This window comes from Aquarana catesbeiana, linkage group LG04 (assembly GCF_042186555.1).
Source record: "Aquarana catesbeiana isolate 2022-GZ linkage group LG04, ASM4218655v1, whole genome shotgun sequence".
Taxonomy (NCBI): domain Eukaryota; kingdom Metazoa; phylum Chordata; class Amphibia; order Anura; family Ranidae; genus Aquarana; species Aquarana catesbeiana.
In genome coordinates this window covers 101949325-102237682 of record NC_133327.1, presented here as the reverse complement: position 1 = coordinate 102237682, position 288358 = coordinate 101949325, and positions in this window count along the sequence as shown.

Sequence of the window (288358 nt, the reverse complement as noted above, 5' to 3'; positions counted from 1 at the left end):
CCAACACCATGACTCAGAATTCAGTTGTATATTGTGGTAGCCTCCCTGACGGTATTCCCGAGTGTGGCTCGGGGTTAAATTTCAGCACCATTAGCGGTAACCCCGAGCCACACTCAGGATTGCATTGCAGGATCCTGGTGCGGTATACTTACCTTGTCCCCAGGATCCTGCGATGTCCCCCCTGCTGTGTCTGCGGGCTGTGTCCTCCTCCCGAAGCCTCTTTGTGCTGGGCTCCGTTCCCTGCGAGGGTCGCGACGCACGGGGGGCGGAGCCTGCCGGCAAATTCAAAAAACTATAAAAATCATAACACATACAGTACTGTAATCTTACATATTACAGTACTGTATGAAATCATTTCACATTCCTTTTGTCCCCAATGCTTTGTCCAGTGCCCTGCATGCAGTTTTATATTATATATACTGTTCTTTTTGCCTGGAATATTGAGATTGTCCATAGCAACCAAAAAGGGTCCCTTTATGTCAAAAGTGGCTTTAGACCAGCTAGAAAACAGCGATAGTAAATTAGAACACTTGCAGAATTGAGCAATAGTGAAACGTGGGGAAATGTATTTTATTATTATTATATTATTTTTTTTTAATTATTTATATTTATTTATTATATTATAATTTATGATTTTGTGTTTCAAACTTCATGATACCCGGGATATCTACTAGACTCTTGGTGGACAGATTTAAGTGTGTTAAGTGTGTTAAGAATTACAGGCCTACAATATAAAACGCCAAATTTCTATGCAAAATAATTGTACCGCTTTGAGACGCAACAATCTGAAATAATCATACCACCAGGGAGGTTAACATGACCATTGCCCTTTGGTTTTAAAATTTTGTTTTGTGAACTTTATCTTTGTAAATCAATACATTTTGTACTTTTTCATACATGCATTACACCTTATTATCTGATAATATCCCTTGCCCGTAAAATCCCTGGGGCACCCTTCCTTGCTTTTTCTCTACAAATTGAGATGTGTCTTGGGTTTCAGCTTACAATCTATAGGTAGCTTCCAACCATAATTTCACATGCTTGTGGCTATAGCCCAGCCAAAGGCCTTTACCGATTCCTAGAGCCCACTTATCCTCTGCGGACTCCTTGCCCAATACAAGTAAGCTAGTGTTCACCAAAATACAGAAAAGCTCCACATAGTGTGAAGTCTTTAAAAGCTTTTATTTGCTCATAAAATAAATCACACTTTCAGAATTGTAGATTAAAAATTTGCCTTAAGTTTGGGGCGTCGGCCTGCACACATCCAAACTACCCATTCTTCCCTGAACTCGAGGGTATTGGTGACGTCAACGCGTTGCTCCACGCCATTTTTGCCTTTGGTGGTGGCTTTGTTGCATGGATCACTTTCCATGGTGTTGGATGGCTGAGTTATACATCAAGATTAGCAACACTTACAAATAGGATTTAATACTACTTCACTTGTGGACACTTTTATTATGATGTTTTCAATATAAATTTTAGATTTTGTATTGTTTGTATATTAGTGCAACGCTATATATTTACCAATCTTATATAGTATCTTCTAAGCTGTATCTATGTCTTGCAGGAGAGTTGCTGCTTACAGTTATTATAATATTGATTTAGCACAGTTTTTTTACACATTTTCTCTGATTAAGATAGAAACACCTTGTGCCTTTACAACCACTTTAATTCAATTCAATTAGACTTAGATTTTTCTTTTATTAAAGTAAGCAAACAAATAGGAGAAGCAGCAGCCTTGGCTGGGGCAAGAAACACTTATCCTCCCTGTATCCATCGTTGTTACGTGGGTGGATGTTATGAGTGGAAAATACATTTTATGGCATGGCATGGTCAAAGTATTTCAGTTTTAAGGACTCATTCATACAGAAACATAAAAGGGTCACTTCCAAATGCAAGCATGCATATCGAAGTACCCAGACTGATGGAAGATATAGTATTCTTTAATACAAATAATAAAATCGTAATAAAATCATGAGTTCCCATAAAATGAATAGCTTTTTGTATTCAATGAATAATATACACGAAGACATTAATGCATTTGGGAGATATGGCTAAGGTTTCCAGTTTAGAACTATTCTTCCACCCATGGAGTGTGGCTACTTTTGAACTATGTTCAGTCTATGGATTTGCAGACAACCATAACAGAGTAAATGCCGAAGTATAAACAAAAAAGTCAGCATAGACTAAGAACAGTCTACCTCCCTGAAAGAATTTATTTAACATGCATTAACAGGACTCTGCAGACCGCACTGCTCACTTTGAAAGATGATTGATAGATTGCTGTAACATATTAGCAGAAACAACAGACATGCCTTTGTTTATTACATCAATATTGACAAATGTTATTATTTATACTTTCATGTCTTTCTCTAAAAAAAATTCTTGTGTGATTATAGACATATTTAGCTAGAGATTATATATTATTTTAGATGATACAGTGATATAGCCCAAAGAATGATACTTTTTGTTGAAGGGATACTATTATGCAAATAAAACGTCAAAATAGCTAAAAAAAAAATTATATATATATATATATATATATATATATATATATATATATATATATATATATATATATATATATATATATATATACACACACACACACACACACACAGTGGGGACAGAAAGTATTCAGACCCCTTAAATTATTCACTCTTTGTTAGTTATATTGCAGCCATTTGCTAAAATCATTTAAGTTGATTTTTTTTCCTCGTTAATGTACACACAGCACCCCATATTGACAGAAAAACACAGAATTGTTGACATTTTTGCAGATTTATTAAAAAAGAAAAACTGAAATATCACATGGTCCTAAGTATTCAGACCCTTTGCTGTGACACTCATATATTTAAGGTGCTGTCCATTTCTTCTGATCATCCTTGAGATGGTTCAACACCTTAATTTGAGTCCAGCTGTGTTTGATTATACTGATTGGACTTGATGATATATATACACACACACATACACACACACACACATATATATATATATATATATATATATATATATATATAAATGCGGTATACAGTATCTCACAAAAGTGAGTACACCCCTCACATTTTTGTAAATATTTTATTATTTTATTATATCTTTTCATGTGACAACACTGAAGAAATTACACTTTGCTACAATGTAAAGTAGTTAGTGTACAGCTTGTATAACAGTGTCAATTTGTCACTTAATGTCTAAACCACTGGCAACAAAAGTGAGTACACCTCTAAGTGAAAATGTCCAAATTGGGACCAATAGGTCATTTTCTCTCTCCGGTGTCATGTGACTCATTACTTTTCCAAGGTCTCAGGTGTGAATGGGGAGCAGGTGTGTTAAATTTGGTGTTATCACTCTCACTCTCTCAGAAGTTCAGCATGGCACCTCATGGCAAAGAACTCTCTGAGGATCTGAAAAAATAATTTTTGCTCTACATAAAGATGGCCTAGGCTATAAGAAGATTGCCAAGACCCTGAAAATGAGCTGCAGCACGGTGGCCAAGACCACACAGCAGTTTAACAGGACAGGTTCCACTCAGAACAGGCCTCGCCATGGTCGACCAAAGAAGTTGAGTGCACGTGCTCAGCGTCATATACAAGGGTTGTCTTTGGGAAATAGACATATGAGTGCTGCCAGCATTGTTGCAGAGGTTGAAGGGGTGGGTGGTCAGCCTGTCAGTGCTCAGACCATACGCTGCACACTGCAATTGGTCTGCATGGCTGTCGTCTCAGAAAGAAGCTTCTTCTAAAGATGATGCACAAGAAAGCCAGCAAAAAGTTTGCTGAAAACAAGCAGACTAAGGACATGGATTACTGGAACCATGTCCTGTGATCTGATGAGACCAAGATAAACTTATTTGGTTCAGATGGTGTTAAGCGTGTGTGGCGGCAACCAGGTGAGGAGTACAAAGACAACTGTGTCTTGCCTACAGCCTACCGTGGTGGTAGGAGTGTCATGGTCTAGGGCTGCATGAGTGCTGCTGGCACTGAGGAGCTACAGTTCATTGAGGGAATTATGAATGCCAACATGTACTGTGACATACTGAAGCAGAGCATGATCCCCTCCCTTCTGAGACTAGGCCGCAGGGCAGTATTCGAACATGATAACGACCCCAAACACACCTCCAAGATGACCACTGCCTTGCTAAAGAAGCTGAGGGTAAAGGTGATGGACTAGCCCAGCATGTCTCCAGACCTAAACCCTATGGAGCATCTCTGGGCTGTGATTGTACATAGCTGATCAGCAGGTCCCGGCCGTGAATTATTGCTTGAATTACTTACCTTAGAATGAAGCCCTCCAGCACCATGCTGTCACCACTGACAGGCGCTTCCATCTTCACCTGGGTGAACTCCTTCTGGTTTTGCGTCCTTCGGCCATCTGATTGGCTGCGCCGTGATGCGTCACAGACAGTGGCACAGAGCTCTGAAACGATGGCACAGTTATACCTTCCTTTCAGAGCGCATGCGATGGTGAAGTCACCAGCTGCATGCAGTGTGAATATCTCCTAAACTGTGCAGGTTTAGGAGATATTCCCTGCACCTACAACTAAGCCTTATTATAAGCTTACTTGTAGTTACAACTTCAAACAAAGCGGGTTATTTACTAAGAGAAAATCCACTTTTCACTGCAAGTGCACTTGAAACTTCACGTGGAAGTAAAGTTGCTGTAGATCCGAGGGGGACATGTGAGGAAAATAAAAAACAGCATTTTAGCTTGAACATGATTGGATGATAAAATCAGCAGAGCTTCCACTCATTTCAGATCTACCCCTTAGATTTAGAGCGACTGCACTTCCAAGTGCATGTGCAGTGCAAAGTGGATTTGCCTTTCGTAAATAACCCTTAAAGTGTTTACTTCCACTTTAAAGAATTACTGCCAGTTTACAGATAAGCAAACTGGCAGTAGTTAAGACCAACTAGTTCAGAATGGGGTGTTTTGTGCTGGGAGGCTGTCATGAATGTGACAGCTTCCTACACAGGGCATCCTACTTGCTATGTGATTATTGGCACGGTGCCAAGAATGAAGGACAACTGAGGCTGTGCAGAGCAGGGTAGGATGCGGCCCTAATGGATTTTAAGTAATATAGGAACTTACTTTTAATGTTTTTCAGCTATATCTGCAAACGGGGCCAGTCTGAAGTTATCAAGACTTAATTTTTTGACTAAAGATCCACATTGAGTTTCTCCTAGACTTTAGTTACTGTTAGTTTCTCTCTGCTGCCAGTGCTGCCTCTGACAATAATGTGAGAAGCTGCACTAGTGGGAGCTAGGAATATTTATCTCTCCTTTGCCCACCACAAGGAGGCTTACCACCAGTGGTTTATGCTGGAAGAAGGTATAAATATTCAGGGATTGACCTTGGTGAGTCATTTCTTCCCTGGGCCTCCTGACTAGGGCAGGGATGCGTTTGGCTGTTTAATTCTCTTAGGCCTGCTGTTTGATGACAGTGACTATGTGTCTGGGCAAAGGCCCGACTTTGAGGCCTACCTTGTGTAACCTGAGGATTAAGGAGCAATGGAGGAACTCCAGTTGTCTTGAGGGGCAAGAGAAGTTTGGATCAGAAGCCTAAACCTCACTGTAGTATGGTGTCTTCTCCCCAGGGTGTTGGAAGATGAATTAATATGTACTTTTCTGTCAGGAGCTACAGTCACAGTGTGCCATATTGGCTTAATGGTTCTCTATTTGTGAAGACAGGAAGTGCTTTTGTTCCCCTTTTCTGGAGTCTACTAGTTCATGAGTGTATCAAAAAGTGATTAATACCACTTGTACTCATCTCTCCACTATTGCCAAAGACCTCACACTGAGGTAAAATGCTAGCCCATCCTGTCCCTGGGGGTCCCACTTGCCTTTGGGACTCAACAGGCTGCCACACTACGGTGGGGTGGATTAACTAAAGACAAATAGTCTATACACTTTAAAGTGCTGTTGCTCCAGAGCTTAGTAAATGAGATGAATCTCTGCTGACTTCCATCATCCCATCATGTGCAAGCAAAAAAAATGTTTTTTTTAATTTATTTTCCTTGATGATGATCGGGTATTCTTTGCAAAGTAAAGCCTGATCTAAGCTCTAGAGCAACTGCACTTGCAAAATGCAACTGTACTTGCAAGGTGCATAATCTTTTTGCCTTTACTAAATCCACCCTGGTGTGTTTAGGCGGACCTTCCCTCTACAGCAAAGCTAAATACAGCCTATTTAATAAGTGTCCCTGTATAATATGAAAAAAAAACAAAAAAACATCATAGTTACTAGTTCATGGAATTCAGTGTCATCTTCCTTGCAGCCAAAGTTCTCCTTCTGTGGCTCTACCTCCATGCCACCATCTTGAATCTCCTGTTATGGGGAGTTATCTGTCTATTCTTGATTTTCAGAGCTGTCTCCTGATAACAAGCTGCTAGATCTCATGAATGTGCAGACAAGTCTCTCTCCCATGTCCCAAAAACTTGAATAACACCCAGGATGGAAATAGCGAGATACCTTGCACATACAGTACTAAAACACAGCCTCCTGGGAAGTTATATTGATATCTCAGGTACTTCTGGTGGCCAATCACTACACCACCCTTGATTAAGCAAGGATTTAGGAAGTGGGAAGCCACGCCACTATTAGTGGTGGACCACCTATTTACTATTGATGGTATTTACTTTAATAAAAATAGGACTATTACCTGCTTAAAAGAAGAGGAAGTAAATAAGAGAATGTTCATTTTTACCTTAGATCTATATACAGTATATATACAGCTATGAGACTATAGGTACAAGAGTGACTCACATACAGATACACGCTCAAATAATGAAATTATGACTAAAGCCCCATGTCTGTTTTTATCATTATATGTTGTGTCAATACATGAACCCAGATTTTTGCTGTTAACACAGCAGACTATGTAATATTCTCTTCTGATCATGTTTGTTGTGTTTAAGGGAATGTGACTTAAGCTATGCCTAAAATCACTTACAGGAAAAACTCTGACCTTCCACATGAGACAGCCTGCCACAGAGACTCATTGATCAATGTCACAAATCACTAGGAACATTTAGAGCAACATATTATGCAATTGCTTTCTTTTCTTTTTTTTTTAAATCAATCCTATCATCATTTTTCTGTTTTTCTTTTAAAGATTGGATTATTAAAGGTAAATCATCTGTTACTGCCCAGGTTCCAATATTTTGATTTCCATAGTAATGACATGTTTGGAGGACCGGGCTAGAGATGGTTTAGGTTCATGATAATCCTAAATCACAAAGTATGTATATTTTTTCTAAAGCTGAACTCTGTGTAATCTAATAAGCACACTCATGGCTTCAACTAAACCATACAGTATCTCTAATAATTTGCAATCCTTTATAGAAAATAGTGAAGAAAGAGACTATTTTTTTTCTCCACCAAAATCTACAGTTGTATGATGCATTGTAGAAGGATTCTGATTTGAATAACACTAGTCTCAGGGGGCAGGAGGCGGAGCCTAGTGGAGCAGACATGCATTGTTAGAGCTCCACACCACTGAGGAGAGAAGAGAAGGACAAAGCGGGACCTGCAGGCTCAAAAGGTATCCATTTGAACCTATTAGCCCCAGGGAACAAACTGTGAAAGTTTGGGCAGGAAATATGGTACTGAGAGGAAACCGTGGCAGAAATAAAAATCACCTCACAAAGAGCTCACAGGCACTCACTGCAGCTGAAGCAGCTCCAGTCACCTCACAAGATACAGCATCAGGGCGCTCTCACAGACAGAAAATGTCACAGCAAGACTCTCCATTTGAGTCAGATACAGAACAAATCCTCTCACAAACTTCTCCACAAAACTCCTCAGCATCCCCAGTAATATTATTACAATTTGAAAAGATGCTTCATAAGGCTTTAAAACAAACCTCAGACCAAATAACAAAAAGCCTAACCAAAGAAATAAGAGAGCTGGGAAACCGCACCGCAGCCTTAGAAATAAAAATGGATGAAATTGAAATTACAACCCAAGAAAATATAACAGAATTGGAACAATTAAAAAAAGAGAATTTAATACTTCAAACTAAGCTCGAAGATTACGAAAATAGAGCCAGACGTTCAAACTTGCGCATAAGGGGAATACCTGAAACTGTGACAGACCTGCAATCTACTATTACTGCTCTATTACAAGAACTAAAGCCAGATATCCCTATTGAACGTTTAGAACTGGACAGAGTAAACAGAGCCCTCACAGCCAAAAAGAAAGATGGACCCCCAAGTGATATAATCACAAAATTTCATTATTACAGAACGAAAGAACAAATACTAATTGCTGCAAGAGAAAAAAAGGAACTTAATTTTCAAGGACACAATTATCAAATTTTTGCTGACCTATCCCAACTTACTATTACTAAAAGACGATCCATGAAACCCCAACTAATGGAACTGCAACGCCACAACATTATGTATCAATGGGGCTTCCCCTTTTCAGTCAGATTTAACTACCAAGGTACAATTTACAGAAGCAGATCAGCAGATGAACTACAACAAACCCTTTTAAAATTAAATCTGACAGAACCCACAAGCAGCAACACTCCCACACGCAGAAGAATGGCATCATCTTCACCTTCAGGCAGCACCCAGAAAATTTCAGAACAAAATGGGAATCATCATTCTCACAAAAGAGGCCGTTATGCCACATCATCCATGGACCAAGAAGATTCAATGGACTGACATCCTAATTCCTGATATCTCTTCATTTATTATACTAAGAGATGGTTCTCTATAAAAAACCTGTATTTATAACTGAATGTAACTGCATTCTAATAGTCACACACTGTGTGGGATCATGTTACATTCCAGTTATATTTCTTATTACTTCTGATTCATATAGCCTTAGAATATATAAGTGAAATAAGGAAATTCTTGTTCAGTTATATATTATTAGGTAATAACAATAGATTTATTACTTTTTAGGACAAATATGTTCAATAATCCAGGAGTAATGGAAGCTTTTTCTTTCTTTTCTTAAAACAAATATATTATTACCTAACTAGTTCCTAGAATTATGTTTTTGTTTATTCTAATCTGAAGCAATACAACCTCAATTTTATGAGTTAACATATCTAAACAGTTACATATGAATAAAATATGTAATTGTTTACTCTAAAAGGGTTAAAATCCCAAAATAATTCAAACTATCTTCATCAATACCAAAGTTATTAACAGTACCTTTCTAACTGAATTATTTAGCCTAGGGCAAGACTAACCATATACAACCACCCTGGAATAAATAATTTCAACAAAAACTATATTCTGCACTCCAATTAATGAAACATCATTTTGATGTCTTTTGACATAGCACTTCTCTCCTGTAAGCGGAAGATCCGTGTACCCCCATTAGACCTCCTCATTCTCCCAACCATATTATGTGGGAGTGTGACGAAGGCACTTATTCCCCTGAGAGAGATATTTACTCTCTTTCACGGGTAAATTGTGATTACTTGCAAAAAATAATTTATACAATGTATCATCTAATCTCATATGTTTTTTGTTTACTCTTTACTCCAGAATTCACTGGTTTCTTTTCTATTTATTCATCTCTTCAGTCCACACAGGTTGATCTGCGCAGTCAGCTCTGCATAACAAAAAGTAAGTCAAAACTATTTTATCTGTTGCCATGGCACCACTGAATATACTTTTCCTGAATGTTCAGGGAATAAATGTCCCTCAAAAAAGGACCAAAGCCTTCCGTACTTTCCATAACAAGAAGGCTCACATAGTATGCCTCCAAGAAACACACTTCACCAAAGATTCTACTCCAAAATATATTTCTCCTTTTTATCAACAAATTTACACGGCTTCTGCCTGTACCAAGCAAAGGGGAACTCTAATTGCATTTCACCGATCCACACCATTCACCTTATCATCAGAAATTAAAGACCCAGAAGGTAGATACCTGATACTCATGGGTTATATAATGGATACAGCAATCACGGTGATTTCCTACTACGCTCCTAACAAACAACCTACACCATTCCTCTCACATATATTACAACTGACTAATACACACAAAATAGGAACAGTGATAAGGTGTGGGGATTCGAACCAGGTCCTCCTCCCATTTCTAGATAAATCACCTTTTACACCATCCAAAATAACCTCTAGATTACCTTTTTCTCAACTTCTTTCCAAATACAATTAACAAATGTGCCACGTGGTTTACAAAAAGAAGTAAAAGTACATTGAAGGGTACCATCATCCCGATTATAAATATAAACAAGGAATGGGGTTGAAAGAGAAAACAAAGCAGAGGCCTCTCCAATAGGGTCCTGCCTCTTTCACAAAAATACAGGGACTATTGCGGTACCATAAGAAAAGAAATTTGTATATAAAAATATAAGTTTATTTCAAAATTAATAATAAAAAAGTCCTACAAAGGACATATATTGTACATAGTCATGATTACACATACACAAACAATGATAATTGTTTACAACATTGTTGATACTAAATTAATATAGCTAGTGCCCATATAGAGACATGGACAGAGGTTCTATAGTGTGATACTTGCAGACGTGACCTCTACGGTTTCGCGGTCACAGCCGCTTCTTCAGGAGGCGTCTGATAGTATGTGGTCTATAAGGACGAAAGACAATACAGTATCAACATGACAAGCAAAATACATATATAATTGTCACATGGTGCATGGATGAAATTGGAGAATATAACTAGGATATTAACATTTAAAAATTGCACTCACCAAACTATAACCCTGCAGGTTCTCTGGAGCGATGTTGTGAGACGCCCTCAAAGAGGCGTTCCCCCGGGGGCGGGCCAGGGAGGCAGATTAGGGTAATACTATTGTAGAAAATTTCAATGGGGTAAGGTTATTAAAGATTAAAATGGTGTGTTCTGTGTAAAGAATCACCCGGATGTGTCAAGGTAAGGAAAAAGATAGAAAAGAGGGGAGAAAACCGAAAAAAGAGAGAAAGAAAGAAGGGGAGGAGAGGGGGGGGGGAAGGGGGGAAGAGATGGGGGGAAGATAGAGTGAGAGGTAAGAAGGAAAGGGAGGGAGAAAAGGGAAGGATAAAAAGAGAAGGAAGGGAGGGGGAGGGGGAGGGGAGGGGGGGGGAAGGGGGGAAAGGGGGAAAAAGGGGAAGGGGAAGGGGGAGAAGGGAGAGGGAGGGAAGGAGGGAAAAAGAAGAGAGAAAGGGGGGAAAGGGGGGGAAAAAAGAAAAGGGGGAAGGAAACAGAAGGGAAGAAGTGTGGAATGAAACAAGTACCCCAAAGTACCTATCAGAGGGATTGAAAAGCACACAGAAATAACAACAAGAAAATTAATGGTAGCAAAGGGATTTTTACCTATAAAATTATTTGCTGTAATGAAAACCCAGACTAAAAGGCTGTTGGTACCCAGAGTGACATGACTAGTATAGTCAGTGGTTAAGACGCCACATCATTCCTCTACAAGGAGTCACTGTAAGAAATATAAATCAACAAAAGGGATATTGTAAGTGGTATGAGGAATGAAAAAAGTTGCTAAGTATTTTATGCCGAGCAGGAGGGGAAGGAGTGCCCTATAGAAGTAATGGGCACCTCCATCCCACATGAATAAACACAGCATAAGTACTTACAGGAACTCCGGAAGGCGTCAATGCGATGCTGGGTATCCGTCAGTGACGGTGAACAGCTGGGTCTGGGCATCTTAAATGCCTCCAACCCGGAAGTTCAACGGCGGCGTGACCGCCGCGATTACTTCCGGGTCCGGTCCTCCACTGTTGCGCAGGCGCGGGGGGGGAGATCACCCGACGCAGGCGCACAGCTCAAAGCTGATCAGTGCCAGGGTACTGATCAAAACGAAGCAGCAGCTGGGCTTAAAGCATAGCCCCGCCCACCGCCGGAGGAGCGCAGGCCCGCCACGGGGGGAGAATTAACTCCTCACATACCCCAGAGTAGAATGGCCAGTGCAATTTTAATAACAATACAAGTACAATTGATGTTAATGAGGAATGAACTGAGGGAGGGGAGCGATGTGTAGTCTCCGACGGCGGGAGACTACACATCGCTCCCCTCCCTCAGTTCATTCCTCATTAACATCAATTGTACTTGTATTGTTATTAAAATTGCACTGGCCATTCTACTCTGGGGTATGTGAGGAGTTAATTCTCCCCCCGTGGCGGGCCTGCGCTCCTCCGGCGGTGGGCGGGGCTATGCTTTAAGCCCAGCTGCTGCTTCGTTTTGATCAGTACCCTGGCACTGATCAGCTTTGAGCTGTGCGCCTGCGTCGGGTGATCTCCCCCCCCGCGCCTGCGCAACAGTGGAGGACCGGACCCGGAAGTAATCGCGGCGGTCACGCCGCCGTTGAACTTCCGGGTTGGAGGCATTTAAGATGCCCAGACCCAGCTGTTCACCGTCACTGACGGATACCCAGCATCGCATTGACGCCTTCCGGAGTTCCTGTAAGTACTTATGCTGTGTTTATTCATGTGGGATGGAGGTGCCCATTACTTCTATAGGGCACTCCTTCCCCTCCTGCTCGGCATAAAATACTTAGCAACTTTTTTCATTCCTCATACCACTTACAATATCCCTTTTGTTGATTTATATTTCTTACAGTGACTCCTTGTAGAGGAATGATGTGGCGTCTTAACCACTGACTATACTAGTCATGTCACTCTGGGTACCAACAGCCTTTTAGTCTGGGTTTTCATTACAGCAAATAATTTTATAGGTAAAAATCCCTTTGCTACCATTAATTTTCTTGTTGTTATTTCTGTGTGCTTTTCAATCCCTCTGATAGGTACTTTGGGGTACTTGTTTCATTCCACACTTCTTCCCTTCTGTTTCCTTCCCCCTTTTCTTTTTTCCCCCCCTTTCCCCCCTTTCTCTCTTCTTTTTCCCTCCTTCCCTCCCTCTCCCTTCTCCCCCTTCCCCTTCCCCTTTTTCCCCCTTTCCCCCCTTCCCCCCCTCCCCTCCCCCTCCCCCTCCCTTCCTTCTCTTTTTATCCTTCCCTTTTCTCCCTCCCTTTCCTTCTTACCTCTCACTCTATCTTCCCCCCATCTCTTCCCCCCTTCCCCCCCCCCTCTCCTCCCCTTCTTTCTTTTTCTCTTTTTTCGGTTTTCTCCCCTCTTTTCTATCTTTTTCCTTACCTTGACACATCCGGGTGATTCTTTACACAGAACACACCATTTTAATCTTTAATAACCTTACCCCATTGAAATTTTCTACAATAGTATTACCCTAATCTGCCTCCCTGGCCCCCCCCCGGGGGAACGCCTCTTTGAGGGCGTCTCACAACATCGCTCCAGAGAACCTGCAGGGTTATAGTTTGGTGAGTGCAATTTTTAAATGTTAATATCCTAGTTATATTCTCCAATTTCATCCATGCACCATGTGACAATTATATATGTATTTTGCTTGTCATGTTGATACTGTATTGTCTTTCGTCCTTATAGACCACATACTATCAGACGCCTCCTGAAGAAGCGGCTGTGACCGCGAAACCGTAGAGGTCACGTCTGCAAGTATCACACTATAGAACCTCTGTCCATGTCTCTATATGGGCACTAGCTATATTAATTTAGTATCAACAATGTTGTAAACAATTATCATTGTTTGTGTATGTGTAATCATGACTATGTACAATATATGTCCTTTGTAGGACTTTTTTATTATTAATTTTGAAATAAACTTATATTTTTATATACAAATTTCTTTTCTTATGGTACCGCAATAGTCCCTGTATTTTTGTGAAAGAGGCAGGACCCTATTGGAGAGGCCTCTGCTTTGTTTTCTCTTTCAACCCCATTCCTTGTTCTTTCCAAATACAATCTGGTAGATTCGTGGAGAGAAAGTAACCCAATGAAAAAGAAATTCACTTATTTCTCGCACCCTCATCAAACCTTCACCAGAATAGATCATATTTTTCTAACAATAGGAATGATACCAGAAATTATTGCATCAGATATAATTCCGATTCCGTGGTCTGACCATAATGCAGTATACACTACTATAGCCTCAGCCATACCAAAAGCGCATGACCCAACGTGGTACTTACCGGACATAATGCTCAAACACCCACTACATCAGATGGCCATTGAACAAGCTTTAAAGGAATACATATCAATTAATAATACAACAGACATCTCCCCAATAACACTGTGGGAAGCTCATAAGCCTGTCTTGCGTGGTACAATACAAAGATAAATGGCACTATTTAAACGGGAACGCAAAAATCTAGCAAAAAAACTAGAACTCAATTTTAATGCAGCCTACATATCATTTCAAGATAATCCATCTCAGAGTACAAAATCTCATCTGGAAAAATCTAGATTGGAATACGATCTATTTCTCACTGAGTCAGTTGATAAATCCCTCAAACGCTCCAAACACAATTTCTACATGAATACAAACAAACCAGGTACATATTTGACTCGGGCATTAAATTCAACTAACAAATCTTTCAAACCAATACGTTTGAAATTATCAAAAAATGTTTACACTTGTAATCCAGTTAAAATAGTCCATAAATTTCACTCACATCTCGCAACTTTATACAAGACAAACAATGAATTTAATCCTACAGAGGCTGAATCCTTCTTCTCAAAAATAACCTTACCTGAGTTATCTCAGAATCAAAAAAGCAGTTTGGATGAGCCTATAACTATAGATGAAGTTGCTAACGCCATAAAAGACCTAAAACTTAACAAAAGACCAGGCCCAGACGGCTACTCGGCTTTATACTATAAAACATTCTCAGAAATACTCTCTCCCATTCTCACTGAAACTTTTAACAAACTTCTAGATGGACATTCTTTTCGGCAAGAAACACTAATGGCAATTGTTTGTATGATCCCAAAACCCCTTTCTGATGATACTTCCTGTGTGAATTATCGGCCTATCTCTCTGTTAAACCTCGATATTAAATTATTAGCAAAAATAATAGCAAAATGCCTCAATAGCATTATAGGAAAATTAATACATAGAGATTAAGTAGGCTTCATGCCAAATAGACAGACAGGCGATAATATACGCAGGGCAGTGTTATTGGCACATATTGCTAAAAAACGGAAAATCCCTTTATGTTTTCTATCTCTCGATATTAAGAGGGCATTTGACACAGTATCCTGGCAATATATGCAATATTCATTACAAAAATGGGGTTTTGGACCCCACTTTTTAACATGGATCAAAGCATTATATAATAAACCCAAAGCCTATATAAAATATGCTGGATACAAATCTGAAGCCTTTAATATCGAAAGAGGTACCCGACAGGGTTGCCCATTATCTCCCTTATTATTTGCCCTTATACTCGAACCCATGGCCCAATACATCAGAACAAACCAAACTATAACTGGCATTGAAGTAGGAGGTATTACACACAAATTATGTATATTTGCAGACGATATATTACTTTTTCTATCATCACCACAGGTCTCTGGTCCTAACTTAATACCAGCTCTTGATGGATTTGCAGCCCTATCCGGCCTTATGATTAATCCTAAGAAATGCCTAGTGCTTAATATTTCACTCAAAAACATGGAATTGATCCCGGCTAGGGCTGCACTCCCATTCACATGGGCAGAAAAATCAATCCCATATCTTGGAATTCATTTAACAGCATCTCATTCTGACTTATTCTCAACCAATTATCCTCCTGTATTAAGACAGATCACAAATCTAATAAAACAATGGTCGCAACTTCCTTTATCCTGGATAGGGAAGATTAATGCAATCAAAATGACTATTCTACCCAAATTGCTTTATCTATTCAGAGTCCTCCCTATTCCAATTCCTTCCTATCTTTTGAGAATAGTACAAAAAAGAGCAACTTCGTTTATATGGGGCTCTTCTAAACCACGTATACCTATACACACACTACATCTTCCCAAAAATAAAGGAGGCCTGGGATACCCTAATTTTACTAACTACTACAGAGCAGCACATTTGGCCAGTCTGTCCAAATACCATGCAAAACAGGAAATCCCATTATGGGTATTTATAGAGGCTTCAGAAAATGACCCTCTATTAATATCAAATTTATTATGGCTTGATCCTAAAGACCGCTTTAAAATTCATAATCCCATAACTAAACACTTCTTATCTCTCTGGGATAAACTAAAAACCAAATATCAGTTACAATCTCCACACAATCCTCTCCTTTCTTTTATCAGAAATCCGGCCTTTTATCCGGCATGGATCTACCCAAATTCTTTTAAAGCTTGGACAACATCAGGCATTCAGACACTAAATGACTTCATAGCATCTAAATCATTCCTTTCATTCCCATCACTTAGAGAAAAATATGATCTACCAAACTCTGAGATATTTAGATATCTCCAAATCAAAAATTTCTATACACCATTCCTAAAGGGGGATACACCATCTTCACCCAACATCTTAGCACTGGAGACAAATTATAAAGTCCTAACTCGCTGGTACCTTGTACCCGCTAGAGTGGTAAAATATTCACCTAATACCTCAGCTCTTTGTTTTCGAGGATGCCCAGAAATAGGCACATATTTACACATATGGTGGACGTGCCCAGTAATCCAAACCTTCTGGAAGGAAGTCTTCGTGATTGCATCTAAAATATTTAAAAAAATAATACAACCAGATCCATATTTAACTTTACTTAATCTAAAACCGGAATGGTTAACACTCTCTCAATTCAAACTTATGATCCAACTAATAACGGCTGCAAAACAAACAGTGGCCAAGGCATGGAAATCTCCTACATTGGTACTAGCAGAAACAATTCACAGAATGAATAATACAATGTCCCATGCTAAGATGGTAGCCATCGATCAAAATCAAATTCCAAAATTTGAAAAACTTTGGCATCCTTGGATAAAACAACAGTTCCTGTCAAACTTCAATGACTCTGTCCTGTTGCCATGGTAACAGATTAAATGACTTACAGAGACACCCATTCTAAGGCTTCAAAGAGAACTAAAAAGAATAATAAACTGACGAGCGGGACAACCTTGTGGACCATACCTCTACCTTTCAACCCTTTTTCTTCTTTCTCTTTCCTTTTCTCCACCTTACGATTAAAGCTCATTATCAGAATTTATTTGACCTATATACACTCTACTTGTAAACAATATGTATAGTAGGTATAAATCATTTAAATACCTACAAAAATAACTAAGGAAATTATATATATCTTTAATTTAGGTTTACGTGAACCCAATGTTTAATATTTGAAATTTCATGATATTTACCTATATAAACCCTACTGTAAAACAATGAGCTTACTTTATAGATCCTTGTAAACTTACTTTATGTATCTTTATAACATTGTATACTCAATAAACTTCTTTTGACAAGGAATAACACTAGTCTCTCGAACGGGTATTACTTGCCATGCCTACAACACTTTCAGGTGGCATAGTGTCAGGGCTGGGTCCAGCCCTCCCTTCTCTTAGCTGGCTGCTCAGCTGTCGGCTAATTGCCAGCTCCTATCTCTCCACAGTGACTCACCTGTTGATGATCCTGCTCGTCGGTCCTGCCCACCTAAGCCGTCCAGTCCAGATGATCTCTGCCTTTGCCTTGGTCACATCTCTAGAGACACTTTCCTGTTTTCCTGTTAAAGACTTGCTTGGCTGACATTCCTTCTGGCTCCAGATCCTGCTTGCTGTTCTAATACACTGTTCTCTGGCTCCCTGACGTTTTGGGTTGTCTGACTATCCATTTCGGTTCCTGAACTCTGGCTATGTTTTGACTACGTTTACTTTGCTTACCTTTTTATTATTATTAAACAAGTGTGATTTAACTGTACTTCTGTCTCAGTCTGATTCATGGTTTCTGACACATAGGAACATAGGACCTTTCCACATTGTGAGTATTGAGTTTATGGTGAAAATAAATTAATGCACTATTCTATGAATGCCTACACTTAAACCTAATACACATAGGGTGAATGTCAGGCGTAATCGGCCTGATCAATTGAAACCGTCCGACATTCGGGCGTGTGTACTGGAGTCGGTCCGACAGATGCCGGCCATTCGCCTGTCTTCTGTCAATGGGGCATGATCAAAAACGGTCTGCCGACCAGCCCCTGGTCAATGCTTTCAGCCATTGGCTCACTGGAGTGTACTGGAGGGGAGGGGGGCCATCCCTCTGTCAGAACACAATAGCACAGCAGGGGAGCTCGCTGTACTAAGGTTGGATAGCTGTCGGTTTTTATTTCGTTCAGCCCTGCGAAAAAACCTACTAGTGTACACAGGGCGTTAGCAGAACAGGCCATTTAGAAGTCAGTCATAATAGCACAGCATAGATTGAACAGGATTCCCAGTTAATCAGTCAAACATGGATTGGGCGCTCGCTCGTCCCCCCCTTTATCTGGCCTGCCAGGCTGCTTGCTCAGATAAGGGTCTAGTAAGGATTTTGGGGGGGACCCTACGCCAAAAATTTTGGTGTGGAGTTCTCCTTAAAATCTATGCCAGATGGCCTGGTATGGATTTTGGGGAGGGACCCCATGTAGTTTTTATCTTAATTCTGTCATAGGGTTCCCCTTAACCACTTCAATGCACTGTATTATTTATTCTGCACTGATTGCACTATATATATATATATATATATATATATATATATATATACACACACATATATATACACACACACACACATATATACATATACAGTACACACACATACTAGACTGTGCTGCACTGTATATATAGTCTACACTGAATATATATATATATATATATATATATATATATATATATATATATATATATATATATACACATACATACAGTATCTCACAAAAGTAAGTAGTACACCCCTCACATTTTTGTAAATATTTTATTATATCTTTTCATGTGACAACACTGAAGAAATGACACTTTGCTACAACGTAAAGTAGTGCGTGTACAGCTTATATAACAGTGTAAATTTGCTGTCCCCTGAAAATAACTCAACACTAGGGATGAGCTTCGAGTTCGAGTCGAACTCATGTTCGACTCGAACATTGGCTGTTCGCAAGTTCACCGAACAGCGAACAATTTGGGGTGTTCGCGGCAAATTCGAATGCAAATTCGAATGCCGCGGAACACCCTTTAAAAGTCTATGGGAGAAATCAAAAGTGCTAATTTTAAAGGCTTCTTCTCTTCTTCTCTTCTTCTCTTCTTCTTCATTTTCTTCTCCGGGCCGCTCCGCAATCCATGCTGGCATGGAGGGAGGCTCCCGCTGTGTGACGGCGCTCCTCGTCTGACAGTTCTTAAATAACGGGGGCGGGGCCACCCGGTGACCCCGCCCCCCTCTGACGCACGGTGACTTGACGGGACTTCCCTGTGGCATTCCCCGTGACATCACAGGGAAGTCCCGTCAAGTCACCGTGCGTCAGAGGGGGGCGGGGTCACCGGGTGGCCCCGCCCCCCCGTTATTTAAGAACTGTCAGACGAGGAGCGCCGTCACACAGCGGGAGCCTCCCTCCATGCCAGCATGGATTGCGGAGCGGTCCGGAGAAGAAAATGAAGAAGAAGAGAAGAAGAGAAGAAGAGAAGAAGAGAAGAAGAGAAGAAGAGAAGAAAAGAAGAAAAGAAGAAAAGAAGAAAAGAAGAAAAGAAGAAGAGAAGAAGAGAAGAGCGGGAGCCTCCCCCCCATGCCATGGGTGCGGAGCGGCCCGAGGAGAAGAAGACAGAAGACGCCGCGGAGGAGATGCTGGACGAGAACGCCGGAGGAAGAACCAGAAGAACCAGAAGAGCCAGAAGAACCAGAAGATGAAGGAAGATAGAAGAAAGAAGAAGCATTTAAATAAAGGAATTGTCAAAAACTGTCTCTTGTCATTTTTAACATTTTTGACACTTTTTTCGTGAAATGGTAGGGGTACTTATGTACCCCCTTACCATTTCACACAGGGGGGGGGCCGGGATCTGGGGGTCACCTTGTTAAAGGGGGCTTCCAGATTCCGATAAGCCCCCCGCCCGCAGACCCCCACAACCACCGGCCAGGGTTGTGGGGATGAGGCCCTTGTCCTCATCAACATGGGGACAAGGTGTTTTGGGGGGCTACCCCAAAGCACCCTCCCAATGTTGAGGGCATGTGGCCTGGTACGGTTCAGGAGGGAGGGGGGGCTGCACTCTCGTCCCCCCCTCTTTTCCTGCGGCCTGCCAGGTTGCGTGCTCGGATAAGGGTCTGGTATGGATTTCTGGGGGGACCCCACGCCGTTTTTTTTTTTTTTTTTGGCGCGGGGTTCCCCTTAAAATCCATACCAGACCTGAAGGTTCCCCTTTGGGGAATTCCCATGCCGTTTTTATCAATGAACTTCTATGTGTATTGTCGGCAATGCAATAGCCGCGGGTAGTTTTAAATGAGTTTTTTCCTTCAAAATGTCATTTTGCTGTCAGACTGTTCTAAACACAGGAAACATGCGCCCCTTTACAGGCACACTATAGACACCCCCCAGGTACGAAATTTAAAGGGATATTACACTTTTATTGTTTGACTTTAAGCATTATTAAAATCACTGCTCCTGAAAAAACGGCCGTTTTTAAAACTTTTTTTTGCATTGATCCATGTCCCCTGGGGCAGGACCCAGGTCCCCAAACACTTTTTATGACAATAACTTGCATATAAGCCTTGAAAATTAGCACTTTTGATTATTCATGTTCGTGTCCCATAGACTTTAACGGTGTTCGCATGTTCGAACGAACTTTTTTCCTGTTCGCATGTTCTGGTGCGAACCGAACAGGGGGGTGTTCGGCTCATCCCTACTCAACACACAGCCATTAATGTCTAAACCGCTGGCAACAAAAGTGAGTACACACCTAAGTGAAAATGTACAAATTGGGCCCAAAGTGTCAATATTTTGTCTGGCCACCATTATTTCTCAGCACTGCCTTAACCCTCTTGGGAATGGAGTTCACCAGAGCTTCACAGGCTGCCACTGGAGTCATCTTCCACTCCTCCATGACCACATCATGAGGAAGGTGGAAATCGCAAATTGGATAGTAGAGGTGTAATGGGGCTCATAGAGATGACACCACATGAGGTCAACATAGTTATGCAAGTAAAATGCAGCCAGGTGAGAGGCCCTTCACTGTTAGAAGCAGTGTGCAGTTAACCACTTCAACCCTGGAAGGATTTACCCCCTTCCTGACCAGAGCACTTTTTGCGATTTGGCACTACATCACTTTAACTGACAATTGCGCGGTCGTGCGATGTTACACCAAAACAAAATTGACATCCATTTTTTCCACACAAATAGAGCTTTCTTTTGGTGGTATTTGATCACTTCTGTGTTTTTTATTTTTTGTGCTAAAAACAAAAAAAGAGCGCCAATTTTTAAAATAAAGCAATATTTTTTTTCTTTTTGCTATAATAAATATCCCCAAAAAATGTATAAAAAAACAATTTCTTTTCTCAGTTTAGGCCGATATGTATTCTTCGACATATTTTTGGTAAAAAAAATCGCAATAAGCGTATATTGATTGGGTTGCGCAAAAGTTATAGCGTTTACAAAATAGGGGATAGATTTGTGGCATTTTTATTTTTAATTCTTTTTAATATTAGTAATGCCGGCGATCTGCAATTTTTATCATGACTGCGACATTGCGGTGACACTTTTGACACTATTTTGGGACCATTGTCATTTATACAGCGATCAATGCTATAAAAATGCACTGATTACTGTGTAAATGACACTGGCAGGGAATGGGTTAAACAATAGGGGGCGAGCAAGGGGTTAAGTGTGTCCTAGGGAGTGATTCTAACTGTGGGGGGATGGGCTCACTACAGCATGACAGAGATCACTGCTCCTGATTACAGGGAGCAGTAGATCTCTGTCATGTTGCTAGGCAGAACAGGGAAATGCCTGTTGTGACACAATCACGGGACACCGGCGGACATCGAGTCTATGGGACCTGCGGGCACGGTCACGCTGTATGTGGCGGGCGCGCACACGCCCACTAGCCTGCAAATTAAAGGGCACGTACAGGTACGCCCCTTTGCCCACCGCTGCCATTGTGCTGACGTATATCGGCGTGCGGCGGACGGCAAGTGGTTAAGCAGGCTGGAGCCTAATAGCATACAGCTTCTCCAGAAGACCCACCTACTGTGGGCAAACCCTACTTGATTGCTACAAGTTCCAGTTCTCCACTTCCTGTGGGGTGGCCCTATGTTATTTTTAAGACATTATCAGAAGGTACATTTTAAGGCATTATCAGAAGATTTGAAAGGTCATAGATTGTCTAATGGCAAAGAGTATTTCTGGAAAGGAGAAATACATCTGAGAGATCTTCCAAACAAAAGTGTAAGTAAATAACTAGATGTGAGTAGAGAAGTCCATGAGCCGTGTAGAGGCTTTAAATAAATGAAGACATACGTGGTGGTGATGTTAGGTTGGAATGACTTTGTGAAAAAAATGTGAAACAATATTCTTTGTGAAATAGGCAGCCAGTTAGGCACCTACAAAGGGGAATAGCATTTTATTAATAACAGAAAAGGTAGGGGGTAGAAGAGATGAGAAGAAGAATTTATGATAGACTGGAATGGTGCCACTGAAAGCCAACAAAGTAGGTTTTTACAAGAGCCAAAGCATCAAACAGAGCGATCATTATCTATCATTTTAATTATATCATATCATGTACAAGAAAGCTGTGAACTAAAGTCAAATTTCTGTAGGTTGAAGACTGCAGGCAGTAGTTTGTGTGTGGATGTAAGATTTTAATACGCGGGCAAAAACAATTATTGCCTCCAAGTAGAAAACCAAGAACTTTCAAGTATTGGGGTGTTACCAATATTAATAGTTATTGCAGGCAAGATAGCAGATTTCGAAAAAATTATAAATTATGTTTTTGTGACTAACCTGTGAACGCAGGATTAAAAATAAGCCCGTACATTGACTGCATCTCTCTCTGTGCATGCAGCTCACTTACAACTCTTCTATTAAACCCTATAAAGCCAAGGGAAACAAAGAACCACAATTTCACATGTTGGTCAAAAATCATTGACCACAGGGGTCGATTTACTAAAACTGGAGAATGGAAAATCTGGTGTAGCTCTGCACAGAAACCAATCAGCTTCCAGGGTTTTTGTCAAATATTAATTGAACCAATTGAAGTTCAATTTGCACTCTCCAGTTTTAGTAAATCAACCCCACGCTGTGCAGGCATGGCTCCCTGCTTTCACTTTCAAGAAGCAGATCCAAAGCAATGATGGGTTGTCAATGATGGTGGAATTGCACTTAGATAGTAGATGGCTGAATGAGGCTGAAGGAGATCAGTAGCACTGAAATGCAAACATCTATAAAAAATGGGTAAATACAAACATTTCTTATGAATAATTCTTTTGCAAACTAAATGTTATACAATAGAAGTTTAGATCTACTGTAATTCATTTTAATAACTGTAATTTTGAACAAACAAGATAAAGTAACACAGAAATGCAAATCAACTGCATATTAGATATAGTAAATAGAGGACCTTTGTCCATAAAAGACAAAAGAAGAGGAACCCTCAGAGGTGGGGTTTAGCGGCAACGCAAGCTGATGCAGTAAATAGACACTCAGTTAATATCATATAGTATAAAATTGCAAAACTTTATTTTGACAAAAGACAATAATATAAAACCATAATCAGGTGAAGCACATGCTATGTAACTTTCCACTTTTGTAACCTAATGATTATGATGGTGTTTCCATTGATTGTGGATCACCAGTGGTGTGGTCCCCAGAAGGTTGTCAATAAAGGAGTCGTTTACCCCAACACACGCAAAGTAAAATAAAATTAGTCATGTGGGATTAAAAAACAAAACTTTTTTAAAAAAAAAACTGTATATGTATCTTTATATTCCTTGATATATTCAAGGAGAATACCCAACAAAGATTTTCTGTCTTGTCTAGGGTCTCCTCTCCTTTCAAAAACATTGAAGGCTATATTCACACTATGTACGGTGACCAGCATTTTACAACATTGTAAAACATTGGTCACTGCAAGGACAAACAGAAAACAATTGTTTTCAGTGTGTCCTATTCACACTGCAATGCAGATGCATTTTATCGCAGCGCATCATACAGGATCACATGTCACTGTACAGCAGCGCACCACTCTGCTGTACAGTGACATGAATGAAGTGTACTTTTGTACACTTCAAATAACGTTAAATGTGATGTGCTGAATCGTGCCCCACACTGCCCCCTACGGCAGCCAGAACAGACAGCTGCCAGACAGGAAACCGGCAGCTGTCCATTGTGTGTGAATACAGACTAAGGCTACATTTTTGGGAGCTTATTTACAAGAGAATTGATCTCATTGGATTCTAAAAGATTCTATGTTGTCTAATTTGCTTTTGAGTACTACTACTACTACTACTACTACTACTACTATTACTACTACTACTACTACTACTAATAATAATAATAATAATACATATTATTATTATTATTATTGGTATTATTATTGATGTTACATTAGGACATTGCAATATTTTGTTGCAGCCCTTTAAGTATTTTTACACTTATAGCTTTATAGCTTAAATCGTTCTCTGTATGTAATATATATTACATAATAAAAGCCATTCACCATTTCCTTCTTGGTATTAAATTGATGAGCAGGACATATAAAAGGAAAAGTAGATGTGTAATCTGAGAAAAATCACAGTTGAGTCATCCATAACTAATGGTGAAGGGAAAAATGTACATGCTCAATGACATTTAAAGCCAATCCATTTTGCAAACTTTGAAATATCTACTTAACACATCCTTTTTGGATTCTGCATGCTGAGCAGAATTAGAGCCCATACTTGGATATTTGTGTGCAGAAGCTCTACGGATGCTCATATATGTTAATAGGTGTTATGATAAAGGTTATGTCTCCAATGTCACCTTTCTGCCTGATATTTCAATTCATTAAAGTAGCAAATGTGACAGTCTAATGTGAACTTAAATGACAAGTTTCATATTGTGAAATCTCCTACTAGGCTTGTTTAAAGTGTATCTAAACCCAAGAACAAAATTGGTAATATTGAAGTTTACTGGTCCTTAGATGTGGTGGCTGCACACGTTTTTTGTTCACCCTTTTTTTACTTAAATCTGATAATCTTGACATTAACATACTTCCTGTCCTAAGGTGACAACTGTACAGAGTTGTAAGCCTAGCACAGGGAGAGTGTTAGGACTACATAACCACTCCCTCTCTGCTCCATAACATAGGGAAGTGTTTTGCATTCTATAGAGATATGCAAAACACTAATAATGCAGAGATAATGCAGATTCTATAGAGAATCAACAATGCTGATTGCCTCTGTCAAGAGGCAGTGAGCCCAGAATTGTATCATCACACAAGTTTCTGACCATCTTTTTTTTTTTGCACTTGTCGAACAGATAGATATAAAATGCTTTTACAGGCATACCCCACTTTTAAGTACACAATGTGACCATAGCATGTATGTAAAACGAAAATGTACTTTAAGTGAAGCAATACCCTTTTTCCCTTCTCAATGCATGTACTGTATTGCAATAGAATTTTACCAGCATAACAGATTACCTAGGCAAGCTGGCCAACCCCAAAATTAGATATGTTGTAGTTCTGGGTCCCCTCTCAGTGCTCCACAAGTTTGGTGTCCCTGTCACTTATGGCTCGGGAGTAGTGCCATGTCAAGCTGACTAACATTTACTATAGACGCCAATGTTACATGTTAAAAACCGGAAGCAGTACCATGTCAAACTGACCAAGATTTCCCATAGACGCCAATGTTAAAAACCCAGGAGCAGTGCCATGTCAAGCTGACCAAGATTTCCCATAGGCGCCAATGTGGCCCTACTCATGAGTGTATGTAAAGTGAGGGTATGTAAAGCGTGATATGCCTGTAATCGTAAACTTTCCAGATAAAAAGGTTTACATAAGTCTTTAAGTATCGAAGATAGATAGATAGATAGATAGATAGATAGATAGATAGATAGATAGATAGATAGATAGATAGATAGATAGATAGTATTACTACACTATATTACCAAAAGTATTGGGACACCTGCCTTTACATACACATGAACTTTAATGGCATCCCAGTTTTAGTTCAATATTTAGTTGGCCTACCCTTTGCAGCTATAACAGCTTCAGTTCTTCTGGGAAGGTTGTCCACAAGGTTTAGGAGTGTGTTTATGGGAATGTTTGACCATTCTTCTAGAAGAGCATTTGTGAGGTCAGGTACTGATGTTGAACGAGAAGGCCTGGTTTGCAGTTTCGGCTCTAAATCATCTCAAAGGTGTTCTATTGGGTCAGGAATCTGTGCAGATCAGTCAAGTTCCTCCACCCCAAACTCACTCATCAATGTCTTTATGGACCTCGCTTTATGCACTGGTGCTCAGTCATGTTGAAACAGGAAGGGGCCATCCCCAAACTGTTGGGAGCATGAAATTGTCCAAAATGTCTTTGTATGCTGGCTCCTCCACTGGAACTAAGGGGGCAAGCCCAACCCCTAAAAAAACAACCCCACATCATAATCCTCCCTCCACCAAATAATTTGTACCAGTGCACAAAACAAGGTCCATAAAGACATGGATGAGCGAGTTTTGGGTGGAGGAACTTGACTGGCCTGCACAGAGTTCTGGCCTCAACAAGATAGAACACCTTTGGGATGAAATAGAGCAGAGACTGTGAGATAGATAGATAGATAGATAGATAGATAGATAGATAGATAGATAGATAGATAGATAGATACAGTATCTCACAAAAGTGAGTACACCCCTCACATTTTTGTAAATATTTTATTATATCTTTTCAAGTGACAACACTGAAGAAATGACACTTTTATACAATGTAAAGTAATGAGTGTACAGCTTGTATAATGTAAATTTGCTGTCCCCTCAAACGAGCTCAACACACAGCTATTAATGTCTAAACCGCTGGCAACAAAAGTCAGTACACCCCTAAGTGAAAATGTGCAAATTGGGCCCAATTAGCCATTTTCCCTCCCGGTATCATGTGACTCATTAGTGTTACAAGGTCTCAGGTGTGAATGGGGAGCAGGTGTGTTAAATTTGGTGTTATTGCTCTCACTCTCTCATGTGAGGGGTGTACTCACTTTTATGAGATACTGTAGATCAGTGGTCATCAACCCTCTCCTCAGGGCCCACTAACAGACCAGATTTGCAAGATAACTGAAATACATCACAGGTGATATCATTTGCTGCTCAGTGATTGCAGTATTCTAGTCTGCATCTCTCCAAGGTAATACATAAAACCCGGCCTGTTAGTGGGCCCTGAGGACAGGGTTGATGACCACTGCGACAGACAGACAGACAGACAGACAGACAGACAGACAGACGTTTTTGCATGTTGTTGGTTGGGTATTCTTTGCAAGTACATTTTTAATTGTTTAAGCTAAGGGAAATTTTCATTGCAAAATGAACCTCATAATGTGGCCTTTTGTAAATTAATTTCAGTCAGTTTGGCCCAACATTTCCTTTGGGTTTCAAATATAGGGGTTAATTTACTAAAGGCAAATAGGCTGTTCACAATTTTCCCTTTGCTTAGTGAATGTAATGAACATTTACTTTGCAAAGAATCCCAAATCAGATGCAATGAAAAAAAAAAAAAAAAATATATATATATATATATATATATATATATATATATATATTTGCTTACACGTGATTGAATGATGGAAGCCAGCAGAATTTCACTTCATTCACCAAGCTCTGGGAAAACTTCAGTTGCAAAATGTAAATACCTTTATAAAGTGAACAGCCTATACTCCTTTAGTAAATCAACTCTACATAATTGAAAAAGTCTTTGTATGTCATACATACAACATACATACATTGTGGTATTTTGTTTAAAAAAAGGGTCAGGGCCACTCCTACCGCCAATTCAAACTCCTATTACAGATCACTACAGCCGCAAAACAAACAATTGCAAAGCTTGGAAATCCCCATCCTTAATAATTGCTAAAAATAGAAACTAAAAATAGAGTCAATCAAGCAATGATCAATGTCAAAACAGAAGCTATAACTTAAGATAAAATATCCAACTTTGAGAATATATGGAATCCCTGGGTGACTCACTTTTTGCCTTCCAATTTTGATGCTTCCCTACTAAGACCCTGGTAATCTCAATTTATACTTCCATTCTCTGCATTCATGGTATGTGTTTAAAAAAATGAATGAATAAAAACCAAGCGCTGATGTGGATAGATATGTGTGATATAAATAAATTGTGCTAAAAAATATATATAAACCAATATAGTTAGTGCTATAATAAAATCAGTAAATTAAAGCTACTATCAATATAGGGTGATCAGATAACCAAACAAATAGTACTAAGTATAAAATTGATGCGCTTTAAATAAATAGTAGAGCAGCAGCATATTGTGCACTATTTATTTAAAGCGCATCAATTTTATACTTAGTATATGGTATGTGTTTATTACCATTTACTACCCCAGGGAACCCTACTACCTCTCATTTCTTTCTTCCCTATCTATTTTTTCTCCTACCTAAGATTACTTTTTCTTTTATCTTCTATCTTCTTTTTTTTTCTACTCTCTCTCCTCTTTCAATGTACTTTTTTTATATAGTACTGGTAGCAGAACTTTTATTTCCTTGGTTATCATTATACCAATTGTAAATAGTTCAAATATGTAGTAAAGGATTTAAGATTCTATAAATACATTTTTTTTTTTTAAACTATACTCTTGATAATAATTAAGACCTTTTTTTTTATTTTTTTTTAATCTGAGGTCATCTTATATTAACCTGGTCTTAGTTGATTTTATCCTCTCTTATACAATGTATGAAGCAATCTTTTGAGTAGTTAGATTGTTGGCAAAATTGTTTTAGTTAAACTACTTTTAGTTTATGTTGGAACTACAACTCAATATTATTACCATATGTGTGATCTTTTCTTTTGCTGCCACCATATGTACTTATGTATATTAAGTGTTAAAATTCAATAAACAAATTTGACAATAAAAAAAGGGTTAGATCTGTTTTGTACATGTACTACAGTGCACTGCCAGCCCATTCAAAGTGAAAGAGCTGCCCTAACATATCTTTTCTGAATGCACAATAATGTGCTGCATTAGCGCAATGCATAGTCTGAATGGCCCCATATCACATAATTTACATCAAGCTGATCTATTTATAGAACTATGCAATCACATTAAGGTCCCATTCACACTGTATGGCAATACATGTTGGCTGTTGATGTGGTGTTATTCCTAATGACAATTCAATGTCCCTTGCACACTACAACACATGGTATTGAACTGCCATGCATTTTGATGTGCATCGCAAAAAAAAAAAGGTGCATGTCCAGTTTTTAATTGTGGTCTAGTGAGTTGCCAGCCAATTTAAATTATTTGGCTGACTTAACGAAAAATGGCTTAATCCGCGGCATAATATGTGTTAACAAAGTGCAACAGACTGCAAAAGTGTAAATGGGCCCTAAGGCAAATTGGTCACATGTGAAGAAAGACCCCAATATTGTAAGACAGGCTGAAAGTCTCCCATTAAAGTGAATGGTCCCATTGCTGAGTATGGTAAATTACTATTGGTAAATCAATCATTCCATTGCTTTCTTTTGAAATCTCTGAGTTTAATAGAAAGTTGTATTCAGTATACTTGCACCCACAGTGAACATATATTATACTGTAACATAAATTCAGACACTGGTGATATCGGCAGAAGTATGCCAGGTAATTTAATTAGTACACTGCTACGTGTCTAGGTGCTCTTTTCCTAAAGACAGATTTCCTTCCACAAAACCTGAGATAATCATTAGTATCTCAAGCTTTATAGGCAATTTCAGTTATCACACTATTTACCAACCATTTCACAGCTTCGGCATGTTATTAATGCAATGTATTAATCACTTAATTCCCTTGATGGCAAGGTGATTATGATAAATTATTGATATTCATGAATATAACAACTTTCTCTATCATGACAAGAAACATGTCTAAAATGTCATACATACAGACCCCCCTCCCCCCAAATAAAACCTGAACTCTGGAAGCTATACTCAAAGAAAGTGGTACACAGAGTGCAAAGGATCATTAATACTTCATTAATATTGCATCTGGTCTCCTGGCAGCTGATCGTTCCCCCTTAGGCCCCTTTCACACTTGGGCGGTTTGCAGGCGTTATTGCGCTAAAAATACCGCCTGCAAACCGCCCCTAAACAGCCTCCGCTGTTTGTTCAGTGTGAAAGCCCGAGGGCTTTCACACTGAAGCGGTGCGCTGGCAGGATGGTGAAAAAAGTCCTGCAAACCGCTTCTTTGGAGCGGAGAAGGAGCGGTGTATTCACCGCTCCTAAACCGCTCCTGCCCATTGAAATCAATGGGACAGTGCGCATGCGCGAGAGCTCCGTGATGGCCGCCTAAGCCCGGAGCTCTGCACCACCCCGGACCGACGAGCGGCATAACCCCGGTCTTAGCAGGCGGAGGACCCACACAAGCACTCCCCCCGCTTGCGGAACAGCAGGGGAACACGGTGAGATGGCAGGCACACAAGCGCGCCGAGATTTGGGCCCGCAATTCGCAGCGGTGGCGGCGGACGGGTGCACCAAGATGGCCGCTGACGGGGACACAACTAGGCCTCACCCAGCCACACAGTACAAAGGGACGGAGCAACGTCCCATACTCACCCCCCCCGACCCTGACCTATGCCCAGGCAGCTCAGGGAGGCCCCAACACGCTTCATACTGCGCATCAGGGCATGCACCAGCACCAAGCCTCACAGGGAGCCCACAGAGAGACACCCAGCGGTGAGCAGGGGGAAGATGGCGCTTCTCCTTCAGGCATATCCCCTCATCTCCACTCATCTGCAGGCACCCCACCTGGATACTCATTTAAGGATATCTCTGCTATCCAAGAAGATCTCTTCTCCAAATCCTCTGCTCTTCTAGAAAAGGGCCTGGCCAATACAGCTTCCCAGATCACTAATGCAATCAAATCGGACCTCTCTAACCTGGGTTCTAGGATGGAGGCTATGGAAGACAAAATTGACCACACGGTCGCCAGAACCAACCAGAATGCCGCACACCTCCAATCAGTCCAAGAACAGCTAAAAACGGCCCTATCAAGAATTGACGAACTCGAGAACAGGTCCAGGAGGTATGACTTCCGAATAAGAGGCCTCCCTGAGTCTTTTACGGATATCCCCCTCACGGTGCAGGACTTTATCTCAGAACTTATTCCCAACATCCCGCCGCTTAAGCGAGAGCTGGATAGGGTGCACAGAGCCCTGGGACCCCCGAGGAAGGACGGGTCCCCAAGGGACATAATAGTAAAACCGCACTTCTACGCGGTCAAAGAGGAGGTAATGAGACAATCTCGTCTGAAGCCCAAGCTCCATCATCAGGGTCACCAAATTCAGGTCTTTGCTGACCTAGCTCAATCCACCATACAAAAAAGACGCACCCTCAAACCCCTCCTTTCAGTTTTGACAGAACGAGACATCAGATACCGCTGGACATTCCCCTTTGCAGTAAAGTTTTCCTTACAAGGCAAGTCCTACGCTTTCTCCAACCTCCCGGAAGGTGAGAGACTTTTCCTCTCCCTCAAGCTGATCTCCCAGGAAGCCCCCATGGAACTCTCCTCATCCTCTTCGGGCTCATCCAAACGCCCCCCTCCAGGCAGCCCAGTCTCCCCTCTCTGGATCAAGGGCCCTTCCAAGAGGAGCAAGGATGGCAGACCCCCATAACGGGGATTGAAGGTCCCCTTCTTTTACACCCAGACCTTCCACGGTCTTTCCTGTTCGGGACTGCTCCCCTACTTTGATTGAGCTAATGCTCTTCCTTCCAATCCCACGGCCCAATCGGGGCTTCTGTTACAGGTCATTCTGTCTCCTTTACAGAATGGACACCGCCTGCTGTTGAGGCTTTCCGAAGTGAATCACCTATGGAGAACAGCTCCAGAGCTCCCTTTGCCTTTTAGAAGCGGGAGAGAGATCTCTTTTCAATCCGATCTGAGATTTAGAACACTGAGACTTCAGTTCTTCATAGCACTCAGTAACCAATTTTCTTTTCAGATCCAGGCTTAGGGTTGTAGGTAGCTTAGAGCTGGTGGCCACTCTTTTTCTACTTTAATTAATTTTGTGTTGATAGCTCCCCCTGATTCCTTTTTATAGTCTTCGCGAATGTTTATATAGTTCTACGATTGCAGTACAATATTGCACTTAATGAGATGAAGATCTCATACTACGTTATGCAAGTTTGTTGTTAAAGTTACATTGAAGTATGGGTCTGGGGTGGTACCCTTGCGCCTCCTCTCACTTCAAGGGAAACCAATGAGTTGCTGCGGAGTGAGACTTCCCTCGCCCACTACGGACGAGGGAAGATTTAAAATGGAGTTCAAGCGGTCAGACGCACCGCTACCCTCCGTGGGTCCTCTTAGAGGGCCCTTGTCATTATTGTTGTTGTTGTTTTCTTTGTCTACTTGTCTCTCCTTCTTCCCTCCACTTTTTCTCACCACCTTTTTCTCTTCTAGCTGGCGGTCTGGGGATGCCTCGGCTCCTCCCGCACTCAGTCATGGCACGGACCAGCTCCCCTTCACGTCCTCTATGATTACACTCCAACACGAGGTAAGTGGCTGCTGGGCCGGTGATCACTCTCCCCTCTGTTCCCATGGCTGATTTAGTGTCTAAGGGTCTAGATCTCAGGGTGGCCTCTCACAACGCTCAGGGGCTCAATTCTCCTAGGAAAAGAAGAGTAGCTTTGGACCATTACAAATCCCTCAAACTAGATGTAGTACTCCTACAGGAGACGCATTTCCCAATTCGGTACAGTCCCAAGTTCCTACACGCCTACTACCCATCTTTTTTTCTGGCCAACGCGCCAAACAAAACCAAAGGCGTAGCAGTACTTTTCTCTAAAAACAGTAGATTTAACCATATTTCTGATCTTAAAGACCCAGAGGGCAGGTTCATTCTTGTAAAGGGCACTCTGGAGGCAGTACTATACTCCATAATCTCTTATTATGCCCCTAATAAGGGTCAAGCAACCTTCTTTCAGAACCTCTTTACAACTCTCGACCCCCTCCTGGAGGGAAAAGTCATTTGGGGAGGGGACTCAAATGTAGCGTTTGACCAGGGTCTAGACAAAAACAACCCTCTCAAAGGAAGACTAACACGCCCCACAAAATTAAGCACCAGAATAGCCAAAATGATTCACTCCCAGGGGTTAGTAGATATTTGGAGGGAGTTGAATCCCACGGCCAGGGACTTTACACACTTCTCCTCTCCCCACCAGACCTACGCAAGGATAGACCACATACTGATTCAGTCTAATCTCATCCCTCTCTCCTCTAAAGCTAAAATTTTAGACATAGTCTGGTTGGACCACTCATGGTCCTCATGAGGTTGAAAAACGTTCTGTCCCGTAGCAGGGGCTTTTATTGGAGATTGAACGAGTCTCTCCTGGGGGATCCGGTTAAAGCCAAATTAGTAGCAGACGTGATCAAGGAATATTTTCGGATAAATGATGTGGGAAACATCTCCCCCGAAACACTGTGGGCAGCCCACAAGGCCTCGGTCCGTGGTGAACTCATCAGATTAGCCACTCAAGTTAAAAAGGAGAGGCTGATCGATATTCATATGCTTGAGCAGAAATTTATTGCTTTAAAAATCGAACACAAAAAAACTCCGTCTAAAGATCTTAATGAAAAACTAGACACGATTAGATTGGAACTCAACTTAGCTTTAACCGCCAAAGCCGAAAAACACATTAGATGGAGCGGAGCAAAATTTTACTGCCACAAGGACAGAGTCGGGACAATGCTTGCCGCGAAACTCTCCCCCAAGTTCCAATCTCGTACTTTCCCCAAAGTGTACATAGCGGGTCAACCTCCTACGGCCAATCCATCAAAAATCATGAAAGCTTTCCACGAATTTTACTCAGGATTATACAAAGCCACACAAAAACCGAGAGACATCTCGATCGCTTCCTTTTTCTCGAATATTAAACTGCCTTCTCTTTCTAAGGACCATAGAGACCTTATGTGGGAACCCTTTTCCTCAGACGAGATAAGGGAAGTTATCAAAAACCTTAAGACAGGTTCGGCCCCGGGGCCGGATGGTTTGTCAGTCCCTTACTACAAAAAGTTCGGGGATATACTGGCCCCCCATATGGCAAAATTTTTCAACTCCAAGAAATCAGGCTCCCCAATGGATCCCCACCTGAACACGGCTTTCATAACAGTTATTCAAAAAACCCAATAAGAACCACGAAGAAGTAGAGAACTATAGGCCCATTTCCCTTATCAATAACGACCTCAAGATACTCACTAAAATCTTAGCCAACTGACTAGCCTCCTTTATCAAGCAGTACGTACACAAAGATCAGGTAGGTTTTATCCCGGGGAGGCAGGGCCCAGATCAAATTAGGAGAGCGGTGGACATTGTCTCCATTCTCCAATCAAATTGGGAGGGGGGCCCCAAACAAGCAGGAATGCTGTTGTCGTTAGATTTACATAAAGCCTTCGACTCGATCGAGTGGCCATACCTTTTTTCCCTCCTGAAGAGATGGGGTTTCGGGGCTAGATTCTTAGGGATATTACGACCCTCTACTCCAACCCGGCAGCAATAATCCGACTACAGGGCCAATACTCCAAACCCCTTCAAATAGCGAGAGGGACGAGACAGGGATGCCCTCTCTCCCCTCTGATTTTCGCCATGGCCATAGAAACACTCGCGATAGCGATTAGATCAAACCCTAACATCCACGGCGTATCCTGTGGAGAACAAGTCCACAAGTGTGGGCTCTTCGCCGATGATATGCTCCTTTTCATAACGTCTCCTATCACATCACTCCCTAATTTATGCAAACTATTGAAAGACTTCTCTGGCACCTCAGGCCTTAAGGTAAATTATTCTAAATCATCAGCTTTAAACGTCTCCCTGCAGTCCGATACGGTTTCTGCACTCCAAAGCTCCTTTGACTTTAAATGGAACGACCAATGGATAGATTATTTAGGAATTAAACTTCCGACTAGAACGGAACAATTGTACTCCTTAAACTTTCCGCCAATGTACCGTAAATTAGCGGCTGATCTGGGATCATGGTCCAAGGGTGAGATTTCCTGGCTGGGCAGAGTTCACGCAGTAAAGATGACACTTTTGCCCAGACTGCTATGCCTTTTCAGGGCCATTCCGATAAATAAACAAAGAACACCTATCCAATTTCCAAAAGAAGATCACCAAATTCATCTGGGGGGGGAGAGGACATAGATTTCAACAAAAAACCCTATTCCTGCCAAGAGCTCAGGGTGGCATGGGGGCTCCTCAGCTCTTCTGGTACTTTCAAGCAGCTAGGCTGGCCCAAATATCCACGGTTTACTCTAAGGCAGAGAAGCCAGACTGGATTCAGATTGAGAGACAGGCAGTCCCCACATATACCCTGGACTTTCTCCTCTGGACTCCCCACAAACAGAGACCCCCAATACTCTCCCCATCTCTATCTCAATCATTTCACTTATGAGATAACCTTAGGAAAAATTTGTCCCTAATCTCAAGATGCCTTCCCTTGGCACACATCTTCAATAATCCTGATTTTCCCCCTGGGTTGGATATTAAGGCTTTTCGTTGGTGGTTGGACAAGGGACTGTACCGAATCGGACATTTTTTCACGAATGAGGGTCCTATCTCCTTGGAGCAAGGTGTAAGGCTTCTGGAAATGCCGAACTCTGAGCGTTTCAGATGCCACCAAAAAAGACATTTCCTCTGCCAATGTTGGAGAGGAGATATTCCCTCACATACTGCCTTTACGCCATATGAACTATGGTGTGGTCGCTCTTTGGAACAGAGGGGAGGGATTTCCGTCATCTACCAGTCACTAGCCCTTCACCCCCAAAAGTCTCCCTATATGCTTGACTGGGAAAGAGATCTAGCTTTTTAATGGGAAGCCTCTAAATAAAGAAGCTCCTTTGACAGAGCCTTTAAAGGTATTAAAAACATTTCCTTAATCGAAGGAAGTGTTAAGGTTTTGACAAGATGGTATCTTACCCCTGCCAAGCTCTCCAGAATGTTCCCAACAGCTGACCCCAAGTGTTTTCGGGGGTGTCAGCTCTTGGGCTCAATGGCTCATGTCTGGTGGGAATGCCCTAGACTGAGGCCCTTTTGGGACAAGATATTCTCCCTAATACGGAAAACAACGCAAATCCAAATCCCGAAATCTCCGGCCATAGCCCTTCTCAATGATAACTTGCCCAAGACTCTGAAGCACTCACGTAAACTTATACACTTTATCCTCCTGGGTGCAAAACTCACCATTGCTAAGGCTTGGAAACAGCCCAAAGTCTCGGTGAAAGCAGCAATTCATAAAATTTCCTGGATTATGGCCCAGGAGAAACTAGCTAGCATCCTAGATGACAAAACGCAATTTGAAACTATTTGGGAGCCTTGGGCAAAGTTCGTTGGCATCTCTCTTATACCCGGAATCCAACCCCATAACTAAAAGTGGACAATTGGGGGGCGGGGGCCCCTCCAGATGGCCGGCTAACTTTCCTCTCTCACTTTCTCACCTTCTCTATTTCTCTTCTACTCTTCTAGTCTTAACTCTCGTCGATTATGTTCACCTGCCGGGGGAGACTAGGTCACATCCTCCTTAAAATTGCTGTAAGGTTTCTTTTGAACAGAAATTCTTATTATTGGGACAAGTAATTGATTGATGTTCCAGGGTTCACGCTGTTCAGCTGTAGCCTATAGTATTTAGTTAGAAATGAGACCTGGGACACTAGGACCTCAGGATAGTGGCTGGTAAAGGGAAGCGTGGGGGCTCCCACTGTGCACAGCATGATCCCGTCTGGGGTGCCGGTGGGATCCTCTAGACCCACTCTTGTCCATGGTCATGATCCTAAGGGTCCCTTTATATATTTGTTCCAGTAACTTTTCGCCAGGCATTGTTCCTCCTAGCAATAATTTAACAATCTTAGCGAGCCTTACCACTGTTAGCTCTCTAGACCCTGCAGGGGAAGGTTACTTACCATCTGATGGTACATGATATGTCGATACAAATTTTGTATTCTATTTTTTTGTCTTTGTATAAAACCAATAAAAGTTTTTGAAAGAGAAATCAATGGGACAGCGCGGCTATACCGCGGCAATACCGCGGCTATAGCCGCGCTGTACGAGGGATTTTAACCCTTTTTCGGCCGCCAGCGGGGGTTAAAACCACACTGCTAGCGGCCGAATACCGCTGCAAGAACGACGGTACAGCAGCGCTAAAAATAGCGCTGTTGTACCGCCGACGCCCCCACCGCCCCAGTGTGAAAGGGGCCTTACTGACTTACCATGCCTTTTTTTGTGCTGAGAACCTATGTGAGGGAAGCCTTCTTGGTAGACAAAAGGCTTGACTACCTCAACTAAGTTGAACCTTCAGTAAGAGTGACAGCAAGTAATACAATTGTGACATCACCAAGTCTTACTCTGAATCTTCGCAGATTAGCAGATTATGCACTAGGCCTAATGCATACATACACTGAGGGGCATAAAAAATGCTAGGCATAACAATTCAAGCATTTGTTACACCAAGGAAGCCGCAGGTGCCATGTACAGCATGCCATACAATTACATGACTGTATGCAGCCACATTCTTGTAAGAGCCAAGCATTAGAATTTACAAGAGTATGCCCACGTACAACCATTTGCTTCTATGGCAGATTGTACACAGTACCTTCAGCCAGAGACATGACAAGAACCTCCCTGGTGCAATAAACCTCTGAGCCTGGCGTTGGAATGCCACGGTCCAGGTGCAATGTGACCTTTGCGACCCTGGTAGTGACGCCACTGATGTCAGTAGTTTTTTATTTTTGTTATACTTTTTTTTTCTACCATTTTATTTTGTTATTATTTTTTTACATTTTTTTTTATAATCTTTTAATTTTTTTTATGAGCCCCGTTGGGGAGCTTTGGTGAGATATCAGGGCTCTAAACAGACCTCTGATGTTCCCCCTTTGAGACAGAGAAAGGAGATTGAGGATATGGCCTTCAATCTCCATATCTGCAACCTCAGCTGCACAGAATGAATGGACAGGAATAGCTCTGTACAGAGCTTCCCCTTCATTCACAAACTGAAGCATAGTAAACACAGTTTACTATGCTTCAGTTAGTGATAGACAGAGTCAGTGATCGGTACTGACAAGGAAGGGGCTGGTAAATTACATGTTTACCGGCCCCTTCCCTGCTTTCTATCCTGACATCATCCTCCGCAGCAGCCGGCAGGAGAGGGGAGGGGGGGGGGGAACCTGGCAGAGCTGTGGGGGATGATAAGGGACCATATCATAGAATTTGCTGATGAAAATAGTATCATTAGCAGTAATCAGCCTGGGTTTATGAAAGGTCGCTCTCGCCAAACCGCCAAATCAACCCTTTTAACATTCTACAAGGAAGTGAGCTGCCATCTGGACAGGGGTAGGCCGGTGGATGTGGTGTATCTGGATTTTGCAAAAGCATTTAATACGGTCCCCCACAAACACTTAATCTACAAACTGAGGTCAGTGGGTATAGACCAAAGGGTTTTTTTTTGGATAGGGGGAACTACTCAGAATGGTCTAGAGTGGTTAGTGGGGTACCCCAAGGCTCTGTCCTGGGACCAATTCTGTTTAATTTATTTATAAATGATACAGAGGCTGGGCTAAATGGCTCAATCTCGGTGTTTGCTGACGACACGAAAATAAGTAGGGCAATTACATCACAGCAGGATAAAGAAACTTTACAAGAGGACCTGAATAAATTAATGGAGGGGGTTACTAGATGGCAAATTAAGTTTAACATTAGTAAATGTAAGGTAATGCACTTGAGGGGTAAAAATATAAATGCAAGTTACTCACTGGGTAAGAACCCCTAGGGGATTCCAGGATAGAGAAAGATCTGGGGGTCCTAGTAGAAGACAGACTGAGAAATAGCATGAAGTGTCAAGCTACAACAAGTAAAGCTAGCAGAATATTAGCATGCATTAAAAAAGGAATTTACTCCAGAGATAAAATGATAATCCTGCCACTTTATAAAACTCTGTTTCGACCTCATCTGGAGTATTCCATCCAGCTCTGGTCACCAGTCCTCAGGGATGCCCAAGGGATGTGCTGGAGCTGGAGTGAGTCCAGAGAAGGACAACTAAATTATTGTGGGGACTGGAGGACATCAATTATGAGGAATGACTACTAGCACTAAATTTATTCTCCCCGGAGAAGAGGCGCTTGAGAGGAGATATGATAGCACTATGCAAATATCTCAACGGTGATCCCAGCGTAAGTATGAAACGATTCAGTCCCAGGAAGTGTAAGAGGACACACGATGAGACAAAAGAGAAACGGTTTAACCTTAAGCCACATAGGGGGTCTTTCACTGTCAGGGTGTTAAGGATATGGAACTCTCTTTCACAATCAGTGGTGTCGGCAGGAAGTATGGATAGTTTTAAAAGACTCTTGGATGTGCATCTTAGCGAAAACAATATACAAGGTTATGGGAAATGATTTTCTACATGCACACACACCAACACAGGTTGAACTGGACGAACTGTTGTCTTTATTCAACTTTACCAACTATGTAACTAAGTAACTATGGATGTAAAGGGGCGGGAGAGAGCACAGGGGCTTGGGGGCAGCACAAATAACCTGGCTAGGAGAGGCAGTGAGTCGGCATATAGAGAAAACTACTCCTTCCATGTTCCTCCTGCAGCAGCTGAATGCCTGTGGGAGGGAGAGGAGGAGAAGCGGGCATTCAGAAGGAACAGTGAGGAGATCGGTTCCTCTATAAGCTGCCCCACCGCCTCTCCTATCCAGGTATACAGGTGAGCCACACGGGCCCCCTGAAGGATGGGGCTTAGTCTGCTGCGACCCCTGTACTTACGCCCCTGCCTGCAGCTTTTTTTGGGAAATCTACCAAATTTTTACACCCTGATTTTTTTTTATGCTTCTCCCTGTCCCTGTGCAGGAGCCCTTAGATCTATCACTGCAAATACTGTATACAGCTATGAAGCAGTAGGTACAGGCATGCCTAGGCACACCTACATATCAGAAGTACAGTACTATTTTCAGGAGAAATTCCAGACAAAAATAAGAGAAAATTGAGTACTGTCCGTGATACTTTTTTTATTTGCACTAACATACAATTTTTCAGGACAAGCTTTCGGGGTATGTCCCCTTCTTCAAGGTCCAAGCAGTACTGATTCACAAATTTTTAAGCAGAATGTTAAAGAAGAAAGAAACAAAAAAAAAAAAAAAAACAAAAAAAAAAAAAAAGGGAAAACCAAACACATACAAATCAATGGTAATAAAGATAGCAGCAGAGTTAGTGAGATAAGACAGAGGGAGAGCTAGGGGGGAATGCAGGGGGGGGGAATGCTAATCACAGAGCGGTCGTAAAACTTTAGCATAATGTGTAAGGAAACCAATATCTAAATTCAGGCCATTATTCTTCGTGTCAAAAAGAAGTATCATTCTTAGTTCAAACGTTTTCCTTTCCTGTATAGTTCTGAAATTCCCTTTAAGAATTAAGACATTGAGGTCTTCTATGGTGTGGTCCGATTGTGAGAAATGATGTCCCACAGGTGTGCATAAACTGTCTTCTTTATGTTCTTTGATGGTATGTCTGTGCAAATTCATCCTCGCTTGCAACTTCTGTCCTGTTTCACCAACATAAGATCCTTTGCTGCACCTTTTGCATTGGATGAAGTACACAACATTACTTGAGGTACAGCTGTAAGATCCCATGATATTGAAGGTCCCATTTGTGTGTGTAACACTTTTGGATAGATTTATCTGCTACAACAAATCAAGTAAGACAAAAATAAAAAATGTCAGGGTACTGCTTAGGCACAATTACCATTTGTTCACTGTGACATAGAAAATCGTTACTTTTTGGGTTCAGGTTCCCTTTAAAAACATTGCAGCCTTGCACTATGTATTCTAACGTTATACAGGCTTTTCAAAAGATTTGACTTTCAGTCATGTGATGGTATGATTTTTTTTTCTCTTGATAAGCTCTTTGAATGAAGGTAAAAGTCTTGCTCTTCTTGGGTGTGTGGCAGTTGGTCAAACAAATTCAAATGTATTGCAGTACATCTCTGTCATACATCCACATCTTCCAAAGTTTTATTCTGCACCATTGTTTTGCCTTCTTCTTCTGCATTTTTTCCTGCCCCCCAATGAAGTCAGTGCCAGATCTGGCACATGTGCTGTACAAGATCTGGTGCTTTTTGCTATTGTTTGTATGTTACAAGGGCTACGGCAACATCAGTGGGCTTACGCTACCAACATGTTTGATGCTGAAGCCATGGCAACATATAAACAATGAGGTTTTTCCCAAGATTTTGTGTATTTTCAAATTTTTGATAGAGCAGCAGACTCCTCATTATTTTTGCCCATTGAGACACCCTTCATGTCCTGTCCAGTAGATTCTACAGGAAGCAATCTCTCTAAAGTGAGGGAAATACCTTCTTATGCCGCGTACACACGATCGGATTTGCCGACAACAAAATTCATGTTTTTTTCCGACAGATGTTGGCTCAAACTTTTCTTGCATACACACGGTCACACAAATCTTGTCGGAACTTCAGAACGTCAACAACGCGATGACATACAACGGCACTATAAAAGGGAAGTTCAAAAGCCAGTGTGCCACCCTTTGGGCTCCTTCTGCTAATCTCATGTATATTTCGTGTTAGTAGAAGTTTGGTGAGAGACAATTTCAGCCTCGTGCTTTTCCGATCATTACTGCTCTTCAGTTTGTGCTTGTGGGTTCGTATCTGGTTTTCAGTGCTTGCCCCCCAAAGCGTACGCGAGGTCCGTATAAAATACATGGAGTACTTTGCAGGTAGGGGGGGCATTGATATGCCAGAAAATGTTTAATAAACATTTTAAAAAATGAATTTTAGTTAAACTAAAATACTATTTCCTTAGATTTAATGTGTGTGTTTCTTTTAGCTGTCTCCTAGGTTCTCCAATGGGCTTATTTTTTGGCCATTTTCTTCAATAGTGCAAACATAATTTATTTGATACATGAGGTGACAATCTCTTCTTCAGCAAACTATTATAATGTTGTGAGTCTGCTACACACACACACCTTGTTTTTGTTGTTAATGTATGTAATGCATTACTGTTAAAAATATACATAATTTTCAGCACCATGAATGAATTTTGGTGAGTCATGAAAATGACATGATTGTGGCAAATTATAAAGCACTGTGTGAGTTATTTACTAAAGGAAAATCCACTTTGCACTCCAAGTGCACTCCAAGAAACTGCACTTGTAGTGCAAAGTGGATTTGCCTTTAGTAAATAACCCCCATTTCAGTGTAAACACAAAATTAGTCCAAAAAATGATATTGAGCATTGAAAGAAGAAGCCACACATTCTTGAGTAGAAAACTTTTTACTCTGTGCACATTCACATGTGCGTTAGAAAATGGTTTTTGAACAAACCAACATATTTTAGTAATAACATTTTTGTTTTTGACAGTACAAATACCCTTTTTTGTGTTAAAACAGGCATGTTTACAACCATAAAACAATACACAACTCAGGAACTTACAAAATTCAACTTTGACATAGTGAAGGTAATATCAGACATTAGTATATCCAAACTGTGTTGATATTGCCTTCATCAGATGGGGTGATGTCACCCCTGTGAAAGCCAAATTTTGAAGATGCACACAAATTGAGTCAAAATGGGGATTTCCCTCCTGATCCCATGCCTAATGTCAACATGTGCTAGCTCCCATCATGGGGGATCAATGGACGTGTTTCGGGGGTGCAACCCCTTCCTCTCATCTACTTTAGTTGTGAGGAAGGGGTTGCACCCCCAAAACGCGTACCTTGATATCCCGTGATGGCAGATAGCACTTGTTGGCACACTGTGTGCATCTTCATCATTGATGTCTTCCTTGATCTTCTGTAAATCACAATTGCACACCATGATCTCCCCGATGCACTTGCACTTGTGAAATGAGATCTTCTTCCACAACATCCACATCACCTAAAATAAAAAAACACATCATGTATTATAAATGTGCAGGCATACATCTATTACCTGAAGCTGTGGACTCAGGCACTCACCTTTGTGGTCACTATTTCACCCGCTTCATAAACCTCTCCTTCCTCCACATCTTCTGGTTGTGGTGTGGGGATTTGCTTTTCTTTAGGAGGTGGGGGGTCCCTGGTGTCCTCAGATGTCCCGAGTCTTTTCTCCCCTATGTGAATAAAAAAAAGGTATACTTAGCACACAGATATTTGAGGCCAGAAATAGTAATATGAAACATTGCTTGGAAGTGTCGTACAATTGTCTTTTTTGGCAGAGTTCCAAGCTGAAGACATTCATTTTTTCCCTTTATAAAGCTGGAATACTTACCTTTTTTGTACAATTTTCACACATGGAGACACACCTAGTATCCACTGGAGCAACTGTGTGGGACACCCTAAAAAGTTTGTTCTGGTGTCCCACACTAGTGCTCCTGCATCCAGATGTGTAAAACAGCTGCTGAGTGTCCTTTCCTTACACTGAATCAAGTTTGCATTTCATTCTAGTACAAACCCATCTAGGCAACAATGTCATAAACTTCTTTTAATACAAATAGGCCTGAACAAATGTAGTTAACCTGGATCTGCCAAAAACATTGTATTAGTGGGTGAACGAACGATGTTTGCTATGAACGACTACTGTGCCCACGAACCTGAAACTTGCCAATTTAAACTCTACAACAGTAAAGAAAAGCACATGGAGCAGCATGCAAGTAATAATAATAATAATAATAATAATAATAATAGGAACACACAACAACTACTTACTTTTTTGAAGAACTCTCTTGATCTTTCTGTACTGATCCTGCTCCCTCAATTTCAGGTCTGACCAGCGTTTCCTCAATTGATCCTTGGATCGTTGTACCCCAAAATTCCTGTGCAGACTTCTCACAACTTTAGCCATGATCTTGGCCTTGCTGACATTTGGGTTTGGGTAAGGTCCATACTTCCCATCATAGTCGGCCCTCTTCAAGATGTCCACCATCTCTGCCATCTCTATAAAGGACATATCTGAGGCCTTAAATCTCCTCCAGGATCAGGACATTAGTGGCTCTGGCCTTTTGTCGTTGCTGCTGCTGCTGTCTGCATGCACTTGCTCTTTCTCTGCCATGTGCTCTCCCACTGCGCTGAAAGACAAGGGGCGGGGAATAGACTAGAAAGAACATCTGGGGTGGGTGGAGTTTCATGCATGCGCAGTGTATATAAAGCATAACACACGTGCGTCGTACGTACGATCTGTGAGCAAAGGAAGGAGTAGTGAAAGCGCTGATCATTCTAACGAAGGTACAAGTTTAACTTGGTGCATCAGTGGCCTATATTGTCTCTAGATTGAGGCCTATATTGGGACAAGATTAAGAGAGTTTAGCTTAACATTAGGGTTTGTCTTGTGTTGTGTCTTGCAGAGAAAATGGATGGCTTCAATGACCACAACTTCCTCCCCCTATTCATAGACAAGTACAGGGAGCTGCCCTGTCTGTGGCAGGTGAAACATCCGCATCATAACCATAAGCAAAAGAGGCAGGCAGCGCTGGAGAAACTGCTGGTGTTGGTGAAGCTGCAGATCCCCGTGGCAACCATCCCCTATTTGGAGTCAAAAATTGGTGGGCTGAGGAGCACTTATAATAGGGAGCCCAATAAGGTCCAGGATTCCATGAGATCAGGAGCAGCAGCAGATGCCATGTCCCCAGGCTGTGGTACTATGACAGACTGCGCTTTCTGTCAGACCAGACTGAAGTCAGGCAATCACTCTCAACTCTTCCTTCCATGCTTTGTTCCACCCCAGCTGAGGCTTCCCACATCCAACCTGGGCCTTCCAGCCAGGAAGAAGTGGAGGAGCCCAGCTTGAGTCAGGTATAGCATTGTTCTACATATTACGTTCTTGTCGTAAAATTAATGATGTTAAGTAGATGTTATTATTGATCACTAATTGCTGATTTAATAAAGTGTTTTACATATCAATAGACAGTAGTGGCCAAAAATGTTTGGGACAAGAATGAAAAATGCTGGGGTCAGAATGATAGTCTTTTCTATTTGTTAACATTCAATTTGCAACAGTCATGAGCTAAAAATTGTGTGTGATTGATGAATAAAAAAATAAAACTCTGTCCCATACTCTTTTTCATAAAAACTCTTTTTCATACACAGAAAAGCCTCAGCCAGGAGGAGGCTGTGGAATGTGGCAGCCAGGAGGTGGCGTGGGAAAGTGGCAGCCAGGAGGTGCGCCCGGCCCAGTAGCCTGACCGAATCCCAGGTCCCTCCCTTCCGCCTTCCAACCAAAAGGCCAAGGAAGGGGAGTAATGTGGAGGAGGCAGCGCATGGGCTGATTCAGGAGGCTAATGCTGCCCTCAGAACCTCCCCCACTCTTCAAGAGGCCTTTGCCTCCATGGCTGCATGCAAAATGCAGGAAATGGAGGAGGGCCAACGCCTCATCTGTGAGGAAATTATGTATCTGTCCCTAAATAAGGGGTTGAGGGGCCAACTCACAAACAAAACACACCTTCTATGAGTTCAACCATCCTCCTCCTCCTCCACCTCCTGCCACAACTCCAAAACCACAGCCTGGAAGCAAGTCTGGAAGGAAGAGTGGAAGGAAGACAAGAGTGTGATGGCCTGGGTTCAGTCTGGTCTGACAAAAGCTGTCAATGCTATCAATTTTGGCTGTAAAATAGTTGATGTGTGCCCTGGGGTACAAAGGCTTCGCCAATTTCACAATTTTCTCCAGCGTTGCTTTCCTCTTTGTTTTCTTATGACACATAATAAATGGCTATTTTGGATTCACAAATACTTGTCTATGTGTTTTACTTCAAAAAGGACAGTTTGCTTGTGCGTAGGCAGGTACATTTCAAAAATACAATGTCAAATTAACAAGGGACACCAACCAACCTCCTTGAGGTTAAAAAATACAAGACAATAATGGTGTTGTGGTAACTTGACACACAAAATGAAAAAAAAAAAATTATGGAGATCACTAGAAAAAATAAATAAAGCAGGAGATCTTGATGAAAATAAATAAATAAATAAAAAATCACTATAAAAATAAATACAAAACATTATTATGGAGATCTGACGAAAAAAATAACTAATATTATTCATGAGATCACGAGAAATAATAAAGAAATAATTTTTTCAGAACTCTGTGCGAATATCAGCAGCAAAACAACTTCATTATTCTAGCATTATAAAGAAGAAGAGAATGCGCTGCATTAAAAGATTAAAAAATTTGCAGCGTGACAAATGTGCTATCTCCATTACGAATGCTAGTTTTACCAGAACGAGCTCTTCAGTCTCATAATTGATTCAGAGCATGTGTGGAACTTTGTGCGTTGGAATTGTGTACACACAATCAGAATTTACTAGAACGTATTTTGTTGTAGGAAAATTTGAGATCCAGATCTCAAATTTTGTTTGTCGGAAATTCCAATGGAAAATGTCCAATGGAGCCTACACACGGTTGGAATTTGTGACAACAAACTCCCATCGAACATTTGTTGTCAGAAAATCCGATCGTGTGTACGCGACATTAGACTGATGTCGCTGGAACTGCATGTATCCTCATTGATTTTCCCTCTAGTCTTGTTCCATTATAAATCAAACTTTTGGATTTTCCAAAATGGGGTGCTGTTAATGCTACAGCCTACAAAAGACATACTGTACAAAACCCTGTGGCAACAGTTTGGGGGGGGCATTTTCTATTTCAGCATGACAGTGCAGCTGTGCACAAAGCCTGTCCAAAGGAAATTGGTGTGGAGGAACTTTAAGCGGAACTTCACTCATTCGATCAGCACTGACTACTTGCTGCTAGCATTAGTAAATAGATAGGAAAGTATATCATATTTACTTGTTTTAAACTTTTTTTTTACATTTCTTCAGTTGCTTCCTGGTTTACAAGCCTAGGCGCATGATGTCATACATCCCAGGAGTCTTCAGTAGGGGAGGAGGGTTTTTCTAAGTTAAGCACACCCTTTTTATTGATGAGAAATTGATTCTTAAATTCCCACATTCCATTGGGCCATTGAGAGCGGTTCTGACCCTTCTCCTTGAATGTGTTATGTATTTTATGTTAAACAGAATGAACTGAGAGGAGCTGAACACACAGAGATGGACAGAAACACCAAAATCCTGCAAGGTGGATAGGAAGAGAGTTGGGAAGTATGGCAGGGATGATCTCACTGTTGTTTTTTGGCCATATTTTACTTGTGGGTCACAGGAGTTTACTTACTTGTGCTCTTCTATAACCCAGAACCAGCTGACAGCGGGCTAAAGTCCACTGTTGGCTGACATCACAGAGCCACGCCAGGCTCTGGGAGGATCTCAACTATTTTGTCGAGATCCACCCAGATGCCTGATTGACATTTGGCTCTAGCTCTCAGCACTCGGATCTCTGCTCTGTCCCTCCCACTCTGGATTGACAGAGCAGAGAGCGGACTGGTAACTGACAGTCACTGCTCTCTGCCTAGAGTTGAGTAAGAACTGAGCGATCAGCGGTCATGTGATTGTTCAGTTATTGGGCTTAGAGCTGGGGGGAAAGGGGGGGGCAGAGGCACCATCAAGCAATGCTGCAGCATGGAGTTGAGTATGAATGTCTGTTTTTTTTTTTTTTAGAACCCCAAACTTCTTCTTTAAGGAGTTGCATAGTAATGTTCTTTTATTTTGCCATAGCAGTAGAATGTAAAGCATTTTATAAGTTTGCTATGGTGGCTTTGAAGCAAACAGAATTGTAATATACATGAAAGAAGGAATTGATGCCAAGTGGCAAATCCTTTTCTTCACCCTTACATTTATTAAAAGTTAATTGTGTAATTTTTCCGATAAGTACTAAAAACGTTGGGAACCATCTCTCAAACATTATTGGTAATATCCGCCTATATTTTTTCCTGCATAATATTATCCAGTATGACAAGAGTACCGTGTATCCATCTATCCTGACCCTTTTAATGACCTTCATCTTTACTTATATCTCCCATGAGATGAAAAGGACATTATAGAATAAATATCATTCTAGGGAAAGTGATCATAAAACCTTGCCATCTCATCTTGATTAATCAGATAATCATATCTTTTAACATAATTAAAAGAGAAATCTCCTTGAATTTCTAGAAAAAGCTTGGTGGAACATGGAATGTCTTCCTAGAAAAGGGATACCGGTACTTTTTTAAATTTATTGCTAGTACTAAATCTCACCCCTTAGAAGCCATCACTTTCTTTCTACAAGTTAAGTTTTTTTACTGGAAATATCTTAATGTAGGAATTATTTCTAAAGTATGTTATGCATAAGAAATTTTAAAAGATTGATTGTGAATTTGTGAAGGTAATTTAAAGCTGAACATAAGGCAGAGGCAGATATTTAAAAAGTACACATGAATGCCGTCATACTTTAATTTAAAAATGTAAATATAAGTGTATGTATAGTCATGATTTTTTTTTTTTTTTTTTGATACAGGAGGTTGAAGTGATAAGAAATTCAAACTTTTATAGTTGTCGCTAGAACAAGAGGCAAGGGTAAATCCTCCAATATGGAATTCTATTCCAGTTATACCTGTATAAGAGGGTAATTCTCTTCAATTTTTAGAGATTTCCTTTCACTTCCCATGGTATAACCAGGAAATAATTCAAAATATCTCTACATAAACATACAGAGTGGGAGAGCAAGGGTCATTATGGCATAAAACTAGGTGTGCTGCATTTACATGTGTTGAGTGTGCAGGGACAGGCTGACAGGGGGAAAGAGCAGAGAGATGACCTCAACTGTCTGTTGCTGCTCCTTTACTGTCCAGACTGAGGACAAGCAGTTGCCCTAGCTGTGTTGTTTAAATGCAGCAGAAAATTGTCAGTTCAATAGAATGGCTATGCTCCTTGATAGGGCTATGTAAACCTCAGGATCAAATGAACAAAAATACAGATCCTTTGGCAAGTAAGCAGCTCATATTATGGATTTTTTGATTATTAGTTTGATGATGGTGACTTGGTGAGTTGGAATGAAAGAAAATGGATTGTTCAGTAGAGTTACAAGTCTGTAACCTGTGCAGAATTCCACAATCTAGCGATATTCCTTTTAGTGGCTAGCAAGAGATGAGTTAAAATGCTGGATGAAGAGGGGAAAAGGGAAATTTCCAAATCTAGTAGGGCAAGTGCCAGAGAAGGTTTATAAGTAGTACCTTTAATATCCGAGATTGGGGAGAAGATTTGATTCCAGTATGAGCAAAGGGATTTGCAGAGCCATTATATGTGCTAGAGAAAGTTTACCTCTCTGCACTCTATCCAGCACTTAGAGGAACGTGAGGGATCACATTAAGGCTCCCTTCACGGGGGGCATGGCCGACCATGGATGGCTGAAGATGCACAGCGCTGAGCTCCATGCCATCCTGACAGCAGCAAGCTGTTTTAAAAGCACCGCACACCCGCGATTTCCATGGCAGTGGCAAGCTCTCACTTCACTGAGCTCACTGACCTTCAACAAGGCACCATACAGCGCTACCTCCTTAGAATGGCGCCGCTCGATCCACGGACCCCTAAGGACAAGATGGCACCTGGCCACAGCACGTGGAAGACCAAGCCTCAAGCTCCCACTCCAGCAACAGCTTACCATGTGAGGAGAGCACTGATGGACTCCAGGATCCCAGGGGAGAGACTTCAGTCTCCTCTGTGCGGTCAGAGGAGACTGACAGAGGCACAGGGGAATCCCAGACAGGCATACATCCTCTGACAGGGGAGCCCATTATTTCTGAAGCCACAGCCCTCCTCTCTGCCTTTAGAGCAGATTTTGAATCATGGGCAAGTAAAATGGAGGATTCCCTACATGTGGAATTAAATGCTCTGAAACAAAAAGTTACAGCTAATGAGGTGGCAGTGTCAGCTCTAACGACTGCTCAGGATGACCATGAGGCATGTATAATAGCACTTGAATCCTCATCCGCGGCGCATCTCCATCGCTTACGCAACCAGCAACTCTGCGTAGAGGACAGCGAAAATTGCAGTCGTAGAAACAACATCAGACTGCAAGGCATACCTGAAGCAACATCTGGAGCGGATCTGAAACCCACTGTCATAGCCATCCTCAAAGTTTTGGGAAGAGAGACCGCATCACCAATTGAGCTGGATCCTGTACACAGAGTTGGGGGGCTGGGGGGTGCCCGAGATGGTCGCCCCCGAGATGTTCTTTGTCGGGTCCACTATTACACCCTAAAAGAGGAGGTCATGTGGAAGGCTTGGAGCCTGGGCCTAGTAGACTTCTTCGGAGCCTCTAACCACCTGTACCCCGATCTGTCTCACAATACGCTGTATATGCGCCTTGCGGTGCGCCCTCTACTTGACCTACTTGACCTCACCTTGACCACCCCTTCAGCATCAAGGTGACTCAGGGCGACAGCAGGTTTGTGCTCTCAGACCCAGACCAACTGCCTGACTTCTTCCTCTTTCTTTAACAAGATCCGGTCAATGTCCTGAACTGGCTGGATCCTCCAGATGACTGATCAAGGCAGATGGGACTTGGCCCATTTCCGCAATGCCGTAGACGTCCTAGGTCTGGATCGGTATCCTCTGGCCCTGGAATAAGACAACCTACCTCTCCAGAAGATTGATCCAGAAGTACGTTGGAGACTACTGCCTTATCCCTTTTCTCCACACCATTTACCTCATCCGGGGATCCCTGCGGCTCTGACGCATTCCTGGCAGGTTTACTCTGCCCTCTGATCCCCTACCTGTGACATTTCCCTAGCGATCCGTGCCCTCCAACATATCTGGTCAGGTACTGTGTGACTGTAGGGGACAGAATTATCAGTTCTTTTCCTGCCCTTTGCCGATACAATTGTCTGGCTGGGGTTCAGGAGAGAACACAAGTAATAGACACTCTTTGCTTCACACTGTGATGGGCGTCAGGCCACACCAGATTATACTGAATGTTTTACATATGATTTTCCACTCATATGATTGTGGTTTTTAACAGAAGTAGGGGGATCAACTCTGGGAGGAGGCATGGCCTCCGGTCCTGATAATTTTCTGCTGCAGGTGAGGCAATTATAGTATTCGCCACACATATGATGAACTTGAATTCCTCCGCAGGTGGATCCTCCGATCCCTTTATATTCCGTCTGTTCTTATTTTTATTTTTACTTATTTTTTCTGTCAGCTGGAGCCAATATAATTACTTATTGTATATACTCCTAGGTTAAACAATCGGACTCAATACTCATATCTTGTTGAATGTTATTATCTGTTGTTATTATCTGTTGTTCATATAACTGAGATTATATGTACTATGTTAATAGTTGAGGAGGAGCTTATGTACAATCCATGAAACACTGGGTCAATCTATTTAGTGAGACTCAGAGCCCGATGTTTCCTCAAAGATAATAGGGATTGGCCCCCCAACCCCCCCCCCCCTTTCTTTTCTGTAACAGGGGGAGCCTACACTGTCCCATTAGGACGACTCCTCTCGGAAACGGCTGCCCTATGCCCCATATACGGGTCAAATATTCGGTGTGCTAAATACATGATATTTATGAAAATAAAGAAAGAGGGTGCACCAGCCTAGTGCATTATCCTTTAGTATATTTATTATACTATAAATATATATATATATATAATATTATTAAAAATTATGATTAAAATCTTCTCACAAGGGTAGAAAAAGAGTCCCGCTTATAGCAAACCTAAGGCAATTGGTCCACTGGTAGCAGTTTCCAGGTCCTAGGAAGAGGACGTATGAACCGCTGCTCCCTGATGCATTTCAAAGGTGTCCCTTCTTCTTCAGAGCCTTATCTGTGCTGTTCTCTTGTAGCTATTTATACATGTGTCCATATGTTCATCTGGGAGCCACATCCCAGATCTATTCTGAAGCCCCTCCCCAAATAGAGGGAAGTCTTACAAAGGACGGACTTTAACTAGATGATTGTATGTGTATATAGTGATCATTTGTCTCTCGTATCTTATTATATTATTATACATGTGTGTACATACTGATGGTGCGTGCGCCCAGCAATAGACTGACCCGGATTGCCTGGCGCACGCACCATCAGTGTGTACAGACATGTATAATAATATATGAGAGACAAATTATCACTATATACACATACAATCATCTAGTTAAAGTCCGTCCTTTGTAAGACCTCCCACTATTTGGGGGAGGGGCTTTAGAATAGATCTGGGATGTGGCTCCCAGATGAACATATGGACACATGTATAAATAGCTACAAGAGAACAGCGCAGATAAGGCTCTGAAACGCGTCAGCCAGCAGCGGTTCATATGTCCTCTTCCTAGGACCTGGAAACTGCTACCAGTGGTCCAATTGCCTTAGGATTGCCTCTAAGCGCGACTCTTTTTCTACCCTTGTGAGTAGATTTTAATCATGTTTTTAAATAAATATACTAAAGGATAATGCACTAAGCTGGTGCGCTCTCTTTCTTTATGTTTTACTACTAGGATATCCCCATCCTGGAGGGCAGCAAAGCCGAAATTCATTGTTCATTTTGAATTCTTTGGATCATCTAGCTTACACACCTGTGCGCAAGAGTATTTGCTTCTGTTGTACTGTACATGATATTTATGCCTGATATGCTGTCGGGATCACGACTCAGGTCAACCCATTCTTCTCCCACAGTAGGACTGGCACCTGTGCCTAAAGCATGACATTTCACGCAGTGCTTAGCTTTCGTGAACACATTAGTACCTTAGACATTTCTTCTTAGGTGTCTTTCCATCTAAACTCTACTTCCTCCTTTATCCCCACACTTTTTTCTCCCCCTCCCCATTCCACCATTCCACCTCTCTGTTCTATACTCCCCCTTACTGCCTTCTTCCCTAACCCTTTATATTTTACCCCCCCCCGCTTTTTACAGTTCTTAACACTCCAGCATGGCTCACACGGTGATCTCTCATCCCCAATTTAAATTCTGTTCATATAATGCAAACGGTCTCAACATTGCCTCGAAACGCGGGCAAATCCTTTACCAAATGCACAAATGACAGGTTAATGTGCTTCTACTGCAGGAGACTCATTTCCACTCTGACTCCACCCCTTCCTGCTCCAACAGATACTTTAATAGATGGATTCACAGTACCAACCCGACACAAAAATCTAAGGGAGTATCTATTGCTTTCCATAAAATACTCCCTATCGAACTACTCGATCATATAGCAGACCCCCAGGGAAGATACGCTTTTGTAAAAATTTCCATATGGGGGACTAAATTTACAATAGCCAACATATATCTGCCTAATACTCACCAAATCCCATCAGCTTTGCAGTACTTAAAGACCTTGGTAGGTTTCATGGAGGGCAAGCTCATACTTGGAGGAGATTTTAACGCTCCCCTAGATCCACTTCTGGATTCCTCGACTTCCTGGTTTGGTCCGACCACTCTCCCATAAACCTGACATTCTCGATCCCCTCCACCCCAGTGAAAGAGTGGAAATGGTGGTTAAACGACTCTCTACTAACAGAGCCAGGGTGTGACACGTGGATCTTGGAGACCATATTCAATTTTTTTGCGGACCACGCTTCCGATGACACTTCACCACCCATTAAATGGGAGGCATTAAAGGCGGTGTTTCGGGGCAGCTTTATCCAAATAGGAGATAACCTGAAGAAAGATAGATACAGCAGTACATAAACTTAGGACACTGGAGACTACCCATAAGCTCTCCCCAATGGTAGAAATGCTTACAGCGGTTTCCTCCGCCCACACCCAGCTTAGGGAATTATACGAAGCATCAGCCCTTACGTTTGCGAACAAACTTGCCTTTCACCAATACAAGTTTCAGGACAAATGTGGTAGATCGCTAGCTCGTACCCTACATACGAAACAACCTACCACCTTTATATCCCACATACAGGACAAATATGGGGAAACCCAGGCCTCGTATATATCACAAACTGCATTTCCTACTTTAGAAGATGAAACGATAAAGGAGCTTGAAACCCTGATCTCGGAAGACGAAGTTGCTCGTGCCATCACTGCTACTCCATCTGGTAAAAGTCCGGGTCCTGATGGCTGCACTCTACAAACAATTTGCCCCCCTTCTTACCCCCTTCTTAACAAAAGTGTTTAACTCCCTGTCCAAGGAATCAGCGTTCCCTCCGCAAACACTAGAAGCGCATATTACCCTCATCCCAAATCCGGACAAAGACCCGACTATATGTGCGAACTACTGGCCTATATCGATGATAGGAGTAGATCTGAAGGTGTTTGCTAAGGTGCTGGAAAATAGAATGCAGCCATTGTTGCCCTGCCTAATACACTTGGATCAGGTTGGCTTTGTGAGTGGATGAGAGGCACGAGATAACACTTCTCATCACTGATTATGCCCGCACCCGCAATATACCATTATGCCTCCTCACAGTGGACGCAGAGAAGGTCTTCGACCGTGTCGACTGGCAATTTCTCCGCCTATTACTGCAACAGATAGGATTGGGCCATAATATGATTTCCAGAATAATGTCCCTCTATTCTTCTCCCTCCGCTAGGATCAGACTGAATGGATCCCTATCTCCAAAGTTTACTATTCACAATGGAACACGGCAGGGCTGCCCTTTGTCCCCCATTCTCTACGTCCTTGTCATGGAACACCTGGCCATTGCCCTTAGGAACAACCCCGTATTAATGTAGGTCCTGTCCATACTAAAATTGCTCTCTTTGCGGATGACTTGCTAATATTCGTGACCCAACTGCAAGTTTCCCTGCCCTCAATTATACAGGAGTTCTGGAGATATGGAGATGTAAGTAACTTCAAAGTTAACCATAGTAAGTCTGAAATCCTCAATATTTCACTCCCAAAGGAGGCCCTTCAAGAACTCTCGTCTTCCTTCCCTTTCAAGACAAGCTCCAACTCTATTCGCTATCTAGGAATTCACATCCCAACGGACGCATCTCAACTCTTTTCCAATAACTTTACCCCTCTGCTCCTTAGAACACAAGCAGATCTGACTACCTACGCATCCAAACAGCTTTCTTGGTTGGGTAGGGTGAAAGCTTTGAAAATGGATGTTCTCCCTCGATTCTTATACCTCTTTCAAACCATCCCTATCTATATTCCCACCTCGTTCTTTAAGAGACTCCGTCAGATTTTCTCCAAATTCATATGGAAGGTGGACCGCCCCAGGATAAGATATGATACAATGATTCTTCCGAAGGCCCGGGGAGGAGCAAGGGTCGCAGACGCCTCTGTATACCACAAGGTGGCGGTACTCACACGTATCATAGATTGGTTTCATCACCCCTCGTCCAAACTCTGGGTTCAACTGGAGAGTCATCTAAATGAGATTGATCTTTGCACTTTGCTGTGGACTCCTATGGTTCAGCGTAAGGATGCCACGCTCTCTACTGCTCTTACCCGCCAGACACTTCAGGTTTGGGACTGTATGATCTCAACTGGTAAAATATCTAAACCACAGGGCCCTATGACTCCTCTCTTTGGGACCCCGGCTTTCCCTCCAGCTGTAAGTGGGAGGAGATTCAGTCCCTGGAATGAGGAGAATCATAGACGCCTAGCTCAGGTCCTTCGCGCGGACCCATCCTTGAGAACAGACACACCCTCCCAGACAGCTTTGAGGCACCCAACAATGTGGTTAGAGAGAAGCCAAGTTGTGTCCTACATCCGTACCTTTTCTTCACTATCGGATATACTATCTGACCCATCAAATTTAGACGATTTGCTTTTACAGCCTGACCTGCCGACACACACATGGTATCCCTACTGTACTCCCTACTACTGAACATATCTACCCCTGACCTTCCACTATACACGCAGAAATGGGAAGCAGTCATACGTACAACACTCTCACCTGCTGATTGGCAAAAGTGCTTCATCCTGACACATAAGATTTCCCTAGCAACTAAGACTCAAGAAAAAGGGTTTCAAACTGTTGACAAGATGGTACAGATGCCCTGCGACTATTCAATGATTTAACCCTTCCTTGCCAGATACTTGCTGGCGATGCCTGTCCTCTAGAGGGACAATGCTCCACATTTTGTGAACTTGCCCTCCTATTAGGAAATTCTGGCAAAGGGTCTTTGACCTATACTGCAGGCTGATGGCAACCTCAGTTAAGCCCACACCAGAGATAGCTCTCCTATCTATGATCCCAGGACCCCTCAAGTCGATTAAAAAACATGGTGATTCCCCATAATTGGAGAACAGTGGATGTACCTTCCCTGGGCGATTGGGCTGTTGAAGTGGATCAGATAAGAGATCTGGAGCGTCTGTTGGCGCAGGAATCCGGGAAGGAGGGACAGTTCTCCATCAAATGGACCTCATGGTCAATTGTTGTGCTGACGACCCAACTTCATCTACCCGATAGCCATGCTGGAGTGCTCTTTAACCTCTTTAACCTCCCTTATTCCTTTGCTTGATATAACCTTCTTCTCTCTCCCTGCTTGCTCTCCTTCTCGCCTTGAACCAAACACCCAAACATATGAACGGAGGCCGTATGCCCAGAATAGATCACTGAACTAGATATCTACTCTAAGAAAATGAGGGATACTTACAGCATACCACTCCGATTAGGAAGTACCACATGACATCATGGGTCTGCGTTACATTAGAGATGAATTGTATGTAGGAACCCGCCCACATGTTATTATTATTCACTCATCTATGTGGCAAAGTTGCCTCGGATTGTACATATTTCGTAAAGGTTCACTTCAATACTATATGTAAGCTACATGTGTATAATATACTGTAACGTGATTACTACATTTGTTCTCCCTTTACCTTGCAATAAAATAAGATTGAAAAGAAGGCTCCCTTCACAATTGTGTGACTTGTTGATGTGACTTGAGACTGCAAAGTCGCATGACAAGTACCCCATGCTTTCCAATAAGCACCGTTCACATCTGTGCGACTTCAAAATAGTCCCTGTACTACTTTGGTCTGACTTTGATGCGATTTGAGGTCCATGGACCTCAAGATTACACAGGCATTGCTTCAATTTGCCTCAAAGTCGCGGCAAAATCACAGCAAAGTTGTGCAACTTTCAGGTCGCACAAGTGTGCAAGGGGCCTTAGAGATTTTTGAAGGGGCAGGATACCATCTATGTATTATTTTTTAGAAAGCTTCCCAATGGTTCCTGCAGCGAGATGCTCTGGAAGGTTTTGCTAGTTACCAAGGTTGTTCCTGATATTCAAGGCCCAGCTCATTTTTCCCATATTGGCTTCTTCACACCATAAGGTGTGTCTTTTTTTTGCGCATTCCCGAGCAGCACATTTGGCATACTCATGAAATTCCATTTGCGTGCAGAAACGTCCAAAGAGTAGAGCAGGCACAATTTTTTAAATCATACAGCACCAAACCACATGGTAATGTGGTGCTATGCGTTTTGGTAACTGCAAACTCACCCACATTCGCTAGATGCGAGAGTGTGCCGTTAGGAATTAATGACACTCCCGTACATCTGCAGAAGACAGCGCATTTCTATATGGTATGGTACATTTTAGAAATAAGGTTGTCGGATACAGGTGTAGCGCTTACTCCGAAGGCGATGCTGGGAATGTACCCAAATCTCCCAGTGTAGTACAAAGGCTGAAAGTCACACAAGCACAATCCCACGCACACTGACAATTCAGGCTCAGTCTAGGGGATGTCTTTAGGGTTTATTGCTGAAGAACTTCGACAGGAGAGGGGTTTAGGATCACAGGATAACAGCAGTAGAAGGGTAAGCTTCTCTCTCTAATCTTCCAAATATATACCCTGTTTCCCCTGTTTCTGACCTAGCGTGATTGTCAGTGATGGCTGCAATATAAGCCCAACCCCCCAAATAAGCCCTACCCTGTTTCCCCGAAAATAATTCCTACCCTGAAAATAAGACCTACAAAGACTTTAACTAGGGCTTATTTGGGGGGGTAGGGCTTATATTGCAGCCAGCACTGACAATCACGCTAGGTCTTATTTTTGGGGAAACAGGGTATATATATTATATTTACTGTATATATACACTGTACAATCCTCTGGAAGCAGACCACAAAGCCACTTCTGGTCTTCTGCCACTTAGTTTCCTTACAGCCCTCACACAGCTATCAGTCTGAGGTCTTTACTCACAGTGTTCCAGGAGCTTTCTGTCACCCAGCATCCGCAGGTAGATTCTCATTGATGGATATAACAAGAACCTTCTCCAGACCCAGCACTTCAGTGCATTGCCCTCGAGCAAGTGTAATCCTTAGGCAATGTTCCCAAGGCCCTCAGCCCAGCAGCTGTTGAGGCCCAGACTGCAGCTTCCTGTCTCTCTGGCTATATCCCAAGGGCAACAGCCCCCAGGAGAACTGGAATCCTCCCTGATAAGGAAAGAACACTCTCTTCAGGGCATCCTGCCCATTTGTCACCTCCTCAGCCACCTTCTTTATGCCACCTTCCAGGGATTGGCTGAGGCATGATGAATATTCAGTTGATCATTTGAATCTCCCACCCTTATGCTCTGGAAACTGCTTTAAGAGTCAGGGGGAAGCAATCAAACTCTCAGCTCAGAAATCCTGATCAGACCAACACAATCAACAACCACTTCACTCACTACAGTGGAGCCGAAAACTAAATTTACCTAGCAGCCTACCTAGGAGGATGCTACAAAGATTTTAGAAAATGATAAAAAATCATTAGGCTGAACTCTTGGATAAGCAAATATTGTTCAAATACAAGAGCAATGTGTATCCTAGCTGGAATCTTGGTGTGCTTTGTGTATGTCTTGCAGATATGTGCAGTAATCTAATGTGAACGTTTGCAATTGTGCAGGAGCTTCTGACCATAAAGATCAGTCACTGCTGCTCTTAATCCTTGTGTAGGGTGACTGGTCCTGTTTCCATCCCCTCCTGTAGTTTTCTGCAGGTAACCTGTAGTGGGTGGAGCCTGCTGGATCCCTCCCACAGCTCTGCTCTCTGCACAGTCTATGTACAGCACAAAGATATCACTGCTACTTTTACCAGATAATAAATGTGTTTGCAAAAGCATTTGGTGCACACAAAGTGGATTTATATCTTTTGTGACTAATGAGGAATATATTCAATTGAACATTTTTGTGACCAGTCCAGTCCAGTGACCAGTCCAGCTTTAAATGTTGGAAGTGTTAACTGTATAACCAATGGTAGGGAGGGTTTTTTTCTAAATTCCAGCTTCCCTATGTACCAATATACCATTAATGTACCTCTGTTGCAGAAAAGCAAAAGCTTTCTCTGTCTTTTAGTATAGACTTTGCCTTAGTCTCCAGTCACCTGAAGAAAACTCCTCCATTACCCATCCTGGAATTTGGTATTTGGGACTGAAAAACCTTTACAAGGAAGTGGTTCACCAGCTGACCTCTTTAACACATACCCTGCACCAGCCCTCCCCCTCCAGGAGATTGCTTCTATCCACCTCTGCAGTTACATGCTCTGCAAACATTCTCAGTGAGCTTCTCCCTCTATACAGAGCCAACAATAGTTTTGAACCTTCATTTTTCATAGATCATTCATTTGGCAGAGAGTGCAGGAGCTGAGTGATCACATTACATCCTATGTGGTGCAAAGCTGTAGTATTGAAAACAGGAGAAGAGTGTTCCTGAAAGTTTGTAAAGCTCACCATACACTATACACTCTGTACAATTTCCTTATGATCTACCATCAACTGTGTAGTGCAAGGGCCTGCCTGATTGGATACAGAGTGGTTGGATAGATGGTGTGTCCTCCGATTATATAGTTTTGGTAAATCTAAAGGATATTGTACAATCAGATTGTAAAGTTGTGAAAAATCAAATATTCTGAAGATATAAGTGATCAATTTCCACCACGTGATCCTCCACCTAATGTAAGATGGACTCCTACCAGAATTGCAGGACACTATTACGGAGTCAAATGCGTTCAGTGTAATACGGGGGTCTCTAATTGGCAACCCTCCAGCTGTTGAGAAATCTTGCCTCTGCCTGTGGGAGTTATGCTTGTAAATGTCAGCCTTGCAGTGCCTCATGGGACTTGTAGTTTCGCAACAGCTGGAGGGCCACCAGTTTGGGAACCCTGGTATAGTTGTATCAGCATGAATCTGACATCACATATCCTTCAGGAGCATGAAGTGTCTCATTCTTCAAGTATATCTCAGTAGATGTAGGGAAGAGGATGGGCATTGTGGATATAAATGGAAATAACATCCACATTGTGTAAATCCGTAAAAGTAAGAAGGATTAAGGGTACTCACATTCAGTAAAAAGATAACAAGCGTGAAAAATCAATCCAAGGAAGATACTCCATGCACGGAAGTGTACACAGGAAAAACAGCATGGCAATGGCACGTATGTAGGCTCTGCCCCACATGTTTTGTCCCAACTGACGTCATTGGGGCATTTAAATCAATGGAATGCCCTATCCATGTCATGGGAAAAAAACGAGCCAGAAAACATGTGCTTCCACTATGCTAGGTGTGAATGGGGCCTGAAAGTGAAATAATTTTTCAAAAGGACAATGAGGTTCCATTCACATCTGCATGTTTGTGAACACATGGCAAACCACACAGAAAATGCATGCTTTGCTGCGCGTTTTGAAAATGTGCTGCAAATGTGCATAGCATTTAAATGTTGAAGGCACTCCAAGCACAGGTAGCAGGTGTGTGTCTGCCATGTGAAAAATGTGCTGCAAGTGCACCTAAAAGCGCAGTAAAAAAGCACCACGCTCTTCTCTAAAAAAAAGTTCTGGAGCTTTTTTAGAGCATTTGTCATGAGTAGGACAGCTCATTCAAATGAATGGGCTGCCCTAAGCGTGGCAAGCAGAAACGCTCCAAAAAACGCCTAAAACGCCCATGGGAACACTATGCAATCTTATTGTACAATCTCACGTAGATTTACCAAAACTATGTAATAGGAGGACACACCTAAATAATGTATTCAATCTAGATCTAAAGGAGATTGTACGATCAGATTGTAGTGTATATGGTCACCTTAAGCGAAGAAGAAGTAGTAAAGTGGGTGGAAGGAAAACAAGCCCTATTCTGTTATGTACTAAGGCAGTGCATGATGGGATAAGATCTACAGGAAGTGATGGAAGCAGAAAGCATTTTTTTACATTTCAAATTGAGAGGTGAATGAGAGATAAGCACATTGGGATGGCTTGGGCAGAAAGGTTTCTATTTATTATGAAAAGTGAAATTCTGCTTGAAAAGGTAAACGTAGTCTTTAAGAAAGGCATCAAAAGGGAGTTGTATAATAATATTCAAAATATGAGGGATCTTTGGAAATTCCAAAAGAAATTAAAAGTTTAGCTCTCATCAATTCTAACGGTATCTAGAGTCACTATTCCCTGTCTCCAACATGCTCATTATCCCTGCAATTATAACAGGTTACTCAGGTTGAAAATGACCCCAGCTCATTATTCTAAGGTCAAACAGGAAGTCCTGCATATGCAGGGGGTCCATAGTCTGCTAAAAATGAAAAAAGAAAGATACATTAGTTCTGTCTGTAAAATATGCAGACGGCATATTCAACTATGATCATTATTTTTTACCATATATCACAGCCTATTCTATGTGCACTTTCACCTCCACCTGAATCTAATAAGAGTGCTGTGCTATACTGAGTTTCCATTTTAAAGTGAGACTCTCATTTTGTAGAGAAAATAACACTGTATTCCAGGTTAACTATATATAGTATATTTTCCACAAAGTTTACTGCAGGTTCTTTTGTTTCTATCTTAGATAGGCAAGTTTTGTAGTTTTTTTTTTGTTTATTTTTTTTTTTTAGGTTTATCAAATGGACTGCTAAGTGAAAGGATTACTATCATTATAATCATCGTGTCATTCTCAATGCTCTTATTCAGGCTGCATGGCTCTTTTAGGGCTCGTTCAGACATGTGGCAGTAGAAGCAGGTGGTTGAGCCAGTTGAACTTCGCAACTGCGGCTACAATTAAAACCTTGGCTTGCCACCCCTCTGAAACGCAACCCTTTGCCTACTCACTGCATGTTTTAACTCTCAAAAGGCCATAAAATGCAATGCATTGTGGTACTGCCCACCAAACATGACCCATTTAAAGCGGAGCTTCACCCAAAAGGGGAAGCTCCACTTGTCTGCCTCCTCCTCCCCTCCAGTGCTACATATGGCACCTTGTGGGTGGGAGGGGGAGCGGGTACCTGGTTTTGACAGGTACCCGCTCCCACTTCCTGCTAACTTGCCATGGCGAACTTAGCTGGAAGTTTGGCCCTCGCCGCAACCGGCCCATTGAAAACGTGCAACGCAATTCGCAGATGCGCAGCAGAAAACAGTCTGTGAAGCCGCAAGGCTTCACTGCCAGTTTCCCTTACCCAAGATGGCAGCGCCAGCACCCAATATCCGATTCAAGAATCGCCTTGGGTGAGGACACATCGGGATCCCTGGACAGGTAAGTGCTCTAATAGTAAAAGTCAGCAGTATTTGTAGCTGCTGACTTTAAATTTTTTGTTGGGGGGGGGGGCGGCTGGAGCTCTGCTTCAAACTCGTTGTAGATCTCTTAAATAAAAGATGAACAAATCATATCCCTCTATAGTGTGTACTTACCTCAATCCACAGCATTTAGTGTGGTTTCCATCTGCTCTCTCATCTCTCTGCTATCTGGATGACTCACTTATGACTGATAACACCAACACCATAGAATCTTGGTGGAAGCCCGCCCCCCCCCCTTCAGCACACAGAAGGTGACTGACAGCTACAGCTGTGCGTGCTTCCTTTAGAAACTGTGTAGGGAGGGGTGTCCTTTCTCTCCACTAAGGTCTCAGATTACACTCAGCTCCCTGTTCTATTGTGTGCAGTGTGTGACAACAGATCCCCACCCCCTGCCTTCTGGACCTCAGAGATGCTGTGCAAAATGTGTGCTTTAGGCGGCTGTATGGAGGTATGTATATAGAGGTATGTAGGAGGATTTGTTTCATCTCTGCATATCAACTAAAGCCAGTCACTAGGTATATGCAAGGGTTTACAACCGCTTTAAGTTAAAAGAGAAGTAAAGGGTTTTTTTTCAGTTTCATACTTACCTAGGTGGATGCAGCATCAGTCCAATGCTGCATCTGTCCCCCGGCGCCTCTGCACTGAAAACTGAGCTATTGAACATTGCCGATGGCTCATTTCTCACAGCTCCCTGAGCAGAGAGCTGCTGACTGTCAATCAGCAGCCTCTGCTCTGCTCCCTCCTCGCTTATTGGAGCACTGAGTTGGGAGGGGGGGGGGGGCGTCTCAGCCTCCCAGCGGCTCGCTGAGAGGCTGAGATGGGTGTCAGTCCAGGCATCTGGTGGATCCAGACTCCTATTGTCGGGATGACACGGTGCCTGGACTGATTTCTGTGATATCAGCAGAGAGTGGATTTTAGCCTGCTATCTGGCTAAAAATGGGTCACAGTTCACAGGAGTGCAAAACGAATTGCACTCCTGTGATCCATAGGAGAAGTACAGCCAAACGAGTTTTGGTTGGGCTTCTCCTTTAATGGAGCTGCAGCACAAACTCTCTTCAATGGCATGCAATGCATGTGGTTGCAGCGTGGTGGTTTGGCCTTTTGAGGGATACAATAGGTTGAGGACTGAGGATTACTTTTCAGAGGCACAGCAAGTGCTGCTGCATGTCTAAACAAGCCCTTAAAACATCATCAAAAATTAACCTAATTTTGCAGAGGATGTTTGCAGTTGGACTTCAGCCTCTGTGCAAACATTTGTGAAACACAGTAAGCCAATCACAAAAACAGGAAATTATATGGGATATTTTACATAGTTACATAGTTGATAAGGTTGAATAAAGAAAACAATCCATCCAGTTCAAGTTCCTGTGTAGGTATGTGTGTTTGTAGAAAAAATAACTTCCCATATATTGTTTTCGCTAAGATACACATCCATGAGTCTTTTAAAACTATCCATACTACCTGCTGACACCACTGATTGTGGAAGAGAGTTCCACATCCTAACCGCCCTTACAGTGAAAAACCCCCTACGCAGCTTAAGGTAAAACCACTTCTCTTTCAGTCTAATCATGTGGCCCAGTGTCTTCCTACACTGCCTGGGACTGAAAAGTTTCATAATTATGTTGGGATCACTGTTGAGATACTTGTATATCGCAATTATATCTCCTCTCAAGCGTATCTTCTCCAAGGAGAATAAATTAAGTACTTGTAGTCGTTCCTCATAAATAAAGGTCCTCCAGTCCCTTTATTCATTTAGTTGGCCTTCGCTGGACTTTCTCCAGCTCCAGCACATACTTTCTAAAGGGTTGGTGACCATAACTGGACGTAATACTTCAGATGCGGCCCAACCAGAGTTTTATAAAGTATCAGAATAATCATTGTATCTCTGGAGAAAATTCCCTTTTTAATGATTGCTAATATTCTGCTGACTTTGGTAGCCGCAGCTTGACACTGCATGCTATTGCTCAGTCTGTCTTCTACTAGGATCCTTAGATCTTTCTCCATCCTGGAAGCCCTTAGGGCAGGGGTCTCAAAGTACCGGCCCGTGGACCAGTTACAAATGGCCCACAGGCAGGGCCCATTCTGGGGGCAGGTGGCAGCGGCTGAGGGCTTTCTCTCTCTGATCCTCCCTCCGCTGCTGCAGCCCAGCACACACAACACAGGAGAGCAGAGCGAAGGGAGGATCCGCCCATCGCCCGCCCACCTGTTCTGTTGAGAAATGCCCCCATCGAATAGTACCCGGGCTGAAGGCGCATGTGCCGTAAATAACATCACAACAGCTGATTTTACCATCAGCTGTTGTGACGGCGAGACGTCGCAGGCGCACAATAGCCGACAGAATTTTTTTTCTTTTGGCAGATTGTGCTCCGCGCTCACCCGCGCTCCTGTGGCAAGTTCATGTCCATGATGGGTGGATTTCTACACGTTGTGGGTGGATTTATGGGCACTTTGGGGCAGAATTAGATGGCAGTGCTGCAAAAAAATAAAACTTTGTGATATTCCGCCCCAAAGTACCCATAAGAAATGTAAAAATCCGCCGATCAGAAAGTTTTATTTTTTTGCAGCAATGGCATCTAATTCCACCCCAAAGTGCCCATAAATCCACCCACAAGAAATGTAGAAATCCGCCCATCACAAAGTTTTGTTTTGCAGCACTGACCATGTAATTCCGCCCCCAAGTGCCCATAAATCCGCCCACAGTGTGTAGAAAACCGCCCATCATGGACAAGAACTCATCACGGGAGCAAGGGGGTTCGCAGGCCACAATCTAACAAAAAAAAATTCTGTCAGCTATTGTGCGTCTGCGCTGTCTCGCCGTCACGACAGCTGATGGTAAAATCAGCTGTTGTGATGTTATGTACGGTGAATGCATTGCGCATGCACCCTTCAGCGCCCCTGATTTATTAATGTTAAGCTTCTCTAATCCTTTCCGGACTCTGACCTCTGTTAGCCACAGGGGTAGATCCTGTGACGTGTTACTAACAATACTGTCATAGTCAAAAATACCCCTCCTTTTCCTGTGTGAAGACTGAGGAGAAGAAAGCATTTCGTACAGCTGCCTTCTCCTTGTCATCTGTAACCATCTTCCCTTCCTCGTCCTTTATGGGGCCTATGTGTTTTCCGACTTTGCCTTTTTTACTGTTAATATATTTAAAAACTGTATTGGGATTATTTTTACTCTCCTCCGCTATGTGTCTCTCATAGTCTTTTTTAGCCGCCCTGATTGCATTCTTACACTTCTTAGTGCATTCCTTGTATTGTTGGAATGCTGACACTGACTCTTCCACTTTGTAATTTTTAAAGGCCTTTTTTTGTCCTTAATTTGACATTTTATGTTTTGGTATAGCCACCCAGGTTTAACCTTTGTTCTTCTATATTTGTTACCCCTTGGAATGTACTTCGTGATAATTTAATTTAATTTAATATGTTCCTAAAGCATTCTCATTTTTCCTCTGTGTTCAGTGTTTCAAGGATTTGGCCCCACCTAATATCCTGCAGTATTGAGCGCAGTTTAGAAAAGTTGGCTCTTTTGAAATTCAGTGTTCTTGTACTCCCCTTGTGACTCCCAGTCCTATGATTTATGTGGAATGTAATATTTCTGTGGTCGCTAGTTCCCAAGTTGCCCTATATTTCCACATCTGCAATCAGATCTGTATGATTTGTAATTAATAAATCTAGCAATGCGTTACTTCTAGTGGGGGAATCCACCAACTGAGACATGAAGTTGTCCTGTAGAACAAACGCAGGGCCTTTAATGAGTGGGATGTCGGGATAGTTGAAGTCCCCCATTATGATGACATTTCCCTGTCTTGCTGCCATTTCTAACTGTGAAAGGAGATCCAACTCCACCTCTTCCCCCAGGTTAGGGGGCCTGTATCATACCCCCACTAGTAATTTCCCACTTACTTCCCCCCTTTGGAGTTCCACCCATACAGACTCCACCTCCCTCCTTTATGTCATTAATGTCATTCTGCTCTTCTACCCGTAAATCATTCCTGATACTGTATATAGACACACCCCTCCCCCTCTCCTACCCTCCCTGTCCCTCCGATACAAGGAAAACCCCTGGTTCCTTGCCAGCCAGTCATGTGAGCTGACAAGCCAAATTTCTGTTATTCCCATGAAGTTAACATCCCCCTCGTATAATAGCAGCTCCAGTTCCTTCATTTTATTGACAAAGCTCCTGGCATTTGTGAACATTCCCCTGAGTTTTGTATTGGTGCATATTTTTTTTCCATATGATTTCTCAGGCTTCGTTTTTGATTTGGTAAATCATTAACCCCAGGATTAGATGTTATGGATATAATACCACTAGTGTCTCCACTATTCCCCTCTGTCCTATGCTCACTGCCGATTATCTCTACCTCTAAACCCTCCTCCCCAACACCTAGTTTAAAAAGCTCCTCCAACTTTTTTTTTCCCAATAGAGCTGCACCATCCCCATTAAGGTGCAGCCTGTCCTTACTAAAGAGTCGGTAACCATCTGAGAAGTCAGCCTAGTTCTCCAGGAACCTGAACCCCTCTTTCCTACACCAGTTCCTCAGCCACTTGTTCAGTTTCCTAAGCTCCTGCTGCCTCTCTTTTGTGACTTGAGGCACAGGTAGTATTTCAGAGAAAACCACCTTGGAGGTCCTTCTCTTCAATCCATTCCCTAAGTCCCTGAAATAATTTTTTAAGACCCTCCACCTTCCTTTTACTTTGTCATTGGTGCCAACGTGTACCATGACAGCTGGATCATCCCCAGCCCCACCCAATAATCTGTCCATCCGATCCACGATATTTCTATATAAACAACATACAGAATGCCTTCAAGTGTTGCCTTGGTTGCAAGAAAACAACATTTGGATGTACTGGCATTTTTAGAAAAGCACAACTTTAACATGCAAAGATAATATGAATAAAAAGAAAATTTTAGAATCAAGTTTACATGTATATCAATTTTATATATAATTTTATTAAATCTGAAACATGAACTGATAGAAATACAAGGGAACCATTGCCATCCTCCTAAAAGTCTTAGTTATCTGGAAGTCTCTATCAGATAACTGTTGCAGTGCTTTAACACATTGCCACATTTTAAGAAGCATTGTGGAAACACACTAAAATGCATTGAAAAAAGGTTGTATTCACAAATTTTTCATAATGCAGAGTACCATGGCGCATGGTAGTGCATTACCACACTGCACCATGGGAACTTGGGTGTCATCATTGTTCAATGACATCACCCAGGATGCTCCCAGCTTGTGTACAATGTGAAACAAGATGGCAGGTGGGCAGAAGGGTGGGTGGATGAATTGGCCAAGTCTGGCCATTTAGTACGCCCAGTGAACTGTAAACAAGCTGGGTTAGGGCCGCACCTAAAGCTCATCCCCAAATGCCAGGCAGTATGTGACCTGAAATCACCCAACCCTTGTGTGTATGAAGTCTTATTATTTTTTAAATTGTAGAAAGAAAGTCTCCTCTAGAACTTTAGTACATAATCTGTCAAGCAGAAGGAAAAACTCCCTTGTTAAATCATCAGTTTAAATAACACCTCTGAGCTGCAGTGGTGGCTCCTTAAAGCAAGAGCATTTAATTTCGAATGACAGAGGAAGCACTATATCAATTAATTCTGCAAAAAGAACATACTTTCAAGCTGAGCTTTTAGTGATCCATGTGGAGTAGAAATTTATACTCCTAAACAATGACAAATTACTGTGTAGAATAGTATATCGATTCTAGTGAAATTTTTATTTTACGTTGTTCTGGATATCTGCCTTTTTTAACAGGAAACTGTTGCAACATTTGGACATAATCTTCTTGTCTTTTTTTTTAAGTTTCTCCCCAAGCAAGGCCCTCTAGGGTCTTTGCCTTCACCCATAAAACAATACCCCCAACTGCCATTCAGTTTCTCACAGTGTACATTAGATGCTGTAGAAAGTCAGATAGAGCTCAGGGGCTGACTGGCAACCTTTGGCCCAGAGGGGAAAGTACAACCCCAAGGCCCATGGTGCAGGGACTCAGCCCCAGTCTCGCTCTCTCTCTTCCCTGCCTCTTCCTGACCCCCATCCCGGGGCTGAAGCTCTGTTCCATGTACTCTCTGCTCACTGGGTGAGTCAGACTGGACAGTGCCTGTTGCACCGACGCCAGGTTCCTGAACTGGCCAGCAGGGGATGGCCGGGGGCAGTCAGGGCTGGCTGGAGGATGAGAGCTTCCAATGGGGCACAGAGCTGGCCTCTGCTCGGACACGGCATATACCATCCATGCCGTGGGACAAAGGGTATCCTGCGGTCTGTCCTCATCTCGCACTCAGCAGGACACCGGTAGGCATTTTTTACTCCTCTTCGCCAGAAAGCCTTTAGGCATATGTGCAGTGTAAGCAGTGCAGTCTTTTTACTGGCAGCAGAGCAGCCCAGGGGGCAGTTGCCCCCCGGCCCTGTCCGCCCCTGGGCCTGCTTCATGTTCTGGCTAAAGCACATCTACCATCACCTAGCCCTTTCCTCCCTAGCCATGCTGAACCTGCTCCACCCCTTTCATTCATTGTACTTCAGTTCTTTCAATCATGAAGGCTCAGCATCACATGCAAGCTTTACCTAAGGCTGTTTACATACAAATAAAGCATGCCTCATAATGCTCACTCTTCGAGACTGACATCCACCCATCAAGGTGTTTTGATATTGTATATCCTCCCAAGAGTCAGCCCACTGCTTGCATTAGGACTAAGAGCTCTTGATAATATTACTGAGTAGGGATGGGCTTTATGTTCGGGTCGAACAGGAGTTCGACTCGAACATTGGCTATTCACCCATTCGCCGAACAGCGAACAATTTGGGGTGTTCGCGGCAAATTTGAAAGCCGCGGAACACCCTTTCAAAGTCTATGGGAGAAATCACAAGTGCTAATAAGGCTTACATGCATGGTATTGTCATAAAAAGTGTTTGGGGACCTGGGTCCTGCCCCAGGGGACATGTATCAATGCAAAAAAAAAGTTTTAAAAATTGTCATTTTTTCGGGAGCAGTGATTTTAATAATGCTTAAAGTGAAAGTGTAATATTCCTTTACATTTCGTACCTGGGGGGTGTCTATAGTATGCCTGTAAAGTGGTGCATGTTTCCCCTGTTTAGAACAGTCTGACAGCAAAATGACATTTCTAAAGGAAAAAAAGTCATGTAAAACTTCTATCACTACTATCACTACTAACTACTGTAAAACTACTATCGCTAGCACCAGCTATAATGAATTGTTGGTCCGGCAATACACATAAAAGTTCATTGATAAAAACGGCATGGGATCCCCCCACAGGGGAACCCCGAACCAAAATTTAAAAAAAAAAAAAAATGCGTGGTGGTCCCCCTAAATTCCATACCAGGCCCTTCAGGTCTGGTATGGATATTAAGGGGAACCCCGCACCAAAATTTAAAAAAAAATGGCATGGGGGTCCCCCTCAAAATCCATACCAGACCCTTATCCGAGCACGCAACCTGACAGGCCGCAGGAAAAGAGGGGGACGAGAGAGTGGCCCCCCCCTCCTGAACCGTACCAGGCCACATGGCCTCAACATTGGGAGGGTGCTTTGGGGCAGCCCCCCAAAGCACCTTGTCCCAATGTTGATGTGGAGAAGGGCCTCATCCCCACAACCCTTGCCCGGTGGTTGTGGGGGTTTGCGGGCAGGGGGTTTATCAGAATCTGGAAGCCCCCTTTAACAAGGGAACCCCAAGATCCCGCCCCCCCGTGTGAAATGGTAATGTATCCCTACCATTTCACAAAAAAATGTATCCCTACCATTTCACAAAAAAAGTGTCAAAAAGGTTAAAAAACACAAGAGAGGGTTTTTGACAAGTCCTTTATTAATTTCTTCTTCTTCCATCTTCTTTCTTCTAGTCTTCCTTTGGTGTTCTTCTTCCTCCATCTTCTTCTTCCTCCAGCTTCTCCTTCTCCAGCTTCTCCTTCTCCAGCTTCTTCTTCCACCGCTCTTCTCGTCCCGCATCTTCCTCCGGCTTCTTCTCCACTCCGTCCGCACGATCCGCCTCAGTGGGAGTCTTCCGCCGTGTGACACTTTGGTTCGTCTGACACTTCTTATATAATGGAGGGCGGGCTACCCGGTGATCCCGCCCTCCACTGATGCACGGGGAATTCACAGGGCCTTCACGGGGACTTCCCTGTGGCTTTCCCCGTGTTGTCAGAGGGGGGCAGGGTCACCCGGTTACGTAAAGGTCCACAAACACTTTTTATGACAATAACTTGCATATAAGCCTTTAAAATGAGCACGTTTGATTATGCATGTTCATGTCCCATAGACTTTAACGGTGTTTGCGTGTTCAAACAAATTTTTTGCCTGTTCGCATGTTCTGGATGCGATCCGAGCCGGGGGGTGTTCGGCTCATCTCTATTACTGAGATAGAGTGCTGTCATGTTTTCAGGAAGCCATTATATAGTGCAGTCAGTGCTATTTATAGTACATTTGCACCTAAAAATGGCCTCAATTTTTCCGCAATGCTGTGCCCAAATCATGTACAGACTTTCCCAGGATGGTGCCCTGTGCCCATAGAAGTACATATACTAGCCCTCTGTAGGGTTTACTCCAGTTTTGGCTGCTTCAACCAACTCAGCCTAGGTTAAGCGAAGCATCTGGTCTGATTTTTGAGAATGCAAAGTGGGTGAAATCCTACAGTGTATGGGGACGAGGAGTGAAGTGTGTGCCTATATGTTAACTTTCTGTGTAACGGAAAGATACAAGTAAAAGAAGGAGAAGCAGCCACTTTGGTAGAGGAGACTGTAGAGGCCAGTGGCAGAGGTTCTGTCCAAGGGGTGGTTTGTTGGCTCTATGGTCTACCCATTTAAGCATCAAGTAAACAAGGTTAGGGCCTACTGCAAAACAGAACCTTCCTATGGACTGGACGAGCCCTTGCAAAGCATACAACAGTTTCCCTCCATGCTTTCGGGTTTAACCAAGCAAATTCATAGAACACATATGAATTAGTGGAAGGCTCCCCCACCAGAGGATAGGTTTAAATGATGTAGGATTCTACAACATAGTTTTTGTGTATAAGTTGAAGCAAGCAAAGTGTAATGTGTAACGCATATAAAGAACTGGTGGAGGAAAATCAGTGTTACAAATACACTCTATTTTGAAATATCTTTGTAGTCAGTGCCGGAACAGATGTCACTGGCAGGTGAAAAGACATTATGCTTCTGTTGTGGGTCCCAGTGTAACAGCTTGGCCTCGGGCCATAACTGGGTGCAAACTCACTCATCAAGTGGCACCATCATGAAAACACTTAAATAATCATTAACAGTCATAGCATGCAGTTCCCCCATTGTATTAACCAACACCGTGGCTTCTTGTCTCAGTGACAACCAATCTCCCCATTTCTTTCCTGGTTGCACAAGGACAGGAAATAAGAGAAGATCTCCCCAAAAGGGGTCACAGACGGGAATAAACACCAGATAGAAATGTTATCTCTTTCAGTCTCTAGCTTGACCAACAAAAATATAATATTAGGAATAACACATTATCTTACTAACCCAAAAACCCTGGAGTTGTGAAATGACATGCTAATAAAAACATTATACTTTGAGTTTAACCTTAAAAGGAACCCCTTTGCTTTTGCAGGTACAGATTCCAGGGCTGCAATGCCTATTCTTCTTTGACTGACCTGAAACAAGTATCTTCATATTAAATGTTGGGATGCTGTATGCAATCATTGTATTGCAGGTCACAGATTTGGACAAGTTTGGGGCCTGTACCAATTGAAGCTTCCTCCTGAAAGGTTTCTGCTAAACACAAAGGTCTGTCAGTTGACCAAGGATAACACTAACCATTGCAGGCTGTGTAATCTGACTCAAAAGTGGACACAAACAAACAAGCATTGATGATAGGAACTTTAACAGATTTATCATGCCTTTACTTTACTGCACAATTCACATTATAAGTGTCCATAACCCAGTATCATACACAGTATGCTTGCTAGTTATTTTAGTCCTGACCAGAGTTCTCTTTAATCATAGACATAAATACTCATACTAAGTAGGCCAATCCAATATGCATTATACAATATACATTCTTTTAGCACTCTTAAGGAATATAGAACATACCCATGGGACGTGCCTGGTATAGAAATAGAAACTGCTTACAGATGTCTGCCGGTGTTGATGTATAATAGTAAACAGTAAAACATATCAGCTTAGGACACAGACTGCAATAAAAACAATATTCTTCTTACAACGCAACATAAACTTTAGTACTGGACATCTACATAAAAATGCAGCTTGGCATTCTACTGGTATTGAAGCATTAATAAAGTGCATAATAATTCATCTTTCATATACAAATTAGAGAAATCTTTTTTTTTCTGTGAGATCCTATGAGACTAGAAGGTTTCTGACCGATGCAGCATCTGAGTGTTCAGTATTTAGAATCCAGGACAACACATGTGAATATTATTTTGTAAGCATGTATACAGTATATACAGGCATATTTTGAAATGTTATGTGTAGAAGCTTTCCTCCCTTTAAAAACATGAAGTGCAACCATTATATTGTACTTGAGTTGCTTTTTTTCTAATTTCATCAGGTGAGCGCTGCTCCTACGGTGTCTCACTGCAGGGAACAACATTGTGACCCTGTGCTGAATGCTCTCTAGTAGGGATGACCCTACTGTTCAGATCCATGTTCAGTCTGAATTTTACATGTTCAGATTCTGGCAAAGGGCAAAGTTAGGACTGCAGTATACCGGGGTGCCGTGATGTGGCCGCTGCAGCTTATGTATTTGCAAATGTGTGCAAATGAATCCCCTTTGTTTTAATGTGGACTTTTAGACAGGACAATTTCGTTTCTTGCAGGCTGGCTGGTAAGTGAGCTGGGAATTTTTCTTTGTTCTTTTCCTGACATGTGTTGCTCTTCCGTGTGCTCCTTGCTGCAAAGGCAAGTTATAGGTTGGGGTAGTTGCCATTTGTTTGTGAATGGGGTTTTCAGCTGAGCTGAACCTCTAGCTGCATGAAATATTGAAATACTGAAATATTTAGCAGCAGTATTATCACGCTGCTAATCATGACGGTTTTCTGCTCAGGCTGGTTGTTAGGAAGCTGTCAGGGCTGGGCTCAGCCCTTCCTTCTCTGAGCTGGCCGCTCAGCTGTTGACTAATTGCCAGCTCCCATCTCTCTTCACAGTTAGCTGTTGTTCATATCCTGCTTGTCAGTCCTGCCTACTTAAGCCGTCCAGTCCAGAGGGTCTCTGCCTTCGCCTTGGTCAACATCACAAGAAACATCTCCTGCGTTCCTGTTTAAAGACTGGCTTTGCTGACATCCCTTCTGGCTCCAGATCCTGCTTGCTGTTCCACTACATTGATCCCTGACTTCTGGCTTGGCTGACTATCTGTTCCGGTTACTGAACTCTGGATATGTTTTGACTATGTTTGTTATTTTTACTTTTATTATTAAACAAGTGTGATTTAACTGTACTTCTGTCTCTGCCTGATTTCATGGTTTCTGACAGGAGCTACCAGCTGCTGGCTTCCTAGCAATCAGGGGACATATCCATACCTGGGTAAAACAGTGTTGGTTCCCCACCCAAAATTCACACCAGACCCTTTAGGTACCTTCTACCATGAGGACAAAGGTCACTTCCTCACAACCCTGGTCTGGTGGTTGTGGGTCTCTGCAAGTTAGAGGCTTACTGAAATCTGGAAGCCCCATTTAAAAATAGAGGTCCCCAGATAATGCCCTCCCTACTAGAATAAGTAAGGTGTAGATAGTTCTACTCATTCACAAAAAAAAAATACTTAGTAAATAGACACGCATTGGAAAAAAAATCCACAATGTAAATCCATTGTCAGTTAGGTTGTTCAGTGATGCAGATCCTCCTCATTCAAGATTAACTTTGACAAGTGCATGCGCATAAGACTAATTACGTTTTTTTGCACCCGGGAGCAAATTCAACTATTGGAAATTTCTTTGTCCCCATTAGTTTTAATGAATCGTTTCCAATCTTGTGCTTCATTTTTTTTTTTTGCTCGCTCGGACCAAAACTGATTGTTGAAAATGGTCCCCTTTAAAGTGGTTCTAAAGGCTGAAGGCATTCTATGCATGAAGGTAAAAAAACTTCTGTGCGCAGCAGCCCCCCCAATCCTTACCTGAGCTCCCTCCAATCCAGCGATGTCCACGATAGCCTTGCCTGTCCCGGGACTCTCCCTCCTTATTGGCTGGGATAGCAGCGGGAGCCCATTGGCTCCCACTGCTGTCAATCACAGCCAGTGAGCCCATGAGGAGAGAGAGGGGGTGGGGCAGAGATACGGTTCTATGTGCCTTAAGGATACATAGAGCAGCGGCTCGGGTTCTTTATGCAATTTTATTCCAGCACTTCCAGCAGTTACAACAAGACAAATGCTAATGCGTTTGGGCCGTAGCCTCTCTCATAGTGAGCACGCAGAGGTGCCCCCAGGGCAAGTGGCTTTCTCTGGGGGCACTGCTCGAGGCGGAGGACACAAAAAGAAGAGGATCAGAGCTGCACTGTGCTGCATAGAGCAGGTAATTATAACATGTTTGTTATTAAAAAAAAAAATGAAGCTTTAATATCACTTTAACGCTTAAATAATCAATCGAATGTTCTGAAAACTACAGGCCAGACATTAATGATTAGGAATTGATCATTACACTACTAGTTGCGTGTAATAATGATTAATCTTACAAATTTGGAACATTGTGTGAATACTAGCGATTAATCACTACTACATGCTGTACTCTGTAGGGAGCCCAATGCGTACGCTAATGATAAATTGTGGTCAATTTTAGTAGCACAATAGCACTACCAAGAATCACTCATCTGTGCCTAACCTAAATCAAAAGATTGACTGCAAAGATTTGCAAATCAATTGCCAGGTAAAGCAGTAAAATATATTGTATGTATTTCCACTGTGTATAAAAGCTGTTTGCCTGGAGTTACTTTAAGACTTGCTGTACAAAAGTGCCCGCGCCGCACATGTGTACACCATGTGGGAATTTAGGGACTGCTTTGCAATTTCTGAATGGTATGTGTTTTCCCCCAGGCATATGTAGTGAATGTAAACATGCACACCTGCCTTCCTGAGTATGCAGCCAAGCATGGCTATGAAGATTGTGCATTTAAAAACAAGAATAAAGCACATGTGAACTTTTTTTGTATTGTAGTTATACAGCTGTTATTTTGGTGAGCATCTAATTCCCCCCCAACTGCTGCAAAGCTACTACTGATCTTATTGCTTAGTATGTACAGTGTAGATATAACACAGCTTAGCAGATAGAATACTAATGTACATTGTTTAGAGGAATAGTCAAGGCATGCCAGATACTTTCATTAGTGTTGGCTATGTGTTTAGAAAAAGAAGTTTGGTTTATGTACATATTTTGGAAGTGTTGCTATTCACATGCAAGCAATAAAGTTATATTTATATAGTAAACAAGGCAGACAAGAAAACAACAATATTTAGAAAATTGTATAATGAAAATCATATGGGACACATTACAATATATTTAACTTTGCTTCTTTTTAAATTTAGTAAATATATCCTGTACCAGAGGAGATAAAAGAGGAAACATAAGAAGTTTATGAAGGATCGGTTCACATGAAAAGGATTCAGTTACCGGATTATTATATTTCTCTGCAATTTCACTTTCACGTTCTCCCCTCCAAAACCCTACTTCTTCTGACCTCTCCGGAGTTTCTCTCCTTTTCATACACATTTCACTGTGTCTGCTGTATTCTCCTCAATATTGAATAAAGAAAACACTTAAAGTAGAACTGAAGGCAAAACTTTTTTTTAGTTTTGGATAGAGTGGAGAGGGCAATGGCGGCCCGTCCATGCAGGCTGCCCCCTAATCCATGTGCCTGGCCCCTAATGCATGGATTTCAATGGATTTTTTTTTAAGCACGTGATTAGAGCCGGAGGCCTGTTAGGGATTCACCCTCTCTATTTGTCCTGTTTACCATCATTGAAAATGAAAGTATAAGAAAGTCCCAATTTTGGGTTATCCCCAGAACAGTAAGGCTACTTTCACACTGAGGCGCATTACAGGCGAAATGAATGGGCACCACTGCCAAAGCGCCTGCAAAGCGATTTGGCAGCATTGCTACACGGGCATTATTAACCCCTTCTTTGGCCGTTAGCGTGAGTTAAAAGCGCCCCACTAGCGGCCGAAAAGTGCAGCTAAAATGGCGGTAAAGCGCCGCTAAAACTAGCGACGCTTTACTGCCGATGCCCTCACCGCCCCAGTGTGAAAGTACCCTATTAGAGGGGAATTCATCCAATGGGGACTTAAGTATTTTTTTGCTAGAAAATTACTTGTAACCCCTAAACCTTATACATTTTTTTTAGCAGAGACCCTAGGGAATAAAATGGCAATCATTGTAATTTTTTATGTCAAACAGTATTTGCGTAGCGGTTTTGCAAATGCATTTTTTTTTAAAAATACATTTTATTGAATAAAAAAAACATGTTTTACGCCAAGTAAAGCGATACCTAACATGTCAAGCTTTAGAATTGCACATGCTTCTGGAATGGAGATAAGCTATGGTAGTTAAAAATCTTCATAGGCGACGCTTTAAACGCCTTTGCAGGTTACCCATTTAGAGTTACAAAGGAGGGCTTGCTCTAATATTTGCAGTGATACCTCACATGTGTGGTGCAAATACCATTTACATATGCATGTGCGACTTACGCTTCTGCATTTGAGGTATGGGGGCACTTAAAAAAAAAAAATGTTCTGGGGGGCGCATGCACGGCGGCACTTAAAATGGACACTTAGTCCGGGAGCTCCGTCCCGCCTCAGCATACCGGGCCTCCTTAGCGGCACTTCGACCGGTGATCGCAGCCTGGATTGCTTCCCCACAGCCACCGGAAGCCCCGGGGACACCACCAATGTACACGGGAGCGGTAAGGAGGAACCTGAAGCCCGCATTTGAAGCCATCTTGCCGCAGGCTGAGACAGCCAAGATGGTGGCTGCTCCTCACCGCTCTTCACCTTCAAGCTAACCCAGTACACAGCACACAGCTTCCCCCTCCTTGTTAGAACCCTCAACAGGCATCCCGGCCTTTCCACAACCACTGTGTCCCTCTTAGACCATCCCCTGGCAGGCCTGGAGTTCTCCTCAATGGATGCCGGCCCTCCCCAGACACACCAGCTAATACAGCCCAGGGATTCAGGCCTGCTCCAGCCGGTCTCTGTTGCAGAACTGTTCACCAAGTTTGCGGAAATGCTTGACAGAGGCCTACACAATACAGCTCACAAAATAACGAGTGATATTAAAGTGGTCCTTCGGAATATAGGATCCCGCATGGAAATGATTGAAACCAACCTGGAGTCCACCATTTCAAGAACAAACCAAAACACCACATGCATACAGACCCTGCAGGAGCAACTAGAGACTGCCAATGCTAAAATTGATGACCTCGAAAACAGAAATCGGAGGTACAACTTTAGAGTCAGGGGGCTCCCTGAAACCATACAATCCTTTATTAAGGAATTACTCCCAGACACACCACAGCACAGACTCCAGCTAGATCGGGCCCACAGAGCTCTCAGGCCCGCTAGGGCGGACAGACTCCCCGTGATATCGTGGTGAAACCACACTTTTTCTCTATCAAGGAGGGGGTGATGGGGAAATCGAGAGCCATGCCTAAAATAGTGTTCCAGGGTCATCTTCTGCAAATATTTGCTGATTTATCCACTTCCACTATCCAGAAAAGGAGGGCCCTGAAGCCATTACATCAAATCCTGATGGACAAGAAAATTAAGTACTGATGGCTCTTTCCATTCCAACTTAAACTACTCTACAAAGGCAAGCCGTACATTCTTGGATCCCTGCAGGAAGGTGAAAGGCTTTTTCTGCAACTGGGCCTCATCAGCCAAGACCCGAACGCCCGTCAGCCAGGACTTCAGCCTAATTCGGCAAAGAGACATCTGCCTACCAGTCCACTGAATCCGGTTTGGGAAAAAGTCAGATCCAAGAGATCCAAGGAAACCATTCCTCCCTGATTCTAATACCACATTTTTTTCAGAGAACTCAATACCTTTGCCCCTTTTGGCCTTTAGATACCGGCTGAGAGGACTAAGACTCCCCACTTGTGACCCCCCAAGACGAGTATCACGTTTGGATACCCTCACGCCTCTGCCTAGGCGGTCTCGGGAAGCACAACACCTGAAGGAGATACTGACCCAGGTTTCTCTCAGCCCGGTGGCTCGGGGCGGTTCCATTGTGACTTCTGGACGGGGCTGGTGGGGGGGATTAGCCCACCACGCTTGACTAGCCATGGGGAATTATTATACTCACCATTCTGCCTTAGGTTATCAATCCCGACGTGAATCTTCCCCAATGGTCAGGTCTGACTCCCCAACCTCTCCACCCTTTGCCTTTAGTTCCCCTCTCCAACAAAGTTTTAATATATATCTCACCGTAGGACTCGACTGGGGGGGTCAACCCCAGACACCAACTGGAATCCTCGTTGCTCTTCACCTGTCATGTGGTATGCCTTGGAACCCGTAGATACCAGATGGTAAGTGCTGTAGATTGCCTAGCTTTGCTCCCGCCTGTGCTTGATGGCAAATGACCCACCAGTAAATACACCCCTTAAAATAGTATCCCATAATGCCCAAGGATTGAACTCCCCGACTAAAAGACGCAAAGTCTTCCAATACTTACATAACCAAAAGGTGGACGTAGTCCTGCTGCAGGAAACACACTTTCCCAGACGCTTCTGCCCTTCCTTTATCCACTCCAAATTCCCCTTCTTCACATTGGCCAATGCTGAGGACAAAACAAAGGGGGTGGGTATATTCATTTCCAAAAGTTGCAAATTTACCCTCAAATCTGAACTCAGAGACCCTGACGGACGTTACATCCTCTTAGTGGGAGAATTAGACAACCAACTATATTCATTAATTTCATACTATGCCCCTAACAGAGGCCAACTAGCCTTCTTTCAACAACTATTCCGAACTCTTACGCCTCTACTAGAGGGCACAGTGATCTTTGGGGGCGATTCTCATTCAGCTTTTGACCAGGGACTAGACAAGTCACGACCCCCTGGCAAACGCCTCACTAGACCCACCAAACAGATCCTACGCATAGCCAAACTAATCTTCCAGCAGGGACTTGTTGATATATGGAGGGAAGAAAAACCCCACACTGCGAGACTTCACACATTTTTCTAATCCCCATGGGTCCTTTGCGAGAATAGATCACATCCTCATCCCTTCAGCTACAATTCCACTAACGAACAAGGCATATATCAAAGATGTAGTCTGGTCGGACCACTCAATGGTAATCCTTATAATTCAGCGCCCGAGAGGCCATAAACCTGGCAGGCGTTGGAGGCTTAACGAGTCCATCCTGAGTGACCCGATCAGAACAAAAGAAATTAGTACTAGTATCTGCAACTACTTCCTCGCTAATGATATACCTGAAACTAGCCCCTCTTGCCTTTGGGTGGCTCATAAGGCCGTCATAAGAGGTCATTGAAATATTATTCAAATAGCTTCCCAGATCAATAAAGCCAACAAAGCTGACATAGAGAAATTGGATAAGAATTATACAGCCTTAATTAAAAAACATAAAGCTGACCCAAGGACTGTCCCCACCACTAAGCTGGATGCATTAAATCTAGCCCTGACTACAAAGGCTGAAAAATGGCTGCGGTGGAATAGATCCAGATTCTATTGCAATGGCGGTGAAGTCGGCTCTATGCTTGCAGGCAGGTTATCTCTGAAATTTAGATCCCCAGCCCTTCCCAAAATCAGGATCCAAGGCGGCACTATGTCCCAAAACCCTCAACGTATTATGGGGGAATTCCTAACCTTTTATAAATCCCTATACAGTGGTGAGAACAGCCCTTCTCCAGAGGTGATGGATCACTTCCTAGATAGCATACCAATCCCCAAATTAGAAGACAGACACCGTCAGAAACTAGATGCCCCTATCTCAGCTGAGGAAGTATGTGCAGTCATTAAAAACTGGCCCAGATGGTTTCTCCATACCTTACTATAAATCGTTTTCTTCCAATCTCACCCCACATATGGCTCGATTTTTCAACGCTCTCAGACAAGGGGATCCACCAGACACCTCACTTAACACGGCCTACATTACAGTCCTCCCTAAACCAGATAAAGACACCAGCTCAGTCAGCAACTATAGACCAATATCTCTCATTGACAATGATCTGAAGATCCTGACTAAAATCCTTGCAGACCGCTTGGCCTCTTTCATTAGTCTATACATTCACAAAGACCAAGTGGGATTCATACCGGGGAGACAGGGCCCTGACCAAACTTGACGAGCAATTGATATAATATCCCTTCTCAATGCCAACTGGGATGGGGGCTCTTCCAGACAAGGATGTTTACTCTCTCTGGACCTCCAAAAAGCATTTGATGCTGCCCAATGGCCATACATCTTCAGCACTCTTAAAAGATGGGGATTTGGGAATTCATTTCTTAATGTCATGCATGCCCTGTATTCAACCCCCTCAGCCCAGGTGCGTCTGCAGGGATTTTACTCAGAATCTTTTCCCATATCTAGAGGCACAAGACAGGGTTGCCCATTCTCCCTGTTGATTTTCGACGTAGCAATCGAGTCCTTGGTAATAGCCATCAGAAACAATCCGAACATTCAAGGCATCCAAAGTGGCTCCAGGTGTCATAAATGCGCATTAGTTGCAGATGATATCTTATTATTTGTCTCTTCCCCACTGACATCACTTCCCAACGTGTGTCACCTCCTCGATGAATTTGGGATGGCCTCAGGGTTAACTATTAATATTAACATCCCAGACTCTCTCCTGACCAGGGTCAGGGACAGCTTCCGGTTCTCCTGGAGTGACTCCACCATTTCATACTTGGGTATCAAACTGACTTCCAGGATTGAACTCCTACATCAAGCTAATTACCCACCTCTTTATAAAAAACTGGAGGAGGACCTCTACCGGTGGTCCTGGCTTAACCTGTCCTGGCCAGGCAGAATCAACAAGATTAAGATGACCCTACTCCCCCACATCCTCTACTATTTCAGAGCACTCCCGATACCTGTTGACAAAATTTGCCTAAAACGATTCCAAGCCAAAATAATCAAATACATTTGGGGCAAAGAGGGATTCAGATTTCCCAAAGCAGTCCTGTACAGATCTAGGGCTGAAGGGGGCCTGGGACTTCCAAATCTGCTTTGGTACCTTCAAGCTGCACAACTAGCTTAGATATCAGTGGTGTACTCACGTTGGGAACAACCTGACTGGACTCACATAGAGAGGCAGGCGGTCCCCCTCCATACTCTAGACTACCTCCTCTGGAGCCCTAGGAACCTCAGACCCCCCATACTTTCTCCAACACTCTCACACTCTTTCGCACTATGGGATAGACTAAGATGCAACAGCCAAATGACCTCCCCTACAGAACCGCTGCAACACTTATTTCACAATCCTGACTTCTCCCTGGACCTCAACATATCAGCATTTAAATGGTGGATCGATAAAGGACTTTATAGAATAGGACACTTCCTTAGACCTCTCGGTCCACTCTCTAAAGCATTCTGTGTTAGTAAACTGGATATGCCTATCTCTGAATTCTTCAGGTTCTCTCAAATTTCAAGCTTCTTATGCAAAAAGTGTAAAACACTCCCGAACGGGCGCCAAATAACTCCCTATGAAACATGGTGTGGTCAGGCCAGCGAGCAGAGGGGGGGCATTTCAGTGATCTATAAAGCTCTATCTTCCGCGCAGTCCAAGACACCTTACATGCAGGCTTGGGAAGAGGATCTGTCCCAACAATGGAACCTGGAAACATGGCACAGGAATTTTGGCATTACCAACTCCAGCCTCAGGGAAGCTAGTTTAAAAGTACTAACTAGATGGTACCTAGTACCCTCAAAACTAGCTTTCTTCTACCCATCGGCATCTCCACTCTGTTTTAGGGGATGTGGCCTTAAGGGAGATATGCTCCATATATGGTGGACCTGCCCCAGATTTCGACGATTCTGGCACAAGATCTTTTCTTGGATAAGCAAGGTCGCAACAACACCTGTCCAAATGTCCCCCCTCGTAGCACTCCTCAATTTCCCAGTGAAAGAAGGACCCAGGATCACACAAGGCCTCATTTTCTTTATTATCTTAGGAGCCAAGCTCACCCTGGCCAAGGCCTGGAAGAAAGCATCGGTTTCCACAATCCTAGCCAAAAGAAAGATCTCATGGATTATGAACCAGGAGAAAATGGCAAGTGTGATCCTGGATCGCTCGGCCAAATTTGAACAAATTTGGGAACCATGGGCAACCTTCGTAGGGGTTAACCTTTGATTTTTCCTCCTGGGTGTCACCCTCCGGCTATCCTCTCCCCAGTCGACTCCTACTCAGCTTCTCTAATTTTTGTCTCCTCTCTTCCCTTCCTGACTCCCCCTCTCTCTTCTTTTCTTTCTCTCTTTTCTCTCACTTATTTCTTATGGTTAGTCTTGGGCTTCGGCCATTACTCAAATGACCACTACCCAGATCGGAATCGGGAGTCACCCCGATTCTGGTCTCGACTTTAACCTTGAGTCTTACAAACATCGGGGTGACCCAAGTTCCTGCTATGTGTTCCACTTGCTCTCATAAGTTTTTACTTGGATGACTCTATTAGACAGGTCTCGAAGTTGCTCCTTAGTTCAAGAGTCATTAGACCAGCTTATTTACCTACTGTTTTGAGACTAGTTTTAATAACCTATAGTGTCTTCATCTCCTTTCTACATGGCAAATTGATACTTTAAATCTCTCTGATGGGGGGGTGTTTGGGGGCGGGAAGCCCCGCCACAGCATGTTCCCAACCGTGGTGGCGAGGCCCTCCCCCCTTATGCCCCTCTCGATATCTGTAGCCACCAAGTCAATAGTTGCCACCCGGCAACTCTGATCACATCGGAGATTGACAGGTCATGTCTATTTTATGCTTATCTGTTTTGTACAACACACCTTGACTACAATATTGTCCATGAGACCGTGTTTGCCGTCTCAAGACTACTGATTCAAGTTGTATCCATATTGTGTAATGTATTATCTGCATTTCTTATTCTGAAAAATAAAAATATATCGAAACAAATAAAAAAAAGTTCTTATTTATTTAACTTTTTATTTTTTGTGTTTACAATGCCCCTTTATTTTATTTATTTTTTGATCACTTTTACTTCTATTACAAGGAATGTAAACATCCCTTTAATAGAAAAATGGATGACAGGTCCTCTTTATGGAGAGATCTGGGGTCAAATAGATCCCAAATCTCTCCTTTACCTTTTAAAAGCAAAATATCAAACACAATTTTTTTTTTGATCTTTTGCTTTAAAAAAAAAAAAAAATAGTTTACTTCCAGACTGGACTGGAAGTGACATCATGACGTTGCTCCAGTCCTCCAAGGCCATAGAGGTGATCAAAGAGGATCTACTCTTTGATCACCTCTGGGACAACCGACTGCACCGTTGGGCGAACCGGTGGAAGTGATATGCACGAGAAACACCGGCTGCTTCTGAAAGTGTTTCAGTAGCTCATGGCTTTCATGAGAAAGCCAGCCACCAGCTATAAAAAACAATACCGGGGTTATAGCTGATATTTTCAGCCATAATCCCAGTAAACCACCAGTAAGCGTATTGTGGTCTTGAAGTGGTTCATTTGCAGGGATGTTCTCTCACTTCCTGTTTGGTTATGGGACAGGAAGTGAAGGGAAATCTCTGCAATGGGACACAGATAGTGAAAAAAAAAACTGACAGGGGTTATAAACCAACCTTACACTATTCAAAATGAAAAAACAAAATGCCTATAGTTCTACTCTTAACATGAAGAATAAGACTCCTTCATAAAGACAACAACAAGTGAGTGGACCTAGAAAAGAAGTGAAGCTTATCACAGCTGGGTTAATGCTGGCCTTACACCTGTAGAATTTCATTTGAAGTTTGACAAGAAAGTGTAAAAATTACTCAGTCAATCATTTGATAGTGCCTTCATGGACTTGACTAATGGAAAATGACTTTTCATTCAAGTACCATGTCAATTAACTTTCTAATTACGGATTAGCTTTGAAAAGTGCATGCGCATAAGACTAGTTATTATTTTTTTTAGTTATGTTTTTTTTTAAAGCTGAATATCAGGTACTCAGCTAATACATGGAAAAAATACAATTAAAGCAGCCGTTTGCCTTACAAAATGTAGGGGGTGCCAAGTAGGAAGGTAAGGTTTTCATCTACTACTTCAACTACTTGCATGCCCCTGTTTGTCTGTTTGGGGTCTCACCAGTAGTGTATTTAGGTTTTGTGCTGCCCTAGGCCTGACTAACCTTGTGCACCTCCTAATTTAAATATGACCCACCCCTTCCTGTTAAGGCCACACCCCTTGCTGTTTAAGCCTGAAATTTTTGAGTAGCGGGGACACTAGTTCGGGGGGGGGGGGGGGGGGGGCAATGGATTCCCTTAATTTGCATAGATTTCCTCTCACTTCCTGTTTAGCTATGGGGCAGGAAGGGAAGGGAAATCTCTGCAATGGGACAGGGATAGTAAAAAAATAAACAGCGCAAGCCGGTGGGGACTCTTTCCGTGCTGCCCCCCTGTAAAGTGCTGCCCTAGGCCTGGGCCTTGTTGACTTAGGCCAGGATGCGTTGGGTCCCACTTACTCCTTTAAAACAGGTAGTTACAGTACTGAACACAGAGCAGTCATTCCCTGTTGTGTAGCTGCAGACTACTACTATACTATGTGAGCAGATAGCAGCATGGAGCTGAACTGTGTTGTGTGAAACTGTTTATGAATGCCAGTATGTGTAACTGTTGCCACCATTATTCAGAGCCGTTCTAAAGGCAAAAGATTTTTAAACTTAATACATTCATGCATTAAGGTAAAAAACCTTCTGCATGCAGTCTCCCCCCTCCCCAGCCCCTCCTCAATATATACCCAAGTCCAATCTTGATCCAGCAATGTGCATGAGAGCTGCAGCTCTCTCGGCTCTCTCTTTCTTCATTCGACAGACAGGCAGTAGCAGCAGTCAATTACAGCCACTGAGGAGAGAGCAGGGGGCGAGGCGGAGCTGCACTCTATATGTGAATTGAAAAGCAAGTGGCTTGCTATGGGAGCACTCAGCGGTGGTGGTGGGGGCATGTGATGGCCAGGAGCGCCAGAAGAGGATCAGGGCTGCTCTGTGCAAAACCAGAGCAGGTAAGTATTACATGTTTGTTATGTTTTTTTAATATGTTATGCCTTTAGAATCACTTTAACTGAAGAAGCATCCTGCAATAAACCACCGCCTCATCACACAGCATTGTGGAGGTGGGCCTCAGCAGGCCATAGCACAGCCTATGAGTCTTATTAGGGGGTTAAAGGTATGGCAAGCAGCTAGCTCTGGACTGGAATGGTGGTGGCCAGGTGATGGCTGGTCCTGGTGTTGGGGTAGTCTGTAAGGTCCATGATGCACCTCCCTGGGTGGCCAGGCTACTGTAAAGTGGTCTTCTGCCACAACACAGGACCACACCTAGGGACCAGGCCTAGATCTACATCAGAAGTAAGGCCTTGCACAAGCATATGTAAATTCACTGGCTCCTATCTTTGCCATAGGGGGTGTGTATCAGACTTTGTGCTGTTAAAGCGTTTGTTACCCCAAAACTTCATATTTCTGATATGTGCCTGCTGTATCATGTACTTGTATGAGAAAGTATCCTGTTCTCTTTGTATTGCTTCCTTTGTGTGAAATCCATGGTGTTCCTTTCAGTCACTTTGCTTTCCTATTAAATACTGACCACACTAAGCAGGGGAACACACCGTGATCAGTTATCTAGCTATGCTGGGAACTCTGTATACTCTCCTCCAATGATTAGACTTGTCCTGATACACCGCTGCTGCACAGGCATTCACTGGGATGCTGCTGCTTCTCCTCCCCCAGCTCTTATGCAGCTGATAACAGAGGGAATATTATCACTTATAAAAAATGGAAAAAATTAACTTATAATGTTTTTATATCTATACAAAAATGTTTTGCCTTTCATTTCTATTTTAAACTGAATGGGTTATTTTACAAGGTGATAGTTTACAATCACTTTAAGTGAGTAGCCGGTGGAAAGTTTTGGGCTCTGCACTTCCTCCTGAAATTCGACAGAGTGAGCTGGAATCATGCTTTGCAGCCAGGATTGGAAGTCACCAGTAAACAGAAGTAATTCCTTCTGCCGAGTATACACCCAGCTCTGAAGTTTGGTAACAATGTCCTCTACTAGCTAGGGGATGCTTACAAAAGTATCTTTATTTCTGTCCAGCTAGTTCTGCTATTTACACAGCACAGCTCTGTTCAACATGGGAGGATACCAGACATTTCTCTCCTGCAGTTAACAAGTCTTGTTCCTCCTATCAGTATCCCCCTTGCACTGCAGCACAACTTACTGGGTGTTTGTAATGCTTCTCAATTTCCCAGGTGAGCTCTGCTGCACATAGACTGCAGAAGACTGATACCAGGCCAAATTCAGGTACTTATCAGCAGCTTCCAGTTAAATATGTTTTAATTAATACAGAGCTGCATTTATTTGTGTCTCTTTTATCTGCCTATAGTTCAACGTGACGTATATGTAACTGGAAAGTCCATATCCTGACCACAGTGTTCAATTTAAGATTCTAACAGACAGAATACGGCGATCAGTCTTGCAGGCATCCAATGAGTAACATGTATTTTTAACAAAACTATGTAAACTAAACAGTGCATTTACTGGTGCAATTTATATACTTTCTATAAAGGTCATTTAAGTTATATTATAAATAACTAATGCCCAGTTTACAGATGCACACTAAAGAATCCTGAACAGAGATGCAAAATCCTCTTTTAAATCCATCTAGTTTGCCACTGCAATCTGATTTTCAGAGTAAATATGTTGCATGATTCACTAATTCTTTTATAGAGTCACAATCCTCTTATTTCTGGAAAAGCAGAGCAAAAAAAAACTCCCTATTGAGTTATAACACATTGTCCCTTTTTATGACCTTAGCACACATCTGGAAAGGTGTCTGGGTGAAGATATTATAGGGAAAAGGGGACGTGCTATTGGCATTGCTAAGCTACTTTTATTTTATTTTTTTTTTACCAAATTCTTTTTTTGGGGGGGCTTTTATAATAGGGTCTTTTGACATGTAAGGAGAAAACAGTGAAATGTTTTCTTTTAAAGTTTGGAAAAGTAATTATTGTATACTAAAAACATAAAAAAACAAAAAAACAAAATAGAAAACTGAACTTTTTTTTTAATTGTGAGGGTGTCCAGGATAACAGTAGTACCAGTAGTTGTTGGCATAGAAAGCAATGCAAAAGGTTTTTGAGAAACAGAGTAAATTAACTGAAGCAATGCAAGGATGTGGAATAAGGGCAAGCATATAGCAAGAACTGTAGCCGTCTTCATGACTGTCTGTATGCAGCTGCTATAGGACCTGGAGACCAAGGATACACAGTCCATAGCTAAAAAATGGATTGTAAAAAACCTGCTATACTAATAATTTTCAGAGTAGAATCACTTATGATTTTTAAAATTAGATCCAACTGCCTAAACCAGCTAATTTATAACTAAAGTTAGCCCAAAAAGAGAATAGCACAGCACAGCATTAGCTTTCGAGGAGGAAGGAGAGTTACCATGTCTGTACCTGTGTATTGACCCATTCAGACTGCCTGGCTGCCTGTTAAGTTACAGTGATCACCTGTGTTAAGAGGCATCAATAGGTGCCCTATAGGGATGTATTGTGAGCCAGGCACCTCTGACATTCAGTGTCACAAGTTGTAAATAGGGTTACAGTATACACTGCCCACCTCTGACCATCAGTACCAAGAAGTCATTTTTCACCACAAGAAATGTGATTGGAAAATGCAACTTTTAGTGGAGGTAAGAAATAATGTACAAGATTGAAACATGTTTTTCATTCTTGAGATGATGGCAACAATTACTGCAAAAAGGACTCAGGGTACTAAGAAAATGACCTTGGTCTTGGGCCATGGGTGCCAGGGTCTTGCAAAGCCCCTGATCCTGGCACTGGTTTCTTTTGGTACAAAGGAGTGGGACCAGGGGCGTTGGGAGGGGTCGGCTAGGGGGGGCTGAAGCCCCGAATTGGTCCCCGAAAAGCCCCGAGTGTCAAGAAGGAACCGTTCAATTGTTAGCCCCGAGCGCCGCCGGCCGCTGACGAGCGGGGACCAATCTGATCCGCCGAGTGCGGCCGAGTGTGGCTGAATGACATACAGATCCTGCCTTCTAGAGCTATGATGGACATCCCACTGGTCCAATGCTGGGACTGCGGGACGTGTGACGTCCATCATAGGCGCTGCAGGCTCCAGAAGGCGGGAATTACAATCCGCCGCGCCACATCACTGAGATCCCCACTCGGCGCTGAGATAGATCAGGGCAGTGGAGGAGCCATCTGGTGAGATGTGCCAGTGACTGCACCAATGATTGTAGAAGAGGGGATGAGGATAACTTGAAGAGGAGCCCGGTGCTGGGATGTGTTGGTGACCTGAGCTGTGCTGGGGGCGGACGGCAGAGTGAAGAGCTCCGGATCTCGGTGTGTCTGATCATGGGCACCGGAGTGTGCAGCAGGAGGCAGAAGAGTCTTCTCCATACCGCCTTGTGCCTGCTGGTCGTGCTGGGACTGGGAGGCAGGCTCTACTTTGTATAACTTACTATGTGCAGGACAAAGCCCGGAGCTCTAAGGTCCAGGCGATGAAATTCAAGCAGTCTCCTCTTCTCTGGCTGCCTGCTGTGCCACATGATGCGTGGGCTGCACACCGCACACTACAGCTGAACTGAACTGCAGGACACCTGGACACATGAAGTCTGTCTCCTGGTCAGGTAGGTGAGGTCAGTGTATGTATGTCACGGTATGTTAGGTAGGTCAGTGTATGTTAGGTAGGTCAGTGTATGTTAGGTAGGTGTATGTATGTATGTCAGGTCAGTGTATGTTAGGTAGGTCAGTGTATGTTAGGTAGGTGTATGTATGTATGTATGTCAGGTCAGTGTATGTTAGGTAGGTCAGTGTATGTTAGGTAGGTGTATGTATGTATGTATGTCAGGTCAGTGTATGTTAGGTAGGTAGGTGTATGTCATGTCAGGTCAGTGTAAGGTAGGTGTATGTATGTCATGTCAGGTCAGTGTATGTTAGGTAGGTGGATGTATGTCAGGTAGGTGTATGTAGGTCAGTGTATGTTAGGTAGGTGTATGTATGTCAGGTCAGTGTATGTTAGGTAGGTGTATGTATGTCAGGTCAGTGTATGTTAGGTAGGTGAATGTATGTCAGGTAGGTGTATGTAGGTCAGTGTATGTCAGGCAGCAACCAGCAAGTAAGCTTACCCCCTCTCACACAACCCCAGCGCTCAGCCAAAAAACCCTGTGCCATGACCACTCTCGACCCCCCCCCCCCATCGGTGCCAGCATCGGACTTCGGGCTGAAGCCCCTGGTCTTTTTGCCACCTAGCAACGCCCCTGAGTGGGACTTTGGCACACGCCAACAGGAGGTTATGCGTGCATTATAAAAGTATGCCTATGGTGGGCACGGCGCAGTTAGTATAAGGGGTATTATGACCTTTACCGAGATGTTGATAATAAAGGTTAGTGTAAGGGTTACAGAGATGGTTAGTTTAAGGGCTAGTCTGAGGGTTAATATTAGGGTCATATTGGGGATAGTAAGTGTGAAGGTTAAAGGATTTCGACAAAGACATTGCTCTCAGCATGGGAACTTCATCCATGTCATAAACTACCATTGATGATCTCTCAGGGCTGAAAGCAATATTTTTGTGGCTCTCTTCTTTGGTTTAGGGATTATTCCTTTTTTTCCTCAATTTTTTAGCTTGTAAAGGTCAGATAAAGCACCTATTGTTTAACCCTGTACTGATCTGCCTTGTTCATTATTCATGGGATGCTGACATAGTACAGAGGGGATGCCTAGGGCTAGAAGAACAAAGAATACTGCATTCTAAACTTTGCAAAGGTTATCTCTGTTGTCTTTCCTATGAAGATCAGAACATCTAGGTAGGAAGCATCTGGTTTAATTCTAATGATCTATTACTGACATTCTTACACACAAGCTGCATTTTTAAAAAAAAGGTAGTCATACAATACCGATTTTTAGATAATTGGGCAATATAAACTATAACTATGTCATTCAAAATGACCTCCTGGAATCTATTAGTATTTTAAATATCATTCAAAATTATACAGGTAATGTTCTTCTCTGCGTATCATTCATTAACTTGTTTATATCTGATCATCTGAGAACTGCATCTATCAGTTTATGTGGTCATTATATGGCTTTCTATACTGCTACTAAGAAAAAACAACCACTTTACACTACCACCAATTGTCCTTTCATTTGGGCTTCATCAGTTCAGTCATGTTTTGGCCGTGTTCACACGCCTGATTACTTTCGTGCCCCATGCTGTTCTGTGTTTTGCTGGCACGGAGATACACAAGTGTTGTATGCATCCCCATGCCAGCAGGCCTATAGATGTCTATTGGGACACACGGCTGCACCAACACAGCCGCTGTGTCCCGATTTTTTTTTTTTGGACAAATTTTGCTACCACTTTAACCACTTCCCTCCCAGCCTATTGTCAAATGACAGCTGGGTGGGACATTCATCATTCCAAGGGGATATCACATGATGTCTTCCCAGACTCTGCCTATCGAGCACCCCATGGATCAAACTGCAGCACCATCTGTCACGGCTATGTCCACCAGGCGCGACCAATGACTGATCAGTGTTCCGGGCCACTGCTGATACCATGTGATCGCTGTGACCGATCACAGCAGATCACATGACAATTGTAAACAATGGCTTTGAATCATGCTATTAATTGTGTACAATTGTGTTGCTAGCTGTGATTGGTCACAGTAATCACATGGTACAGACAGGACCAATCACAGCCCATCTGTAGCATGTGATTAGTGGTGGCCCATCACAGTTAATCACAACAATGCACACTGAATAAATCAGTTTCATTCAGTAAAAATGTTTGCTTATACTAGTGCAATTTCCTGGTATAAGTGATCATAATGTATAAAAATAAAAAACCTAATCGCTTGCCCTGGACTGTCTACTTTCCAAAAAAGGGGTCATTTGGGGAATATTTGCGCTGTCGTGGCATTTTTTGGGCCTCAGGAAATGAGATAGGCCATCAGTACATCAGGACTGTTCAATTTTAAGAGAGAGAGAGATTATATATATATATATATATCATGGTTTGCTGACTCTATAACTTTCCTACAGACTAAATAATACAAATTGATTTGGGGTTATTTTCACCAAAGAAATGTAGCAGAATACAGTTTGGCTTAATTGTGTGAGGAAAGATTATTTCTTTGCAAAATTTTATAACAGAAACTAAGAAAAGGTTGTTTTTTTTTAAATTTTCGGTGGTGGTGATTACATTCCAACAAAAGAAAGCTCTATTTGTGTGAAAAAAATACAAATTTCATATGGGTGCAGTGTTGCATGGACGTATAATTGTCATTCAAAGTGCAACGGCGCTGAAAGCTGAAAATTGGCCTGGACAAGAAGGGGGTAAAGTGCCCTGTATTGAAGTGTTACTAAACCCACAACAGTAAAATCAGTCTGTATATGCAGTAAAGCATGCTTGTTATACTCACTGTGGAAACTAAGGGGTTAATCCTGCACATTTTGTAAAAAGGCTGTTTGTTCCTGTCTTCTTAGATCCTCCCCTTCTTCCACAGTCCCCAATCCATCTGCTGATAGAACAGAGCCTTGGGGGCACTCTGCACATGTTCAGTTTGGTGTGTATTGCTAGAGAGTTTTTTTCTTGGGAAGGTGCATGTGATCATCACAGCCCAGACAGAGGGTCAGGGGTCCTGCAGCCTCATAGGACAGTCAGAGAAGAATGAAATCTCCTCCTACAAGCTTTAACCAGTGCTCGGCCAGACACTTCTAGAAGTCACAAGACTGCTAGATACTGCTGAAGAAAAGGTATTTAGCAGTTTATATTTACTAAAATAATTGCATTTTCCATGCTCTGTGGGAGACCAGATATAGTGAATGCAGGGTCCTGGGTTTATTAACACTTTAATTAAGCAACATTCAAATTAAAGCCCAATGCTAGCTAACATGTTTAAAGTGGAGTTCCACCCAAAAGTGGAACTTCCACTCATCGGATTCCTCCCCCCCTCCGGTGTCACAGTTGGCACCTTTCAGGGGGGAGGGGGGTGCAGATACCTGTATATTACAGGTATCTGTACCCACTTCCGGCGTAGATAGCCGCAGAATCTGCGGTTATTTACGCCACATCCTGTTCCCCCCCGCTGTCTGCTGGGAAACACATGGGCCCCAGAGACAGCAGGGACCAGCCGTATTGCGCTGCGCGACTCGCGCATGCGCAGCAGGGAACCGGGAAGTGAAGCCGCACGGCTTCACTTCCTGATTCCCTTCCCGAAGATGGAGGCGGTAGCACCCGAGGACCGAGAGACGGTTTGGCCTCGGGTGCCGACATCGCGGGCGCCCTGGACAGGTAAGTGTCCATGTTTTAAAAGTCAGCAGCTGCAGTATTTGTAGCTGCTGACTTTTAAAAAAAAAATTTCGGCGGAGCTCCACTTTAACTAGTTGCAGACTTTGGCTGTGCTAGAAACGGCCCAAAAAAGGGCCCCTTTCAGGACGCATGGGACGTGGGAGGAGGTGGTACTTTTTGAAGCACCTGATTAGAGCCAGAGGCTTTAATAGGCTTCAAAATAGGGTGGGCTCAGGGAGCAGAGAGTGCGCCCTGATCCCACCTAATTGTGTGACGATATTGAATGAATTTTCACTATTTTCACACTAACTTTCCTCCCCGCCAATCAGGAGGAAGGGCGTCAGACCTGATTTCTGATTGGCCAAAGTGCCAGGCCACCCTATTGGATGCCTGGCGCTTAGGAAGAGGAGCGGAGGAGACACACACTGGAGCGGAGGTCGCTGCCACTCTGGTGCACTGAGAGGAGCTGCTGCCTGGTGGTAAGTGCCAGGGGGTCTGTCAGAGCCATGCGCGGGGGGTTGGGGGTGCTGCCAGAGCCACAAGCCCCGCCAGGGGGGGTGTCGGTGGGCACAGTGGTTGCATATGATGGGCACAAGTGGCTGCATATACTGGGCACAAGTGGCTGCATTTGACAGGCACAAGTGGCTGCATTTGACGGGCACAAGTGGCTGCATTTGATGGGCACAAGTGGCTGCATTTGATGGGCACAAGTGGCTATATATGATGTGCACAAGTAGATGCATTTGATGGGCACAGTGGCTGCATATGATGGGCACAAGTGGCTGCATATGATGGGCACAAGTGGCTGCATATGATGGGCACAAGTGGCTGCATTTGGTGGGCACAAGTAGATGCATATGATGGGCACAAGTAGATGCATATGATGGGCACAAGTGGCTGCATTTGGTGGGCACAAGTAGATGCATATGATGGGCACAAGTAGATGCATATGATGGGCACAAGTGGCTGCATTTGATGGGCACAAGTGGCTGCATATGATGGGCACAAATGGCTGCATATGATGGGCACAGTGGCTGCATATGATGGGCACAAGTGGCTGCATATGATGGACACAAGTGGCTGCATATGATGGGCACAAGTGGCTGCATTTGATGGGCACAAGTGGCTGCATTTAATGGGCACAAGTGGCTGCATTTAATGGGCACAAGTGGCATATGATGGCACGGTGGCTGCGTTTGATGGGCACAATGGCTGCAATTGATGGGCACAGTGGCTGCATTTGAAGGGTACAGTGAGGCTGCAATTGATGGGGGTGTTCAGTATTTTTCAGTCTGTTTGCACCCCCAAAAATTTTGAGCAACAGCCGCCTTTGGCCCCCACACTTTTTCCTTGTTTTTTGTTGGTTGGGGTTCCCCCTAAAATCCATACTAGACCCCAGGGGGCTGGTAAGGAATTTTTTGGGGGGGAACCTATGCCATTTTAAAATTAATTTTGTGGGTTTTCTCTTAAAATCAATACTAGACCTAAAGGGTTTGGAGTGAATTTTGGGGACACTCAGTGGCATTTTTTTCACACTGTCCCTGCCCGTTTGTTTACATTGTCCTGTCAGCTGGGAATCCCTGGCTGTCAGCTGAATGTGGCAGGCAGTAGTACTACTGCTGCTAAATGTTTTAGTTTCTGCTGCAGCTGGAGGTTCAGCTTGGTCAAACACCCATTCATTTAGCCGTTTGCTGCCAACCTCCCAGAAAGTTAACAAATCTTAAACTTATAAACATGGTGCACAATACAGACCTCTCATATCTGGAATCTCATGTTATTTCCCCATCTGGTTAAATGTTCTTAACCTATAGTTTCAGACTATTTTCTCTATTGGTCAAATGTTCTTAAACTCATATGCTCTAATGTTTTTAAGGCTTTTTTTTCCCTCAGGATTGTTAGCAAATGTTAAATTCACCCTGAGAAAGGCAATAGAAACTGACATTTTACAAACACCATGGGTGTTATTAGTGGCATTAATGAAAATGCTGAAACATTCACAAAGCAACTTTTCTATACATAGACCCCTAAATGTTCAATACGAGGGTTAGGAGTGAAGTACTCAATTTGTTTTCAGAGATGTTTTACCATCACAATGTATACCATTAAATGTATATACAGAATGGATATGACTGTTTACAGGTTTGTTGCATTTCTGTTGAAATGCAGTATGTTTCCATGGCTGCAATAACTTGATGGACCTACAACCCTTCACCACCAAGAGTAAAGGCCCAGTCAAAAGTGCAAACTCTCTAACCCCTATTTGTATGCTTCTGCCTCAGCCTAATTATCAGTTGTAACACCAAATTGAGCTGAGTATGGATGTCTATAGTAATTCGTTTTTTCATGCATTACTTAAAGCGGGGGTCCACCTATCTATCGTTTTTTTTTTTTTTTGAGTTCATTCACAAACTTTTCTTCTCAGCATTACATACTCACATATTGTGTGTAATATGTCCGCCTGTGTCAGATTTCGTCGGAAAGAATAACTTATATTATTCACTGCAGGCGGTTTACATCTTCATTGTGGGCATTTGAAGCCCACAAGCATTTATTTCCTGGATGTGGTGAATGCTGTGCTCCCAGCATTCACCACTCGTTCCCGCACATGCTCAGTGGCATCCTGGGAAGCCTGAGACTAGCTCCCAGGAGTCTGGGAGAGGCTAGAAACACGCCTACTCCCACGGGAGGAGAACCAGGAAGTGCAAAAAAGAATAGAAAAATAAAAGTTAATGACGGCGATTTAAATATTTTTAAACGGCATGTCAGCATCTAGGCAAGGAAGAGAATACATACAGATATTGTTCAAAATTTGGGTGGAACCCCGCTTTAATTGCCTGTATTTTAAAAGAATGAAATATTTGCCCATTGCATTATTCTGTGGGGTTTCAAGGACCATTTACAATTTCATACCCAAATCATAAGTCAGACTGACGTCAGAGGTGACTCCTAGTTGAAGGTAGAATCTATTTTTAATCACAATGCAGGATGTCTTTTTTTTCTGAATTAACGTTTTCTTCAAGTATTTCCTTTCTGCATTTTATGGTGTTTTAACAGACTGGATAACTTCCTGTATACAAGAGGGTTAGAAAAAGTCCTAGTACCAGCAACATTTTAAGATTAGGGTTAATTGAATAAATATGAGCTTATTTGGACCACTGCCCAGAATGATTGAAATATTCCAATCACTGTCTGTTTTCAGGACTTCTTTTTATAGAGTTTATCAATCATCTTTTATTAATCCAAAATATATTCCCAGTTTGCAGTGCTTTACCTTAGTTTTATACTCTTTACATTCTCATAAAAGCAGTTTTATGTGTCTCTTTCTACCAACTCCTTACTTTAATGCTGCGTACACACGATCAGACATTCCAACAACAAAATTCTGGATTTATTTCCAACGGATGTTGGCTCAAACTTGTCTTGCATACACACGGTCGCACAAATGTTGTCGGAAATTCCGAACGTCAAGAATGCGGCGACATACAACACATACAAAGAGCCGAGAAAAATGAAGTTCAATAGCCAGTGTGGCTCTTCTGCTTGATTCAGAGCATGGGTGGAATTTTGTGCGTTGGAATTGTGTACACACAATCGGAATTTACGAAAACGGATTTTGTTGTTGGAAAATTTGAGAACCAGCTCCCAAATGTTGTCGGAAATTCTGACAACAAATGTCCGATGGAGCCTACACACAGTCGAAGTTTCTGACAACAAGCTCACATCAAACATTTGTTGTCGGAAATTCCGACCGTGTGTACACGGCATTACCCTTGCATATTCATCTGCTCGTGTTCTCTCTCACTCCCTCCAGGTGTTTCATTCCTTACTTTCTCTTTCCATCATGGGACCAAAGATAATGTATCAATGCAAACAGAGAATTTGTTCGATTTAGGGCTTTATAGTATGAGCATATGAATTATTATATTCATGTAATAATGAATACATCCAGGAAACCTAGTCTTTTTTACTTAACCGAGCCTGTTTTTCAGACTCAGTGTTTACAAGTTAAAAACAAGTTTTATTGCTAGAAAGTTACTTAGAACCCCCAAACATTATACATTTTTTTTCTAACACTCTGGAGAATAAAATGGCAGTCATTGCAATACTTTTTGTCACATCATATTTGCGCAGCAGTCTTACAAGTGAACTTTTTTTGGAAAAAATTCACTTTTTGAATTAAAAAATATAACACAACAGTAAAGTTAGCCCAATTTTTTTTTATATTGTGAAAGATAATGTTACGCCGAGTAAATTGATACCCAACATGTCACACTTCAAAATTGTGCTTGCTCGTGGAATGGCGTCAAACTTTTACCCTTAAAAATCTCCATAGGTGATGTTTAAAAAATTCTACAGGTTGCAGGTTTTAAGTTACAGAGGAGGTCTAGGGCTAGAATTATTGCTCTAGCTCTAACGATCGCGGCGATACCTCACATGTGTGGTTTGAACACCATTTTCATATGCGGGCACTGTTCACGTATGCGTTGATTTTAAAACAGTTTTTTTTTTTATTTAAATTTGGGTCACATTTATTCCTATTACAAGGGATGTAAACATCCCTTGTAATAGAAAAAAGCATGACAGGACCTCTTAAATATGAGATCTGGGGTCAAAAAGTCCTCAGATCTCATATTTGGACTTAAATGCAATAAATAGAAAAAAAAATTTGTCATTTGAAAAAATGACAACAAAAAAATAGCCCTTTAAGAGGTATGGGCGGAAGTGACGTTTTGATGTTGCTTTCGCCCTGAAATGGTATGGAGAAGGGGGAGGGCCATCTTGCCCTCACTCATATCCATACCAAGGAAGGAGAAAGACCCGATCGCCTCAGCCGCTACCGACAGCTCCGGTAAGTGGCTGAGGGGGCGGGGTGTGGGGGCCCTCTCCCGCCACCAATAATGGTGATCTCACGGTGAATCCATCACAGAGACCACCATTATCGTAAACAGAACCGCCCACTGAAAAGGATGGATACCTCGGTTGTTGCAGCAGCTGCTGCCGTTACTGAGATATACATCTTTAAAGTGCCGGTGAATATATACAGTGGGCAGTCGTTAAGTGGTTAAAATTAGAAATGACTTTGTATGGCCAATTCCTATTTCCTACAGTATGGGTGGCTGGCCAGATCTGAACCATAGCTACATAGTCAGGCTGAGAAAAAGGCACATACATGGTCATTAAACTCAAACATAGCACAAAGCAAAAAGTAATTAGCATCCTTTGATCCATTAAAAACAAATAAAGTCTATTTGCAAAAAAATGAAAATATTTCTTGACCCCAAGGATGTAAATAAAAGTCACCCCAAAATTTTAGGGGGCCCTTATCAATTATAGGAGATTTATAATGCCCCCTTCTTGCACCCACTTTATATTTTAGTTAGAGACCAGAAGCTTACAATATACCCTATTTATGATTCTATTTAAGATTCTTTGTCACTGGTGGTCAGAGGTAAGTAATTTATAATGCATCCCTACAGGGCACCTACTGATAATTTTTACCACCATTGGGCACCCTACAATTTGCAGCCAGGTAATCTGAATGGGTAACTTCACAGTCCCAAGATACAGTTAAGCTGACCCAGAAGCAGCTGTGCCGAGTCCATGCTGTGTATTAAAGAGGAGAACATTTTTTTTTTTCTGTTTGCAGAAACCAAGTAGGCCTAGTCAGATGGATCCACATGTAGAAAAACAGAAACAATTTTGAGAAACTGTGAAAAGCTTTGGCCTGTGCCTTCGCTACCCCCAAGTCCCATTACAGCTGCATGTGTTGTCGTGGGTGTAATTACACACCAACTTGCTTAAAGTACGACTATAGGTTCCTGCATGACAGTCTACACAAGTCCTAAATCCAGTTACTATGTGATCCACTGGCATCATAAAGTAAACAAAAAACTTTGTGTACCTTCCATGACTAATGACGGGTACACACGGGCAGAAAATTGCCCAAAATTGGTTGATTCTGCAGGAACTGGCTGACTTTCAGCCCCGTGTATACAGCTTCCTGTCCAATAGAAGCCTGTTTCATGACCACCTTCTGTTGAATGGGCATGCTGGAAAACCAGCATCCGATCGGCGTCCGATCAGCAAACAGAAAGCAACCTTTCTGTTTTTTTGTTTTTTTCTTTCAGGCTGCTGAGTTGAAAAAAAAAACATAGTGTGTACCAGGCTTAAGCCAGATCCTTCTTCATTTGTATCTCACATGCTCCTTTCCCCGACACTGCAGCTCATGGCTGAAATTTTTCATCAACAGAGGCAGTGTTGTCTGTCCCCAAAGCAGTGGGCAAGATTAGATGTGACCATATACGGATTGACAAGCTTCAAACTTGTGACTCAAAAGAGACAATGCTGATAGCCTTGTCACCTGCAAGATTTTTTACACCATTGCAAGCAGTCATAGCCTACATGACATTGACTTCTCTGCTTTGGATTCAGGAGCAGTTCAGCGTTGTTGCCATACAATCCCAGGATGCTGCATTAGGTAAACTTCACTGGCTGGCTTAACAGGTATTTGTAGGACTTAATAGTTAGTTATTTTTGTGTACCCCTGTTAAGTGCCACAGCACACATTTTTAATGGGAGGCCCACAGTTCTACTTAAAAATGTTATTATCCCTGATCAATTCACTCCCTCCCCTCCCATTGTTTATTTGCATGTCTGTGTTAAGCTCTTAAATGCATTACTTTACATTTATTTACATTGACCCTCATTTTCCATGCAGCTCACAAAAAAAAAAACTGTGCTTCCAAAATGCAATGGGAAATATATGGCTTTAGGTAAGCTGTCATTCAGCATCATGCAGTGGAGGGGGATGTGCTAATTGGTTATGTTTAGCAATCTCTTTAAAGTATTTTTTATTATGTCTCGCATAGTAATATCTTGAAATAAAAATAAAAAAATACCCCTATACAGCACAAGTGTCTTTGTTATTTAAGTGATACAGAAATAATTTACTTCAATGATATATAATAGATCATGGATACTTGTACATACAATAGAAAGTATTTTACAAATGATCAAAGAAACATTTTGAGTTATCATTACAATAGACCACTGGAGTCAACAGATGGTAATTGTGGGAAAAGCAAACCAAATGTCCCAGGTTTTATCAACTTTATGTGTCTGACCCCTTCGTACATAGATAATTTTGTACAGGGCTAAATCATCATTAACTTATCAAATTTATTGAGGCAAGGAAGGAGAATGTGGTCCTTTCCTGAAAAGTTAAATAATTTTTAGTATACTAAAGTAGTATGCATATGATATTTTTCATATGAGATTAAATAGGCAGCTCTTACAAACTACCCAGCAAACACACCACTGGATCATATGTCTTTGGGTGTGTTGGAATTTCAGATGAGAAGTTGATAACCATCCTTCAAAAGTTATGGATATATAATACATTGCCTCAGTGAAAAAGTTTGCATCCTCCATGAACCCCTTAAAGCTACCAGGGGATGTGCGAAAATCTAGTTTGCATAACTTTACTGGGGTATAATATATGTGATAGAATGGATTCCGTTGCAATCAGCAGGGGGTCCGTGAGATGATCCCCTGCTGATCGGAACAGAGCAGGGAGTGACACAACCTTATCCACTCAGTATCTGCACTCAGTATTTGAAGAGTCTGCTCTGCTTCATGGGCAGCTGGGAGTAAACAAACTCCGCTGTCCATTTGCACCCGGCTACCTCTGATCCGCTCCACCAAACAGAAGAGGATGGAGTCCTTTCCCATTTTTTAACTGACCTGATCGGACCCAGAGGTAGGCGGGTGTAAACGGACATAAGGTAAAAACAAGGCCAAGGATAAATCCAAGGGAAAAAGCCCAAGCTTACTTAGCAACCAGCTCGCAGACAACCAGATCAACCTGTCTAACAGTATGCGTTAAAAGCAGGGGTTTAGTCTGCACACATTTGCAAATGCATGTGTAAGCCACAGAGCCTCGCCACGGCACCCTGGTGTCTGTGGTACCTAACACTAACTTATAAGTGTCTCCACAGTGGAAGCACATGCATTCTGATGGATAGATGAGGGCAGGTGGACTGAAGGGGAGCCCACCCCTTCTTAAAGGTACAGGAGCACACTGAGCACCCAGCATGTCGCTCAATGGCTACGAAGGTGTCAGTACATTGCCTGACCAATATACAGTGATACAAAAAGAGACGCCACCGCCCCCATCTATAACTGGCCATCGCAGTAAGCAGCATTGGGGGGGGGACATAAGGTAAAAACAAGGCCAAGGATAAATCCAAGGGAAAAAGACCAAGCTTACTTACTGACCAGCTCACAGACAACCAAATAACCTGTCTAATAGTATGCGATAAAAGCAGGGTTTTAGTCTGCACGCATTTGCAAATGCATGCGTAAGCCACAGAGACTCGCCACGGCACCCTGGTATCTGCGGTTCCCCCCCCCCCCCAGAAGGGGTGGGCTCCCCTTCAGTCCACCTGCCCTCATCTATCCATCAGAATGCATGTGCTTCCATTGTGGAGACACTTATAAGTTAGTGTTAGGGACCACAGATACCAGGGTGCCGTGGCGAGGCTCTGTGGCTTACACATGCATTTGCAAATGTGTGCAGACTAAACCCCTTCTTTTAATGCATACTGTTAGATAGGTTAATTTGGTTGCCTGCGAACTGGTCAGTAAGTAAGCTTGGTCTTTTTCCCTTGGATTTATCCTTGGCCCTGTTTTTACCTTATGTCACCCCCCAATGCTGCTTACTGAGATGGTCAGTTATGGATGGGGGCAGTGGCGCCTGTTTTTGTAAATGGACACAAGTCTGTTTACACCCACCTGTCCATAAGGATGAATGAACCTTCTGATCACACAGGTGGACCTGATCAGAGCGCCAATTTGATGGGGCCTTAAAGTGTCCTAATTGTGCTTTAGCAGTGGTAATTAAATGTGTAGCAGGGTGTCCTCCCAAACCTCTCATCCAAATGTGTTGAAATTTCAGTTAAGTTAACTTACATTTAGCAATTTCAACAGCTTTTCAGAAATAATACCATGCTTTACCGATAGATCAAGGCTCTTTCTTTGCCTTTAAACCATACAAAAGGCAGATGTCCTTGTGCTTGAACGACAGTGAATTCTACTTGTACATTTATGGCAGCCATTTATATATTATTTAACTTCAATTTTAAGAAAGTGATTTGTTCTAAGCAGAGCTCTGAACAAAATAAAATGAAGAGTTGCTATGTTAAGGCTGAGTGTAATCTAATAGCTGTTTCTATATCTAGGGAATAGCTTCATAATGAGGAGTGTACAGATTCTCTGGGGATTGACTTGGATTTGTTTGCTAAACATTTGCAGGTCAAAGTCGAGCTGTTTACATGAATTCAGAGCAGAGCAAAAGTGCCATCCAGTGTGTAACATGATTATGTATACCTATGCTACAAGTCGCAATCCACATGGTAGAGGAGCCTCATAGAATTACACTAGGGGCCCTGAACTTAAGGTCACCTATTTGTCATCCAAACCTCCGACTATTCATTAAGTCATTCATTCTGACACCCAAATGTCCCTAATAGGCTATATTTCCTGAAAAATAAACAAATTACCTCAGTTTGAAAAGACCAGATAAAGGAATAATTAGCAGTGACCTCTAATTGGCAGATAAAGCATTTCAATCGACTTGCTAATTGTCCTGCACTATAAAATGCCTCAAAGCTGTGCATTCATTGCCATATAATTACAACCTGAACTATGTTCAGATTTGAACGTTTGACAAGCGGTGGAGAGATAAAATGACTTTCTGATTTCCAAAAATGATGTAAATCATGGAATAACATTGTTGCAAATGCAGATGCACAACACTATATAATGGCATTATAACAAAATCATCACCAGGTCACCTGTCTATCCAGTCAGTTACCTTTCCCATTGTAAAACATTTGTTTTAACAGCAGTCTGATAAAGCTCCCTGAACTAAATATGGGAAGCCCAGGACCAGTGCTAGACTATTTTACACCCTAGACAAGACCAGTTACAAATTCCCCCCAAAAAACAAAAAACTGTACATACCGTCCCCCTTCCTGCACATAATGTCCCTCCTTTAATCAAACACCCTCCTTCCTGCACACACTGCCCCCTTTAACGCTACACCCCCTTCCTGAACACACTGTGCCTTTAACCCTACACCCCCTCTTTCTGTACATACTGCCCCCTTTAAACCTACACCCCCTTCCTGTACACACTGCCCCCTGTAGCCCTACACCCCCTTCCTGTACACACTGCCGCATTCCTGTACACGCTGCCCCTCTTTAACCCTACACCCCCCTTCCTAAACACACTGCCCCCTTTAACACTACACCCCCTTCCTGCACACACTGTGCCCTTTAACCCTACAACCCCCTTACTGACACACTACCCCCTTCCTATATACACTGCCCCCTTTCTGCATACATTGCCCCCTTTAACACCACACCCCCTTTCCTGCACATACTGCCCCCCTTCCTGTACACACTGTTCTTTGAACCCTACACCCCATTTCCTGTACACACTGCCTCTCTTTAACCCTACACCCCCTCCCTGCATACTGTGTGCTGGGGTGTGAAGTGGACAAAGAGCTGTGGGAGGCTGAGGAAGGCGGACCTGTTGAATGGCAACAGAAAGTTCATTAAGCACGTGACCAGTGATGATTGAAGAGGCGTGGCTTAGAAAGTGACACACATGCGTGGATGAAAATTTTGTCATAATTTAACAGGGATTGGAGATCCGTGGTAATGGGAGAGTGGCTTGGGGGAGTGGTAGCCGAGAGTTCTGTTATCGGCATCAGGAGCCTGCATTCTTTCACCCTGTGCTGGGACTTGCAGTGGGTCTGCGGGAAACCAGGATTATGCTTGCACCGGCCCTGAGCAGAGAGTGGGAAAACCAGCAGCCATGGCTACGCCCTAGGTGCTGCCTAGTTTGCCTAGTGGTAGCACTGGCCCTGGGGAAGCAAATGTGGCAGGGTTTTTGCAGATCACACTAAAGTGTAGTCACTTTGCAGGTGTATTTTTGGCATTATCACTCTCCTTTGTCAAGTATCACCAACAGTGTTTCACATGTCTCTATGGATTAGCATAGATGCTGTTAACAAGAGACAACCACAAGGAAATGCAAAATGGGATTTTGGGATGCTTTCCTAACAATCTAACCCACAACATCTGCATGCAATGTTTTTTTATAAATATATTAGCTGCATCAACATCTCTGAAATTCTGTTTTCCTCCAACATTACATTGTTTGCTTGGTCTCTTGGTACTAGTGTATCCATATGCCACCACTCCTGTCGCTCCAGGATCAGTGAGCACTTGGTGCATGAACACTAGCACAGTGGCTAAGTGGTTAGCAATTCCACCTAGCAGCCCTAAAGCCATTGGTTGAAATCCCAACCATGGCACTACCTGGCCTGAAGTTTGCATGTTGGCCCTGTGCCTGCGTGGGCTTCCTCCCACACTCCAAAGACATGCTGGTAGATTAATTGGCTCCTGTCTAAATTGGCCCTAGTATGAATGTGAGTTAGGCATCTTAGACTGTAAGCTTCTTGAGGGCACAGACTGATGTGCATGTACAATATATATGTAAGTATAGTATAAGTACCGGTAACAAATAAATAAAAGGCGGAACTTTCCTACACAGGGCCCATCCTCTCTCTTGCATGGCTCCTCTCTACAGATCTAGCAGTGTGTGTACATTGCTCTCCTTACAGCTCTTGTATAGAATTTGAAAGAGCCTAGGTACCAAAAGGCTTTACCCTAATTCATATCTGCAGTAGTAAAGCCTACTTGGCAGAAAGAATTTCTGAATTATGCCACTAAGTTAACTCAAAGCATGCTACAGTACAATCACATTGACATGACGTTCAATTATTATTATTAAATTATATGGGTCAATGTTATTAAATTGTTTTTAGTTAATTGTTAAAATTGATGTGTTACATCTTTACCACTTCTATAAAATCTTTATTTTACAAATATAAATTATTCATTCAGTTGTGTTTAATTATGGGCTTGAGCTACTGAGCTGAGTATCCAAACTGCCATTTTTTTAAAGAGATCTAATAGCTTGGCAAACATGTGAAAAGAGCTCTGCTAACTGTCTGGAAATGTAAGTATGAATATTAATATGCCATACTTTATATGTACGTAGCTGAAAATGTAAACAAAAAATAAAGTTATTTTTTTAATCCTAAATAGTACATCACATATAAGAAATGTTATGCTTTCCTTTTAAATGTGCTGCAGAATTTATGTCTACATATGCCAGAACTTGCATTTATTTTAGCCCCACATGAACCAAATGCTTCTATGAGAATTGTCATTGATTGAGCTATTAAGGTTAATACACTTTCCATATACTGTACAGGACACTGTGCAGTGCTTCACACATGTTGGAGCTTATGTAATGTATACTCAATATACCCTTATGCTTTGCCAAGTGGCCATATATCAGGCTCATATTTACATGTGTGTATGCCTCTTTATCTTATCTTTTCTCATTATTATCTGCAAGTTTCCAGCAGCTAGAAGGAGAATCAGAAAATGAAGTGGAGACTTCCTTAAATAAATACTAAAGAAAACAGATGGCTATAGTATGGTAGCAGCACTATAACACAGATTGGACATCATTCTGACAACATGGCATCACAACTCACCAAATTTAATTAAACTGGCAACCTTTTCTTAATTAATATTTTACATGCCTCTCCAGGAAAGATCAGATTCCACAATCACATCTCAGGTGCTGGGCTCTGCTTGTCCCCACTGAAGTAATCAATTGTACCAGGTACAGGAATACCGCACACCGAGATGCAAAATAATATTCTTCCTTTAATAAAATAGCAGCAGGAACAGGTTTTATTCTGACATGTTTCGTGCTATGCAGAACAATTTGCTTAGTGCAAAACATGTCAGAATATAAAAACTCCCTTTGCGTAACCATACTCTATAATACTGCACTGCACATTTTTAACACACTTTTTAACGTTGTAATCATCATTTACATTACATGGCCTGTTCTGTTTGACACTTGTCATATTTTGAGTACAAATTTTAATGGTCTGGTTTTTCCTACTGTTTAGCTATCCCTTTTTCAGCTTACCCACTGCTTTTGGTTTGGCAATGTGAAAACCCAATCATTAAAATCTTAAATAATCTTTAACTTGTTAATGCAGTTTTGAAAGTAATTTTCAAATATGCATCTATCATTAAAATTAGCACTTTCTGTTATGTGATGATAATGGTCTTCCTGTTGCTTTTCTGTGTTGTTGTGTACAGGCATGTTCTACCATTGTCATTGCCACAAAGCCCACCCTGACCAGTGGCGGAACTGTAGGGGTTGCTGCAGTGGCACTTGCGACTGGGCCCTGCCATTCTGCCGCTGTGGGGGGGGGGCCCAAGACCCGGCATCTCCCCCTGCACCTCTGGCTGTCCATTTAGAATGAAGTGGGGGGAGGTGAGAGGCGAAGATGTGCAGCTCTGTTGCTCGTGGGCGGCGGGGCTTGTAATTCTCTTCCTGAGTCTATACAGTGGAGAGGGGAGGGGCCTCTGACCCAAACATCTGGCAGTTTCACTCTTCAGTGTACAAGTGAGTCGGCTCTGTACACTGTTACTGATACATGCTCGGTCAGAGGCTTCTCCCCTCTCCACTGTATACACTGGGGAAGAGAACTACTAGTCTCATGGAGATCCCACTGCCCATGGACACTATAGAGCTGCCGATCATCGCCTCCCACCTCCCTAGCCCAGGTACCAGCCAGGTACACAGGGAACCCCTGGAAGGGGGGGTGATCTGGGGATCCTGATGTAAGAGGGGGGCCTTCTGGGGACACTAATGTGGGGGGCTCTCTGGGGACACTAATGTAAGGGGGGGCTCTCTGGGGACACTAATGTAAGGGGGGCTCTCTGGGGACACTAATGTAAGGGGGGGCTCTCTATGAACACTAATGTAAAGGGGGGGCTCTCTGGGGATACTAATGTAAGGGGGGCCTCTCTGGGGACCCTAATGTAAGGGGGGCTCTCTGGGGACACTAATGTAAGGGGGGCCTCTCTATGGACACTAATGTAAAGGGGGGGCTCTCTGGGGACACTAATGTAAGTGGAGGCTCTCTGGGGACACTAATGTAAGGGGGCCTCTCTGGGGACACTAATTTAAGGGGGGCCTCCCTGGGGACACTAATGTAAGGGGGGGCTCTCTGGTGACACTAATGTAAGGGGGGCCTCTCTGGGGATAGTAGTGTAAGGGGGGCATCTCTGGGGATACTAATGTAAGGGGGGCCTCTCTGGGGACCCTAATGTAAGGGGGGCTCTCTGGGGACACTAATGTAAGGGGGGCCTCTCTATGGACACTAATGTAAAGGGGGGGCTCTCTGGGGACACTAATGTAAGTGGAGGCTCTCTGGGGACACTAATGTAAGGGGGCCTCTCTGGGGACACTAATGTAAGGGGGGCCTCCCTGGGGACACTAATGTAAGGGGGGGCTCTCTGGTGACACTAATGTAAGGGGGGCCTCTCTGGGGATAGTAGTGTAAGGGGGGCATCTCTGGGGATACTAATGTAAGGGGGGCCTCTCTGGGGACACTAATGTAAGGGGGGCTGTCTGGGGACACTAATGTAAGGGAGCCTCTCTGGGGACATTAATGTAAGGGGGGCCTCCCTGGGGACACTAATGTAAGGGGGGGCTCTCTGGGGACACTAATGTAAGTGGGGGCTCTCTGGGGACACTAATTAATGTAAGGGAGGGCCTCTCTGGGGATACTAATGTAAGGGGGACCTCTCTGGTGACACTAATGTAAGGGGGGCCTCTCTGGGGACACTAATGTAAGGGGGGCCTCTCTGGGGACACTAATGTAAGGGGGGGCTCTCTTGGGACCCTGATGTAGGGAAGGGGCCCTCTGGGGACACTCATGTAAGGAGGGGCTCTCTGGGGACCCTGATGTAAGGAGGGTATCTCTGGGGACCTTGATGTAAGGAGGGCCTCTCTGGGGACCTTGATGTAAGGGGGGCTCTCTAGGTACCCTGATGTAAGGAGGGTCTCACTGGGGACCTTGATGTAAGGGGGGGCTCTCTGGGGACCCTGATGTAAGGAGGGGCTCTCTGGGGACCTTAATGTAACGAGGGGCTCTCTGTTGACCCTGATGTAAGGAGGGGCTCTCTGAGGACCCTGATGTAAGGGGAGGCTCTCTGGGGACCCTGATGTAAGGGGAGGCTCTATGGGGACCCTGATGTAATTAGGGAGGCTCTCTGGTGACCCTGATGTAAGGGGAGACTCTCTGGTGACCCTGATGTAAGGGGAGGCTCTCAGGGGACCCTGATGTAAGGGGAGGCTCTCTGGGGACCTTGATGTAAGGGGGGGCTCTCTGGGTACCCTGATGTAAGGGGGGCTCTCTGGGTACCCTGATGTAAGGAGGGTCTCACTGGGGACCTTGATGTAAGGGGGGGCTCTCTGGGGACCCTGATTTAAGGAGGGGCTCTCTGGGGACCTTAATGTAAGGAGGGGCTCCCTGTTGACCCTGATGTAAGGAGGGGCTCTCTGGGGACCCTGATGTAAGGGGAGGCTCTCTGGGGACCCTGATGTAATTAGGGAGGCTCTCTGGTGACCCTGATGTAAGGGGAGACTCTCTGGTGACCCTGATGTAAGGGGAGGCTCTCAGGGGACCCTGATGTAAGGGGAGGCTCTCTGGGGACCCTGATGTAAAGGAAAGCTCTCTGGGGACCCTGATGTAGGGGGGGCTCTCTGGGTACCCTGATGTAAGGAGGGTCTCACTAGGGACCTTGATGTAAGGGGGGGCTCTCTGGGGACCCTGATGTAAGGAGGGGCTCTCTGGGGACCTTAATGTAAGGAGGGGCTCTCTGTTGACCCTGATGTAAGGAGGGGCTCTCTGGGGACCCTGATGTAAGGGGAGGCTCTCTGGGGACCCTGATGTAAGGGGAGGCTCTCTGGGGACCCTGATGTAATTAGGGAGGCTCTCTGGTGACCCTGATGTAAGGGGAGACTCTCTGGTGACCCTGATGTAAGGGGAGGCTTTCAGAGGACCCTGATGTAAGGGGAGGCTCTCTGGGGACCCTGATGTAAGGGGAGGCTCTCTAGGGACCCTGATGTAAGGGGAGGCTCTCTGGGGACCCTGATGTAATTAGGGATGCTCTCTGGTGACCCTGATGTAAGGGGAGACTCTCTGGTGACCCTGATGTAAGGGGAGGCTCTCAAGGGACCCTGATGTAAGGGGAGGCTCTCTGGGGACCTTGATGTAAGGGGGGGGGCTCTCTGGGGACCCTGATGTAAGGAGGGTATCTCTGGGGACCTTGATGTAAGGAGGGGCTCTCTGGGGACCTTGATGTAAGGGGGGCTCTCTGGGTACCCTGATGTAAGGAGGGTCTCACTAGGGACCTTGATGTAAGGGGGGGCTCTCTGGGGACCCTGATGTAAGGAGGGGCTCTCTGGGGACCTTAATGTAAGGAGGGGCTCTCTGTTGACCCTGATGTAAGGAGGGGCTCTCTGGGGACCCTGATGTAAGGGGAGGCTCTCTGGGGACCCTGATGTAAGGGGAGGCTCTCTGGGGACCCTGATGTAATTAGGGAGGCTCTCTGGTGACCCTGATGTAAGGGGAGACTCTCTGGTGACCCTGATGTAAGGGGAGGCTCTCAGGGGACCCTGATGTAAGGGGAGGCTCTCTGGGGACCCTGATGTAAAGGAAAGCTCTCTGGGGACCCTGATGTAGGGGAGGCTCTCTGGGGACCCTGGTGTAAGTAGGGAGGCTCCATGGGGACCCTGATGTAATGAGGGGAGCTCTGGGGACCCTGATGTAAGTGGGGGATCCGCACCCAGATATGTAATGTATATATATATATATACACACACACATGTATATTATATACATGGGTATGACTTTCTTTACTTACTACGCTGCATTGGGCTCTGGCCCGAGATCTTTTGTAGACCCTGCAACGCCCCTGGCTTCATGGTTTCTTGCACTGGGGCACCTAAAGATTCTAGTTACACCTCTGCCCTGAGCAACCTTTGGAGTAAGTATATGTTGACGAAACATGGCTGAAAAGAGACTGGAGGCGATCCTCAGTGTTAAGAGGCAAAAAAGATTGCGCAAAAAAGTAAAATTAGTACTTTCTAAAAGAAAATGCTATACTAAATGTTTATAATACATGTTGATTTAAAAAACGAAATGCCATCCAATAAGGATTTACATCTGCTTTAAAACTGATCTCCAGGCATAAAGTCTCTTCTACCCACCCTTTACCCCCATCACCTCCCCCTAAATAATTGCCATGGTAGTTTTAAATAATCTTAATCAAAAAGGCCATTTTATCTGACTAAATAAACAGTCATGTGATGCTCCGGGTCCCAAGATTTCTGGACTGCAGAGCTTGAGGGCTCTTCAATGGGTACCTAGGGTACCACTGCTTGAGTGAAATGGAATAGAACTATTGGCTATCCAGGGTCCATAAGACAGCAGTGGCATGTTGACATCATCCTAACGGGACTGATCAAATACAAGTAAAAGGCGCAACACACTAGTACCTCAAAGGTGACCATATAATAAAATCCAAAAAAGTCCAGCAATGGGTATATGATTATGATGGATAATGGGTCTGCAAGTCAGGGCTGCCACCAAAATGGACCAGAAGCCAGAAATCCAGTAGAGCTGAGAAAGACAAGCAAAGGGGCGCCTTTGAATAAATAGTATACACTTTGATTAAAAAAAAAGTGTAGCACTAACCCCCGAAGGAGCTGTTGATTTAAATCGGGCTGTTACCGTCACACCCCTTTACCTGTAATTTCACCAATATCAGAACTTAGAGTCCATGTTGAACTTTGTATCCGACAATGTAGGCACCAGTCACTTTAGTACTTTTCCAATGCTTTAATAAGAAATAACTTGAAGAAGTAGCAGTAAAGAGGTAGAAGAGGAGTTGCAGGAAAGTTCAAATACCCTTTCTTTAGATCACTGAGGAATTGAAATCTTAAGGACAAATGTACCTTCATTCCAAGACTAAATCTTTGCCCACCCGGATAAGTCTCTCTCACTGACCTAGCAGCTGGAGCGTAGCACGAACAAAAAGTCTCTGCCACAGACTTGAGAAGAACAATATAACTGTACGATCCTCTGCCACAGGACGTAGTCATTTCAGATGAACAGCAACACAGTACCAGAACCTTTAAGCCGACCCGGCAGTACTTGTGCGGTATTTAAACAAACATTGGCATTTGTTGGTTAATGATGGATTAATTAATACTTTTTTACGTGACAAACCCCAGGTAATTTTTAGGGGGGTCCCCTTATTGAGGAACATTATTGCCCCCAATGTAGTGGACCCTCCCAACAAAAGATTATCTTTTTTTCAAAACCTTTCGGGGTATCATCAATGCCGCAGATGCCAAATTTGTACTCTCAATCTGATCAAAACTAAAAAAACTGTATCATTTATTTCAACCAGCACATCTAGGGAGCACAAAATAGAGCCGTTTATTACATGTAGCTCCACTGGAGTGGTATATTTGCTCCAATGTCCATGTGGGCTTCAATACATAGGTAGGACCAAATGTGCTATGCAGGACCGCTTGGGAGAGCACATTACCAACATCAAGACAGGTTTCAAATTTCATTCAGTCTCCAAACATTATGATAGGGTCCACAATCATAACCCTGCAAATACAATCTTCCTGGCCATAGATAAGTATAATGCCCACTGGAGGGGTGGATCTTTAGTCAGAGAGCTGTCTAAGATGGAGATGGCGTGGATCCATAGGGTGCGCTGCTATACCCCGTATGGCCTTAACATAGACACAGATGTTAATGCCTTCATAGATAATAGCTAAGGTTAAGTATATGTGAACCAGTCCTGAGCTCCTTGCAGCACCTTGGGGGTGGGTGTGAGGGGTTTGTCTTTTCACTTATGCTTTATCTTATCCTTTTTTTACTATTTTTAGAGTTGAGGGAGGGCTCCCTCCTTTAAGAGTGTCCTTTTTAATTAATGAATGACGACTCACATACTGTATGAGCCGTATGATGCTCTTATGGTCGTATTTTATTTTAGGCCTGTTCGATTGGTATGATTAATTCCCATATTGATCTCTGATTATATTTCCCTTAATGGTTCAACAGGCCTGAGATAGCCAAGTATATATATTTTTGTTTTTTTCTTTTTCCCTTTTTTCTTTCTTTTTCCCTTTTGTACGAGCATGTTAATGGATTTTGTATCCCATGTTTGTAAATTTTTTTCTTTTTTCTTTTATTTGAATATCTAATTTTAACTTCTGACAATATGAAAATTTGAGTGTACGGCTAATAATATAATGATGTGAGAGGAATTTATTAGATGCCATACCATATAAAGTCTGACCACTAGATATCACTATTGGGGTTTACAGACTCTATCGAATTAATGTCAGTATTTTAACCTCATAGAGTGTATTTTAGATAATCTACCGTATTTATCGGCGTATAACACGCACTTTTTTCCCCTTAAAATCAGGGGGAAATCGTGGGTGCGTGTTATACGCTGATCCCCGCTATTTTGTGATCTGTCGGAGCGATCGCCGCGATCGCCGCCGACATTCACATTGCGTGTATTTTTAAATATGGCGCCGCGGAGTTCGGAGGGACTCGGCGGCACTCATTCAACTGAACGAGCGCCGCCGAGGACACAATGACTGGGCGGAGCCGAGATACACATAGCCGAGGGTTCTCGGCGGTTTTCGGCTCTTCTCTGCGCCGTTCACAGTCACGCCCAGTCCCGCCATTGGACCTGTGTTATGTCCATCATGGGGACTGGGCGTGACTGTGAACGACGCCGAGAAGAGCCGAGAACCCTCGGCTATGTGTATCTTGGCTCCGCCCAGTCACTGTGTCCTCGCTGAACGAGCGCCGCCGAGTCCCTCCGAACTCTGCGGCGCCATATTTAAAAATCCAAACTAAACTTTTGTATGTCGGCAGCGACAAGGCTGCACGGACCACTGGGGCAAGGCTGCACTGGGGCAAAGCTGCACTGGGGCAAGGCTGCAGTGGGGCAAGGCTGCACTGGGGCAAAGCTGCACTGGGGCAAAGCTGCACTGACAAGGCTGCACTGACAAGGCTGCACTGGGGCAAAGCTGCACTGACAATTCTGCACTGGGGCAAAGCTGCACTGACAAGGCTGCACTGGGGCAAAGCTGCACTGACAAGGCTGCACTGGGGCAAAGCTGCACTGACAAGGCTGCACTGGACACTGGGGCAAGGCTACAGATGGACACGATAATGCTGCATTGATGGGCATTTAAATGTAAGTTTTTTTTCCTTAAACTTCCCTCCTAAAAGTTTTTTTCCATAAAATTCCCTCCTAAACTTGGGGGGGCGTGTTATACGCCGATAAATACGGTAATTTTTATTAATTTCCCATATTCAATAAGCAATGGGATATAAATTAGTGTATACTTGCATTTAAGGGAAGTTACCAAATAACAGCGGCTTTCCCTCGTTAGTTCACTGGCAGTTGCCCCTTTCCAATATGGCGGCATCTGCATCATGATGGCTCGGACTTCAGGACTGGGCGTTCTCTTCCTGTATTATGAAGCATTTAAGGTGGTGGATCAGCACGCCGCCCGTGCCCCTGGACAACGGCAGGTTTGACGAAACGGCATAGGGAGAGCGACGTGCTGACGCCACCTGAACACAATGCGCAGTCCCGGAAGCAACAGGCGTTTGTTTGAGAGAGCCGGCCGGCTCGAACAGTATTAATGCCATTTCATATCTGGATGTGTGTAAGTGTATTTCTTTTTAATCATTAAAGCTACATACAGTTTTACACTATGGGAGCCCTTTTTTCTTCTATGTGACTGGTGGCTGTCATTTGAGATGCTGTCTGTGGGCCAATAGAAAAGTTTTGAGAGGAAGAGAGCTGTTGTCTTATCGCTTCATCCTGAGACTGTGGCTGGGTCATAAGCTAAAAGGCGTATGTGACCTCCTGACAAGAGATCAAAATAGCTGGTAAGAGGCTGCGGTTTTCTAGGTGAAGGATTGTCCTATCCATATCACTATCTTCTGCAGTGTATTTCATGTGTGATGTCACCTCTGCTTGGGAAGAAGATGCCTTTCATATTGTGATCTTTCTCTGAAGAACAACAACATCTGTTTATTACTCTTCACTCTTATGGACTTTTAATATTATGTTTCCACTAAGTGGATATTCATTCTGCTTTGATCTCATTTAGCGCAGTTTTTCAGTTTTAAACATCTTGTCTAGTGTGGGTATCTCACATTTCTAACTGCTGCTTGACTTTTTGTATTTACATCTAATATATTAGACTGGTGAATAATTTCACCTTGTCTTATTATCCTTTCTGACAGCGCTGTATTTTCACATTTATTGCAGTACTTGTGCGGTAGATTAGATTAGGATGCATCCTCCAATTGAGTCACCAGGCCCCTCTTGAGACACCAGCCTTCCGCACGGTTCTCTCCAGGATGGGTCCTCCCCTGTTTCTTCTCAATTGCTTGGCTTCTTCCCGCAGGACAGACAGCACAGGACCATCTTCATAATACTATGCCTCAGACATGTTTCTGGACCTACTTGCGCGGCTGCAGCATCGCAGCCCTCCAGCCTGGAGCACCACGAGGTAGAACTGACCCCTAGCACATGGCATCTGTCCCATAAATACTCTCTCCCAGAATGCATAGCAGTGGACCACCTCTGCCGCGTTACCTATGAGCACTCAATATACACTTGATATGCACTCAATATACTTCAGCTTGTTGCTTTCGGACACTGACCTATGATGACGACACCTACAGGCGACAGTGTGGAACTGCACACAACACAGCCAATGCTGGAACAGAGGCTAATTTAGCCATAGATTAAATCTGAACTATGTACAGAACAAATGACCCACTAAATTTACATATAAGCGCTTGATCAAAAAATCTGTCAGCGCTACAAAAGCAGTATCAACTCACATGAAAGAAAGCAATGTTGCACATAGGTGAGCTGGATACCATCCAGGAGCAGGGTCAGAGTGGATGATGACGATGAGGTCCACTTCTCACTAGTATAGTGCAGTCCTGCTGGGACATCAGATATCCAGGAGAAGGTATGAAGGTGGTGAGCTGTCAAAGCAGGGCACTCAGCGCTGATCACCACTTGCAAGAATAAAAGCGGCCATGCGGTGTCAGATCTCATCCACAGCGAGGCATGAAAGGCACGTGGCAGCGCGGGGCTGTGACGTCTTAACATGTGACGCGTTTCCGAGCTTTCTTGCTGCGAGTGGTGTGGCAGCCGCTCTCCTTTTTTTTGCTTGAAAAAGGAGCACGGCTGTCACACCACTCACTTACTTACCAACTGTCCCGGATTTCCCGGGACATTCCCGGGATTTGGACTCTTTTCCCGAGTTTATTGTTTGTTTGTTGTTTGTTTTTTGTTTTTTTGTTGTTTTTGTTTGAAATGTCCTGAGAAATCCAGTTTTTCACAAATTTTTGCCGCCGCCGCTAGAGGTCCGTTTTTAAGAAGACCAGGAACGGCTGGGTAGCTAGACGAGGCTCCTGCGTCACCGCCCACCTTGCGCCCCGCCTACCCCCCACCCCGCTGCCGGTCTGTTATGGAAAGAGGCGGGGGTTCTATTGTAACCAAGCGGCCGGTAGAGGGGGACATTATTTTGTATACCCCTCACTTCTGCTCTTGCACTTCAGCGAATTGCACAAAGCTAATTATAACAGACTACAGGTGACCCCAGCTTCAAATTATCTCTCCTTCCTCTCTGAAACATGCACTCTTTACCTATCCTCCTTTTCACAATTGCTGCCTCTCTCCTCAGACTCTCTTTTCTTCATCCCTCTGCTCCACCCCACAATTTGTACATATCACCCTCACTTCTCCCCTCCCCCTATTACTGCACTCATCACCTCTTTCTAACTCTAAGCCCACTTGCTAACATACCCCCCAGGATACTGAAGCATGTCCCCTCATACAAATCATATTCTCACATTACCTCCCTTACTCTTCTGCTTCTCCTAATCGCTGGAGTTATTTCCCCAAACCCTGGGCTCCCCTTATTTAACTGTGCCCAACACACCCATCACCATCACCCTACACCGTCTGGCAGTAGTAGCAATCTACACAATTTAGTCTCCATTCCTCTTCTTCCCAACACCAGCCTCCCTCTCTCCTGCGCCCTCTGGAACGCCCGCTCTGTCTGCAACAAACTCACTGCTGTTCATGACCTCTTTGTCACTAATTCCTTTAATCTACTTTCTCTCACCGAAACCTGGCTCCACGAATATGACACCCCTTCTCCTGCTTCCCTCTCCCAGGGTGGCCTTCACTGGACTCACTCCCCTAGGCCTAATGGACGCAAGGGAGGTGGAGTGGGATTCCTCCTATTCCCCCAGAGCACCTTCCAGGTTATTCACCCTCCTCCCTCTTTTTCCCTCTCATCATTCGAAGCCCACTGTATACGTCTATTCTCTCCTACTTCCCTAAGAATTCCTGTGATCTACCGGCCCCCTGGACCATTATCGACTTTCCTTGATGAGTTTTCTACCTGGCTACCCTACTTTCTCTCTTCGGATATTCCCACAATCCTTCTCGGTGATTTCAACATCCCTGCTAATACAAACACTCCTGCTACTTCTAAACTTCTTAGTCTAACCTCTTCATTTGACCTGAAGCAATGGGTACAGGCTTCTACTCACTCTGATGGCAACACCCTTGACCTTGTATTCTCCTACCTATGCACTCCATGCAACTTCTCAAACGATCCTTTTCCTCTCTCCGACCATCTCCTTATTAGTTTCTCTCTCCCCCTGTCTTCCACCAATTTTCCCTCCAATCGCCTAACCATCACCCGTAGAAAATTTTGCAGCTTCAACTCCTCTCTCCTCTATTCTGCTACTGACCACTTCTATGACAAAATTTCTCCCCTGTCCTGCCCCAACCAAGCCACGTCCATCTACAATAAATCTCTGTCCTCCACCCTGGACAAGCTTGCTCCCCTCACTACACGCAGAATCAGGCCTCGACCCCTACAACCCTGGCAAACAGATGGCACTAAAATTCTCAAAAAACGTAGTCGCGCTCTTGAGCGTCTGTGGCACAAGACTAATGCCCCATACACACGGTCGGATTTTCCGACGGAAAATGTGTGATAGGACCTTGTTGTCGGAAATTCCGACCGTGTGTAGGCTCCATCACACATTTTCCATCGGATTTTCCGACACACAAAGTTTGAGAGCAGGATATAAAATTTTCCGACAACAAAATCCGTTGTCGGAAATTCCGATCATGTGTACACAAATCCGACGGACAAAGTGCCACGCATGCTCAGAATAAATAAAGAGATGAAAGCTATTGGCCACTGCCCCGTTTCTAGTCCCGACGTACGTGTTTTACGTCACCGCGTTTAGAACGATCGGATTTTCCGACAACTTTGTGTGACCATGTGTATGCAAGACAAGTTTGAGCCAACATCCGTCGGAAAAAATCCTAGGATTTTCTTGTCGGAATGTCCGAACAAAGTCCGACCGTGTGTACGGGGCATTAGTCTCTCAAAGACTTCAACCAATACAAATCTGTCCTCCAAAAATACTATTCTTTCCTCCACACTGCCAAGCAAACCTATTTTACAACTCTTATTAACACCTTCTCATCCAATCCCCGTAAACTCTTCTCTACCTTCAACTCTCTACTTTGTCCTCCATCGCCTCCACCCACTGACTTACTCACTGCCCAGGAAATCGCTAATCACTTCAAAAACAAGATTGATACAATCCGTGATGAAATCTCCATTCTATAGGTATCTCCCCCAGCTAAGACCCCATGTCAACAGGTACAACTGACACTCCCCCTATTCAAATCTGCTACTACAGATGAAGTTGCTAAACTCCTTTCTATCGCCCACCTATCCACCTGTCCCCTGGACCCTATTCCCTCTAAAATGCTACAGTCACCCTCTGACCCCATCCTACACTCTCTAACCCACATCTTCAATCTCTCCCTCACCTCTGGCATCTTCCCCGATGCTCTAAAACATGCACTGGTCACCCCAATACTCAAAAAGCCATCCTTGGACCCTACCAATCTTAACAACCTACGCCCTATCTCTTTGCTCCCCTTTTCCTCTAAACTCCTTGAACGCCTGGTTTACAACCAACTGAGTGACCACCTCATTAAAAACAACCTTCTTGATCCCCTTCAATCTGGATTTCGCCCTCAACACTCCACAGAAACTGCTCTTTTAAAACTCACAAATGACCTACTAACTGCAAAAACCAACGGACTCTATTCTGTACTCCTACTTCTGGATCTTTCAGCTGCCTTTGACACGGTTGACCACCCCCTCCTCCTCAAAAAACTTTACTCCCTCGGTCTCCGTGACTGTGCTCTTCAGTGACTCTCATCCTACCTATCCCAACACACCTTCAGAGTCACTTGCAATTCTACTTCCTCCACTCCTCTTCCCTTCTCTGTCGGGGTCCCCCAAGGTTCTGTTCTTGGACCTCTTTTATTTTCAATCTACACCTCTTCCCTGGGTCAGTTGATAGCCTCTCACGGCTTTCAATATCATTTCTATGCTGATGACACACAAATCTATCTCTCCACCCCTCAACTCACTCCATCAGTCTCCTCACGCATCACTAACTTACTAACCGACATATCTGTATGGATGTCACACCACTTCCTCAAACTCAACTTGTCCAAAACCGAGCTTATAATATTTCCTCCCCCACGTGCCTCTTCCCCTGACTTCTCTGTCAAGAGCAATGGCAAAACCATCCACCCGTCCCCACATGTCAGGGTGCTAGGTGTTATCCTGGATTCTGAACTCTCCTTTTGGCCCCACATCCAATCACTTTCCAAAGCTTGCCGCCTCAACCTCCGCAACATCTCTAAACCACGTCCCTTTCTAACCAGTGAAACCACAAAGCTCCTGATTCACTCCCTGGTCATCTCTCGCCTTGACTACTGCAACTCACTCCTCATTGGCTTACCTTTAAATAGACTATCCCCCCTTCAGTCCATCATGAATGCGGCTTCCAGACTCATCCACCTTACAAACCGCTCAGTGTCTGCTACCCCTCTCTGCCAATCCCTCCATTGGCTGCCACTCGCCCAACAAATTAAATTCAAAATACTAACAATAAGTTACAAAGCCATCCACAACTCTGCCCCCAGCTACATCACTAACCTAGTCTCAAAATACCAACCTAATCGCCATCTCCGTTCCTCCCAAGACCTCCTGCTCTCTAGCTCCCTCATCACTTCCTCCCATATCCGTCTCCAGGACTTCTCCCGAGCCTTGCCCATCCTCTGGAATTCCCTACCCCAATCTGCCAGACTGTCTCCAAATTTATTCACTTTTAGGCGATCCCTGAAAACTTATTCCATTAGCTCATCCCCAACAGCTATTACCCTTTTGTATAACTTGACCCTCCCTCCTAGATTGTAAGCTCTAACGAGCAGAGCCCTCTGATTCCTCCTGTATTGAATTGTATTGTGCTTGTACTGTCTGCCCTAATGTTGTAAAGCGCTGCGTAAACTGTCGGCGCTATATAAATCCTGTATAATAATAATAATACCCCTCCTACTAGGACACCTGAGGTAAGGGGGGGCACCGCTGGGGACACCTGATGTTAGGGGGGCACCGCTGGGGACACCTGATGTAAGGGGGGCACCGCTGGGGACACCTGATGTAAGGGGGGCACCGCTGGGGACACCTGATGTAAGTGGGGGCTCCGCTGGGGACACCTGATGTAAGGGGGGGCTCCACTGGGGACACATGATGTAAGGGGGGCTCCGCTGGGTACACATGATGTAAGGGGGGCTCCGCTGCGGACATCTGATGTAAGGGGGGCTCTGCTGGGGACACCTGATGTAAGGGGGGGCTCCGCTAGTGACACCTGATGTAAGGGGGCGCTCCGCTGGTGACACCGGATGTAAGGAAGGGCTCCGCTGGTGACACCTGATGTAAGGGGGCTCCACTGGTGACACCTGATGTAAGGGGGGCACCGCTGGGGACATCTGATGTAAGGGGGGCTCCGCTGGTGACACCTGATGTAAGGGGGGCTCCGCTGGGGACATCTGATGTAAGGGGGGCTTCGCTGGGGACATCTGATGTAAGGAGGGCTCCGCTGGGGACATCTGATGTAAGGGGGCTCACACCTGATGTAAGGGGGGGCTCCACTGGGGACCCCTGATGTAAAGGGGGCTCCGCTGGTGACACCTGATGTAAGGGGGGCTCCGCTGGGGACATCTAATGTAAGGGGGCTCCGCTGGTGACACCTGATGTAAGGGGGGCTCTGCTGGGGACACCTGATGTAAGAGGGGGCTCCTCTGGGGACATCTGATATAAGGGGGGCACCGCTGGGGACATCTGATGTAAGGGAGGCTCTGCTGGTCACACCCGATGTAAGGGGGGACTCCGCTAGGGACATCTGATATAAGGGGGGCACCGCTGGGGACATCTGATGTAAGGGGGCTCCACTGGGGACACCAGATATAAGGGGGGGTACCGCTGGGGACACCTGATGTAAGGGGGCCCTGCTGGGGACATCTGATGTAAGGGGGGCCCCGCTGGGGACATCTGATGTAAGGGGGGCTCCGCTGGGGGCACCTGATGCAAGGACAGACTCTGCTGGGACACCTGATGCAAGGACGGACGGCTGGTGGCAGGCGACGTGGCAGGTGACACGATTAGGGATCCCATTGATTCGGCATTATGGTGAGTTGTAGTGAGGGAGGGTGAGGATGTGGGGGCAGTTGCCAAAGCCAACCCACACACAGACACCCAGGGAGAGTTTAATGGACTTTCTCGGTACTGAAATAACCACAAAATTTGATTAAAATTCACAAAATGTTATTCTTTAACAATGTACAAACAGTGTCTTAAAAGCACAAAGCACAACAGGGAAAAATTATAAACAAACAAAATATAAAATGTATAGTATAATATACACCACACAGAACTAACTCATAGCAGGTTTCAGGTTTCCCCGGTACAGTTTCTGTTAGAGTGGGGTATAAATATTCCTCTACCGGTTTTGCGGTTTAACCGCTACTTCAGGAGGATGAAAGGTCTATAGGAAAACAATAAATTAAAAGATATACCAAGAAGGAAAGATATATATATATAATTGCAGAGCATGGCAAAAATAACAAAAGCACGGAAAAATCTGCTCACCCAAATGGACCAGGCACAGTTAAGAGCAGCATTAATTATTCCAGCATGTTAATTTTAGTCATTATAATTTTTGTAATCTTGCTCATTTTGATGTATATACAATTGTAAACATCAGACCCTGTATTTCTGTGTTATTATTGGCACGATTGTTCTGCTCCCCCTTGTGGTGGTTCAGTGGCATATCTTCCCCCTTGTTGTTCTCCCCGGCAGACTTGTGCTTACCCTGGCCAGGGGCGGCTCTTGCCGCCCTGGCTTGCCCTGACTGGCCTGGACCCTCTGGCCTATGGGCTTCCTCGGGACGCACCTGCGCAGTGTGGGTAAACTGACCCTGTGACGTCAGACGCCGCCACGGCGGCGTACGTTGATGCTCGCGGGGTTGGGGAGCTCTTATAGCAGTCCTCAGGGACTGCTAGAGGAGCAGCAATACCTCTCCAAGCTGGGCGGATGTACGGTAGAAGCACAGATATGGTGATTCATCATTAAGGCACCTCTCTCCAGTTTGCTCTGGACCTCATGTTACCTATGCCACTCATTCCTCTTTGCCCCTTTCTCACACTCTGTGACTGGTTGTTTACAGAGTCCTTTTTATGTGCTTCTCCCTTCAGCCATTGCTCTCACCCAGAGACCTGTCAGACTTACCAGCTACCCAGACCTATAGTACCCAATGGCTTTCGCTCTAACTGGATAGCTACTTTGTATATGCACATTCAAACTTCTCCGCCCGTTCAACAGCTCAGCCTTAACAATCCTCTCTACTAGCATATTGCAATTTGGTGAAACCCCTATACAGTATGTGGTGTGGTGTTTTTCCAATTTATTGGAATGTTTTTTTCTTTCTATTCCTCCCTCTTTCGCCTTCTTCCTCCCTCCTCATCCCCCCTTCCCCCTCCTTTATCTACCCCCTTTTTTTTCCCCTTTCCCCCTCCCCTTCCCCTCCTCCTTCCTTTTCCCCTACCCTTTCTCCCCCCCCATCACCCCCTTCCCTTTTTCCTCCCTTCCCCTCTTTCCCCTCCCCCCTTCCCCTCTTTTTTCCCCCTTCCGCCTCTTCTTCTCTGCTAACTTCTATTCTTGCCCAATCTTTCTTTAACCACACATGCACCCTATATTGGTTTCTCATCACTATAAGTTTGCACCTCTATTTTTATTTTATATTGATAATAACCATCAATATTTACCATGCATACCTCATAATTGATCTATTTTTCAACTAGAGATGGTTTTTTGCACTCCCCCTTGTCTGCCGGGGGGGGGGGGGGGGGAGATTTGTGGGATCCTGCTGTTAACCGTGCCTGGTCCATTTGGGTGAGCAGATTTTTCCGTGCTTTTGTTATTTTTGCTATGCTCTGCAATTATATATATATATATATATATATATATATATATATATATATATATATATATTTCTTTCCTTCTTGGTATATCTTTTAATATATTGTTTTCCTATAGACCTTTCATCCTCCTGAAGGCGAAACCGGTAGAGGAATATTTATACCCCACCCTAACAGAAACTGTACCGAGGAAACCTGCTATGAGTTAGTTCTGTGTGGTGTATATTATACTATACATTTTATATTTTGTTTATGTATAATTTTTCCTTGTTGTGCTTTGTGTTTTTCAGACACTGTACATTGTTAAAGAATAAAATGTTGTGAATTTTAATCAAACTTTGTGGTTATATCAGTACCAAGAAAGTCCATTAAACTCTCCCTGGGTGTCTGTGTGTGAGTTAGCTTTGGCAACTGCCCCCACATCCTCACCCTCCCTCACTATATATGTTAATCTGGATGATGGTACTCCTTTACTGTTGCTATCTGAATGTTATGTGAGGCCATAATCAACATATGATTATGGTGAGTTGAATGATTTCATTTTATATAACAATGTAATAATAGAAATAATGCACTTCAATCATCCTGACACCATAACAACCATGGTGCCGGGATGATTGAAGTGCTAACACCAGGTGTTTGGAGTATCTTTATCTGCTGGTTGTTAAACTTTCTAGAATACACATATTTTCATTGTTGTGTAGGATCTGGGCCTGCTGTCCCTCCATCCCTCTCCCCCCCTTTCCCTCTCCATCCCTCATTCATCTCAGACCCTAACCACACTCCCTTTGAGCCACGCCCACTTAAGACACACCCGCTATTTTGTGTAAACCACGCCCATTTTTCACAGCGGTGCACTTTGCGAGCCGCATTTTTACTTTCCCCCTGTGCCACGCCTACAAACGCATGCCCCGCCCCTAATTATAAGAAGACTCCGCCTACAGCCAAAAAAGTGTCCCTAAAAATTTTTTTTCAATGTTGGCAACTATGCACTCACAACATGAAAGCTCAGAAACATGTCGCATATTAATAATGTCACAGCTCCGCACTGCCAGGTGCCAAGCCTCGCTCTGGATGAGATCTGACACCGCACGGTTGTTCTCCATCTTGCAAGCGGTGATCGCCGAGGACATACAAGGAACAGCAGCGCTGAGTGCCCCGGCTTTGACAGCACACCACCATCATACCTTCTCCTGGATATCTGATGTCCCAGCAGGACTTCACTATACTAGTGAGAAATGGACCTCATTGTGACATTATCATCTACTCTGATCCTGCTCCTGGACGGTATCTAGCTCACCTATGTGCAACATTGCTTTCTTTCATGTGAGTTGATATTGCTTTTTTTAATTAAAGTGTATACTATTCATTCAGAGGCATCCCTCTCCTTGTCTTTAACGGGACTGATCAGCACAGGCAAAAGCTGGATCACTGGTCCCCTCTCACACGTGAGGCAGCAGTGAGGAACATGTAACAGCAGACTTAGTTGACTTAAGCAGGCCATAGATGAGTTGAAAAATCTAACGAAAATTCTTGGTCGTTTGTTTTTCACATTAATAGTGTGCCAGCTGTGACACGCGATTTTCGTGCCGCAATCGAAAGTGTCTGATCCAACATGCTGGATTTAGTTTAGAAAAGCTAAACAAACTGTGGCACAATCGTATCCACCATTTAAATTTTTTGATCAACAGAACCTTTGGCTTTCCCTGCCTAAAAAGAGGGTCTTATTTAATTTTTGGCAATGATGAGAGTGGGGTGGGAGAGAAGGATGAGTGGGGGTTGATATTCACCTGGAGATGGGTTGTAGCACAGCGCCTGCTTGAGCTTTTTTTGTTTCTATTTCAATATTGTTAATACACAGCTCAACTGTTTAACTCCTGGAAACTCATTGCCTTTGCTGTCACAAATGTTGAGAGCACAGCTTCAAAGAAGCAATTATTCATATTGAGTGGAGCTTTAATACCTGCTGGGTGTCTGTGCTAATCACTTATAAAAATGAATAAAGCACTCGCAAACACAATAAGTGAAAATTTGTTAACCAAAAAGAAAGTCCAAAATACAATAAGTGAAAATAAAGTGACTGAAGGTGCTCCAATCCAAAGTGAAGGAAATATAAGGTGCTTCAGAGAAATTCAGGTGTGCAACACCCCCTCATGTATCCCAACTAGGGATGAGCCGATCACCCCTCTGTTCGGTTCGCACCAGAACATGCGAACAGGAAAAAAGTTTGTTCGAACACCCGAACACCGTTAAAGTTTATGGGACACGAACATGAATAATCAAAAGTGCTGATTTTAAAGGCTTATATGCAAGTTATTGTCATAAAAAGTGTTTGGGGACCTGGGTCCTGCCCCAGGGGACATGGATCAATGCAACAAAAAGTTTTAAAAACGGCCATTTTTTCAGGAGCAGTGATTTTAATAATGCTTAAAGTCAAACAATAAAATTGTAATATCCCTTTAAATTTCGTAGCTGGGGGGTGTCTATAGTATGCCTGTAAAGGGGCGCATGTTTCCCGTGTTTAGAACAGTCTGACAGCAAAATGACATTTCGAAGGAAAAAACCCATTTAAAACTAATCGTGGCTATTGCATTGCCGACAATACACATAGAAGTTCATTGATAAAAACAGCATGGGAATTCCCCACAGGGGAACCCCGAACCAAAATTTAAAAAAAAAATGATGTGGGAGTCCCCCTAAATTCCATACCAGGCCCTTCAGGTCTGGTATGGATATTAAGGGGAACCCCGGCCAAAATTAAAAAAAAAAATGATGTGGGGTTCCCCCTAAATTCCATACCAGACCCTTCAGGTCTGGTATGGATTTTAAGGGGAACCCCGCGCCAAAAAAAAAAAAAAAAAAAAACGGCGTGGGGTCCCCCCAAAAATCCATACCAGACCCTTATCCAAGCACGCAACCTGGCAGGCTGCAGGAAAAGAGGGGGAGATGAGAGTGCAGCCCCCCCTCCTGAACCGTACCAGGCCACATGCCCTCAACATTGGGAGGGTGCTTTGGGGTAGCCCCCCAAAACACCCTGTCCCCATGTTGATGAGGACAAGGGCCTCATCCCCACAACCCTGGCCGGTGGTTGTGGGGGTCTGCGGGCGGGTTGCTTATCGGAATCTGGAAGCCCCCTTTAACAAGGGGACCCCCAGATCCCGCCCCCCCTGTGTGAAATGGTAAGGGGGTACTTACCCCTACCATTTCACTAAAAAACTGTCAAAAATGTTAAAAATGACAAGAGACAGTTTTTGACAATTCCTTTATTTAAATGCTTCTTCTTTCTTCTATCTTCCTTCATCTTATTCTTCTGGTTCTTCTGGCTCTTCTGGTTCTTCCTCCGGCGTTCTCGTCCAGCATCTCCTCCGCGGCGTCTTCTATCTTCTTCTCCTCGGGCCACTCCGCACCCATGGCATTGGGGGAGGCTCCCGCTCTTCTCTTCATCTTCTTCTCTTCTTCTTTTCTTCTCTTCTCTTCTTCTCTTCTTCATTTTCTTCTCCGGGCCGCTCCGCACCCATGCTGGCATGGAGGGAGGCTCCCGCTGTGTGACGGCGTCTCCTCGTCTGACGGTTCTTAAATAACGGGGGCGGAAGAAAATGAAGAAGAGAAGAAGAGAAGAAGATGAAGAGAAGAGTGGGAGACTCCCCCCATGCCATGGGTGCAGAACGGCCCGAGGAGAAGAAGATAGAAGATGCCGTGGAGGAGATGCTGGACGAGAACGCCGGAGGAAGAACCAGAAGAACCAGAAGAAGAAGAAGATGAAGGAAGATAGAAGAAAGAAGAAGCATTTAAATAAAGGAATTGTCAAAAACTGTCTCTTGTCATTTTTAACATTTTTGACAGTTTTTAAGTGAAATGGTAGGGGTAAGTACCCCCTTACCATTTCACACAGGGGGGGGGCAGGATCTGGGGGTCCCCTTGTTAAAGGGGGCTTCCAGATTCCGATAAGCCACTCGCCCACAGACTCCCACAACCACCGGCCAGGGTTGTGGGGATGAGGCCCTTGTCCTCATCAACATGGGGACAAGGTGTTTTGGGGGGCTACCCCAAAGCACCCTCCCAATGTTGAGGGCATGTGGCCTGGTACAGTTCAGGAGGTGGGGCCGCACTCTCGTCCCCCCCCTCTTTTCCTGCGGCCTGCCAGGTTGCGTGCTCGGATAAGGGTCTGGTATGGATTTTTGGGGGGACCCCACGCCGTTTTTTTTTTTTTTTGGCGCGGGGTTCCCCTTAAAATCCATACCAGACCTGAAGGGTCTGGTATGGAAGTTAGGGGGAACCCCACATCATTTTTTTTTTTAAATTTTGGCCGGGGTTCCCCTTAATATCCATACCAGACCTGAAGGGCCTGGTATAGAATTTAGGGGGACTCCCACGTCATTTTTTTTTTTTAATTTTGGTTCGGGGTTCCCCTGTGGGGAATTCCCATGCCGTTTTTATCAATGAACTTCTATGTGTATTGTCGGCAATGCAATAGCCGCAAGTAGTTTAAATGGGTTTTTTCCTTCGAAATGTCATTTTGCTGTCAGACTGTTCTAAACATGCGCCCCTTTACAGGCATACTATAGACACCCCCCAGCTACAAAATTTAAAGGGATATTACACTTTTATTGTTTGACTTTAAGGATTATTAAAATCACTGCTCCTGAAAAAACGGCCGTTTTTAAAACTTTTTTTTTACATTGATCCATGTCCCCTGGGGCAGGACCCGGGTCCCCAAACACTTTTTATGACAATAACTTGCATATAAGCCTTTAAAATTAGCACTTTTGATTTCTCCCACAGACTTTTAAAGGGTGTTCCTCGGCATTCGAATTTGCCGCGAACACCCCAAATTGTTCGCTGTTCGACGAACTTGCGAACAGCCAATGTTCGTGTCGAACATGAGTTTGACTCGAACTCGAAGCTCATCCCTAATCCCCACTGACCAGATCACAACGACCCCCAGCTTTTCAGTCTGGTGGGTCATTAAAAGCTTGATAGAGAATCCTGGGATAAGGGGATATGCCTTCAGGTCTAGAAATCCTTTAAAGAGTTTCTCAGCCAGAACACAGCAGGTACAACAAGTAAGATAAAACAAGCCTCAAAATGGAGCTGTGAGTGTAAAAACGCTGTTGCTGGCATGCGTTCCACAGGACCGGAAGTGACGTTAGTAATACCGGAAATATCGTCAATGTTTCGCCCTCCCACAGGGCGTCATCAAGGACCTAGTTTCCGGCTAGCTGAGCCATCTTAAATAGGGGGCAGAGAAGAAACACTCCTCCAGGAAACCAATCAAAATTGGCATAGCGGCCATTTTGTTGGTGGGACAAAAGAGTTTGAACATAAAAAGAAAGAGAAAATAGAAATAGAAATAAAATAAAATGAACAAAAATATAAAATAAATAGAAGTAAAATTAAAAGTGAAAATAAGAATAAAAATGAAAAAAAAAAAAAATAAAATAAAAATTAAAGAAAAAGAAAGTAAAAATAATAAATAAAAATTAAATGAAAATAAAATAAAAATAAAGTGAAATGAAAATTAAAAAAAAAAAAAAGTGAAAAAAGAAAGATAGATAGAAAAGTGAAAGAAAGGAAAAGGGGCAATGGTGAAAAGTCAATAGCACAATAAAATGTGTATCACATTAATATTGGGAAAATATATGCAAACTCTTCCTAAAAATTGTTCTAAAAATTGGACAGGAAGCAATTGAGATCTAGTTCAATATTTAACCCCAGGGGGCTCATCGTTTTGAGACGATGGATCCACTGGGTCTCATTACGAGATATGGCCTGCTTGAGATTCCCACCTCTCCAGTGTCCCTCAACTTTATCTATACCACAGAAGGTAAGCCCACTAGGGTCCCTTCTGTGGAATAGTCTGAAATGGTTGGACAAACTGTGATGTTTGAATCCCTTTTTGATCCTATTAACATGTTCCCTTAATCTCACGCCCAACGCTCTGGTGGTCCTGCCCACGTACTGTAGCCCACATAAGCAGGATAAAAGGTACGTGACGTGGATGGTACCACATGTGATGAACTTATTAATTTTAAAGGACTCGCCAGAGGATTGGGCTGTGAATTCAGTGGTTTTCCTTACCCTATGTTTGGATGTTCTGCACATAACACATCTCCCACAACTGAAAAAACCAACCTGATCTAAGAAAGTACATGCCTTTTTCGGCGGATCAACAACATTCGTGCCAATTTCAACCATAAGGTGGGGGGTTTCGTATAAATGAACTGAGGTCTGCTGGGTAGAATTTTAGATAGATCATTGTCTTTTAGCAGAAGATGCCAATATTTGGAAATTATTTTTTCCATATTGGCGGGTATAGCCAGTCATAAAAGCGATACCAAAATCCTCAGTGACCACCTTTTTCTTGAACAGATCGTCTGGATTCATGCTTCTTACAGCTGATAAAGTTTTGTTTAACTCCTGTGGGGTATAGCCTTTTTCCCTGAATCTGTCAAACAAAACTTTGGCCTGTGTGTCAAAATCCTCTATACTGGCGCAATTGCGCCTGACTCTCACAAATTGGCTCTTGGGAATAGCACTGAGCCATCGAGGATGATGACAGCTCCCCAAAGGGATGTAGCCATTTCTGTCAACCTCCTTAAAATAAGTTTTGGTGGACAGGTGATAGTTGTTTTTGAAGACTACTAAATCTAAGAAGTTGATACTGACTGTGTTAATCAGAAACTGCTGAGAAGATATGATATTCCAATAATTATTCCCACCAATTTTTGACAAAAACTGTAAAAAATCACTGTCTAAAGGGCTGTACACATGGGCTGAACATTGGGCAGTATCTGTATATTGGTGAGTATCGGCCGGTTCAATAGAAACCATCCAACATTCGGCCTGTGTGTATGGCAGCTGGTCTGACAGAATGATCAGAATGATCAGCGCTCTCAGCCAATGGTTGAGAGCGCTGTGTAGTGTATTCTGGCAGGGGGGCTGTCCCCCTGCCAGAACAGAATAGCTCAGCAGGGGAGATCGCTGTACTAACATCGGATTGTTAGTACAGGATCTATTCCCGAGCTCTTATGCTTTTTTCATTTAGCCCACTGGGTAGAATGAAAGAAAAAATCACAGTGTGTACTAGCAGGGACTGGCTAAATTTCAATTCATCTATGGTCATTCCTGCTTGACAAAAGGCAATCTAATGACTTCTGTCAAACGGGACTGTTTGAAACCTTTCCCTTGATCGCTAGCTGCAGCCAATCAGCTACAGCACTGATCAGTGTATTTTGATTGCAGAGGAATACAATAGCACAGCGGGGAGGATTCTTCCATCCACCTCACTTGTGTGGATGAGGAATCCACCCATTATTTTTTGATCAGCCCTCTTGCTGATTGAGAAAAAAAAAAGAATAATCTATGGCCAGCATCCCCCCAAAAAGTGGGAAGACAACTACCTATGATGCCATAACTTGACAGAGCAATGGGACTTGCTGCAATCCTTTTGCTACACTGACAGCAGTTTACATGTGCTACTTTTTACCCTTAACTCTTCTACATAGAAAAGTAAGCAATCAGCCCAGATTGCAGGGAGATGTTCCAACAAGCTACTGTAGAAGTGCTTTTTGTGCAATAATAGGCACCTCTAATGGGGCGTACACACGGTCAGACTTTTCGGCTACAAAAGTCCGACAGCCCGTCCGACAAACTTTCAACGGACTTTTGGTGGACTTGCGGCGGACTTTCTAACGAACGGACTTGCCTACATACGATCACACAAAAGTCAGACGGATTCGTACGTGATGACGTACACCGGACTAAAATAAGGAAGTTGATAGCCAGATGTGGGAGATGTGTTATGTGCAGAACATCCAAACATAGGGTAAGGAAAACCACTGAATTCACAGCCCAATCCTCTGGCGAGTCCTTTAAAATTAATAAGTTCATCACATGTGGTACCACCCACGTCACGTACCTTTTATCCTGCTTATGTGGGCTACAGTACGTGGGCAGGACCACCAGAGCGTTGGGCGTAAGATTAAGGGAACATGTTAATAGGATCAAAAAGGGATTCAAACATCTCAGTTTGTCCAACCATTTCAGACTATTCCACAGAAGGGCCCCTAGTGGGCTTACCTTCTGTGGTATAGATAAAGTTGAGGGACACTGGAGAGGTGGGAATCTCAAGCAGGCCATATCTCGTAATGAGACCCAGTGGATACATCATCTCAAAACGATGAGCCCCCTGGGGTTAAATATTGAACTAGATCTCAATTGCTTCCTGTCCAATTTTTAGAACAATTTTTAGGAAGAGTTTGCAATAGCCAATAGCTGCCCTAGCGTGGGTTTTTGTCCGTCAGACTAGCATACAGACGAGTGGATTTCTGGGTCCAGCGGAGTTACGACGTAAAGATTTGAAGCAAAGTTCCAAATCTAAAGTCCGTCAGATTTGCGACTGGAAAAGTCCGCTGAAAGTCCGAGGAAGCCCACACACGATAGGATTGTCCGCCGGATTTGGTCCGTCGGCGTCCGTCGGACTTTTGTAGCCGAAAAGTGCGACTGTGTGTACGCCCCATAACTGGTCTCTTGCAGTACAAAAACACCTAGATTATTGCGATCACTGCTTGAAATTATAACAGTCTCTGGTTTTATTGATATTCCTAACTAAAAGTGAAATACAACTACATTTAAGTTTTTTTATAAAATACATTTAAACAAATGATTAGTTTTCCTTGAAAGTAAAGGTTGCTGTTGTGTGGCAACATTTCATAAATACTTCATATTTGTAATTATTTCAGTATGTATTTACGGTTACCTTATAAAATAATAAATATAGGGGGTAAATTTAAAGCATTTGTGAGGTTATCTAGCTACAATTACCAATTTAAAAAAAAAAACGTATTCCCATCAAGCCGTTTTTCCACTGCATGTGGTCGTTTTTTTTTACTATACATTTTTCAGAATTCCCCAAATGCCATTTTTAGGAGTGTGTTGTTTTTTTTAAATGAAAGGGTTAGGATGAAGGTTAATGTTAAGAAAATAATGATTTATTTCTTCAGATTCTATAATGGAGCTCTGTCACAAGGTCCCTGGTGGAGGAATATATTTCTGAAATGGAGTCTGAGTGCTACTGTTCCATGCCTGGTGGCAGAGTCACATATACCTAACGTAGATATTTAATGTATTCTATATGCAAACTAAATGTGTTTTTTTTTATTATATGGGATAAATCTACCCATAGGGAAAGAGACAATCTAGCTGCTGAAAGATCATTTTGTGAAAGATCTTTCCATAAAAATGCCCATAAAACAAAATGGAGAACACACAGGCTATAACAGCAAAATTTAATATTTGTTGTCCATTGTTCCTCTTTCTTCAGGAGAGACTGTCCTCCCTCATTTGTATTCTGTCCTAAACATTAATGTCCAACAGTTTTCCACCAAGTAGGAGGCGGCACACAAGTTGCCTTGGAGAGAGACACACCACCAATTTCTCCTGGTGCAGGAAAATACCCTTGCATTTTTTTCTCTGGGAATTCCTTGCTTTTGAGCACCTCCCCTCTAATAGGGGGTGGTGGTGTGATTTTGCTGAATTTGATTTTGCAGCAAAATGACTGCTTCCATCTTTGAACTTTGCACATTGAGCTTCTTAATTGAAATTTACTGGAAAGAAAAATACTTTTTATTTAAAGAGTGAAATTAGGGTTTTTTTTTAAATCACTTAGTTATCTTTGTGTTTGGTATGCAGGTAAATTTAAATGGTTTTGGGACTTTTAGGAATACCCTTTCACAAAGGCAATATAATGTAAGCACATTTGAATTTGTTTTCTATAAATTTACATGATTTTGATTTTGTGAAAAGGTATCCTTAAAAGTTCAAACAGCTTACATTAACATTGGGAAAAATAAGTATTTGATCCCCTTCAGATTTTGTAAGTTTGCCCACTTACAAAGAAACAAAGGGTCCATAACTTTTATCACAGGTATATTTTAAATGATAGAGACAGAATATCAACCAAAAATCCAGAAAACACATGATACAAATGTTATAAATTGAGATGCAGTTCAGTGAGTAAAATAAGTATTTGATACCAACCAACAATAATTCCGGCTCCCACAGACTGGCTACAGTATGTGCTCATGTGATACAGAGATTAGTCCTGTCAATTTAAAAAGGTGCTCCTAACGACAACTTGTTATGTGTATAAAAGACACCTATGCACAGAATCTTTTTCTTCCATTCAAACCCATCATCATGGGCAAGACCAAAGAGCTGTTAAAGGATGTCAGGGACAAGATTGTAGACCTGCACAAAGCTGGAATGGGCTACAAAACCATCAGCAAGAAGCTTGGTGAGAAGGAGACAGCTGTTGGAGCGATTATTGACAAATGGAAGAAATACAAAATAACCATAAATCACCCTCAGTCTGGAGCTCCATGCAAAATTTTGCCTCATGGGGTAAGGATGATCATAAAAAAAGTGATAGATCAACCTATAACTACAAAGGAGAAGCTTGTGAATGATCTCAAGGCCGTTGGGACTACAGTTGCCAAACAAACCATTGGTAACACAATACGCTAACCATGGACTGAAATCCTGCAGCGCCTGTAAGGTCCCCCTCCTCCAGAAGACACATGCACAGGCCCGTCTGAAATTTGCCAATGAACATCTAAATGATTCAGAGAAGGATTGGGAGAAAGTGCTCTAGCTCTTTGGTATTTTTTTCGACTCGCCACGTTTGGAGGAAGAAAAATGCTGACTATGACCCTAAGAACACCATCCCTATAGTCAAGCACAGAAGTGGAAACATTATGCTTTGGGGCTGTTTCTCTGCTAAAGGTACAGGTCAACTTTGCTGCATTGAGGGGCCAATAGACAGGGCCATGTATTGTAAAATCTTGGATGAGAACCTTCTTCCCTCAGCCAGAACACTGAAGATGGGTCGTGGATGGGTCTTCCAGCATGACAATGACCTGAAACATACCACCAAGGCAACAAAGGAGTGGCTCAAGAAGAAGCAAATTAAGGTCATGGAGTGGCTTAGCCAGTCTCCAGACCTTAATCCTATAAAAATTTTATGGAGGGAGCTGAAACTTCGAGTTGCCAAGCAACAGCCAAGAAACCTTAAGGATTTAGAGAAGATCTGTAAAGAAGAGTGGATCAAAATCCCTCCTGAGATGTGTGCAAACCTGGTCACCAATTACAAGAACGTCTTACCTCTGTGCTTGCCAACAGGGGTTTCTCCACCAAGTCATGTTTTGCTTGTTGATCAAATACTTAATTTTACTCACTGAACTGCAACTTAAAGCAGGGTTCCACCCAAATTTTGAACAATATCTGTATGTATTCTCTTCCTTGCCTAGATGCTGACATGCCGTTTAAAAAAAATTAAATCGCTGTAATTACCTTTTATTTTTCTATTCTTCTTTGCACTTCCTGGTTCTCCTCCCGTGGGAGTAGGCGTGTTTCTAGCCTCTCCTAGACTCCTGGGAGCTAGTCTCAGGCTTCCCAGGATGCCACTGAGCATGTGCGGGAATGAGCGGTGAATGCTGGGAGCACAGCATTCACCACATCCAGGAAATAAATGCTTGTGGGCTTCAAATGCCCACAATGAAGATGGAAACCGCCTGCAGTGAATAATGTAAGTTATTCTTTCTGACGAAATCTGACACAGGCGGACATATTACACACAATATGTGAGTATGTAATGCTGAGAAGAAAAGTTTGTGAATGAACTCAAAAAAAAAAAAAAAATGATAGATAGGTGGACCCCCGCTTTAATTTATAACATTTGTATTGTGTTTTTTCTGGATTTTTGGTTGATATTCTGTCTCTATCGTTTATTATGCACTTATGATATAAATTATAGGCCTTTTATTTCTTTGTAGGTGTGCAAAAAAAAAAAATCTGCAAGGGATCAAATAATTATTTTCCCCACTGTACCTGCATTGCCGAATAATGGATGTGGACACCACTACCAACATTTAAGACATCTATTCTGACCCCTAAGATGATATGTAACATGTTAATTTGTAATTTTGTATTCTTTTCTGTGTATTTATTATTATTTGTGTGTCACTTTTCTGCCACTGTCCATCTTTCTCTTTTGTGAAAAAAATGTAATATGACAAGAGACTGTTTTTGGAGCAGGCCCAGGATAACGCAAACAAAAAACCCCTCAAAAGCCATTTGCTGTTGCACCATTAAAAGCATAGACCACTTTAATTTTGCCTTCTTCAAAAACTACAATGCAATTTACAAAATGACAACATTTAAAAATTTTAATAAAATTAAAACTCTAAAGCCTCATACACGCAATTGGATTTTACACAGACAAAACCTCAGACTTTTGTCCGAAGGTGTGTGCCTGGATTTTGTCTTGCATACAAACGGTACACAATTGTCGGCCAACAAAACAAATATAGTGATGTACTAGACATACTACGAGGAAGTTCAATTGTCAGGCGCCACCCTTTGTGCTCTTTCTGCTAGTTTCATGTTAGTAGAAGTTTGGTGTTAGGTACCTGGTAGTTGAGCACAACCGGTAGGAGAAGACCTCTCTTACAGCACTGGTTCAGGAGCCACTGGAATGGGAACAGTGGTCTCTTGAGAAAATTCAACTGTAATGCCCTGGACAGACCCCGCGTGCGCATTCACGCATGCATATTCGCCTGACAGGCACCGGCACGTCCCTGACATTGCCCCCTCCCAACGGGCAGCCTCCGGATGCCCAGGTAGCTCTTTTTTTTCAGGGTGGGCAGAAAAATAAGCATGGATTAAACATTTAGCATGGATATTGCTGTCAGGTTCCCATAAATTATTCTCTGGACCATACCCCTTCCATTTTATTAAAAATTGTACTTGCCCCAGTCTTTTTCTGCAATCGAGGATGGCCTCCACTTCATACTCCTCATTTCCGTCCACCAGGACAGGTTCGGGACCCTGGTACCCCTATCAGGAAAAGGATCAGGCACGACAGGCTTCAACAGTGACACATGAAATACGGGGTGAATTTTAAGTGAATAAGGTAGACATAGTTCATAAGACACTTCAATAATCCTCCTTTTCACCGGAAAAGGGCCAATAAACTTAGGAGCAAACTTCTTAGAAGGACAAGTCAATTTAATGTTATTGGTAGACAACCATACATTATCGCCCAGTTGAAGGTTTAGATCCCCTCTTCTTTTCTGATCGAAGGTTCTCTTACTGCCTTCTTGTGCCTTGGATATCGCTTCCTGTAATATCTGGTTATTGTGGCTGAGAAACTGCACTGTGTCCTGGACCGCTGGAACTGAGGATTCTAGAAGAAAATCAGGTAAAAAGGATAAATGAAAACCATAATTGGCAAAGAAGGGAGACTGACCGGTGGCAGAGTGGCTAGCATTATTATAAGCAAATTCCGCTAGGGGCAGCAGGGACACCCAATCATCCTGTACAAAATATGTAAAACACCTAATGTATTGCTCTAAGGTCTGATTTGTCCTTTCCGTTTGCCCGTTAGTTTGGGGGTGGTATGCTGAGGACAGGGCTAGTTCAATCTTCAGGATCTCACACAGGGCCTTCCAGAAGCGTGAAGTGAACTGCACCCCCCGTCAGACACTATATTTGCAGGAACTCCGTGCAGCCTGACGATTTCCTTAATAAACACACGGGCCGTCTCCACAGCAGAAGGTGTTCCCTTTAAGGGTAAAAAATGGGCCATTTTAGACAGGCAGTCGACGACCACAAAGATTGCTGAACACCCTTCAGTATGAAGTCTATTGCTATCATCCTCCAGGGTCTGTCTGGTACTGGCAAGGGTCTCAACAATCCCCAGGCTCGGTTCCTTGTGGTCTTATTCTGGATACAGACAGGGCAAGAGCTGACATACTTCCTGCAAAACTCCTTCAGGTTAGGCCACCAGACCATGCGTTGCACGAGTTCAAGAGTTTTACGGACCCCAAAATGTCCTGCAAGTGGGTGGTCCTGAAGTAGAGTCAGCACCTTGACTCGAACATTCTCTGGAACAAATATTTGGCTTTCTCTCCACAATAATCCATCTCGAGGTGATAAGGTGAATTCCTGGAGGCTAGAAGATTCTGGGGATGGCTCTCTGATCAGGGACAGAAGGTCCATCTGAAGAAGTAAAAAGTTGTTTGCAGGCAGAATGGTATCAGGTACAGATAAGTCTTTAGGGTTATCGAACATGCGCAATAGCGCGTCTGGTTTAATATTCTTAGTTTCTGGCCGGTATGTGATATGGAAACAAAAATGTGTAAAGAATAAAGCCCAACGGGCTTGTCGAGGTTTCAATCGATTGGCAGATCTTAAATATTCTAAATTTTTGTGATCGGTATATATTAATACTGGATGTACTGCGCCCTCTAACAGATACCTCCACTCCTCCAATGCTGTCTTGATAGCGAGTAGTTCCCGATCACCCACGTCATAGTTCCGTTCAGCCGGCAAGAGTTTTCGAGAGAAAAATCCCACGGGATGCATAAGATCCTTGTTGCCCTGCCGTTGAGAGATGACTGCTCCCATGGCCACTTCGGAAGCATCGACCTCCAGGATAAAAGGTAAGGATGGGTCAGGATGACTGAGAATCGGAGCTGAAGTGAAGCACCTTTTCAGTCTTTCAAAGGCGTTCTGAGCCTCCGGCTCCAGTGAAAATGACAGTTCTGTTTGGGTAGTTGCGTGATAGGTGAGATGATGGCGGAAAACCCCTTGATGAACTTTCTGTAAAAGTTTGCAAACCCTATAAAGCACTGCACGCCCCAAAAACTGAATGTCCTGTTCAAATTCGCATTTCTCTGCTTTAGCGTACAGCCCGTGCAGACGAAGATGACCCAAGACTCTGCGAACATATTCCCGGTGTTGATTAAGTGACCTCGAGAAAATCAAAATATCATCCAAATAAACGATTACAAAGATGTACAGGAAGTCTCTGAATACATCGTTGATCAGATGTTGAAATGTGGCAGGAGCATTACATAGGCCAAAGGGCATAACTAAATACTCATAGTGCCCAAAACGTGTCCGGAAAGCCATTTTCTATTCATCCCCGGCCCAGATGCGGACCAGATTGTAGGCTCTTCTTAAATCCAATTTGGTAAAGATGATGGCAGATCTCAACTTCTGAAACAGTTCAGGTATAAGGGGCAACGGGTAGCGGTTCTTAACCGTGACTTTGTTTAGCTCCCGATAGTCCACACATGGACGAAGAGTCTGATCTTTTTTAGAGACGAAAAATATTCCGGCACCAGCTGGGGAGGTAGAAGGTCGAATAAATCCTTTTTCTAGATTCTCGTTGATGTACAACTTAAGTGCCTCTTGCTCTTTTTCAGATAACGGGAAGATGCGCCCGAAAGGAATCTCGGCCCCAGGGAGCTGCCCAATTGGGCAGTCGTAAGGACGATGGGGTGGCAGTGAGTCTGCTCCCTTCTTACTGAACACATCCGCAAACTCCCGATAGGCCTCTGGTATGGTTTGAAGTAGATCCTGATCAATGTCCATACATAGTATAGTGGCAGAAGATCTGGAGGGTTCAGGTAAGCAGTGTTTTTGACAGTAGGGCGACAAGAACTTAACTTCATCGGTGGTCCAATTGACATGGGGGTTATGGGCCTGGAGCCAGGGCATGCCCAAAATGATCGGAAACAGCGGAGAGAAGATAATGTCCAAGGTTAGAATTTCTTTATGCTGAGATGAACTGGTAACAGGCAGAGGAAGGGTTTCTTGAGAGACTTGTCCAGATTTTATGTGGGACCCATCGGCCAGGAAAACTGAAAGTTTATGTGTCTTGTTTTTCAGGGGAAGATCTTGTTGAGCAGCAAAAACAGAGTCAATAAAGCAACTGCAAGCCCCGGAGACAATAATGGCGTTGACTTGTATTGTCCTTCCCTGGAGCTGTAACGAGAGAGGGAGAGCAAGTTGAGTTGCACTGGCGGTCAAAGCAGATAAACTGGCCGGGGCAGAAGGGAAACACTTACGGGTCTTGGCCGGGCAGTTGTTCACATAGTGGCCTGCTCCACCACAGTAAAGGCAGAGGTTTAGCTGGCGTCGGCGTGCCCGTTCTTCTGGAGACAGAGTAGAGGGCATTAGTCCTAGCTGCATGGGTTCAGAAACATCAGGTGCTGGAGTGGCCGAGTTTGAGCAGGAGGGGGGTGAGTAACGGGAAGCAGGAGCTGGAAGTCTTGTGGTCATCCACACTGGGCGTGCTTGCTGGGAAGAACGTTCAGACTGACGTTCACCGAGGCGTCAGTCAATCTGGATAGTTAGAGTGATAAGCTCTTCCAGGGTATCAGGCATACCAACCCTAGCAAGCTCATCCTTCAGGCCCTCAGACAAACCCATGCAGAATTGGTGACGTAAAGCTGCATTGTTCCATTAAGTGTCCACACTCCAGCGTCTGAAGTCCGTGACATAGTCCTCGGCCGGTCTGCAGCCTTGCTGGAGCGTGAACAGAGCTGCCTCAGCTGTGGCAGTTCCCTGAGGATCCTCGTACAGCTGGGCCATGGCCTCGAAGAAAGAAGGCAAGGACTGGATATGTACAGAGTCTGATTCAAGTAAACGGTGAGCCCAAGTCTGGGGTTCTCCTTGTAGGAGGGATATCACAAATCCCACTTTAGTAGCCTCTAGAGAAAAGGTTCGTGGCTGCAGGGCAAAGTAAAGCTGACACGCGATGTGGAAGGCCCGGAACTTGGTTCGGTCCCCAGAAAACCTTTCTGGGATGGGGACCCTCGGTTCAGGTGGAAGCATTACCACAGAGGGAGAAGAGACATTCTGTGTTGGAGCAGCCGCTGAGGCAGAAGCCACACTTCCAGGACCAGTAAGGCTCAGGACTTGTCCCTCCAGTCTGGTGTAGCTATCTTGCAAGGTCTTCACGGCCTGGGTGAGCGCCGCTAAGTGCATGCAGATCTCCTTAATGGGGGAGGTCTCTCCTGCAGGCTCAGTCATGGCTGTTCGTACTGTTAGGTACCTGGTAGTTGAGCCCGACTGGTAGGAGAAGACCTCCTTACAGCGCTGGTTCAGGAGCCACTGGAATGGGAACAGTGGTCTCTTGAGCACAGTGGGTAGGAGTGCCTGGTGAAGGTTCTTGCAGAGGACGGTACAGGAGCTGAGTAGAAATCCTTCTGGGATGGCTGAGCTGCAGATACTGGCAGGCAGAAGCAGATCAGCAGGCAGGCAGGTAGAAGGTATAGCAGCAGCAGAACCTAGAGCTGGATGAGAAGGCTGGAATGCAGCGACACAGGACACAGGCAAAAGCATAGTCAGACAGTCCGTTTTGGTAGGAGATCAGGCAGGTATTGGCAAATGGATAATCACAGAGTAGTCAGGCAGGCAGGCAGGAGTTCGGCAACGGGTCACAAGAAGTTAGCAGAGTCAGGCAGGCCGGGTCGGATTGGAGATAGCAGGAAGGTCAGAGGGTTAACAACAGCAGGCAGATTCAGGAACACAGGTGCAAAGCTGCAGACGAACAGCACCACATGGGTGCAACTGACATCCTCTTAAAGGGCCCTTGGCGCCAAACAGCACTAGCGCGCACAGGCGCACACACGGCGCACGCACGTGCACGCGCGGGTTCGCTCGGGAGCGCGCCGGCGCCCCCCAGTGGGAAAATTCAACTGTAATGCCCTGGACAGACCCCGCGTGCGCATGCGCACATGCATATTCGCCTGACGGGCACCAGCACGTCCCTGATATTTGGTGAGTGTTGATTCGCACTTTTCATTTCACGCTTTTCATTTTGCGCTTTTCAGTTCGTTAGATAACGTGTTATTTATTATTCGCCTTGGAGTTATTGCTTTGACCCAAGTCCAGTCCAGGAACAGGAGGAGGAGGATTTCTTGGACCAAAAATTTGTTGCTTTATCAATCGTGATCAATTATGTCATATGCCTTTGCTGCGGGAGCACCAGGAGAATAATCCAGATGTTTTTTGGAATTATCTCTTGATGACGACCCCTGCATTCACCAACTCTTGGCATTGTTGACCCCCTATATTAAGAAGCAGGACACATGCATGAGGCTTTTATTTTATTTTTTGGTTGAATGATGATTTGATTTAGTATATGTTCTATATTTTTGGATGCATAGAATGCACTTTTTGGTTAAGTTCTGTTGGCAGATAGCATGTCTAATTTTATTTGTTTTCTTTTTTAATGCATAATAAAAAAATTGTGGAGAATAATACTTGGCTATGTGTTTTACTTCAAATGACAGTTTGGGAGTAGGCAGTTACATTTTAAAAAATACAATGTAAAATTGACAAGGGACACCAACATAGTTGTATCTTTGATCTTAAAAATTACGGGATAATGATGTTGTGGCACCAAAAAAAATAACAATCATAATAATATTATTCTTGATATCACTAGAAAAAAAAGCCTTTGAAAATGTGTTTGCCATAACTCCATCAGTATCACCAGCAAAGCAGCTTCATTATTATCCCATTAAAGAAGAAGAGAATGTGCGCTGCATTTTGAGATTTCATAATTTGCTGCGTCACGAATGTTAATTCTCCATTCCGAATGCTAGTTTACAAGACTGACTGCTTCTGGCTCTTCCTTGCTTCCAAGCATGCGTGTTTGTATTTGGACTTTTGTCCGACGGACTTGTGTACACACGCTCGGAAAATCCGACAACAGGCATTTGTCCGCGGAAAATTTTAAAGCCTGCCATCCAACATTTTCTGCGGATAATCTGACAACCATTGTCCGATGGATACAAACGGTCTGATTTTCCACCGCCTGTCATCACATATTTCCCATAAGAAAATCCGATCGTGTGTACGCGGCTTTAGTTTCTCTTATCCCTTTTCCTCAGACCCAACTTTCTCAGTTAGCTCCATATGGGAGTAAAATAGTCCTCTCTAAAGTTGTGAGGAAGAAATGTTTTTTTGCTTGGCTTGCCTGTTGGGAACTTACAGTGGGTAAGAGCGCTGTTAATTTCTTGAATGTCTATGATATAATAAAAAGGATTATATTCTTAAATGACAAAGTTTACCAGTAGAGATGGGCCGAACACCCCCCGGTTCAGTTTGCACCAGAACACGCGAACAGGCAAAAGGTTCTAATGAACATGGCAAAAGGTTCTAACAACCCTATTAAAGTCTATCAAAATCAAAAGTGCTCATTTTAAAGGCTTATATGCAAGTTATTGCTATAAAAAGTGTATGGGGACTCGGATACTGCCCTAGAGGACATGTATCAATGCAAAAAAAGTTTTTAAAACTACAATTTTTTCAGGAGCAGTCATTTTAATAATGCTGAAAGTGAAACAATAAAAATGCAAGATTCCTTTAAATATTGTGCCTGGGGGTTCCCCTTAGTCTGCCTGTAAAGTGGTGCATCTGTGCGATGTAAAGAACAGTGCCGCAGCAAAATGACATTTCTAAAGGAAAAAATGTAATCTAAACTTGTTCGCGGCTGTAATGCTTTTCCGGCTCCCGGCAATATAGATAAAAAAATCAAGGAAAAAACGGCGTGCGGTTCCCAACCCCAGTCCATACAAGGCCACATGCCCTCAACATGGGAAGGGTGCTTTGGGGTCCCCACAAAGAACCTTGTCCCCATGTTGATGAGCACAAGAGCCTCTTCCCAACAACCCCGGCCATTGGTTGCCGGGGTCTGCGGGTGGGGGGCTTATCGGAATCTGGAAGCACCCTTTAACAAGGGGACCCCCAGATCCTGCCCCCCCATGTGAATGGGTATTGGGTACATTTTACCCCTAACCCATTCACCAAAAAAGTGTCAAGTAGTAAAAACCACAATAGACAGTTTTTGACAATTACTTTATTTAAAAAAAAAAAGTGTACTAAACTGCCTGCATGGCACTAACTAACCTGCCTAATCTAGCTCAAGTTCTCTCAATCTCCACGTTATCACACTACATATGGCCGCCGTGTAAGCAGCCTTATATAGTGTGGGGCGTGGACTTATGTTCGATTCGAAGATTGAGACCATCCCTATTTACCAGCACACTGCTTAAAGTGGAACTTCACTCTCCCAATCAACATTGACTATTTTAATTCCTTGTGCTGCTAGCATTAGTAAATAGACAGGACAGTATATAATATTTGTTTTAACTACTTAAGGACCGCTCGTCATCATTATACGTCGCTACTTAGACGTTGAATACCATTGTTATGGCAGCAGCTAGCTGCCATAACCCCAGTATTTTTAAAAACGGCCGTTGGACCTCTTTCAGATAAAAGTGATCTCAGCAGCAGATTCGCAGTGAGATCACTTTTATCGAGGGCGGGAGAGGGCCCTTTCCACTGCGCTCTGGTCGATTCTGCCGTTTATCGGAGCCATCGGTACCAGCGTAGATGATCGTGTCCACTCCCCTCACTGTCTGGATGCTGAGTGAGGGAAAGATGGCCCCCGCTCAGCTCCATAGCTCCATAGCATTGGAGGGCTGAAGCGACGTCAAAGATCACTTCCGCCCAATGCTCTTATGGGGAATTTTTTTTTTTGTAAAAAAAGTTACATTTAAATTTTTTGCTGCATTTTGGTGTAAATATGAGATATGAGGTCTTTTTGACCCCAGATCTCATATTTAAGAGGTCTTGTCATGCTTTTTCGCTACTACAAGGGATATTTACATTCCTTGTAATAGAAATAAAAGTGACCCAAACATTGGGACAAAAATAAAAAATAAAAAGCAAAATAAATAAGAAAGAAATAAATAAATTTAAATCGCTCCGTCCCGCCGAGCTCACGCGCAGAAGCTCATATGAAAACAGTGTTAAAACCACACATGTGAGGTATCAACACGATCGTTAGAGCGAGAGCAATAATTCTAGCACTCCTCTGTAACTCGAAACATATAACCTGTAGACATTTTTAAACATCGCCTATGGAGATTTTTAAGGGTAAAAGTTTGTCGCCATTCCACAAGCGGGCACAATTTTGAAGTGTGACATGTTGGGTATCAATTTGGGTATCAATTTACTTGGCATAACATTATCTTTCACAATATAAAAAAAAATGGGCTAACTTTACTGGTGTCTTATTTTTTAAGTCAAAAAAGTGTATTTTTTCCAAAAAAAAATGCACTTGTAACGCTGCGCAAATACGGACATAAAGTATTTCAACGACCGCCATCTTATTCTCTAGGGTGTTAGAAAAAAAATATATAATGTTTGGGGGTTCTAAGTCATTTTCTAGCAAAAAAATGATTTTAACTGGTAGACACAGAGTCTGAAAAATAGGCCCGGTCCTTAAGTAGTTAAACTTATTTTACACATTTCCTCAGTTACTTTCAGGTTTCCAGACCTAGGCAAATTATGTCATACATCCCCAGGAGTTAGGAAAGGTGGAGGGTGTTTTTCAGCTAGGCACACCGCCCTGCCTGCATGCATGGGCTAAGGGCAGATGGATTCCAGGAAGTAAATGCTACATGAATCATCTGCCCTTATTCAAGATGGCCACAAGCAGAAATGCTACAAGAGTGTTTTTCAAGGTGATTTTGCAACAAAATAAAGCATGGAGACATGGATGGGTGGGGGAGTTTGCTTTGAATATTAAATATGAATTTAATTATATTTTTGTTTTATGGTGCTCAGTCCATTGCTTCTGACTGAGTACTTGTAATCACTTTATCTAATTATCAATATAAACAAAATAATAAAAAGAAGCCAAGATGTAAACACTATAGGTCTAATTGTTTTATATTGAATCTTTTTAGATTATGATAAAATTATAATTTTAGGAACTTTTATCATCACCAAACACATAACCTTAGACAGAAGTACTTGCTGATGATGCATTTAGAGACATACAGGCAAACAGATTACCAACAGAGAAATAAGGTTTTAATTAGGGATGAGCAAATACATTTGCAAACCAGGCAAATTGTGTTTTTTGTTTTTTTTTTGCCTAAATGTAATTATGTCCAGTCTGGCTATAATCATATAATTTATGAATCACAGTTATACGAGTCCCTACTGGCAGGTTTTTGCACACATCAGAAAGAAATGCTGAAATATTCACTTAAAAACAACTGTCTGATTAGTATAGATAGATAGATAGATAGATAGATAGATAGATAGATAGATAGATAGATAGATAGATAGATAGATAGATAGATAGATAGATAGATAGATAGATAGATAGATAGATAGATAGATAGATAGATAGATACAACCCACACACTATCCTGATGTAATCATAATTTATGAAAAAAAGAACAATCTCTCCTAGTGGCCGCTCACTTGCCCATACACCTAAGCACTTGTTCACACTGATCTCAGTTGAGGAGATTTGGACAGCTGACTCTTCTGGAACACTGAGCCTGCTTTGCAAATGAGATGCCATAGCCTGCCTAGGCATATGCTTTTATGACCAGTTACTAGGGAAGCCCAGAGCAATTTTTGGTATGAGTATTTAATTTCTCAATTTCTTTTTATCAAGGCAATCAAATGAGGGGGAGCGGGGGATTGTTTTCACTGAAAGCCCCCTTAAAAAATGCTGATCGAAATGCTGTATATTTTTCGAACACTCCCCATTCCACTTAAAAGCAGCCACCTCAGATCACTAAAATCCTTCCTTAAAAATTTATTTATTGCTCCAAATGACCCAGAGGTTCCAGAGCCCTTCTAATTAAGCACAGACTTGCAGGTGGTATGGGGCTTATTGATGTGCATGACTATTTTCATGCCACCTTACTTGCCCAACTTAAAACATGGCTCACACCCTCCCCCAACATCCTTTGGCGCGACATTGGCAAACTCTGAGCCGAACTTCGGACTTACATTCTCATCTATTCGTCGACATCTGGAGACCATTCCTTCTACACCATCTCAAACTCACTATACAAGCCTCCTTAATAGCTTGGAGAGATATTTACAAACTAACACCCCTATCCTCTAAAAAAACTGATGTCCCCATACCTATTAATACCCTGGCAAATGCAATTCCAAATATTGCACTTCTGGACTGGCACATCAAAGTTATTACCTGCATTGCTGATCTATATAACAATAATAACCTCAAATTGTTGATGCACTCAAAAAAGTATATCATCTTATATCAACAGACCAATATAGGTACTATCAAATCTCATCATATATACCTCCATGACATGGTATGGCAATTCTATACAATGACACCCACGCACTCTAATGCCCCATACACACGGTCGAATATATTGCCTTGAATGCATATGATTTTGCACAGAGCAGCCTCTTACCTTCTCTTCTGCGATCTCCCACTGGCACTCTTGGCTTGCTATGGGGGCACTCATGGAGTTCATGCTCTCGACCCGAGCTATGTGCTTCTATAGAAACACACAGCACGGCTCTGCCACACCCCCTGCTCACAGGATTTGATTGTCAGCAACAGGAGCTCCTGCTACCTTTAGAACCTGCTGTGTATACATGAAGAGAGAAGAAGAGCTGCTGGAGATGGGCAGAGAAGACTCAGGTATGTGTTTGGGGGGAGGGGGGAGCTGCTATTGAAAAATGTTTTACCTTAATGCAGAGAATGCTTTAAGGTAGAAAATATTTTGCCTTTAGAACCACTTTAACCACTTGCCAACCGCCTCACGCCGATGTACGTTGGCAGAATGGCACGGGCAGGCAGAATCATGTACCTGTACGTGGTCTGCCTCCCGCGGGCGGGGGGTCCGATCGGACCCACCCCGGTGCCCGAGGCAGTCGGCTTGTGACTGGGAGCAATGAGAGGTGAGGGGGAGACCATCAATTCGTGGCTCCCCCCTCGCGATCGCTCCCAGCCAATCAGGTTCTTCCTCTGCTGCTGTATGCTAAACAGCAGCAAAGGAAATGATGTCATCTCTCCTCGGCTCTGTATTTTCCGGTCCGGCACCGAGGAGAGAAGACTTCACTGTGAGTGCACAACACTACACACTCAGTAGAACATGCCAGGCATACATTACACCCCCGATCCCCCCCCGATCACCCCTCCCCCCCCTTGTCACACTGACACCAAGCAGTTTTTTTTTTTCTGATTACTGCATTGGTATCAGTTTGTGACAGTTAGTGTGTTAGGGCAGTTAGTGTTAGCCCCCTTTAGGTCTAGGGTACCCCCCTAATAAAGTTTTAACCCCTTCATCACCCCCCCCGTCGGCACGGGCAGGCAGATATGCGTATGGCAGGCAGATATGCATATGGTGATATGCGTCGCCCCCCTTCATCACCCCCCCGTCGCCAGTGTCGCTAAGCGATCATTTTTCTGATCGCTGTATTAGTGTCACTGATGACGCTAGTTAGGGAGGTAAATATTTAGGTTCGCCGTCAGTGTTTTATAGCGACAGGGACCCCCATATACTACCTAATAAAGGTTTTAACCCCTTGATTGCCCCCTAGTTAACCCTTTCACCACTGATCACCGTATAACTGTTACGGGTGACGCTGGTTAGTTCGTTTATTTTTTATAGTGTCAGGGCACTAGACATGTGCATTCGTTTTCGTCCGAATGCATTTTCGTCCGAATTTCAGGTATTTTCGTTATCGTTTTAACAAACGATAACAAAAGTGCAGAGTCCGAAAAACGAAAGATCCGACATAAACAAATGCTTTATTTTCGTTTTCGTTGCTACAACAGTTCGATATAGATAGGAGATTTGACATGATGATGACAATAACAATCTGTGTCCATCAAACCTGTGGTCGAATGTGCCTAACCTTAGCTCTATTAGTCCAAGATTATTCTACATAGAGAGAAAAGATTCGACGTAAAGAGAAAAGATTTGACGTAGGGGAGGAAAGATTCGACGTAGGGGAGGAAAGATTCGACGTAGGGGAGGAAAGATTCGACGTAGGGGAGGAAAGATAAATAAAAATAATGATAATGATGAATGTTATTGGCTGATTGTAACCAAAGAGGTGGAGCAGTAAAATAGCTAGAACTAAGTACACACGTACTTTGGCTTATGGTGTCTGTTGAAAGTTCTAAGAAGATTTGACGGAGCAGGTAAACTATACGGCATTGTACAGTTTAGCTGCTCCGTCGAATCTTCTTTGAACATTCGACAGACACCATAAGCCTTCAATGACAGATTCAACCTTAATTTGGATTTTCGGACTAATGCAATTTTTAACGAAAAACGAAATAAATAAAAACGAATTTCGGGAGTAACTAAATAAATTTATTTTTCAGACGAAAACGAAATTCCGAAACAAAATATTTCAGTGTGCACATGTCTACAGGGCACCCGCCTTTTATTACCTAATAAAGGTTTAGCCCCCTGATCGCCTGGCAGTGATATGTGTCGCCCCAAGCAGCATCAGATTAGCGCCAGTGCCGCTAACACCCACGCACGCACCATACGCCGCCCTTAGTGGTATAGTATCTGAACGGATCAATATCTGATCCGATCAGATCTATACTAGCTTCCCCAGCAGTTTAGGGTTCCCAAAAACGCAGTGTTAGCGGGATCAGCCCAGATACCTGCTAGCACCTGCGTTTTGCCCCTCCGCCCGGCCCAGCCCAGCCCACCCAAGTGCAGTATCGATCGATCACTGTCACTTACAAAACACTAAACGCATAACTGCAGCGTTCGCAGAGTCAGGCCTGATCCCTGCGATCGCTAACAGTTTTTTTGGTAGCGTTTTGGTGAACTGGCAAGCACCAGCCCCAGGCAGCGTCAGGTTAGTGCCAGTACCACTAACACCCACACACGCACCATACACCTCCCTTAGTGGTATAGTATCTGAACGGATCAATATCTGATCTGATCAGATCTATACTAGCGTCCCCAGCAGTTTAGGGTTCCCAAAAACGCAGTGTTAGCGGGATCAGCCCAGATACCTGCTAGCACCTGCGTTTTGCCCCTCCACGCGGCCCAGCCCACCCAAGTGCAGTATCGATCGATCACTGTCACTTACAAAACACTAAACGCATAACTGCAGCATTCACAGAGTCAGGCCTGATCCCTGCGATCACTAACAGTTTTTTTGGTAGCGTTTTGGTGAAGTGGCAAGCACCAGCGGCCTAGTACACCCCGGTCGTAGTCAAACCAACACTGCAGTAACACTTGGTGACGTGGCGAGTCCCAAAATTGCAGTTTAAGCTGGTGAGGTGGCAAGCACATGTAGTGTCCCGCTGCCACCAAGAAGAAGACAAACAGGCCTGTCGTGCCCATAATGCCCTTCCTGCTGCATTCGCCAATCCTAATTGGGAACCCACCACTTCTGCAGCACCCGTACTTCCCCCATTCACATCCCCAACCAAATGCAGTCGGCTTCATGAGAGGCATTTTTATGTCCTCCCGAGTACCCCTACCCAACGAACCCCCCCAAAAAAGATGTTGTGTCTGCAGCAAGCGCGGATATAGGCGTGACACCCGCTATTATTGTCCCTCCTGTCCTGACAATCCTGGTCTTTGCATTGGTGAATGTTTTGAACGCTACCATTCACTAGTTGAGTATTAGCGTAGGGTACAGCATTGCACAGACTAGGCACACTTTTACAGGGTCTCCCAAGATGCGATCGCATTTTGAGAGACCCGAACCTGGAACCGGTTACAGTTATAAAAGTTACAGTTACAAAAAAAAGCGTAAAAAGAAAACACAAAAAAATATATAAAATAAAAAAAAATAGTTGTCGTTTCATTGTTCTCTCTCTCTCTATTCTCTCTCTATTGTTCTGCTCTTTTTTACCGTTCTATTCTATTCTGCAATGTTTTATCATGTTTGCTTTTCAGGTATGCATTTTTTTTATACTTTACCGTTTACTGTGTTTTATTGTTAACCATTTTTTTGTCTTCAGGTACGCAAGTGGTGGTTATACCAGAATGATGCCTGCAGGTTTAGGTGTAAAAGCAATCCTAGCAGCTAATTAGCCTCTAGACTGCTTTTACAAGCAGTGGGAGGGAATGCCTCCCCTCACCGTCTTCCGTGTTTTTCTCTGGCTGTCCTGTCTCAACAGGGAACCTGAGAATGCAGCCGGTGATTCAGCCAGCTGACCATAGAGCTGATCAGAGACCAGAGTGGCTCCAAACATCTCTATGGCCTAAGAAACCGGAAGCTACGAGCATTTCATGACTTAGATTTCGCCGGATGTAAACAGCGCCATTGGGAAATTGGGAAAGCATTTTATCACACCGATCTTGGTGTGGTCAGATGCTTTGAGGGCAGAGGAGAGATCTAGGGTCTAATAGACCCCAATTTTTTCAAAAAAGAGTACCTGTCACTACCTATTGCTATCATAGGGGATATTTACATTCCCTGAGATAACAATAAAAATGATTAAAAAAAAATGAAAGGAACAGTTTAAAAATAAGATAAAAAAGCAAAAAAATAATAAAGGGAAAAAAAAAAGCACCCCTGTCCCCCCCTGCTCGCACGCTAAGGCGAACGCAAGCGTCGGTCTGGCGTCAAATGTAAACAGCAATTGCACCATGCATGTGAGGTATCACCGCGAAGGTCAGATTGAGGGTAGTAATTTTAGCAGTAGACCTCCTCTGTAAATCTAAAGTGGTAACCTGTAAAGGCTTTTAAAAATGTATTTATTTTGTTGCCATTGCACGTTTGTGCGCAATTCTAAAGCATGTCATGTTTGGTATCCATGTACTCAGCCTAAGATCATCTTTTTTATTTCATCAAACATTTGAGCAATATGGTGTGTTTTAGTGCATTAAAATTTTAAAAAGTGTGTTTTTTCCCCCAAAAAATGCGTTTGAAAAATCGCTGCGCAAATACTGTGTGAAAAAAAAATGAAACACCCACCATTTTAATCTGTAGGGCATTTGCTTTAAAAAAATATATAATGTTTGGGGGTTCAAAGTAATTTTCTTGCAAAAAAAAAAAAAATGTTCATGTAAACAAAAAGTGTCAGAAAGGGCTTTGTCTTCAAGTGGTTAGAAGAGTAGGTGGTGTGTGACATAAGCTTCTAAATGTTGTGCATAAAATGCCAGGACAGTTCAAACCCCCCCCCAAATGACCCCATTTTAGAAAGTAGACACCCCAAGCTATTTGCTGAGAGGCATGTCGAGTCCATGGAATATTTTATATTGTGACGCAAGTTGCGGGAAAAAGACAATTTTTTTTTTTTTGCACAAAGTTGTCACTAAATGATATATTGCTCAAACATGCCATGGGAATATATGAAATTACAACCCAAAATACATTCTGTTGCTTCTCCTGAGTACGGGGATACCACATGTGTGAGACTTTTTGGGAGCCTAGCCGCGAACGGGACCCTGAAAACCAAGCACCGCCTTCAGGCTTTCTAAGGGCGTAAATTTTTGATTTCACTCTTCACTGCCTATCACAGTTTCGGAGGTCATGGAATACCCAGGTGGCACAAAACCCCCCCAAATGACCCTATTTTGGAAAGTAGACACCCCAAGCTATTTGCTGAGAGGTATAGCGAGTATTTTGCAGACCTCACTTTTTGTCACAAAGTTTTGAAAATTGAAAAAAGAAAAAAAAAAAATTTTTTCTTGTCTTTCTTCATTTTCAAAAACAAAAGAGAGCTGCAAAATACTCACCATGCCTCTCAGCAAATAGCTTGGGGTGTCTACTTTCCAAAATGGGGTCATTTGGGGGGGTTTTGTGCCACCTGGGTATTCCATGGCCTCCGAAACTGTGATAGGCAGTGAAGAGTGAAATCAAAAATTTACACCCTTAGAAATCCTGAAGGCGGTGATTGGTTTTCGGGGCCCCGTACGCGGTTAGGCTCCCAAAAAGTCCCACACATGTGGTATCCCCATACTCAGGAGAAGCAGCTAAATGTATTTTGGGGTGCAATTCCACATATGCCCATGGCCTGTGTGAGCAATATATCATTTAGTGACAACTTTGTGCAAAAAAAAAAAAAAAGTGTCACTTTCCCGCAACTTGTGTCAAAATATAAAATATTCCATGGACTCAACATGCCACTCAGCAAATAGCTTGGGGTGTTTACTTTCCAAAATGGGGTCATTTGGGGGGGTTTTGTGCCATCTGGGCATTTTATGGCCTTCAAAACTGTGATAGGTAGTGAGGAGTGAAATCAAAAATTTACGCCCTTAGAAATCATGAAGGCGGTGATTGGTTTTCGGGGCCCTGTACGCGGCTAGGCTCCCAAAAAGTCCCACACATGTGGTATCCCCATACTCAGGAGAAGCAGCTGAATGTGTTTTGGGGAGCAATTCCACATATGCCCATGGCCTGTGCGAGCAATATATCATTTAGTGACAATTTTTTGTAATTTTTTTTTTGTCATTATTCAATCACTTGGGACAAAAAAAAATAATATTCAATGGGCTCAACATGCCTCTTAGCAATTTCCTTGGGGTGTCTACTTTCCAAAATGGGGTCATTTGGGGGGGGGGGGTTGTACTGCCCTGCCATTTTAGCACCTCAAGAAATGACATAGGCAGTCATAAACTAAAAGCTGTGTAAATTCCAGAAAATGTATCCTAGTTTGTAGACGCTATAACTTTTGCGCAAACCAATAAATATACGCTTATTGACATTTTTTTTACCAAAGACATGTGGCCAAATACATTTTGGCCTAAATGTATGACTAAAATTGAGTTTATTGGATTTTTTTTATAACAAAAAGTAGAAAATATCATTTTTTTTCAAAATTTTCTGTCTTTTTCTGTTTATAGCGCAAAAAATAAAAAACGCAGAGGTGATCAAATAACATCAAAAGAAAGCTCTATTTGTAGGAAGAAAAGGACGCAAATTTCGTTTGGGTACAGCATTGCATGACCGCGCAATTAGCAGTTAAAGCGACACAGTGCCAAATTGTAAAAAGTGCTCTGGTCAGGAAGGGGGTAAATCCTTTCGGGGCTGAAGTGGTTAAAGTGTTACTAAATCCAGGACACTGCATTCACTATATCTGGTCCCCTACAGTACACGGAACATGGAAATGCAATTATTTTAGTAAATATAAACTGCTCAATAGTACCTTTTCTCTTCAGCAGTATATAGTAGTCTTGTGACTTCTATCAGTGTCTGGTTAAAACTTGTAGGAGGAGTGTTCATTCTACTCTGACTGTCCTTTGAAGCTACAGGACCGCTGACCCTCTGTCTAGACAGTGCTGATTGGCCCTGTGCTGATCATATGCACCCTTCCAAGAAAAAAAAAAAAAACTCTATCAATACACACCAAGCTGAGCATGTGCAGCCTGACCCCAAAGGGTCTGTCTTATCAGTATTTGATTAGTGGACTGTGGACGAAGGGGAGGATCAGAGAAGGCAGGATCAAACAGCCTTTTTACACAATGCAGAGGATTATCTCCTTAGGTTCCACAGTGAGTATAACAAGCATGCTTTACTGCATATACAGACTGATTTTACTGTTGTGGGTTTAACCCCAGTATTAAACCTAAGGATTCATTTCTGTAAATCTTTTGCACATAATCTTCCTTTTTCTACGCAGAAATTACTTGAAATTAAATTTGGGGTTAAAATTTAGCCTTACAGGTATTCCCTAGGAATTACATTAACAGACAGTTACACTACATTTTCTAGGCTAACTATCCAGAACTAATTACGTTGCAGTCTAAATTGCTTGAGGAATGCAACCACCGCCATAGTTCATGACTAGGCCATATAGTTTTAGCAGAAAAGACAGTCATTCTTTCTACAATACTGTTTTTTTTTAGAGTCCTTTTGTTCCAGTATACAAAACCTTTAACTCCACATTTCAAGAACAGTGTAATAGTTTTACTAAGCCTAATATGTATTTTAGAGTCCATATTTGGACCTAAAACACCATATTACAGCTACATTTACACAGAAGGTGTCTTGGAATGCATACTTCTGCTGTTTCCTGTGAATAAGATTTAAGAGGTTTACTTTATGGCATCCTTGAAGGTATCTATGAGTGTTTAAATTAAAGAGTTCATATATACGGTGCTTTTATTATCCACTTCCTGACCGTCCGCAATGTACTGTGGGCGAGTGGCCGGTATAGGCAAAGCGACGTACTTGTACGTTGCTGCCTACTTCTCCCCCCACCTGGCACCTGCTGTGATTGTATACAGCGGGAGCCTGTCAGCAAGTCCCGGCTATGATTCACGGTCCGGACCTGCTGATCGGCTGTGTACAATCACAGCTCAGAGCTCTGTGTTGATAAACAACACAAAGCTCTGTACAGACGGAGCAACCTGTCAGTTTCTCATCCCCGCAAAGCAAGGGTGAGAAACTGAGAGATCTAGTAGTAAGAGCAGCACACTTTTCACACAATACACATAGTTAGGCACACATTTAACCCCTTGATCGCCCTAGATGTTAACTCCTTCCCAGGCAGTGTCTTTAGTACAGTGAGAGTGTATATTATTATTACTGATCATTGTATTAAAGCGGGGGGGTTCACCCACACCGCCAAAAAAAAAAAAATATTAAAAGCCAGCAGCTACAAATACTGCAGCTGCTGACTTTTAATACATTGCCACTTACCTGTCCCGGGGTCCAGCGATGTCGGCAGGGGACGCCGAGAACCCGCTCGGTTCTCGGCAGCTGCCGCCGCCATCCTAGGTGAGGGAATCAGGAAGTGAAGCGTTGCGGCTTCACTTCCCGGTTCCCTACTGCACATGCGTGAGTCGCGCTGCGCGTCCCTAGTGGTCCCCGCTCTCTGCTGGGAGCTGTGTGTTCCCAGCAGACAGCGCGGTCGGGACGGGAAGAGGCATAGACTCCCATGGGAGTCTATGCCGGAAGTGGGTGCAAATACCTGTCTTTGACAGGTATCTGCACCCCCCTCCCCCCTGAAAGGTGCCAAATGTGACACCGGAGGGGGGGAGGGTTCCGAAAAGCGGAAGTTCAATTTTTGTGTGGAACTCCGCTTTAATGTCACTGATGTCAGTGGCAGTTAGTCAGTTCCCCCCCCCCCCCAGTGTCAATTAGTGTCTGATTGCTTGTGGCACTATTGCAGTCCCATTATAAGTCACTGATCACCGCCATTAGTAGTATAATTTTTTTTTTTAAATAAAGACAGTATAGGTAGGTGCTATAAATTTCACACAAACCAATCAATATACATTTACTGGGATTTACTGGGATTTTTTGTCAAATACATGTAGCAGAATACATTTTGTTCAAAATTTATGAAGAAATGCAATTTTTTTATTTTTTTATTGGATTTTTTTTTTTATAACAAAAATATTGGGGTTTTATTTTTCAAAATATTTGGTCATTCTTCATTATTATCACAAAGAATAGAAAAACTCAGTGATGATCAAATACCACCAAAAGAAAGCTCTATTTGTGTGAAAAAAAATTATATTATTTTGTTTGGCTACAGCATTGCCTGATTGCACAATTACCAGTAGTACAGTGCCAAATAAAATTAATTAATTAAAATAAAACGGACTCCTCACAAAGGGGTAAAATCTTCCTCAACTCAAGTGGTTATGGTACCTTACAGTACATCAGGCAACTTGTACAAAATTTTCCCAGACACATCCTCATTCTTGAATCCCTGCCCTATACAATCAGCTGTATTCCTCCTACAGCCTGGAGACCTAATACAAACATCATGTAATCTAAGTTAAAGCCCCAAATCTCTTTCAATAACAAGGATCATAATATTATAATTAATAAACCAGTGATTCACATTATCTAAATGGCTATATTATTTGGAAAGATTAAATTGTCTTCATTTTCAAACTGATACTGTTCAAAGTATATTGTAATAATCTAGCATTTTCCTGGTATACATATATACGTCTGAATACAATATTTAAACGATACATTTCCTGTTGCAAATGAGGTGCATATAGTCTATGTATAATTGCACTCTGTGCATTCTGTATAAGCAGACCGGGATCTAGTCATTATTTCAGTACTCATTTCATCACTATAACCCTTTTGCTGCCAGAGCCATTTTTGAGGGGGTTTTTTGCACACATGTTTAATAAAATCATTTTAGACCTGAAGATTACACAAAACCCACAAATATTATATATTTTCTGAAAGCAGACACCCTAGAGAATAAAATAGTGGTAGTTCCGGTCCCCACTAGACTAGCTTCAATCTATCCCTCCTCATCCCCATTATATTTGAGGGGCTGTCATAGTCTTGGCACAATGCTACATGTTTGGTGGGAGTGCCCGAAAATCTGAGGGTTCTGGAACAAAATATTCCACCTCATCTGCAAAGTCACTGGCTGCTCGATCCCAAAGACCCCGTCCATAGCTTTGCTTAACTGTCCCACCTCGAAGACCCCCAAACATACCCAAAAATTGATCCTTTTTATTCTAACAGGAGCTAAAATTTCCATTGCCAAGGCCTGGAAACAACCCAAGGTTTCACTATTATCCACTAAAAGGAAAATCTCTTGGAAAATGGCTCAAGAAAAGATAGTTGTCACTATTCTAGACACATCCAAAGAATTTGAAGCAATTTGGGAACCCTTGGCCCAACATGTAAGCATCTCCTTACTACCTGGATCCAATGAATCCTGAATAACTGGGAGAGCATCATTGAGGCTGGCAACCCTTTCTTCTCTCCTCTACACTCTACCCTTTCCCTTTTCTTTTCATCTAGTCTTCTCCCTATTCCACACTATCTGTTTACAGGTCACACGACAACGTCAGTCTGATTCAATGTCTACCCTGCTTGGCCAGGATCAGAGTCTTCCCAAATGATGATTTTTCCATCCAGACTGGTCCCCCAGATGACCTATATTACATTTTCACCTTTTATCCCGATTGTTACTATTACTCAGTTATGCTGGAAAGTTTGTGATATATCCCTTACAATGACCAGAAGGTGCATGTTACTGAGTGGAGTGGGATGGTGGTGCCTCCGGCTGGCCCCTGGCACAGCTTGCTCCCATAGGGGGTGTCTGGGGCTCTCACCATCTCACTAATATTTTATTAGTATTTACCTAGATATAGACATTGATAGAACCATACAACAGCATTATTCTCTGTCAAGCAAATCTGGATAACTCAAAGCTTTGTCAATACTGTGATAATTGTATTGTACTTTGCTTTTTTTCCTGTTTTGTTACTTTATTGAAACCCAATAAAAGCTTTGAAAATAAAAAATAGTGGTCGTTCCAATTTTTTATGTCACACGATATTACAGCAAAGGTCTAGGAAATGCAAAATTTCAGTAAAAAACACACTAACGTGAATTTTAGGGCAAACAAGCGCAATAAATTACCTAAATGTTTGGTAAAATATAAAAGATGAGGTTGTGCCGAGTAACTAGATACCCAACATGCCAAACCTTAAATTTTTAATGGCATCAAACTTCAGTACCCTATATTTTCTATAGCGATGCTTCAAAAAACCCCTATAGGTATCAGTTTAGTGTTACAGAAGGTCTTGTGTTAAAATTATTGCTCCCACTCTGACGTGCGCGGCGAAAATGTAACGTGTATCGCAATCAACGTTTTAGTCCTCATGCACACGGACGTTTTTACAGCTGCTTTTTTGAGCTTTTTTTGCAGCTTAAAAAGGCCTGTCTATGTTAGTCTATGGCTTCATGCTCACCTAGGCGTTTTTGAGCTGCAAGTGGCATAGGCGTTTTTAAGCTGTAAAAAAAACCCAGGACCAGTGGGTTCTGAAAGACGTTTTTCAGCTGTAAAAACGCTCTAACGCTGAAAAACGCTCAAAAACGCTCAAAAACGCTCAAAAACGTCATTCACCAACGTTTTTTAGCGTTTTTGATCCATTGAAAAAAAAAAAAAAAAATGTGAAAAAAAAAAAACGCTCAAAAACGCTAACGCGGAAAAACGCTCAAAAACGCTAAAAAACGCTAAAAAACGCTATTGCAAAAACGCTGAAAAAAGCTGAAAAAAGTTTTAAAAAATCACTGCAAAGATACTGGCGTTTTCATAACGTTTTTTTAACAGCCTGTGTGCATGAGGGCTAATGTGTAGGCATCCCGACACATGCGTTCACGTTCGTGTGTACATATGTGGGAGTGGGGGCTCCTCAAAAAATTTTTGGGAGGATTTTATGTGCTTGGGTATACCTTTATTTTTTGCAAAAAAAAAAAAATTTTTTTTTACTTAACTTTTTTTTTCATCAGCATGTGATTTTTTTTGGTGACAGAATATGCAGGGTCTAAAAGACCCCCCACTCTCTGTCCTGTGCTCCACTAAATGTTTTGCAATGCAGATCGCATTGCAAAACATTCTTTCCCAGCTGAGCTAGCCAGGGACACTGAGAGCTTGACCCGGAAGTGACATCAGAGACGTCGCTTTCCGGGTCACAAGAAGAAGGGGAGGAGAGCAGACGTGTGTCCATTCTTCTTCTTCCCCACCAGCTGCCCAGCACCCGCCATGGAGCTCCCGGGCTCGCCAATGGGAAAGCGGAGCCCGGTAAGCATGGTGGGATGCGGCACGGCGGTGCTGGTACCGGGGGTGTGTGAGAGCAATCGGGCAACAGCACCGCTGCACAAATGCTCTCACCTGACAGGGCACTTCATCAGTGCCCATAAATGCCACCTCATCAGTGCCCATCAGCGCAGCCTATCAGTGCCCATCAGTGCCGCCTCATCAGCGCCCATCAGTGAAGGAGAAAAATTACTTATTTACAAAATTTACTGACAGAAACTAAGAAAAACTTTTATTTTTTTCAACATTTTCAGTCCTTTTTTTTTTTTTTTTGAGGAAAAAATAAAAAACCCAGAAGTGATTAAATACCACTAAAAGAAAGCTCTATTTGTGTGAAGAAAATGATAAAAATGTCACATGGTTACAGTGTAGCATGACCGCGCAATTGTCATTCAAAGTGTGACAGCGCTGAAAGCTGAAAAATGGCTCGGGCAGGAAGGGAGTGTAAGTGCCCTGTATTTAAGTAGTTAATACTGCTTTAATTAAAGATTTTTAATGAACCCTCTAACCACTGCTAACTGAAAAGCTGCCACAATAGTGGTGGAACATAGAACCTGTCAATCTACTTTATAAACTCTAATGCCACGTACACACGATCGCACATTCCAACAACAAAATCCATGTTTTTTTTCTGACGAATGTTGGCTCAAACTTGTCTTGCATACACACGGTCACACAAATGTCTGAAATTCCGAACGTCAAGAACGCGGTGACATACAACGAGCTGAGAAAATTGAAGTTTAATAGCCAGTGTGGCTCTTCTGCTTGATTCCGAGCATGCGTGGAATTTTGTGCGTCGGAATTGTGTACACACGATCGGAATTTCCGACAACGGGTTTTGTTGTCGGAAAATTAGAGATCTAGATCTCAAATTTTGTTTGTCAGAAATTCCGACGAAAAATGTCCAATGGAGCCTACACACGGTCGGAAATTTCCGACAACAAGATCACATTGAACATTTGTTGTGGGAAATTCCAACCGTGTGTACGGGGCATAAAGGATATGCCCTGGTGATTATATTAAATCAGATTACAGGCTTTAATTTTTAGATCTAGCTATAGTTAGTAACAGGATTTCTCAACCAGGGTTCCATGGAACTGCACTGTCATGTGCTGTGCCCACCATGGCATGTGCTGTGCCATGCACACCATGTCATGTGCTGTGTCCACCATGTCATGTGCAGTCCCCGCCATGTAATGTGCTGTGACATGCAGTGCCCACCATGTATTGTGCTGTGCAGTGCCCACCATGTCATGTTCAGTGCCCACCATATAATGTGCTGTTTTGTGCCGTGAAGTGCCCACCATGTAATGTGCTGTGTGGTGCCCACCATGTAATGTGCCATGCAGTGCCCACTATGTAATCTGCTGTGCAGTGCCCACCATGTCATGTGCAGTGCTCACCATGTCATGTGCTGTGCAGTGCTCACCATGTCATGTGCTAAGCTGTGCAATTCCCACCATGTAATGTTCTGTGCACGCCATGTCATGTGCTGTCTGGTGCAGTGCCCACCATGTAATAAGCTGTGCATTTCCCACCAAGTTATGTGCAGTGCCCACCATCGAATGTGCTGTGCCCACCACGTAATGTGCTATGCTGTGCAGTGCCCACCATATAATGTGCAGTGCCCATCATGTAATGTGATGTGCAATGCCCACCAAGTCATGTGCTGTGCTGTGCCCACCATGTAATGTGCCCCCCCATTGAACACACTCTGCTGTGCCACCCATGCATTGTATTGTGCTATGTCCCCCCATGTGATGTTCACTGCTGTGCCCCCCCATAGACTCCCTCCTATCCCTCACCCCCTTCTCTTTCACTCCCTCTCTCTTACCCCCCTCTCTCTCTCCACCCTCCTTTACCCCCCTCTCTCTCTCTCTCACCCCCCTCTCTCTTTCACCCCCTCTCTCTCTCACCCCCTTTCTCTCTCACTCACTCACCCATCTCTTTCTCTCTCTTTCCCCCTCTCTCTCACCCCCCCTCACTGCCTTTCTTTCACCCCCTCTCTCTCGCACCCCCCCTTCTTGCCCCCCATCACCCTTTTCTACCTCACCCCCCCAATTTAATTTGTTTTGACAAATAATGTTTTGTATTTTCATTTTATTTATTTCCTTAAAAAGGCCCTCCAAAATCCTTATCACTAGGCCCATGCTGCTCTTAATCCAGCCCTGGCAGCTACTAGCTTGCAGTTTAACTAGTCAAACTAAAAATTTGGTTACACTAAAAAAAAAGAAACATTGGAAAAGGAATCCAATAGTCATTGAGGGCCAGTTCACACCTCATGCAATCCAGTGCATTTTTTTCTGCATTAAAAATGCATGGAAAGTAGGTTATATGGTTTCCAATGGCATAGTTCAAACCAGTGCAGTCAGTTCCAGAAAAAAAAGTGGAACATGCTGCATTTTTCCTGCACTAGACTGTACTGGAACGCACCGGAATGCACTGAAAAGCATCAAAAATGCTTCAAAAACCCACCAGACCCCAGTACAGTGAAAAAAAAAACTGTAAAAAAGAAGAAAAAAAGTACCTAGAATGCACCTGGAAATGCATCAAAAACGCACTGGAACGTGCTAAAAACATGTTAAAAACGCGCATGCAGAAACACATCTGGGATGGATCTGGAGCACGTTTTTTTGGGTGAACCAGCCCTAAACCTGTTTTAAAATGAGTATTTCTCTTTAGAATGGATTGCTTCTTTAAGACCATTCAGGAGTGATACAATCTTTTTTTATTGGAATAAAAGACTGTGTCCTAATGCTGTGTATAGTCTAACAGCTGTGAAAGCTGATCTGTGGGTTTAAAGAAACACGCTTTTGTGTTAAAAGTGTCTCCTGCTAATATTTTGGCTCCAGTGAAGACCCAAGTCTTATTTATTTTTTGAGTGATTCTTGGATCCAACATTATTTTGAATCAAACAGAAGTAGACTAAACGCCTGATATTAAACATTTGTCACATTTCTTTCTAATGGGTTCAAAAATTAATTAAGATAAAGTAAACTATAACTCTTGAAGGAAAAGTAATAAAAAATAAAAAGACATACAGTACAATGAATCTTGAGAAGAGAAATGTATTAAATGTTTTATTTTTATTAGAGTATAATCTTAAATAAGTAATCAGAATGGCATTGCTGTTCTAGAGGTATTGGTAATATAACTATATGTTGCATTTTATATACTTTATAACAAAGTTGTCAACTGTTAACTAAGAAAGCAATTTCTAGCTTATGAAACAATATTCTGAACTGACCTGCTTATTAATTCCTATGTGTATGTTTGTAAACCATTTATAAGCATAATGTCTCCTGTTTTAAGCAAAGTTAAAGTGTCCTTAAAGTGTCATTAAACCCAGACTATGAAAAACTCTGATTGCATGCTATATAACAGACTGTGCATACTCACGAAGCCACTAAAGCATGAGTTTTGTGTAGAATGAAATATACTTGGCTGATCCTGCATTCAGCTGTCCCTCCCATCTTCTCTGTGTCACCACTGCAGCCTGAGATTTTGTAAGCCAGCTGTTATCTACTGAGCATGCTCCATTTTCTGTTCCTTTCTAAGCTCTTCATTTTCTCCTTTTTCTTATCTGTGTATCCCACATTACTATAGAATCACACATGTAGGCCTACACACAGTGGTAAATGACACTCTCTCCCTCCTCTTCCTCCATGTCCTCCTATTGATAAACACTCTTGGGTTGGAAATATTATTCAGTAGAAATCCCCTTTTCGGTTTGCAGCAGAACACCCAACAAGGGAAATGTTCTAACCTGAACGGCAGACCCCATTGCAGTCTTTGGGAGCTGAACAGGAAAAATCAAAGGTGCCCATTTTGAAGGCTTATATGCAAATAATTGGCCATAAAAGGGATATGGGGGTCCGGGTACTGCCCTGGGGGACATGTATCAATGCAATTTTTAATTTTTTTTAAAACAATATTTTTTTCAGGAGCAGTGATTTTAATAATGCTTAAAGCGCAACAATAAAAATGAAAAATTCATTTAAATATAATGCCTGGGGGTTCCCTTAGTCTGCCTGTAAAGTGGTGCATCTGTAGCATGCAAAAAACATGCTGCAGCAAAAATGAAATTTCTAAAGAAAAAACAAGTCAAATCCCATTTAAAATGGCTTGCGGCTGCAACTGCCGGAACCTGTCTATTGATAAAATAAAGAAAAAATGGCATGGGGTCCCCCCCGAAATCCATACCAGACCCTTACTGGGCATGCAGCCCAGCAGGTCAGAAAAATTAAGGAGCACCCCCTCCTGAACCATACCAGGCCACATGCCCTCAACATGGGGGTTGGTGCTTTGGGGCAGAGGGGGCTCTGCCCCCACCTCAAAGCACCTTGTCCCCATGTTGATTGGGACAGGGGCCTCATCCCCACAACTGTGGTCGGTGGTTGTGGGGGTCTGTGGTCGGGGGGCTTATATGAATCTATAAAATATTTTAAGCTATCCTACAACAAAAAGGAAAAAAGGGGGGATAACAGGATGGATTCAAATGAGTTGGATGTCCCCTTTACAAATTGTCATGCAAAATTAATAATTAGATAAATAATAATTTAGGTCAATATCCACATTGATATCAGCGGGCGAGAGTGTGTTTAACTTATAGATCTATTTCATTTTTCGATACTCTTTGGATCACATTACCCCCCTTCCAATCGGGATCTATTTTGTCTATCCCAAAAAATGTTGCCAAACTTGGATCCCTATTGTGGTGTAGCCTAAAGTGATTAGAGAGGCTGTGCTTCAGGAACCCCTTTCTGATGTTATTAAGATGTTAATTTATGTGGGTGCATAGGTTCCGTTTGGTACGTCCCACATATTGCAACCCGCATGGGCAAATGATAAGGTAAGTGACATGTGTAGATTTACACGTGATAAATTTATCAATAGTAAACTCACTGCCTGTGCTAAATGAGGTAAATTTAGAAACTTTTCTGTCATTATTCCTAGTTAACTTGCATGCTTTGCATCTTCTACAGTAATAGAAACAAGATGGGGGGGGGTATTCCTGCGCTATCGTAAAATTGGGGAAAGGTAGATAATAAATAAAGAACAGCAATGTTTCTAAAATAAGGAAAAGCAGCCTACACCGGGTAGGGTACAGCCTGCCCCTGGCTAAAGTTAGATCGATAAGAGTGTGGTGTTGAGCTAATCCTTTCTATATATGTAAGAAAAAACGGATAACTTAGATGGGGTAACACAGTGATGGTGGGTGTCTCCAAAGTGCAAATATATTGCAATAAACCATAGCATAAGTGCCTATATGTGACTGCAATAGCGTGATAATTTTAACCTCTATCCGAAAGTGACTATAACTGTGTATATATCATAAAAACATGATCATAAAAATATTTCATAAAGAATTATGGCTGGAAAGGATAGCCAGATATATACTGAACAAATGTATATAAAAATATAAAACGTGACTGGTGCTCATGAAAATAAAAGTGATACTCACACCCTTATACAAAAAATAAAAATAAAAACCAGCTCTAGAGGTATCCCAGTCGCTGACTGGACTAGTATGCACCTGGTATAACTCAGCACATAACTAGGTGTATATATGCAACGTGAATGGTGCTCTTATAACATAACAAATCCAGTGATATACAGTCCACTACTAAACGTGCAAAAACAGTGCTTCACTTAAAATGTTCTATGCAAAGTCCAGAAAATTATATATGCAAGTGGTCCACTCGGTGCCAGATAAACGTGACAATAGTGATTATTCTCTCTTCATGGAACACGGCACACACTGGTGGGCAGTGGCCCCTTACCTGAGGGTAATGGGGTACTCGCATTTAGCCACTTTTAGGCATGGCAGCCTTTAGTTGTTAATACCATGGAATCAACAAACAGTGGGGGGCGATGGTAATGCAATCCTATCCTGGCTATCCGACGAGCAGCGAGCTTGTGATGCAAATCAAAACATAGAGTGCCTGTCCCGTCCCGGCCCACGTGATCCCCTGAAGAAGTCACGTAAAAAAATCGGTAAAAAAAAACCGATTACCGATCTTTTGTTTACATCACGTGATCAGCTGTCATTGGCTGACAGCTGATCACATGGTAAGGGTCCGGGACCGGCCCCTTACTCGGATCGGTGATCAGCCGAGTCTCAGTGACTCGGTGATCACAGCGTGCTCGGCGCACGCCCTGCAGGGCGCGCGCAGGGAGCGTGCACAGGGGAGGCCGTCATATGACGGCCTCCCTGGAATTCAGGTCCGCGCTGTGGCCATCATTCGGCCATAGCGCGGATGTGTAGTGGTTAATAATCTGACATTTTGTCGCAGTTACGCCTTATTCTCATTGGTTGTCCTTTTGGGATCCCGCTGAGCCATCTTGGGTGATGGCAACTTGCCATGGGAATATAACTATTCCTATCGGTCTCCTTGAAATAGGTGCTGGTAGTGATGCACCCATCACTTTTAACCAGAACCAAGTCAAGGAAGCTGATTTCAAATAGGTCCCAGTTCCCTGAAAAATTTTAAACCAAAGTGGTTATAGTTAATGTCGCTCAAAAAAACTTCCAAAGACTCCACTGTGCCGTTTCCATCCTAGATTCCCCTAGAGGTTCTCCCCCCAGTGTATAGATTGCATTCATATTTTTGCCACCCAAATGCATTATTTTACATTTTTCTACATTAAACCTCATTTGCCATGTAGTTGCCCACCTCAGTAATTTGTTCAGATCTTTTTGCAAGGTTTCCACATCCTGCGGAGAAGTTATTGCCCTGCTTAGCTTAGTATTGTCCACAAATACAGAGATTGAACTATTTACCCCATCCTTCAGGTCGTTAGTGAACAAAATAAATATGATTGGTCCCAGCACAGAACCCTGGGGAACCACACTACCCACCCCTGACCATTCCGAGTACTCTCTATTTATCACCACCCTCTGAACTCGCCCTTGTAGCCAGTTTTCAATCCATGTACTCACCCTATGGTCCATTTGTACAGTAAACATTTATGGGGAACTGTGTCAAATGCTTTTGCAGAATCCAGATACACCACGTCTACGGGCCTTCCTTTATCTAGATGGCAACTCTCCTCCTCATAAAAGATTAATAGAATGGTTTGGCAAGAACGATTCTTCATGAATCCATGCTGATTACTGCTAATGATACCATTCTCGTTACTAAAATCTTGTATATAGTCCCTTATCATCCCCTCCAAGAGCTTGCATACTATTGATGTTAGGCTAATTCCCCGTACACACGATCGGACATTGATCGGACATTCCGACAACAAAATCCATGGATTTTTTCCGACGAATGTTGGCTCAAACTTGTCTTGCATACACACGGTCACACAAAGTTGTTGGAAAATCCGATCGTTCTAAACGCGGTGACGTAAAACACGTACGTCGGGACTATAAACGGGGCAGTAGCCAATAGCTTTCGTCTCTTAATTTATTCTGAGCATGCGTGGCACTTTGTGCGTCGGATTTGTGTACACACGATCGGAATTTCCGACAACGGATTTTGTTGTCGGAAAATTTTATAGCAAGCTCTCAAACTTTGTGTGTTGGAAATTCCGATGGAAAATGTGTGATGGAGCCTACACACGGTCAGAATTTCTGACAACAAGGTCCTATCACACATTTTCCGTTGGAAAATCCGACCGTGTGTACGGGGCATAACTGGTCTGTAATTCCCATGGATGTATTTTGGGCTCTTTTTAAATATTGGTGCTACATTGGCTTTTCTCCAATCACCTGGTACCATTCCAGTCAGTAGACTGTCAGTAAAAATTAGGAACAACGGTCTTGCAATTACTTGACTGAGTTCCCTAAGTACCCTCAGATGCAAGCCATCTGGTCCTAGGGATTTATTGGTGTTAAGTTTCCCAAGCCTAATTTTAATTCTATCCTCTGTTAACCAAGGATGTGCTTCCTGTGATGTGTCATAAGGATAAACACTGCAGTTTTGGTTACTGAAGCCCCCCGATTCCCTCGTGAACACTGAGTAGAAGAATAAATTCAATACCTTCGCCATCTCCCCATCCTTTGTAACCAGATGTCCTTCCTCATTGTTTATGGGGCCAATATGGTCTGTCCTCTATTTTTTACTGTTTACATACTTAAAGAATTTCTTTGGATGGTTATAAGGACAAGGGCCTCATCCACACAACCCTTGCCCGGTGGTCGTGGGGGTCTGTGGGTGTAGGGCTTATCGGAATCTGAAAGCCCCCTTTAATAAGGGGACCCCCAGATCCTGGCCTCCCGCCTATGTGAATTGGTAACGGGTATATTGTACCCCTACCATTTCACAAAAAAAGTGTCAAAAATAGTAAAAAAGACAGGAGACACTTTAGGACAAGTTCTTTATAAAAAGATAAAAGAATAAAAATGTCCCATGATGTAAATCCATCTCACGCCATGGATGAGCTGAAAAAAGAAGAAAAAAAAGCCGCAACAGCTCCGCCTCCATGGGAGACTTCCACTGAGTAACGCTTCTTCTCTGTGACAGCTGTTATATAACTGAGGGCGAAGCCACTCTGTGACGTAAACAGGCGACCTCACCTTCCTCTGATGTCACATAGTGTCAAAGGTGTTAAAGGGGGCTTCCAGAATCCAATAAGCCCCCCCGCCCGCAGACCCCCACAACCACCGGGCAAGGGTTGTGGGGATGAGGCCCTTGTCCCCATCAACATGGGGACAAGGTGCTTTGGGGGGCTACTCCAAAGCACCCTCCCCATGTTGAGGGCATGTGGCCTGGTACGGTTCAGGAGGGGGGGGCGCTCTCTCATCCCCCTATTTTCCTGTGGCCTGCCAGGTTGCGTGCTCAGATAAGGGTCTGGTATGCATTTTGGGGTGGGACCTCTACGCCATTTTTTAAAATTTTGGTGTTCCCCTTAAAATCCATACCAGACCTGAAGGGTCTGTCCTTAGATCAGCAGTCAGTCCTTAGATCATCTACTCTTGAATGGAAATGGCCATAGATGGATTGAAAGTCAGCTGGTCCCTGCTGAACTGGCTGAATTTCAATCCATGTATGGCCAGCTAAGTTAAGTGTATGTTGTCGACAAGGACTGATGAGAACCTTAGCTGAAAGTCATTGGTGTAAATTTACTAAAGGAATAGAGATTGTTCCCTCTGTAAAGTAAATTTTACCTTAGCTTAGTATGTGATTTTAAGCCAAGTGAAAATTTACTTTACAAAAATATCCAATCGTGCAAGAAAAAAAAAACAAGGTTTTTGCTCACACGTAATTGAATGATTGACAGGACAGCTTCACTTCATGCACCAAGCTTTGAGAAATTTAACTTTGCAAAATTACATTTTCCTTAAGTTACTGAATGATTTGAAGCTATACTTGATTTCAATGATGTACAAGCAAAAAAAAAACAGTTTTTTTGTTTATTCTTTTAAATTGTTCTTACATTATTGGGTGTTTTTAGCAAAGCAAATTTTTTCTGATTGTATACCATGTTACTAAACCCAGTAATATGAAAATAGTTCATCTGCCCTCCCACAGTGCCCACAGCTTATAAATCTTCTTTTTACATTAAAATATTACCACTATATACCTTTTTGGATGATCTGTATACTACGGGCAGTGATACACTGCACAGTTTCTCCAGGACTGAGAGTTCAGGTAGGAGGAGACTTCCACCTCTGCCTGTATACGCGCCCACATGTGTGATGTCAATATCAAGTGACCTGGCTAGCTCTGAGAACAAGTAATTATTCTCTCCAGAATAAAAGACACAACTGAGCGTGTGCAGGTTGGCTACGCTGCCTGTGTTAGCTGGCTTTCCCCAGATAGACAGTGCAGGATGGAAGGATGGCAGGATGGAAGGATCTATGCATACAGGATAAAACAGCCTTTGTAGGCAATGCAGAGTATTAATTCCTTAAGTTCCACAGTGAGTATAACAAGCATGCTATGCTGCATGTACAGACAGATTTTACTGTTTTAGGTTTAGTAACACTTTAAGCAAAAACTCAGTTTGCAAGGTGAAGAAGATCTGCTTCTTAAAAAAATCAATCACAGGTAGGTTAATTTGCTAAAGGAATTAAGAATCTTCACGCAATAAACTCAATTTAATATATCCAGTCATGTGAAAAGTAAAATCCTGTGCAGATGAAATAATAGGAATCTGCTTTTATACATGATTGGATAATACTAATAATATGCTCAATGGGATGAGCCGAACACCCCCCGGTTCAGTTCTTAGCAGAACATGTGAACAGACAAAAAATTTGTTCAAACACGCGAACACCGTTAAAGTGTATGGGACATGAACGTGAAAAAATCAAAAGTGCTCATTTTAAAGGCTTATATGCAAGTTATTGCCATAACAAGTGTTTGGGGACCCAGGTCCTGCCCCAGGGGACATGTATCAATGCAAAAAAAGCTTCAAAACTGACGTTTTTTCAGGAGCAGTGATTTTAATAATGCTTAAAGTGAAACAATAAAAATGAAATATTCCTTTGAATATCGTACCTGGAGGCTGTCCTTAGTATGCGTGTAAAGTAGCGCATCTTTCCCATTTTATAACAGTGCCACAGCAAAATGACATTTCTAAAAGGAAAAAATGTAATTTAAAACTGCTTGAGGCTGTAAAGTATTGTCGGATCTTGGCAATATAGATAAAAATACCAAAAATACCAAAAAAAAATGGCGTGGATGTCACCCCCAAAATCCACACCAGGCCCTTCAGGTCTGGTAAGGATATTAAGGGGAACCCTGCACCCAAATTTTTTTAAAAATGGCGTGGGGGTCCCCCAGGCCCCCAGGCACTATATACTCTGAACAGCAGTATATATACTATATGGCCTGCCCTATATACTCTGCAGAAAATTGGGCCTTAGGTGTCGGTGGTACCAGAACACTGTAAGCCCTCACAGTTACTCTTGTTGGGCGCATGAATGGGCCCTGCTGTGAAATATTATATCAAAAATTGTAATTACATGCCTTGTTAAACAGGGGCTGAAAAATTGGGCCTTGAGTGGTGGTGCCACAACACTGTAAGCCCTCACAGTTACTCTTGTTGGGCACAAGAACGGGTCCTGCTGTGAAATATTATATCAAAAATTGTAATTACATGCCCCTGTTGAACAGGGGGAGAAAAATTGGGCCTTGGGTGGTGGTGCCACAACACTGTAACCCCTCACAGATACTCTTGTTGGGTGCAGGAGCAGGCCCTGCTGTGAAATATTAGATCAAAAATTGTAATTACATGCCCCTGTGAAACAGGGGCAGATAAATTGGGCCTTGGGTTGTGGTGGTGGTGGTAGTGCCCTAAATCAAAAATATTGTTGGAAGGTAGCATCATCAAGATCAAAATATATATTAACCGCTTGTCGACCAGCCGCCGCAGTTGTACTGCAGCAACATGGCTTGGCTGCGAGAATCACCGTTATGTTACGTCACTCCCTCTGGTGGCCACTAGGGTCACACGCAGCTCGACCCGGAAGCCAATGCAAGTGCCCGGCGGTCTCCCTCAATCGCTCATAACACAGTGAGAACTGGGATCTCTGTGTGTAAACACAAAGATCCCGGTTCTCTGTGGGGAGAAGTGACAGATCGTCTGTTCATACAAAGTATGAACAGCGATCTGTCATCTCCCCTAGTCTGTGCCCTCCCCACGTCAGTTGGAACACACACTAGGGAACACAATTAACCCCTTTATCACCCCCTAGTGTTAACCCCTACACTGCCAGTGACATTTTTACAGTAATCAATGCATTTTTATAGCATTGATCGCTGTATTAATGCCAATGGTCCCAAAAATGTTTTAAAATTGTCCGATGTGTCCGCCATAATGTTGCAGTCACAATAAAAATCGTAGATCACCGCAATTACTAGTAAAAAAAAAAAAAAAATAATAAAAATGAAGTAAATCTATTCCCTATTTTGTAGACGCTATAACTTTTGCGCAAACCAATCAATATATGCTTATTGCGATTTTTTTTTAACAAAAATATGTAGAAGAATACATATCGGCCTAAACTGAGGAAAAAAATAGTTTTTTTATATATTTTTCGGGGATATTTATTATAGCAAAAAGTAAAAAATAATGCGTTTTTTTTCAAAATTGTCGCTCTTTTTTTGTTTATAGCGCAAAAAATAAAAACCACGGTGATCAAATACCACCAAAAGAAAGCTCTATTTGTGGAAAAAAAAGGATGTCAATTCTGTTTTGGGTGCAACGGTCACGACCGCGCAATTGTCAGTTAAAGCAACGCAGTGCCGAAACGCAAAAAGTGCTCTGGTCAGGAAGGAGGTAAAATCTTCCGGGGCTGAATCGATTAATACACCGCCTGTAGTGTAGTAGAAATAGTACACCACAGAATGCACTGTAGATATAGGCTACACTGGATGCAGAGCCTATATATTATATATATATATATATATATATATATATATATATATATATATACATACACACACAAAACTGTATATATATATATTTATATTAATTTACTGCCTGCACTGACTGAATATTGAGTAAACACTAAATATATAGTCTATGCTAAATGCAGAATACATATATATATATATATATATATATATATATATATATATATATATATGTGTGATTTAGACTGACTGTATATATAAATATATATCAAATACACTGCCACTAACTGAATAACCTGCCTGCTTAATCTAAATCGAGCTATCTCTCTGTCCACGCCAACAACACTACATGCGGCCATTATGTAAGCAGCCTTATATAGTGCTGGGCATGGACTTAGCTCCCCCTGATAATTGGCCAAAGGCACCCTGCCTTTGGCAAATTATGGCTCTCTTAGCAGAGCGCGCTGTGATTGACCAAAGCATGCAGGTCAGGTGCATGCTTTGGCCAATCACCATACTGCAATGCACTGCGAAAAAGAAAATGTAATATTAACATACTGTAAGTAAAACAAACCTTTCGCTATATGTTTGGTATGTGTTTTTTAACTCTGCAGGGTGTCATTTTTCCATAAAAACAGCTAACAAAACCCACAAAAGTAAAACTTGAAATTTGCAGCAATTTTTAACACTGAAAAGCACATAAAACCGGCAGATAGGAAATCCAGTAGAGAGGATTTTAAGATGTTCGCCCAATTCTAATTTGAATTATTGTCAATGAAATTATAAACTGGCTTGTATAGCAATATGATGTATAATATCAATTTTTATTAAGAGTAACATTTCGAAGTAGTAAGTAGAGGCTAAAAAAAATCTGTTCTTACCTCAAGAGTGCATAAAAAATATTATTATGCACTCTTGATGTAAGTAGACAGAAGCTTCCCCCACCTTAACCACCTGTGGAATACCAGTAAATATGTAGATTTAATTTGGCTGAGTGATTCCTTTGAAGAGAAAAAAATCAGAGTTAATATGCATGTTTGGCATGGTAATTAGTTAAATCTCAAGTGTGGCATGATTGCTGAACAAACTTCAAGATGTTCGAAAGTAATTAACATAATCTATTTACTTTCTGAAAAGTGTGAAAAGCAATATTTTTGAAAGAAACAAAGTCTATGACTATAAATACATGCCCTTTCTTAGATATTGAACACTGCATTTTTAGTACTTGATCATCACCCATTTGTTGCCAAAACATGTGACATAGAACTTCCACTCATAGTATTAAAGCAGACCTAAACTGTGTCTGAGCACAACAAACTGCAAACACTATTTACTTAAAGTGGATGGCCACCCTAAAAAAAAAAAATTGCACCAAAAATCTTAAAAAAAAAAAAAAGTGAAATAAAAAAATTTACTTACCTGAAACCCTTGTTGCTAGGCTGCCTTCCTGTTGTGTTTTTAAAGATGTCTCCCATTGCTTTGCATTTATATGTATTCCTAATTGGCACAATTATCCGCTGCCGTTACGACAGCGGCCACCGCTATTTATATCAACCACCTGACACCTGACTCCTTCACCCTTTGATAAAGTCACTTGTGGTGTGACGCAACGCGTCAGGGAGGAGTCAGGTGCCGCTGCTTCCGGGTACGGCCAAACCCAGAAGCTTCTCCTTTGCTGTGGAACGCACTATGCTTTTATGTAAGTCGCTACTTGTAATTTTATAATACATTTTTGAATACTACACTATGGAGCCATCTCTGCTTTCTCTATCATATATCTGAGGATATCTGAGGAATACTTTGTAGAACGAGAGAGCGTTGGTTGTGGCTGTTATACCTGTGTCCCCCGGAGGCTATGACAACTATTGGCAGTTGATCCCCAGGATATTAAGTTTACCACTAGCTGGTATCATGCTGGATTTGGCCCACTTGGGGGCCGCAACTGCAGGTGAGAGGCTGGGGAAACCGCTGCAGTACTCCGGAACAAGATCGGTTATATTCTATCACACACTGGTCGTCATAACATTCATATATTGCACCCGCACTGTTGCACCTTCCTTAAGAAGATCTGATCGGGTTGCTATTGGGATAAAGACTTTCATGCATTTTTGAACTGTTTCTTTGGACATTTATTTGTTAGTCATCACTAGTTCACTTCTACTAATATCTTTTTATTGCACTTGCACTTTTATCTATTATTTTGAGAAGATTTATTTATCACCATTAGGAGTTGCACTGGAATTATCTGTGGATTGCATTTTGTTTATTTACACACTTTTTCGGATACTTTACCTATTCAATAGTCCATATTTATTGTTTCAATGATGTCTATTAGAGTTCTCATTTATATGCACATTGCACTTTAAGTATTTATTCCTTTGCTTATTTGCACGTTATTACTTATATATGCATTATTTTTGATCGCTGTACCAGGCATGATTTACATGCACATTGCACTTTAATTATTTATTCCTTTGTTTATTTGCACGTTATTACTTATATATGCATCATTTTTGATCACTGTATCAGGCATTGTGTTCACCCTTACAGGTTTTAGTGGTTCACATTACTATTTAATTATCATTCACGGCTTGAATATTAGTCACTGCTCTTTAGGTGGGCTAGCGCCACATATATTTATCTGAGTCTTCCTAATCTGCCTCTTCCTATTTCGTGGCGTGTCCTGCTCCTCGGTGAGCGGCCCCATTGCCTTCTGGGAATTGTGTGTGTTCCCAGAAAACCACGGGGCCATTCACAGAGCGCTGCGCCACTCGCGTGTGCGCAGTAGGAAACTGGCAGTGAACCCGCAAGGCTCCACTGCCTTTTCCCCTTACTTAGGATGGCAGTGCCGGGACCCAAGAGCCGAGGGAAGGGTGCCGCGGGCACCCAGGACAGGTAAGTCTACTTATTTAAAGTCAACAGCTACAGTGTTTGTAGCTGCTGACTTTTTAAAAAAATTATCCTGGCCAGAATCCCGCTTTAATTCTTTATATTTAGAGGAAACTCACCCATCTATTCATGTCGTCATGCTTTATCTGGATGAAAAGTCACTTAGAAAAACACCCCACTAGCATTTCTAGTAGTGGCCTTATTGAGTAAGGCCCCTTTCACACTGGGGCGGTTTGCAGGCGTTATTGCGCTAAAAATAGCGCCTGCAAACCGACCTAAAGCCCGAGGGCTTTCACACTGAAGCGGTGCGCTGGCAGGAGAGAAAAAAAACTCCTGCAAACAGCATCTTTGGAGCGGTGAAGGAGCGGTGTATTCACCGCTCCTTCACTGCTCCTGCCCATTGAAATCAATGGGGCAGCGCGGCTATACCGCCGCTGTAGCGGCACTATGCAAGCGTTTTTAACCCTTTTTCAGCCGCCAGCGGGGGTTAAAACCGCACCGATAGTGGCCGAATACCGCCGCTAAAACGACTGTAAAGCGGCGCTAAAAATAGCACTGTTTTACCGCCGACGCCCCCACCGCTCCAGTGTGAAAGGGGCCTAAGAGCAGATGATTCACGTAGCATTTACTTCCTGGATTCCATCTGTCCTTATCTCAGGCATACAGGCGGGAGGGTGTGCTTAGCTGAGAAAGCCTCTCCTCTCTTCCAGATGAAAGAAAAGAATTGCCCATGAAGACTCCTGGGATATATGACATCATGTTGTACTATGCCAGAAACCAAGAAGCCCTTGAGGAAATGTAGAAAAAAGTTTAAAACAAGTAAATATAATATACCTTCCTATCTATTTTCGACATGTGTGGCCTGTTTCGTTACGAATTAAAATTTGGACACATTTTTCATTATTCGGAAATTTGGGTGTATGCGAATTTCCAAATTACAATAGTAACAAATTTAAACAAATCCAAAATAACTAATCAAAATTTTGGATGAAATTGAAACAGTTTTCAAATAGTTTTCTAATTTGAGTCGTATAGTTTTAAATCCAATTCAAATTTCCAAAGAGAATAGAATATAAAATAAAGGAATAAATTAGAAAATAATATAATAGAATATACTAGAAAATAAAAGAATGGAATGTAATAGAGAAAAACAGAACAGAATACAAAATAAAATAATAGAAAAAAAATTGAATAAAAATAAAAGGGACAGAATATAAAATAAAATAATGGAGTAAAACAGAACAAAATAGAATAGAAGATAAAAGAACAGGATAAAATTGAATAGAACATAAGGGAATAGAATAGAATAGAATAAAAAATAGAATAGAATAAAATAGAAAGAATATAACTATCTTCTGAAATTCAAATTTCGAATAGAATAAATTTGAATTTGAATAGAATAAAAAAAATACAATAGAAAAGAATAGAATAGAAAATAAAATAACAGAATAGAAAATAACAGCATAGAATAGAATAAACAGAAGAAAAGGATAGAATAAAACAGAAAGAATATAACCATCTTCTGAAATTCAAATTTCAAATAGAATAAATTTGAATTTCAAATATAATAAATCTGATTTCAAAGTTCATCCAGTTCAACTAAAAAAAAACCATACAATCTCATATACACAATCCTTCACCCACAGTTGATCCAGAGGTAGGCAAAAACCCCAGCAAAGCATGATCCAATTTGCTACAACAGGGAAAAAAAATCCTTCCTGATCCCCTTAGAGGCAATCGGATTTTCCCTGGATCAACTTTATCTATAAATGTTAGTATCCAGTTATATTATGTACATTAGGGAAAGAATCCAGGACTTTTTAAGTGCAATCTACTAAGCTGGCCAGAACCACATCTGGAGGGAGTCTATTCCACATTTTCACAGCTCTTATTGTGAAGAAATCTTTATGTATTTGGAGATGAAATCTTTTTTCCTCTAGACGTAAAAAGTGCCCCCTTGTCCTCTATGATGACCTTAAAGTGAATAACTCAAAACCAAGTTCACTATATCGACCACTTATGTATTAATACATGTTGATCATATCCCCCCTTATTCTCCTCTTCTGAAGAGAGAATAAATTCAGTTTCTCTAATCTTTCCTCATAGCTGAGCTCCTCCATGCCTCTTATCAGTTTGGTTGCCCTTCTCTGCACTTTCTCCAGTTCCCCGATATCCTTTTTGAGAACTGGTGCCCAAAACTGAACTGCATATTCCAGATGAGGTCTTACTAATGATTTGTACAGTGGCAAAATTATATATCTCTCTCTGGAGTCCATACCTCTCTTAATACAAGAAGGGACTTTGCTCGCTTTGTAAACTGCAGCTTGGCATTGCATGCTATTATTAAGCTTATGATCTACCAAAATTCCCAGATCCTTCTCCACTACGGATTTCCCCAGTTGTACTCCGCTACGGATTCCCCCAGTTGTACTCTCCCTAGTATGTATGATGCATGCATATTCTTAGCCCCCAAGTGCATAACTTTACATTTATCAATATTAAACCTCATTTGCTACACAGTTGCCCAATTAAACAGTGCATTGAGGTCGGCTTGTAAATTGAAGACCTCCTGTAAGGACGTTATTTCACTACATAGCTTAGTGTCATCTGCAAACACTGAAATAGTACTTTTAATCCCAGACCCTATATCATTTACAATGATATTAACAAGTAGGGGTCCCAACCCTGAACCTTAGGGGTACACCACTGATAACCTTAGACCATTCAGAGTAAGAATCATTAACCAATACTCTTTGAATTCTGTCTTTTAGACAGTTTTCTATCCATATACAAACTGATATTTCCAAGCCTTGTAGACTTCACCTTTCACATTAGCTGTGTGGGGAACTGTGTCAAACGCTTTTGCAAAATCCAAGTATACCACATCCACAGCCACACCTCTGTCCAAGGTTTTACTTACCTCTTCATAAAAAGAAACCAAGTTTGTTTCACAACTTCTGTCTTTCATGAATCCATGTTGTCTGTTGCTTAAAATATTTTTTTCCAGGAAGAACTCATCTATGTGGTCTTTTATTAAACTCTTTAATATCTTCTCGACTATAGAAGTTAAACTAACAGGTCTATAGTTACTTGGTAAAGACTTTGGTCCCTTTTTAAATATGGGCACCATATTGGCTCTACGTCAACCCAGTGGTACCATTACAGTCATTAACCACTTCAGCCCCGGAAGGATTTACCTCCTTCCTGACCAGAGCACTTTTTGCGATTTGGCACTGCGTCACTTTAACTGATAATTGTGCGGTTGTGTGACATTGCACCCAAACAAAATTGACGTCCTTTTTTCCCCCACAAATAGAGCTTTCTTTTGGTGGCATTTGATCACCTCTGCAGTTTTTATTTTTTTGCGCTATAAAAAAAAGCAATATTTTTTACTTTTTCTTATAATAAATATCCCCCAAAAATATATATAATTTTTTTTCCTCAGTTTAGGCTGATATGTATTCTTCTACATATTTTTGGTAAAAAAAAAAAAAACACAATAAATGTAACGTATATTGAATGGTTTGCGCAAAAGTTATAGCGCCTACAAAATAGGGGATATTTTTATGGCATTTTTAATATTAATTTTATTACTAATGGTGGTGATCTGCGATTTTTATCAGGACTATGACATTATGGTGGACACATTTGACACTTTTGACACTATTTTGGGACCATTCTGATTTATACAGCGATCAGTGCTATAAAAATGCACTGATTACTGTGTAAATGACACTGGCAAGGAAGGGGTTAACCACTAGGGGGCGATAAAGGGGTTTAGTGTGTCCTAGGGAGTGATTATAACTGTGGGGAGATGGGCTACTATATACATGATAGTGATCACTGCTTCCGATGACAGGGAGCAGTGATCTCTGTCATATCACTAGGCAGAATGGGGAAATGCCTTGTTTACAAAGGCATCTCCCCATTGTTCCTCTCCGTGACACAATCGCGGACACCCGGCAGCCATCGAGTCAGCAGACCCGCGGTCACGGTCACAGAGCATGCGGCGGGCGCGTGCGCCCAAAATGCCGCATCTTAAAGGGGACGTACCTGTATGCCCTTTTGCCCACCTGTGCCATTCTGCCGACGTATATCGCCGTGCGGCAGTCGGGAAGGGGTTAATGAGTCCCTAAAAATGGAATAGAATAGAGAAGAATAGAATATAATAGAAAATAAAAAATAGAATAGAAAAAACAATAGAATAGAAGAGAATGGACTAGAAAGAATATAACCTTCTTCCAAAATTTGAATTTCAAATAGAATAAAACTGATTTAGATTGGAATTTGATTCAATTGAAAATTGTGATTCCAATTTCTAATGGAATTTGAAAAATTGCAATCAATTCAAATTCTAATAAACTAAACAAATTCCAAAAATGAATTAGACAAATTAAACACATTTACCTAAATAAATGTATGTAAATAACAAATTGAAACAATTTTTTTTGTTCTGCACATGTCTAATCTATTTACTAATGTTAGCAGCATAAGGATTTAAAATTAAAGCTCTACTGAAGTTTCAGTTATTTTTTTGTTAAACTGCCAAAGTGAGAGATATAGGGGTTGATTTACTAAACCTTGAGAGTTCAAAATCTGGTGCAGCTGTGCCCGGTGGCCAATCAACTATAGCTTGTTCAATTAAGCTTTGCCAAATAAACCTGGGAGCTGATTGGTTTCTATGCAGAGCTGCACCAGATGTTGCACTTTCCAGTTTTAGTAAATCAAACCCTCTGCGTCCTGCACTATGGTGCAGAGAAGAACTGAACTCTCTGCATGGAAGTAGAAGTCTCTCTGTAGTGTGCTGATGCACCCTCTTTTGGCAAATGTACTGGCATCCTAGATGCATTCTTGAGAAGGCCAGGCTGTGTCCTGCTGAAATGTTGACCATAGCATACCATAATAAATTCCTTATTGAACCTTCCTCCTGTTGCAAGGTTTTTTTTGTGCCGAATTCCTGCAAAAAGCTACCAGTAATAGTGCCAAAACTAGAGCAGAACACTTTGCGTTTAGAGGCACACCATACTATCATAAAGTCACTAATTCATGCTCTAAATTTATTAAAAGCTAGCAATTGGAAACCTCTTTGCATGCTCTTTCCAATATAGCAACACATTTTATGTCAGTGGCTTTATGCATGTTTTAAATTTAAATATATCTTAGTCAATCATCTTATCTGTTTCCTTTCCCAGTAAAATTATAACCATTTTCAAAATGTATTTTAAGAATGCCTTTATGCTCAACATTCCAAATGTGGTTTTAAAATGCATCATTTTATTTTAAACTATCATGAGAAGTGTTCCATGCATTTAGTTCATATTCACTTACATGTTTAGCTTGAATCCCTTTTTTAACATAGTTATTGCGTAGTGAAAATGATTTGTGAATTTCAAGCTGCGCCCGACCTCTTCATGACACCATTAGCAATTCAAATGCAGTGATTTGACTGAATGAATATACCCTCAAATTGCACACTGCATATTCCTCTGGCTGTAAAGGGAAAAGAGAAAAATGTATACATCTCTGTTCACCCTATAATTGCATTTCTTTAGCATTTGGTGAGGGTCTTGCTATAAATTGAAATCCATGTTACGAAAATTGAAAAGCAAATTCCAAAATATTTTTTTTTCCAGAATATGTTGACACAGACACATATGCACATAAACTCCTTGCAGCAGTATACCTCATTTTTTAGAAGCAGGATAAGGAAATGTGATGTCATGGATAAAAGCCCAATAAAATTAAAAACAAGTGGACCACTGCATTAAGGAGTAACCAGGTTGGCTACGCTCTACTACACCCCCAATCTGATTGCATGTTATTTTTAAAGCACAAGAGTTGCTATCATCTGATAACTTGATGAAGCATAGGTACTACATAGGGATTGGCAGTTTTTACAGCTTTGAAGAATGTTTGAGAGCACCCCTCTACTCGTCAAGCTTTACAGTAATGGTAAGTAGATTTAGAGGACAGAAAGAATAGGGCAAGTAAGGAAGGGGGCAACCAGCCTAAACTTTGCACTGGGGTGTAGTGATATGGCACTGTTCTTCAGCCTGCTGTTTTTACCACTACCTCAAATACAAAATATCCTGGCCCAGATCCACCATATTTCTAATTGTAAATGCCATTTCCATACATAATACCACTTAGACTCCTTTCACACGGGGGGGGGGGGGGCTTTTCAGGCATTTTAGAGATAAACATAGCACCTGTAAAGCACCTGAAAAGCGCCTCTCAAGCCACCCACCCCCCATTGTGAAAAAAGTCCTGCAAGCTGCATCTTTGGGGTGGTGCGGGAGTGGTGTATACACCGCTCCAAAAATGCCCTGCCTATTGAAAAAACTAGGCAGCGCTGCTGAAGCGCCTGCAAAGCACTTCTGCAGCGCTGCAACATGGGCACTTTTAACCATTTCTAGTGCCCGCTAGCGGCTGAAAAGTGCCGCTATAACAGGGGTAAAATGCCACTAAAACTAGCGATGCTTTCCCGCTAGCGTCAGCACCGCCCCAGTGTGAAAATACCCCGAACCCACCTTTTTTTTACAAATGGAGGAATTAATTAAATGGATTTTGCTATGTGCCATTCCCTAAATAAGAAATGCTAACTTAAAGTAAAAAAAAGGGAAAACAAAAATAAAAAAACACTCACTTTACACTGGGCACCATACATAATACCACTAAACCCACCTTTTTTTACAAATGGAGAAATTTATTAAAATGGATCTTGCTGGGTCCCATTCCCTAAATGAAATACTTATTTAAAGTAAAAAAAAAAATGGAAAACAAAAATAAAAAAATATTCACTTTACACTGGGCTCTCTGAGCTTACCAAAGCATGGGTTACATTTCTGAACCTCACTGTGAGATTTGGGAAAATCTGAGGGTCCTAAATCTCATGAGTATGCACTTCTGCATACTGCATGCAGTGTCTGTGCTGAGCTGTTGGTCAGATGTAGAAAGTTGTGGAGCTGATGGAGTGAGTGATATATAGATGTAAGGACGCATCTTCTGATATAAACAAACGATCAATACAGGCGCAGATTCTTGGTTCATCTGGTGAGTCGATTACCATAGGGGAGTTTACACATGCGGTGTGGTAACAGGATCTAAAGATTGGATCTATACCCTATATGAACTTCATTAATGGACATTTGATTTGATGGTGTTTGGGACACTTTGTCATGCACCATTGTGACAATTGTAAATGTGAATTTTTCCAGAGCTGCTAATGTTATAATTTATTGTGACATATTTGTGATCATTTGTTTTTTATGTATCATTATTTTAGTAATTGACATGATTATTAGTCTATGAACGCTGGGAGAGAGGGATCATTTTGCCACCGCTTTTTGATTACTTCTTATGTTTATTTTTAAACAAATTGCACGTTTACCCATTTCCAAAGATATCAGGTTTAAAATAGCAGAGGAAAATATGGACTTCTTCATTCACAAATGTGACATCAGAAACTTTACATATATAGTCCAAAAAACAAAAAACTAATTCTAAGCATTAACTATATCAGAAAAATATTCTTATAGTCTAAATAGTCACTTTGCTTGTAATAAACCTGTCAGGGAAGGACAACAATGTAACAAGAGATGAGCAGTTACAGTATTTAATAATGGACTTAACTGTCATTTTACTGATTGGCTTCCACAGTCTGAGCCTGAGTCTGACCAGATTCAGATTAATAAATCAACCCATTTTTTATTATCAATTAAAAATATTTATGTAAGACAAGCACATAATTCAAACAGACTGGTTACCTCATATCAAGACCAGTATTGTGCTCTGTTAGCATAAAAGACTCAAAAATGGGACCTCTTTCTCAGAGCACCTGTCAGGAGTGATATTCTGCAGTAAACCCAATTGTTGAAGTTTACCACACTCAGGGAATGCACAGTGCTGAGTGGAAAGGTTGAATAAGAGGATATTCCATAAAAGGATATGTGCAGCACTGAATATGAAAATGGTGGCCTAGAGTTAAAAGTCCAACGATGGCAACAGAGTACATGATGGCATACCTGTGGAGAAGAGGTCAAGGGAAGACAGGGGATTAGGCCAGAGTAGGGTCACAGGAACACATGGTCTGAAGAACGTGAATGAGTAACAGATAAAGTAATTAATTATCAAGCTCAGGAACACAACACTAGGTGAAAAAATAATGCAATCTTACATTTTTTAGCTCTGAGGACTTTAAAAGTTGTAGCCTTTAACAGGTGTGTGAAGCATTAAGAAACATCATATCAGGCCCGTGACTGTTCCATTGATGGAAAAGTCTATGAACTGTGCAGCTTCTTAGGGCCCAATCATTCACAAAATCCCCCAGCCAAATTATAATGGCTTCTTACTACCCGGTTTCATTCTAATGCCCTGTACACACGGTCGGACATTGATCGGACATTCCGACAACAAAATACATGGATTTTTTCTGACGGATGTTCGCTCAAACTTGTCTTGCATACACACGGTCACACAAAGTTGTTGGAAAATCCGATCGTTCTGAACGTGGTGACGTAAAACATGTACATCGGGACTATAAACGGGGCAGTAGCCAATAGCTTTCTTCTCTTAATTTTTTTGAGCATGTGTGGCACTTTGTGCTTTGCATTTGTGTACACACGATCGGAATTTCTGACAACGGATTTTGTTGTCGGAAAATTTTATAGCAAGCTCTCAAACTTTGTGTGTCAGAAATTCCTATGGAAAATGTGTGATGGAGCCCACACAGGGTCGGAATTTCCGACAACAAGGTTCTATCACACATTTTCCATTGTAAAATCCTATCGTGTGTACAGGGCATAATACTGTAGCCATGATATAAAAACTTCCTTACTGTAATATTATGTATAGGTTTGAACTTTTTAGCAGGGTGTAAAAAGAGTATTAGTTTTAGATATGCATTTTTTAAAAGAGATTCAAATGAAAAGAAAAACAGCTTCAAATGTGTGCATAGGTAAGAATAATTCTGTGGTTGATTCTGATACCAAACATTCCTTTTAACAAGAAACTTAACATAAGATTATATTTGCATGTAATATATTTTATGCATTTTAGTATTTGTAAAGGTTTAGTGTTTGTAAAGGTTGTTTTTTAAATAACAAACATGTTATACTTACCTGCCCTGTGCAAGGGCTTTTCACAGACCAGCCCAGATCCTCCCCTTCTGGGGTGCCTAATTGGGGCTCCTGGCTCCTCTCTTCATCAGGTGCACCCACGGAGATCCGTATTCCCTGGGGACACCAGGCAATAACTGCTTTGTAGTATGTCTCCACCTGCTGCACACCACTGACAGGGACAGCAACCACTGTTCAGCATTTTTCTTCATCCTGCAAACACCAGCTCTGTGCTCTTTATTTACTTTAATAGTAAGGCCATTTGGAAATTAACTTTTTTGAAAATTGTTTCACTTCCATGGCATATACACACTGAATAGATTTCTAAAAACAACAATTAGATTGAAAAAAATTATCTTCTCAGCAGTTAAGATAGCATAAAAATTACCATATTTAGAATCAGAATTACTCTGGACACTGAGTAAAATAGAATAAAATTATTCCTTGAAAAATTCTAAGAAAACATGCTATCTTATTAACTATAATAACATGAAAATATTTAAGAATAATGAAAGGGTAAATAAAACACAGTGGATGAGACTTATCAATGAAAAACTTACTCATGAAAAAAATTATACTAGATGTAATAACAGCAAAACCTAGCTTTTAGAGGTCTATGAATAAAACGTGCCATATGAAAGTTGCCATATTTTCTCTAATATGTGTAGTTCCTATATCATCAACGCAAGCTTCTCCCGAAAAACCTCAATCAGAAAAGAAAACATATTGTGACCACTAGATGATGCTGATGATTTATAAAACCACACATAATAGAGGAAGTATGGCAATTTTCGTCCGGATTGTGCAAATGCTTATCACATTCCCACATCAAACGCCTTATACATAGACCCCATAGTGCATATAATCCAAAAAAGAGAGCAGCACTCATGGGTCTTGAAAGGTGAATGCACAACGCATAATGAGGGTTTTATTTTGACGAGGCACAAGCTCGTCTTCCTCAGGAAGACAGGGTGTTTAGCCCATCCTTATTTACTACCACAATCAAGCTGCCTGTGCCAGCAACATGCTGGAGATCCAGACTGCTACTCTCACACACAGAGTGGTTCAGTGGTCCATTGCACCTCCTAAATAGTGCTCCATACAATACTAACACTTCCAGAGCAACAACACACCAGAAGCCCAACATTGTTAAGGTAGTATTAAACCCTCAGATACCTGGTAACGTCAAGCATTGCAGCACTACTCAGTACTGCCACTGGCTCCAGGTCCTCAACAAGGAGCAGGGGGTGGCTTGCCACCAAGCTTTAATTGATGTAAGGAGACTCACCCATGTAGCCAGATAGGAGCATGCACGCAAACTCTATGGGTAAGTGGACAGGAGTCACCTAAAGACATAAAACAGGAGAGAGGGTAATTTTCAAAGTAGGATTTGAAAGTAGGCACAGCATTAAAAGAATAGAATAGAAAATACAAACAAAGTAAATTCTGAGGTCTACAGCACTATGTGTTTTTTTAATTAGGGTTTAGGCAACTGAAGACCCCCAGTCTGAATCTACACCAAATCCTACAAAGCGAAAAAATGGTAGTCGTTTTTTGTGCATAATTTTTTGTGCTGACTAGCTAGATTAAGTGCTGGGGATTCGGGAATGTAGAATCATCTTAACTGTGTTTTAACTTATTATTGTCAGATAAACCCCTTTATTCTAATATTCTAAGCATCCCCCCTGTAATAATCCTTTTATGACTTTATTTTTATGCAATGCAGAATAAATTTAAATAAGGTACTGGTCCCTAAAGGATCACTGATATAATCTTTTTTGTTACGTGCATTATCCAAAAGGCAGCCAGCATTTAAAGTATTGTAAATTAAACTTCTAATCACTGTGAATTTCTAACTGCATAATAGCTCATTTCTATGCAATATTAGGTCAAATAATGTTCTAAGACGGAAGGTATTGTAATGCTGTACTGTCAATTATAATTAGCATTGCTTCTGATATAATTTGGAAACACAATTCCAAAGATCAAGCCATTGTAGCAGGCTCTTAGGAAGAAAAAACATAGCTAATCATTCTGACAAGTAGGCAATCCTTTCTGGCCTTGATTAAGTTTCAAATTTTGAAGATTTAGTTTCTCATTTTGCCCACAAATCAAGTGACAAAGCCACAGTGGCAGGCAGTGAGCACACAGGATCTGAACAGAATGGCTACAAGGACTCATTTTCTGCCTCATATAAATCCTTCTTGCAACTGATGATCTTATAATGAGAGGCGGTTTTGTTTTTGACTTATTATGCATATATGATTTGTGGCAAGCTAATGACATTTGTAAGCGAGCAGCCAGTCTAACATGGCAGCTCATGTAAATGTTAATACTTCAGCTCCACCAAGACAAATCCATAGGCACTGCCATTGGGGAAATTACTAGATCTGCTTTACTTCTCAGGACAAATCTCTAGCTTTGATTTCATAATTATTAGGGTTGTCCCGATACCACTTTTTTAGGACCGAGTACAAGTACCGATACTTTTTTCAAGTACTCGTCGATACCGATTACCGATACTTTTTTTTTAATGTCACGTGACAGTGTTTTTTTTTTTTTTTTTTTTTTTTTTTTTACAATAATATTTTTTTTATTCTTTATATGTGTTTTTTTTTTTTTTTTTTTAATCGGCCCTGTTTGGGGGGCTTTGGTGAGATTAACAGACCTCTGATATCTCCCCCTTGAGACAGAGGATAGAGATTCCCCAGTCCCTTTCTCTGCAGCCTCAGCTGCACTGAGAATGAATGGAGAGAAGACAGCAAGACAGCGGCTCCTCTCCATTCATAAACTGACACATCGTAATCACAGGAGATTACAATGTATCAGTTATGTGAATGGACAGAGTCAGCTGACTCTGTCCATTCACACAGCGGAGAGACACAGCAGAATGGAGGGGACAGAGAAGGAGAGAGGAACGGAGGGGACAGCGGAGAGACACAGGGAAGGAAAGAGGAACGGAGGGGGACAGCGGAGAGAGACAGCAGAATGGAGGGGACAGTGGTGGGGGACAGAAAAGGAGAGAGGAACGGAGGGGGACAGCGGAGAGACACAGGGAAGGAGAGAGGAACAGAGGGGGACAGAGGAACGGAGGGGGCATGGGGGAGGATGCAGTGACGGTGAGCGATCACCGCTGTATGTCACTAAAGCTGCTGAAAGCCGCTGGGGGAGAATCTTGTAACTCCCCCACGCGCCGATCACAGCTGTCTTCCAGGTATCGGGTGAAGCATCGGGAGCATTTGCCCGAGTACAAGTACTTGGGCAAATGCTCGGTATCGGTGCCGATACCGATACTAGTATCGGTATCGGGACAACCCTAATGATTATGAAGCTGATGACAGTGTTTGGTACATTTAGGTTGTCTAAATATAATAATTAGCAATTCTTTCTCAAAACTTTAATTCTCATGGGTTAGTTTATTTTTTGTTCAATTGAAATGATTTCTCTTCACTTCCTGTTCTGTACCCACAACATGAAGTGGGAAGACCCTCCAAAGTGAGGCAAAACACCTCTTAGACAGTTGTCACCGGAGCATGGTGACCATGGTCATTATGGGAAGATTTTCCCTTTATTCTTGTTCTAGTCACAACTCAAAATTTTGTATTACTAGTAGAGGAGCAGAAAATCAGAAAGAAAGATAGTGTATAAAAACAGAAGGAGGCTAAACAGGTCATTTGTTCTGCTAAACTATAGAGAGAGGAAAAAATGACCAAATCCTTTAAGGCAGGTGACAAGACCTTTTTAGGTACAGTATATCAGTGACAGAATGAAAAGAATCAGTAGGATCACAAAAGACTGAGTACAATGCTCATGTTGAAGGAGATCTAGCAAATTATTTATAAAATTACTTCTGTTTGTTTTTCTCAGAAGTAGATGTCAAAATTAAAGCAGGTTGGGGAATCATATTGGTTCTAGTAGTGTAGGTTCATTTCCAGGGTTTCTGCAGGCAGAGGTAGCAGATGAACTAGAGCACTTAAAGCTTTCAGAATTAATGGATCCAAATGGTATTCATCACAGAGTTCTAAGAGAACATCAGGGTATATTTGAATGGACCATTCTCTAATCTTTTTAATTAATCTCATCTAACATGTAAAGACAGCTAAAATTGAATCCATCTACAAGAGGGGTATAAAGGAAGAAGCCGGCAACTGCAGGCCAGTGAGGATAACATCTGGGATATTACATTAACCTCCCTGGCGGTATGATTATGTTGCCTTATGAGTTTATGTGAAACCTCCATTATAGCTGTAAAATATTGTAATGATGAATATATTTCATGTAGCTTGCATCTATGTAGGGCCTATAAAATAGCTTCACAGAAGTGTCTATTAGACAGACAATTCGGTGCCTACGCATGTGTATCTAAACAATGTATCTAAACACTTACTCACTTCAAAGGATCCCATATTTGAATATGCAATGAGGGGCTGTGGCCAGGCTGTCATGTATACTTAATTTCCCTGAAAATGTAATCTACTTACAAGGTTAAGTTTCCTGCTCAAAATAGTCTGTGACAAGGATTTGCATTAAAGAGGGCTGACTTTTGCAAAGTATAGGGATTGGAGATGTAGCCAGTCCTTACCCAGGATTAGAGAGGCCCACCAATCAGAGCCACACCATGCCAAACAATGAGGCATCAGCTTGTATTGATTTACACAGACTAGATGGAAGGGAAACACACACTCTATGGCAGAGCAGTCACGTGAATGGAAGCTCTATGGGAATGGTAAATATGGGAAATCTCCCTTGTAATTGTATGTAAATATGTTGGTCTTATGTATTTTCTGTCGTACTGTTGGTAGATTAAGGTTTTAAGGAATATACTCTGTATTCCTTCATATAATCCATGATTTGTATCCTTTTCCTGTGCAATTAGATACATTTCTGTATATTAGTCTAGGCCTACTTTACTATATACCAATATATTTTTGTTATTGTGTTAAAGCTTTCACTCATGGTCAAAGAACTCTCATTTAACCCAAATCATATCTGAGAGATATTAAATCTCAAATATAGTATATGGGTAACATAATTGGCGATGCACAAAGTTGAGGACCAGGACTGGAAGTATTTAATATAATACCAAGATTTGTGTAATGCAGATTTAGGTTATTGGGCTGTTTTCCGGTAGTTTGGAGGTCACAGCAAGTTTATCTAGGGAAAAATATAGGTAAATGTTTTGTTTTCTTAGTGGGTACCAGAATAACTCTAAGGAGAGAGGATACACCACATATTGTTTTTTTTTTTAAATATAATCCTGTAATTATAGTTGAAAAAGTACATTGGACGTACCGTTATAACTGGTCAATGTAATGGGGAGGAAGTACTTAGCGGGAACAATTTTGTTTTTATTTATTTGTTTCTTTTGTGTTCACTCAGCTTCATTGCTCTCACTAACCATTGTTTGAGTGTGCTGTATGGTGAGTACATATGTGTTTTATTTGAAAGACACTGAAAGAGTGTGGTCTTGGTTGTTTTGTTGAAAAGGTTCAGCAGGTTTTTGTTTTTTATTTAAATTGTGTGTCCACTAAAGGCATAGTATTTGTGTGTAGGAGATTGAAATTGAGCTACAAGAGAGTTGTTTGTTTTTTTTTGCTGTGGGGACTTACTAGCAGTAATATTCTCATTATTTTCTGTTAAAATACCAAACTGTGTAAGTCTGGTTACTGACGCTAATATCTGAGAACAATTAATTTTAGAGGGTAAAATAAGGTGCATTTAGCATACTATATTATATCTTGATTTTTTTTTTGTTAGGAGACATCCTACCAATAATTCGATAAGCTCAATTTGTCGTATAGTATTTTTTTTTGTGTGTTTTTTTTTTAACTGAATTGGGTGTAACAGCTATTGGTGTAAACATGGCTGTTTTTACCTTTCTACTGTCAACCTAGAGGGTTACCCTATTGTTCCTTGTGTGCTTATCTCAGCACTTTTGTTTGTGGTGTGTATACTGTACACACTCCATCTCTACTGTTCAGCACATCTCCTCTATCTTTTGTTTCTTGGGTGTAGACTCTATTCTTTGAAGATACCAGTGTTATTTGAATGTTTTTGTCTCCACTCTTGTCCATATACTAAGTGGTAAACTACTGTGTCAGAAGTCTGTTCTGTGGTGTATTGTTGTATCGTCACTGAAAGTGTACATCATGGAGAAATTGATGGCCAGGATTGCTAAAGTTAAAAATAGCTCTGAAATAATAAGAGCAATGGAGGAATCTAAAAGCCCATGACACCAGGCACAAGAGTATGTAAATATAAAGCTTACAGAGAAAAAATACAGCAAATGTGAGGGTAAAACTGCACTTGTTTTTGCGGCTTTCTGGTTGGCTAACAATTACAGACAGTTATTGTTGCAAAACATATTTCTCAAGGAAGATCTAGAAATAGCCAAAAGTAATATCAGTACTCTAATGCCCCGTACACATGGTCGTATTTTCCGACGGAAAATGTTCGATGGTAGCTCGTTGTCGGAAATTCCAACCGTGTGTAGGCTTCATCGGACATTTTCCATCTAAATTTCCGACACACAAAATTTGAGATCTGGATCTCAAATTTTCCGACAACAAAATCCATTGTCGGAAATTCCGATTGTGTGTACACAATTCCGATGCACAAAATTCCACGCATGCTCGGAATCAAGCAGAAGAGCCGCACTGGCTATTGAACTTCATTTTTCTCGGCTTGTCATACATGTTGTACGTCACCCCGTTCTTGGCGATTGGAATTTCCAACAAGATTTGTGTGACCGTATGTATGAAAGACAAGTTTGAGCCAACATCGGTCGGAAAAAAAACAAGGATTTTGTTGTCGGAAAATCCTATTGTGTGTACAGGGTATTAGAGTTTCTATGACAAATTTGAATGCTAGCCACCAGCAACCAACAATAGACAACCAAAACAAGCAGGTTGAGGTTGATGAGCTGGCATGTGGGCTGAAGGCTGCAGAGAGTAAATGTAAATAATTGTCTACATGTTCCAGCCCAGGGCAGCTTGTGCAATCTCCACATACCATAGATTGTAATGCAACCGGTTGAGTATTTCTAGATGCAACAGGAAATTATCTCCATCTGGAGTATGTGCTAGTTTCAACAACTCATTGAAAGGTGGGGGCTCTTTTGAAAGTGCCCCTATATCTCATATGCAGAGAGGAAAAGTTGTGAATAAGGTTTTAGCCATTGAATATTCTCAGCCTAAAACCACACTGGTTGTTAAGAGACGCTTTAATACTTTACAAAAGATAAAGTGCTACACCTGTGGGTTATTCTGTCACATTGCTCAGTTTTGTTTGTCTTCTGGTGAAAAGATATTAAAACAAAATCAACATACAACAAAGAGGCGTGATGTGGAAATGTACTTACCGCGCTGGGAAAAAGGGCCTAGGGGTAATAAATATGAAAATACGAAACCATACATCCCTTCCTCAACTATTAAGGCAGAGAATGAGGCTTTACAGTATGAGATTAGGCAAATGAAACAGGAACGGGATGAGTTTGTGAAAGAATTCCGATCCTTTAAAAGAAATGTTATTGAATCCTTGAACTGGAAAAATGGAGTGAGTGACTTGTCCCTCGGGAACCAAACCAGTACAATAAAACTGGGGATGAAATACAAGATATAAGTTATGTTTTAGAGGTCTATGGCATTTTAGTTTCACTAGATCAAAGTGGGAATGTCATTGACCATTTAGCAATGTACACGTAAGAATGTTGTATTGTGAGGCGCATGCGTGGTGCTCTACAAGATGGCTGCCTGATCGCAGAGCTCCATCCCGCTCCTTTCGTTCCAGCGCACCCTGCAGCGGGTATTTTAGTCCCCATACAGGCAGACTGGGACTGGAGGGGTCGGGAAGCCAGATATGGCTTAAAAGCTCAATTTGCAGCACTTCTAGGAGCGGCCAAAAAATCCAAGATGGCGGCGGACGTCCGCCTCATGAGGCTCTTACAGGGATCCCAGGCTCATCTCCCTGGTGGAACTCACTGCATGAGGAGGTATGTGGAGGGTCCCCCTCACCCATAACGAGCAGAGGCACACTGTCACCAACCACCACGGTATCCCTCCTGAACCATACCCTGGAAGACATGCACATGCTCATGTCCCCCTCGGGAGCACACACTCCCAGGCCTAATGTAACATACCAGGAAACAGGCCAGCACACCTCACAGCCCTAGGACATTACGCTTATGTTCTCAAGATTTGCAGAAATGCTGGACAGGGGCTTAGCTCAGACTGCTGCCAGAATCACCTCTGATATTAAAGCGGACCTCCAACTCCTGGGATCTCGCATTGAGAGCATTGAAAACAAAGTGGATGCCATGAGCGACCGGGTGAATCAAAACACCGATCGTTTTCAAGAATTGCATAATCAACTGGAGGGGGCTATGGAAAAAAATTGATGACCTGGAAAACAGGTCCAGATGGCTTAATTTTAGAATTAGGGGCCTGCCTGAGGCTGTCACAGATGTTCCAGGAGCAGTACACTCTCTTATCAAAAGCCTCATCCCAGACATCCGAGCTCACAAATTGGAGCTTGATCACGCTCATAGGGCCCTGGGACCTCCCCTCCAGGATGGCCTCCCACGTGACATTGTGGTCAAACCACACTACTACAATATCATGGAGGAGGTTATGAGAAGAGCTCGCACCACTCCACAAATCCAGCTGATGGGACACTCAATCCAAATTTATGCTGACATTTCTCCCTTCACCATTCAGAAAAGGCCGGCGCTTAAACCCCTTCTGATGGTTTTGATGCAGAATAATATCAAATATTGGTGGCTTTTCCCCTTCAGCCTAAATTTTGATCTCAACGGCAAGCCCTTCAGATTCTCCACATTCCAGGAAGAAGAACAACTGCTGCAGAAACTGGGATTACTTCCCAAGGATCCACCCTCTCCAATGCAGTCTTCTACGTCCAACATGACCAAACATCCATCTCCATCTAGCCCTCTCACCTCCCTGTGGCAGAAGCCCAGAAACAAGATGCCAAGGAAGGACTTCCCCCTTGATTTGGAGGGGCTCCTTACCCTCTTCCTAAACAACTCTTTTTCTGGGTCAGGGCCCACCTGGACCCCCAGGCATCAATGCCCAACTGGATTTTCTCATTGATTGACTTCGAGGAGCTACTACTCCTCCGGCTGCTCATTCCTCGCCCCTTTCTTGTTCAGTCGCCAATAGGGGGGAACAAAGCTTTGAAGGAGAAAATCTGGATGCCGCACACCGGATGAAGTTGAAAAAATGCTTTATTATAAAAACTGGATCACCAAAAATACAGGACAATCTGGCAGGATGTACAGGCTCAGCTGACGCGTTTCGCGCTCATGATGAGCGCTTACTCATAGCTGACAAACATTGGAATGACTAACATATATAAGTCTTATAAAAGATACCACCTGACTGCATAATTGTACATGAAATTGATATCAGCTGAAAGCCGATTTTGTAAGGTCTATGAGTAAGCGCTCATCATGAGCCTGTACAGGAGCATTTTTTCAACTTCATCCGGTGTGCGGCATCCAGATTTTCTCCTTCAAAGCTTTGTTCTACCTTGCATTTAGCCAGCACCTGGGACTCTTCACCTCTGAAGGATTTACGTCAATTACACACCTGGGCTCAGACCTACCTGAGCGGTGAAACACTCTCTTTGTTTCGATTGCATCTGCCAATAGGGGGGAGTTTGGGACTTTAAATGAGCCACAATATTTGTGCCTCCATCCCGGGTTCAAGTACATAAGAAGGGAATGTGGGACTTTAAATGAGGCAATTGACTTATGGAGGTAGAGTATTTAGTAAACATTTTTTATTTGTAACAATAGTAAAAAAGTATTTTCATATATATATATATATATATATATATATATACACATGCACAATGGCATAAACATAAGCTTGGCAGCACAACTTGAACTTGAACCCGGGATGAAGGCACAAATATTGTGCCTCATTTAAAGTCCTAAACTCCCCCCTATTGGCTATATGCAACAGGGATGGAGGCAATAGATTTTTTGGATTGGCAGTGTTCCCCTGCCATTCATGTGTGAGGTCTGTCTTGGTTGCTGTACTATAAGTATATCTGCATTTGATTAATTAAACTTATACAAAATAATGACATATGCAATATCTGTATTAGATATACTATTTGATACCATGCCCATTTTCTCCAATTATAATTCATTTATACACCAAAATATTTCTTTACTGGGCCCTGTTGTTCTATATGACTCCATTTACACTGAGGCTGGTTTGGATCGGGGATGGGGGGCACCCTTTTTCTTGTCTGGATTCCGGAGCTGCGATGCGCAGCAGTGTTTCCCTCCTGAGTCTCCTTTGAGATATTGGCGGGGGGCCCTCCTGCGCATCGGCGTCATATTACGACCTGTTTGTGGCGTCTTTTGATGTTGCAATACGGGAAAATTCTTGGTCCATCTCACGTCAAAGATGGGGTTGGCGTGGCTCCACTTTGGCGCTTGTGCCGTTGGTGGATTTCACTGCCAACTCCTACTCTCATTCGATAGTGTGCATGACGTTGGTCGGGGACGCGCCCCACACTTGGATTACTTAAGCAAGTGAGCTTGATTGCCTACAATTTCACTGTGTGTTTGACACCAGGGAGGTAACACACACAGCCCATTCACTGGATACAGACACATGTAAGTTATGCACATTTTCTCCTTTTTTTCAGCCCTTTCCCTTTTCTTTCTTTTGACTCACGCAACATATCCACTCACTATGGTGTATGTGTGTATTTTTATACATACATAACACTCATTAAAATATACACATATCAAATTATTTTTTTCTTTTTTTTTCTCTCAAACACTCATGTTTTTTCACTTTTCACGTTTTTTCACTTTCACTTTTTTTACTGTTTTTACACATATTTTTCTCATTTTTATAAATTTTTTCCAGAACACCATTCTTGCAATCATCCCCACACATGTGGAATGGGCTGTGGTAATCGGGCATGCTATGTGGAGGTTTTCTTGGCTGGGGTGGGGTCCCTTACCTCAGCTCCGGAACAGACAACTATTTGTGGTCCCATCCTCCTCGATGCTAGCCAAGCACAGTGCTTTAGCCAACATGTGAGTATAAATCTTTCTGCCCATGAGGTCTTTTCTCCCTTTAAAGGAGTAGAACATAATTACCAATACTACATATTTATTTATATTTACAGTTTACTTCTGTACCCAACTCCTGATGAATGGCATATAGCCATGAAACACTTCGAGTTTCCATGGGGTGCTCAGACAAGTCTGGCTCATTACATATTCACTGGCCCATATATACTTTTTATACATCTAAAATTCATATGCTGTACTAATGCCTGCTAATATGAAATGCCTTGTATTATATTTATCAACATTTACTACCTCTTATGTGCTGCCAAGCTAATGTATCCATTATGTTTATGCCATTGTGCATGTGTATATATATATATATATATATATATATATATATATATATATGAAAATACTTTTTTACTATTGTTACAAATAACAAATGTTTACTAAATACTCTACCTCCACAAGTCAATTGCCTCATTCCCTTCTTATGTACTCTCTTGTTCTCTCCGCCATGCTATTTTTATCTGAATGTCCATAGATTCCGTGAGGACCCTCATTTTCACTGGCCATGACACTGGCATAGCCAGTCTGCTATACAACACGGACTATTCTTAAGCCGGAGGAACATTTATTCAGCTCGATTTTCCCCCTTTTTTCTGGTTCACGGACGCTGTCCTCTTTCCTAGCCCCTTCCCCTCACTATGAAGTTGTAGCTGTGACTAGACCACTAGGCTTCCCTCACCCCTTCCCTTCTCCTTTTTCTTTGTCTGACTCTCACATCCAGGCCCCCCACAGCTGGCTCACTACTGGACTTATAGTTCGCAGTCCCATTTTTTTTTTAACACCCCAAAATTCTCGCCCATATCCTAGTTTACCCTTGGTTTCTGACCTACCTGTTTGAGTTACTATGGGGCATATACCCTGACTGTTTGTGCTTTTGTTTTTTAACTATAATTTAGGGATGTGAGGGACGGAGCGGGTCCAATGCACCTCCTCCTGTACTCGGAGTCTTTAAATTTTTTGTTTTTTCCACTCCTAGTCAGGAACTCCCCCACTAGTTGTCCTTTGCAGGATCCTGGTGGATGACATGATGAACTCTATCGCAGCTCGCGCTCTAGTACCAGCCACTGATTCAAAGGTTGGTGGTCGGGTATTGTCGTCTTTCTCCTGTACTGCTTCATGGCTGATCTTGCCACACATAGACCCACCGTTTGTATTGCCTCCCACAATGTGCAGGGACTTAACACCCCTGTGAAACGCTGGAAAATCTTCCAACATTATCATGACCAAAAAATAGATATACTGTTCCTGAGGGAAACACACTTCCCTAAATCTTATACCCCTTCCTTTTTTTCATGCAAAATTCCCCAGATTCTATCTAGGAAACTCTGATAATAAGACCAAAGGGGTAGGCCTGTTTTTCTCCCGCAAAACTCATTTCTCTCTGGTGTCTGAATTTAAGGACTTGGAGGGCAGATTTCTGCTTGTAAAGGGCCTCATAGACAATCAACTTTACTCCCTTGTCTCGTATTATGTACCAAATAAGGGGCAGTTGAAATTCTTTAAATCACTCTTCCACACTCTAGCACCATTTACTGAGGGCCTGGTCATTTATGGGGGAGACTCCAACCTAGCCTTTGACGCCGGAATAGATAAAACTCGTCCCTTGGGCAAAGATCGTATTTGTCCTACCAGGCAGAGTCTTAATGTGGCTAGACAGATATACCACCAAGGACTGGTAGATATATGGAGGGAAATGAATCTGACGGTGTGGGATTATATACACTACTCCAATCCCCATAATTCCTTTTCTAGAATAGACCATTTCTTTCTATTGCAAAAACATGTTTTGTTGGTATATGGGTCAACCATTAGAGACTGTCTGGTCGGATCATTCTCTTCTCCTATTGATGTTGAATGGCAGGTCAGCACAACGACCAGGATTTAACTGGAGACTAAACGCTTCCATCCTCAGCAACCCCACTCATGCAAGCGAAATCAAAAAAGACATTCAGGAATATTTCCTTCTGAACAATGTTAACAACATCTCCCTGTCCACTCTTTGGGCAGCAAATAAAGCTGCAATTAGGGGTAAATTGATCGAAGTCTCTTCTAGGCTACTCAAAGCTTGCAAGCTAGAAATTGACAGGCTAGAGGGGAGATTTTCTTCCTTAAGCAAAATACATAAATGCAAACCTTCTTCAGGTTCCGCAGAGAGACTGGAATCGGCACGCACAGCCCTGAACCTGGCTCTCACTGCAATAGCGGAAAATAGTCTTAGATGGGAGGAGGAACGGTTTTACCACCAAAAAGACAAACTTGGTTGTCTATTGGCACGAAGGTTGACCCCTAAAATAAGATCCTATACTTTACTCAAAATACAATTGAGCAATGGTTCCCTCACACAGAACCCCCAAAAAATCATGGAAGCCTTTCATGCATTTTATCACAACATGTACGGCAGGGAAGGGAAGGAACCCTCCCCCAACTTAAGAGACTCCTTCCTGGGATCTGTGAAGATCCCTAAGATCAGGGATCAGCACAGGGACGACATTGAGGCGCCAATCTCAACAGAGGAAGTTGCACAGGTCATTAAAAACCTTAACAATAACTCAGCTCCAGGCCCTGATGGCTTCTCTGTACGGTATTATAAGCATTTCTCCCCAATACTCTCTCCCTATTTAGCGCAATTCTTTAATCATCTCTGATCTGGAGCCTCTCGATAAGACATCAAACTCAGCATTTATTACAGTGATCCCTAAGCGAGGCAAGGACCCCAGTTGTACTTCCCATTATCTCCCCATTTCATTAATCAACAATGATCTCAAAATCCTAACAAAAATTTTGGCTGACAGGATATCCAAAATTATTGGTCTTTACATTCACAAGGATCAGTTGGCTTTATACCTTGGAGGCAGGGTCCGGACCAGATCAGGAGGGCAATCAACGTTGTTTCGCTATTGGGATCTGGATGGGACAAGGGGCCCCAGCAAAAGGGTTTCTTGCTCTTGCTGGATCTCATGAAGGCATTTGATTCTGTCTCCTGGTCTTTTCTGGTCCCAGCTTTACAAAAATGGGGATTTGGTCAATTTTTCATGAACATAATAGGAGCTCTTTACTCCACTCCGGAAACGAAAATTAAGATGCAGGGATTTTATTCGAATCCCTTCCCAATCCTCTGCAGTACAAGACAGGGATGTCCCTTGTCCCCACTGATCTTTGCCATGGTCATCGAGACTCTAGCCATTTCCATCAGAGATAACCCTGATATACAAGGGGTGAATTGTGGACCACAGACCCACAAATGCGCATTGTTCGCTGATGATATCTTGCTCTTCATTGCCTCTTCAATTACATCCTTACCTAATATTTGCAGGGTACTTGATGACTTTGGCAGAGTTTCGGAACTCACGGTTAACTACTCAAAAACCTTAGCTCTGAATGTTAACCTTCCAGCCCACTTGGTTACACATCTTAAGAACAACTTCAGGCTTGGTTGGAACGAGACGGCAATCCCCTATTTAGGGATTAATTTGACTGCCACGATAGACAAACTCTACTCAGCTAATTTCCCATTGATCTTTCGCAAACTGGAGGAAGACCTCTTAATTTGGGACAAACTGGGCCTTTCCTGGCTAGGCAGGGTAAATTCTGTGAAAATGACCCTTTTACCTTGCATCCTTTATCTATTCCGGTCACTTCCTATCCCCATCCCCAGGGGCCATCTCAAGAACTTCCAATTGAAAATCATAAAGTTTATATGGGGAGCTAAGTGGCATAGGATCGCCATGGGGACACTCTTTCACAGTAGAGAGCAAGGCGGAGTAGGTGTTCCAAACCTTCTCTGGTATTATCAAGAGGCTCAATTATCCCAGCTATCCATTTTATATTCTAAAATCGCTCACCCTGATTGGTACACATGGAAAGGCAGGCCATACCTCATTATACTCTAGACTATATACTCTGGTGTCCCTCAAAAAAAACTCCATAACGTTTCTCTCACTAGTGCTCTCTATTCCATATTCTCAGAAATCCTCTGTTCCCACCTGGACAGGATATTAAAGCCTTCCAATGGTGACTAGATAAGGGACTCTACAAGATTGGACATTTTGTTAACCCGGCAGGGCCTCTCACCTTAGCCCACTGTATCAGTGACATGCCAAGGTCGGAAAGGTTTAGATTCCAACAAATCTCCCATTTCCTCCGATCTCTATGGCCCACCAAACACAAACCTCTATCTATCACAGACTATGAAATGTGGTGCGGTCAGGAACAGACATGGGGGTAATGGTGATTTACCAAGCACTTGCTAGGGCTAAATAGAAAACGCTCTTCATGCGAGAATGGGAGAATGACCTACAACAACAATGGAACCTAGCTGAGTGGCACAGAGCTGCTGTCGCAGCTTCAAAGGGCATTCTTAACATAGCACTAGTCAAAGCTAATTTAAAAATCTTAATGAGATGGTATATGGTTCCCTTAAGGATAGCCAAAATCTACCCAAACGTATCCCCCCTGTGCTTTCGCAACTGTGGACATATTGGCTCCATGCTACGTGTTTGGTGGGATTGCCCCAAAATCAGGGGCCTATGGAACAAAATTTTCCATATTATTAGGAAAATTACAAATTTACCCATTCCAAAAACCCCACAGTATGCACTACTAAACTTTTCTAACTCCGGGATCCCGAAATTAGCCCAAAGTCTTATTAGATTTATTCTTTTCAGGACCAAATTAACAATTGCATGAGCTTGGAAACAGCCCACTGTCTCATTTCTGTTAGTTAAAAGAAACATCTCCTGGATTATGGCTCAGGAAAAAACAGTCAGCATCCTCTTGGACACTGTTGACAGAAATGATGCTGTCTGGGAACCCTGGGCCAGATACATTTCCTGGTCACCTGCCCCTACAGCTCCATCTGGTTAGGTGTAGAGGAGTGAGCACCACACCGTCTTCCAACGCTTCGTCATCGTCTCTCTTTTTCTTCCTCTTCTTCTTCCCATAGTCTTTTCTCTCCTCTCTATTTACTTTTTACGCTTGATGCACAGGTACAGCTTTGACCTAGTTTGGTCGCAGGTCTTAGGTGCAGCAGAGCTCTAGAAGACACCCTGGGGATGACTCCATTTATTTTCCTCTGGGCTAATAGATTTGGTCTCCCCCAAGCTAACATAACTTGCTGGCCAGTTAGAACACGAGCAACAGACGAGCGACCCGCTTCTGGGGAGGTGACACCCCTCGTTTCCCAACACAGTTAGGTGCCATTAGCGGTGTTGGGATTGAGGAGTCCTCACCTTCTTTAGATAATGGCGAAGGCTACAATAAGGGCAAGATAAGCACATAGGAACCTGTTTGCTTTTAATCTGTTGCACATGTTGAACATAATTTTTTTTTGTTTTTTTTTTCCAATAGATTTTTATTGAGTTTCACAGTACAGGTTATGTAGTCACATTAAGGAACATAAACATTAAAATGCAAGTATAAAGGCATGTTATTGCAAGTATAATCTGGTTAAAGATCATATGAACAATGTTCCTAAAATCTGGAATGCAGTAGGAAGACAGAAGAATAACCGATAACAATATGATTATATACTATAACGTAGAATAGTTAACCTGGGAGAGTAGGGGGAAGGGGATGGTAGGGTGGGGAAGGAGGGGAACATAATGTTTTTCACCAGGAGTTTAAATGATTGTTTATGCTATACCTTGTTACTATATTCTTACTTATACCTCAATAAAAATCTATTGAAAGAAAAGAATTTTGTATTGTTTGGTTTAAATAGGTTGGAAGAAAAAAAAGGGGGGATAGATTAATAACTGTTGTCTACAATTTATCTTTTTTCAGGTTAAGTAAGTTCCTGAAAGTATATATATACATTTAAGGCAGCTGTATGTAGATAACTGTACATATGTGTAAATACACACGCCTAACAGAAGGTAAAGTATAATATTCCGTTGTTGTTTTTCTTTCTTTTGTATTCTCCCTTTGGCCAAAAACGCCTAGCAATTAATTTGCAATTACCAAAGCTCTATCCAGAATGTATGGGATTCAATCTAAATGAATGTGTGTGTCTGAGTGATGTAATGGATGTATATGAACTGTCTACATGTAAACAAAGATTTTTTTTTCAGGGGCAGGTACACATCATTGTTGGATGGCCATCAATAAGAAATTTGATCACATTAATGCGCATGCTTTGTATTTTTGTTTCTGTTTGTAATGAGCTCAGTACTGGTACCAGTTTACATTTATACCTTTTTTTTTTTACAAGTTTAAATGTATTCTCAAACAAATAACCTGTGCACAGATATGAGATCTTGATCACTATAACTGAGAAACTGTAGGGATTTTGTTTTGTTTCTTTTCCTTTCTTGGGGCTTGGAGTGAAGTTTCATTCACTCTGACACTGGGAAAGTAAATGATAATACATTATTTTGCAACGTATGGCATCTTATGGATTCAGTACGTGTTGTGTTTTGTTTTTCCTTCCAAATTGACTCATGTCCTGTTATTATGTGTGAAGGTTTTATGTCTACATGTGGTCTTCTTAGACTTTAAGTACTTACAAACCCACCAAGTTTTCCTATAACTTTTTGTTTGTCAGAGTACAGATATGTGGGTGTGTCTGTGCATTTTGACTGTACTTATTGTTGATGGACCCATTACCCCTGCTGGAAGGTGGTTCCAAGCATCCACAACTAGTGTAGTCATTGAAAACTAAAAAGAGAATAAATCAGCGCAGATGGGTATATATAAGGACACAGCAGCTGAACACCAGGGTCAACAACCAAATCCCTAAGATAAAATTAATGTACAGATGGTGCAGCGCTAGAAAAAGCAACACAGATAGTCCATAAAACATTCAGTGAATCCAATCACTCAGGTGTGGTGTAGCTTCATGCTGACATCAGTGACTTTCGGTGAACCCTCCACCAGTGTAAAGGATGGCCTCTCACCTTTTATCTGGGACCCTTTGATTATAGAGGGTCGCATAAGCATTCCCATACGGGTCAACTAAAAATGGAGCACAGCCAATCCACATCTGTCACTCCGTTTAGGCAGCGGGGCTCAAAAAGGGCAAGACAAGACACTTTCCAGGCCTTTGGAATAGATATGGAACAGTGAAGAGTACAGAATAGTGCTCTCTGTATAATGCAGTTTATTAAGTTTAAAACAAGTAAAACACTCACAAGTAAGGCACTTCTCCAGTGCCGGATAGAGCAACATAAAAATCGTGTGTACAGCAAAGGATGCGTGATGGCCGTGGGTGACGTCACGACGCTTCCTCGTTCCAGACGCGTTGAGTCCCAGTGGGCGGGGACTTCTTCAGTGGATGATCGCCATTGAAAACTTCTCCGAGAGAGGTGTTATTAATGGTTTTGGAGTTTTGTATTTGAGGGTAAATACACAAACATCGATGGATAATGCAGAGATGACCCAGACTTGGCAAAATATTGTGAAATACAGTAGTTTTATGTTTGTTTTAAGGAGAAGCCTTGAATGGAATTAATTGCACTCAGGCCTAACTAAATTCTAAAATATTTTTTTGGGGGGTCTGTTTCAATAAACAGAGATTTTGTCCTCTCTCTAATACAACTTATTGTGGCCTGCTTGAGTTGCAAATGGATCTTTACTCAGAATCAATTAATATGTTAATAACTAATGAGAGAGAGTGTTGCCTTTTGTATAGCTGCAATGTTCGAAGGCAGGTTCAATTGTTTTTTTTTTTGTTTAAAAAAATACAGATTCAATGCTCTTTAACAATTTAAAGAGAAAGGGGTATCACAAATTTCAGGTTGAGACGGCATTAAATCTGTACCTTTTTAAGAACAAAAAAAAATTTTTGTTTAATTTTCTTTTCTTTTTCTTTTAATGTTAACTATTTTTTTTCTTTCCTATATCACCTTTATTTTTTTGGTGATTCTTGAGTTTGGTTTTGCTATTGTGAAATAAAAAAAAAAAAGAGCCGGGTATGGGGAATATTATATGGAGAACATGTTAAAAATGTTGATATAGAATATTAAAGCTTCCCTATAGCATTTTGGGGTTGGGCCAAATTCCAACAGTTCTTTATCTTTTTTTTCTCTCTTTCAACATTGGATAATTGTTTTATATACATTTATGACATTGTAGCTATTACCAACTATGACAATAGTAACAGTAACACCATGGTTTAGCAACAGTCACGTGACTATTTTCTTTGTATATGTGACACACAATCCTCTCTACAGTCCTAATGTGTGGCAGTCATATGTGGACATTGGTCAATTTTTTTTTTTTGCTGGTCAGTTTTCTTTTTTTGCCATAACTAAGTTCAGAGCATTGCTTGAATATCATATATATATATACTGGGACTTGTGAGAGTCATAGTGATTGGCAAATAGCAGTGAGTATAGTACAATTGTACTTAAGAGTAATTTAGTTTGATTGTTCCTGAAGCCACAAGTAACTGTTGACATCACACTTATCTGTATTCTGAAATCAAGTTATTTTTGTATGCTTAGTCGACACTGTCTAATCTGCACTGAGACTTCTTAAAGTTATGACCTCTTCCGTAGCCTGGTAAAGGCAGGACTAGTACAATAGTTACACACGGTAGCCAAGGACAGAGCTATATGCACAAAAGTTTGGCACCAGCCAAGGTTAGCCCATCAGGGTTGGTATAACTGAACACAGTTTCAGTAAAAGGAGTTAGTGGTGAGTTGCGATGGCAACAAGATCCCCCTGGACAATTGAAGGATCATACACACACAGTGGTATTCAGCAGAAGGCGGGGCAGAGTTACTTGCAGGCATATGACAATGGATGACGAAAGATAGATGATAAAAATCAGACAACCTGGCTGAAGGGCATAACCATTCAAATTGTTACACGTGTCACTGGGAAAGGGTCTCATTATTATGTTGCAGTATATCTGGCAATTCTAATCAAAGGTCCTTACTGTTCAGACTTACCAGATAATCATTATTTTGAATGCATATGTCTTAAAAGTACTCATGTTTTTCTTTCTCTACCTTTGTCCACATTAATAAAGTATAATCTCAGAAAGCCAGGAAAGCTGGTCCAAAGGCCGTTACTGTATGCTGTATCCAATTGGATTCACCAGGGAAGGCTGTCCCAGTAGCAAGGGCAACAGGACCAGATTGGCATTATGGACTTTCGTACTATTATTATTGGGCTGTTGAGAACAAGGATCCTCATTTTTTTTTCCTTCCTTTATTTGGTGTTTTGTCTCTTATGTTTTTCATTATGGACTTATTACATCCAGAACAAGTGATGACTACCGATACTGGGATCCAGAAATGTGGACTGTAGAGATGGAGAGTTTAAATTTTTTTTTCTTTTCTCAAAGAGTTTTTTTTGTTTCAGAAGGCAAAGCCAAAAGTTCCAAATATTAAAGGAGATTACACATAAACCATTATTTTAGGTGTGGCAGAGTCTCATATTCTCAACTCGCCACAAGCGGCCATCTGTTGCCTTATGAGTTTATGTGAATTCTCCATTAAAAGCTGTAAAATATTGTAATTATGAATATATTTCATTTAGCTTGCCTCTATGTAGGGAGTATAACATAGCTTCACAGAAGTGTCTGTTAGACAGATAATTCGGTGCCTACGCTTATGTATCTAAACAATGGGACCCAAACTTACTCACTTCAAAGGATCCCATGTTTGAACATGCAATGAGGGGCTGTGGCCAGACCGTCATGTATACTTAATTTCCCTGAAAATGTAATCTACTTACAAGGTTAAGTTTCCTGCTCAAAATAGTCTGGGGCAAGGATTTGCATTAAAGGGGGCTGACTTATACAAAGTATAGGGATTGGAGATGTAGCCAGTCCTTACCCAGGATTAGAGAGGTCCACCAATCAGAGCCACGCCATGCCAACCAATGAGGCATTAGCCTGTAATGATATACACAGACTAGATGGGAGGGAAACACACACTCTATGGCAGAGCAGTCACGCGAATAGAACCGCTATGGGAATGGTAAATATGGGAAATCTCCCTTGTACTTGTATCTAAATATGTTGGTCTTATGTATTTTCTGTCCTACTGTTTGTAGCTTAAGATTGCTGTGTATTAGTCTAGGCCTACTTGTATTAAAGCTTTCACTCATGGTCAAAGAACTCTCGTTTCACCCAAATCATATCAGAGAGATATTAAATCTCAAATATAGTATACCATAACAATTATGTCAGATTTTTGAATCTCAAAGTGGTACATTGTTTTGCATAGAAATCTGGTGTTTTATATTGTAGGCCTGTAATTCTTAGGAATAACTCACTTAAATCTGTCCAAACAAGAGTCTAGTAGATGTGCCGGGTATGATAAAGTTTGAAACAGGAAATCATAAATTATAATATAATAAATAACTATAAATAATTATAAAAAATAATAATATAATAATAATAAAATAAATTTACTCACGATTCACTATCGCTCAATTCTGCAAGTGTTCTAATTTACTATTTCTGTTTTCTAGCTGGTCTAAAACCACTTTTGACGTAAAGGAACACTTTTTGGTTGCTATGGACCATCTCAAGTTTCCAGGGAGAAAGAACAGTATATATATTATAAAACTGCATTCAGGGCACTGGACAAAGCACTAGGGACAAAAGGGATGTGAAATAATTTGATACAGTAATGTACTTTGTAAGATTACAGTGTACTGTATGTGTTATGTTTTTTGTACTTTTTGAATCTGCCACCGGGTTCCGCCCCCATGCGTTGCAACGCTCGCAGGGAATGGAGCCTGGAACATAGGACATCGGGCAGATAATCCAGTGGAGGACACAGCGGGGGGACATCACAGGATCCTGGTGATAAGGTAAGTATGTTGTACCAGGATTCTGCAATGCAATCCTGAGTGTAGCTCGGGCTTACTGCTAATGGTACTGAAATTTAACCCCGAGCCACACTCGGGAATAACACCAGGAGGGTTAATTGGATCTCTCAAAAAAAAAAAATAAAAGAAGAACAATGGTCATTTAAAAGCATAAAACCTGCTAAACCCAAAGCAGCATGGCTTTACTGAGTGAAGACCATGTGAGACTAATCTAACTGACTTTTTTTTAATATATCACAAATGTTTTAGACCAGAGTGATACTGTAGACATAGCTTATCTTGATTTCAGCAAAGCTCAGGGCCAAGGGAAAATGGTAATTGCAGATGCACTTACAATTAAGTGATGCATTACATATTATTTTTTTTAAAGAAAAGCCATAGATTTATTCCAATCAGAACAATAAGTGTGAGGTTGCTGCTGCAAAAGATGATGAAAAGGGGATTGCATATAAATTTAGCTAAACAATGTCAAGCAACCATGTCAAATAATATATTAGTCACTAATCAGGAAACAAAGTCCATAGGCAAGTCTGCTGCTCATTACCATAGGTAATGGAAAGGTTACTCTAGAAGCAAATGTTAGGTGATTTAGGTTGGCTGATATTGGAGGAAGGTGCAATAATTGATCATTAGTATGTAGTCATGTATACATGACCAATTTAAAGATTAGTTTGAGATTTTAATATCAAGGACAGCATGTAACATAGAATTGTTATTTTTGACTGTTGTTATTGATCTTCACTAGAGCAAGAGGATTTTTTTCAGGAAATAAATTTTGCACAAAAGAAAAATAACTTATTAAAGAAGAATAAGAGAGGCGGTGACAGAAATTTTCATTCTTTCGAAATAAATATTTAAAGCACAATTAAACTTTTGGTTTCAATTAGCCAAATACATTCCAGGTACAAAAGGTATTCAAAATCTTTTAGTTTGTTTTTTTGGAAAATAACAACATACTGAAAAAATAAGTCTGTGTTCTGCAGGCATATTGCAGAAAAGGACCTTTGCTGCATGTGGAAACAGTGGTCTCCCTGCTTCAAAGCTATGCTATATGTATTCTGTTTACTACCGTTCTGTATGGTAGGACACCTACCTTTCTGTATGGTAGGACACCTAACTTCAGTGTCTTAAGGCCCGTACAAACGATCAGATTTTTTGACAACAAACATGCAAATTAGCTGTTTTGGAGCAACATCCAACCGTGTGTACGCTCCATTGGACAAACTTTTTCTGTTTTCATCTGACTTTTGTTGGCTGTGCAAACGCACAAACTTTCCGGCAACAAAAGTCTGATGGAGCAAAGTCTGATCGTGTGTACACAAAACCATCAGACTTTGTACAAACTACTGTACACAGCCGCGAGAATGTTTCCAGTGTGATCCCATCGCGCTGGTTCTTGGCGACAGGGTACTGTACATCTCGCGCTGGCTGCAATAGGAAAAACACATTTTCCTATTGCAGCGAGTGCGAGAGGGAATTCCCCTCTGGGAGCATAGCAGGCCCTTAGGTCTGGTATGGATTTTAAGGGGAACCCCCTACGCCAAAAAAGCAGTGTGGGGGTCCCCCCAAAATCCATACCAGACCCTTATCCGAGCGCGCAGCCAGGCTGGTCAGGAAAGGGGGTGGGGATGAGTGAGCGTCCCTCTCCTTCTGAACCATACCAGGCCGCATGCCCTCAACATGGGGGGTTGGTGCTTTGGGGGAGGGGGCACCCTGTGGCCCCCCACTCCAAAGCACCTTGTCCCCATGTTGATGAGGACAAGGGCTTCTTCCTGACAACCCTGGGCGTTGGTTGTCGGGGTCTGCGGGCGGGGAGCTTATCGGAATCCGGGAGCCCCCTTTAATAAGGGGGCTCCCAGATCCCAGCCCCCCACCCTATGTGAATGAGTATGGGGTACATCGTAACCCTACCCATTCACCTAGGGAAAAAAGTGTCAATAAAAAATCACACTACACAGGTTTTTAAAGTAATTTATTAGGCAGCTCCGGGGTCTTCTTCCGACTTCGGGGGTCTCTCCGGCCTCCTCCCAGTGTCCGGTTCTTCTCCGCTCTCTCTGGCCTCTTCTCCCGGTGTGCGGTTATTCTCCCGTGTCCGGTTCTTCTGCCGGGCTCTCCGCTATCTTCTGCTCTTTTGCCGCTCTCTTTCTAGTGGTGGCCCGGTCTTCTTCGTCGTCTTCTTCCCTCTTCTCTTCCTCCGATGTTGACACAACGCTCTCTCCCTCTGTAATGCTGTGTGAGCGCCTCGCAATGACTTATATAGGCATGGGGCGTGGTCACCGGGTGATGTCATCTGGTGACCCCGCCCCCTTGTGACATCACAGTCCTGGGGCATGCTGGGACTGTGACGTCATAAGGGGGCGGGGTCACCAGATGGCATCAGCCGGTGACCCCCTGTAGGGGAACCAATGCCGGTTTTTTATTTAAAATTTGGCGTGGAGTTCCCCCTCATGATTCATACCAAACACAGTGCCTGGCATTGGCGGGGATCCAAGTCGGATCCCCGCACCAGTGTGAGCCTGGCTCGCAAGGTGTCAATCTCGCCGATAAAAGCGGTGAGATTGACACAATATCAGACAATACAGAAGTTGACCAAAGGGTGGTGGTAAAGAGCTGAAAAACCACGTGATTTAGTGAAAGTTGGCTGAAAAAGTTCTGCCTGCCGTGTGTATGCAATACAAACTTATGGCCAACGCCATTTGTACAAATATCCACGGGAAAGTTTGTACAAAGTCCTATCATGTGTATGAGGCTTAAGTGTTACTCTTCCCTTTGATCCTGTTCTTATAGTTTACCCCCATGTACCTTCCTGCTGTATAACATCAAGGATGTCTTAGCCAAGTGGCTGCAGCAGTCTTTTCAAATCTTCCTCAGCACAGGCAGAAGCAATTCAAAACTTGAGATTGAGCCATCACTGTCTATGCCAGATATACTGTACATACAGTGCCTTGAAAAAGTATTTATACCCCTTGAGATTTACCAAATTTTGTCATGTTACAACCAAAAATGTAAATGTATTTTATTTGGATTTTGTGTGATAGACCAACACAAAGTGGCGTGAAGTGGAAGGAAAATGATAAATGGTTTTCAAATTTTTTTACAAATAAATATGTGAAAAGTGTGAGGTGCATTTATATTCAGCCCCCTGAGTCAATACTTTGTAGAACCACCTTTCACTGCAATTACAGTTGAAAGTCTTTTTGGGGATGTCTCTACCAGCTTTGCACATCTAGAGAGTGAAATTTTTGCAGCAATTTTCATGTCTTGCCACAGATTCTCAATCGGATTTAGGTCTGGACTTTGAATGGGCCATTCTAACACATGGATATGCTTTGATCTAAACCATTCCATTGTAGCTCAGGTTGTATGTTTAGGGTCATAGTTTAACATAGTTTAACATAGTAGGTGAGGTTGAAAAAAGACACAAGTCCATCAAGTCCAACCTATGTGTGATTATGTGTCAGTATTACATTGTATATCCCTGTATGTTGTGGTCATTCAGTTGCTTATCTAATAGTTTCTTGAAGCTATCGATGCTCCCGCCTGAGACCACCGTCTGTGGAAGGGAATTCCACATCCTTGCCGCTCTTACAGTAAAGAACCCTCTACGCAGTTTAAGGTTAAACCTCTTTTCCTCTAATTTTAATGAGTGGCCATGAGTCTTGATAAACTCTCTTCTGCAAAAAAGTTTTATTCCTATTGTGGGGTCACCACAGTATGGTATTTGTATATTGAAATCATATCCCCTCTCAAGTGTCTCTTCTCTAGAGAGAATGAGTTCAGTGCTTGCAACCAGTCCTCATAACTAAGATCCTCCAGACCGTTTATTAGCTTTGTTGCCCTTCTTTGTACTCGCTCCATTTCCAGTACATCCTTCCTGAGGACTGGTGCCCAGAACTGGACAGCATACTCCAGGTGCGGCTGGACCAGAGTCTTGTAAAGCGGGAGAATGATCGTTTTATCTCTGGAGTTGATCCCCTTTTTAATGCATGCCAATATTCTGTTTGCTTTGTTAGCAGCAGCTTGGCATTGCATGCCATTGCTGAGCCTATCATCTACTAGGACCCCCAGGTCCTTTTCCATCCTAGATTCCCCCAGAGGTTCTCCCCCCCCAGTGTAGAGATTGCATTCATATTTTTGCCACCAAAATGCATTATATTATATTTTTCTACATTGAACCTCATTTGCCATGTAGTTGCCCACCCCATTAATTTGTTCAGATCTTTTTGCAAGGTTTCCACATCCTGCAGAGAAGTTATTGGCCTGCTTAGCTTAGTATCGTCTGCAAATACAGAGATTGAACTGTCTATCCCATCCTCCAGGTCATTTATGAACATATTAAATAGGATTGGTCCCAGCACAGAACCCTGGGGGACCCCACTACTCACCCCTGACCATTCTGAGCACTCCCCATTGCTCAGCACCCTCTGAACTCGCCCTTGTAGCCAGTTTTCAATCCATGTACTCACCCTATGGTCCATGCCAACGGACCTTATTTTGTACAGTAAACGTTTATGGGGAACTGTGTCAAATGCTTTTGCAAAATCCAGATACACCACGTCTACGGGCATTCCTTTATCTAGATGGCAACTCATAGAAGGTTAGTAGATTGGTTTGGCAAGAACGATTCTTCATGAATCCGTGCTGATTACCGCTAATGATCGTTTTCCTGCTGGAAGATGAACCTCCGCCCCAGTCTCAAGTCTTTTGCAGACTCTAACAGGTTCTAAGATTGCTCTGTATTTGGCTCCATACATCTTCCCATCAACCTTGACCAGCTTCCCTGTCCCTGCTGAAGAAAAGCATCCCCACAACATGATGCTGCCACCACCATGTTTCACGGTGGGGATGGTGTGTTCAGGGTAATGTGCAGTGTTTTCTGCCACACATAGCATTTTGCTTTTTAGGCCAAAAAGTAAAATTTTGGTCTCATCTGACCAGAGCATCTTCTTCCACATGTTTGCTGTATCCTCCACATGGCTTCTTGCAAACTGAAAACTGTCTTCTTATGGCTTTCTTTCAACAATGGCTTTCTTCTTGCCACTCTTCTGTAATGGCCAGATTTGTGGAGTGCACGACTAATAGGTGTCCTGTGGACAGATTCTCCCACCTGAGATGTGGATCTCCGCAGCTCCTCCAGAGTTACCAGTTACCATGGACCTCTTGGCTGCTTCTCTGATGAATGCTCTCTTTGCCCAGCCTGTTGGTTTAGGTGGATGGCCATGTCTTCGTAGGTTTGCAGTTGTGCCATACGTGTTCCATTTTCCAATGATGGATTGAACAGTGCTCTGTGAGATGTTCAAAGCATTTTCCTTCCACTTTACAATTATGTGCCACTTTGTGTAGGTCTATTACATAAAATTCCAATAAAATACAGTTTTGGTTGTAACATGACAAAATGTGGAAAATGTCAAGGGGTACGAATACTTTTTCAAGGCACTGTAAACTTTATATTTTTGGGATATTTCATGATACAAAGCATTATGGGAAAATGGCAAAACAAAAGCCACCAATAACTAAAACACATATTATATTTTACCTACAGTTTTTCAGAGGGCTTGTGAAGTCAGTTGAAAGAAGATTCTAAGCTTCTGGCTTTCAGACTAAATACCATGTTTGGCATCAACAGAAATACACCGTTTCCACTCTGTATTATTTTTTAATAAAGGAAACCTTCATATAGTCGATAAGAAAGCAAACCATTGATAGGAGATGAAATTCCAGGAACCACAATGGCTCAAAATATAAAGCCAAAATTACACAAGAAGGGATTACAAATCACAATGCTAATGTTCTGGAATGGCCAACTCAGAGTCCAGATCTCCATAAAAAGAGAAAGTTGTGGCTGGACTGTCTGAAGCATGGTCAGTAAAAACATAGATCACCAGAAAAATTCAAGCAACTGGATTTGTTGCTAACAAAGGCAAAGTTGCCCTTTGTTAGCAGCATATCACTGCATACTACCGTGGCCCAGTTTACTACACCAAAACACCAGAGTGTGAAGTGCACCAAAACCTAATTTCCTCTATTAGTAACTAAATTAAGCAGTCCCCTGTTTTCATCATAACTTGGAGGCCTAAAGAGAAAGGCTGAGGTGCTTCACATGCACTTAGGGGTCGAGGAGGTTCTGCATCCACAGATCAATGTGTTGGTCATGCTGCACCTCGGAGGGGAAGGACATCTGCTTTTCCTTTTTGGCAGTGGCTGTGTTTTACAACCAGAGCACATGAAAGAGGTGGGGAAGTGGATAACCAAGCCTTCATCATCTTACTTCTACTTATTTCAGGCACAGAGTAACAATGTTATCATCATCTGCAAATGCACCCTGTTCTGTATCCTCTTCTACAGCTAATCCTACCATTGCCTTGAGAACTAGCATTAAGTCAGCTGAATTGTGTGAACACAGCTTCGGTAATTTGCAGCATGAGAATGCGCAGGAATTTTTTAAAACTTTTTATTTTCCTTTAATTTTATTTAATTTAGAGGAAGAGGGTGCAAGCAGTATAGAGGGAGGGGACAACAGGCATGGAGAAGCAATTGCATTCGATTTTCCTGCAGCTGCAGCTTACTGTCTATTGACCTTAAGAGATGTAGAGGGTGGAGATGATGAGCTGGCAAACCATACCCAGCTGCCAAAGATTGTAGAGGAGGAAAGTGAAGTAGAGGTACAACATCAGCTAGACAAGATGTCGTCCAGAGAAGGGATGAGCTTAAAGTGGTTGTAAATCCTTACAATCCACTTTTTACTACAGCTAAGCCTATAATAAGGCTTACTCATAGCTACCCTGGATATCTCCTAAACCTGCATGGTTTAGGAGATATCCCCTGTATCAGCATGTGCCAACGTCATTGGCACATTTTTTTGTAGTGAGTTTACAACCACTTTAAGCTTATTTGGGTGTTCATCTGAAAGCTGGCCTTTTAGCTCAACTGATGGGAGCCGGACATTATATACAGTAGCCGTTTTTCTACTACTACCATATGTGACAGCTTTCTTGTTCTGCTGTCAAGTTATTACGGAAATAGCAGGTGTCAACACTCATCTCCATTCATTTGCTGGCCAGGAATGTAAACAAAGGGGCAGAGATAGGGACTGACATCATTGACCAAATTTCAACAGATGAGCCACTTCACAGGCAGGTTCAAGGGCTCTCCCAGGAATGTTATCTACAGAAGTTAGCATTTTAATTTTGCCCTTTATAAATTTAAAATTTAAAATATTAAAATTACTTCTCCTTGCCAAACTTGTCCCCATTTGAATGAGGACAAGGACCTCTTCCTCACAACCCTGCCCTGGGGGTCGTGGGGTCTATGGAATCTGAAATACCTCTTTAAAGGAGAAGGATTTTAAAAAACAAACATCCATACACACCTCCATGCTGTAGCATCAGTTGTGCTGCAGTTCTCTCACACCGACTCTACCATCGATAGTTATCACATGCCAGCTGATCCTTCAGTTCTCTGGCTACTCTAAGCAGAGAGTAGTGACTCTCAAGGCGGAACCAGCTGACTATCAATATATCAATACCGTAGAGATCCTTCATGAGTCTGGCACAGCTGTGTTTTGGCCATACTTATTCTTTAACCATACAGGGGCCCTGAGATACCCCCTCATGTGAATGACTGAGAGATGCACAGTACTCATTCACAAACAAAATGTAAACAGTATACATGGAGGTGTCACCTCCGGCAGATTTGCAAAAAATAAGCACATCTGGAAAGTCAATGCCAATTGCACTCCAGTAATCTGTCCTATATTAGTGAACCCCAATTGCCAAAGCAGTTTAATTACTTTGAAGCTCCAAAAAATATGAAGATGTGTGCCCCTATTTGGGCAGCTTCTAAAACAGAAATCTGGTACTAAAGGATAGACCCTATGTTGCTTAGCAGGTATATAATGCCATCTTGTGTGGAGCTTAAAGCAGAACTTCAGTCATTTTTTCAACTTTTCATCTATTAAATCTTCTGCCCTTGTTGTTTTAACTTTGGATAGTAAAACATTTTTACTTCTGCCAGTAAATGCCTTATACAGCCAATTTCCTGTTTCTTGTCTGGAAAAAAGCCTAGGCTTATGACATCATGCACAGCTCTCTCCCTCACGCTCGTGAGATTTTGCCAGGAGGGGAGGGCTGGATGAGTCATAGGAGGGCCAATGAGAGCTGCAGAGCTGGAGGTGTGCCTATGTGTGTCTCTGTAAATCCAGGTAGTGAACAGACAGCAGCTGAAGCTGTCCACAGTTAAAATGATTGCAGCCAGACTCAGTGGAGGGAGATTTCTGCAGCATATTTGGAAAGTACAGAATCACAGTATATATAAAATAATATGCAAATTGGTTGGGGGGAAGCTGCAGAATGGCAAAGAGGCAATTCCTCTTTAACCAATGTCTCCTTCACTGCCATTAATTGTGTGAAGTTGTGCATTTTAGAAAGCATATCTAACCAATCTTCTGAGGAAAGCTCCTGACCTGTCTCAGTCTCCCAACTAAGCATTGCTGAGAATTTGGCAGGAAGGTCCCTTTCGTTAGGATATCTATAGATAGTAGAGATGGTACCTTTATCTCTAGATGATAACCTACATAACTGTTCAAAGGTAGTTCCTATCGAGTGGAAAATAAATGTCTGATTTGTAAGTACTGGTATTTAAAAATTCAGACTGTGGGAGAGCATGACTGAGTTGGAGAAAAGAAAAGGAGCAAAAAAAGGAGCTCTCCTTTTAGAGACTCCAAAGTGATCAAATTGTCCTCAATCCATCTAGAGAAATCACAGTCAGAATTAAATGTAGGGGGGAACCTAGGGTCACCCAGGAGGGACACCAACAAAGGGGAGGTGGACCTTTAGGTTATATTTCTCTTTATTTAAAGATCACAAATGCAATAATTGAGCTACTAACACATTCAGAGGAGCTGGGTCTTTGGGGCCAACAGAGTATGTCCACAAAAGGCGCAGAAAATATTATGGTTCTATAGAGGAGCCTTCAAACAAAGCCATGGTATATGGGCTGCAGGAGCATGCCACTGCGCTAATTGGACCAGTCTGGTGTAGGATAGTATAACCAGAGGTTAGGTAAACCCAATCCACCTTGGGCTTGGGGTTTGTACACTAAAAACGTACTTAAACGTGTTTTTTTGGCCTGCCAGGTAAATGTATTCACTTCTGACTGTATTACCTCAATTGTTTGGCGGGAGACGTAAAGAGGCAGGGCACGAAAATAAAACAGCTATTTAGAAGGTATAGACATCGTCACCTGAACCCTGCCTGAACCCTATCCAAAAAAGAGATATTATTTGGTGACCATACCTGTAACAGTTGCTTGTTCCAAGAGAACACCTGTGTATAGTTAGAATGGTACATTGCTCAGAGAGAATAGCATAGACTGCAATCTTCTTTTAATTAATTTGTTGGAGCAGATCAGGGGAATGATTTTGGCCATGTAAATGGTAAAACTTGTCTAAGTCCCGAGAAAGTGTGGTTATATCAGCCAACTTACGCCTCTTTTTGGCAATTGCTATCTCAATCAGGTGACCCCACATGACAGCCTTATGGGCTGCTCACATCGTGGTAGATGCAAAATTCTCATTATCGTTATGATTAAAGTATTATTCTAAGTGATCAGACAATTGGACAACCAACTCAAGGTCTGTTTGGAGGGAGTCATTCAAACGTCACATTGCACCAGCAGGTGATAGGACCACGTGTGATACAGCAAAAGATACAATATGATGGCCTGACCATGGGCAAGAATTGATGCCAGCCATGAAGGAGTTGGCAAGTAAAATGAAAGTACTGTAAATATAGTCTAAACATGAATAACTATCATGAGGGTGAGAGTAATATGTACAGTATATTCTGTAGCTCCTACATTTAGAGCTCTCCAGGTGTCAATGATTTGGTGAGAACTGAGCAAATGAGTCAAGGTCTTAGGAAAGGCATTGACAGTACTTACAACTCGACTTCTATCCAGCTCAGAGTGTGCCACCAGAATGAAATCTCTGCCAACTACCACATGAGGGGACATATACAGTATCTATCTAGGACCTGAAAAAAAGACTTAAGGAAGATTGTGAATCATTGGGAGAATACATATTTGCAATCATAATGGCTTTGCCTTGCAAAGAACCTTGGATAATCAAGAATCTACTTGGGAGATCCTTATAAACATGCCGTAAATGCCGAGATCTGGACTCAAAGGTTCTAAAGTAACATTTCTTGTAAGAACAATAAAAATAAGTGGGGTGATTATTCAAAGAATATATAGGTAAGTGACAATCAGCGCAAACAAATATAAAATCACAAACATTAATATGCAAGCTGAACACTATAGGTAATTACATATGCCTAAATACATCAAATTAAAAATAAGTGCAGCGCAATAGGTGAAACTAATAAATAATAGTGATTCCAGATGAATCCAAAAAATAAGTATCAAATGTCCATAAATGAAATCCCAATGAGTGTAGAATTCCAATAATATAATCGATCCTATATAACTTCATCCACAGAACACTGAATGCACTTATCAGATGCTGTGAACCTCTGGGAGCAGAGGTCAAACTCACATGTATCCCCACGGGGGTGTCTCTGAATGGTTAAATGAAACCTGGAGAATCAACCGTCCAAGGAGGATATATCAGCCGTCCAACAGGGAGATATCAGAGATACAGGACCAGGTCAGCAGTAATGAGCCTCAGATATAGGAGAAAGCGACCAGAGTCACATGTCCACTTAATAAAATTTAGAGAACTGCAGCTTGCAGCATTTGGAAGGGGAGGCATGTGAGACACAGGTGAAGGAGGATTTGACTCAGTCAGGGAAGCACCTCCAGCCCTTCTCTGTTAGCTCTCTCTGCATCCAGACTCCAGGGCATAGCCAGCAAGGATCCACTGCCTTCTTGTCATCCCACTCCTGGAAGTGGAATGGACCTACACTTATTTTTAATTTTATGGATTATTCAAAGAAGAATGTGTCTCCTGGAGAAGAAGAATATAGGCCCCTATTAGCTTTTAAGATCAAAAGGCCATCTTTATTTTATGGGGATAGTTAAACCCCCAAGTGTTATGTGAGATTATTCTAAGACCCATGGTGAATTAAGATAAAAGATAAGGTGCAATAAAACAGTCCAAATCTTGAGGGGTGTCACACAACAAGCACAATAAGTGGAGGCATGTAAAACTGACTAGCATATGGGTGATTAGAGATCTAAGAGACTGTAAACCATAACACAAAGAAAAATGTTCATAAGTTCCAGCATAAAAAAAAAAACACATGTGGCAGGAAATCCAGAACCCAATGGAGTTTGGGGGGACAGGCGACCCACCGACCACAGAAAAACTTTGACTGTTCAGTCCAGTACTCTATGTTATAGTCTGTAATAGTCAACTGAAGTAAAAACAGTATAACCAACTATACAAAAAAACAAATCTCACCTGGTGAAAGGGCCTGATACAAAAAGAAAGCCTAGTACACACGGGCTGAATGTCAATTGAAACCGGCCGACATTCGGCCCATGTATATGGTAGCCAAATCGACAGCAGCCAGCCAGGTCTGCCAACTGGCTTCCGATCAACACTCTCAGCCAATGGCAGGGGGTTGTCCCCCTGTCAGAACACAATAGCTCAGCAGGGGAGATAGCTTGGAGTTGGATTGGCTTGGAATAGAGGGCATTCTAGGTAGAACTCCGGAACCAAGGAAGCCCAAATTAACCAAAAGCTCCTTCCCCCTCTGAAACCATGGTAACCATATACATAGTGCCATTATGGGGAATATGCAATGTTCTTGCAGCCTGCAGCACTGTGATCACTTCCTTCAACTTCAATTCTCTGAAGATATATTGGAATGTGGTTTAGAAAAGCTGGTCTGGAAATTGTAGAAATACAGTGTATGCTGTGTGTGTGGCATTTTTGAGCCCTTCTGGGATAGATGCGATAGTGTAATTTAGCCAATAGATGGTCTAAAATATACAGTAGAAACATTACACAAACTGTATGTAGCATATTGTTTCTACTGTAATCTTAAAAATGTAAATTGTTAATTGTTTGTGTTGCTTCAGGACTAAATGAATATTTGATTTTGACAATAAGGCCCATCAGAAAACATAGAAATAATACCTATGTAGTGTGAACAATATTCATTACTTTTCACAGAGTTATACATATTCTTTATTGTGTATATTTGATCTGAATAAGCTGCATAAGTCATGTCAAGTTTAAAATGTGGCCTACTCCATCAGCTGAAATGCTGTCTATGTTGTCGGGGCAATATTTCTTCCATTTAATATATGTCACATATGGACACGAATGTGGATTTAGTATGAAAAGATGCATGATGAGTGTCCTTTTCACTGGGAGTGCTACTGCACAAAGAGAAGATCACAAACTATGCTAAGAAACATGTTTTGCCACTGTTTGGCAAATGTTATTAAGTCGAGGGGACTTAGTTTTATTTTTTTGAAGTGTAAACCATCCAATAGTTTTTAGATCTATTATGTCACTACTTCAAATGCTAAATTATGGCATATAACTGCTAGATAAGTTTTGTGTCCAGGCAAAAAGTACCTAAATAAGAACCTAAAACAAATAATCAGATAGGGGCACTGCTGCTGTATGTAAGCCAATGAAAAATGCAAAAATACAGTACATTTATTACACATACAAACGATATGATGCCATGCACTGTATGTTGCTGACACTGTGCTGGAGATTCTGTTTCATAACACTACATATAATTTAAAGTCATCTTATAAACATGCAATTTGAAATATTGCTGTGTTTCCCATATTGCCCACAAAGTCACATAATATAAAGGGCCCTTTCCACACTGAAAGGCATTTCTTACATTCCTTGCAATGGCACATGGTTTCCATGACTGTGCCCATGTGCCCATGGCCTTTTTTGATAACTCTTTCCCTATTAACCATGAAAATGGCTAGTACTTATTACTGAGTACTGACTTTCAATATTTACTTCCCATTGATGCTAATGGGATTCGGATAAAATTTAGCAATTTGCAGATTTTATGATGCGTTCAATGAATGTCCCTTGAATAGACCCCAAGCACACTCAATTATTATTAAGGTTAATATTTTCCTGATCTATTTAAAACTTTAAAAAAATATGTGTTTGCATTAGAAACACTTTAATTGGCATGTACTGTAACCAATCTGACCCTAGTGTGTGTCCCTTTGACTGTGGTAGACAATAAACTCTTCTGGGTAAGCTGATGAATGGTTTATGTATGCTGCTGGTGCAACTTAAATTTATAAAAATTTATCAAAATAACCTTGAAGTCACTTAACTAAAGCAGGATATTGTCTGAATTCTACATTTATTAAGGAACAGGCCTTCATGTTCCATACAGGTAACGGGGTGCATTAGACAGGTGGTTTGACCACTTAAATATAACCTGCACTTGTAAATAGTACATATATTATTGTGAACTGCATATTGCTATTACCCTGTCAGGTTCCTCGATTCCCCTGTCACGGTGTGTCATGTCAGCTCTCCATTTGATTTTGTGAATATTCAGGTAGAGAAGTGTAAATGTTTCATGGAAATGATGTACTTGTCAGTAGTGCACATATCATCTGGCTTCTGAGCTGTCAGTGAACAGATTGTAGAATTAGCATCAGAATACAGAAGTCCGTGCCTGCAGGCTGCAAATGGATAGCTGGTAAGCATATGTCATCAGCGGGATATTTTAGATACATATAAATTTGTGCAGTGGAACCAGGCCAACAGACTTGCCACAACTGCTCAGTACTCTATCTTCCAGGGTTTACTTATAAGCCATTGTATGGAAACAAATAAATTACTGGTTAAAAAAAAATGACAGAGCATAAATTAGATATTATTGCAAACTTTTCTCCATACAGTTTGGTCAGGATATTTAGAATGTACTGCTGAACACAAGACATCTTTCAATGCTATAAACCAATGGGGCTAGACAATGTCTTCAAACCATCAGCTATTTAATAATAAAGAGTTTGCTCTCAGCTTAAAGATTTTGTGTTCCATTTGTGTCAAGGAATCAGCATATTGCAATGCGATAAACATACAGTCACGAATACACAAAGGCAGTAAATGTTGCGTGATATGACTGGGACAATGTATTAACAATTAATACACAGCCAATGCTGAAATAACTACACTATTCACTTCATAACAACAGCTCAGAAATGGCAGCACAAATGCATGAATTTGTCAGTCTGAGGCAGACGGTATATTGGTCTGAAACAGAAATATAAGTGGAAGCTATTCACACATAATTCCAAAGAAGTACTTTTAAAAATGAAAAAAAAAACAAACAAAAAAACCCATAAATTAAAAGGGTCAGTGTGTTGGTTGAAGCAGCCCCTGGCTTCCTATATGTCCTAAAACCGAACTTCAGGATTCCAGCCAATTTAAAAATTTGCCAGACTACTATGAGTTAAGTGAAGCTAGGTGCCTGACACCTTGTGGACTTATCTTTTTTTATTTACAATTCAAATTTTTACTGAGTGCCAGGAGCATAGCTATCACTGTACATTTGGCATTGCAAAGCTGGACCTTCTGTCTCAGCTTCTGAAGCCACAGAGTCTCATGCAGCTGCTGTGCCCACCCCTTCCCTTCTCCTGCCCAATCACAGAGCACTTTGTATTATGTAAACTCAGTCACAAAACATAAAGCCTTTTGTGAATAGACACAGAGGGGAGGAGAAAGCAGAGCTTCTGCTGTAAGAGAAAGCAGCATCTATCTCAGAGTGTCAGGAAAATAGCAATAGGTGTACTTCCAATGCTCAGTAAACCTGTCAGTTGTAAATAAAAGCAATAAGTTCATGAGGTGGCATGCACCTCATTAGGATTAACCCATAGTAAGGCAGCAGATTTTAGAAAGTAGCTGAATTTCTGTAGTTCAGCTTTAAATACAATAAAATACTAGTAGTGGTGGGTACCTCAAGGTGTATATATTCAGCTATCTCATTGGGGCACCATCCCTACTGTGAAAGCAACTTGAAAATCTCCACCTTCACCTCCATAAAGGAGGTAGGAGGAGACAGAGAGAAAATTGGACTTTAAATGTGCTGCCATAAGGAATACAGTCAATATAAATATAAAACATAAGTCTTTAGTAATAAAGTTAAAAACACAATAAAAGACAATATATTTAGTGCCATGTGTCCATATCATCAAACATATATATATATAATAAATGGCGTAAAAATTGATTGACACCTTTTGCTAACAAATCGCTTCCTCGGGATCCATGCTTCTTGACAGTATGTTTGTTGTTTATCCAGTAATAGGGATAGCACCACCTAAAAATGAACCTTGCTCAGATATACAAAAGGACATGATAGGTGCCTCCCCCATAGGTCAAACATCCACACGTGTCACTCTCAAAGGTTCTCGTGTTGATCAAAAAAGATAGTAGGTCATCACCGTCATAAGAGATACCACAATCCCTCACTGATATCTTTCAGACCTGCCATGGGGTAATAGCACCAGCAGCATATAGGAATCCTGTCTATTCACATGGTGCAACACCCTCCTGGGCAGCAAATCTCCTTTCCAATATGGCACCCCAGTCAGGGCAGTTTGCTGGTTTGCTGCCCAGAAGGGTGTTGCACCATGTGAATGGACAAGATTATTTTGTGCTGTTGGTGCAATTACCACTGGGCAGGTCTTAAAGATATCAGTGACTGATTGTGGTACCTGACTTTTTTGATCAACACAAGAATCTTGGAGACATGTGTGACCTACGGGAGAGGTGCCTATCATGTCCTTTTGTATATCCGAGCTAGGTTAATTTATAGATGTTGCTATCCCTATAAATGGATAAACAACAAACCTACTGTCAAGAGGTGTAGATCCCAAGGAAGTGACTCATTCACAAAATGTGGTGATCCATTTTACGTCATTTATTATATACTGTATGTGTTTGACAATATGGGCACATGGCACTAAATATGTTGTATTTTATTGTGTTTCTTACTTTGTTAATAAAGACTTATGTTTTAGATTTCTATTGACTGTACTCTTTATGGCAACACCTTTAAAGTCCCATTTTATCTCTCTGTCCCCTCCTACCTCCTTGGTGGAGGTGAAGGGGGAGATCTTAAAGTTGCTTTTAGCTTTAAATACTTCACCAATGAGATTTCTCTGCTATAATTCTTGATTATGATCCTATTCACCTGAAAGTTTTTTGTGTTTGAACCAAACCCTGTGTATTCCAACATTTCCTGTTGCATTCTCAATGAATGAACAAAAAAATGCTATGGGCAGGATGGGAACCTCTTCCATTGTCTACAGGAGGCGTGCACTGCAGACCCAGAAATTCTGGCTTAGTAATATCAATAATATAGTCTCTGATAGATATAAACAATAGTACATTTTTTAAACTCTGTGACTTCCACCAAAAAGTAAAATATTAGTCTTCAGGGAGATGGCTATTTGAGAATAAAATTTTAGGGAAAAGAAAGCTGATCTATGCAGCTGAAAGTTAACCACACACTTGGTGATTTCATTGGGGAATGATGCTCATGGATAATAAGTGACCCATTTCACTAGAATTTACCTTCTATACATTTTATGTAATATTGACTTTTTAAGTCTGGGCATGATTCCTAGTGTCCCATCAGTAAATAGCCTTTCTTTATCCTGCAAGAGACAATAGGCAAGGGTGATCTGCATTGGCATTCCCTGACTGGATTCCATTTCATGTGCTGCTATGTGGCCCCTGCTCAGTAGGTTGGTTATGTAGGAAGCTTGGAACCATAAAGTGCATTTGTTACTTGGAAGAGAAGCTGATTCTATATTGAAACTGAGTAAAAAAAATACCACACAGCTGTATCGAAAAGTTGTTCCAGACCCTGACTGCACACCTACAACCTTGTTTCAGAGTAATGCTACCAGTGATTACAGCTCATTCACATCAGGGAGGTCTGTCACAGTGTGTTTAACATTTCATTCGAATAAGCGGCCAACCCACCACAACAAATCGAAAATAGTTTCAGCAGCATTTTTGCTATCACAGCTTGCAGCAACACATTGGTTACCACATTCCATGGTAAGCTTCAATGTGGGTACATTAAAAAGGTGCAATGTAGTGCCTTTCACAATGAATAATGCATGTTACTGCAGTGCAGTAACATGAACGGACCCTTAGTAAAAGAAAAACAACCCACTATTTTTTTAAAACACCAGATTGGTCTCTGCATGCTGATTTAGTTACTTGGCAGCAAACCAGACAGCATGGAGCAGCAATGGCAGAGGGAGATCAGAGGCAAGGTGGATGTGTATGGACAGAAAGTGCATCACTATCAATCAACAAATTAATTAATTTTCATGCAACACTTTTATTTACCGTATGTGGTGCATAAAATACTAAATATGTTTGTATATAGAAATTGGTATTTTTTTTTCCATGCACCGATTTTGTTGCTTCTTTCTAGTCTGAATTCACTCTATTTCTTGCCATGATTGAGTTACTTTTTGTAGAACAATGTTTTTCCTTTTAGCATATCTGGTAGATATGGAAAGTCTTATGCATGCTTCCTGGATTTAAATAAATTGCTATGCATGTCAACTGAAAGTGACGTAGTGTCCATTTCTAGCAGATAGGCATGTCATTTTTAAAACTTCAGAGCAGAATGTCCAGCTGTATCTATTAAGTAGTAAATCCATACATTCCTGCCATGATCTCCCTATGACATTCTTTATCAGGGTCAATAGAAAGGCCACACATTAATATAAATACATGCATTTTATCTTTTTTTTTTTTTTAAAGGTATATGATAAGACCAATTGGAAATGTTATGATAAACAGGTATGGGATCTATTATCTTAAATGCTTGGAACTTGGAGTGTTCCGGATATAGGGTCTTTCCAAAACATATTGCATTACATTATAATTATGTTTAATTACATGCTCTATTCTGCAAACTGCCTCCAGTCTTCCTATGATAACTGAATTGTTTACTCCACATTAGTAAAAAGAAAGTATGGTGCATTTTCACTCAGTATATATATATATATATATATATATATATATATATATATATATATATATAGTGGGTATAGAAAAGAATCATCCCCCTTTCAATTATAAAATGTTGTTGCTTTTCATGCCAACATTTTTTGTTTAATCCAACTGTATTTACTCAGTGCAACTCAGTGGCAGCTGGTGCAGACAAACCTAGTCCCCTCACTCGCACTACCCCCCCCCCCCCGAAATTCACTCGCACTATCCCCCTGGCACTCGATCGATCAATCAGAAAAGCGGTGATCCATGGCCTTACCTTATGCTGCAGTAGAGGTGCGGGGAGAAGGTTGTGGAGGGGAGAGCCACATAGCCTGATGAAGAAGCACTCATGCTCCGAACGCGAAGCACCGCCCGCTTGACCCCGTTCCCCGCAGTGCAGACTCCAGGACTACAAGGAGCACCACGGAGTATCTACCGCCTGTGTCCAAGCTGCCCGGAGGTCCTGAGTGCCCACAGTACCACCGGAGAGCTACTAGGACACAGGATCCAGGACACAGGATCCCCTCCACTGGCCCGTGAGACCCACATCTCATGGGAACATGTGGATGAACCCATCTTACTGTTCTATATGCTGGATTTTTTCTACTCAAATGTGAGTGCTTTTTATCCATTTTTTTCCCCTTTTGTAATAAATATTTTGTAAAACACGCTGCATTTAGAGGGTGCCACCCTTTTCTCTCTTGTCGAGGTAGGAGCCGGGGCAGATGCTTCTCCTCCCAGCCAAACAGGAAGCGAGTTCTGAGACCAGATTAGCTGGGAGTCCTAAGACTGAGGACCCCCCTTCTGATTGGCTGGGAAGAGAAGACATTAGCGAATATTAATGTCACACAGGTGGGTGAGCCCACCCTTTTTGAAGCCAATTAGAGCCTCAGGCTCTAATCACATGCTTAAAAAAAACAAAAAAAAAAAAAATTGAAATTCATGCATCCAGCGCATTGTTTAGGATGGCAGAGCCCCTGCACCCCTAATTAGCAGGGTGCAACTTATAATTTATATAGTTTGAATACCATGTCATAGATATATTACTTATCATTGTAAAATAATAACATATTCCACACTTCTTTCTTCTCCCAATTTTTTTCCCAGTTATTCACAAAAAAACAGTTTTGAAGAAAACGTGAAAAATTTTTGTTTTCATACCCACCTCAGGCTGATGCTGCAGCTGTCCCCTGTTGGCTCTAAGCCCAAGAACTGAGCATTCACATGACTGCTGATCGCTCAGTTCTCTGTCAGCTCTGGGCAAAAAGTAGTGACTTTCAGTCAGTGCTCTCTGCTCTGCCCCTACAGCAGTCATTGGAGCACTGGGCAGGAGAGGGGGTGGGAGCGGCTTGCTCCAGCTCTTACAGTGCCTTGGAAAACATATTCATACCCCTTGAATTTTTCCACATTTCTTCTTGTTACAACCAAAAATGTAAATGTATTTTATTGGGATTTTATGTGATAGACCAATACAAAGTGGCACATAATTGTGAAGTGGAAGGAAAATGATAAATGGTTTTCAAAAGTTTTTACAAAAAAAATGAGAAAATTTCAAAGGCTATGAATACTTTTTCAAGGCACTGTAGCTGTGCGCTGAGATGCTGAACCAGCTGCTTATCAGGCATCTGGGTGAATCTCATCAATATGGTGGTATCCTTCCAGAGCCTGGAGCAGCTCTGTGACATCAGCTGATATCAGGCTTTAGCAGACTGTTGGCTCATTCTGGTTCACAAGAGAACTCAAGTAACTGCACACATGTGACCCACAAGGGAGGTATGGCCAAAAAGCTTTGGGCATATTTCTCTTTTATGGGGTTGCAATAAGGTTGGTGATTTTAGGCATATCTGGAAGGTATGCCCTTTTTCCACCACATTCTGGTCTAAAAAATGTTTGGCTCTTATGCATCCATTTCTATGAGAGGATACAGCATAATCTATGGATAGCTCTGCTAAAATAATTGGCTTACCTAAACACCTGCGTAAATTTGCCACATTCATTTTCCTAGAAGCACAACAAACTATACCTTTTGTGTAGAAAATCCCTTCTCTTTTACAAGGTCAACATGTGGACAAGGTGCTTTGGGGTGGAGGGGCAGAGCCCCCCTGCCCCAAAGCACCCATCCCCGCATTTTGAGGGCATGTGGCCTGGTATGGTTCAGGGGGGGGGCACTTGCTTGCCCCCCCTTTCCTGACCTACCATGCTGCATGCTCGGAAACGGGTCTGGTATGGATAACGGGGGGACCCCCACGTCGTTTAAAAAAAAAAATTGCCGTGGGTTTGGCGTGGCCTGGTATGAACTGGGAGGGGCCCACGCTATTTTTTTCTATATTTTGTAACTGCCACTTTTTATTTATTATTCAGCTGTCAGTGGGGAAACCATATGACAGCTGATGATTCATCGGTTGTTAAGGATAACTCGGCCGGCTTCCCAGCCCTCCTCCTTAAAGTGGAATTCCGGCCGTAAAAAGAAAAAATTAAAAGTCAGCAGCTACAAACACTGTAGCTGCTGACTTTAAATAAGTACTTACCTGTCCTGGGTGGCCACGATGTCGGCCGCCTAAGGCTGACCTGTCCCTCGGCTCTTGGGTTCCGGCACTGCCATCCTAGGTAAGGGAAACAGGCAATGGAGCCTTGCGGCTTCACTGCCAGTTTCCTACTGCGCACGTGCGAGCGGCGCGGCGCTCTGTGAATGGCCCTGTGGTGTTCTGGGAACACACGCAGTTCCCAGAAGACAACGGGGCCGCTCACCAAGGAGCAGAAGATGCCGCAGAAAAGGAAGAGGCAGATTAGGATGATTGCCTAGCAACAAGGGTTTAGGTAAGTTTAAAAATTATTTTTTTTCAAATGTTTTTTTTTTTAGGGTTTAGGTAAGTTTAGGTAAGTTTAATTTTTTTTTTTTTCAAATGTTTTTTTTTTAATTTTTTTTAGGATTTTTGGTGTAATTTTTTTTTCAGGGTGGCCCTCCACTTTAACAGCCAGCTTACACTGCACCCTGATGGGGAAAAGCTTTGCCCAATCAGGGCGCAGAATGCACTGTATAGCGCTCAGTGCATTGCAGGGTGTTCGTCGGGGTGAACACCCTGCAAATTTGGGTGTTCGGTGAACGGCCGAACAGACAAATGTTTGGCCTGAACTCATGCTCAGCCGAAGTGTTTGCCCATCCCTATTTGCAAGTAATGTGATTACCAAAATTGTGCATTACTATACATGATTATTTTGTAACATTTTATATACTGAAAAGGGCAAAGCCTACCTGGGCAACATAGTAAAATCCTAAAGTGAAAGTATAATTTTGATCTGCAGATACTGTCAGTTAAAGCAACCTAACAAGTAAAAAAAACCCTTTACCCTTAACCCTTCACTAATAATTAGTTTACCCTAATCAGTCCTAATCAACTCCTTCTTCCCATTCTCTTTTAATTATTATTTTACTGCCTAATTTATTTTTTTTGTTTATTTTTTAATTTTGTTAAACGTTAATATTTCAATTTTTCATCTTTTATTGTCTTGCTTGTTAAAATTTTTAATGTCACATATAAAAAAGCACAATAATGAAAAAAAATCTTTATCAAATGTATAAATAACTTTGCAATGTTTTTTTTTATCAGAATCACAATTTTATTGTAATTTTAAACAGGACAAAATATAGAATATGATGTATACTTGTAATCTACATTAACAATTTTTTTAAACAAAAGAAAAACAATTAAAGTGTTTTTTTTTTGTTTTGTTAGGTTTTTTAACCTAAGGATTGCATTAAAAAATATTTTTTACAGGGCAATATCATGAAAAGAAAACCTTGTTTGTCCTTAAAAAAAGCAATATACTGTGTGTGTAATGTATTATCCTACAGTACATAATGAAGATAACAAAAGTTATTGCCAAATAAACAGGTCCATGTCAGAAATTAGGAACAAATGTACTGAACTAATTTCCCAGTATGTGCAATATACATTACAGTACATACCTTCCTTATAAGTGGTATACAGTAAGAGACACAATACAAAATTAATTCATTAGTGCAAAGAACTTATTAAGTGCAAAAAACTATACACACAATGGTCCAAAAACAGAATTTCCAAACAGCACCTGTGAAACTTTTTCTTAAACACCAGATAGTCAACTTACCCTAGTGCAATGAGTAAGCATTTATCAGAGGTAAATGACCCCCAATGGCTGATTGCTCAAAAATAGCATGGTAATGATGTAAACAAGATGGCTGTATCCATATATGATTCCAGAGTTGCTCTTACAAATCTCCCACATGAGGTCAGCATACATAAAAAGGTAAAAGAAGGGGAACACTTCCAATAGTGTAAAATCAATGGCACCAGTGTATTTAACCACTTGACTTTAAGAAGGTTTTACAATCTTCATGGCCAAACCAGTTTTTGCTATTCAGCATTCTCCTACTTTAACTGTCAATTGCTTGGCCAGGCAACGCTGTAACCAAATGAAATTTACATCATTTTTTTCACACAAATAGAGATTTCTTTTGGTGGTATTTAATTACCACTGATTTTTTAATTTTCTATTATATCAATGAAAAAAGACCGAAAATGTTGGGGAAAAAAAAACAATCATTTTCTACTTTCTGTTAGAAAACATACTCAATAAATTCAAATTTCTTCATAAATTTAGGCCAAAATTTATTTGCTACATACTGTATCTTTTGTAAAAAAAAATCCCAATAAGTGTATATTAATTGGTTTGTGTGAAGGTTATAGCATCTACAAACTATATACTGTATACTGGAATTAGGCAGCTTTTAAGCAGCTCTGACTGCCTATCACATTTCTTGAGGTGTTTGGTCAGAACAGGAGGGACAAAAAAAAACGTGTGTCACACTTTATTCCAGGATTTACCACAGACACAACATCTTTTATGGGGCGATCTTTGTGTTGGGGTAGGTTGGGGAAGATCTAGAAAATGCCAGTTAACTGCATCTGGATATGAGCCATAGGCTTTCTGGATACAAAAGGGCTGAAATGATCGCTTCCTGAAATTTTAGGAAGTATCCAGTTCTTCCAGTAGCTTTGTAAATAACAAATGAATTGTATAGAGGCAATTGAAATAAATATATAGACACTTTTTTGTACCAGTGTTAAGCTCTCTGGCATCTCTTTATCATTACGTCGTTGAAGTCTATATCTCCCATATTTAGATTATAGTCATGAACACTGAGAGGCTTTTCAATGGCAATAGACGCCTTGTGAATTTGGACCATGGTGTCTGGGTGAATGGAAGACAGGATGAGTACATCACGTTTGTCCTTCCATTTTACTGCTAGTAATTCTTCATTCCGCAAGCAGGCTTTGAGTCGTGGGGGGAAGCCCTTCTCATTAAGTTGCATGGTGCAACAGCAGCCAATTTTTTTAAGGAACAAATGTCTAAAAAGTGTCACGCTTGAATAAAGGTTGTCCATGTACAAATGGTACCCCACACAGAACAAGGGTGACAAGTCCCACACTATCTTACCACTGTTCCCCATGTAGTCTGGGCATCTGGGGATCTCCACTTGACTGTCTTTTACCTTTTAAATTCTAAAGTGGTATGTATAGCCTGTGGCCCTCTCATAGAGCTTATACGTTTTGACCATATCTGGCACGCTTGCTGAGGAGATATTGCTTGATTGCAAGCTTTCCAGTAAAATGCTGTCTATGCAGACGTTTTGTTGGGACATATACTCGTCTGCAAATTTCTGGGACAGGTCATTTATGAGGGGCCAAATGCATATAAGGCATTATTATCTTGTATCTTTTTTCTGGCTGATGCAAAAGAGAACATAGGCATATGATAAATCAGGTTTGTGGACCTTTGTAACTGCAATTCATTCTTTTTGTAATGTCCGTGTTCAGGGTTAGGTCCAAAAAAGTTGTATATTCAGCAACTGTGATAGGTTTCCACTCGAATGGCCTGGCAAGGTATGAGTTTGGGTTGGCATTAATGTACTGTAGGGCATAAACATTACTTTGGTTCACAATCAAATTATAGAGGTCTTTATATATTATCAGGTAATAACAATAGATTTATTACATTTTAGGACAAATATGTTCAATAATCCAGAAGTAATGGAAGCTTATTCTTTTTTTTTCTTAAAACAAATATATTATTACCTAACTAGTTCATAGAATTATGTTTTTGTTTATTCTAATCTGAAGCAATACAACCTCAATTTTATGAGTTAACATATCTAAACAGTTACATATGAATAAAATATATAATTGTTTACTCTAAAAGGGTTAAAATCCCAAAATAATTCAAACTATCTTCATCAATACCAAAGTTATTAACAGTACCTTTCTAACTGAATTATTTAGCCTAGGGCAAGACTAACCATATACAACCACCCTGGAATAAATAATTTCAACAAAAACTATATTCTGCACTCCAATTAATGAAACATCATTTTGATGTCTTTTGACATAGCACTTCTCTCCTGTAAGCGGAAGATCCGTGTACCCCCATTAGCCCTCCTCATTCTCCCAACCATATTATGTGGGAGTGTGACGAAGGCACTTATTCCCCTGAGAGAGATATTTATTCTCTTTCATGGGTAAATTGTGATTACTTGCAAAAAATAATTTATACAATGTATCATCTAATCTCATATGTTTTTTGTTTACTCTTTACTCCAGAATTCACTGGTTTCTTTTCTATCTTTTCATCTCTTCAGTCCACACAGGTTGATCTGCGCAGTCAGCTCTGCATAACAAAAAGTAAGTCAAAACTATTTGATCTGTTGCTATGGCACCACTGAATATACTTTCCCTGAATGTTCAGGGAATAAATGTCCCTCAAAAAAGGACCACAGCCTTCCGTACTTTCCATAACAAGAAGGCTCACATAGCATGCCTCCAAGAAACACACTTCACCAAAGATTCTACTCCAAAATATATTTCTCCTTTTTATCAACAAATTTACACGGCTTCTGCCTGTATCAAGCAAAGGGGAACTCTAATTGCATTTCACCGATCCACACCATTCACCTTATCATCAGAAATTAAAGACCCAGAAGGTAGATACCTGATACTCATGGGTTATATAATGGATACAGCAATCACGGTGATTTCCTACTACGCTCCTAACAAACAACCTACACCATTCCTCTCACATATATTACAAGTGATTAATACACACAAAATAGGAACAGTGATAATGTGTGGGGATTCGAACCAGGTCCTCCTCCCATTTCTAGATAAATCACCTTTTACACCATCCAAAATAACCTCTAGATTACCTTTTTCTCAACTTCTTTCCAAATACAATCTGGTAGATTCGTGGAGAGAAAGTAACCCAATGAAAAAGAAATTCACTTATTTCTCGCACCCTCATCAAACCTTCACCAGAATAGATCATATTTTTCTAACAATAGGAATGTTACCAGAAATTATTGCATCAGATATAATTCCGATTCCGTGGTCTGACCATAATGCAGTATACACTACTATAGCCTCAGCCATACCAAAAGCACATGACACAGCGTGGTACTTACCGGACATAATGTTCAAACACCCACTACATCAGATGGCCATTGAACAAGCTTTAAAGGAATATATATCAATTAATAATACAACAGACATCTCCCCAATAACACTGTGGGAAGCTCATAAGCCTGTCTTGCGTGGTACAATACAAAGACAAATGGCACTATTTAAACGGGAACGCAAAAATCTAGCAAAAAAACTAGAACTCAATTTTAATGCAGCCTACATATCATTCCAAGATAATCCATCTCAGAGTACAAAATCTCATCTGGAAAAATCTAGATTGGAATACGATCTATTTCTCACTGAGTCAGTTGATAAATCCCTCAAATGCTCCAAACACAATTTCTACATGAATACAAACAAACCAGGTACATATTTGGCTCGGGCATTAAATTCAACTAACAAATCTTTCAAACCAATACGTTTGAAATTATCAAAAAATGTTTATACATGTAATCCAGTTAAAATAGTCCATAAATTTCACTCGCAACTTTATACAAGACAAACAATGAATTTAATCCTACAGAGGCTGAATCCTTCTTCTCAAAAATAACCTTACCTGAGTTATCTCAGAATCAAAAAAGCAGTTTGGATGAGCCTATAACTATAGATGAAGTTGCTAACGCCATAAAAGACCTAAAACTTAACAAAAGACCAGGCCCAGACGGCTACTCGGCTTTATACTATAAAACATTCTCAGAAATACTCTCTCCCATTCTCACTGAAACTTTTAACAAACTTCTAGATGGACATTCTTTTCGGCAAGAAACACTAATGGCAATTGTTTGTATGATCCCAAAACCCCTTTCTGATGATACTTCTTGTGTGAATTATCGGCCTATCTCTCTGTTAAACCTTGATATTAAATTATTAGCAAAAATAATAGCAAAACGCCTCGAAGGCATTATAGGAAAATTAATACATAGAGATCAAGTAGGCTTCATGCCAAATAGACAGGCAGGCAATAATATACGCAGGGCAGTGTTATTGGCACATATTGCTAAAAAACGGAAAATCCCTTTATGTTTTCTATCTCTCGATATTAAGAGGGCATTTGACACAGTATCCTGGCAATATATGCAATATTCATTACAAAAATGGGGTTTTGGACCCCACTTTTTAACATGGATCAAAGCATTATATAATAAACCCAAAGCCTATATAAAATATGCTGGATACAAATCTGATGCCTTTAATATCGAAAGAGGTACCCGACAGGGTTGCCCATTATCTCCCTTATTATTTGCCCTTATACTCGAACCCATGGCCCAATACATCAGAACAAACCAAACTATAACTGGCATTGAAGTAGGAGGTATTACACACAAATTATGTATTTTTGCAGACGATATATTACTTTTTCTATCATCACCACAGGTCTCTGGTCCTAACTTAATACCAGCTATTGATGGATTTGCAGCCCTATCCGGCCTTATGATTAATCCTAAGAAATGCCTAGTGCTTAATATTTCACTCACAAACATGGAATTGATCCCGGCTAGGGCTGCACTCCCATTCACATGGGCAGAAAAATCAATCCCATATCTTGGAATTCATTTAACAGCATCTCATTCTGACTTATTCTCAACCAATTATCCTCCTGTATTAAGACAGATCACAAATCTAATAAAACAATGGTCGCAACTTCCTTTATCCTGGATAGGGAAGATTAATGCAATCAAAATGACTATTCTACCCAAATTGCTTTATCTATTCAGAGTCCTCCCTATTCCAATTCCTTCCTATTTTTTGAGAATAGTACAAAAAAGAGCAACTTCGTTTATATGGGGCTCTTCTAAACCACGTATACCTATACACACACTACATCTTCCCAAAAATAAAGGAGGCCTGGGATACCCTAATTTTACTAACTACTACAGAGCAGCACATTTGGCCAGTCTGTCCAAATACCATGCAAAACAGGAAATCCCATTATGGGTATTTATAGAGGCTTCAGAAAATGACCCTCTATTAATATCAAACTTATTATGGCTTGATCCTAAAGACCGCTTTAAAATTCATAATCCCATAACTAAACACTTCTTATCTCTCTGGGATAAACTAAAAACCAAATATCAGTTACAATCTCCACACAATCCTCTCCTTTCTTTTATCAGAAATCCGGCCTTTTATCCGGCATGGATCTACCCAAATTCTTTTAATGCTTGGACAACATCAGGCATTCAGACACTATATGACTTCATAGCATCTAAATCATTCCTTTCATTCCCATCGAAAAATATGATCTACCAAACTCTGAAATATTTAGATATCTCCAAATCAAAAATTTCTATACACCATTCCTAAATCAATCTGTACAAAAGATCCATTTGCTAAAGGTACAATTTAATCACTTTATAATCAATTATATGGAGTAGCAAATCTTAATAAACCCTCTTACGTTCAGAGGTGGGAGGAGGACCTGGAACGAACTTTAGAAGACACGGACTGGTCTAACATATGGCTCACATCTAAGTCATCTTCACCCAACATCTTAGCACTGGAGACAAATTATAAAGTCCTAACTCGCTGGTACCTTGTACCCGCTAGAGTGGCAAAATATTCACCTAATACCTCAGCTCTATGTTTTCGAGGATGCCCAGAAATAGGCACACATTTACACATATGGTGGACGTGCCCAGTAATCCAAACCTTCTGGAAGGAAGTTTTCGTGATTGCATCTAAAATATTTTAAAAAATAATACAACCAGATCCATATATAACTTTACTTAATCTAAAACCGGAATGGTTAACACTCTCTCAATTCAAACTTATGATCCAACTAATAACGGCTGCAAAACAAACAGTGGCCAAGGCATGGAAATCTCCTACATTGGTACTAGCAGAAACAATTCAGAGAATGAATAATACAATGTCCCATGCTAAGATGGTAGCCATCGATCAAAATCAAATTCCAAAATTTGAAAAACTTTGGCATCCTTGGATAAAACAACAGTTCCTGTCAAACTTCAATGACTCTGTCCTGTTGCCATGGTAACAGATTAAATGACTTACAGAGACACCCATTCTAAGGCTTCAAAGAGAACTAAAAAGAATAATAAACTGACGAGCGGGACAACCTTGTGGACCATACCTCTACCTTTCTACCCTTTTTCTTCTTTCTCTTTCCTTTTCTCCACCTTACGATTAAAGCTCATTATCAGAATTTATTTGACCTATATACACTCTACCTGTAAACAATATGTATAGTAGGTATAAATCATTTAAATACCTACAAAAGTAACTAAGGAAATGATATATATCTTTAATTTAGGTTTACGTGAACCCAATGTTTAATATTTGAAATTTCATGATATTTACCTATATAAACCCTACTGTAAAACAATGAGCTTACTTTATAGATCCTTGTAAACTTACTTTATGTATCTTTATAATATTGTATACTCAATAAACTTCTTTTGACAAGGAAAAAAAAAAAAAAAAGAATAGTATGAATTTAATACAACTTAGGGTGTGTTGTTTGGCAGAGGTGTCCCAAAATCTGATAGATCCCAAGGCTCCCAAATTGTATTAAATTGGAAGATGGAATCGTGTACGGAGGCCGTTAAAAACTCCATCCTTCGAATTTCATCCACAAGAATCTGGACCACGGAGGAGGAGCCTTGGACATCCAGCACAATGACACGAGCCTTCTGGCAGCTAATAAAATATAGTAGATTAGACTGATTTTTTTTTTGGTTGTATTTGGAAGGGGAAGGCCCAACAAACAATGCAAGGGATCCAGCGGGAGGGACACATCCACCACCTTCTGTATGAGTAAGCTCACATCACGCCAAAAGGATTGTATCAGAGAGCACTGCCAAAAAATATGGTATAGAGAACCCATATCGATTCCGCAGTGCCAACAGCGCAACGAGACTGAGGGGTTGAATTTATGAATTATATCAGGCGAACTATACCAGAACATAAGTATCTTGATGGATGTCTCCCTTTGAGTTACACATTTGGAAGGGAAGAAAAAAGTCCGGACAGCCGCACACCAGGAGAATATAATCCAACGAAATTTCTTTATTGTAAAATCAGGAACAAATCACAGCTATGAGTAAGCGCTCCGCAGAGCGTGAAACACGTTAGCTGATTATCAGTACATTCTATCCATGGTGCTTTGTACATGATTTGTTCCTGATTTTACAATAAAGAAATTTAGTTGGATTATATTCTCCTGGTGTGCGGCTGTCCGGACTTTTTTCTTCCCTCACAACATAGATTAGCATTAGCCAGCACCTGGGCCTTTTCAACTCTGAAGAGCAACATTCAGTTTATACCTGGTTTGGATATAACCTGGTGCGGGGAAAACGCTTGTGCTGCAGTTGCATTCTGGATTATATTTACACATTTGGAAGACTTAAAAATAGAGGACCAAATCCTATCCCACATTTGTACTGTAATAGATCAGCTTAATAAATGAGACCATCTTCTCATATAATGGTGTGTGGTCTCCTCGAGAGGTTTCGACTCATGGAGGATACAATAGATGTAAGAGATTAAATGTAATTGTTGTGGGCCCTGAGCGCATAGGTATTCAAAAGTGGAAGGTATAGCAAGGGTCAAGGTTGGGGATTTAGAGTGGAAGAAGTGTCTTACCTGCATATAGAAATGTAACAAATGGGAGGGTATATTGAATTCCTCACATAAAGTGTTAAAGGTATGTAATCTCCGCGTGATGGGATGGACTAGGTTTCGGAGCTGAAAGAGGGTTGCGTTAAGCCATGGGAAGACCCTACCCAGGGATAAGCTATCTGGTATGAGAGGGTTAAATAGCACATTAGCAAGAGGAGGACATGGCGAAGTAAGAGAGTAGTTTTTGAGACACTTACGCCAAATGGTTAGGGTAAATGCCATTGGAGCAGTGCATTGCCGTTTGTATATGGGATCCAGGGAAGGGGGGGCACCCCAGATTAAGGAGCATGGATGTACCGGGTATAGCACTCCCTTTTCAAAGATGCATGTAGAGTGGACAACAAATCGATAGCCCTCAAGTGTGTGGCGTAGTAGTATTTAGTGATGTCCAGGGCTCCCATACCTCCCCTGGATCCCAGAGAAAATACTACCGAATTTGCAATGCGGTGGGCCCTACCGTCCCATATGAATTTTAAAAAATTCCTTTGAAGTGCTTTTAGTTGAGAGGAGGATAGGGCAACTGGTAATGTTTCAAAGTGGTAAAGCAACCTGGGCAAAATAGACATTTTGAGGACATTGATCCTACTTAGCAGGGATAGAGGATATTTTGCTCAGGTCGACAGAGATTTATTAATATCCAAAATCACAGGAGGAGGATTTACAGAGTAAAGGGAGGAATAGGATGGGGTAAGTAAGACACCTAAATATTTGAGAGAGGTAGTGCACCATTTATAAGGGTATGAATCTTTAAGCTGAGATAGTAGAGGCGTAGGGATGTGTATGGGAAGAGCTTCAGTTTTGGAAGTGTTAACTTTATAGCCGGAACTGGCACCAAAGGCGGTCAATAGTTTATGTAGAGAGGGGAGATATATCAACGGGTTGGTAATAGTTAGCAAAATGTTGTCTGCAAAGAGTGATAGTTTATATTCCCTCTGTCACATCACCACCCCACGGATATCTGGATGAGTACGAATGGACTCGGTCAGGGGTTCTAAACACAAGATAAAAAGTAAGGGTGATAAAGGACATCCCGTTAGTCATGGGAAAACTAGGCGACAGGAGGGACGACATCTGTACTTGGGCTGTGACAGTCGAGTAAAGAGCCTCTAGGGCTTTCAGGAAAGGGCCATTAAATCGTATGTTTTTAAGGTAGCGAACATATAAGGCCAACTCAGCCTATCAAAGGCCTTCTGTGCGTCTAAACTTAAGATCAGTGCCGGATGAGAGGACCTGTCTAGGAGATCTATCAGATCTATTGTACGGCGAGTGTTATCCCCCGCATGTCAACCCAGCACAATGCCCACCTGGTCCCCATTGATCAATTTGGGGATAAGCTTAGATAATCTAGATGTGAGAATTTTGGTAAATATTTTATAGTCCGAATTTAAAAAGGGCTATGGGTAATTATCTGGAATAGAGGGGTCCTTACCAGGCTTTGAGATAACTGAGATGAGTGAATGAGAAAAGTGCGGAAGTGGGGATGTACCTTTAAGCAAGGAGTCATATAGAGTTAACATGTGTGGGGAGAGGACATCAAGAAAAGTTTTGTAATAAGAATAAGGGAGATAATCAGGACCAGGTGACTTATGTAATGGAAGATTCTTAACCACTGCCAGGAGTTCCTCAGCCATTATGGGGATGTTTAAACCATCTAGGTCTGTTGCAGATAATGTCAGTAGCTTTATATTAGAAAAGAAGGATTCAAATTTTTCCTGTGTGAAATTAAAATTATTCTCTGGGGTCAGGCAGTTATACAATTTGCTAAAGAATTTACCAAAGATCCCGGACATCTCACGGGGACAATACGTTCTAGATCCGTCCGTGTGCTGGAGAAAGTCGGGAAACAAGTTAAATGGTCGTGGGGACAGTTTATTTACTAACATCCTATGGGGCTTGTTAGAGTATTCATAAAATTTCTGTTTCATCCACAATAGGGATCTAGCTGCTTTTTCTAATTTTATTAATTTAATTTGTTCTCTGAGGGAGGTGACTTAGTTTCATCACTGTGGGTGCACACAACAGCCTACGCTCCGCAGCTATCAGGGCGGATGTCAAGGACTGTATAAGTCCACCTCTATCTCTTTTTAACTGAGAGCTTTCAGCAATGCAATGCCGGAACACGGCCTTGTGCACCTCCCACAGCGTAGAAAAATCAGACACTGACCCTGTGTTAAGTTGAAAATATTCTCCTAAACTCTTTTCTAGGATGGAATGGGAAACTTCGGACTGTACGAGATGGTCATTTAGACACCAATGACAGGATTTAGTATATGCCTTGGAAAGCAGGAGATCCAAGATAATGGGTGCATGGTCCGACCATGTAATGGGGGATATGTCAGACTCGACCACATAGGGGATGAGTGGGGCTGAGATGAAAAAGTGGTCGAGACGTGAATACATCTTATGCACTGGAGAATAGAAAGTAAACTGTTTAGCAGAGGGGTGCTTTATCCTCCATGAGTCGAAAAGCCGATGTGATCTAATACATCTACAGAAGGCTGCAGCTTGAGATATAATCCTTTTGGATGGTACAGTACTAAGGAGGGTTTGTCTATCTCTAGTGGGTGACATAACCAGATTGAAATCTCCACCAATGACCATAAAAGATTGCAAGCTATATTGGGGGTATCATAAAGTTTGGTGAGGAACTCAATCTGTCCTGTATTAGGGGCATATAGATTGACCAAAGTAAAAGGGGTGGACACATATTCGCAATCTAAAATAAGAAATGGGGATCGATGTGAGAATTTTTGACCTTAATAGGACATGACTTCCTTATTAGTATTGCAACTCCTGCCCTGCCCGTGGAATCAGAGGCAAGGAAGGAGGTGGGAAAAAACTTTGAGGCAAATTTAAATGAGCCTCCTGCATGGAAATGCATTTCCTGTATCATTACCACGTCACCGCCAGAAGCCCTGAAGTCCTTCAGGGTGACCCAGCGCTTGGCAATGGAACCTAAGCCCTTTCCATTGTATGACATGATCCTCAAAGCCATGAATGTGGTCTATTCAGATAAGCTAGTGTAAGGGTAGCAAAAGAGATAAGCGTATAACATCGGCTAAATTAAAAGAAATATAATGAACATAATGCTGTTTATGAGTGCTACCAGTACTTACCAGTACTACCAGTACTACCAGTTATTTTTCGGCATCTAGGTATGAACATACCCATCCTGAGGTGGGACTGTTCCAGAGTAAAGTTGCGAGGATAATGCAAATTCAGCCTATAGAATAAATCTATAAACATGGACATAGAAATAAAGAAAACCAGCATATATAACATCAAACAAAAGAAAAAAAAAATTAAATTGTTGCAAACCTGAGAGGACAATACATCTCAGGAAGCCCTGGATATAATCCAGGGCCTGGTAGGAGCGTGCACGGACTTCCATCAGGAGACTCTAGGTGTAGAAATGGGAGGGCCAGCTGTACACCTTATGAGCTTGGCAACATGCAGGATACGTCATACATTGAAAAAAAACTGTTAACAGTAAAAAGAAAATGTCAGCAAGTAAACAGAGACATTTTGTCATCTTAAGGCGTTAAAACCTCTAATGGGAGAACCCCATGGGATGGGAAAAGATTTTTCTACTCCGAACAGGTAACAGAGTAGGCACAAAATTTTGTGAACCAGAACAGCAACTTCGTTTCATCTGGGTCATGAGGAAACGGAACCACAAAAGGCACTGGAGAGTGGATCCAAGAAAAAGGGAAGAAGAAAAAAAAAACTCAGAAAAAAACAACAAAAAAAGTTCAAGGAGGTTGTTTAGAGGAACGTAGGCATTGAGGTGTAGAGAGGTGTTTCTTGGATTTGCCCCTTACAGGGGTCCAGATGTGGCTAGGAGTGTTTGGAGGCAGACGAAACCTGTGCGGCAGGAGGTATCAGATCCTCTTCCGGAAGTGGAGGCAGACCGAGACTTTTAAGGAAGGCGTCCGCTTCCTGCAGTTCATCTTTAGATACAGCAAGGCGAAAGGGGAAACCCCAGTAGTATGGAATCTTATGATGTTGTAGATAAGAGGTAATTGGACATAGGTTCCTTAGTTTAGCAAGGGTGATGGGTGAAAACCTGTAATTTCACCCCCTTGTACATAATTTGGGATTTGTTGCGTGTGGCCAAGAGTAGTGCCTCCTTACTTTCAAAATAGTGAAACCTCACCACGACCTCTCTAGGTCTGGCTCCCGCTGGGGGTTTTGGGCCCAAGGATCGGTGCGCTCTATCCAGGCGCCAATCTATGTCCACAATTGTGGGGGCCAGGGTGTTAGAAAGACCCAAAAGGTATGAACGTAGGTCCGGGTCTCCCACCGTCTCTGGGATTTCTCTGAAGCGCAGGCTCTGTCGCCTTTCTCTGTTCTCTAGGTCCTCTTGTTGCAGCTGTAGCTGGGAAACTGAGAGGCGAAGGTTGTGGTTTTCCTCCTCTATAGCCTGTACATAGTTTATAATCTCGTCAAATTTATTTTCTAGCGTATCTGTACGTTCCCCAATCTGGGTGATTTCCCCTCTCAGTTCGGCGGCCAATTTGCTCACCTCCGCCGAGACATTAAACGTTATTTGCTGAAGTAAATGCTGTAGTTTAGTGTCCAGGATATCAGGGATGAGCGTCTCATGTGAGGGTGGTAGATTGGGAGCTTGGCTCTGAGTGTTAGCAATGGAGGGTTCACTGGATCTTCAGTATCCAGTGATGAATTCAACATGGCGAAAGGGTTCACTGAGGAGTTCAGGGGTACAAATTGCGACTTAGTGATAAAGCAATCCATGTTTGAACCCTCGCGCAACCCAAATTGTGGCTTGTAGTAACGCTGCTGCTGGCCAACTTTGCCCATGAGGTGCTTGTGGAATATAGTGGTCAGTCAGGCATACCTCTATAGCTATGCATGTTTAGAGAAGCATCTCAGAGGTCTCAGTGAGCAGGTGAGGGCCCTAAATTCAATTAAGCGACTTCCTCCATGAGAGCAGCAATAGGCTCTACAAACTTGGAGGGACCACTAGTCGGTGGCTCCACAGACCATTATTGTGGCTGTGGGATATTGGTAGCCGTCTATATGGTTTGCAGAGGCTTACAGGAGGGTGCTTAGTTGTATACTGGAGGGAGCGTAGAGGATATTGCCAGGGTGTATCTGGGGGAGCAAGATGGCTGCCGAACTCCAGAGGTAGGCCAAAGCCGCGGCCTTTCCTAAGTTGCAACCGCCGGACGAGAGATTACCACGTCCGTGCGTCCAGGAAGTCTCCCTGCCCAGGACAGATGATGGCTCCTCGAGGGGTAGGCAGTGCGGTGGTTATCGGCAATGGGGCGATGTATGAGGTCTGTACTCACTGCGTCCCGTTTTGAGCCTGTGGCCGGGTCCTTAGGCTTCGGTGAGGCGGTAGGCCGAGGAAGAGTAGGGCCTGATGGCAGGCTATTTCCTTCGGCTGGAGGTCGGCTCTACAGTCCCCTGGAGTGGGTCATCTCATAAATACGGCCGGGGCACTCGCTCCTCCAGCAGGTGGCGGCCGTAGGGTAGTGAAGGTGCCGGTCCTCTATAGGCCCCAAGATGGCGGGGCCCGCCGCATTGTCGAACCAGCCACAAATCCGGGTCTAATCAGCCAAAAAGTCACAGTAGCAGGGGGTGTCCAGGAGACCGAACGGGTGTCTCAGGGACCGATCAGGACAAAGAAAAGCTGTGGATGGCGACTGATTGTGCAGTGGGGAAGAGGAGCTCCACACCAGCACGTCTTCCCACCTTCACATCCAGGACACGCCCCCCCCCCCCCCCCCCCCGAGGTGAAGTAGTTAAAGTTTTTTCCTCTGATCTTTTAAATTGGATCTTTCCAAGAATAATATCAGATGTGGGACAAAGAATTTTTATGTGGACAGTAGGGAGCACAAATGTAGAAGCACCAATTTGTAAAGGGCAGTAAAAGTGATCTCCAACAGTCTCATGTAATGTGTGTCCAGTCTGATGTCTCTTTAGGCTTGTACCCAACCACCTCCTGTTGTATGTCTGCAGTCTCTGAGAATTTTCTGTACCATTACATTTACTCAATATTATGTTAAGCCCTTTGGTGATGTCAAGGGCTGCATTTGAAGCCTCTGTCAAGAAAGTTGATCATATTTGGTCTATATTATATAAACTTTTATTTGATTTGATTTACCATGCTTGTTTTTTTCTGAACATAAACATTTGTGGTAAAATACATTGTGCACAATTTAATCCCACAGATTTAAGGCTTGCAGCTGCCCTTAGACCTTCAAAAGATAACTTATTTACTTCTTTGCCATTTCTCTTCCATCTCTGAATCTAAATACAAGAAAACTTTGCAGGTCCATCTTTTAAACTCTGTCAAATTTTTTATCTCTATCAACTGGAGATCCTAGATCCCTCCACTTTGAAAGATTGGGTATGAAGGGTATCTTTCATGTAGGAAGCTAGTGTGACTTTTATTGATACTGTCAATTATTATATAATCACATGGTTTTAGTGGCATCATTTAAGTGCTAAAAACAGCAACTTGACACCTGAAACCACTGTGTCTGGCCACCTAACTGAGTAAGATTCTTCCCCTGGATTGATCACTTCTTAGATTTGCATATGGTCCAAGGAATCCTACACTTCACCTTAAACACTGGCACCAGGGCTGTCTTTAACGCAGGGCTGCCCTGGGCCCTGTCGTTGTAGGGCCCATTACAGCTGCCCCCTGAGTCCGCGCTGCCCTCAAATATTTTTCCACGTGTAGCGAGTGCAGAGTTCAGCCGATCCCCCCACTTGCTATCCGGGCTGATTAATTCAAGCGGTCACGCTGTAACAGGAGACAGGGACAGCTGTGGGCTGTATGTGCCGTAAGTCGTACTTCTCCTTCTGTCAGGACTGGAGCTGCTGTAACAGGAAGTATGACAGAGCGGCTCTGTGTTCCCTCGCCCCCCCCCCCCCCCTTCAGTCAGCAGCACAGAGATCAAACACACAGACTGGGCTGTGTGTGGATTTTTCTCCTCACCCCTTTCCTGTCAGCAGGAAAAAGATTAATAGTGGGTGCAGGACCAGAGCAGCTTGCAGAAGAGGACACAGGGTAAGTTGCTGGCAATTAGTGAACGGTATTAATATGCAGTAACCTCTCTAGCAACCAATCAGTGAATGGTATTAATGTGCAGTAACCTCTAGAAACCAATCAGTAATGTGCAGTAACCTCTAGCATCTAAATACTGAATGGTAATAATTAGGGTTGCACCGATACCGATACTGGTATCGGTATCGGTGCTGGTACTAAGCAATTACATGAGTATTGGTATTGGTGCAAATCCGCCGATACTAGAAACCGATACCTTCAGGTTTGGTTCTTTCATCTGTGCCAGCCCCTGCGCCCTTCTGCACTGGTCATGCCCCTTCCCCTTAGATCTGATTGTTGTGTCCACCGGGCGATGTGCTTCTCCTCCTCGGGCTCCTCTGCGGGACGCTGCCAGGTGACTGATCTGCCTGGTGAGTATTGTGTTCTGCACTGAGCCAGGCTTTGCCCCCACCTCTGATGACTTTCCCTAAGTGTCTCAGCTGCTACAGAACTTCTTGGAGGGGGGAGGGCAGGTCTGCTGGGTTTTGTAGTGCAGGGCAGTAATTGGCAGCTGTGGGGTTCCCAAATACCCCCTTCCCCTCCACCTCTCTTTCTGAATTTCCCCTTCATCCTGCATATACAAACAATAACCCCCCACCCCGCCTCTCCTTAGCCCCCTTCTCCCCCCCACCCCGCCTCTCCTTAGCCCCCTTCTCACCTCTCCACCATTGTTAATTTTGTCGACTAAAACATTTTCATCGACTAAATGAATACTATTTTAATCGACTGAAATACGACTAAAACAATTGAGATGACTAAAATACGACTAAAACCAAAATGGCATTTTAGTCAAAAGAGTATGACTAAAACTAAATTGAAATTTGACGTCAAAATTAACACTGACTGGTCTTTAGTACATGTTCAGACCTTAATACTAAGGATGAGCCGAACACCCCCCAGTTCGGTTCCCACCAGAACTTGCGAACAAGCAAAAAATTTGCAAACACACAAACACCATTAGAGTCTATGGCAGGGGTCTCAAACTCAAATTGCCAGAGGGCCACATGACAAGTTTTCATATCCCATGGGGGCCGCATGCAAACTTTCAAAACTTCAAAAAACAATAAACTATACCAGCAATAATATACTATACCCAGCACTGATGTCAGCAAACGCATTATTAACCCCCAGCACTGGTGTCAGCAAACACATTATTAACCCCCAGCACTGATGTCAGCAAATGCATTATTAACCCAGCACTGATGTCAGCAAACACATTATTAACCCCCAGCACTAATGTCAGCAAACGCATTATTAATCCCCAGCACTGATGTCAGCAAGCACATTATTAACCCCCAGCACTGATGTCAGCAAACGCATTATTAACCCCCAACATTGATGTCAGCAAACGCATTATTAATCCCCAGCACTGGTTTCAGCAAACGCATTATTAACACAGCACTGATGTCAGCAAATGCATTATTAACCCAGCACTGGTGTCAGCAAACGCATTATTAATCCCCAGCACTGGTTTCAGCAAACGCATTATTAACACAGCACTGATGTCAGCAAATGCATTATTAACCCAGCACTGGTGTCAGCAAACGCATTATTAATCCCCAGCACTGATGTCAGCAAACACATTATTAACCCCAAGCACTGATGTCAGCAAACGCATTATTAACCCAGCACTGATGTCAGCAAACACATTATTAACCCAGCACTGATGTTAGCAAACGCATTATTAATCCCCAGCACTGATGTCAGCAAACGCATTATTAACCCAGCACTGATGTCAGCAAATGCATTATTAATCCCCAGCACTGATGTCAGCAAACGCATTATTAACCCAGCACTGGTGTAAGCAAACGCATTATTAACTCAGCACTGATGTCAGCAAATGCATTATTAACCCCCAGCACTGATGTCAGCAAACGCATTATTAATACCAGCACTGGTGTCAGCAAACGCATTATTAACCCCCAGCACTGATGTCAGCAAACGTATTATTAACCCAGCACTGGTGTCAGCAAACGCATTATTAACCCCCAGCACTGATGTCAGCAAACGCATTATTAACCCCCAGCACTGATGTCAGCAAACGCATTATTAACCCCCAGCACTGATGTCAGCAAACGCATTATTAACCCCCAGCACTGATGTCAGCAAACGTATTATTAACCCAGCACTGGTGTCAGCAAACGCATTATTAACCCCCAGCACTGATGTCAGCAAACGCATTATTAACCCCCAGCACTGATGTCAGCAAACGCATTATTAACCCCCAACATTGATGTCAGCAAACGCATTATTAACCCCAAGCACTGATGTCAGCAAACGCATTATTAACCCAGCACTGATGTCAGCAAACACATTATATACCCAGCACTGATGTTAGCAAACGCATTATTAATCCCCAGCACTGATGTCAGCAAATGCATTATTAACCCCAAGCACTGATGTCAGCAAACGCATTATTAACCCAGCACTGATGTCAACAAACACAATTTTAACCCAGCACTGATGTTAGCAAATGCATTATTAATCCCCAGCACTGATGTCAGCAAACGCATTATTAACCCAGCACTGATGTCAGCAAGTGCATTATTAATCCCCAGCACTGATGTCAGCAAACGCATTATTAACCCAGCACTGGTGTCAGCAAACACATTATTAACCCAGCACTGATGTCAGCAAATGCATTATTAACCCCCAGCACTGATGTCAGCAAATATATTATTAATCCCCAGCACTGATGTCAGCAAATGTATTATTAACCCCCAGCACTGATGTCAGCAAACGCATTATTAACTCAGCACTGGTGTCAGCAAACGCATTATTAACCCCCAGCACTGATGTCAGCAAACGTATTATGAACCCTCAGCACTGATGTTAGCAAGCGCATTATTAACCCCCAGCACTGATGTCAAACGCATTATTAACCCAGCACTGGTGTCAGCAAACGCATTATTAACCCCCAGCACTGATGTCAGCAAACGCATTATTAACCCCCAGCACTGATGTCAGCAAACGCATTATTAAACGCAGCACTGGTGTCAGCAGACGCATTAACCCCCAGCACTGGTGTCAGCAAAACGCATTATTAAACTCAGCACTGGTGTCAGCAAAACGCATTATTAAACCAGCACTGGTGTCAGCAAAACCCATTATTAACCCAGCATTACCCCCCACACTCCATAAATACCACCACACTGCATAAATACCCCCACACTGTACAAATACCCCCCACACTCCATAAATACCCCCACAAATACCCCTCACACTCCATAAATACCCCCCACACACAAATTTCTACCCCAGTCACCCCACTAAGGACTTGCCTCAGTGTGATGGCTCACTCACCTCTCCTCAAGGCAGCTCCTGGCTTCAACACAGGGCACCCAGAGAAGGACACAATCTCCCGTCCTGAGGTGGCAGCAGGACCCTGGATCTGGGGCTCTAAATGATCACCAGTGCCTAGGTGGGCGGGGCGATGGGCAGATCCTTCCTCCGCTCCTTCCTCCAATCTGTTCTCTCTCTGGGCTGCACAGAGTGCAGCAGAGAGGACACAGAGACGGAGGCAAAGCTCTTTGGCGCCTCCCTCTCAAGCAAACCTGTCCAGGCTCGGCGGGCCATTTATAACCAGTCTGCGGGCCGCAAATGGCCCGCAGGCCGGTACTTTGAGACCACTGGTCTATGGGACACAAACATGAAAAATCAAAAGTGCTCATTTTAAAGGCTTATATGTAAGCTATTGTCATAAAAAGTGTTTGGGGACCCGGGTCTTGCCCCAGGGGACATGTATTTATGCAAAAAAAAGTTTTAAAAACGGACGTTTTTTTCGGGAGCAGTGATTTTAATAAAGCTTAAAGTGAAACAATAAAAATGAAATATTCCTTTAAATATGGTGCCGGGGGGGGGGGTCTATAGTATGCCTGTAAAGTGGCGCAGTTTTCTCGTGTTTAGAACAATACCACCTCAAAATGACATTTATAAAGGAAAAAGGGTCATTTAAAACTGATCGGGCTGTAATTAATTTTCGGGTCTCTGCAATATAGATAAAACTCATTGAAAAAAATGGCAGTCCATTACCAGGCCCTTTGGGACTGGTATGAATATTAAGGGGAACCCCGAATCAAAATTGTTTAAAAAAATTGCGTGGGGGTCCCCCAAAATCCATACCAGGCCCTTCAGGTCTGGTATATATATTAAGGAGAACCCTGCACCAAATAAAAAAAATGACATAAGGGTCCCACCCAAAATCCATACCAGACCCTTGCGGTCTGGTTTGGATTTTAACATGTTGAAGAGGACAAGGGCCTCATTCCCACAACCCTGGCCCAGTGGTTGTGGGGGTCTGCGGGCGGGGGTCTTATCAGAATCTGGAAGCTCCCTTTAACAAGGGGACCCCCAGATCCTACCTCCTCCATGTGAATTGGTAAAGGGTACATTGTACCCCTACAAATTCACAAAAAAAAGTGTCAAAGTAGTAAAAAAAGACAGGAGACACTTTGGGACAAGTCCTTTATTAAAAGATAAAAAAATAAAAATGTCCCGCAATGTAAATCCATCTCACGCCACCCGACAAACCGAAAAAGAAAAAAAAACGCAACAGCTCTGCCTCCACTGGAGGCTCCCACAGAGTGATGCTTATTCTCGATGACAGCTGTTATATAGCTGAGTGCGGGGACACCCAGGGGCGTAAATGGGTGACCCTGCCCCCCCTCTGACACCACGTGATGTCAGAGGATGGCGGGGTCGCCCGTTTACGTCACCGAGTGGCCACGCCCTCAGCTATATAACAGCTGTCATCGAGAAGAAACGTCACTCGGTGGGAGCATCCCATGGAGGCGGAGGTGTTGCTTTTTTTTTTCTTTTTCGGTTCGTCAGGCGGCGTGAGATGGACTTACATCGTGGGACATTTTTATTTTTTTTATTTTTTTAATAAAGGACTTGTCCCAAAGTGTCTTTTTTACTATTTTTGACACTTTTTTTGTGAAATGGTAGGGGTACAATGTACCCATTACCAATTCACATAGGGGCCCGGGATCTGGGGGACCCCTTGTTAAAGGGGGCTTCCAGATTCCGATAAGCCCCCCGCTCGCAGACCCCCACAACCACCGGGCAAAGGTTGTGGGAATGACGCCCTTGACCCCAAAGCACCCTCCCCATGTTGAGGGCATGTGGCCTGGTACGGTTCAGGAGGGGGGCACTCTCTCACCCCCCCTCTTTTCCTGTGGCCTGCCAGGTTGCGTGCTTGGATAAGGGTCTGGTATGGATTTTAGGGGGACCCCATACCATTTTTTTAAAATTTGGCACAGGGTTCCCCTTAATATCCATACCAGACCTGAAAGGCCAGGTCTCCATACCAGACCTGAAGGATCTGGTATGGATTTTGGGGGATCCCCATGCAATTTTTTTTTTACATTTTGGTTTGGGATTCCCCTTAATATTCATACCAGACCCAAAGAGCCTGGTAATGGTCTGGGGGGGACCCATGCTGTTTTTTTCAATGAGTTTTATCTGTATTGCCGAGACCCAACAATTTATTACAGCCGCGATCAGTTTTAAATGACTTTTTTTCCTTTAGAAATGTAATTTTGCTGTGGCACTGTTCTAAACACGGGAAAAATGCACCACTTTACAGGCATACTATAGACACCCCCCAGGCACGATATTTAAAGGAATATTTCATTTTTATTGTTTCACTTTAAGCATTATTAAAATCACTGCTCCTGAAAAAACGTCCATTTTTAAAACTTTTTCTTTGCATTGATACATGTCCCCTGGGGCAGGACCCAAGTCCCCAAACACTTTTTATGGCAATAACTTGTATATAAGCCTTTAAAATGAGCACTTTTGGTTTTTCATGTTTGTGTCCTATAGACTTGGTGTTCTGGGGCTTTTCGAATTTGCTGCAAACACCGCATAAGGTTCGCTGTACGGCAAACAGGCGGACACTCAACATCTGGCTCATCCCTACTTAATACCATAAATAATAACGTATTTGATTTTTCACTCCAGCAGTATATAAGGAGTTTATAAATCATAGAGAAATGCTTAAATAATGTATTACAATTTAACTACACCCATTAGAGATCTTGGTCAGTTCGGCCGTGAAAGGGGGCCCACTGGCAGTGGCGTAGCATGGGGGCATAAAATTATTATTACTGTGCCATGTCGAGTCTGCTGACAGTGCTGTCCCAAGTGAGCTGTGTGTTGCATCCATGTTGTTTATCCCTTGTAATAGCAATAACACAGGTTCAGTGTTAAAAAAATGAAAAAAATGTAAATAAAAAAATGTAAAGTTAGGTATTGGTAATTGGTATCGGCAAGTACTTGAGGAAAAGTATTGGTACTCATACTCCATCTTAAAAACTGGTATCGATTCAATTCTACTCTCTAGCAACCAATTAGTGAATGATAATGATGTGCAGTAACCTCTAGCAACCGATCAGTGAGTCTGGACCAATCACTGAGTGTAGACCAGTTCTTTATGTGTGCATTAGTAACATTTTTTTAGATAAAGCCAGCCATAGATGGTTTGAATTACGGCCAGTTCAGCAGGACCTGGCCAAGATTTTAACCATGTATGGGCAGGCTGAATGTACTATCTATCAACTTGGGTACAATCAGCCTGTCGGATTTTACATGTGATTATTGCTAGCCACTAGCAATAATCACGTGTTCTCCCGGTGGCAACGACTTCCTCTGCCGGGAGAACACAATGGTTTCACTGGAGGAAATCCCCTGTCAACACTGTGTTGATAGGGGAATCAAGCTATTTTCTTTCCTGCAACCTGTGGCTGCAGGAAAGAAAATTGCTCTGTCTATGGATAGCTTATGTCTATGTGTGGGGGGAGCGAAGAAAATATTTGCCCAGGGTCCAATCAATGTTAAAGACGGCCCTGACTGGCATGTTACCTCCCTGCGTGCACCTACACCCTTCCTGTTTCTCCCTCTCCCTTTATGGCAAGCCCCTCCTAAATAAATACTTGCACCCCTTTTGGCACTTTTCTATACCTAAAAACCTCATCCACTTACATTCCACCTCTACCTCTTCAGGTCTTTCTTCCTGGTTGAGTTCTGCTCTTCCTAATTTTCATAAATCCCTTTGATACTTTTTATCTGCCCCTCTTTCCACTTTCATGATGCCATTAGGCATATACACGGTGCCAGGTGATTTTCATACACTATACTCTGGGGTGAAGAATAGGCCTACTAATTTTGAGATTCTACCCTACCACCTCAGGTTCAACCATCATTCCATCAATAAATGCTGGCTTATCATTTTGGGCTGCTGCTTATTTGGAACTCACTCTCTTACCTGTAGTATGCCCCTTGTTAACTTACCCTTGATCCAGTGTATGTGCATTCCTGAGAAATCTTATCACAGTCTGAATTAATGATTCCAACTGTCTTGTTCTTTTCTATGCAACAAAATGCATGTTCAACAAAGGTTAAAAATATAGATTGGAAAAATATGCATTATGCACAGTGTCTTGTTAAAATGCTGAGATTCTGCATAAATGTTTTAAACTACATTTGTATCTTTTCTTTTAGATACGTTACATGTAGCCAATTCTTCCACTACTGACAATTATAAATGGTGCCTCATTGACAACAAGCACAGTGCTGTCATTTTGATAATGATGAATTTAGATAATACATCTTGAAAGTAATGCATATCGCTGATGTAGCCCTCCATAGATTTACAGTGCACCATTCTAGAAGGGATGATCTCACAGCGGATTTACTTTAATTAGGGAAAGGAGTCCAAGAATAATGGGTCTCTAGGAGATCTTTGGAAAATTCAAAATGTAAATAAATCAATTTATTACCTGAATGTATCTGGCACACTTGTCCATGACTACAGACTATCAATCAGTTTCACAGAAGTAAATAGAATGTGTTTTTTTTATTTTTATAAGGTGCCCTGCATCCATGTATCCACATAGCAAAAACAGTAGTTGCATCAATCTGTTCAAGTGCAAAAGTTTGAGTTGGTGAGTTTGTTGGGTGCAAAAAAAAAAAAAAGAAGAAAACTCACATATTGCCACTTTGAACAAGTACGGCAAAAGTGTGTATATGTACAGTCTATATATATATATATATATATATATATATATATATATATATATATTGATATTGTACTATTAAAGATATTCACACATTTCTTTAAATATATAGTACAAGTTATTGGATTATTAGTTACAAAACATTTGAGTTAAATCATTAAGACTGGAATCACATACATGCATGCATACCAATGCAATATATGTGCAGTGCACTGCACTGGCTAGTCTTCAATTCTGAACGGCATCCCAATACACATATGAAAGCCTCATGTTTTGTGTTGTCATTTGCTGTCCCAAATTAGCTCAGGTGCATTTTTTCATGTATTGAAGCTCATGGAGGGCCTATTCAAAGTGTATGCACTACCTTATAGCAGTGCTTTGAGGAAGTGCTGAAGCTGTGCCTGATCAGATCAACATTTGGCAAAAAAAGAGCATAGCAACTTCTGCTAAAGGTAAGTACGCCTATGGGTGCACTTCATACCTTACAGCAGCTTTCAGTATTCCTAAAGTGTAACTCCACTTTTGTTGAGAAAAAACATTCTTCTCTGGGTGATCTATGTACATTGCAAGGAGTTTGACAAACGTTGCAGATTCCTACCTTTTGTTATTCTGAAGAAATCCCTGTGTGTTTGTCTGTGCCCCTGGGCAGAAGTGAGTCTAATGGGAGTGGTTTCTTAATTATCAACCAGCTGCTGCACCTGCAAAGCTCTAATGAGGAAAGTGGCAGGGTTGGCATCCCTTTAGACGTAATTTCCTATTGGGAGTATCTCACCAAAAATGAAATTTTTGTTGCAGGGGATGCCAAAAATCTGACTTATTGCAGACTTCTGGGAAAATCAGCGAGTCAATTACACAAGCAGGAAATGAGATTTCTGGGGGGGTGTTCTGTACACATTTTGTGAAAAATGCCACAGAAAGCCCAGTCTGAGCAATGATGTGTAGCTGATGTTGGAGTTGTCACTGAGTTTCAAGAAATGAAGATAGTTTTTTCTTTTTAATGTAAGGATTTTAAGTATTAGGATAATCTTCTAAGCACACATTACCAATTAAGTGTTGAGTTTTGGGTTTAAGTTAAAGTGTTAATTTTAAGTGTGAATTGTTGGGAATTAAATGGGAGCTGTATGTACATATTTTTTTGTTTGTTTTGGATAACATAGGGAAGAATTAGGACCCATGTCAGGTTTTATATTGCTGTCTGTGTCCCTGCTGGATAGATTCACTTTCTTTAATTGTCCTGGAATCTATTATCAGTTAGAAAGTGATGGAAAATCTAAAATGTTACATTAGTTACCAGAACAAAAAGTGAAGGCACATGGGCCAGGCCTCGTGACAACTAAAATTGTAATTCATCTCACTTTGTAGATGTTCCCTTTCGTCTTACTCCCGACTGCATTCATTGGATTTCATTTTCCCTACTCTATCCAGTTCTAAATAAAAAAAAAAAAAAAAACTTTGACTAAAGACAGACTTTATGAGTTCTGTTTATGAACGTTTTCACATCAGATTCACACAGCTTATGGCCAAGATTTACATATTTCCCAATTTGATTCAATTAGAAAAAAAAATGTATGAATTCTGGGTTAAAGATATGTGAATCTTGTGTGAAAATATTTATAAATAGACTCCTAAATGTTATGCCCTGTGCACACGGTCGGATTTTCCGATGGAAAATGTGTGATAGGACCTTGTCGGAAATTCTGACCGTGTGTAGGCTCCATCACACATTTTTCATCGGATTTTCCGACACACAAAGTTTGAGAGCAGGATATAAAATTTTCTGACAACAAAATCCGTTGTCGGAAATTCCGATCGTGTGTACACAAATCCGACGGACAAAGTGCCACGCATGCTCAGAATAAATAAAGAGATGAAAGCTATTGGCCACTGCCCCGTTTATAGTCCCGACATACGTGTTTTACGTCACCGCGTTTAGAACGATCGGATTTTCCAACAACTTTGTGTGACCGTGTGTATGCAAGACAAGTTTGAGCCAACATCTGTCAGAAAAAATCCTCGGATTTCATTGTCGGAATGTCCGAACAAAGTCCGACCGTGTGTACGGGGCATAAGAGTCAAATTAAGTGTTAGGGATAGGTCAGTGGTGGAACTACTAGGGTCGCAAAGATTTCACTTGCCACCGAGCCCTGGCATTCCTCCACTGTGGGAGGGGGGGGCCCAAGACGGCAGGAATATAGTTGCTAACTGTCCTGATGTGCCCGGGGCAAGCAGAATCCGGGGGGGTTCACAGCAATCAACACAGACATGCAGCACACAGTGAGGACACAGATCCCTCCCCCTACCTCCTCCCCCAGCAGCTGAGTCATGTTCGAGTGGTTCTCAGTATGGACTTACTAATGCAAGGTCAGGTGGAGCCTTCTGCCTCACAGTGATTGGGCGGGACTCAGGGAGGGGGTGTGGCCAGCCTCGGAATTGATCACACCAGCCAAGGAAGGGCAGCAATGAGCTTGTGTGTGAGGCAGGCTCAGTCAGGCTGCACTTTTTGTAGCTGCTGACTTTTATATGGGTGGAACTCCACTTTAATACATTAATGATATGCTTTTTGTAGAGCCACAGCCATATTAAATGATTGCCCCCCCTTATTAAAGTACATGTTCTGCCTACGATGGCTTTCTGGACACATAAAGAAAAAAAATGTCCCTGAAAACTTTTTTGAAATGTTGGCAAGGAAGGGCATAACATGTGAATGGGTCCCACTGCGGGACCATAATAAAGGTCTCCAGGCTCGTAAAGAAGGTCCCCGGGACCAATGTAAAGGGCCCCAGGACCAGTAGGTCAGGGAGGCCTTTCATGGTGTCTTGCACCCAGGCCCTGAAGGTTTTAGTTTTTAGTTACTCCTTTGGGAAAGGTTATAGGTTATGGCAATCATTGTGGACACTTTGTTTTTCAAGCCTAAACCCCAGTTCCAAAAACAACTGAAGTGGTAAAAAACAACCTGATTTCAGAAAAAAGAGAAGATGGCACACTTTGGGGTTGATTTTCTTAAGTTAGCAATTGCTAAATCTGTTGCAGCTCTGCATAGAAACCAATAAGCTTTCAGATTTTTTGTCAAAGGTGTGTACTTCCTCTTAATTCCCCTGGAAACTAAAAGCATAATTGGCTAGTATGCATCGCATACTAGCCCAGTATGTGGCACTTAGCTGCAAACAAAGCCTACGATGTCTGCAATGTTCCCGCTGGTCGATGCATCCATCTTTGCCCCTCTTCCTTCTGGGGCCACAGACTCAGCTCTGTAACTGGCCAGGGCCACATTACGTCACTCCCACGCATGAGCGCAGGAGCCGCCAAGCATGGCACACACTGGGGAAGAAACGGCACGGAGGGCCGTTTCTTCACTGCGCATGCGCCAATGACCTCATCGGCGCACTACAAGGTAAATATCTCCTAAACGGTGCACGTTTAGGAGATATTTTCAGTACATATAGGTAAGCCTTATTATAGGCTTATATATGGTGAGACACTCACAACTTGAAATTATGATGGTCTATATGTGTGGGCCGCTGCTGTCCAATATTATCCCCACAAAGTTGATGACAACGTTGCACTCCTATGATGAAACACATCAAGCTGACTCTCATTTGAACGTCACTTCCGGCCAGGAGAGTGGAACATACGCTGTATGCGGAACCACCACCACGTCTACACCGAACATATGGGCCAATGATTGAAATATTGATGCCTGTTCTGTCATTATGACAGTTATTTTTTAGATTGTTATTTGATTTTTACCAATAAATCAAAGGATTTTTAACCTATGTGGAGGTCTCTGTTTTTCCTTATCAACAACAGAAAGAGGAGACAAGGGAGTCCCCAGAAAGCAAAAAAGGGGAATGGTCAACTACGGCTTATGGTACAAAAATGCAAAAAGGCTTTATTAAGGGTAGGGGGGGTGGGGGTATTTACATATACAAAAAATTCCAAATATATGTAAGATAAACAATGTATCTAAATAACACAGTCCGTCTCACTACACTAAACCAAAATTAAAAACCATGCTGCAACATTGATGACTAAAACTGCAGAGCGTGCCTGCAGGCCAAAAACGCATGCAGTGTCCATTTGAATCCAAAGAAAAAAGTATTGCACCAAACATTACATGGAGTAAGCTACTGATGGGATATCAAGTCTTATGTGGTCTAGTATTAACTGTGCATCAGATTGAGCAGTACTGAGAAAAAAAAAACCCCACATATATCCACATAGACAGGACCTTACATAGCTGAATTAGGTGGGGTTTTTAAAAAAAAACCTCTGTTAGAAGGAAATCCTCCACAAGCAGCTTCCAACCTCAGTGCACTAAATCTGTGTTTACACCAGTTGTTTTGGAAATGGAAAGACCTGTGCTGTCAGGGAAGAGGAACGATATGCCTCCTCTCCTAGTCACTCACATCCCCACACAGTTAGAACACACAGTTAGAACACACAGTTAACCCCTTGATCGCCCCCCTAGTGTTAACCCCTTTCCTGCCAGTGACATTTACACAGTAATCAGTGTATATGTATAGCACTAATCGCTTTATAATTGTCAATGGTCCCAAAAAAGTGTCAAAAGTGTCCGATCTGTCCGTGGCAAAGTTGCAGTACTGCTAAATATCACAGATCACCGCCATTACTAGTAAAAAAAAAATAATAAATAAAAATGCTATAAATCTTTCCCATAGTTTGTAGATGCTATAACTTTTGTGCAAACCAATCAATATACGCTTATTGTGATTTTTTTTTACCAAAAATATGTAGACGAATATATATTTGCCTAAACTGATGAAGAAATTTGTTTTGTTTTTTTTAATTTGAGGATATTTATTATAGCAAAAAGTAAAAAATATATATTTTTTTTTAAATTGTCACACTTTTTTGTTTATAGTGCAAAAAATTAAAACCACAGAGGTAATCAAATACTACCAAAAGAAATCTCTAATTATGGTAAAAAAGGACGCAAATTTTGTTTGAGTACAGCGTTGAATGACCACTCAATTGTCAGTTAAAGCGACGCAGTGCCAAATTGTAAAAAGTGCTATGGTCAGGAAGGGGGTAAAAATCTTCTGCGGCTGAAGTGGTTTAGATACCATGTAATATTGTCACTTCACCATCCATTTGGCTCATAACCATTAAGTTGGTAAAGGAGTAGTCCCTTTGATACCTAGTTATTAAGTTCTACAATAAGTTTCCAGGTCGTTAATTATAGATTAAATTATTATTAAGGAGGAGCGCTGTCGAGCTACTTCATTATTATAGACTTACCTATATGTAAAAAATGTCTCAGGGGGGTTTGCAACCACTTTAATTAAACAAGCTGAAGTTAGAAACCGATTGGTTTTCATGCACAGCTGCACCAAATTTTGCACTTTTTAGTAAATCAATCAACCCCTATGTGCCCTACAAACATATTTATTTTATCACAAATTTGTTCAGGATACAAGACAAAACTCTGACCAGTCACAGCTTTATCTAGTATCCTGTGTTAATTTGGAATAAGGGCTCATGCACACAGATGCATTTGGGCGTACGGCACCAAAATGCAGCCAATTTCCATTCCTGGGATTCCACTGGTGTACAGCTGCGGCCAGCAGCCTATACAAATTCAAGGATAGGCTATCAGATACTGTGGTGATAGCAGCTTATTTGCATCAATGACAGGCTGTCAGATGCTTCAGCTGTATGCCTGTAATCACACATCTGAAAGTTTACATGTGCACAGGGATGGATAAGCGGCCCTGGATGGATTTATCTGTATCCAGGGCTGCTCAGGGATGCTTGACCACTTCTAACCACTCGGCTGCAGAGATACTGGTGTGTAGTTGCAGCTTCTGACAACCTGTCACTGATTTGTACATCCTGCAGGCCGTGGCTTGAACACAAGACCTATGGACTCCTGGACAAAAATAAATTCTGGATTCTGGTGCTGTATGCCCAAATGTGTCCATGCATATAAGTCCTAAAAGAAAGAACTCTTTTGTGAATGCTGGATGTTTTTAAACCTGGGAAGAAGCCTGGATCTGCACCTACTGTACATTCTGAGCGTGCCATGTATAGACCAATCTGCAGCAGAGGTTATAACTAGGGTTGTCATCTCATCCCTTTAAAAATAAAAAAACATATTAATTACACAGGTTCTGTGGCTGATTAAGGTGGTAATTACTGTAAACTCACTCATTGCCTTATCTGCGTTAAATTAGCCTTAGAACCTGTGTAATTAATATGTGATCAGTTTGAAAGGGATGAGGTGGCAACCCTAGTTATAACATATGCATCACCCACTAAATATATAACTAATATATTAGGATGTCTTTGGCCTTTTGACATATGTACAGGTTGAAACAGAACTATTAACATTCTTTACTGATTGAATAACTACACTGCTTATTTCGTATACAGCAACAATCCTTAATTATTTTTTTTATATATTCTTACTTGTCTGGGGTCCTAGTACACTTATTTTGCTTACTGGAATTTGAAATATAACCATTAGATTTTTGTATCACATATCATGGATGATAGACCTTTTTTTTTCGGATTTTGATTTAAGGCCTCTAGCTTATAGTTATGTTTCTAGCAGAAGCATATATGGATCAGTCATGCATGGGCCACTTTAGCTTTTGAAAAGGGAAAAAACGTCAGTAAGGAGTAATAGAGATATGTAAGGGCCCTGAACAGAGTTTGCTTTTTTTACATTCACTCCTTTATTACTCTCCTATCAGTGTTGTCAGTGGTGATGGCTTATCCACAGGGAGTCGAGGTTGGTGCATCTACCTTTTGTTTTCTATACCACTAAGCTTTAACTTCACAATAGAGAAATATATAAAATTGTGAGCTTATTTGCATTGATGTAGCAGGAGAAAACATACTCACATAAAAAAGCAATTATCTGGGTTTGTGATTTTCCCTGCAAAGTAGTTAAAACACACAAATAAAAAAATTACACATACAGCCTTTCACATTTCCGTCTGTCTAAAAGAAACATAATGAAATGCTGAAATACTGCCTTTAATTTCAGAAGCTCTTTTCTATTCAGACATTTGCTCTTATGTGTCAGTCAAAAAGGTCAGGAGCAACAGCGGGAGACAACAGGGGGGGGGGGTGATTGTTCTTTCTAATATAAATCATACATTATTGAGATAGAAAGGCTGCTTAGTGCTGATATCATTTAAAAGTAAGCAATTCACCACTTAATTTAACCTTCTGTAGTAAAAATCACTAATCTATATAACTTGGTTGATGTGTTCCAAGTAAGGTGTCAAAAATAATGACATCAATATTACTTAGGGCAGTCAAACACTCTAAATAAAAGGGGCCTATTTAAAACTGTACGTTGATTGTCGGTACTGGCACAGTAGTTCCCTGGGTTAACGGTGCTGAAAAGAAGAACAAATCTGAAAGTCTTTTGAAGGGTTGCTAACAAAAGAGTATACATTAAAGTGGAGGGCCACCCTAAAATAAAAAAGTGCATCAATATTTAAAAAAAATAAAAAAATAAAAAATTAACTTACCTGAAACCCTTGTTGCTAGGCAGTCTTCCTAATCTGCCTCTTCCTATTCCGCGGCGCTTCCTTCTCTTCAGCGAGTGGCCCCGTTGCCTTCTGGGACATGTGTGTGTCCCAAAAACCAACGGGGCCATTCACAAAGTGCCGTGCAACTCGCGCATGTGCAGTAGGAAACTGGCAGTGAAGCCGCAAGACTTCACTGCCTGTTTCCCTTAGTTAGAATGGTGGCGCCGGCAGCCGATCCGATGGATGGATCAGCCTCGGTGGGCCGACATCGCGGGCTTGATGGACAGGTAAGTGTCCTTATTAAAGTCAGCAACTACAGTGCTTGTAGCTGCTGACTTAAAAAAAAAAAAAACACAGCCGGAACACCACTTTAAGGCCATGCCATGATATGCTGGACATCCTCAAACTGAAGGTGGAGGAGCGCAAGGTTTCTAACATCCACAAGCTCCGTGATGTTGTCATGGAGTCATGGAAGACGACTCCAGTGGCAACCTATGAAGCTCTGGTGAACTCCATGCCCAAGAGGGTTAACTCAGTGCTGGAAAATAATGGTGGCCACACAAAATATTGACACTTTGGGCCCATTTTCACTTAGGGGTGTACTCACTTTTGTTGCCAGCGGTTTAGACATTAATGGCTGTGTGTTGAGTTATTTTGAGGGGACAGCAAATTGACACTGTTATACAAGCTGTACACTCACTACTTTACATTGTAGCAAAGTGTCATTTCTTCAGTGTTGTCACATGAAAAGATATAGTAAAATATTTACAAAAATGTGGAGGGGTGTACTCACTTTTGTGAGATACTGTATATCCAAGATTTAGAGTAGTACATGCTCAGGCAAAAATGGGACATCATTCCTCTCCCAAAACTCCAGCAACTTGTCTCCTCAAATGCCAGACAATTCCAGATTGTTATTTAAAGAAGTGGGGATGCTACACCGTTGTAAACACGGCACTGTCGCAACTGTTTTGGAATTGTAGGTGTACTTTGCCAGCTTTTTTTTTTGCCTTTTTACAACTTTTTTGAGACTTGTTGCCGTCGTTAATTTCAAAATTACCTTATTTTTTTTATTAAAATGGTACATTTTCTCCATTTAAACATTTGATATGTTTTACATTTACTATAGTGAATAAAAAAAATTATTGGTGTATAAGATTTGCAAATCATTGCATTCTGTTTTTGTGTAGATTGTACACAGCATCACAACGTTTTCCTTTCCTAAGTATTTTTTAAAATTCTCTTTAAAGCAGTTGTAAACCACTGGATGTTTTGTTTTTCCTCACCTGCAAGATAATGTCATAATGTGCTAGTATGCATCGCATACTAGCGCAATTATGTTAAAGTTACCTTAAAATGAAGCTCTTCCAGTGCGGAGATGTCAGAGCTGCAGACGCTCCCATCTTCATCCGTCGTGCTTCCAGGTTCGCGGACTCCTGCTCTGTGACTGTCCGGAGCCATGATGACGTCACTCCATCACATGCATTCAGGAGCCGTCGTTCACGGCACAGGGCTTTGAAGGAACAGCATGGGTGATGTCACTGGCTGCATGTACCATAAATATCTCCAAAATGATATACACTACCTATAGGTAAGCCTTATTATAGGCTTACCTATAGGTAAAAGGTAGTGATGGAAGTTTACTTGCACTTTAAAAGATAAGTTTACCTTTTGCTCCAAAAATACAGGTGTAACATGTAACATGTTACTTTGGAGCAGTCTCCTGCACCATGAGAGCTGGCAAGGGATCCTCTCCCCACACCCGCTGTCATATTTTTAAAAACAGCATGGCTGTGCAGGGCTCCACCTATACAGCTGCATTATTCATTCACAGAGTTTTGTGTATGAATGAACCAAAAGTCCCATTTGCCATCGCAGCAAGAGGCTTGTAGTTCTCAACGAGCCCTGATGAGTGCCCTTGTAGTTCATTGACTCATCCTACACTTCAGCAACTATCTGCTGTATAAAGGTATGAGCAAATAGCTATACTGAGTGTCTGCAGGAACCTTGCATTGCATCTGTGATCCACTGATCATGGGTGTAATGCTTTGCCGACTGCAGTTTAAAAAAAAATAATAAATGCACTTTTACCTGGAAAATCATGTACATTTATTAAATATCTTTACAGGTGAACTTAGCCTTTAACCCTTTCTCTGCCAGAGCCATTTTTTTGCACACATGTTTAAAAGAAAAGTAAAAACACAGTTTACTATGCTTCAGTAATGAATGAACATAGTGAGTGAATGGTACCGATCACTTACTATGTTCATTGAGGTAAAAGGAAAGAAAGGGGACAGGGAGAATGATAATGTATCCCCCTGCAGCAGCTGAAAGCCGGTGGAAGAAAAAGGAGAAGCCAGCTGTGCTGCAAGGGAAGACACAGGGGGATTGGTTTTGGGGATAACCCCCCACAGCTTAATGATTAATAAATATTTATATAACTATTATTTTTTTAATTATGGAAAAAAAAAATAGAAATATTGTGAAGTGATTAAAGGTTATTAAAGGTAAGGGAATTGGATTGACCTAGACTGTAAGCTCTCAGGATCAGGGCTCTCCGATTCCTCCTGTATTGAATTGTATTGTACTTGTACTGTCTAACCTCTTGTTGTAAAGAGCTGTGCTAACTGTTGGAGCTATATAAATCCCACACACCAAAGACATGCTGGTAGGTTAATTGGCTTCTGTCTAAATTGGCCCTAGTATATGAATGAGAGTTAGGGACTTTGGATTGTAAGCTCCTTGAGGGTAGGGACCAATGTGAACGTACAATGTATATGTAAAGCGCTGCATAAATTGATGGCGCTATATAATGCCTTTAAATAAAAATAATAATATAATAATAATAATAACAATAATTTGTGACTGCAATTGGACTATTGCTGAGACTAATTTAGGATTCCTATAATGCCAGATCTAAGCTAGAGGTAATAGAAAATGGGACACATTAACCAGATCTGTCAGTAAAGGGTTTACATAGAAGTGGCTGAGCAGTGATATATGGATTTGTAGAGGGAAATGAGTGTGTAATGGGTGATGACAGTGTAGAGGGGGAGAAGAAGTGAATGAGGGGAATGAGAGATTTGTGGCAGTGAACTGAGGGGGGGACCAGACTAGGAGAGAGGAGCTACATAAACACTGAGCCCCGCTGGATAAGATATGATAAACCTATGACTGTGACTGTGCCAGGGAGGCAAAGCTGGAGGAGGGAGATCAGAGAAGAATGAGGGTGAGTGTGTGGAAGCAATCAGGTGGCAGCACAGTCACCGGGAAGCTTCCACCTGACAGGAAAGAGTCTGCTTGTCAGATTTGCACACAGTTCAGGTGGCTGCAACTACTCAGAATGTGTGTAATACCCCCTGCTGTCAGGTCCGTACAATATAGGGACTTGGCAGCAAAAGAGTTGGGAGCACAAACATTCATATCTTCCATATAGTGGTTTGGTTGTGAGAAATGATGATATCTACAGGTATACCAGTAATCCTCTTCCTTGTGTCTGTGTAAATTCTTTTTTTTTTGTAATTTCTGTCCTGTTTTCTAGTATAACATTTGCAGAACATAAGTTACATTTTTTGCATTAAATGAGGCACACCACATTGCTAGACATACAGGTTTATGATCTTGTTGTACTGAAGGTTTCTTTTTAAATGTGTGCCACTTTTTTATTGGAATGATTTGGATTCACAGTTTGCAGTGTTTGTTATTGCAAGGTTTGGTTCAGATGTTTACATCCCTATAATCAGAATGACATTTCCTGCTGATTAATTTATGTTTGAGTTTGGGTGGTTGCCTGAAGGCCAGCATTGGGGTGGATGAAATATTTCTTTCATAGTTTTATCTTCTGTTGTAATGGGTTGCAGCTCTTTGATTATCTGTCTTAGCCCTTCTACCATTGTAGTGCTGGATTGTATGCGGTTACTAGAGGCACAAGGTTATTTGTTTTTTTCTCTTTGTATTGTATGAAATTTTCTCTTTGGGTTTTCAAGGTAGGGTGTTCATGCTAGTGCTGATGGTTTTGTTCTTCTAACCCTTTATATTAAAGGATTCTGCTAGTGTTTATTTTCTGTCTTCTGGGTCTGAGCATATGCAGTGATATCTAGTGGCTTGAATGTATATGATGGCTCATTTCGTGTGTTGGGGGTGTAAATCCTCCACTATGGAGACATAAGTTAGTGGTTTTCTTGTATGTTCAGGTGTGCAATTTGTCATCCTTAATGGATATTGTGGTGTCTAGGAAGGTTACATGTATACTGGAATAATCCATTTTTACTTTGATTGACAAGCCACAGTCACATATCAAGCGATGAGTGAAGTTTTTTTTAGATTGTGTTTACCTATATGATGAAAATATTAGTTTAGTGTTAGTATCCTGAATACGTTTGCAAAATGGAAGTCACTTTACTTCCCATTGCAGTACCCTTGCACTGAAAAAAAAGTTATTATCAAAAGTTATATTGTTGTGTGTTAGAATTAATTCAATGAGTGGTGTAACATCCTCAGCATCTGTTTTTTGTGGCCCAGTAAGGCTGATAAAAATCTATGACATGCCGCAATCTCATCTTTGTGAGGGATGTTGCGTCCAAAGTCACTAGAAGCGCATTGCTGTTTATTATGGAGCTTGTTCAGGAAAACAGTTGTATCAGTTTATCTAACTAATGGTTTTAGCACTTTTACTTCAAGGTCTGAGATTTGTTCAGCGAGTGTATTCATGCCCATTATGATGGGTCTGCCTGGATTTCCTGGCTTGTAGATCTTAAACCATATATAAAAAGTCAAAAATGTCTAGCATATGATGAGGCATTCTCAGAATGACAGAGGTGCCGAGCAAGTGACCCCCTCTGTTCAGTGTGCAGAATTGAAAGCCGCCAGAGTAGCACCCAGAAACTTTTTGTAGTCCAAAACAGGAGAGCAGCCTGGGTTGGCAGACGTTTTAGCCTTAGGGCAGGAATTACATTTCTGGTAGGATCACCAGGTTAAAATACAATATATGACAAAATAAAATGAATGCAGTGGCCACAATAAAAAATTAAAAGGGTACAAAATGTTACATTTTGGCACTTGGATTTAAAACAGTGTAGCACCACCCCTAAAAGGAGCCTTGCACAACTGATAACCCATCATTTCAAATAAAAAAAAATTTTGTACTATCAACTATAAATGTGTTCCTCTGTGCTAATGGGTCAGTCACCTCAAAATAATACATGATGCTGCTATTTAACACAAACAGAATTAAAATAAAAATGAAAAAATCTCAGTGCAGAATCTAGTGCAAAACACTAATAGATAATTCACAATAGTGCAAAACATAAATCAGTGCACATTTACATCAAAAAGCAAAAATAACAAATACATAATAATAAAGTGAGTCCAAAATGAATGAAAAGTGATAAACATCCGTGTAAAGTCCTATTAAAGAATGATAATTTTTGCACGTACATCCACCACCAGAGTGCTTGATGTGATTCCCTTCAACTTATGGAGTAAACACTCACAGACCAATATGCCTCACATTCTCATGAGAGGCAATATCGCTTTAATCAGTGGTGTAATCTCTGTTTGGTAGGACATTATCTCTTCTCTGTTTATGCACACAGGTCTCGTATCACCATGTGTCATTTTGAAAAAAGAAAAAACAAAAAGGGAGCTCCGATCGTGCATTACTTCCAAAAACAGTTCATTTTATTAAAAAAATTCCATCAAACTCTCATTTACAATTCTTGTATCTCACATTAAAACATATAAGAGACATCTAGTGGCACATCACAGTTATCTCACCACCTCCACGCTGGTAAATCAATTGCTGTTAATGTCTTGCCACTCGTGCAGCCCAGCATAATTTGTCTCTCAGTCACTGCATAGCCATGACTGACGCATTGCGTCACTTCCAACTTCGTCACAGGGGGTGGCTACACAGCGCCGGATTATCTATCTGCTACTCCTCCTCACAGTTAACCCATCATAGTTACATGTCATGGTTATGCAGTAATGTGTGTCTGTCAGCTCACCTTTCCTTCTGTGTTCACCTTTAGAGGCCAGCCACCCTCACCTGACTGTTTAAATAATCTTCCCTCAGCATAGCTCCACCCTGGTCTCTAATTAGGAACACTATATTAATCTGGGCATTGCAAGCCAACCTTGCTGATTAAGCAAGCTGGGCCGGACCAAGTTATCGCCAGAAGAATGCGCTAGGCACAGAACTCTGGGCCTGTGCCTCTACTGTGGCGTCAAAGGTCATTTTAGTGATACTTGTTCTCTTCGTCCGGAAAAACGCTCAGGGCTAATACATCTGGAAGGTTCTTAAGGGTCTGGGGGACCCTGCTCAGACTCCTGATGGTCTTCTCATGCCCTTAACCATTCCTAAAAAGCCTTTAGTCCTCAATAAGTCCTCTCGTCCTATCCCTACCTCGGTTCCGGTCTCTGAGGATAATCTAAAGTACGAGGTTAGTCAAGTTTTGGATTCCTGGCTCCGTAAAGGCATTCTTCAGTACCTCGTACATTAAAAAGGGTTTGGTCCTGAGGAGAGGTCTTGGATCACTGCATCTGAGGTCTTTGCGCCTCGTCTGTTGAGGAGGTTCCATCTGGAGTTTCCCTTTAAGCCTGGGCACAGGCGGGGGAGGGGGAGGCCTCGTAAGAGGGGGTACTGTCATGGTTATGCAGTAATGTGTGTCTGTCAGCTCACCTTTCCTTCTGTGTTCACCTTTAGAGGCCAGCCACCCTCACCTGACTGTTTAAATATCGTATTTATCGGCGTATAACACGCACAGGCCTATAACACACACATTCATTTTAAGAAGGAAGTTTCAGGAAAAAAACTTTAATTTTAAATAAGGAACTTTAGGTCAGTGCCCATCTGCAGCCTCACCATTGCCATCAATGCAGCCTGATCAATGCCCATCTGCAGCCTCACAAGTGCCATCAATGCAGCCTCATCAGTCCACATCAATGCAGCAGCCTCGCCATTGCCATCAATGCAGCAGCCTCACCATTGCCATCAATGCAGCAGCATCACCATTGCCTTCAATGCAGCAGCATCACCATTGCCTTCAATGCAGCAGCATCACCATTGCCTTCAATGCAGCAGCATCACCATTGCCTTCAATGCAGCAGCATCACCATTGCCTTCAATGCAGCAGCATCACCATTGCCATCAATGCAGCAGCCTCACCATTGCCGTCACTGCAGCCTGATCGATGCCCTTCTGCAGTTTAGAGGGGACAGGGAGCGGGGCGGGACGAGCGCCGACATATTACATACAGTGAGAATCTCCTATGATAGACAGAACAGTGGTCCAATGGTGGCCCAGGAGAGGGGGCTTCCTATTACAGAGGCCGCCAAGTAAACAGGAGATTCTCACTGTATGTAACCTGATGGCGCTCATCCCGCCCCCCTCCCTGTCCCCTCCGAGGCAGCTAAAATGGAAGTATTGGCGTATAACACGCACATGCTATTTGCACACGATTTTCATGGTGAAAAAGTGAGTGTTATACGCCAATAAATACAGTAATCTTCCCTCAGCATAGCTCCACCCTGGTCTCTAATTAGGAACACTATATTAACCTGGGCATTGCAAGCCAACCTTGCTGATTAACCATTGTGTGTTAGCTTTCGTGTGTACTTGCTGTGTTTCCTACGTCTGATTCCAGTTACCGACCTTGGCCTGTTCTCGACTATCCCTGTCTGCTTGTGACCATGACCTTTGGCGTGTTATGTTTATCCTTGTCTGCTAGTCCCCCTGACATTTGGCTTGTTGTTCCTGCTGCTGCCTCCTACCTCTTCTCCTGTAGTCTACTGTGAGCATGAGCTGTGAGACCCTGGGGGCCGTGACCTGGAGCCAGACTGCAGCGCAGTCCATCCTCACCACTAGAGGCTCTGGTGAACACCTGCTGGCTCTTAGACTCCGCGCCCTGGGTAATCTATGCTCTAGCTCCCAGTGGGATCTGTGTCAGTGTTCCAGTAGACCTGCTTCCTGAACCTCCCAGGGTTCAATCCGCAGCAGTCAGTCCTAGGGTCCACTACCTTAGTGGTGCACTCCTGACTTCCACGGAGTGCATCTGTCACCTGGTCTCAGGTGACCTGACATTACATAGTTAGTCAGGTGCAAGCTTTGCGGTTGCCACAATTTTGGTATTTGGAATTTTGGTGAAAAGGTTGTCAAAAAGATACTGGATCCCTCGAATAGATCTTTCTTAATAGGTAGAAAATGGTTTTCAGCTTATGACAACTGCAAAGCTTGCACTCATGCTGTAAACAACATTAAAAGATGACAGACATTTCAATCTACTTTTACTGGACAGGAGTTTGAGATTAAAGATCTAATCACCTGTGCTACGACGCATGCAGTCTATGCTTTAACTTCTCCTTGTGGACTCGTGTACGTGTAGCGTACAAAATGTAACCTTAAAAAAAGAAAGTTCTAAATAATAACTAACTATCAAATTATAGGTATTGAAATTTCCTTTCAAATTGAATGGAACTAATTCATAATAAATAATAATAATAGTAGTAAAATGTTTTTATTATTATCATTATTGTTATTTATTATTATTAATTCATTACGTTCCATTCATTTAGATATGGCATTCATTATTTTGGATAATTCGTAACTTCAGATAAATTTGTATTTGTTATGTTCACTAACGGACAAATTTGAAAGGAAATTCCAATACTTATAATTTAATAGTTAGTAATAGTTAAGTTATTAGTTAGTTATTATTTCAGATTTTCGAATTTTCGGATTTTCGTTATTATTTTCAGATTCTCGTTCTTTTGAATTTTCGTTCCTATTTTTGGATTTTTGAATTTCTGAATTTTCACATTTTCGGATTTTCGAATTTCCAAATTTTTGAATTTCCAAATTTTTGAATTTCCAAATTTTCTCATTTCCAAATTTTCAGATTTTAGAATTTCGAATTTCCGAACCTTTGGGTATTCGCATTTACGAATTTACGAGTTTTCGAATATTCAAATTTATGAATATTTGGAAAAATTTGTTAAACAGGTTTTCATTAATTTGGATATTTCCGAATTAACGAACTTGTCAAAATTTGTTAAAAAATGAATTCAGAACGGAACGAATTGCAGATATCTACTTGACAACTTCATAAGAAGCAGTTCTGTTCATGTTGTAGTGATTTCTATTAACTTCCTGTTGTGTCTCTAGGACAGGAAGCTAAGGTACATTTTCCCAGTCACATTCCCAGACACAAACAGGGAAAAAAATCAACTGACAGGTATTTTTAACACTTCACTACTCTGGAAAAAAAAAGCTGTGGCTACATACACGTTTACCCAACCCTGAGTCTACATGTCAATGCCTATGAAAGATTTATTATTGAACCTTTAAACATTTAATAGTAAAATAAAAAAATTATACAAACTACCTGGCTAAATATATAAAGCAGTAGTTATATAAATTATAATAATATATAAAATTAACCCCAGAAAATTATTATTTCCTATATTGGTTATACTTTTGTTATAAGTAGTTAATAACATAGTGAAATAGCTCCATCTTATACTATATCTACTGCAAAGATCATAAGCATGTCAGCAATCCAAAGCTAAAAAATCTAGAGGGTTTTATGGATTTTTTACTTACATCTGTGTGATAGTTAAGTTTGCATAGCTACAGTATCTTTCCTTTTCCTGTCATTTGTACACCCCACTGTAGTTCCAGAGACTACAGAGGTAATGTCATCATTTAAAGTATGAATTTTCATACTGTATACTGTATTTGAAAATTGATCAATCCTGATGTACTGACTGCCAACCTCAGTTCCACAAATACCCCGAAAATTACCCATTTTTGGAAAATAAAAAGTCCAAAATATTTAATAATAGGCATGGTAAGTTACATTTCTTGTCACAATTTTTGGAAAATGAAGAAATTAAATAAAATGTGTTCTTTTTCACAAAATTGTCATTTTAACAAGTTATTTTTCACACACAGCATAGGCATACTTAAAATTGCACAAAAAGAAAATTTTACTACTCCTCTTGGGTATGGAGATACCACATGTTTGAGACTTGTTGTTCACTGCTTAGATGCATAGAGGGGCCCAAAATCAAAGGAACACCTTTAAGCTTTCAAGGAGCATACATTTGGCATCTAATTTTCTGACTATCTATCATATTTCTTGAATCCCTGAAGTGCCAGGATAGTGAATGCACCCAAAAAATCACCACATTTTAGAAAGCAAACATTCCACAGTTTTTTATGAAATGCATTGTGAGTCTTTTGAAAATTAAATTTTTAGACTCAAATTTTTGGAAAATGCAGGAAAGAAAATAATAAAAAATAAAGTTATCAATTAATCAGATATTTGTAACGCACAACATAGGCATTCTCAGAATTACACCACAAAACATATTTCACTACTCTGCCTGAGTATGGGAATACCACAAGTGTGAGACTTTTTCACAGTCTAGCTACCTAGAGAGGCTTGGGCCAAGGAGTACCGTCAAGCTTTCTAGTGCCATAAATCGCATCTAATTTCCTGACTTTCTTTCACATTTTTGCAGACTTTGGAGCACCTGGACAGTAGAAACATCCAAAAATGACCACATTCATGGAGAAAACCCACCAAGGTATTTTTACATACAGCGAGAATCTCCTCTTTACTCAGTGGCCTTTGTAATAGGGCTAATAATCTCCTGGGACGGCATTGGACCAGTGTTCTGTCTATCATAGAAGCCGGTCAAGGAGTCAGGACTTTGTATTAAAGAGGCCGCCGAGTAAACAGGAGATGCTCATTGTATATAATCTGTATGTAATCTGACGGCGCTTGTCCTGCCCCCTCCCTGTCCCCTCTGAGGCAGCAGTAATCTGAGGTGAGGCTGCTGATAGGCACTGATCAGGCTGCATTGATGGCAATGATGAGGCTGCACATAGGCATTCATCAAGCTGCATTGATGGCAATGGTAAGGCTGCAGATGGGCAATGGTCAAGGTGCATTGATGGGCAATTGTGAGGCTGTAGATGGGCGTTGATCAAGCTGCATTGATGGCAATGGTTAGGCTGCAGATGGGCATTGATCAGGCTGCAGATGGGCATTGGTCAGGCTGCAGATGGGCATTGATCAGGCTGCATTGATGGGCAATTGTGAGGCTGCAGATAGGCACAGATAAGGCTGCATTGATGGGCACTAGTGAGGTTGCATATGGGCAATGGTGAGGCTGCATTGATGGGCACTGATCTTTATTTTACTTAACAGTAATTCATGAACAATGGGTTTCTGGTATTCCCACAACAGCTGAATCCAAAGACAAACTGACCGATGTTTACAAGGACTTCCAGGTCTCATAAATGTAGGAGAAAGGAATCCTACTCGCAGGAATGAACTGCTTGTAACAATCTACTATTTCAGTAGCTCAAAGTAGTTATATAAGTCAGTTCATAGACTCTATATTGCCTATATTGCCAGTCATAAGGTTAAGCCCTATGTGTAATATGTATACAGTATATATCTATCTCTGCCTGCTTACAAGCTGATGGATTAAAAACTATTTTACCGTACAAAATAACATTATTTATCATGGACATATTAACCCCTTCATGCCGACATAATGCAAATATGCGGCCTCGGCTTCAAAGGTTTGTTTTGGGGTGATGCCTACAGCTGCAGGCATCACCCCAGTACTGTTTTTTATAGCTAACGGTCAGCTTCCTTGTAATAGCAACCGATGAGGCTAATCAGCTGTTATTACAGGCAGCGGAAGGGGATGTTCCCCCCTCCTGCCGCCTTCCGCAGCTCGCTTGGGCTCTCCCTTCCCACCGGGAGGCCCGAGCGACCAGCCGGCACATCTGATGGCGGGCCCGCGACCCGAACAGAAAAAAAAAATTGAAAGTGACAGTGTAAAGCCGCATATACACAATCGGATTTTCTGACGGGAATTGTGTGATGACAGGCTGTTGGTGGAAAATCCGACTGTTTGTATGCTCCATCGGACAATTGTTGTCGGATTTTCCGCTGACAAATGTTGGATGGCAGGATTTAAAATTTTCTGCAGACAAATGTCTGTTGTCAGATTTTCTGAGCGTGTGCACACAAGTCCGTCAGACAAAAGTCCAACGCACAAACACACATGCTCGGAAGCAAGGACGAACCAGAAGTGGTGGGTCTTGTGAAACTAGCGTTCGTAATGGAGAATTAACATTCGTGATGCGGCACATTATGAAATCTCCAAATGCAGCGCACATTCTCTTCTTCTTTATAATGGGATAATATTGAAGCTGCTTTGCTGGTGATACTGATGGAATTCTGCCAAACGTATTTAAAAAGTCTTTTTTTTCTAGTGATATCAAGAAGATTTTTTTTTTGGTTCAAGTTACCACAATACCATTATCCCGTAGTTTAGAAGATCAAAGATACAACTATGTTGGTGTCCCTTGTTAATTTTACATTGTATTTTTTAAATGTACCTGCCTACTCCCAAACTGTCATTTGAAGTAAAACACATAGCCAAGTATTTTTCTACTTTCTTTTTATTTAATAGGGATCACTAAAAGGTCCTCTAAAAATCAAGAGGAAGGCAGCGATGGAGAAACTGTTGGAATTGGTGAACCCTTTGTACCCCAGGACAGACCTCAATTATGTGAAGAGCAAAATTGGGGACCTGAGAAATACATTTATAGGGAGCACAAGAATGTCCTGGACTCTGAGAGATCGGGAGCAGGTGACTGGTATGTCCCCAGGCTGTGGTATTACCACAGCCTGCTGTTTTTGACAGACCAGACCGAACCCAGGCCATCGCTGTCAACACTCCCTTCCACATCGGCTAAAGCCATTTTTTTTCTTGTGCATTATTCCAAAAAAAAAAAAACATGTAAATAAATTAGACATGTTATCTGCCATCCAAATAAAAATTAAATAACTTAACCAAAAAGTGCATTCTCAGCATACAAAAATAAATAAAGTATAACAATTAAAATCATAATTTTTTACCAAAAAACAAAAGCAAGTTAGTAATTGTATGGATGAAAATCCTCAGGGGGTCTTGGGGCTGGAACTGCCAATGTCCGGCGTGCTGCCAAATCATAGATCTGGGTTCTTGCTGAAATTCCCCGCCTCCCCCCTTGTTGAGATGCTGGAGGATTAGTTCCTCGCACATCCTCCTTTGGTCCACATTCATATCCCTCAACTTATTTGCTGTCAGACAACCAAATGCCTCAGCTGCATCTGGGGCCATACTGATGGCAGTTGTTGCGTGGCTCAGGAAGGCAGCTGTGGCCTCATGTAGGTTTCTGCTTTTCCTGGCCCTTTTAGCAGGAGGGCGTAGGGGAGGGATCTGGGACTCTGTGTGGCTGATGGCCATGGGCTCCTCCAAACTGCCACTTTTCTGTGTATGAAAATGGGACATAATTATTATTTTTGTAAAAATTTTAGTCATCAATCACACACAATTTTGAGCTCATGACTGTTGCAAATTGAATGTGGAGAAATAGAAGAGACTATCATTCTGACCCCAGCATTTTTCCTTCTTGTCCCAATCATTTTTTGCCACTACTGTCTATTGATATGGAAACTACTTTGTTAAGACAGAAATTTAGGAGCAATAACATCTGTTTTTTGGGGGGGGCGTGGCCTGCTGTGGACCATGATGGAGGCTTGAAGCCTGAGCTCCACGCCGCTGACAGGATCCAAAGCGGCCGCACGCAATGATCTGGCCCCCTACCGGCCACACGGAGGGGGAACGATATCTGGACCATCTTGGGCATGTCTAGAAGACGGAATAAGCTGCCAGCACCTCGCCGCCTCACGGATTACTCTCCCCCTGTGGCCATGAATGAGGCCCAAGATGGTGCCGGCGCCGGGAGCAATACCTCAGGAACATCCCGCTCTGTACACTCTGAGGCACAGCTGGCAGCTCCCCCTCAGGATGATCTTCCATTCCACCCACCTGAAAACACTCACAGGGAGGAAATGGATACCCTGCCATCACCTGACATCTCATCCTCTCAGCACAGTGCAGACAGAGGTAAGAGACTGGCATCTTCCCCAGCCATCTCCCTCAGCAAGGAGCCACAGTATAAAAAGCATCAGTGGGCTGACAGGGACCTTAACACAGCACACACCCCAGCTCTAATGGCCATCCCTGCATCAGACAACCCTGTGACAGAGTCTATGCTTAAAGCCATGCTCCTAACCCTGCAAAGAGACCTGCACAGAGAACTGCAAATTTCTGTCATTCAGATACATGACAGGGTAGACCACCTTGAGGGAAGAATGAATGTACTAGAGGAGAGCATGCATGACCACGTCAGGGCCCATAATGAACTGCTAGACGCACATGACCATCATGCGTCTGAAATACACCACATAAAGCTGAAATTAGCAGATTTGGAAGACCGTTCCAGAAGGAACAATATAAAATTCAGAGTTGTTCCCGAATCTGTTAAACCGAATGAAATCACTCCCTACCAACAACAGATGTTCTCAAGTCTACTGCCTCGGTTAAACGCACGGGACATCACGATCGATAGAACGCACAGAATCCAAAGCCAGCACACCTCCCCCCTGACATTCACAGGGACATACTAGCGAGAGTGCCCTACTTTCATGTTAAGGAACAGATACAACAAATGGCCAAATCCACTAAACCGCTTCCAGCACCATACACAAATGTCCTCATGTTTAGTGACCTCTCCAAAGCCCCAATGGAGATGAGAAGAGTATTCACCCCCGTAACCTCCGTGTTACAGGAAAAGAAAATCGCATATTTCCCTACCAAGCTACTGGTAACGTACCAGCAACAGATAATTCCCATTCTCACTCCCAAAGATGGATACAAAAAATTGACCAATTGGGGATTTCTTCCCATATCTGCCAACAAAACCGAAAACAGGGGCTCCCACTCGTGTCCTCCGCCATCGCGGAACCGGATACATGATCCAGGAGATGCCTTTAACAGCAAGAAGGCCTTCGGTCCTCCGCATTAATAGATCCCAGGCGGGTGCAGTCATAGAGACAAATCCACTCCCTCAGGTTATAGTGTGCCACGCACACTGATATAGTTATAGTTATAGTTGATGATTTTCTGTTCTTAACTATTTTTTTCTCTTATTATTTACTTGTTCTCACTGAATATCTGTTCTACCTATCGATTGAATTGCCTACTATCGCACTGTAATGCCCCGTACACACGGTCGGACTTTGTTCGGACATTCCGACAACAAAATCCTAGGATTTTTTCCGACGGATGTTGGCTCAAACTTGTCTTGCATACACACGGTCACACAAAGTTGTCGGAAAATCCGATCGTTCTAAACGCGGTGACGTAAAACACGTACGTTGGGACTATAAACGGGGCAGTGGCCAATAGCTTTCATCTCTTTATTTATTCTGAGCATGCGTGGCACTTTGTCCGTCGGATTTGTGTACACACGATCGGAATTTCCGACAACGGATTTTGTTGTCGGAAAATTTTATCTCCTGCTCTCCAACTTTGTGTGTCGGAAAATCCGATGGAAAATGTCCGATGGAGCCCACACACGGTCGGAATTTCCGACAACACGCTCCGATCGGACATTTTCCATCGGAAAATCCGACCGTGTGTACGGGGCATAATACCTCTGACAGTCCCACGTAGCTTCAACAGGTACCTCCAGTGTAGTTTTTGTATAAAGCAAACATACTCTGCATACTTACATACTCTATTATTTACCTCATACGTAGTTGGGGCGGACATAGGGTGCGTGGAATCTCACTCCTTTCATCGTCATCCCAGGTCACTCCCCACTATCGTGGCCGTCAAAATCACCTCCTTAAATGTAGAAGGCCTAAACTCCCCCTTTAAGAGCAACCTCCTCTGGAAAGAGGCACTGTCCCATCAGGCTGACGTATTTTGCGTACAAGAAACGCATTTTGCCAAAGACAGTTCCCCAAAATGCTCCCACAAGTGCTACCCACACTGCTTTTTTGCCAGTGCCCCCACCCAAAAAAAGGGGAGTAATGATAGCGATTAGCTCCTCTGTCTCCTTTCAGCTACATCACTGTGAGACTGACGAAGACGGTAGGTACCTGATTCTCTCTGCAACGATTGAGAACCAACGTCTCACCCTAGTAAATCTCTATGCCCCTAACACTGGCCAAAATAAATTTTACAACACACTGATCTCCAAATTGGCCCCGTATAGATCCAACCCAGTGATATTGTGTGGGGACTTCAACAAAATTGTTGACATCTCCCTAGACACGTCTAACCCAACTAAACGTAGGCCCTCCGCCTTGCCCTCTCTTTTACACAAGGAAAATCTTTATGACCCATGGAGATGTACCCATGATATGGATCGAGATTACACCTTCTTCTCCAGCCCCCAGCAGTCTTACTCTTGGATCGATATGTTCCTCACAGATAAATTTCTCCTCCAATCAATCACTGAAGCATAAGCATAAGTACAAGTCTGACCACGCGCCCATATCCATCACATTATTCAAATGCAAAAGGACTACACGTCATAACATTTGGAGACTAAACACATCCCTCCTTACCAACCCATCCTTTGAGGCTGAGCTTCGATCCAAGATTGAGACCTACTTTGATAACAATGTGCATTCTCTTGCTGACCAATCTATTGTTTGGCATGCGCATAAAGCTTTCTCACGGGGCCTCCTTATTAAATACGGAGCACAAGCTAAAAAGCAACATGCGGCCACCATGGAAAAATTACTACAACAGATCAGAGCATTAGAACATGCCAATAAACAAACACTGTTGACCAAACTTTCCCTAGACCTCAAAAATCTAAGATACGAACTCAGTGAACACCTACACAAGAAATTTGATTATTATATAAATTGCCTTAGGCTACAATATTACTCCTCAGCTAACAAATCAGGCGCATTCCTAGCCGAACAATTACAAAAACACCAAGCCAACAATAAGATACAATATCTATCCAACTCCCAAGGTAAAAAAGTTCATAATTCTCTAGGTATAGCGAATGAGTTCAGTGCATTTTACGCCAAACTTTACAATCTTAATGACTTGGACCAAGAAATCAAGCCAAAAATAGAAGATATAGATGCGTTTCTCTCCTCTATTCACTTTCCCTCAATATCCACCGAGCAACTAGACTCCATTTCTATGCCCTTCTCCCCCAAGGAAATTCGAACAGCCATCAAACAATTACCCCTCCACAAGGCCCCAGGCCCCGATGGATTCCCAAATGAATACTACAAACACTTCTCTGACTTGATCACCCCACACCTATGCACCACCTTTAACCAGTATACCTTTACAGGCAAAATATCCATGGAAGCACTAGAAGCCCTAATTGTCACCATACCCAAACCAGGCAAACCCCTTGATAACCCAGCCAATTACTGCCCGATCTCACTCTTGAACACTGACACCAAACTCTATGCAAAACTACTGGCTCAACGCTTATCCAAAATTATCCCCCTCATAATACATCCTGACCACGTCGGATTTGTACCCGGCAGACAGGCCTCCGATGGAACTAGATGCCTCATCGATTTGATTCAATGGGTAGAGCACAGTCAAACGCCTTCTCTCTTCCTTTCACTGGATGCAGAGAAGGCGTTTGACAGGGTGCATTGGAAGTACATGGAAAAAGTCATGTACAAGTTTGGACTGCCAGGGAACATCCTCAAGGCTATACTCAACCTTTACTCCTCCCCCAGTGCCTGAGTCTGGATATCAGGAAAACATCAGACCCCTTTTTCATCACTAATGGCACAAGGCAAGGGTGCCCACTTTCCCCCTTGATTTTTGCCATGGTGATGGAACCACTTGCGCAAATCATCAGATCCACACCAGCAATTTCGGGCAAGAAAGTAGGAGATGTTGAACATAAAATAGGTCTCTACGCAGATGATGCTATTATCATTCTCACAAATCCCCAATCCTCCCTTCCCAGTGTCCAAAAAACACTGGAACAGTTTAACTCAGTCTCTCTTTATAAAATAAACCACAGCAAATACACCATGCTGAACCTAGGGATAGACCCTAAAACTTCATGCCACATCTCGACAAACACACCTTTCGCTTGGTCCAAGAACTCATCGCTCCCATACTTAGGAATCCAACTAACCTTCCCAAGTAAGTCACTACTTCAACTAAACTATGCCACCCTACAAGAAAAGCTTTTGCTCATCTCCAAAGATATGTGTAATTATACTGTTTCTTGGGCTGGTAGAATAGCTCAAGCTAAAATGTATCTAATGCCACATATTTTGTATATGTTTCGCGCACTCCCTTTACCTTTGCCACCCAAACAATTGGCGCAGTTATAAAGAATAATCAATGCACACATTTGGCAACATAAACAACCCAGGCTCAAAAAGGACATTCTTGTATCTCCTGTACAAAATGGAGGGATGGGAGCCCCCAATGTCCAAGCATACTACAAAGCAGTTATACTGGATCAATTACGTGAATGGTGGTCGCCCACCTCAACCAAGACATGGACACAAATTGAAACCGTAGCTCTTACTGCAAGTCTGAAATACACCCTAATGGCTGCGCTACTCACCTTGAAACTACATCGTAACTTCCTACATTCTGTAACTGCAGCATTACGAGTGTGGTCGGCCATTGCACAGAAATCCAATGGCATGCCCAAATCTATTCTCTCCAAACTTCACATCCAAGCACTGGAACTGATCTCTCCTAACTTACCCCTCAAAACATGGATTCAAAATGGACTCACCAACCTGGGACAACTCATCTCCACTTCAGGACTCCACCCATTCTCTCAACTACAACAAACATTTGACCTGCCTGCCAACACTTCTTTTTTATATATGCGGCTCCGATTTCTCCTCTTCATGATGGATATCACAGAATGCGACTCCCTACTAGATGGCATTTTTAAATTTTACAACACGCCTAATCCAGCAGTTAAAGGCATTGCATGGGTATATAAATTGTTGACAACGTCCTCCGAAGATCACACCTCTTCGTCCATCAACTTCTGGTCCACCTTCACAGACTCTTCACCAAAGTCCCCATTATGGCACAAAGCCTTGACGCTTCCTCTTCGAGCTTCACGATGTATCTCTCATTGGGAATCAATGCAAAAACTGTTCCATAAGTGGTACTTCACTCCAGCCAGATTGGCAAATATCTACCCATCTACCTCCTCTCAATGCTGGAGAAACTGTACGGGAAAAGGCAGCCTGCAGCACATATGGTGGGACTGCCCTAACATCCACAATTACTGGAAAGAAGTCTCTGCCCTCATCTTAAAGCTATGCAAAATCCCTTTGCCGATATCCCCGCTGGACCTTCTTCTGGGTCTCAACATCCCCAATTGGCCCAAAAATGTCAGAGTATTGGCAACTCACATCCTAATTGCAGCTCGTTTAGCTCTAGCAAGAAAATGGAAAGTGTCACAACCTCGCTCCGGATCTGATCTCATCGCTCTGCTGAACAATCACTTCCAAATGGAAGCCTCCTTCGCCAAGGCCAACCTGTCTACCGCAAAGTTTCACCTCAACTGGGAACCATGGATCACTGACCCAAGGAGTACGACACTACATTAATTATTTCCTCTTCATAAGATGGGAACTCTCTGGTATTACTAATTTTTATCCCCACAGGTTGCTACAACCCCTCACATCTAACACGTGCATAATATAGGGGCCCCCATACTAAACCACTACTCCGCATAGGTGTACCTCTACCAGGTGCTCCTCAGAACGGGACTCATAAATGCATAATGTGCTTATAACAAGTAGGTTTACAGGTTACCTTTGCTCCTCAGTTTTAAGTTTTGCAGATCTAGGTTGTTACATATTTTACAAGATATTTAGATCGTGACAGGTTGGTGATTGATGGGGTCACCTCTAGTCCCATGGCACAGTGAGTGCCCAGTTTGGGGTGCCGGGGATTGGAGGAAGCACCATTACTCATCGAACTTTAACTCTAAATGGTTATGTATTTGTTACTACATCTGTTACAGCTTGACATTGTCCGCTATATTACTCACTAAGCAATGTAGTTTGCTAATTATCTCAACCTTCTGTACTGATACCCTGTAAAAAATTCAATAAACTTATTGTTAAAAAAAAAAACATCTATTTTTGGATACAAATATGTTAAACAATGCTATACCTGGGTCAAGCTGGGCTCCTCCACATCTTCATCCTGTGTCGAAGGACCAGGGTGGACCTCAGAAGCTGTGGCCTCATCCGATGTGGAAGGGAGTGTTGACAGTGATGGCCTGGGTTGGGTTTGGTCGGACAAAAAATGCAGGCTGTGGTAGTACCACAGCCTGGGGACATATATGTCATCTGCTGATGCTCCTGATCTCTGTGATTCCTGGACCTTCTCGTGCTTCCTGTTAAACGTACTCCTCAGGTTCCTAATTTTGCTCTTCATAAAATTTATGTCTGCCCTGGGGTACAGAGGCTTCGCCAATTCAAAAAGTTTCTCCATCACTGCCTTCCTCTTGATTTTATTAGAGTAATCCCTACTTTTCACCTTCCACAGACAGGGCAGCTCCCGGTATTGGTCGATAAATTGAGGCAAAAAGTCTGGTGCAGTGAATTTATCCACCATTTTCAAATATTTCTCTGATGCCTGTAAGACAGAACACAAGGCAAACCATAATGTCAGGCTTAACTCATAATCTGGTCCCAATATAGGCATGTCCTTCTTTCTAGTGTAATCCCCAGCCTCTTCTCTTTGGGGCAGTGGGAGAGCAAATAGCAGCGAGACAGCAGGTGTGTGGTGAGAACAGCAATAATGAAAACCCAGAGAAAGCCACTTCCAGATCCAGGAGGAGCTGGAAAGGCCACAAATATGTCGTTTGAAGAAATGGTGGAGATGGTGGATATCTTAGTGAGGACAGACTATGATGGGAATCATGGACCGTACAGAAATCCAAATGCCAGAAAGGCCAAGATCATGGCTAAAGTTGTGAGAAGTCTGCACAGGAATTTTGGGGTACAACGAAAACAAGAATCAGTTGAGAAAACGCTGGTCAGACCTTAAATTGAGAGAGGAAGATCAGTATAGATCAGTATAGATAGATCAAGAAAGTGCTGCGAAAAAGTAAGTATTTGTCCTGTGTTCCTATTAATACTCTTGTGCTGGTCCATGTTCTTTTCTTTACTGTTCTACAGTTTAAAATGCCAAGTTTTATTTTCGTGGATGCAGGAATCGTTCGCGGGACATTAAACATTGTTTGATCAACCACTAATACTTAGTTATTGGGAGATGCACTTAAATGCATTTGTTGTGGCCTATTTTGATGTAAATAAGTTTATTAGGTTGTTGTCTAGCTGTGTTTGTAACTAATGAAATGTCAACTTTATTCAGTGTCAGTAGAAGACACTCAGCAGCTGTTACACAGCTGGATGCAAGAACACCAGTGTGGAACACCATAACACCCTTGTTATGGTGTCTAACAAAGATGCTCCAGTGGATACTAGTGGTATCTCCATGTGTGAAACTTGCACAAAACAGATAAGTATTCCTGCTTTGGAAAGGGAAAACATCATGTATTCAGCCAAAACAGAACTCTGCCAAAACAGACAATTGAAAGACACTTCCAAACAATGTTTCATATTACTATTTCTAGCCTAACATATCTGTCTGCTAAGTATACCTTTTTTGGATTCACATAGGGAAGAAAAGTAGAGGGACATCTGAGCTGTGTGTAGACACCAGTAACCCAGCACCTACTGAAGATACAGAAAGAAGATGTTTATTCTGATGTACAGAAAGTACTGTGCGAAGTTCTCGAAGCTGTGTCAACCACAGGTCAGTGTCTGAGACCACAGCTTCAAGTAATAGATGGATGCCTGCATATTTCTAATATATGGTGTGTTTTTTTATTTTTTAGGTGATGTGGATGTTGTGGAAGACCAAACTCACCTCAGTAGTGCAAGTGCACAAATATTTATCAGTGAGCTCTTGGTTTGCAATAGGGAATTTGGAGAAATGAAAGAAAACATCATCAATATTTTAGCTAAAATTTAAAAACCAAACATGTTTTATTTTTTTGTTATGTTGTACATGTGTTTGTACAGTTTTAAATTGATTAACCTTTGCACATTTTTTTAATAGTTGCAACTGTTATATTTAAATGTACAATTTCACTTCAGCAAAAGATTGACATATGAACCTGCAACTCCATGACTTGTCATGATCTTTTTTGTTGCCATCATGTTAAACAGGATCAAAGCGATGCATTTCAGCACTTGCGGCCTTCCTCAGATGAGTAATTATGCTTTAGATGAAACAAATCCGCTTGTTTCCTATTTACATTTTTTTGTGAGAAAAAGAGGAATCATCGAGTTACCAGCTCCTATTTTAATTTTGCCCATTTCTCAGGGTGGTTCGCTCCCCCAGCTACAGCACCAAATTGGACACCGCACATTGTTGAATACGGTGGGGTAGCTTGTCCAAAAATATTGTCATGTACAAAAAAACTTGAAGGTGTGTTTTCACACATTGTACAAATATTCGTGTTTTGTATATTAGTATTTCACCCAAAAACTTGAATACCTTCACCAGTTTTTTTAGTTACACGTTTACCTGTAATTTTTGTAGTTTTATAAGAAACTTTTATAGGAAATGTGGCTGTTAGCCAAGTTACATCTAAAAAAGTAGGAACCAACTATGTGTCTGTCCTTGCTTCTTTAGGAATGCTGTATTTTGTTTGCAGGAAAGTACAAATACGTACTTTGTTCATTTAAGGATGCAAATTGGTTTGGACAACAAAGTCTTATGTAGCGAATGCAAAAATCAATGTAAGCCCTGGTTTACATTGATGCTACTTTGAAATCGCCCTACTTCACTTGAAGTTGCGCGATTTCTAAGTAGCAAGGTTAGCACGATTTAAGGTGCTACTTGATAGACTCGTGTGTAGATTTGTGTGGCTTCATGCCCAGATGTCTATTGAATTTGCACCTGAAATCGCCAAAAGTAGTGCAGGAACTATTTTTGGAAATTGGTGCGGCGCCGCTAATTCTGTGTCGCACCAATTGGAACAGTGCCATTGCCTCAAATAGGCTGCGACTTGTCATGAAAATGTATCTCTCAAATTGCATGACAAATCACTCCAATGTGAACCTAGGCTTTAGTGTCCGAGGTCAGTGTTTCTCCAATCCACTTCTCTAGGTGCACCACCAGGTCCTGTTTTCTGTATTTTCCTCAGTAGAAAAACGACTGCGTAAATTACTAGACTTGAAAATGACATCATCATCTGTGACAAAAGCAAAAAATATAGAAAACATGACCTGGGAATGCATCTGGAGAAGGAGAGTTGGGAAACACTGCCCTAAGTAATGTTAATTGTAATCTTTATTTGTTTTTAAAAATTGCAAAGCCAAAATTTGAAGATGCCCACAAATGGTGCCAAAATATTCTTATTTCCCTCATGATCCCATGACTAAAATATGTGTCTTTCCCTACATCTAGTTTGGTAAAGCCCCAAAAAAAACAGTGGGTCAACATGTGCTAGCTCCCACCATGGGGTATCAATGGACACGTTTTGGGGATGCAACCCCTTCCTCTTACCTACTTTAGTTATGAGGAAGGGGTTGCACCCCCAAAATGCGGCCATTTATACCCCATGATGGGAGCTAGCACATGTTGACCCACTGTGTTTTTTGGGGCTTTAGAAACTAACCTGTTTGTACCTACACACATTTTAGGCGGGGGATCATAAATATGGGACATTTAACAGTTATGAATCTATGTGGACGTGGCTTCAAATTTTGGATTTTAGAGGGGTGAGATCACCCCATCTGAGGAAGGCAACAGCAACACAGTCTTGGGATACCAATGTCTCGTATGGCCTTCACTTTAACAAACTCAAACTTTGTAAATTCCTGAGTTGGGGATGTGTATCTTATGTTTTCAAACATGCCTGTTTAGCCCCAAAAAAGGCAAAATAATGGCACACATACATGTTTATACACCAAGATGTTGGTTTGTTATAAAACCTTAAAATGCACATGTGAATGTGCTTTGAGTAAAATGTTTTTTACTAAGCAATGTGTGGCTTATTATTTCAATGCTCAATACCAGTGTATTTGTTAAGTTGGTGTAATTACAGTGTCAATATGCTCTAAAATGTGCCCAACTCAGGCAATTTTATGGCCTCAAAGAAATTAAAGGAGTAGAAAAAGCATAATGTTTTCGAACTTAATGCATTAGATATGTTAAGAACAAAAACATTGTGTGTGTGTAGCAGACCCACAGCAGAACATAATAGTTAGCTAAAGAAGAGGTTGTCACCTCATGTAGCAAATAAAGTATGTTTGCACTCTTGTCTAAAATGGACAAAAAAGGCCATTTGACAACCTATTATACAGGATTGAAACACAGACAACAGTAGTTCAAATTAAATAGTAGTTTATGATAAAATTATGATTCTTGATCAGCTACAATTTGCTTCCAAGCCACTGTCTCTCTACCCACAAAATATTCAAGATCTTTTTGGCGGATATCGCGGGCATTTTGTGAGAGCAACCCAGCACGGGCAGGTTCCAGAGCCGTCAGGTTTGCCATCGATGGACGAGCTACAGCCTCTGCAGCTGGGCCCTACACTGCGGGGTCAACATCAGCTGGCAGTGAGGAAAGATAGCTGCTCACATTCCCCTGTAAATAATTGTGGAGGATGCAACAGCACAAAACAACATAGTTTATTTTATATTGGGCCAGGTTGATGGGGGTTAAAAAGAGCCCAAAGCGACTTGACAGGATGCCAAAGGCATTTTCAACAACCCTTCTGGCACGAAAGAGCCTGTAGTTGAAGATTCTTTGCTCTGGGGTGAGGTTCCTCATAGGAAATGGCTTCATAACATGTTCCCCCAGAGCAAAGGCCTCATCTTCCACAAAAACCAAATTGAGGCCCTCAACATTGTCCTGAGCAGGTGGCAAATTTAAGGTGCCATTCTGGAGCTGATGGTAAAACTCTGTCTGCAGGATGACACCTCCACCCGAGTTGCGGCCATTCTTCCCAACATCCAAAAAAAGAAACTCATATGTTGCAGAAACAACAGCTAGCACCGTTATGCTGGAAAAGCCTTTGTAATTGTAGTAATATGAGCACGAGTTGGATGGTGGGACAATCCTCACATGTTTCCCATCAATAGCACCACCACAGTTGGGAAAATCCCACTGATACTGAAACTGGCCTGCAACATCCTGCCATTGCTGGGGGTGGAAGCAAACTGTTGAGTCAAAAAAGAATCAAGAAATTATTACTTCTGCACATAACATTGCAAGCAGATTTGACAAAAACATTCTTGGCCAACATAATTATAAAATTGAAATTAGTATTTAAAGACAAAAGTGTAAGGTCAACTTATCAGATTCATCACCCCCTCTGGTAACCCATTAGTTAATGGGTAGATGTTTTGTACAGGTAACCCTCTCCACTTCTATGAGAGCTGAATGCATAAATATTGTGTGATACTTTGGCCAGCCCCTCCTTACTTACACTATTGGCAGCCCAGTGGACAGGTAAGTGGAAACATATGCGTAAGAAGTGTCATAATCTACAAATATGGATACACACTGTCCAAATTGAAGCACATTTTGCCATTCATAAATTCTCTATCAAGATAATATGAGACAAAAACTTACTACGTTACAATTTGAAGGTAATCAGGCAGGGCATTGCACTACATGCTTTTGGTGAATTCATCCAGAAATATGACCACAAAAGAGGTATAGTGTTTATGGGTTTTGCAAAGTCAGAAGATTGGTATCAGTTGACTTAGCATTTGGGGGGAGGGTTCCAAATGAGTTTGTGCCCCCAAAAATGGCCTCTTGCACTCTGCCTAAATTTGAGGACAGCAATAACATTTAAACAGATTTTAGGGGGTGTTTAGGGTAAGCACAAAAATGTAGCTGACAAAATACATTGTTAAGTTACTAGGCTAGGTGTGTATGGGCCCAGGATAGCATGCTTGGGAGGTTAGTGAAGGAAAATATGCATGACGGACAAAAAAGGAGCATTAAAAGCTTACAGCATGCATGAGGACAAAGAGGACATTCACAGCATATTACAATAATGGTAATTATGGAATAAAGAAATTAATACAATACATTAGCAAATATTAAATACATAGAATGTGATGTTAAAGGCTAAAACTTACCCAAATATAGTCCTTCTGCGGGACTTGATTAATGGCATAACAGGTCTCTGGAATAATGAGTCCCAGAGCCTGGGGGGAGATCCCAGTTGTCCTGGAGAATTCTCCCTGCCACCAAGTACCACAATGTGGCTATGAGCCTTTGCTCGGGAGTAATGGCAAGCTGCATGCATGTGCCCTACTTCCTAATATAGGGGGTCAGCAATGCCAAGAGATGGTGAAAGCAGGGGTCCGTCATCCGGAGATAATTCCTAAAATCATCAGGATTATTCTCCTGGAGCTCCCGCAGCAAAAGCATATGAGAAAATTGGTCACAATTAAAGCGGAGTTCTGCTTAAAAAAAAATAATTAAAAGTTAGCAGCTACAAATACTGCAGCTGCTGACTTTTAATAATTGGACACTCACCTGTCCCAGGGTCCAGCGATGTGGGGGAACGAAGCCCAGCTCGTCTCCCCCTCCTCTCTGTGGCGCTGACATTGTAACTGTGGGCGCCCAGCTGTGGCTTTACAGCCGGGCACCCACTACGCATGTGTGAGCTGCGTGCTGTGACTGGCCATGCAATTATCTGGGACCTGTGACGTGTCCCAGACGATTGCTGAAAGGGAGGGGGAGAGGTGATCTCCCTTCCGGTGCCGCGGTGCGCTGGGAGGAAGTGGGAGCTGGGACCCTCTAAAAAGAGGGTATCTGCTCCCCCTCAAAAAAAATGACATGCCAAATGTGGCATGTCAGGGGGTCACCTCCCTTAAAGTGGAAGTTCCATTTTTGGGTGGAACTTCGCTTGAGGCAAACAATTCTTGGTCCAGGAACTCCTCCTCCTCCTGGACTGGACTGGACTTGGGTCAAAGCAATAACTCAAAGCCCAAGGATAGCATGATCTTTCTGATGAGAACGCAACATGGCTAGTTGACGAATGGCCATTCGGAAACAAACTGACAAGCAGAAGCTGAAAAGCGAGAATCGACACTCACCAAACTGCTACTAACACAAAATTAGCAGAAGGAGCCCACAGGGTGGCGCATGACAATTGAACTTCCTTTTTATCGGCTCGTAGTATGTCTAATACATCACTATGTTTGGGATTGTTGGCTGACAATTGTGTGCCGTTTCTATGCAAGACAAGTTTGGCCAAACGCGGTTTTGTCGGCGGAAAATCCGAACGAGGCTTAAAAGTAAAAAAATAAAATAAATAATAATAAAAAAAAATGTAAAAGCGACCTATCCCTCTGTGCTCGAGCACAGAAGAGTATGCATATGTAAGTCACGCCCGCAAATGTAATGTTCAGACCACACATGTGAGGTATTGCCGCAATCATTAGAGCGAGAGCATATAATTCTAGTGCAAGACCTCCTCTGTAACTCTAAACTAGTAACCTGTAGAAATGTTTAAACGGTCGCCTATGGAGATTTTTATAGGGGAACTGCAGTCTGCTCACATAATTTGTAATAAAAACAACTTTGCCATTCTGAAGCTTCCCTCCAACCACTTTGCATATTATTTTATATATACTGTGATTCAGTACTTGCCAAATATGCTGCAAAAATCTCCCTCCACTGAGTCTGATTGCAGCCATTTTAACTGTGGGCAGCTGAAGCTGCTGCCTGTTCACTTCCTGGATTTACACAGACACACAGAGGCACACCTCCGGCTCTGCAGCTCTCATTGGCCCCCCTAAGACTCATCCCCCCTCCCTTCCGGGCATACTCTCAGGAGAGGGAGAGAGAGAGCTGTGCATGATGTCATAAACCTAGGCTTTTTACCAGACAAAAAACAGGAAGTGGGCTGTATAAGGTATTTACTAGCAGAAAAAAAAATGTTTTACTATCCAAAGTTAAAACAACAAGGGCAGAAGATTTAATAGATGGAAAGATGAAAAAATGACTTTAAGTACTGTAGATTGGCGCCATTCCATGAGTGTGCGCAATTTTTAAGCATGACATGTTAGGTATCTATTTACCAGCGTAACATCATCTTTCACATTATACAAAAAACTAACTTTACTGTTTTTTTTTTTTTTTTTTTATTTGTGAATGTGTATTTCTTCCAAAAAAATAGCATTTGAAAGACCACTGCAATAATACAGTGCAACATAAAATATTGCAACGACCGTCATTTTATTCTCTAGGGTCTCTGCTATAAATCATAAATAATGTTTGGGGGTTCTAATTAATTTTCTAGCAAAAAATGCTGATTTTAACTTGTAAGTAGGGATGAGCTTCGTGTTTGAATTAAACGCATGTTCGACTCGAACATTGCCTGTTCGGTCGTTCGCCAAATTGCGAACAATATGGGCCGTTCGCGCCAAATTCGAGTGGCACGTCACGGCCCATAATTCACTGCCGCATCACAGTGCATTGCTGGCTGATGATTGGCCAAGCATGCACTATGACCCGCATGCTTGGCCAATCACAGCGCCGTCTGTACAGAGAGCCGTAATTGGCCAAAGCCAGGGTGGCTTTGGCCAATTATGGCTCAGGGGGTTTAGTACACGCCCCACACTATAAAAGGCCGCCTACACGGCGGCCCTGTGTAGTGTGTTCCGGCGTTTAGAGAGAGATAGATAGACAGAGAGACAGTGTCATTTGATTTAAGTTAGATAGAGTAGGCAGGCGAGTCAGTTAGCTGCACTTACAGTGTATTGTGTATAATATAATATATATAATATATATATATATATACATAGTCACATAGTCAGTAAGGTTGAATAAAGACACCAGTCCATCCAGTTCAACCTGAGTGAGTGTGGGTCTACAACCCTGACCCTTGTCCCTAACCCTGAACATCGCACACTCACATCAATCCCTACCCTCAATCCAAGGTCCCCATTCATATACTAGGGCCAATTTTGGACAGAAGCCAATTAACCTACCAGCATGTCTTTGGTGTGTGGGAGGAAACCGGAGTACCCGGAGGAAACCCACGCAGGCACAGGGAGAACATGCAAACTCCAGGCAGGTAGTGTCGTGGTTGGGATTTGAACCAGCGACCCTTTTTTACTGCTAGGTGAGAGTGCTAACCACTGCACCACTGTGCCGCACTGTATTCAGTTTAGCTAGATCCATTCTTGTTATTCTCTTCCTACTACTGACAGGCAGGCAGGTGTTTTTACAGTATTTACAGCTACCTGAAGAAAATTGGTGGTGTTCTTCTGATCCTATTAGTCCTATTAGCTACAGTATTTACAGTTAGTGTAGTGCGTCCTCTGCACAGTGTGCACCTAAAGCTACCTGAAGAAAATGAGTGTTCTTCTGATCCTATTAGTACAGTACCGCAGGCAACTGCAGTATTTACAAGTTAGTGTAGTGCGTCCTCTGCACAGTGTGCACCTAAAGCTACCTGAAGAAAATTAGTGTTGTTCTTTTGATCCTATTAGTACAGTACCGCAGGCAGCTGCAGTATTTACAAGTTAGTTTAGTGCATCCTCTGCACAGTGTGCACCTAAAGCTACCTAAACAAAATTAGTGGTGTTCTTCTGATCCTATTAATACAGTACCGCAGGCAGCTGCAGTATTTACAAGTTAGTGTAGTGCATCCTCTGCACAGTGTGCACCTAAAGCTACCTGAAGAAAATTAGTGGTGTTCTTCTGATCCTATTAGTACAGTACCGCAGGCAGCTGCAGTATTTACAAGTTACTTTAATGCGTCCTCTGCACAGTGTGCACCTAAAGCTACCTAAACAAAATTAGTGGTGTTCTTCTGATCCTATTAGTACAGTACCGCAGGCAGCTGCAGTATTTACAAGTTAGTGTAGTGCGTTCTCTGCACAGTGTGCACCTAAAGCTACCTGAAGAAAATTAGTGGTGTTCTTCTGATCCTATTAGTACAGTACCGCAGGCAGCTGTAGTATTTACAAGTTAGTGTAGTGCGTCCTCTGCACAGTGTGCACCTAAAGCTACCTGAAGAAAATTAGTGGTGTTCTTCTGATCCTATTAGTACAGTACCGCAGGCAGCTGCAGTATTTACAAGTTACTTTAATGTGTCCTCTGCACAGTGTGCACCTAAAGCTACCTAAACAAAATTAGTGGTGTTTTTCTGATCCTATTAGTACAGTACCGCAGGCAGCTGCAGTATTTACAAGTTAGTGTAGTGCATTCTCTGCACAGAGTGCACCTAAAGCTACCTGAAGAAAATTAGTGGTGTTCTTCTGATCCTATTTGTACAGTACCACAGGCAGCTGTAGTATTTACAAGTTAGTGTAGTGCGTCCTCTGCACAGTGTGCACCTAAAGCTACCTGAAGAAAATTAGTGGCGTTCTTCTGATCCTATTAGTACAGTACCGCAGGCAGCTGCAGTATTTACTAGTTAGTGTAGTGCGTCCTCTGCACAGTGTGCACCTAAAGCTACCTGAAGAAAATTAGTGGTGTTCTTCTGATCCTATTAGTACAGTACCGCAGGCAGCTGCAGTATTTACAATTTAGTGTAGTGTGTCCCCTGCACAGTGTGCACCTAAAGCTACCTGAAGAAAATTAGTAGTGTTCTTCTGATCCTATTAATACCACAGGTAGGCAGCTACAGTATTTACAGTTAGTGTAGTGCGTCCTCTGCACAGTGTGCACCTAAAGCTACCTGGAGACAATTGCTGTTGTTCTGCTCCTATTAATACCACAGGCAGGCAGCTGCAGTATTTACAGTAATGCCCTGTACACACGGTTGGACATTGATCGGACATTCCGACAACAAAATCCATGGATTTTTTCCGATGCATGTTGGCTCAAACTTGTCTTGCACACACACGGTCAAACAAAGTTGTCGGAAAATCCAATCGTTCTGAATGCGGTAACGTAAAACACGTACGTTGGGACTATAAACGGGGCAGTAGTCAATAGCTTTTGTGTCTTAATTTATTCTGAGCATGCGTGGCACTTTGTGCGGATTTGTGTACACACGATCGGAATTTCCGACAATGGATTTTGTTGTCGGAAAATTTTATAGCAAGCTCTCAAACTTTGTGTGTCGGAAATTCTTATGGAAAATGTGTGATGGAGCTTACTTACACACGGTCGGAATTTCCGACAACAAGGTCCTATCACACATTTTCCATCGGAAAATCCTATTGCGTGTACAGGGCATTAGTGTACTGTGTCCTCCTGCACAGTGTGCACATAAAACTACCTGAAGAAAATTAGTGGTGTTCTTCTGATCCTATTAATACCACAGGCAGGCAGCTACAGCATTTACAGTTACCAAGCCGTCCTCATCCTCCTCATCCTCTCTCACCCAGGCTCAGGGTACTTTGTCTGCCAAAGCAGCTGCTAACACGGCCTCTTCCCTTGGCTCAATGGCATCAGTCACTCCTTCCCTAGCCCCATCATGTCCTCCTGAGGAGTCTCCCGAACTGCTTGACCACAGTGTTGGGTAAATTCTCCAGGATGATGCCCAGTGTTTTGAAGGCTCCGATGATGGTACCCAGCTAGAGGAAGGCAGTAACGTGAGCCGAGAGAGAGGGGGTGCCCAAGAAGGACAGCAATCTGGCAGTCATGTTCCCCCAGCTGCAGCATACTGCCAGCTTTGCTCCAGTGATGAGGAGAGAGGGGATGATGAGGTCACTGACTCCACATGGGTGCCTGATAGGAGAGAGGAGGAGGAGTAGGCACATCACCAACAAGGCAGGATGCCCTCCAGGGGCCAGCTTAAGGGCAGCACACTGACTGCACCCCACCGTAGAGCTCCGCATGTGCAGGGTGCTGCTGTTTCTGCGCGTTATTCCAAAAGTTCTTTGGTGTGGGCCTTTTTTGAGACGAGTGCATCAGATCTCACAGCTGCTATTTGCAACATATGTCTCAAGCGTATCTCTCGTGGCCAAAACATCTCCCGCTTGGGCACCACATGGTTCACCAGACATATGTTGACCTGCCATGCAGTTCGTTGGCAAGCGTACCTAAAAGACCCACACCAAAGAACAAAGAGGACCTCTCCTTGCTCCTCATCAGCTGGGATCTCCAACCCCACTATACCTTCAGTCCTCTCTGAGAGCTGCA